Below are 249,230 nucleotides of genomic sequence, written 5' to 3'. Positions count from 1 at the left end.
GCAGACACTCGGCGCGGTCCGTCTGTGTCCGAGTCTACATCCCCTGGAAACACCGCAGAAGAGCGGCCTTCTACCGCTGCATATCAGCGCCCGAGGCCCACCGACACTCCGCTGGCTCGTCCGGGCTCCAGGCACTTCCTCGCAGGTAGGCTAGCTGCAGACAGAGGAGGAAAGAGGCTGAGGGAGAGAGGGGGCTGGCCAGGAAGATGCGTCGCTGGCGGACGGCTGTGCGCAGCGCATCTCAAACCTCCCACCAGGAAGGATGGAGGGATGTGCCCGCTCCCCGCTCACACAGGCGCCTTTGTCCGTCTACACAGCTTATTATTCAAGTCACCAGAAAACACTTAAGCACAGAGCTGCTGATGTGCAGCACAGATTTACTGCACTAAGAGTCAAACCGGTGTCTATTCTGCCCATGCGCATTATACAATAATCATAGTCTCACACGTGCACTTTTATAACTTAAACTTCATGAAAAACAGGGGAATACACGAACATAATGTTTTATTTCAATATTTAACACATGCATGTCAATAACAGTGTAGTAAACAGTATCAAAGAGAGGCCTAGTAGAAGGACACAGGCCTGCTCCTGTACACTGAACAGACTGCGCCATCTGTTGGACTATTGAAATATTACAGCCTTCGTCATTCATTCATTTCCTGACCAGAGTGACTCACAGTTACTATTAGCAACAGTTGAGCACAAATGAGAACAGTTCATTCACAAGGAACATACAAGAGCCTCTGCACGTGGCACAGAGGGCTTTATAATCAGAGCATAATGACATTCAGACCAATCACCATTTTCTTTTTTTTAAATAAACTTTAAATCTTGTGTTTCTTACATCTTCATTGAAAAATAATATTATATTTTTTATCCATACACTAACAAAAACATCAATTAGACTTCTGTGCACAGCTTCTCACAGTACATAATACATAATAATACTTTTATTATGTCATCTACTCTTGGGTCAATATTTTGGTTACTCTTTGCACCTCTGTCTTTGATTTGACATTTTCTCACTGTATGGATGATATATAGAGATGTGATTGTTCTTGTATAGTTTGTATGTGTGTGCTATATATGTGTGTGTACAGTGCTGTCTTCATGGTATATACAGTCCTTTAATATAATTACAAACTCTTTTGGTTTTTGCCTTGTTCCTTGTTCATTCACTCATGGCCGCGCCCCTCTTTCAGAAACAAGGGGCTGTATCTGACACACTTTCCAGCAGCAGCAGCAGCCCGCCGCCCTGGTGACGCCCCTCCCCATTCTGCTGAGGAAGGGGATTTGATTTCATGATTACACCATGTACCATTCACACATGTCCTTTAGCTTTTTAGTGGCCCAGGTCCTTTGAAAATCCATTCAAACAGCAAAAAGCAAGAGTGGCTGTTTGCTTTTCCTTCCTATGACCATTCAGCTTCCTGACACGAGGACGATGCGCAGCGTTACTATGGCAACACAGGCTACAGCATCTATTTAAAGCCACACTGTGTAACCATTCACCTAATACATTTTTTGTATGTGTTTTTAAACAGAATGAAGCAACTCTGAGGCTCCAAATCTTTACCAGACTTTTTGCCAGGAAAGCCTTTAAGTGTTATAAGGCTTCACTCACCTATCACTGCTTTGTGTTTACGTGAAGTTTCATGTTTGATCGGTATCACTACAGAAATCAGAGAAATGCCTTTAGCTATCTGAGCGGGTTCTTGCATATGACGAGGTATGACATGTCCGTTTCATGGCATTCATATAATTCTGTGGTTTCTCTGTCATTAACATCTTACAAGATGATGTGTATCTGACCCCACCAAAAGCCACCAAAAACTTAACGCAATATGATTTATCATGTACATTTGTTAATGATTTCTTACAAGGCTTTTGATATCATGTGGTCAATGGATTGACAACAGCTGAAAACATCTCGACTGTTCATAATTTGCGATGATTGATGGCAAATTGTCAATGGCTACAGAAAAATACACTGAGAGGCTAACGTTGAAAAGATTCCCAGACAAGCCTGCTTGCTATCGCCAACTGTTTTATTCTTTTTATTCTTTTTACTTTTATGGGTATCACTGGAATTTCTTCATTAGAGTTTAACATAGCAAGTCCAGAATGTTCCACAGTGTAGCTTTACATTTTATTAAATGATGACAAATTAGGAGAAAAGCTCTGATAAAATGTGATAAATGATGCACACATGTGTATAGATGTGTTGCTTATAAGCTATAGGACCCACATACAGTCCAAGAACATAGATTTACAGAGCTCAATACTTGTCCTCCAAGCTTGTTACTAAGTGAGAGGAATACAAAAAAAATTACTAGTAGAGACAGAGACCTGTAAGGGCTAATTGTACGAATTGGAACTGGAATGTTATTGTATTTATGCAATAAAATCTCCATTAAAAATAATGCATATTGTCGTAGGCTATATGTTCCTTTTTTGGGCTGCCTTTTTACTTGTGGTAAAGGAACCACCAATAAGTGGCCTATTCAACCCATGGCACATTTACATATAGATTTGAGGTATATTCATGTGCACAACCCCTTTTTCAAATAAATAAACATAATAAACTGGCAATGAAAAGCGCTCCCATATTACCACCTGAATGCAAGTGAAACATGGGGGAATTATTCAGACATAGCAAATGCAACAGAAAATTGACCTCGCCTAAAAAACATAGGAGAGGAGTCTGATTTCAAAATCATGAAATATTCATCAGATTTCTGGGTGTGGTTTAGTTGCACGTGCAGGTTTTGTCCGCTAGATGTCAGGCGTTAGCAATTGGACGCCAAAATGTCGAACACGTGGGACACAAAACCAACCCGATGGTACTGTGTGCTTTTTAACTATTTAATTATGCTTTTTTTTTAAGCACGTAATGAATAGAAAACAATTTTAGTCCAATGACATCAGCAGATATAAAGGAAGAAAGTAAAACTAATGGAAGTTAAAAGGGTCTTAAAGTGCTCATGAGGTTTGTGTTTGTTTTTGTTTGGCAACATTCGAATTCTACTTTGTCCTATGTCACTTCCTGTGCCCAAGGATCGATCATAAAAATCACAAAACCAATGAAAATTCGTATCATTTTTAAACATAATCATGGACATTTTGAGGAGCGCAATCATGTTAGATTTTATACCAGTTCGTGAGGAAAAACATGCTATATAATTCTCCATTTGTGATACTCTGGACGAATATGTTGTGTTCATGCGGCGTCGAAATATTACAAATATCAAAGTACTATTTCTATCCACATGAAACAAAAAACGGTGTAAAGTTTAATCGGCTCCTCGCTCATGTCAAAACGATGTCATGAAACCCCGCTTTGCCGTTAATCTCAAAGAATCCAAATTTTGAGGCAGTATTTATTTATGTATAATTTTGTATTTAGCAAAAGTTTTCCCCCGAAATTGCACCAAGGTTGATTCCCGGCAAATGCTTTTCTGATTCAATAATGTTTTGCCTTTGCCGAGAGAGTGAGAAACAATGCGCCGAGAGAGATAAGATGGTTAACACAACACAAAGGCTTGCACGCTGCATGTTGGCGGTCGATGGGCATTTTTGGAATTCTGCAAGTGATCCTGGTGTGGAGCGCTTCCCCAACCCTGTAGATCTTATCCCCCTGAGCCGAAAAAAGAGGAATCAGCAGACTCTGGACTCTGGTGAGGTGTACAGTTCAATATATGTCATGCTACATCATTAGTCTTTAAGAGCTACTATCCTAAAAATAAGATTTTTTTTTTTCCTGCCATTTTCAGGTTTGGGGCCAATTGTTTTTTTTTTGTTTTTTGTTTTATAGTGGAACAAAATGAGTCTGTCCGTTCTTCACCTTTTTCTCCAGCTCTCCATCTCTCATTTGGAACATCACACACACAGTCACCAGCTAAATGTGCGCCTACACCCAGGGGCTTAATTCCATTATGTGCTCTTATACAGACGAGCATACAAAAAAAAAAAAGAAATAGCTGCAGCTGTTGGCACGCTCCAGTCCCCGATGGTGCTCGGGCTAACTGTGTTTGAACGGCTGGGTGAGGAGAGAGACTAAACTCATTACAGACATGGAGAAGACTTAGCATCTGTCAGCCCTCCTCCGGACTCAGAGCAAAGTGTTTGTGTACGACGCGGGGAAATACCACCAGCTGATATTTATAGTCCACTCTGGTCAGGCTTCACATGTGGATGTTAGAAATTGGGGATGGGATATGTTTGGAGAAACTAACTGTATATAGCGATGATGACCAGTGGAGGAAACAGGATGAACACTACAAAAAGTAAATATCAAGCATTGGCTTAAATGACTTGAACTGAGGAAATGTTTCTTGTTTTGAGCGGTTTTCACTCATTTAGACACTTTTCCTGATCGGACCGAGTTTACTTTGCTTCTTTGAGGACATTTCAGACCAGTTCTAGGGTAACTCTCGCTTGAAATAAGAAGGTAAAATTGCCAATGAGATAAGACCAATTTTCTTACCCCATTGGCAAAGAAAAATAACCTGAAATAAGGACGAAATGTGTCGAAACGAGTCAGAAACATCTCAGAACAAGTGAAATAATCTAGGACAAATGCCCAAGAACTTCTTAACTAGTCAAAACAACTAAAATTTGGATTATTATGCTCAAATTGAGATGTTTATACTGATCTAGTTAAATACTTTTTGCTGTGAAGAGGTGTTGCTAATGCTTGGGTAATGGATTGGGATCAACAATTGGACTTTAAGAATGAGTTGAATTAAGATTTTTATGCATTTATTGAAAATCTAGTCGCAAGAGTTGCAATTAGATTGGTTTCCAAAGTCCCAAGACTTCACAAATCATTTGATCAACCCAAGGAAATATTGTGTCTTGAAAATAAATACTGGGTCAAAATGTAAAATGGTTTTAGTAAAAGGTGAATATAACTTTTATATTGGGGCCACAACATGATTAGTTAAAAGCTCCAAATCGTCAGGTCCGAATTTTTAGAAGTTGATTAAAGCTGAAATGTCTTTGCTACATTAGGTTATATTAGCCAATATGTATCAAACCATGATCATTTTTGAACAAATGCATTTTTCTGCAACCACTATTTAATTTGAATAATGCCTGATCTTTGAAGTTTTTTTTTTTTTTTTAATCAATTAAGGGTGTTTTTATCTTGTTATATTTATATTGGGGGTATGAAACACTCGTGCACCTTTGAGTAATCTTTGGATCTTCACCGGTGGCTGTCTTTAGCAGTGTGGCAGCCCCAAAATAAAAACTCCTTTTGTTCCTAAACAGCTCCAGGAAATGCTTTTCTCACCTCTCGATCTCTTGCTCACCTTAATTATTTAATCATAAAGTAAAGACACTTGCCATAGCTTCACTACAGTCACATGACCGCACTGTCTATTTCTTTTTTTTATTGTTTTTAAACAGCTGCGCAGCAAAGGGGAGCAAGAGAAGGCGGTTGTGAGAGGCTAACGCGAGCTTCCTTGAAAATCAGGAAGTGAATCAATATGGTGTTTTCTAACCTGCAAAGTGTAAGATAGTGATAAAGATGTGTTTGACATTATCATTTAATAACACTACATAATACCCCCTGTTTAATGTTTAGAAAAGCTTCTGGGTGTGGACCCCCAAACCCCCATTGGATCACTATAAACATCACCAGTCAAACGTGCTGATCCCTGATTCACACTGTGCACATGGGGCAATTTGTAATGTGGAGCTAAGAACCAATTTGCAATACAATATTTGTATCCATAATTCAGGAGAACTTGTAATTTGTGCTTCCTCAATCCTGCACCTTACAAGGCCTAGCTTGCTCCGGCGCTGTCTGCTCTGACAAGTCAATAAAAGCCGCTGGTATGCCGCGCATTTGGGGGAAGAGAAGGAGGCTGGAGAGATATGAAGCGGCGCTGGAATTTGATCAGGCAGCGCGCCAGCCTTCTGTTCATCACCGTGCTCGCTCCGACACCTCCACCTGTGCGGAGAAAAGCATTATTATCGACTGGTCTTGGTTAAAGGGCCAAGCCCAGAGAAAGCCTTCACCTGCCCGACTCCATCGCTGTCACACATGCTCCGTAAACACCCCCATCGTGACCGGGACGCTTCTTCTTCCGACTGCAGCGGGACAGGCTGAGGAATGGTTTAAAAGTGGAAAATATTCAGAGCTTTGAGAATCCAGCGCAGATGTGAGCTGACAGGACGGAGAGGGACGTGCATTGTCGAGATTCAAAAACATGTTGTGTTACATAAGCTGCGAGAGTTGACGAGGTTAAAGAGGAGCTGAGGCCGCAGGCTGTTCGGGGTTTGTCAACTAGTGTGTTACTCTTTACTAACCCATCATCTGTTTTTTTAGACTAAGCCCATAATTTGATTATGCCGCCTGGAGTGAATTGGTGTGGCTAAATATGTAGCCACTGCCATAGAAATCACAGAAATGCCTTTAGCTGTTCCTTAATTCGTATGTCTGTTAGCCACATCTTCCCGGATCTGTTAAAATAGAGCTTTCTATCCCCATTCATTCAAACATTTACTCACTGAAATTAATGGTGAAGCCAGTCCTCATATTAAAGTATGGCGAGGTTTGACATGTCCGTTTCATGAGAGTTATATAATTTCTGTGGTTTCTCCATAACCACCGTATTAAAAGATGATGTTTAGAGGATGTTGGAGGTGTTTCCGACCCCACAAACACGTACCTGTGATTTAGAATTTAGCTCAGAGGCCACTTACGTAAGGCTAATTCTTATTACAGTAAAATCTCAAAAGATTTGTAAATGTAAAATAAAAAAAAAGGCTTTAACCTTGCCTAAATCAGCAACAGCAGCTGAAAACATCAGAAAAGTTTCCCGGAGTTGCTGATATTTAACATATTTTCAATGGTCCCTAAATGTTTTTTGTTTTTTTTTAAAGACTGATGACAGCTAATCAGCTCTGTAACTCAAACATTGAACTCACAGTTTTAAATAGAGAATACAGTGGTATGAAATTCTCCTGATTTTCCTTCATAAATCATTGGTTGTCTGGATAAGAAATGTCAGTTAAATCTATCATATAGGAGACAAACACAGTGACATTTGAGAAGTGAAATAAAGTTTATATGATTTATGGAAAGTGTGCAACAATTATTTAAACAAAATTAGGCATGTGCATAAATTTAGACACCCTTGTCATTGTATTGATTTCAATCATTTTTGCACTAATCAAAACTCAAAATTGGTTTGGGAACCTCAGTGACCCTTGACCTCCATACACAGGTGAAGGGTATTTAAGGAGGCCACTTGTAAGTGTTTATCCTCTTTGCATCTTCTATGAAGACTGGCAACATGGGAGCCTCAAAACAACTCTCAGATGAGCTGAAAACAATGATCGTTCAACATCATGGTATAGGGGAAGGATACAGAAAGCTGTCTCAGAGATTTAAGCTCTCAGTTTCAACTGTGAGGAACACTGTGAGGATGGTGTGTCACAGTCAACCCACAGACCAGCTCCAAAGACCATCATCATCCTGCTGCAGATGGTGCCCCTGTGCATCGTTCAACTATTCAGGGCACTTTACACAAACGGGGTGGCTTGAGGTTTGCTAAAGCACATTTGGACAAGCTAGCTTCATTTTTGAATAAGAAAAATAAGAAAATTTGGTGGTGGTTCCATCATGCTGTGGGGCTGTGTGGCCAGTGCAGGGGCTGGGAGTCTTGTTAAAGTTGAGGGTCGCATGGATTCCACTCTTTATCAGCAGATTCTGGAGAACAATCAGTGACAAAGTTGAAGTTGTGCCGGGACTGGATCTTTCAACAAGACAACGACCCTAAACACTGCTCAAAATCTACGAAGGCATTCATGCAGACAGTGGCGTAGCAGGGGTACCAAGGGGCCCCAAACAAGAATTTGGTAGGAGGCCCTCTGGTGGCCGCTCGGTGTACTGTGCACTGGGAGGGAGGATGTCATTTGGGCAGGAGCAGGTCACCTGACAAGTCCCATAATGCAGTTCTCTGCATACGTTTTCCTCAGAACAGAAGCTGTGGTTCTTTAGGTCATGAAGAGTGTTACAATAAACTGGTTTCACTGTTGAAATATAATCTGGTGGAGCCATGAGTAAACCATGACTCACTAAAGCAGCAACAGGATGAGGATCAACAGCGCCACGGAGCAGTGGTGGAGAGATGATGTAACTGCACCACTAAAACATTAGGAAGACTGCGTATATTATCTGCTTATTCCAGGCTTCTTAATAACGGGTTGGGTCATAGGGGCCCTTGACTGTTGAGGGCCCCAGGCAGCTGCCTGCCTCAGTTTTCACTCTTGACATATGAAATTTTGAATGTTTGGGGGTTTTTACTTCCTGAACCAGAGCAGGAACAGAGGTAGGCGGGATTGTACTCAACATGTGGAATATTAAATCCTCCCTCTGCAAACAAAGATCTGGACATGAGGGTGTACTTCCTTCATTGTTTCAGTTAGCATAATTTGCTCAAATTAAAATGAACATATATATATTATATAGCCAATAATTTAGTTTCATTATGCATCTAAATAATCATTAGATCATTAAATTAGTGCTACAGTGATATTTGGGTTCAGACTGTGAAGAAAACACATTGTTATTTATTTACTGTTATTTATTAGGCGCCGTTTCATTTAGCAGCATGTATGTCCATAGAAAGGGTCAAAGGGTAATAAAAGGCTGATTAATAAGCAACACATTTTTAGACCTGCAAAAACAAGCAGCCCTCCTACACAGGCAAGACAATAATCTCAACACATTTGACAAAGTCTGGGTGTGGCTAAATGCTACAAATGCTAATCTAGTGTAGTTGTAGTTTAGGGTGCAAATTCTGCACTTTGGCACTGGTAAACAATATGGCTGCACACGCTAAAAACGGTGGACCAAAATGTGCTGAGTCATGCTAGCGGCGCAGGCGAAGCCCAGCTGAACGTGTAGCGCTGCAATAAGTGGCGTTTATGGTTCAGCTCCTCAAACATAATCACGCGGCGTGTATATCATGTTTGCCTTTGTAATTATGTCACCATTCAAAGGCTGCGCGCCACGCTGAAGCGGTTAGCCGTGTCAGAGCCGAGCGAACTCCTCCGCGAGCGCGCCCTATTAATTGTGCAGATATAATTACGCTCGGAGCCCCGCGGGCCTGTCTCGCTCCGCGCTGTAATTAGGACTGGAATCACATAGGTATGGACCTCCAGGAGTCGTTTCTCACACTGACTGACAGCTTGTTCTAATGGCGGCTGCGGCGGGGGACTGTTTACTGCCTGGCACCCGCTCACAAGTCCAATTCAAGAGGCACCGAGAAAAAATACACCCGGGGTAAAGGCTAAGGCCGGTTCTGCTCATTTCTCTCACCAGTTTGCACTACCTTGAGAGCAATTACCGGCGGTGGATGCTTGATCTGTGTGTGTGTGTGTGTGTGTGTGTGTGTGTGTGTGTGTGTGTGTGTGTGTGTGTGTGTGTGTGTGTGTGTGTGTGTGTGTGTGTGTGTGTGTGTGTGTGTGTGTGTGTGTGTGTGTGTGTGTGTGTGTGTGTCACCCACAAAGCCCCCTGTGCGGTTTTGCCACCCTCGAGTGCCACTTACCTGCCAGCGCTAACAAGTGACTTCATCCCGTCTTTCCAATCGGCGATGCCAGTCCAGTAAAGCAGCGGTTGGTCACCTCTGTGTGCCCTCTGTGCCTGACACAAACACACACACACACACACAGCTCACCAGGGAGAGCTTATTCACTACTGCTGTGATGAGGCTGGAGCTTCAAAGAGAACTGGGCAGAGTTGTACATTTTAAGGGTCATGGTTTGGAACAGGTAGGCCCCTATATTGGATATGAGCTTACAATGCAGTATGCTGTGCTTCACGGTAACCGATTGCATTTTGAGCTGCTAAAAGGGTGTCATGCTTTCTGAAGGTTGTCACACACAGACACTCAAACTATAAAAATCTTTGTTGGTTGGAAAATGCTATATTGATCTAAAATTGAACATAGCCTTATGGTGTGTTCGAGGCAACTGTTAGCTCGGAGTTGTCCAGACTGCTCCGAGTTTGGATGTGAGATGAAGTCAGTAATGGCGGCCCCCAGTGGAGGAGCGCAGCTAATGATAAAACTAAACCGCTGCACCAGTGAAGTAAGATAAGATAACCTTTATTGATCTCACAATGGAGAAATTCACTTGTTCAGCTCTCAGAAACACTCAGTAGGATAGATAGGAAATGTGACAGTAAATAGAGGGAACTTATATACAGTGACTACCAAAGAACTTTAAGGGGGCCAAACGTATAAACAGTAAAAAGTAAAATAAACAGACTATAATTAAAAAAAATGTCAGTATTTAAGTGGTGACAGATAAAGTGACATAGATACAGAAATGATTGCACATAGTTTTGTATGGGGTTATTGCACATGTTACTTTACAGTTGTGTAGTACAGTCTGACAGCATTGAGGATGAAGGACCTTGCCTGGCTCTGCTATACTCTTCCCTGTCCATTCCACGCAGGGAATTAGTCTGGTCAGGGAGCAATTGGAGCAGTTTGAAGGGGCGGGCCTAACGCACACAGATTGTCAGTGAAATAAACCAATTAGCAATTAGCGGACGTGACGACACCTCTAGTCCAATTCACGAAATATGAAGTGAATATAAACTCACGCAGAGAACGCAAAGGCAAAATCCTCGACTATTTCATCCATGATTAGTTTTGGCTAATGTTAATGTTAATTGAACTACAAACATGGTGGTGCAGCGAGTGACGTAACTTTGACAGTTCTCTTTGACAGTCGTGATTGGTTTGGTTAGGCCTTCGCCACCAATCCGCAACTGGTTTACCGCATATGGCCAGACCCACCTTCTTTCGCGCAGAAAAGAAGTGGGTGTGGTTTATCAGGCTATGAAGGACCTGCTCCTTGCGCTGAGGGTGTCTCAGTCTGCCACTGAAAGAGCTGCTCAGCTGCTCTACAGTCCCGTGCAGTGGGTGGGCGGTGTTGTCCACAGAGTCCAGGGGGCAACCCAGGATGGAGCTGGCCCTCCTGACCAGCTTGTTCAGTCTTCTGTATTCAATATAATGTTATTTAGCAAGTTTTGAATTTTATTTTGTTGGAGAAACATTCATGTAACACTAGCATCTTATTAGCTAACTGTTGTAGCATTAGCGCTTTCGTTTACGAGTTTATTCAGCTGGGACGCTCAGAGGTTGTAAGTCGTCATTTTCAAATTGGAAAAATACCAGTTGCCATTAACGCACCATTTCTTCCTGGTAAAAAAGCACTCTGTCCCTAAGCTCCTCCTCCCTCCCTCACTCCTCTCAATGGCTGCGGGAAGCACTGTTTCGTGACCATCATGCTGCACTACTTCCAGGTAGTGGCGGCAGAAGAGCTAGTTTGGCGCTAAAAAAAAAAATATTTACACAGGTTTTAAACAGCTTTAAAGCCTGATTTTAAAAAATGTTGAAGTTTCTAAAGGTAGCTAGCTCTCACGTGACAATGCTTGTGAAGGTGGTTTATTGTAAACCTTTAGAACGTCCGCATGTTAGAGGCTGGCTGATTCATGCTAATGCAGCATAGCTGTTAGCATGCTCACTAGCATTGGCGTGACCGTAACACACTGCTTTTCCTCCTGAAATCTGTGATACTGTGCTTAATACTGATAGGTTAGGAAACAGACTATTATTAGGATACTTAGGAGGAGCTCAGCGTTGAGTGGCTGAGTCGCTCTCCTCATGAAGCCGTGTCATAACATCCACTGGAACCTGTGCCAGCTAAACAATTATGCAACACATTGTTAGTGTGCTCATGGTCCATTTCTGGTAAGTGTCCGTAATGTTCAACAAGCTGACTCAGTAGTGCAATTATAATTTAGCCAACAATGAAAAACAGATGTGTCATTCAAGCTTACACAACTTACTGTACTTCATTGATAACTCATGTAAGGTCTATGTGCAGTTTGATTTGTTTAATAATCTGAATTCAGTCTAAAGACACACTGGTTCTTTACAGGTTATACGCTGCACCAATAACATGCCGGCGATACTAACCATGCTCAGTGACCAGCTAAACCCCAGCACTTATTCTAGGCCTAGTATGCATCTATTTTTGCTGTGGATTATAGGAAGTGTAGGATACTTTACACATCTCTTCAGGTGTGTTGTTCAAGTGCAAACAATGTAAAAACACCCGCACACTGAGTGCACCTGTGATTTACTTGTAACATTTGTAACACTTCACGCTCGGCTCTTGCCTGAGGAAGGCTAGAGGCCAAAACATTGAAGCTTTACAAAGAAAAGCAAGCAAGAACGTGTGTGCATGTTCTTCCACTTCTTGTTTGCTCAGGATTATCAAAAATTTACAGGGGACCTAAATGGCTATTTGCACATTATGGCTAAACTACTTCCGCTAAACTGAAGTTGCGAGTGCCTGTGCTTCCTGTCCCATTCACCTCCAATGGGGATTTGATTTATTGATTTATTGAATTAAATGTATAATTTAGTTACTGCTAGCCTTTAACCTGAAAACATACTTGCCTATACAAGTGAGTTCAGTTTGAAGGTTGGTTGGAGTTTTTTTTAAATTATATATATATATATATATATATATATATATATAAAACATGAGATTTACAAGACAACAGACAACAGAGGACGGCAGGAAAGAGGAGTAAAATACGGTTATCCCGGCCACAACGTGAGACACAGCTATCCACAAAAGTGTCCTTCACCAGGAATTAGCTGCCCACCATGTAATCTTTTGAAAATGTGACAATTAGAATAAAGGTGCGTACACACCTACTACCTTGACACCTAACAAAGGGACAATGCTGGAGTACGGCCACAGGGCTAATTTACATCCATAGTCCCCAGGCAGATGACAGTAATACAGAAAAAAAAAAAAAAACAATGTAACAGATTGAAGCATATAATTCCACTGATCTGAATGCCTGCACTTGGAAAGGCATTTCAAACCACAGTCATAGGGCTTTTCCTCCTCTTTTTAGACGGTGTTTCATTTGTGTCTTTATGATGTAGTAGAGGTGAGGTTATTCTGCTTCAAATTCTCAGACAGATAATCTCCCATATGTGTGTGTTTGGACTCCGCCCGCTCTGAAGAGCTGACGACGGCAGTGCACTGTCCACATCGCTGAATGCACCTTTACACCAGGATTCCACATCTTCTGCCTGTTCGCTCAGCTCCACTCCGCTCCTCCCCGCCTCCGAATGGCAGCTCCTTGAGTTCGAAGTGAGCACGCGCAGAGCAACGAGTTTGAGAAATAAAACTCATAATAAGATAATAAACAACTATTTACGACCAGACGTGCTATGAACTCGGTTACAGATCACTATCACAAGTCACTATCACAAGTATTTTCCCCTCCTGCACTAAGGAGAGAGGAAGAAAAAAAGTTAATCAGGTCTTGTGATTGTTTTTACGATAACAAACTCCGCAGAGGAAAACATCAAGGTTATTTTGTGTGAAATAGTGACATTTCTGGTAAAGGGACTAGATGCAAGTTGGTAATGAGCTCATTCTACACATTAGGACGGATGGAACGGATCGAACACGGAAAATGTGGGATCTGGCAATAGTCTAAACCAGACTATTGTTTGACACCACTGAAAGTCTCTAGCCCATTCCTGTGCGGAGTTATGAACTTTTAAAGATGAGTTCCACACGTGTCCAGCAGAGGGCACTGACATAATAAGAGATCAGGATATGAACAACACATTATAGCCAAATGGACAGTCTGCCCAGGGCGGCTGTGGCTTCAATAACAGTTTACCACCACCACTGAGTGTGGAGTGAATGAATACTTACTATGTTGCACTTTAAAAAAAACTTGTGAGACTGGCTTGTAAAGTGCAATACAAGTGTAAGCCGTTGTTATTGATTAGGCTACACAGTCAAGTTGGAATGGAATCTTATTTGTGTAGCGTTTTTTTACATGAAGCTAGTCACGCAACGCGCCTCACACAGTTTTTTGGGTATTTGTACTTATTTCACTCCTCAAACAGGGTTGATAAGCTACATATAGCTACAGTTTCTCTGACTGACAGAAGCGCGACTGCCAACGTACCCTCTGACCACCACCATTTATTCACGCACACATAATTCCTCCTGACCTATTGGTTAGCAGTCAGCGGAAATAGCTAATAGCCAATTTACATCCATGGTCAAAGTTCTACTGCATTGCTCTTAAAGCAATGCAGTATTATCTCCACGAAGACAAAAAGGTGATGTCTCGTACTTTTTACCAATAAAAACACTCATACTAAGACATATACTTTTATTTTTTTCTATTACCAAAGTGGAATGTTACACAGTGTGGCTTTATTTTATTTTTCCTCATGTAAGATCTCTATCCCACAATTTGTGCTTGATCGGTTTCATAAACCTAATTCAGATTAATGGATGGAGATCAGTCCCATTGGAATATTAACCACAGCTCAGAGGGGACACAGTTGGGACATTGTGTGAGTAAGCAGCATTGGATCATGCATGGCCAGCAAAACACAAGAGTTCCACTGAGCCAAAATGGTGGGCTTAGGGGGAACAGTGACACACCATGGATCATCTTACCGCTCTCACTAAAGCTCCGGAGAAGACGGCGGAAGATTGAGTAACAATTTACCATAAAACCACCTCCGCCCCAATCTGCAGCTACACGCTTGGTCCCGGAGCACACATTGACTCCACTCCACTGTATAACTGCGTCCCCCATAGAGGCGTTAAATATGATAGATAGGGCCGGGGCATCATGTACACAGCATTTATCATTGTTATATTCAGATGGAGTCACTCAGTGCTGTCCCTGAAGTGCTGGTCAAAGCGGCGGAGCGTATCGCACAAGCAACCGCTGCATTTTCCAACTGAATGTCCAGTATGTAAATATGAAGACTCTTTCTCCCCACTAGGTTAGTCAGAAGCTTTATGCTGATGTTGGACAAAAATACTTTTATCTGTGTCACAACTTGGACTTGAGTGAAATAATTGCCTAGAATCTCTACTGAAGTAAATATTTTGGCTACTTAACCTGCCGCTGATGGCTTCTTCTTAAGGCATAAGTGTCATCCGGACTGGGTTAAAGACTGTGTTGGAGTTGGTGTTAACCATAATCATGGTGTTGTTAATGTGGTTTGGGTCTGACGAAGCCGTCAGCATCAAACCATAGCAACTACAACCACACCAAGAGCACGTTCATGGCATTGACAGTCTCTCCAGCACAAGACAAAAGGCAATTTATGTGCCCAAAGTCTGCAATAGCAGGGCATCTAAATTGGGTGTGAATATAACCAAACATTTATTGTCCTGGTCGTGGCACACTGGACCAGCTCTATACCCTTCATTGGGTGCTCGAGGGTTCGTGGGAGTTCGACAAACCAGTCCACATGTGTTTTGTGTCCCTCGTGGTGCCCTGTGTGGGGTGCTCCGGGAGTATGGGGTCCGTGGCCCTTTGCTAAGGGCTGTCCGTTCCCTGTATGACCGCAGCAGGAGCTTGTTTCGTATTGCCTGCAGTAAGTTAGACCTATTCCCGGTACGTGTTGGTCTCCGCCATAGCTTCCCTTTTGTCATCGGTTCTGTTCATTACCTTTATGGACAGAATTTCTAGGCGCAACCAGGGGCCGGAGGGTGTCCTGTTTGGGAACCTCAGGATCTCATCTCTGCTGTTTGCAGACGATGTTGTTCTGTTGGCTTCATCAAATCAGGACCTTCAGCTGCTCTGGGGCGGTTTGCAGCCGAGTGTGTAGCGGCCGGGATGAGGATCAGCACCTCCATATCCGAGGCCATGGTTCTCCACCGGAAAAAGGTGGTTTCCCCTCTTCGGGTCGGTGGGGAGTCCTTACCCCAAGTGGAGGAGTTCAAGTATCTCTGGGTCTTGTTCACGAGTGAGGGACGGATGGAGCGTGAGATCGATAGACGGATCGGTGCGGCGTCAGCAGTGATGCGGTCGCTGTATCGGTCTGTCGTGGTGAAGAGGGAGCTGAGTCGGGGCAAAGCTCTCGATTTACCGATCGATCTACGTTCCCACCCTCACCTATGGTCATGAGATTTGGGTAATGACCGAAAGGACAAGATCGCGAATACAAGCGGCCGAAATGAGTTTCCTTCGCAGGGTGGCTGGGCGCACCCTTCGAGATCGGGTGAGGAGCTTAGTTACCCGGGAGTCGCTGCTCCTCCACGTCGAAAGGAGCCAGCTGAGGTGGCTAGGGCATCTGTTTCGGATGCCTCCTGGTCGCCTCCCGCGGGAGGTGTTCCAGGCATGTCCTATTGGGACAAGGCCTCGTGGAAGACCCAGGACACGCTGGTGGGGCTATGTCTCTGAGCTGGCCTGGTGTCGCCTCGGGGTCCCCCCAGAACAGCTGGAGGAGGTGTGTGTGGATCGGGAAGTCTGGGCATCTCTGCTGAGACTGCTGCCCCCGCGACCCGGCCCCGGATAAAGCGGAAGAAAATGGATGGATTTATTGAGTATGACTAAATATTATTTCTTGATTGCGCTGGTGCACCTGCTGGATCCTCGTCATTATTTTTTGGGATGTGAAGTGCATGTTTTTTCGAAGATGAACAGCTACTTACTGTATTAACAGTATTGCAGCACTGAACCCTGATTTTCGGTTGTGGTGCACCTAAATCACAACACTTAGACGCACTGGTACAACATTTCTGGCGAGCACTTCTTGAGAATTGACAAGCTTCTTCAGAAAAAAGCCAAGTCCAGATGACCGCTATTTGAAAACATATCCATAGAATATGGATGAATAACTACAAGTTTAAAGAAACAACAAATGCACGGACCTGTATGTAAAGTAGTTTATTGAACGTTACCAGTTTTGGTCTTCAGCTTACAATCCTTAGCAGATACATGTAAAAATAGACACTGTTTCAATAGAAAAGGCATTTTTATTCAAAGAAGTACATGTAGTTTTAACAAAAGGTCTCAATTTATACAGCACTTTCCATCTAAATATGGTGCGTACCACTGAGTATTAGTGGATCCTGAACCTGTTCCCAGGCGTGTCAATAGCGAGTGCTCCCCATGTGAACTCATGTAAAGAATGATATTGTCTTATTGTAATACATTACACACAAGGCACTTTTCTTCAACTCGTCGCTGGAACAGGAGTTTATGGAGAGAGCTTACATTAGCATTAGAGGTTGTTCCAGTAAGAATCCAGGGCACAGTGTGAAGTAATGAAAGGCGAAGCAGGTAGTGAGAAGTTTCTCAGTTTGGCCCATCTGCGGTGTCACTGTGTTAACACTGAAACAATCCCTGTCGCACATGAGCCAGCCAAAGGCCACAGCTCTGTAAGCATCTCTATCACGCAAGCCCGCAAGAGCCAGGCACTTCTGAGGGAGCCACGGGGGCACCAGCCAGCGGTCAGCGGCCCTCTACCAGCCCAGACGAGGCTGTGCCAGGGCTGGGGAGCCGTCATCTCCCCCCGGTGTGTTGACTGTTATTGCTGCGCTGACCGCTGGTTGTTAGGCTGCATGGCACACTCACAAACAGACCACATCCACCAAAACTCAACACTCTCACTCTTTCCTTCTCACTGCACTCACACGGCGCACTCACACGCAGCATTACTCACACACACTCTCACACACACACATATATACTCTGTAGCAAACTATGTACATGAATACGCTCCTTTGTTTTTTTCACCAAATACACAGGCGAATACTCCTCCACTGCTTTGCACATGGAAAAAAAGACCAATACACCTATATACATTTGTTGTTTTCATGACAACGCTCATGAACTAACTCAATATAAACAGTGATATAAGATGTTGCAGCTCAAACGGAGATTGTTGTTGCTAAATTCTGGTTGGAATATGTCGTTGGAGATAATGTAGTCTGAGCTGCATTGTGTGTCCACAAGGCGGATTTTCCAAATGTTCAAATGTAACTTTCTCACAGAATGCATGTTTCTATTTTGGCAATGACAGTAAAGTGCTTCCTCCTGGCTCTTACCACTAGATTTGAGTTAAGCATCCATGGGACACATTAACCATGGCCTAAAACTGATAATGTGATAACGCCATCATTCATTTGGATTCGGGATACAGAAAGTGCATATTTGCTTATCGTTGTGTTCACTTTTGAAAATAATAATGTCCTATGATTGTCTGGAAAAGGCTCCTTATGGACACATCACAACAGGCTGTGATCACGCTGCCTCACGCTGTTGTAGTTTGCGTGACTCTGAGTTTCGCTGCGGGCCTTTGCGCTGCCACTCAGTCGCTGTCCGGCAGAAGCGCGCTCAGAAGGGGTAGGGTCCCACGATGATGGTGAGCCGTAGCAGTGAGCTGGTGCGGTAGTTCATGGTCAGATGGTGAGTGACCATCTCCAGGTCCACCACACACTCTCTGGGGCCGGTCAGGGGTTTGGTCATCACCAGCATGGCGCTCACGTTACTGGACCTCTGCAAACACATGTGTATGAGAGCAAGAACATTCATGGACCTCAGATTATTATCGTTCAGACTGGCACAGCAGTTGCCGTTTGTGCTTCACAACTAGAAGGCCCCTTTCTGTGTGGAGTTTGCATGTTCTCCCCATGTCTGCGTAGGTTTCCTCTACCATTAAAAACAAGTACAACAGGTCAATCCTCCAGCCAGGTGATTCTAACTATTAGCCTGGCTACACATCTGGAGATGGGTTCCCGAGCGCCGGCCTACTGCGACTGACCTCTGCTCCAACAAGTTGACTACAGGTCAAATGCAGTGAAAGAATTCCCCTACAGCGATTAATAAAGTATCATTTAAAGGTGTTTTTTTTTTTTTTTTTTTCAGGCACATAGTACTATTTTAAAGCATACTCAAATAACTATGCTGCCCAAAATGGTTTGGAAAATGAGGCAAGTATCAAAAACAACTTAAAAGAATTTTTCCTCATAACAACGCTGTGCCTTTACTTTCTGTCACAGTGGCCTCTACAACGTTCCAGGATCAATTGTTTTGTAGGTTTTCTGGTGAGAGGCTCCGTCAGCAGCGAAAACCTTCCAAACAACTAGTTTGCTACTCACCTTTCTGCTGTGAGATATTTACTTTGCAAAGTTTGTATATTGCTGTCACTGTTTCAGACTCATCCAAGTTTTTGCAGATTTACATTTTAGTGAGTAGTAGCGGTAAATCTAATAATAAACAGCCATTTGTCAGTGTTGGACAAGCGATGATGAAAACAGTATGTCTTCCAATGCGAGATATGAGAATAACTCCTTCAAAGTGGACAGGAGAGTTTGAGAGGTTAATGTGTCAAAGAAAGAAAGAAGTAATATCAAAGAACACAAAAGTCCGTGTCTCACCCTGAGGAAGAACTCTCCTTCTTCGTTGCCCGCTTTGATCCTGAAGGTATTGTGCGTGTTGGCGTAGATGTTCGTGGCCTGAATTTGAAAAATGTCAGCTGGCACCGTGCGATCGGCCTGGATGCTCATGTACTTGTAGACGATGGAGGGAGGGAGGTTCTGACATTCCATCTGAGAGCGGCAGACGCAGCGACTGCAAAAACAAACAAGGAAACAATCTAAACAGCTCAGAGATTAACACTGAGGTGGAAGACGGAGATCTGTGGTAGGATTCAGTTTACGATTTGCAATCCCTGGACCTGACCATATGAAACAAAAACTGCACTGTCAGCAAAAATGAACTCAGGACAAGTAATTTTCACAGTAGTGTCGACTTATTCAAATACTGGTAGATTTCTCTTGCAGCTCGTAACTTTTTCACCCTTCCGAGCCCCTTTAGCCAGTTGATATTGATAGTGTATTAACCTGCAAAAGACAGAATATCAATCCCGTGAAGGCTCGTCCCAGATGTGCTGCGACCCACCTCCACCCCTTCACCGCCTCTTCAATCAATGGCTTCACACTCCTACATCCTTAGCCGCTCTCCCTTATCATCAGCAGTGTCCAGGTTCTGGGGGAAGACATCCCTAACACTAACCTACCCATCCATACTAACTATAATCCATATCAATAAAACTTTCTAATCGCTTCTTGTCTCTGTTTGAGGCTGAGTTGGTGTGCTTGCTGTTGATTGGATGAAGCGCACCTTGTTTTAGCCAATCACAATCAAGCTTCAAAACACAGAGAAAAGCACTCAAACCATTGAATATTTAGTTCTTTAAAATACTGTATTATTTGTGTCTCTAAGTCAATAACAAACGCTTGGCGTGGCTAATGTACACCCCGCCCACTCACAGCAACAAAGCCACGTGATTGGTCCGAAACACCAGTGGATTTGAGGCCTAACTTATCAGCTCAAGCCTTTCAAGATGGATTTTGTGTGACTCTGAAAATCCAGATCTTGCAAAAATCCAGCTGGCTTAAAAGCTTAAAAGTGAATATTTTGCATAGAACACCAAACTACAACTACAAGAAAAAGAAGAAAACAAGAGGCAAGTTAAAAGTCTTGAAAGGCCCAGCACCTAACTTTTCTATTCTCATCCACTGAGTATTTGTTACAGAAATTACAGAAGAAAAAAAACCCTGGTAAAACAAAAGTGCGGTTGCTGTAATTATACATAAACAAAGGCTGGTGTTTACTGACTTCTCAGAGCTCTTGGTGTACGGTGGCTCGCAGGGATTTCTTGGATAGCAGCGAAAGCCTCCGTAATAGTTCCAGCACATTTCATCATCCTGGCAGTTGTGTGTCCCCATATCGCACTCGTTTATATCTGTGGGATTAGCACGGGCAAAGAGAGGAGTTGGTCGATATACAAAGCATCTGTAGGTGATTTGGCAAGTACAATGTTAATATCAAATGCAAAGGAATCTCACAAAAACACAATACCGGGTTGATTACAATAAGCAAGACAAGTGCCGCGTAAACACTTGGGAGAATGTTTGCGAAGTGAAGGGAAGCCCCCGGGGTCCGCAGCTTACTCATGTCCCGAAATCGCAGACCCCTCCCCCTGGGCTTCCCGCTTTCAAAATAGCCCCCATCAAACACGGCCCAAAAGCCACAGGGGCTATTTCGGGCACAACACTCTGGATTCATGACCGGCCCTTATAAAACCTGCACCTGACCGAGGAGAGGGGAGGGAGAAAAAAAAAAGACCCGGCAACAACTCAGTCTTTGAGCGCACGCCGACGCTTCAAATAAATCCTCCTGAAGAAAAACTGGCATCAGGCGTGTAAAATTCCCAGTGGTGGCAGAAAGAGGCAATAGGAGATTTCACTGTTATTATGTTGTTCATTATAACTTTGAGGAGGATGTATGATGGGAGTTCTCACAGTCTTCTTCAAAGCAGAGGAGGGGCAGTGGACTCGCACGTGAGAGGAAACAGAAACATGTCGTAACATTGTCTCCAAATCAAAAACATATCTGTAGGTTTTTTGTTTTAAAGGAAATGCGTGTATGATTTATAGGTAATATTTCATAAACGGTACTCATCTGTATTCAACGATCTAAAATAATTATGTTTAATGTCTAAATTGACCACAACAAATCGAAACCAGGAAGTGCGCCTGATTTCCCATACCAGCGGGTGTGTTGTGGGCCGCATACTAATGTACACATGACGTGGAGGTAAATGCAGTGAAACACTCAAGTGTGTGCATTTAGCAGATGTTTTAGCCATGCCACAGCATCTTTATTTTGGCTTGGAACATTAAAAGAGGAAGTAATATCGACTTATTAGAGCTGTTAAAAAATTGTTCTCTTATCGACCAATGGGCGAGGAAAGCGCTTCTCTTTAGTCCTCATGGTGGGGAGCTGACATTGCTACAATAACAGAGGCAACTCCAAAAGAAACTTTTTAAAACGGATTCCAATGGAGACTTTACACCTCCCTAGCACAGCTTAAAAGCCTGGCTCCAAAGAGTTTTGTTTTTTCTAAAGATTGCTGTAATCCATGGATTAACGCTGGGCAAGGTGTCATATTTTTAACCACGTTGGTTTTTGTTATGTGGAATTAAAAGGTTTAAGCTTGAGGCTTTGCTTGACAGGCTCTGGACCACTGTGGAGGAATTATGCTGCTCAGCCCACATTTTTTTGGGACATGTTATGTAGGAGATTGAGCAGCCATCATGGATTCTCTCTCGAATGGAGTAATTAATGTAAATGGAGAGAAGTGAACAATGGCAGTCTTCTAATGTAAGTCTATGGTTTTGACCCACTCGCGCACCTTTGAGTAATCTTTGAATCTTCCCCAGTGGCTATGCTTAACACCGCTGCGACAGCTCCCAAAAGCTCCTCCTGTTCCCAGAAAGCTGCCCCTGAGGTCCTACGTATCCAGGAAATGCTTTCCTCAACTCTCCATCGGTTGCTAAGTTTCATTGCGGGGTAAAAGCACTCGCCAACATCACTACAGTCACACGTGCACTACAGTCAATTTTCTTTATTTATTTTCCTCCCCTCTTTATTGAAACAGCTGTACAGCAAAGGGGAGCAAGATGAGGGATGGAGTGGGAGGGGCTTAATGTTAGTTTGCTTGAATAACCAGGAAGAGGGACTACTGGGTATTTTGTTTAAACTTTTTTAGGTGAATCGCACTGTTTTAAAGTATAATTTCCTACCTTGACATAGCCTGTTTCCCTGGAGCTGGTAGCCCTCTGGACACTCGCAGGAGTAGCTTCCCGGTGAGTTGATGCACTGGTACTGGCACATGTAGCTGGAGAAGCTGCACTCGTCAATATCTGCACTCGAATAATAAACATGTTATTTTAGAGATGTCTCCAGATGAATCTATAATGTCTATGTGGACAAAGACAAAGACATCCGTAAATGTCTTTAGAGTTCTGTGCACAGGTGCAGTGTGTGCACTCGCCTTGACATGAGACTGAATCGTGTGCGAGCTCAAAGCCCTGTTCGCACTGGCACAGGAAGGAGCCCATCAGGTTGTAGCAGTGATGCTGACAGGGGCTCTGCACATCGCACTCATTCACATCTGCAACAAACAAAAAGGAAGTTATTAGTAGTTTACTTAGTACAACAAGCAAACAACAGTGTGTCTTCACATATTAGGGCTTTCTTATCTCTTCTGATCATAGTATGTGCAAGGATAAGATTTTTTTTAAATCAATTTCTTAGTTATTGGACACCTATTCACAAATATATGCAGGAAAATTATATTGAAAACTGTTTATTTTCCGTTTATTTGATCTTGAAATCAACCAACTCTGGGCCTTGCGAACCCTCTGGTAGGTCCCGACACCCACTTTGGGAACCCCTGTGCTTGTAAATGTACATATTCTTTTTAAAAGATGTAACAATGCTTGGTCCGGAGGAAACATTCTCATTCATTTTCCCATAGATATTTGGACATTTTGAAACAAATAAACTTAAACCATGTGAAAACTGACCAAAGCAATAATATTTTAAATGAAAGAAAATACAAATTAATACTATTACTGCCAAGAAAATAGTTTTTGTAATTTTGTCTGTTTTATGAGCGACCATATTGCTGATTAGCTTGCATCACTATTTTAAACCCAAATAATAATCATTATCTATAACAATATATGGGAAGAAATCTACTTCCAGAAACAGGAAAAGGGTTTAAAGTGGACTGTTGAGCTCCAAAACGTTGCTAGTCTGATATGCCAACGAAAATGTCCAAACACTTGTTGCCAGGTAAAGTCCATGTAACCCGATCTCCCGTCATATGATTTACCAATGCAGCTGTGGTTGTTGCTGGCCAGCTTGTATCCCACGTTGCACTCGCAGCGGTATGAACCGGGCGCGTTGACACATCTGTGCATGCAGTAGTGCGTCTGAGAGCACTCGTCTTTATCTGCAGTTTCACACATGAGCAGCACGTCAGTCAAACAGACGGCAGGCCGTGGCAGACACATGCGCCGAGCCCGAGTGACTCACCCACACAGTGCTCCCCGCTCCTCTGATAGCCCTGAGGACACTGGCAGGTGAAGGAGCCTCTGGTGTTGATGCACGACTGCTCCGGACCACACGTGTGCCGCCCGCTCGCGCACTCGTCAATGTCTGCCGTCAAAAAGGACACGTACTATGTGAAGGGCCACGGGGCACTCAAACATGACATAAGTGCGGAGTGTGGGAAGAGCGGCACTAGCAGTAAACGCTAAAAAGGATTTTGGTAAGTGTCTAACGAAGAAAATATGCACCTAATTATTGTTTTTTTTAAAGTGTTTTTTCTTTGAGAGATTGCAAAGGAGATTAGGATTCATTATATTATGACTTTTATATGATTTATACCTTCTTTTATATTCATATTCATAATAAAGGGATGGCCTTGTGATGATGATGAAAGTAAAGAAGCTTCGACTCAAAGGAAACTGCATTTTTCAACAGTCAAGATAACACATGCTACACTAAATCACATGACTTCAATAAACATCTCAAGAGACTTTCTCAACTGTAGGAATATAAAGCCGTGAAAGCAGCTATTGCAGGGATAAGCGTCAGGCCAAAGCCGACTGTCCAACAAACATCTTAACACATGATGAAATACTCCAAAACTGATGAACAAAGTTCGAATGTTTGAGTTTGAGTAACCGAGATCCTCGACATAAACGACCAAGCAAACCTTCGATCCGAGCTACTGTGCCACCGCCTCAGGCGGTACATTAATCATCATGTACCCAGAAGTGCGTATGGAGCTCAACAGTCCTTGAAAGCTGCCGTGGTTCTGCAAGTAAAATCCAATTCATGTAATAGATTTTTGTATGTACCCATGTTCCCCAAGTACCGGTACATATTTCTTCCGATTTGCATGAATGGGAGAAACCTCCACATTCATACAACCAATGTGACGTACTCCAGTTCTTCACGTAGAGTGTATGTTTCTGCCCAAACCGTAACCACTCGCCTTCGCCTTGGGGGAACACCTCTGGCATATGGAGACACTTAAGCTCCTCCAGGATTCATAGGGCCATGAACTCTTAATGTTGGAACTTTTGAAGTGAATGGGGTTTTTGGATGAAGTATGGATGAAGAAAATGAATAGGTGATTGAAGCAGATTGAGAGCTACGTCTCTGTCAATCTCTTTCCTATCCTCATTATTATTAGTAACATTGAAACTATTACACCCATAGGCAAGTTACTAAACTGTACACACAGAGCATTATATCTATATCTTTGTAAATGAAGATCATAATTGTGATTTAACGTGTTATCGTGCACACAGATCTCAGCCTTTAAGCAGCTGCTCTAGCGTGGGAGGAACACACACATATCTCCCACCAAAGAGAGATCAAAATGACTTGCAGCTTCTAACAGATTCTCATCAAAGAAACATAAACAACTGTCCACTTTTCTAAACTGTGTTCTTACAGCCTTCTCGCGTCCGCAGGTGAAAAGTTGAGAGGCGGACTTGTGAGAATCGTGCAGAGGTTGTTTATAAGCATCGTCACCTCTGCGGCCTTCCCCTACCAACATTAAGAGCAGGAATCTCTTTGATAGAACTTAAAAGCTTTCATCTCTCACCGGGCGGAGAGGAATAAAAGACAGGTGTGCCCCCGTCATCGCGCTGAAACGTCTTTATGTGCCTTTCAAGTTCAAAAACACGCAAAATTACAAGACGACAAATCAAAGAGTCGTCAGAAAGTTTACATTAGGCAGACATTATAAAGCACCTGCCGTCTTCGCCAATATCTCTTTTTCACAGCAAAACAACAAACAGCAATGGCATTAAGTACTTTTTTACACATCGGTGTAGTTATAGATTGAAGCTTTTAACACATATTATATATCAGAATTTGTCTTATTATTAGTGTTTGTATAAGACAGTGCATGTTAATGAATTAATGTCCACTGTCGCCGAAAAACTATTCATTTTCACATATTCAAATGCCAATATAGGCCCTATGGGTAAAGTCATTACTGTCATATTGTCATATTTAACCAGAAAGTTAAAGATACTTTAGTACTTGCAACCTGAATTATGAAATGTAACATTTTCAAAAGCACAACAAACTTGCTGAGCTAGCAGTCCAGGATTAAATGTTCATAAGCGTCATGATCTCTAAATAATATGGCGGTAAAGTTCAGAATGCTTCGCTTGCATTTCTTTTAAAGGATCGGATATAATAACACAGGACCCCCAACACTTTCTGTTTATATTGGAGGCATGTCACAAATCAATTGAATGAACAAATATCAAGTCAAGAATGGAAAATAATGAGTTATCCGTGGAGAAAAATACTTCACGGCGCAGTGGAAACACATCATTTCACGTTAATCTCATAAACATTCTCTCAATTTTGGTTTGTTGGGAGCCACGGCGTCTTTTCTGTCAGTTCCACGTGATTAACTGTCCTCACTGGTGTTTCTCAGTGCCGTGTGCACGCATAACTAATATCCGCATATACACTGTCATCCCTATGGGCCCACCAGCGGGCCTCCTGGGTGGTCTGACACACGGCGTCGCGAGCAACACAGCCAGTGGGCATCACTGCAGTGCGACTGACAGGAGAAAGTGGCCTACATACGACGTGATTTGAAACAGGCGTGCTTTACGACGGCTCAGAGATGCAACGCAGGCACCGGGTTGTAAAATAAACAACAAATACCTCCAACTATGACTTCAAGAATTAGTTCAGATCTGGACAAATAAGACGATTGCAGGGTATGGCGATTTTGAAAAGACACGATACTATGTTGGCCTATGTGTCCTAACAAGTAGTTCATGAGCCAAACATTAAACAAAACAAGTCCCGTAATTCAGCAGCACATGACAGATTGGAAGTGCTCCAGTGGATTGCCAAATATTACCAGTAGTAAGTGATTCATCAGGGCTGAAAAGCCCTGCCCTCTGGCACAGACTTCAGACTGCGGAGGTGTGATCGTCCTGATAGTTAGCTGTATTACGGTAATACGGGGAGTGGGAACATCGCCTATGGCTATAATATTTTGTTTTGAATTCTCAATGGACAGGTCATGGCCCGCTTGTTTCATTATGAAATACAAGCAGATAATTTAGAGCTTTAGTATATGGTTTGCTAAACAGACAAAGTATATCAAAATATAGTAGAGGATCAAAATGACTACATCTGGTAGTAGTATTAGCATGAATAACATTATCAATAGACTGTGTTCATGCGACATCACAACATTCTGGAGAGTGTAGTTTAACATGGAGGTGGAGGTCAAATTAGCAACAAAATAATGTCTAAATGCAGATGAACTGGTTGTTATTACTGCGGCTCTATTAATGAAACAAAAAGCTTCAATCACAAAGGCGTCCATTCACAACAACGTCCATTCCCTCCATCAAAACGCTGTGAGCGAAACCTATTTGTTCTCATCAGGTGAAATACTTTGGAAGTGTACCAGGCATCATTCTGTGGCAAAGGTCCAGGCACATGTTGACTCCTACTGCGACAACTTTTTCTGGCCACATGAAAGACCCCCGAGATCACAGTGTAAGGTGTAACCCATGTTTTTGGAGCTGCGAATAGCTTCTGGGTACAGCGCCTGATGTGGTTTTGCTGGGAGTCCCGGTGGATGGATTGGGTTGCATAAAAGCTGAGAAACGAAAAAGCTTATATAAAGGGAAAGCTTAGCGCCGTCATCCAAGACTCCAACGATGCCGTGATGCTTCCTAAGAAGTTTGTGTACGGAAAGTCAAAGTCATCTTTACTCCCTTCTCGAAAAGCTTACACAGCTCTAAACAAAAGCACATGTGTTGTAAGGACGCCAGGAGTTCATTCACGGCAATATTGCGCGGTAACTGCTACTCTGTCACAAAAACCTTTAAACCGCTGCCAACTTAGGTTACCCGCAACTCGATGTTCGCGTGTGTATTCGAGTGTATTGGAAGGGCACTCAGCAGGGCACTCCCTTAGGCCCGATAAACTTCTCCGAATTGACCACATCTGGAGTAATCCATATAGTTTACACAGGAAAACTAATTTTTACAAGAACAAGCTATTGAAAGTGATGATGTGTTGCCTGATTTTTCAGAAGTCGAGCTGCACTCTCCGAGGTCAGATTCGCTTTAATCAGCTAGGCCGACCATTTTTTATTTGAACATCACACGGTGAGACAAGAGAGTGTTGAGTGGAAGATGTGAAAGGAAAGAATTAGCCAAAAGGGTGGAGGGTATTTTCTTAAAGGACCTTTTGGAGATTTGAAGTCAGATTTACAGCCGGGAGTGCGTATGTGATGTCAGGGTGAAAAAACTCCGCTTTTTAGGGAGATTAATACTAAGTGCCTGGTGGGAGTACAGGGGGGAGTTAAACGCGAATGTGAGTGGGGCCGAGGGTGGGTAACGTTTAGAGGATCTTTTGCTAAATGGGCTTTTTACAGAGCACAGAGTGTTTCACAGAATAAGGTGATGAAGTGTGAAAAGGGCTACGTAAATATACTCTATAACCTGCCACTTTATTAGATACACCTGCCCTATAGCGCAATGGATTTACAAACGATACTGTGTGACAACATGCTTTCAGTTTCAGGCTTCTAAATATTCTATAAATGTATGAATAGGCTCTGAGCATGGAATGTTTTTAGCTAACTTCCTGTTAGCCAGTGTAGGGTGACGACTACTTTCTGTCCACATTTTACGTCTTAAGATTAAAAAGAAACAAAAAAAAACTGTGGTATTTGAAGTATTTTTTTTCTTAGCATCAAATTAACGTTAGCCTTTAGCCTCAAAGCTAATGTTTAAAAACAGGAGACTTCTGTGTTTATACTGTAAATGTAGATGTTTTAGCCTTGAAGCTAAAGGCTAACCTTAATTTAACGCTCACAAATTGTAAAATGGCATCCCAATCTGACAAATTTTCATGAAACATGCTCAACTTGGTGTTCATTTAAATTTTCTTCTGTTTTTAAATGTATCATTGATTTGCATTAAAGCAGTACTAAATAACTCAAGCCCTTAGAGGCCATAAGCGCCACTGCAGGAATCGCAGCATGTTGTGTTTTTTACTCATTAATTGTCAGTTAGAGAAAAGACAAAGGGAGAGAGGGATATTGTACATCCAATTTCACAATGGCGATCATTTTTGTCACTCAAACTTGGCTGTAAATACTGTTTAAGTGGTGCTGGCCCACAGTTCGCTTTGCCGTTAGCCTATTAGCTTCTTCGTGATTCCATTAGTGTGTATTGCGCCTCCAACTCAGAGACAGGTGGCTTGATTCTATTACTGTGTATTGGTGACTCCGACCCGGTGCAGGGAAGTTGCAATTGTGGCTTTCTGGCCAGAGACACCAGGGGGAGATGAAAGACCCCCCAGTCATCCCATTAACTCTGGTATTACCCCCGGAGGGACTACAGAAAGGCTTTATTAAGGTAAACACGTTACTTAGTACTGCTCTAAAAATGTGAACATGAAGTAGTTATTACCCAACACTGGCTAACAAGAAATTAACCAAAAACATTCCCTGCACAGAGGCTATAGCTGTGGATTTAGAGTATTGTGATGCTGTTGCACATATCTTAGTTTAATAGAAGAAACCGAGAAGAACAGACAAATTCTACACAGAACACACGGCCCTGGGAATCAAACCTGAGACGTTCTTTGCGAACATTTCATCTTAATACTTTAAGTTGTTACTTTTTACTTAGGGGCATTTTTGCAAAATGTTGTGAAGATCAACAGTTTAATACAGCCACTTCTGGAATAATATTTTTATATTTTTTACAGGTCTCTCTCCAAAACCCACTTGAACGCCAAGTTGAAAATTTGCTTTCCCTGATGTGTTTTATTCTGACATGATAGAACTCGCCGTAATTATCACTTTAGAGCATTTAGCCTTGTTTTCACTGAACCGCGGCGATGGAAAGCATGAGCTTTTCCAGCAGTGAGTTGGATCTGTCCCACTGTTGGACAGAATCTCACTTTCCTTCTGATCATCGGATAATTCAAGATGTGTCATGTTAATAGTCCATAAAATTTCACAACGTCAAATTTATCAGCGTGTCATACAGCAGCCCCCGAGCGCTTTTGCTGAACCCCAAGCACCTCAGAAGCAGAGCGGCCGCAAATGGGGCATGTTGTTTCTTCGGGAAATGCAGTGTGTCAACCTCGGGTCAAATGGGAGATGTGTCCTGAAAAAAAATAATTATTGGAATCTTTGCTGTGGATGCAAATCTCTTCGGTAACATTTTATGTTACCACACAATTAAGCATTTTCAAGCATTAGGCAGCACGGTAAGGGAAAAAAAGCGGTCGCTCAGTCATGGGCCAAATGCAAGGCACACGTTTCTCGAAGATTTATAGCCACACTCCGTTGTGTTCTAGAATGCTAGGTTACTAGATTAACAAAACTGTCCACATCTAGTGATAAACCTGCTCCAAATGCTCAGCCATCCACAAAGAATGTACTATCAAGTAAAACCATTGGAAGCGAAACATATTCAAACCTAATGTCACATTTAAGACTGCATGGATTTAAAGTGGACATATCGTGCGTAATTGCATGGGGCTTAAAGGAACAGGCCACCGTTTTTACATACTGAGATATGTTCGTACCTGAGCTTAGACGAGTTGATACGTACCTGTCTGGTCTTTGTTTGTGCCTGTGGAAAAGCTTGGTCGCTTCTAACTTCACCCTGTTTGGAGCTATAGGAATATGCTGGGAGAGGCCAAATGCTAACTACAACTTTGGTCATTTTGCGTGATTGAGGGCACGCACAAAGACCAGACAGGTACGTATCAACTTGTCTAAGCTCAGGTAAGAACATATCTCAGTATGGAAAAACAGTGGCCTGTTCCTTTAAAAACATTCTTTTGAGTACAGCAGCGTTGACATTTTACATTATAAAATTTGAAATAATGTCTGTGTAAGGATAAGCTCCCACCAAAGGCAGCAGTTGGAATGACTGCAAAAACTTTCAGTTTTAGCTAACAGTGTGGTTATCAACTCCATGGCGTCGTGATGAACACACTTTGAGCGCAGAACTGCTCAGAACAGATCCAACATTGGATTACTATGGGCTTTAAAAATGTAGAGGACAGTTTCATATTTAATCTTTCACGCAATAAAAAACAGGAAGTATAGATTGTGGCGCTTCAGCAGCAGCAGAAGAAGAAACGACCAAAGTTAAAGGAATACTACGTAACTTGTCTGTCTTAATAATTCCTTTTCGTAGTCCCTCTGGGGGACAACAAGTGTTAATGGGATGATTGGAGTATCTTTAATCTCCCCGTGTGTCTCTGGCCAGAAAACCACAATTGTAACTTGACTGCCACCGGACCAGAGCAACCAATACACACTAATAGAATCACGAAGAAGCAGCTAACAGGCTAACGGGCAAAGCTAACTGCGGGGTTGTGCCAATTAAAACAGTATTTACAGCCAAGTTTGAGTGAAAAAAAATATTTCCATTGTGTAATTGGATGTACAATATGCCTCTCCTACCTTTGTTTTTATCTGTCAGCGTAGTATTTACTCTCACGGACTATTAATAAGATAAAAAAAATCGCAACATGCTACGACACCTGCAATTCCGCTTATGGCCTCTAGGGGCAAGAGTTACTTAGTAGTGTTTTATGAACTTTAAAACTTTGTGAATGAAGTGAAATACTTCATGTCTGTTTTTAAAGGAAGAACGTTATTACATGGTTTAAAGCTAAAAAATGTTGCTTTTGAATTACACTTGTCCTTTAATAAGCCATGCTTTTCATCCGCTATAGCCTTGTCATTTTGCACCTATAGGAAAGACTGTCCCTGTAGGTGCACACCTAAGTTTGTTATATCATGCTCATCACAAATATTCTGCTCATTCAGTTCATTAGGATTAGGCTAATATTGTCTGTAGTGATCACACTCTTTCTCGGTCATTGAACTGATAGAATGGAAGAAATGAACGCTCTAAACAAAACTCTTTCCCCAGATGATAAGAGTCAGCGCGAAAGAACAAAACAGTTTGGGGGAAACATTGAAATCACATGAGAGCGTCATCCAGCTGATTTATAACAAGCACCATGTCCCTGCGCGGCGCATCATGAGGTCAACGGAAAGATCAACTCAAGTCCACACATCAGCAGCTGGACACGCATCAACCTCAGGGAGCGTGAGGAAAGCAACACCAGCACCTTCACGCTTCTACCGGGAGACGCTTTACTACGACGTGAGGGACAGGTCACGAAGCCAAGGAAATCACTTCACTGTCCATTAGAGCTGCAGCACGTCATACAGTAAAGCACTGGGCCAAAGGGAGCTGTGGTCATGTTAATTAAAGGGCCAGTGTAGAGGAGTTTTCAGCAACATTCACAGTCTAAAAACATGTACAATAGGTTCCCCTCTGGGGCCAGGAATCCCCTGAAAAGGAGATTCTTAATCTCAGTGGGACTGTCCTGATTAAATAAAGGTCAATAAATAAATAATTCTTTTCATGGGTTTCCCTTTTTTCTCAGGGAGGGTTAAGGTCGCGATTTTCTGAAATCACAGAAACGGCGTTAGCTATTTGAGCCAAATGCGTACTTAAGTTAGCAAACAGATCCCCGGAGCTTATTTAATTTGTGTGGGTTCTCTTTCATTAACATATTTTAAGATGATGTTTAGTGGCCATTGAATTGAATGTCTATGAAACCCCAGAAAAAGCACAAACTTAAAGGAATTACAGTTTAAAAATGTTAAAATTATGTGTTTTCCTCCCCCTACATGTTCCAGCCATGTCCTAATGTGTAGAATGAGCCCAGACCTTTTCACCAGAACTGCCTCTAAAATCCTGCACTGTCGCTCAAAAAGGTGTTACTTCGGGTCTAAAGTGCCGTCATGCACAAGCTTCATATAGAAGGTGCTGTTACACGTAGTACCTGAGGTGGCAGTAGTGAGTATAAAATGGCTAACTTGCATCTAGCCCCTTGACGTGATTATGATTTAGCATTTAGCTCAGAGGGCACTTATGCTATATACACTAATTGTATTTAAAGTAAAATCTCAAAAGGTCCGTACATATACTAATGATTTCTAACCAAACTTTGACCCCACCACAATGTGGTTTTTGGCTTGACAAAACCTGAAAACATGTGAGTTGTTCACAATTTGCAATGTTGGACGGCTAAATGCTAACAGCTACAGGAAAACTAGCTGGCCGGCTAACTGTTCGCATACGTTAGGATTGGGACAGTGTCCATTCAATGGAGGACATAGCTTTAGCAGCCAAACATGGAAAACTAATAATAATCATGTTTTGGCGACCAACATTTGACCAGATGTGAAAAAGTATGACAGCCATGTAAAGTAAACAATACAAAAAACATTATACAGTGCAGCAAAGCTCTTTAGTTAGAAGTCTCAATTGCCACTTAAGATTTGCATACAAGGTAAAGGCTATGTTTATATTTTTTAAATTGGATGCTAAAAATATAAGTTTTGCCTCATTGCTATCACAATTCCTCCTTTAACAGTGAGGAATCTTTTAAACTTTTCTCTTCTAATTTGTGAAGGGTTGTTCCAAGATGTCACCCACAAAAGCGATGTCGTGAACAACTCTTCTTTAAATGGAAAATCAATAGAACCGAGAGCCAACGCAAACACGAAGCATACATTTGAAGACAATAAATACACAATCAGATCACTGGAAGGGTTTTTACGACTGCACCACACTGGACATGCAGGTTTGACAATTAGCTTGGTGCTAATTGCTGGTGCATTGCTTACATGTGCCCAGAAGGAGATTAACCACAGCTTTTGAAACACCAGTGCAAGCCCGAGCTGCAGTCGATCAGTTAAATACATGTGTCTGAGCGCAGGTGGAAGACAGGCTAATAGGGAGGTTAGGCAGACACAAAGGTGTGCCTTAGGTGGGTGCTGCTCTGAGCCCTAACCTCAACAAAGTGCTTCATAGATCATCAAACAACCTCTCCCCTCTTGATCCCACCTCCAAGCTGCAGCATGTTTTATGTTTTGTTCTTTTTGTGTCTGTGTGAGTCTCTTTCCGTCATAAATGTAAAATGTGAACAATATGCTAATCCTCTAATACAGTTTCCTGACCACGATGTAATATAAGGCAGTGGTTGTGAACTAAAAAGATTGTTGCGGTACCATTCTCAGTGGGACTTTGAGGAAGCTCTGAGGAAATAGTGTATTTTGCACAACTCACAGGTCAAGGCCATTGCTCCTGACAGGTCGCCCCAGAGAAGAATGGGTCAGATGCAAAACATTTCCAACTAAGTAAACCTTGACATTGATATTAATCTGCTGAGCCACGTTTTCACTCAACAACTCAAAGGTGTCCCTGTGTGTAAGTGAGTGTCCTCTGGGTGCCCCATCAGAAGAGTCGAGCTTAATATCCAGGGATAGGTCCTCAGGCGCTGCACTTCAGCTGCCCAACGCTCTTGCAGGTACAACCAGCAACATTGAACGGTGGGTTTGAGGACAAATTGCCCTATAGGGAAAATTAAGCATTTCCTTAACCATATGCTGACATCTGTCTACCTTATGAGTGGGGAATAAACAAATGATACAAAGAGTTTATAAAGACAATACTCAAACTATTAAAAAAAAAAACTAACAACAATCCTTTGATGTTCTTGCACACATTTTCCCATTTCTGTCAGCTGTAGCAACTTCTCCAGATTAAGATGTTTCCAAAGCATTATCTCCAAAGGTCATGAACATGCAGCCCCCTGGCAGCATCCCGCTCTGTGCATTCCTGCTCCTCATGGATCGATCCGATGCTTATCTGTCAAGGTGGTGAGTAATTCTTACCATCACAAAAGATGGGAGCAAACGGAAAAAAAAAAAAAAAAAAAGCGAGCAGCGCTGACATTCCTGAGATATTCCTCCCGAGTGCATTGCATCTTTGTGGAAAAATGTTATTGCATGCACACCGCCTTGTTCGGAAAAGTACACACGCTCCTATGTCACCCAGGGCTTAACGGCTCTTAATGGGACTATTAGGAAAGATTTAACAGCATCGAGACGCACTTGCAAAAAATTCAGGCATGTAGGTGGTAAAGTGGCCTGCATGACCTCGGCAAACCAGACAGGTAAACAGCAGTGGCATGTTCTTTCATGCCCCATACGGCAGACTTTCTAATTTGGATGAAATATAAACTATAGGCTGCAACGGGAGAGCATAAACTAAACAAGCGAAAAGCCTATAGCCTCATTTTCTTTAAGTCACTATCAACTCTACTTCCATCAGGAGGTACCTAGTTTGACTTTTTTTTAATTAATTTTTTTAGGTTTATTATTTCAGTTCCTTATTGGTTACTAGAATTAGCTTATCAACCGTGCTGTACCAAAGGGTCATGAGAGTCAGTTCAATAGTTGGAAAATGAAACTCTCTGTTCAGACAATCTTCAATATATATATATTAAAAAAAGTGAGGCACTTCATAGGTGTAAAGCTTAGATTACGACTAACCACAGGCATTACTCCACAAAAACGAATGAAGATAAAAACAAAACAAACAAAAAAACATGGAAACTCGTCATACGCATGTTAACTAATATAATGTCAATCAACAAGAAATAAAATTCCTGGAGCTTTGTGTTTCCTTGAAGCCTATATCTGTATATATGTGTATCCTCTGGCACTGTGCTACAGACCGAGATTAAAGACACACTGTGGAACATTCCAGGTGTCACAAGAGCATCTGTACTGTAAAAAACAAAATATAAACAAACATGGCCGATGAATATGCTCTGCTAGACACCGAGAATGCAACTTTTGATTAGTTTTTCTTTTGTTTAGCTAGTTTTATCCTACTATATTTAAATATCTTACTATATTTTATCTTGTTTTATTTCTTATTTAGGCCTACATGTAACCAAAACGTTTTATTATTAAAGCAGAACTAGGTAATTCATGCCCCTAGAGGCCATAAGCGCCACTGCAGGTGTCGTAGCATGTTGCGTTTATTTTACTCATTAATTGTCCCTGAGAGTAAATACTACGCTGACAGAAAAGACAAAGGGAGAGAGGGATATTGTACATCCAATTACACAATGGAGAGCTTTTTTTTCCACTTAAACTTGGCTGTAAATACTGTTTAAGTGGTGCTAGCCCACAGTTCGCTTTGCTGTTAGCCTGTTAGCTTCTTCTTCGTGATTCCATTAGCGTGTATTGCGCCTCCAACTCAGAGACGGGAAAGTTGCAATTGTGGTTTTCTGGCCAGAGACAGTTTACCACTTGTATTACCCCCAGAGAGACAAGGGAAAGGATGTATTAAGCTAAACAAGTTACTTAGTACTGCTTTAATGCTAGTGCAAGTTTCATGTTGCACCACCACATGTAAAAGCTAATGTAATAAAGCTAATGCTAATTTAGTGAATGTTAACTACTTGTAATCAACGTAAAAGCACATAACATAATTAATTGTTGTATGTTGTTCTCATTATAGGGTAAAAAACATAACATTGCCCAACAACAATGTTTTAATGCCAGATTTGATTGCTTTTGATGGACGACCCCAATTCCTACCTGAAAATGACCTCACCGTGGAATGAAAGAAGCCGTGCTATGCGTATATACACAGGACTACAACAAGCTGCTTGTCGCCGCGGCGGCAGTAAACACCTTCCTTAAGTGCGTGAGTATATTGGAAAGGTGGGGGGAGGTCATGGAAATGCGCCGCGTCATTAAACTGTCACAAATATACAAGTACAGTAAAGCTTCATAGTAGTTCTAGTTTCGCTCGAGCTGGACGCCAGCCCGATGTGTCACTAAAACAACACGCGCTTTTGCCTTCAAGTTCACGGAATAGTGCAAAAGGATTTACTGCCTGTTTGCAAATCTTAATGGGAACAAATCTTTACAGAGTCAGGCGGAGACTATTATATAATTTGTGGCTTTTTCTTTTTGCCGTTTTAACAGAACACAGAACAGTTTAGATTAGCTTATTTTTTATAGTTTTGGAAAATTGGCCTTGCGCAGGGCCAAACTTGTTCTACGTCTTTGCCAAAACAACTCCAAATGCCGTGACACTGTTACAACCTGGCCACGGCTTCCCTCCCCCCCCTCTTTTTTTTTTTTTTTACTTGAGCTTGTGCGGTTAGCTAGCCCATGTCAGCCTTTCAAGTCTGTCCTCTTGCCCTACCTGACGCTGCATTCGAGGTTTCCTGCGCAGAGTGGTGAGTTAGCACACAGGCAGCCTGATGCAAGCGCTATTTGATACGCTGAGGTTTCCCCTATTGACAGTTAATGGGAATTCCGTTAGCTAGCAAGATACTGTGCACACAAAAAAGAGAAGAGGACAATCGGCGTATTGTTACCATAAAAATAAATACGGCAGAGTATACGTGGGCAGTAGGAGATAGCAGATAAATGAAGACAGACTTTTATAATTTGGCCCAAGCTCTATGCTCCTTACATGGGTTTTTCAGGCTTCTGAAACTACTCCAGAAACACTAGCCATGTAGCTTCTTATAGTATAAAATTAGAATAATATATGCCAAGAAAATGCTAATAGGACTTAGTTATAACGAAATGTAGTAACACAAAATGCCAGCAGAGGGCCATAGTCTTTATCTGCAAAAGTAATAGAAAAGTAAAACTATTTTTAAGAGCTGGTCTTTACACTTTGTTGGTTAGAAAAAGGCTATACTGATCTAAATCAGCTGAAACTAAATATCCAGAAGTTTCACTTCCTGATTTTCACACAATAACCCTTTAAGCCCTTCCCACCCCACTGCTATTGCTCCCCTGTGCTGTGCAGCTGTTTCAATAAAGACAAAAAGCATTTCCTGGATACATAGGGCCTCAGGAGGAGCTTTTTGGGAGGAGCTATTGCAACGCTAAGAAAAGCCACTGGAGAAGTTTCAAGAAGATTACTCATAGTTGCGCTGCCCTTTACGCTAAGTAAAGCTAAAAAAATAAATAATACTAAAGCTGTTGATGTGGCCAAGAGGAAGCGCAGGTAATTTGAGCGAAACAATCAAATTCTTTACTAAAACTCCAGATTGGACGTGAGACTCATTGATGTGGCAAGCGCGGCGGCCATCTTGTGCCTGGCTAATCCCTACAGCAACCGATGCTAAACCAGGAGCAACATTTTCATTGATTCAACAGCAGAATGTGAGATACACTCATGGTTTGTGATTGGTTTATTACTTCTACATCGAGGAATCTCATTCAGTATCAGGTCATTTCTTTAAAACATCTTGTTTATTAGTCATGTTGTTTAGCCGTGATTGCATTGTTTTCTACATTCATTCCCAGGGTTCAGTGGTTAGCACTCACTGTATCATTATCACATGTTTAATAAATATTGGTCATGTAGTATTAGTACAGAACAGTACAGAAATACTGTTTTCAAGGAAAATTCATGAACAAATGTAGCCCTGAAATAACAAAAAAAAAAAAAAAGATAATAACAGTATCAAGGAAATAAGTGGTGTTTCCATTTGGTTACATTGCACTGGGTTAGAAGGACCAGGCACAAGACATATGACTATGGCCATGTCCTATCTAGAGTTTTATTAAATATCTTTGGCTCTAATGATCAGAACTGGTCTGGCTGAAGGGATGGAATACGCTGGAAGTATTTTTTTTAGCTGCGGATAAGAGAATTTCTCGCATGATTAAAAAGTCTAACAAGTCACTATATACACAAGCCCTTTCAATGAAATAGTGATTAATAAAGCTTTATCCCAATGCCAGTGTGCTTTTGGACTGCCAGGTTTGACACTCTAATAAAAGCTAATTGGGTTCCACTTCAGAGAAACTAATAAAGCCGTTCACACCAGCCCCTGCCCCAAGAGTGCATTCAGACTTGTTGCTTTGACTGAGGCTTCTCGACACAAGCGTGGATATTAGGCAAAAGCCATAGTGCAGAATCAGGAACAAACAAGCTTCCCAACAGTGCTGATGAAGAACACCTTACGCTATCTCCGCTCTAGATTAGCATGTGTGTGTCTGAAACGCTCCACCAATCTTCTGCACTCATCGCTCGCAAGATCAAAAAGCTCTCCAGCATCCAACATTTCTAAATCAAAGCGAGTGTCATCCAAAAGGGAGTATCTGCGCATCAACAAGCAGATAAGAGTATATCAGCGCACTTTGTTATAAAACTCTGTTTGCCCCGAAGCCCCGTTTTCATCACCCAAAAACATGAACTTTTTTAAAGAATTTTGAACCGTTTCCAAAAACATCACAGCGCGCACACGGAGAGTTTTTTTTTTTTTCAAGAACATGACATCACAGTGAGAGAGGAAAGGAGAAGCTTGCAACACATCTGGCTTTGAACGGCTGATCTGCGGCTGGCTGTCAGGCAGATGGGAGAATGCCTCAAACCTTTGCTGATAGTTTGGCAAGGTGGCACGGTATTTAGATCTCTCGGCGCGCAGCGGGAAGGAAGGTCCCAGGTAGAACAGTACGATTTTAGGAAAGTGTCTATTTAAGCTCTCACTGTCTTCACCGTGATCGCATACCAAACTGGCTGCTGTGTCTGGAAACCGGAATATTACTGCACGCATGCACACTCATCACAGGGACACACCGGGACATAGAGGATATTGTATAATGGTATTCCTGCGTTTGTGCTGCAGAACCCACACAGGGCGGTTGCAATTCCACTCCTGACACGGTTTGCTTTCTCTAATAAGGAGCTTGTCAACAGCACCTAAACTGATGAGGGCTGCTTTCCACACATGAGAGTGAACTGGAGCGTTTTCAATATTCTTATGCCTTGTTTCCATTTCAGAGGCACCGTGCTGGAGGGGTTATGTTGGCCAAAAGGGCCCTGAATGTCGCTCAAACTATGATGTACAACTCAATTTAAGCCTCTAGTTTCCTGAAAGGTAAAATTTAAATTACAGTCAGTTAATCCTATTTCACTGAAACAATATGATTGCCTGACTCCCAAGATGGATGGAACACAGAACAAACTTGTAGGGGCAGCTGCTACAGATTGTATTTTCAGTACTGGTAAAAAAAAGAAAAAAAGACAGAAAAAAAGTGTATCTGAACCTTGCTGATGTCAGGGTTTAGCCGCCTCCAAATGTAAAACAAGTAGAAAGTATTTTCCTTACCTCTGCATAGGTTCTGATCATCGACGATGAATCCTGGAGAGCATTGCATGGTGCGGGTGCTCTGAGACACACCCGTCCCTGCGGGGAACAACCTTGGGGGCTGAGGCTGCACTGGGGCCACAGGAGCCACCGGGGGCCCCACCTCTGACACCACATCTGTGGCCTCCTTACTGACGTAGATCACCGCATTCTTAGGCAGGCACAGATAGCCGCCAAAGTGGTTGATACACTGCATCCCACCTTTACAGGCATCATCCAACAGGGCACACTCATCTATGTCTGAAACAAAAGACCCGTGTGTTTATCCACTTCCTTTGATGGAGAGACAGGAGCTCAACATTCATATTTTCTCTCGGTAATTACTATTTAAATATTTCTTCAGACTATTGTTACAATGGATACATTCACAAGAGATTACAATGACTCAATATCCATGGTTGAGATTTGGATTTGGAAAATAAATAGTGATGTATATTTTTATATAGGTAGCCTAAAATAAATAAACTATTTTTCTTTTGCAACAGTAGTAAGGTCAAGAACAGAATTACAGGCTCTTTGGTTATCTTGCATGTTGTTAAAGTGTTTCAGAAACGCTTCTGTTTTACGATTATCAATTGCCAATTGTGTCCAAAATGTTAGCAAATAGTGATCCCTTACCCCTGCACTGCTCTCTGACACTGTCATATTCGTATCCTTCAGTGCACTGTGAAAGACATGTAAGATGTTGTAAATCTGATTTAAAAAAAACACGTCTGTAAAACGCAGAGGCACTTACTGTGTAGGAGATGGGCTCCTCAGCCTCCTGGGACAGGACGTGTGTGAAGAGCGCACAGAGGCACACGCAGATGCCAAGCATGTTGAACCAAGCTTCGATCACCCTGAAGACAAGAGGCACAAGAACTAAGAGGCTGGAGAGGAGCGCGAGATCATTTAGGGGTTGACAAGTCGACACGTTTTAATACCCGGTATTACATCACTGATGGCATTGCTTAACGAGTCCCAACATCTCCCGCTGCTGGCGTGATGTTTATGTTGGCGCAGCTCCAGCTAAATCTGCGACTTCAACTGTTCAACTGAGTGAAGTGTTTTTCAGCTGTTTTTCTCTAAAAGGATTAGTGCGTAAAAGTCGTGCGTAAACCTGCCCCCGTGTGCCAGTCAGCGTTGAGTCAAATTTGTTGCATGCCAGTTACATATCTTTAATACATATTTAATGCAGCATATATCTCCAAACAGTGCGTTTCTCATAACTATAACTGTCCACATTAAACAAAGCGACCCCCATGACGTACCTCGATACCTACGGATCCCCGTCTGTTCTGACCGCGGCGAGGTGAAACTTTTCTCCTGACTCTGATGGCTCGTTGGGCGCTGAGCTGTGGATGTTGATCAGATGGTTGCGGGAGCGCAGGCAGGCAGCACTTGGGATGAACATGCGGTGCGTAAAATATGACATGCTGGGGGCGGTGTACCGGAGCAGGTTCTCCTCTCATCGGCTCCGCAGCAGCATTCGGCTGCACGGGCTCCCTCTATAGACTGACAAAGAATACTAACTCAAAGATGCCATTTGTCTCAATTTGGACAATTATTATGATATACAGGCTAACGCTGGAAACAGATAACAACACTACAACCTAATAATCTGAAACCAGCAGGGGCGTGTCCAGCTGTTTTTCACTGGGGAGGGCCATTAAAGGGGGCACCTAGCGTTTTGAAATTGAACTGAACTTGTAATTGACCCACACTTTAATCCTTACATGCTTTAATCCCGAAATTTACTGGAACCATAAATACATTTACATATGAGTCTGGAATCACACTTATCTATTTATACACCAACTACTATTATATTCTTTGCCCCTTGAAAGTTTAATTTTACAAGTTGTTTCATAAGTGCATAGTTCTGGGCTTCCAATGGCATTTATTGGACACGTGGTCTTTGGTATTTTAAGTAGGTCCAGTAGTTGGGGTGGGTGAGCAGCAGGTGGCAAAATCCCGTCATGCCGCTGAAGACCTCTGTCAGCAAGTACTACATTAGCCTGTAATAAATTTCAGTGTGTTTACAAGATGCTTGCGATTTGGGAACATCTGCTAAAGTTGGCATGGCTTTCTGGATTTCCCCGGGGTGAAAGAAAAAACAAAGCAAAACGGCACGTGGTTAAAGCGCATGTGATAACGGTGTGCAGTTATGAGGGGACTTGGCCCATTATTTTCTGTCAAGGTTAACCTTCTGACCCTTCTGACATTACAAAGCTGAAAGTTCTCCTAAGGTTATAAGCTAATGGCTTTAGGCGACTTAAGTGCAACTAAAAGCCTCTGAGGTTGTATTGAGATTCAACGTTTAAGAGCGATCAAAGACGAGGTGCAGGACCTCTCAGTGCCAAATGAGACACAGAATGGCAGCCGAGTTAGATGTTCCCTTCTGAGAATAACAATTTTCAAAGCAACTTGGGTGCAGTAAAGTGTGGCTGAGAAGGAGACTCTGAGATACTAAGAAACAGACTTCCAAACGACAGATCAAGAAATAAAAAGAAAGTGCTTTGACTTATTTGATTTTAACTATTTGCTAAATGATTTCTTGCACTTTTATCCTCAGGGAAGTCCCACTGAGATTCAGAATTGATGTGATTTTAGTGGTGGGTAAACCACAGTACTAGGCAGAAACCTAAGCAGAACATGCCAACTACTGCGCCACATATCCGGCAGACCGCAGTAATGAATAACACACACAGAGACAGTGAGCTGGATACAAGGCATAGACGTTTATTGTCAAAGAGCAGTTACACAAAACAACATTCCTCTGTAGACTCGTAGCTGCTGTGATGCTTCTTTCGATGCTGAAGGCACTGCATCAGGTACTGTTGGCTCCTCAGCATCAGCCAATCAGTTCCTGATGCAGTATCATCCGCATCAGAAAGCTCCTGGTCGCCACAGCTCCACCTCCATGAACTCTTAATGGCGATAGGTGATAACCCGTGCCATAATAAAACAACTATTACCATTCTTTTCATCTGACAGGAGCACAATGGCCTCTACTGTACAGCGCGCTTCACTGTAAGTCAGGGTGGCAGCAGAAGCATCTGGAAAGTGAATTCATGCAAATTCGGAGTGGGCATGCATTATGAAGGAGCAGCCAGAGATGAGGCTGGACTTCAAAAGGCAGCGCAGCGCATGTGGAGGAGCTGCGGAAGGGAGCGAGCGAGCAGACACTGAAGCGCTGTGGCCTAATTGCACTGACATCTTCATTGAGGGCTCTCCATCTCTTTCCCGCCAGCTCCAAAGGGCGTCTCCGCTGCGGGTCCACGGTTCGAGCGGCCGCGGCGGTGTTTAGCATAATCCCAGAGGCCATTGTGAGAGCAGCTAGTGAACCACTCACAGTTGCCAGCTGAGATTTCACCAAAACACAGCAGAATATGAGCGGATGCGTCGGGGAGAGGGGGGGAGGAATGTGGAACGAACGAGAGAGTGGACAGCGAGGTGATAGTAATCGAGAGGGGGAGACTTGGGGATCATAAATGCTGTGCGGGACATTCGGCTTCTCTTGTTCGGTCACTCGGTCGTGCTGTATAGTCGTACAGCAGGGCAGTTATGGGCTTGCCCGCGGTGCTGTGTGCGGCCTGCGCAGTGGGAGAACATCAAAGAGCTACAGTCTCCAGCGTGAAGCGTGTTTTAACCAGGTGGGCTGCACCTGTTGGCTCTAACCTCTAATTTAATAACCTGCCTTCACTTTGGCTTCAGACACTCTGCACCAGCCCAGCTCTGCAAACGCAAGGCCCACAGATCCGCGCTGATATTCTATTGTGGGAAGATGGTTATTTAAAGTGTGAAATCCTTTTTCAGGGCTTCAGGAGCGGGGGAGCAGGTGGTTTCTAGGAGCACTTTTTTTCTTTCTTTTTTTAAGAAATGCACTACTTCAGTGCAAAACCTGTGAGCTGTGACGAAGGCCGCACGCAACAAAAGGAGGGTTTAGAATCTCGCCTGCACATTTTATTCTCTTTTATTTGAGCTAATCTAATTGTACAATCTCAAAGCCAAAGAGCAGGGTTGAGAAATAAGGCAGCCAACACTTTTCATACTTTCTACACACAGTTTACCAACAAGTAGCAACAGATGAGGAATGAGATTGGGAAATGATGGGCATCAGTAATGGGGAGACAAATGTTTTAGGGCTCAGTTTTCAGCTTCAGGGGGATGGATTAAAAAAAAATACAGCACTTATGATTACTCATGAATCAGACTTGAGAGCTTACTGATGAACGGTTAAAGACACACCGCGTAATTAGGATTATACTGTTAGACAACAGAAAATGCTACTTTTGCAGGGGATAATCAAAGAATGGATGTGGATGAGGACCTCTTAGCCCCCCGCCTTAACCCAGTGCATTTTCTCCTAAGACCTACACATCATGCCATCGTCACACATTTTGTCACTTGCTACTTTATTTTTTTGCATTTTCGCCGCTTTTTTGTCACTTTTTGTTGCGTTCGTCGTCACTTTTGTGTTGCTCTCATGTGGTATTTTTTGTTGCAATTTCACCACTTTTGTGTCACTTTCTCATTTATTTTTTCATCACGTTATCGTCGCTCTTTTGTGGCAATTTTGAGACTTTTTTCTTTAGAAATTTTCAGATTTGGGTGAAGGCAAAATGTGGTCGGTTCAGGTGGCGGTTAAGAGGTTAAATTTCAGACTCGGCTGACTTTAGTCAACATCTCCATGGAGACGAGCTGGAGACGTCCCTGCTCCCAAACTACAAAATAAAAGCGTGTATTTGATTCTGTTAATTGGGTGAAATGTTAGGCAGTGTGGCTTTAAACTAATGTTAGGGGGTTAGGAGGTGTCTTAAGTTGTGCCGACCTATATGATCTTTCAAATTGCAATTTTGAAACTAAACTACTCCTATTGTAGAAGATATCCTCAGTTCGACGTAACTGCTTTTCTGTACTCGCCTAAACACAGAACACATTCACGTAACATATCTGCGTCGAGCGTCCGTCTTCAGTGTGACGGCGTGCTGTGTGCGACGCCGCTCGCCGAATCTCTCCAGGTGAATGTGAGAAGGCAGCACATCACAGTTGCCTGCAGAGATTAGCCGGTCGGACTCGGGTCTGTGCGGTGGGTAAGAACGTGCTCTCGTTTAGGGGGGGAAAAGTCAATGGGGCGGCAGATGGTTAACACAGATCGGCCCCGTTGACCCCACCCCGCTTCCCCAAAACGAAAAAAAAGAAAAAAAAAAAAGGTCTCCGGTTACCATGGCGACTTGACCAGGGCACGTGCCTCCCCTTTGTCGATCCGTAGCCTACATCCTCCTGGGGGTCAGCCGCGCATCCACCGGCGGGTCAAATGTCAGCGCTGGCCTTTCGCCGGGAGGTCAGCGCTCGGCCGCCTTCGACCTCTGACCCCTGAAACAAATTGGGAAATGGGAAAAGTGAGGAGAGGGAGAAAACGTGGTGGTGGTGGGTGGGGGTGTGTGTGTGTGCGCACAGTCAAAACATTTGCATAACACTTGGACTTGTATGTCAAATGTTTTAAAGGAAGTGAATCATGTTCCAGGGTTTTCTATTTGAAAAAAATAACTGGGCCTCGGACTAGTGCAAAGAAGTAAGAGTACAGTAAAGCAATGAGATATTTCTCCAGCCGACACTGTGCCTCCCTCTGGTGGTGAAGATCATGCAATTTTAAACACAGCCGCCCCATTTATATCGTGTAATAATGCAAACAAACCCATGTACCACCTTTGGACCAGTGAAAAGAAACAGACTTCCAACCCTAAATGCCATCATGAATACTTAATGCTCAAGGTTTGCTGACCCAAAGGCGCCGGCCCTTTCTAAACAAAACAATCCGAGCTGCGGTTTGAACATTTGTGGGGTGTTGTTGGGGAGGGAGGGGGGTCCCCTTTTGCCAGAGGTGTAGTAGTTTCCCCATTGAGTCCCGGGCCGCTTGTTGGGGAAGATTCAGGTCACTGCACTGCAAAGTGTTGCTTGGGCGTTGACAAAGGGGTAAAATAGGAAAAGGAGAAAAAAAAAAAAGAAAGGAAAAAATCTAAGTTTATTAAACGGAACAGGCTGACAGTCCACACTTTGTTAGGCGCCGAATGAACAGAGTGGTTTTGACAGGCCTAACCTCTTAAGCTTTGGGTCCCACTGAGCTCGGCACAGCTAGAGCTAAATGCCATCTGTCCCAACATCATGAGGGCCCACCCCCCCCTCCCTTTACACCCCTCGAACCTGGCCCTTGATACTTGAGCAGGAGAACGGTGCCACACTGATATCAATGCTGAAAATGTGCTGGAAATGAAAGAACGCAAAGCTTTATATCATATGAACTCGCTTTTGGCTATCACGACGTTAAAAGTTGTTCATTTATCACATTTTTGTCCATGATACTAATTTATCTGCAAATTCCAAATACAAGATGGCAGCGTCTTTTTTGGGGTGGGGGGGTGGGGGGGGGGGGGTTAAAGTCACTATACCGGATTTTATTTCTAGAAATTGAACAAAATGTCCTCCTTTAGTGTATCCTAAACTCAAACATATGTGGGAAAAACACTATCTAATACTAAAAACCATGTGTATCAATTTGATGAACTTTCAAGCTATTTCTCGTAGCATTTTTGTGAACGTGACCCTGCAAGTTATGAAAAGTGCCAATAATTTGGATGCGACAAATAAGTTAGGAGAGTTAGGGATGAGTTTGGACCACAAGTAACATTTTAATATAGTGGCTTCCTCTTTCATTGTTTTCAGGTACAGGGCCTTTAAAATGCGATCATGATTTCACTCAGTTTGACATAAAATCGTACATTTTTATCTTTCAAATGAAGTGAGAGGCGCAGGTATCCGAGGATTTGCAAATAAGGATTGGTTCTCAAAGCGGGACGCATACCTCTGGGGGTACTTTGAGCCTCCTGCAGCTGCAATATCTTTCGTTTATATTATTTGTACATTTAGTCCTGCCTTATATAGTCCGGTTCACTTTTTGATTTTTTCAGAAAAACACTCTTTACATTTGCTCTGATATGTAAAAAATAAAAAGGGTGCGATAATAACATTTATACGGGGAGTAAAAAACGTAGCTTGGAGGAAATTTACAAAATGTGGAAAAAAATTATATTTGCCATTCCTATCAAAAAAGTCCATGGAAACTTGTCATATTTTTCATGGAGTTACGCCGTAGCGATGACCAGAACTCCTCATTCACCCTAATGGGAAAATTGTATAATTGCACAATTTTACCAAATGACAAGGGCAGATGGAAATATTGTTTTTCTCATTGCTTATACCATAAGGTTTCCAATATATAGTTTTCATACTCTCCACCAAAATCCCACAACAGTGGAAATCTAAACATAGTGAACTGGACTTATATAGACTAGACCTGGCCCACATACAGTTTCCTCATGACTTTTTGATGGATTTGATTGTCTGCAAAAAGAAACATTTTCTTCAAAATCAGAAAAGTGTAGCCCTGTTCTTGGACCTGGTGTCTTCTGGATGGTCTAGATCAAGCACTACTTTAACTTTTCACACCAAGTTCTGCCTCATATATTTTGAGAAAGCTGGTTTCTTACAACTAGATCATTTCAACGGAGAGAAAGATCAGGTCCAGGCACTCATATTTTGCAAAAGTATAAAAGGCTTTATTAATATTTATACTTTTGCAAAATATGAGTGCCTGGACCTGATCTTTCTCTCCACATCCCATGGCCTCCTTCCATGAGCACCATTTTTTGCTGGATACCAGAAGCTCCCTGTCCTAATTTCTGTTATAGATCATTTCAACATCGCATTATTGGAATAAAAAGTGAAAAAAAAATGGAAAAAGGCACCAATAAGGCCCACTTTCAGCTGTAAGACAGACTCCCACACTTCCACGAGGTCGTCCCTGTCACATACCGCTGCCCTTACAGTGACGCGGCCCATTCAAACCCACGGCTATTGTTCTCTTCCGTTGGTCTCTCACTGTGACTCATCAAAACCAATTTTACTTTCAGTTTTCGACAAGAGCCCCCCCGTTTTACGCTTTGCTGACTTGCGCGTACAATAACCCCCTCCCTCTACCCCCAAGACCCCGGCAATAATGATATCACCGTGCTTTTTCGTTAGCTGTCATCCGGCGTTAGGAGCGGAGAGGAAGAGGCTGACCCCGCGCCCTGTAGCCAACGTGGACGCCTTTGCGCTTCATTAGGGCTCCGGGGTCTGCAACTGTACAAGCGATTGTCTTCCCCTGGACAAAAAGACTGACGCACTGTAATCGGTCGGAGGTAAATTCATCAAAGGGTGGGGTGACAATGGGCAGAGCTGTTGGACCGACGGGGCAGGTCGGCAGCGGGGGCCTCCTGCCGGGGCCATATTGTAGAGTTTGTTGACGGTGCGGGGACGATGAGATAACCGCGCGGCGTGAGAATGCGAGGGGCCGGTTGCAGATGTGCACTGGGGTCATGTTTAAGGAGGATGGAGGGGGGGGGTTGGGTCTGCAGGGCGGCCAGGACGACCCTGAGAGCAGCGTGCGGACAGTGGCTAAAAACAATTGGCATCTAAGTGAGCTGAAGTGACAAGGGCATTTGGAGCAGTCTTTCCGTTGCATTCAGGGAGCCCTACTGTAGGAGAGGGGAGGAATGAGGCTCGATCTGGGGAGGGACTAGAGCAGCGGGTCTCAACTGGTGGGTCTCAGGCCTAAGTGCTGATACATTAGTTTGGCAGTTTTAGATCGTCAGCCTCATTATCAGTGTCTAAATTTAACAGGAGTCTGAGTTTTTAAATACAATATACAGCGAAAATAAAAATAGCTACTTAAATAATTTGATTCCGGTGGCGGTTTGTCATGACAGGGTTAAGGTGGGTCTGAAGCCACAGCACTGAGAACCACTGGACTGGAGAACAAGGCCAAGGCACAAAGGAATTTTAAAAAGCTCTGATAAAATGGCACTTGTCACTTGTGCTCCTTAGACTAAACGCGTGAATGCAGTTGGGCACCAAAACACATGCGAAACGGCCTCCATCGCTATTTAATTCATAGCACCACGTGGAGTGAAGTGCTGCCATTAGCTGCACTGCAGCCTCGCAGCCGACGCCTGACTGTCCGCACCATATTTACATCCCATCACAGATATAGGCCACGTAATTCCTCCAACTCGCACTGTAACAGACACTATTGACTAGCTACAATTTCATTGTATGAGCCTCAGAAGCAATATTCAGCCATCTAAATGTGAATTTATGTCTCATGCAAATGAGGGAGTGCATTTGGACGACTGCAGGAGAGGCCTTTTACCCCGAGCATCGTGTTATTGGCCTCTGACCGAGTCAACATCTCTGTTCCATCTCCTACATCTGACAGACTGAAGACTAGGTTATTGGGTAAATCTCTCAGTTTCATGAGTTTTCATTTTAAACCAGTTTTAGCATTATGGCGCAGTCCCATATGTAAAACATTACTGAACAACAATTACTAACAAACCACAGAATAGTGTCAAATATCTCTCAGTAAGAGGCAGAATGATGAAAGCCCATGCCTTTGGCCGCACATATTTCCTGATGACTGCAGTGATCCAGTCTGACCGTTTGATTACACGCTCCCGTCCCAGTGATAAACCCTGGACAATTACAGCGTATCTGACCAGGACAGTTATTGGTTGCTTTATTAGCCATATCGCAACATTGACTGGAGCAACGTATGACCTTTGCAAAGAGCATGTGTCGACGTGTGAACTGTGTATTATTCCAGCGCGGCCCTCACCACGGCTTTGACACCAGCTTTATTCTATCATTACTGTTTGCTGCTGTTCCAACTACGATACCCGAGATAATCCGGAGTGAAGCTGTCAGCTGATCAAACCCAGTCTGATGGAGACCTTGACCAAAAGCATTGATCTCCTGCTGTTATCGCTCCACCTGCGGCTGCTCACACGCCCTCCGCAGCACCTCTCCCACCGCCGCTGCCCCGCTACGTCTTATCCACAAGCCAAGGTCTGAACACTGCACAGAAGTGCACATCAGATCCTATTTGGTTACAAGTTACAAAGCAAACAACGGCTTATCAACATGAGGACTGAAGAGGTGTCTGGGTGCTCAGAGGAGGTGCAGAAAGCAGGTATAGGAAAGGTGAAGTTGATAAAAGCTGACGCTGTGATGGGGACCTCCATGCTGCACTTTAGAACTCTGTCGTTTACTTCACAAATTGAAGCTTTGTACGATCCTGAATATCTGGGGAGAGTGTTGATGTGGGGCCGAGTTACAAGTTACGCAGCGTGATTTAAGGCGCAGTCATAAACATGAGGCGGATGAATGGATTTCTGAACAAAGTGCAGAAAATGCAGTGTTGCAGGTAAAACGCTGTGTAACTCTGGCCCAGAGAAAAGGACAGGAGGGACCAGAGAAAGAGCAATGCGGCTCTGTGTGCATTTGTGATTGATAGTCTGTCTGTGCGAGAGCTGACTGAGCAACATGTACATCTCCCTTATTCAAACACTTAATGGCACGAACCAGTCTGGGCCATGGTGTATGTGCGGGTGGAGCCATACCATGTAACCAGCCGTCGGTATGGAAGCTCACAGCGTCTCCTCTGCCGCCGTGCAGCACTGTGGACTGGAAAACAGAAAAACAACATTAAATGTGTAATACTCCTGTCCATTACTGGATCACCAGTAGAGTGGAGCGCAACACACGCTCCTGTCACGTCTGAGAGTCTAGTGCCAGGACATGTGTGGCCTGGCGTCGGGCCAGGCTGCCCCACAGACAGGCTGCAGAGTGCTGACACATCGCGAACATCAGCCAGGGAGAGGAGACCTCAGGGAGAGGCTGGAGCATCGCCACAGCAGCATCACTGCACTCTTTCACTGAGACATGCACTTTAGATACAGGACAGAGCTACATGACCGGGCATTTCCACGCTGTTGTGTTCTTGGTTAAATAACTAGTAAGAACTAATGTCAGAATGTGGTTTCACTGTCCATCCAATAAAACTGCCTGTTTAAGACATTGTTACTACTTAAATGTTAAAATACCAAACGCACAGAGAAATCAAAGGTGTGCGGCGCCGCCGCCATTTTGGAGCAACAAAATCATTTTCAGGTAGGGAAAGATGTAGTCCCTCATGTTGTCCAAACACTAAACGCTGAAGGTTTAAACAGGAGCTCCAATTAAACACGAGTGCAATAGAGATTAAGAAAGCAACGACTCTATTGAGGCTGATTCTCATTACTTTGATTCACTCCATGTGATTGGAATGGCCGCCCTTTGTGCTTAGCATGGCATGCTAATGAGATTGGCAGAGCGAGCATGTCATCGATATGCACAGCTATAAGCAGCAGGGCACTGATTGATGATGCAAACCTTCTTCCTATAGCCTTGTGTGTGACCCCTGACTCCTGGGCCCTCCAGGGGTTAAACTTATTACCCTTTGACTCGTGTGACCTCCTTTATGAAAGGAAAGAGATTGAAGGATGACCACAGCTCAGGTCCGATTGGCCACTCTCTGACCACACTGTGGCCAAAGGGCTGACCATCAAACCCTAGAGGGAAGTGACCCCAGCCCTGCCACACGCTCTGTGGATAATACCATTAACAGGTCAATACAGGCCCAAACAGAAGGGACAGGGCCGTTTGAACACGAGGGGACCAGGACACGCGGCACACTTCACCTGCTTATCTGTGGGGCCTGTTTCAACAACTGCTCCTCAATATCATCTGTAAACTTGTGTTGGATAAACCAGATTGTCAAAAAATTTCACATACTACACATAATAAAAATCTAATTTAAGAATAAATGCTATCATTGTAGAATAGAGATATTAGTGAAAGCAGAAGGAGAAATACTGCGGCATATGCGCGTACACCTCTGAACACAGTATTGAATACAGCCAATCAGCGGAAGTGCTGCCACACAACATGGCCCTGGTGCTGAGGTGTGGGTGTTTGCCAGTACAGCATGTTACATGCAAGACATGTGCTCTTACACTCTCACACTTTACACGGCCCGGCCTGATGAGCCACAATCTCATCATCTCACCTTCATATACACTCGATGAAGATTACAATTAGGCTTTGTTTACGAAATAATACTTTCAGTATGATGCACTGCTCGATCCCGGATTGTACCAACTCAGGCCACCACTCCTGGCACATGACTAACAGGCTCACAGCACAGCGCCGTATCAGTTACAGGGATAAACATGAGATGTAGAATTGGAGCTAAACAGGATCACACATAGGGTCTACACACAGCGTGAAAAACATGCTTTGTCCATCCTCCCTGTAGATTTAAGCAACAAAATCATTCAATGTGTGTCTGAGTACAGCAACATGCACCTGACGCCTGGAACACGCACAATTAGTTAGACTCAAACACAGAACTACAAGCACATGTTCTTAGAGTTATCCAACACAAAGTGGTGAGGAGCTTGTAAACACTGAGGCGCGCACATGTCGTCCCACTAACACACATTAGCAGCACAGAGGCTACTGGGTTACTCAGGAGGAAGCCCCAGAGCAACAGTAGCAGCACTAAGACTAGTTCTGATAGAAGTAGAGTCAGAACACACAGCAGAGTACCTGGTGAAGATCCATGTGCGCTGCAGAAGGGTGGGACACCTGCACGCCCTGGCACGGTCTATCCAGCGCTCCTCAGCCTCAGACTGCTGCCTCAGAGCAGCGCGTGTACGAGCCACATCGGAGTGGGTGTGTGTCAGAGGGAGGGGATCCCACCCCTCCTCCGCGGGACTCTGCTCCTCCACGGGATGGAGGGGTAGGTGGGGCCACTGCAATAAAGCAAACACACACACACACACTTCAGTACGCTTGTTATGTCCTCGCCTCTGCCTCTTCCCGCCTCCACTCTAACATCCTCCTGCACTACACTCTGTCCCCTGTCCCACTGCTCTGTCCCACACTAGACTAACACGAGGCAGCAGCAACAGCAGTGGCACATATGCTGCTCGGGCTGGTGCTAAACTCCCATTGGGCTGCAGTGGGACAGTGCTCAGATGAGGCGGGACGGGAGTGAGAAGAGGAGCGTCACCAGGAAACACCAAACACGTAATGCACTCGCAGAGCTCTCACCGTGACCAGCCCATCAGCCACTTCACCATCCTGCCCTGGACGAGTCCCTGCTGATTTGGAAAAGCCCCCCTCCCTACATAAATCATCCTCCTATTCCATCGGCCGCACGTTACATTGAAAATATTGATTTTCTCCGTTCCTCGTCCCACCCCCATCACAGCGCTTTGATTGCGAGGAAACCCTTCACAACAGGCACAAACAGGAAGTGGGAAAACTAACCAAGGGTGTGTTTCGAGAATGGCGGATTCAGAAGGTCCACTCGACAAAAAAAATGGGACAATAAAGCACTTAGAAGTGCACCTATCGACCTATTAATTTAAACTCATCCCAATCAAATATTCATACAAACACCAGCTGTCAATTTACACCGAAAATACACTTTAAATGCTTTCTGTTAAATAAAAAAAAAAATGACCAAAACCAAGTAACAGATCAAATGAAAGGTGTGAAAGGTCTTGCATCCCGCCTGACCTTCGGGAAAGGCACTGCTGCCGTTTCCATGGTAGCAGCTGAGGACACTTTGAACTCTGGCCTTTGCTTTGGAGCGCTGACCAAAACCTCCGGGGTCAATCCAAAGGGAAGGTCACGGGGGGTCAAATGGTAATGACCTCTGCTCTGGTTATGCAACTGCGGCAGCATCGGGCCCCTGCGAGAGAACGCACACGTCATCCATCCTAATCAGGGAGGAGCACCTTTCCGTTAATGAGGCAGGTGGTTATTAAATTGACATTTCTGGGCCGTAGCTTTTTTGTGTATTGTTTTTCTTGTGATTTGAGTCCTTTTGGGATGTTTTTGCAGTGTGGTCTTAAGCTCAGTAACAATGATCAGGACGGGGCCCGTTCGACTGGCTTTCCTGCGGCAGAGCGGCCAGGGTTTTGATATTGCTCTGTACTTGTATCATCTTTTTGCACCAAGGGTTGAAAGCATCCGTGTCACATCACTGCATGTGCACATATGGTATAACTGCCAATCTGAAAATGCAAAAACACAATAAAATGATGCGTGTTCCTTCAAAGTGTTGCGATTGTGTAGTTTTAGGATTTATGTTTTTAAATAAAGATTTCAAGTTCCTGTTCACATTTTAAACAGGCATTCATATTTGAGACTGAAATATGAACAAAGACTGAAATATGAACAGAAAGGATTTCTAAACTAAAGCATTAGCGGGTTTTACATGATGCATCCTTACGGACACAGATGAAAATGTATTACCTAAGTTCCCAAAGTGGGTGTCAGGACTAGGGGTGGGTTATATGGCTAAAAATATCACAATTTTCTTTGGCATAGGTCACGATTTTGGTCACGATTCATGAGCTCTTCAGGAGAAGCGATCTTCTTCTCCTGAAAGTTCACACTTCACTGTAATAGCTTAAATCTAAGTCGCTCACTCAGAGCTCAATAGATTGCCAATTATCATTATCAAAACAACAACAACATCAATTTCACAAGAAATTACAAGTTATATCGCAATATCACTGAGGTCCTCCTTCCTCCTGCAGCTCCCTCCGCTCCACAACAGTCTTTCACCATCTTCTCGTTTGCCCCTTTTTTTGTTTCCTGGAACTCCTCTTGTGATGCCTCCACTGTGCTGCAGGTTTGGGGGACCTTGGTGCCTCTTCAGTGTCTCAGAAGAAGCAATTTGTAGGTCTCAAATGGGTTTAGCTGATAAGAACAGTTTGGAATTTCTTACTTTTCTGCCTAAATTGGTCATAAAATGTGGCCTGATCTTTATTAAAATCACAAAAATTAGTAAACAGTGCCTGCTTAAACTAATACCACCCAAACAATTACATTTTATCTTATTTCTATTCACAGGACAGGGAGGAAAAAGTGAGTGAACCCTTAGATTCAATAGCTGGCTGATGCTCCTTTGGCAGAAACGACTTCATCCAGACGTTTCCTGTAGTTACAGATTAGAAGTGCACAACGATCAGGATGAATCTTGGACCATTCCTCTTTATAAAACTGTTGCAGTTGAGTGAGATTCCTGGGATGTCTGGTGTAATCATTTTCTTGAGGTCATGCCACAGCATCTCAATGGGGTTTAGGTCAGGACTTTGACTGGGTCATTACAGAATGTGTATTTTATTCTTCTGAGACCATTCTGAAGTGGATTTGTTTCTGTGGTTTGGATCATTGTCTCAATGCAGCACCGTCCTCTGTTGAGCTTCAGCTGTTGGACAGATGGCCTTAAGGTTTTCTGCAAAATATCTTGAAAAATTTGTGAATTCATTTTTAAATTGATGAGGTTGTCCAGGCCCTGAGGCAATAAAGCACACACACAAAATGATGCTCCCTGACTATACTTCACAGTGGGGACAGGGTTTTGATGTTGGTGTGCTTTTCCATTTGTCCTCACTCCTGACGTTGTGTGTTCGTCCCAACAATTCAACGTTGTTTTCATCAGTCCACAGAATATTTTGCCAGTATTGCTGTGGAGCATCCAAGTGCTCTTTCGCAAACTTCAAAAGGGCAGCAATGTTTTTTTTTTAGACAGCAATGTCTTCCTCCGTGGCGATCTCCCATGAACCCCATTCTTGTTCAATGTTTTACGTATGGTAGTTGTGTCAACATAGATGTTGGCCTGTGCCAGTGATTTCTGCAAGTCTTTAAGTGACACTTTAGGGTTCTTTTCTTTGCAGGACAGCCACTCCTTGGAAGTGAAGCAACAGTGTTGAACTTTCTCCATTTATAGACAATTTGTCTAACTGTGGATTTATGACCATCAAGACTTTTAGAAATGGTTCTGTAACCTTATCCAGCTTTATACAAAAACATTTCTTGATCGTAGGTCTTCAGACAGCAAGGCATGGTGCACATCAGACAATGCTTCTAAACTAGAGTGTTTTTCAGTGCCCGGAGCAGCTTTAAGCCACACCTCCGTGACTGGACTTCAGGTTGGCTCACACTGGACATTAAATGTCTGCTTAAACTTGTCTAATTAGCTCTTGGAGGATCCTTAGCCAGGAGGTTCACTTACTTATTCCATGCTGTCCTGTGAATGTTGGTATTAGTTTATGCCGACACCGTTTACTCATTCTTGTTATTTTAATAAAGATCAGACCACATTTTATGATCAATTTAGGCAGAAATGTGAGAACTTCAAAACGGTTCATATACTTTTTCCTCCCACTGTACCGTTTTGCAAATTTAATTGAACACATGTTGACATAGTTAATTAACATTTCGCAATATGACATCTTCACATATTGTGCAGCACTGCAGCCGTTATTGCTTTGATGAAATGTTAAAACTCCCTCTCCATAAATTGCAAATGTGCGTAAATTTGGAGCCACTGATGACTCAGCACTATACGAGCCTAAGTCTCACACAAACTGGCCCAACACATTGGCTCGTGGTTGACCAACATTTATAGATGTTGCTGATAAGACTGGACATTAAGTGACAATTTTGCACAGCCCCTTTCTGGGTATCGTCCCTTCCAAACTTATGACAGAGTCAAGATGTGCAGATGATGTATAAGGCGAGAGGAAGAACGACAGGGAAACTGGGTTGGGAGTGGCACAGGGGGGTCCGGCAGATGAAGGGTGGACGGGTGATCAGAGGGGTGCCAGACACAAAGAGGCCAGGGCCATGGCCAGTGGCACGCGATGGGCAGATTAAGCAGCGTTTCCTCCCCTAACTGAAGCATTAGGACACCTGACTGAGTCCCGCCAATGGCAGCCGGCCAGGGATTTGTAGGAAGAGGGTGGAGGGGGGGGGGGGTGTTGAGGCTGGGGCTCTCCTTTCAACCCCCGCGAACACAAAGAGGGGTGGGGTTGGAGAGTTTGGGGCTGGTGGCGCGGAGTAGAGTGCAGGAGAGGAGTAAGAGGAGGAGGAGGAGGTGGGGCAACAGGAGCCTGCCTCTTACCCCTCACCATCTGCTGCCCGGGCTAAGTGAGGACAGGGCAGAGAACGGGGCGCATATACTACAGCCCCTACACACACACGTGCGCACCTGTTTGTGTGCTTGTGTGTGTGTGCGTGGAGCTGGCTGGTTGGTGGGTAGTGCTACAGCAGATGGATGGGGCATAGCCCTGGCACCGGAGCTTCCATGTTAGTCATCATCCATGGCGTAAGGCGCGCCCTTCCCCCACATTCCTAACCCCTGCTAACTAATCCTCAGTGCCAGCCAATTCTCTGTGTTTCTCCCGGTTCTGATTAAGACCTCTGTGATTAGGGCCCTACGAGTCGGACGGGGGGGTGTGGAGTATAGAGTTGTTTACAGTAAATTTATCTCTTTTCCCGCCCACACCGATTTGCTTTGACTCATTTAACACGCATAAGATAATGATCCCTTTTGCAAAATGAATAAATGATCAAATCTGCATCATTTCGCCTTGAGACACACAAACAAAAACAAATTAAGTTCACTATCTGTGGCAATATGATAGTAAACAAAATGTTACTTACACGTACTGTAGGTATAGGTTTAAGGGAAGACACTCAAGCAAATCTCTCTTTTTTTTTCTTAAAAATTTCCAGGCTTTAAAAAGTTTGCTCTCCTTAACCTTAATCTGCACAATAACACAGTTCCATTACTTCACTGACAACTTTCCTCTGAGCTTTTGAAGTTCTCATAGAAAACTGCAAATGGACAACACCTCCACGAAAAGTAACAGCTACAGACAGCGCACTTTTCCCGAACTGAACTTTTGATTTCATTGAACTCCAAGTCAGATTTATTAACATCACAAACAAGGTGAAATTTTTTTTTTTTTTTACTTATGTCCCCCGCCTGTGAAAACTATTTTATTTAAAAACAAGATATCCAAAATACCCTCCGGAAAAAACACATACAATTTGTATAATAATAAAACCTACGAATTATAAACCTGGCTCCTAATGCGCAGTTTGATTTTGATCCTTTTTAACACTCAAAAATCTTGCAAAACTTCATTATAATTGTTACTAATTCACAGACTAAGTTTTTAATTGTGGTTTCAAATGAGTCTTTCTATGCATCTGTCCCCAATTGTTGCACCAGCACTGTGCACACTACAGTAGCGGTATGACAGGCCGCATTCCCGCATAAAAAGGGGGTCAGAGCAACAGACAGTTGGGTCTTGCCGGGCACTAATCTGAAAACGCCTGTTAATCCCCGACACAGAGTGCCCTTCTGGAGCCCGCCGTGTGTAGACAGAAGCACCCGCATCTATACGAGTGTCCATAGGGGCCAGTCTGATCCCCCTACAGTACAGTACACGTAAGGCAGAAATATTTACAGTATATATATATTCTCAGTAAATATACTTCTAAAAAGGTCCAATATACATGTTTTTCTTTTTTCAGACATTGATACCAAAGTCATCCACACCGTCCCGTTCTATGATCTTTTATTTTTGTCTGTCATAGGAGTCCTGACACCAGAGGGGACCCTATTGAACATGTTTTTCGTGGTAGTTGTCATGTAAATTCATGCCCGTTCTGGAAATACGTCTACATTTACGGAGAAAAAAAAATACTCCTCTTACCGGTGCTTATGCAGAGACATTTACAGCAAGAAGAGCCAAGTGTCTGAGTAAAGCTGGACACGCAAACCAGAGGCGTCCAGCTGCCAGGACACACAGGGGAGCACCGTGAAGCTGCCCGGCCACTCTGGAATAATTATGCCATTTCTTCCCCCACACAATGCAGCATGAGTGCAGGTCACTGAGCATATTCAGGCCTGTGTTAGAACAGGGAAAGCGACGGATTTGGGCGCTCTGTAATGAATACACAAAGACAAAAATGAAGCACCTTTGAAAAGCTCATCAGTAATCCAAGTTTGACACAGTGACACAATAATGGCTGTTTACTCGGCAAGTACCCAGCAACAGTTTATTAGTCATGTTTTTGTGGCGCCTTAAACAAAACGTGTCGCGCAAGAATTTCGGTGAAGTCAGTGAAGCTCCTAAAACAAAATCCAAATGAGTGAGTCAAGTTGACAATGGATGTGCGCATGGAGAGCACGTGACGTGAGCGGTCCTGTGTAGGCTAGTTGCCTCCCTGCTAATTAGCCTTGCTCCACGTACATTAGGGTTGTATGTATATATTGGGTGCACTTTATCTTTAGCTGCACCTCAATGATGTACTTAATTCCTGCAACTGTCTGCAAAAAAACTTGGACACGCGATTAGACATTTGCATTGAGCTTTCACTGAGTAAACTTGCCTTGCCTGAGCTGAGTTGACCCAATATAAGTTTGCCCACTAATTACACTCAGTTTCAGCTGCACTGGATTTGTTCATGATGTTGTTGAAGGTCTCGTGCGTGATACCTTGGTTAAAGTCATTTACAGCAAACTGCGCCCTCCTTACCGTTTCTGACTGAGATCTCCCTGGGGTCAGTCACGACCTGAGGCCAGAGGACTGAGCAGCACAACACAGACCGACAAACATTCTACACTGAAGACCTTAAGTAACAGCTAACTGCACCGACTGCCGTTTGTTTTACTTTATCCCGTACCTGTAGAATGGAGGGTGTGGCACCTGATCCGCTCATTAAAATAGCGCGCGCAGTCCTGTTCTGTTCACAAGCCTCTTGTTGCACAGCAACGGCCTCTGCCGTATAATGACGACTACAGACGGAAAACGGACGAAATGACTCACCCAGGAAATGAGACTCTTTGTTTAGGGTTTATGCTTTTTGTTGTTGTTGAAAGGGCTGACAAAAATATTATGCAAGATAGAGAACAATAGCACATGACATAGGGCTAGGCTATATAAAAAAAAATCTGTTGACATTTTAGATCACATGGAATCAAACTCTCAGCCTACAACTTATGCAAATGTTATGTGGCGCTTTGAGAAACTTCTTAACACAGGTTTGTAAAGCACAATACATGTGGAAGTAATAATTACATTAAACGTTTCATCAAGAATTGTGGTGGTTAATGCATAAATGCAGTGTTTTCCCAGGTGTGCTCAATGTCTCTTTAAAGGCGCATTATGAAACGTTTTACACAACTCCCCTAAAACCTTGATGCATATTTGATCTTTTAGTGACCCAGTGGCCGTATGGGTGCCATGGGCCACTAAAAGGTCAAATACGCTGTAATATCAAATTATTTTTTGAGGCGGGGTTGTGAAAATATGTCCATAATGCACCTTTAATGTATTAAGTTTATTAAATCATGAATGCTTGATTTACATTCTGCTCTGTCCGTTTTTTCAGCCATTGCTAATCACATGTCTGCATAAGATCGACAAACTTGCATTTTTCCCCTTTTACAGCTACTTTTGGGAAAATGTGCAAAACACAACTACAAACACAGAAAGAACCTGAAACTAGCACCCCCTACTGGCTTGAGTCGCTTTGGTGTTAGAACAACCTTGTGTCGAAATAGAAATAAAACTGAAGAGTACCAAAAGTGAGATTCATGGATTACAATTATCAAAAGCTATGGTTTCCCAGTTGTTTTTCTTTTATATTTTCAGCGCAACAACTTTTTTGAATAAAGTGAGTCAAGTCTGAGAATTGGAAAAACAGATTTGATCCCATAAAATATATACACATATTTAAAAAAACTGAACACACAATACATTTTAAATGTTTATTTAAAAACGAAATATAAATTGTTTTACTCCCAAAATAAGCCACCCATTATCTGCATTTGTGTACACGTACATTTAGTGTTAAACAACCATCAAAACTAGTCACATAAGGTCAAATCTATCTCAACAATGATAGTGAGGTACTTGTCAGCTAAAAAAGAAGGTTCTGAATTTTTTTCCATCTCAGTGAAATTGGAAACGAAGTAAAGTGGTTTGCGCAAAAACAGCATTTGATTTGCAAACTCATCTGTATGCATGAAAGGCAAGGGCTTAACTATAACCGTAAATACATAACACTTATTTTGTGACTAGACTTGACACATCCACTCGACCAGCCTCGATGCTTCCGAAACTGTAAAAGATGTCCAAAAATATACAACCCAAGTGTAAAATGTATAACACCAGAATGTAGTGCTCGTACGAACAAATGACCGCAACTACTTTGTTTTTGAATTTTCCCTTTGCTGTTCCCATCTTTTGCAATTTGGCACAAAACCTAGCTGTGGTATTAGTATGAGGCGCAAAAATACTTGTTAAGCTTTCATAGCTTATGGCGCTATAAAGTACAACTGCAGTCTTGCAACAAAAACACACTCAACCATTTTCTTCAGACATACTTTTTTTTTTTACCTTCTTGGCCTCGCCACGTACCCATATTATACGTATCACGTTCATATATGGGAAACAAAAAACAAAAAATGTAAAAAGTTTAAAAGGTTGTGTCCTGCGTAAATGACTCCTTTTCCAGTAATTTTTTTTGGGTTTTTTTAAGTGAAACATCTTTTAGCTTTAACCATCAGCGCACTTATAATGGCAACAGGTTGTTTACAACTATAAACATCACTCAAACACATTTTAAATCCTTCGTCAAACGCAATTACATTCTTAAGATTGGAATGTACTGACTAGAAAAAAAACATGATCGCATACAGTGGGGGTCAGAAAGTTTTCAGAACACTTTTGCTCATCTCTATTTAGCTAAGGGAGTCTAATGCAAAAATGTTCAGAATTCTCTAAAATACAAAAAAATAGAAAGAAACTAAAAAGATTTCCAGGACATATGGAAAATAAAAAACTAAATGTAATTTCAGAGTGAGGTAAGTATTCCATTTCTCTCAATCGTGGTTGTGCCGTTTTTGAACCTTCATAAAAGTTTAGGTCTGTGGTAAATTCCAGTCATTGCCCTCGACACAAAGATACACATACACCCGAGTATAGACAGACTAAGAATAAATTAATTCTTTGAACATTTTCAGTTTTAGACTTCGTAACAGGAAGGAATTAAGCAGTATGAATACTTTCTGAGCCCACTGTAGTTCAGCGGGATAAAAGCCAGAGCGATGTTGACGCAAATGTTAGCATAATCCGACCTTGGTTTGAAAAAAAAAAAAAAGAAGGGGGGAAAAATAAATTCATTGCTCCATCATCAGTCTCTGATGTCCATTGCCGTCTTCCTACAGAGCCTCGGTGGTGGGTGCAAAAAGAGCAGCCAGCCCGAGCGTCTCGTTCATTATGTCCTTTTCCTCTTTCGGCCGTTTAAAAAGAGTTGGAAGATTCTTGATGTGGACTTCTTTCTTGAATTGCTCACACAGAGCTTTCTGTTGACGACAGACAAGAAGAAAACATATTTAAGACCAAGATTCACGCAAAAGATATGAACATGCCACGACCCAAAAGCAGTGGGGAACAGTTGTTGGTACAGTTACAAAGAGAAACACTGCCCTCTACAGGCTGGGTTTGTTATGTATAATTGGATGACGAAGGACAGGCGTAAATTGTTAGCACAATTACGCCTCAAACATTTTGGGAAAAAAGTATAACCAATCTGGCAAATGTGGTAAATGACTTTTTAGCCTATTTATCTGTTGAATTTGTATTTATTTTTTTGTGTCGTGTATGGCGTGTGAATTTAACTGGATGCACTGTATGCTACTGGACACCGGAATTTTCTCCTTTGGGGATCAATAAAGTATCCATTTATCCATCTTGTATCGTTATTGTGAATCCAACCTCGTCTCGGCTCACACCTAAAAATTATTTTTAGAACAATGCTCTACTTCCCTTAAGCAGTGTCAGAACTTTTAACAAACAGCGAAACACGCCCGGAGGCATCAGCCGTTTACCGACCATTCACCAAACACCCGGTGAAAATCAGTGGAAAAGCTCCTATTTATTGATTGAGGAGATAGCCAAACATAGCTATAGATACATCTGTGTTTAGAGAGTACAATTTGGCCAAACAAATAAATAAAAGACTTGAGAAATTTAGCAAGCAGGCTAATGAAACAGAATTCTAATGGAGTAGCAAAAAGCAAAAAGCAAAAAGATATTTCTCCTCAATATGATTAGGACTAAGAACCTACCATGTCAGTCCGAAGGCTTAAAGTCCTTTCGACTGGGTGTGCCTGTACTGTGCCTGTAACTGAGCCTGTATGATAAATATGCATAACATTACAACTTTTGCCAGATAATCTTTTCCACCTTAGTTCATTTGAACTGACAGAGAAGATGTCTAACTTTGGGGCAGTTTTCCCTTTCACGTGGATGAGCCTGTTTAATAAAAGGGGGAAACACGACAGGTTACATGCACATGCGACCATCCAATGTGTGCCGTTACCCCTATAGTTCCAGCCAAGAGCCTTTTGAACTGGTCTTTCCTCTTCTTCTCTCCGGCTTTCTGGGCTTTGGGGTCCAGGAGCTTGTGGTCGTACTGGTCTAGACCGTCCATGTTGATGCTGGGCACCTGCGTCATGACGGTTCTCAGCTCTGCGTAGCGAGGGCGCTGCAACGTCACAATAAAGCAAATACATAGCAGCAGCGAAAAGCAATGAGAGAATACGGAGATATCCCTTTCTGTGTAGGCTAACAGCAAACGTTTAGTATCAAATTGGACGTACCAGGGCCTCGTAGATGAGCATGGCGAGCTGGTTAAGGGTGTTGTTGCAGACTTCGTGCTGCCCGTGGACCTGGAGCGCTTTCAGGACGCTGGTGAAGAACCAAGTGACTGCTTCAGGTAGGAGGTTACCAGCAGTGGCCTGCAAACACCCAGCCACGTACAAAAAAAAAGATGATGATTACAATGAAATTAGACGAGCTACTTTCTAATAACGCAGTAGAAATACCGGGCGCAGGAGTGTCCAGCAGAGCAGAGAGGAGGATCGGTTACAGATGGTGGTGTCCTTCCATGATATCGCCGTAAAGGAGAGAGTCAGCAGGCTCATATATATGCCCTGGACAGAAAAGAAAGTTTACTTAGACGACAAAACAATGATTCACAAAAGCAGGAGCGCATGGAGCTCTTCTCAAAGCAAATTTGTTTTTTTCCTCAGTCAAGGTCTTAAAGATGATATAATAATGGCCTGGCATCCTCCTCTCTCCTAAAACAAAGTGACATCTGCAGACTTACACTTACATTTCCCAGAAAAGAGTCTGGAGGCAGTGGCACAAAAAATTGAGCATAAACAAATCAAGAAACTGACAGGTCTTGTGGATGGAAATGTACAGTAAACTCTGGACTATTGAGCGCACCTGAATATAAGAAGCATCGACAAAATGTATAAAAGTTGCCCACCACTAACTGCGTAAAACTTTCAGATATCTTCCAAAGTGAGCTCAAACCTGGCCTGGCAGAGTGAACAATAAGAGAATGTTGAATTGTTGATTAACAAACAACGTAATGAAACGACTATGTGTGCCAGACTGACCTCATGTTTGGCCAGGCACTTGCCCAGCTCCGTCAGCTCTGTGGCGTGGGCAGTGGCTACTGCCTGGACGGTGTCCGTGATCATTTCATCCTCTGAACAAAACATTTGAAAACAATATTACAATATGGTAATATTAACGGTGCTTTGTATCGTTGAGAATGTGAAAGATTTTTTATTTTTATTTTTAATCTACAAAGGAAACATTTTGTGAACCAGCAATCTCCTTGTAAACGATCTCATATTCGACTGTAGGAACTCAAGCAGTTCATGTACTAAACGTATACAGTGCTGAAAGGTTCTGTACCTATTGTTTTTATTCTCTTTTTACTCTAGTAATGAAATAAAATTAGTCTTGTCTGGACCATGACAGCATTGCGCTCTCAAAGTTGTAAAAGTTGCTAAAGAACTGGGATGCTCAACGTTTTTAAAAAGTGCAAAGCAAGATTGGGATGCCACTACTCGTACAACTATTCTGAACGGTAGTGCTGTATTTCAACCTACCGTCAACGTCTTCCTTAATGGTTTCCGTTTTGTTTTGTTCAGGCACTTTCTTTGAAACACAAGCCACCGCTAGAAGAAGACAGATAATAGTAGATCAGATTTCAGAAGACATACTATATTTTAGCAAGAGGTTTCAAAACCTCATACAACAATCCTACGACGAATAGAAAGAAAAACATAGAATTGTGAGTTTTGAAAGGTAATTAGGACAGGTTCGTCTATTAGAAATCGGGTGGTAAATCCTATAGAAGAAACAAAACGTAACCACTTACTGAGGAATTCCATGACTTCCCGTGTGAGGAGAATGACCAGATGCTCCTCCAGCATCTCCTGTGTCACCTGACTGTCGTGGGACAGCACCACCTCCTCCTCCTCCTCCCCACTAAACACACAAAGAATCTTTAGGGCAGAAAATGAGCAGAACTTTTGACTTAAAACAAAAAATGTGCAGGAGATTGTCGCCCTCTGGTGGCTACAGTGGAAGGTGAGACATTTACAATAAGCAAAGTGTCCATCGAGGGCCGCGCGTTACATTATGGGTAAGGAAACGACTAAACAACGCTATTCACAGATAGGGAAAGCAAAAAGGAGAGCTATGATTTGGACAATTTGAAATCGCTGGAAAGTTCATGATTTAGTTTCTAGTTGCTGAAGATTTCCTGTTACAACCAGGACTGCGTTATAACAAACAAACAAACAAAACAAAAAAAAGACAGAAACGGAAAGAATAAAGAGAGAGAAGCTGTCAAAAGTGACCAGGCTTTGTTCATAGTTGAAGACGAACATTTATGATTCACAAATATAAAATACGCTACAACTAAGTCCAGGGTCTAAAACTGTGGTCTCATGCCGCACTCCACCGGCTTCGTAATGAAACAAATCTAAACAGTGAGGGAGGAAATAGTTTTTCACATCAAAATGTCAAGATTTTAGTAAATAAAAAGTAAGACAATTTATAACTGAACTTTATAAAAAGTCCAGATGTAATCCTTTCTTTGGGAGGTGGAAACAACCGTTTCTTATTGTGGTCAGACCGACCCATATAGATTAGACTCTAAATTCATTTTATTTTTATATTTTCATGATTAACCTGAAGCCGTACGACACAGCAAATTGATCGATAATTTGACAGGCATTTATCCACTATTTTTAACATATTCACCGTTTGGAAACTTTTCTCTGTGATTCCTGGACGATTTTGAATGATTTAAAAAAGTGTCAGTGTGGGGCATCGGGCTGATCCCATGTCATCTCTACTCGTTCCCCCGTCCACAATGGTCCACTACTGCCCACAGAGCAGCCGCCCTGAGCCTCTGTCTCTTCCCTCGGTTATTTGTCCAAATACATTTGTGCAAGAAACGTCGCTTAAGTCTTAAAGTCTTTAAACCAAAGCCTGTGAGCCTTATTGAGCCACGCACGCAAAGCTGAAATGGGCACTTCACTAATTGACCGCATGACACGGCCAGAAAATGCACAAAGAAAGACTGAAGTGAACATTTTTACACTAGACTTATGTTCAGGATTTACACCGATGGATTACTTTTAACAACAACAAAAAAACATTCTTCAACAATGTTCTGTTTCTATGTGGTTTGGCAAAAACACTCACTTGATTGAGGTTTTCTGGTTGATGACCTGCCACTTCAGGTTAAGTCTCTGCAATAAGAAAGAAGATGATTGATCAGGCATTTATGCATAAAACCAGCAGACCTAATAATGTAGAGATGTCATGCATATGGGACTTAAAGGCAGACTTAGAAACATGACTTTGGGCGTTTCAGCACTAGTATTGTACATTTTATAATTTGAAAAGATGTCTCTGTAAGAATGAAATAGTAACAATGAAATACAAGCATTAGATCTGGTGAAGATTTTGACTGGGGCTCCTCCTGCTGGCAGCTGTGGGAATAACCTAATAAGAAAATCTTTGTTTCGATTTACAGCGGGATTTACAGCTTAAACTCAGCCCTTTGAGCGCAGAACGGCCCAGAACTGATGTGCTGGATTATGGGCTTTGATAATGTGGGAATAAGTTTAGGATTTTAACAATGATGTAAACCAGGAAGCACAGAACGAAGCGCTAATCCCGAAGAAGAAACAACGGATTTGCCCGAGGGGTACTCAAAATTGAGAGAATGCAGTGAAATACTCCTCCAGGTTTGTCTTTGACCAGGGAAAAATGTTCTAACATAGTTTAAAAACATTGATTTTGCATATGTCCACAATTCAACTTTAATGATGTTATTATTGTATTGCTTTCTGAATGTAGATGGAGATGTAGATTGATGGAGTCTTGTTCTGTAAAGCACTTCAAAATACTTTGTGTACAAACTCTACAATAAACTCATCTTAATTCTTCAGAGTTGAGTAGGCTATATTCTAGTATTTAAAGTGCTTTTAGCGCAATTGTTTATTTACTTTGAAATCATAATCACAATATTAATCCAAAAACATGCACGCACATCATTCTCAGCCCTGGTTAATCTCTGGATGATACCGACCTGCAGTATGTAGGCGAACAGAGGGCCCAGCAGAGGGCACAACAGGCTCTCGTGATACTCCGGAGGACAATACTGCACCAGCTTCGTCATAAAAACACGTGATGCGAGTTAAAGAAGCGACAAAAAGAAGAATCACTTGTGAGATATAAAAGGAGCAGCAGAACTGTAGATGAAAACACTGTATATTTATTCATTGTAATGTCTCACTGGCAATTTTCTTTTTTTTTTTAAATTGGAACCCCAGGAAGATTAGCAACCACCATGGTGGAAGCTAATGGGGATTCCAAAATAAATAAACAAATAAACAAAAGGATATGGATCATGGGCCTCAGTCTGTGGTCGGGCACGTGGTCCAAGGTGCCAAAGACGGAGGTGCTGATCTCCTGAGTCAGGCCTTCGATGGAGTAGAATTCCTGCAGGAGGGACTGGCACGCATTCCCCAACGCGTGGAAACTGCAGGGACAGCAGATTTAACGGATGAATAAAAGTGTCACAGACCAGTAGTGGTTCTTAAATAGTGGTGCTTATGATTGTTAAAATATCTTTGGGTATATTGACAATCTGATTTTATTTAAGTAAGATGCATATGTGATTTTGTTGGAATTTAATTGAAGCAGTTCATTGAGATTTTACACCGTCAAGCTAGACAGGCCCAATTACAAACACTGATTCACAACTGACAATTTTTTTTCTAATTCTCCCTTTGTTAGACAATCTGTTTTATCTTTTTTTATCCTTTAGCTTTACTGGACACAATACTTTAAGATGAAAGTGTGTAACAAAATCAAATCAAGACGAAAAAGAGTCTAAAATATACCAAAACTAAATTGGCCTTTATTATGTATAAACTGTATCTAAACCATGTCTAAAAAAAGAGAACCCCCAAACTTAAAAAATATGACTTAAAAAAGTGAAAACAGGTCCTCACCAGATGTCGTAAATGGTGGCGAAGAACCCCTGCATGCGCTCCAAGTTGCTTTTGTACACTGGCGAGTCATAGATGTCGAGCAGCGGCTGAGAGATGCCTGGGAAAGAGAAGACAGTCATCGTAAAATTGTGATCCGTCGAGAATACCAATAACGGAGAAGTTTTATTTAGTACCTAATACAACATTTTTCTCTTGATCCATAATCTCATGCGCAGCGGTGAAAGTCTCACTCAGGCGGGCCATGTTTTCAGGTAAGAACAGGGAGATTTGTGTCCTGTAACAGAAACCGCCGCATGAGAAAGTGCATATCCGAAAGGGGAATAGAAGTATGTGAGTGCAGGCTTACCGGATCAGCATAAACAGGTTGGGCAGCATGGTCAAAAATATGGATGTGCAGGGGTTTCTGTAGATTGGTTCACCGCCGGGGCTGCAGCCCACGATGAATCCGCCGGCTTTGGCTTCTTCCACGTCAGAGGGCCACTTCGCCCGTTTAATCACGCCAGACAGGACGAACAAGCAGAAACTGAGCTGGGGAATAATGAAAGATATCGGTGACAAAGAGAATTAGGGCTGTTAAAAAAAAACAAAAGCATCGCAAGCAGATACCAAAAAAAAAACACGTATATATTTAGATCCATGTCTTGATGCTGTTGGTCCAGGTACAGCATTAAAGGAAGTGTTTTCTAGTGATGTCCCAGTAATATTAAAGGATTTTTACTCAAGTCAGAGTGCCTGGGATTATTTTCTTCTCTAAACATTGAATCTGTGTACCTGGATCCTAGAAGAGCACCAGCGCAAAAGTGTATGTTCCAAAGACGCCGTCAGAGGACCATGACATATCATAGCCGCACACGTGGAGGAAAATTGGAAAGCTTACCTTTGAAGAGGAAAACTATCGCTGTATTTGGACCATGGACTATTTTTGAGGCTACAGCCGTGGATTAGCTGGACTTCCATCAGTGAATTGTAAGTTAGATCGTCTTTTATACAAATAAATGTGCAGTTTAAAAGTATTTCTTTATGTACATATGAAGTTGTTAGTGCTAAACTCGTGGCTTTGTGAGGTTCTGCATAAACACAAACCATGCGCTAAAATCTGCTTCTGACATCCTTCAAACACTCCACTTTGTTTTGTGAGCCTAGAATTGTGGAGTTTGTTTTGCTGCTGCCTGAATAAACTGAATTAGCCTCAGTTTTCAGTCGGGCCGCAGCATCTGTTTACTTGCTAGTCCAGGAAAGGCCACATTTATTGTTTTGATCATTGAAACTCAAAATATCGAATCGAAAATAGGGATCGATCAATATGGGGAAAATAATCGTGATTATTTTATTTCCAAAATCACCCAGCCCTAGATGAAAGCGTGTGAACTTAAGCTAAAGGTAAATCATGGTACTCACCCGTGCTCTGTTACAGATTATAGCCTCAGCCTCTCGAGTCTTGTCCGTGAGGACTTGATCCGCTCCGATAAAGGACAGGAACATCGCGGGAGTCGACAAAACACTGAAACCAACAACCAAAAAAGTAACATCACAGGGATGATTGAAACCGAAAACGTTTGTGCGGCAAAAGTTTATTTCAGCAATTTACAGTCGCAGGTCCTCGGACGTCCAGTCGGCCACCACGGGAGCCAGCAGCTCGTCCAGGAAGGCCTTCTGTTTGGCGAAGTCTTTGAACTGGTTACTGATCAGCACCAGAGCCTCCATGAGCGAGCACTTCTCCATGTAGGTGATGGTGGGGTCGGACGCCAGCAGCTTTTTCGTGTGGTCGTAAAAAATGTCGAAACACGGCTGCGATGACAGATGCGTTAAGGGACAGAATGGTGTTTCTCAGCACTTGATGGGAAATGTGTAGCTTCAAAAAAAACGTACCACGAGGAAGTCTGGGTAGTCTCGACATATTCTGATGATGGAGGAGCAGGCGTGTCTTCTGACGTTCTTCACAGCTCGGGTCCGGGGCACCTGAGGAGACGGGCGGAGAATGAGTAATTTTATGTTATCCAGTTTCTTAATTTTAAAACAAACAAGTAAATGGTCACTGTGATCCACACAAAAAGCTGCGTTTTTATTCCACTGAACTAACTTTCTTTTATTGATTTATATGGGGATGTGAAATTGCAAGTAGCACCTTCTGAACCAAATTTTGCAGTCTTGTACTTTACAAGATTTTCATCGATTTTTTTTTCAGACGGATTTGCTGGTCTCCAACCCCTACCCTGATTTAATGAGCTTTGGTGAAATGTTTTACATTTTTTTTTCTGTAATGACTAGTTTCCGGGCTGAAGCCAATAAGTTTAATGCTTTTTGATGCCATATTTAATGCCCAAATACTATATTTTAATGCCACAAACACAGAAAAAACATCTGCGCATATTTCATAAGCACACTAAGCAACTTGTGTCCCTAGAGGCCATGAGCTCCACTGCAGGTGTCATGTTATAGTTTTTTACTCATTAATTGTCCGTGAGAGTACATACTACGCTGACAGAAAAGACAAAGGGAGAGAGAGATATTGTACATCCAATTACACAATGAAGATCATTTTCTTCACTCAAACTTGGCTGTAAATACTACTAAAGTGGCGCTAGCCCGCAGTTAGCTTTTCCCGTTAGCCTGTTAGCTTCTTCATGATTCTATTAGTGTGTATTGGGGCCTTCACTTCGGTGGCAGAGAAAGTTGCAATTGTGGTTTTCTGGCCAGAGACACCAGGGGGAGATGAAAGACCCCCCAATCATCCCATTAACACTTGTATTACCCCCAGAGAGACTACGGAGAGGATTTATTAAGGTAAACAAGTTACTTAGTACTGCTTTAAGATGCACACAGAGGAAAGACACAAGATGGGAAACTTTTGAGCAAAGAAATTTTCTTAAATTTCAGCCAAAACTGCAACTGGACATTTTTTACACCATACCTTCGGTATTTTCAATGAACTTATAAAGCAAAAATAAAAATAAAAGAAATTTAGATTTAATGCTAGTTTGAATCTAATTTAAAGCTTTTAAATGACACCTACGGCCTTGGCATTGACCAAATTAATTGAATGACATTGAATGATCTTCAATGTTTTTTAATGAGTTTATTCAAAGGCAAAAATATCCCAAAAGTCCTTCAATAAATAAAAGTTGTAAAATCAGACAAGTCATAAGTTTAAACCTGTGCTCTATGTATCATTCAGATTTCGTCACCACATATATATATCACACATAAATGCATTGATCCCATATGAAAATACGAAATGAAGGAAAACGATCAACGCATTTTATAGAGGAAAAGTGACAAGGAGACTAAAAACTCACCATCTTGTTTTGGGACGACTCAAAGGTGACTGCCTTGAACAGCTGGAACAAAATAGAACAATATTTACTCTCATAAATACAAGCGCTAAAGGGGAAAAAAAAAAACGACTTTTTGAGACACAGAGCAGATTTTCAGACGTGAAAAAATATGGTTTCTGTTCGAGGTCGACCGATATATCAGGCCTATATTTGGGGATTTTACATTATTGGCTATGACTGATCTAGGTCACCTTAAAAAAAAACATACCGGTCGACCTCTAGTCCCAGTTGCCACCCACCTGTATAATATTCAAACAGTAAATGCCGACAACCAAAATGCAACATCCTGAAGAATGAAGCATGGTCTAACCTTATCGAGGACTAGTGACAGGAGATGAGGTCTGTGTATGACAAAGGGGAACAGGGCAGACGTGTTGGTCAGGACGCAGGAGAGGATGAGCGGGTCTTTGGTCTCATATTTGAGCAGAGCCTGGAGGAGCTCCGTGCTGGCGTCGATGGGCAACTTCTACAACAAAAAAAACAAAAGCACCTGTTGTTATACAAGTTAAATTCAAGCACCTTCTTCCTAACGTCAGACACATCAAGATCATCACCTTACACTTATGTAGGATAATGCTATGTTCTAGAGCTGGGAATCAATTAGATTTCCCAATTTCTCTTCACAAGGACCGGATTCGATTCATGATTCACAATTTAATTTGAATAATTTTCGATTCACTTAAGGATATTTCGCAGTACCAATTTTACTTGGATATGGACAGATTCTCAGAAGAACTACCGGTAATGCTGCAAATAATAGAAACGAACTCTATTTTAGTAAATTAGTAAAAATATGAATATTTACATTAGTAATAAAATGAATATTTATTTTAAAGCAGAACTAAGTAACTCATGCCCCTAGAGGCCATAAGCGCCACTGCAGGTGTCGTAGCACGTTAGGTTTTTACTCATTAATTGTCCGTGAGAGTAAAAACTACACTGACAGAAAAGACAGAGAGAGGGATATTGTACATCCAATTACACAATGGAAATAATTTTTTCACTCAAACTTGGCTATAAGTACTGCAGCTAGTTTTCCCCGTTAGCCTGTTAGCGTCATTGTGATTCCACTAGTGTGTATTGGTAACTCCTACCCGGTGGCAGGGAAGTTGCAATTGTGGTTATCTGGCCAGAAACACCAGGGGGGATTAGAGACACTCCAATCATCCCATTAACACTTGTATTACCCCCAGAGGGACTAGAGGGTTTTGAGAACTGTGTTCAAACAATGAACCATGAATCGAGTTCAAGTTTATAACAGCAAAGTTGTTTTTTAGAAATGTGTGCAGTTAATGGATTGAATGTGAATCAATTGAGAAAAACCTGAATTCAATTTGTTCCACTAAGGTCTCTGTAAGTTCACCTTCAAAATTGTGAATACAAATAATGTTTTTACAAAACATTACCTCGGTCTCCAGATGTTTAAAGATTTGTCCGACCATACACTCCATAAATATGGTCTCTGCGTCCCACTGGGTCACTGACGGGGACAGGATGGAGCACAGACCGCCAGAAGACGTCGCTATTGACAAAACCATTATTTATTAGTCAGTCTGACAGTACGTGGCAATGTGGCATGAAGTAGTCCTAACTTACTGCTGGAATCGCCGACATCAACAGGACTGGTGATTTGAAACTGCAACCATTCGGCCGCAATCTGGAAAGCCTCGAGCGGAGCCATCCGACACGCCAGCCTCAGCATGTCGCTCTGCTGGGCTCTGAACACTGAGAAGCACAAAAGTCCGTTAAAGCCACACGGCGGAACATTCCAGGCTTGATCTAACGTTTCTATAAAACTAAACACGTAAACAAGCGTGCTCACCAACACAAAAGGAGTGAAAGTCCTCGTCGCTGTCAAAGTCCACGCTGGAGTACATACAACTGGGGTGGTCATTTCTTGATGGATATCCGGTCTGACCGAAGAAAAGCAAGTGTACATTTCAGAAACATTTCAAAATCAGACATAGATTTTTGCTTAAGTTGCACAGAAGGAACTCTCTTGCCTTGATCAAGTTGGTCATGCACGTCTTCATGTACTTCTTAGCCATCTCCAAGATGACGGGATCTTTGGACAGGAGGTCGTGCCTGAACAGCGCTCCCCAAGTTTGCAGAGTGGACATTTTCAAAAACTGTAAGGAAACACCACAGGATCACTTTAATGTATTTATTTTGTCGCAGCTTCAAGAAGAAGACGACAACGCAGGCGACTCACGTGACTGGTGTGTGTAGTGAAGGCCATGAGCGCTTCTGTGTACTTGGAGAGATTTGGAGGAATCTCAATCTTCAAGTCGGACATCTGGAGGCAGATATAAGGATTAACCACACGCAGTAAAACATACTGGTGCCCGACCGATATGGGATATTGGAGAAAAACAGAAAAAAGTGAGTGCATCAGTAGGTCCAAAAATGGAGGCGCATGGGATATTGGAGATTAGTCCCATTAACGAAATTAAAGCGGTCGGAAATTTGGAGAAAACATCAGCTTGATCTATTACAATAGGCAATTTAAAGGTGCATTCTGCAACTTTTCATGTGAAAAAAAAAAGTAGATATTTGTGCTTATTTGTCCTTGTAGTGACCCAACGGCTGTATGAGTGGTCAGCGTGCCGGTTGTAATTTCCATTACGATGGCCTCAAGGACGCTCCAGGATCAATTGTTTGGAAGGTTTTCACTGCTGACGGAGCCGCTCAACAGAAAACCTACAAAACAATTGATACTGGAGCGTTGCAGAGTCCGCCGCGATGGAAATTAAAACCGCCATTCTAACCACTCATACAGCCGCTGGGTCACTACAAGGTCAAATTCACACAAATACCAACTTTTTTTGCCCTCCCATAAAAAGTTGCATAATTCACCTTTAACAGCTTAGCCTTTTCATTATATTGTTTTTTTTTTTTTTAAATCTTCAGTTCATGATTAGGAATCCCAGAAAAAAGTGTGTTTAATATGACCACCATAGCCAATGTGCCAAGGGGGTTCCTTACCGTATAGCAGCTATGGTATTAAATGATCATCAAAAAGTGTCCAATAGCGAATCAAACAAGGTATAAGAAACATCTATAACATCTTTACTTACAGCTAAAAAGCACAGCTGGCTTCCCATGGCACACAGCACCTGACACAGCCTCTTCAGGAAGATGTAACGTCGCTCCACCACTTCTACCGAACTGCAGAAGCAGACATGTTAGTGTCTCAATGAACTGGGACGCGGCAGGTCAAACAGGTTGGCTACTTACTTGCCATTGGGGGATTTTTGAACAGCCAGTCCATCTGCTGACCTGGAAGGATCAACAATACAATTACTGGTATTCTAACACTATAAAACATAAATGGTTAAAGATGATACTGACTGAGCTGCAGAAAGGATCACGTCAATCGCCACATCACCAAAAAGCAGCATGAATGGTTTTCTCTCATCGGGCCGGCCCTGTAACAGAAGACCAGCTTTATGTTAGCCACACATCAAGAGTTTAAAGCGTCTAAAAGGAAAATGCCTTGATACCCACAAAGTAGAATGAATCAAAATGAATCAAGAGACCTGGGCACTTTATTAAGAAGCTGGTTCAACTCACTTTAACCTTAAACTTATTGTTAGACATGTTTCACTAGTTAGAATGTAGTAGTCAAAACGTCATGTGATCAAGAAATACGGCCATTTTAGGTAATTATTCAGACATTGCACAAGCTACATTTGTAAAGAAGTTCTTCCTTCCAACAGCACTTCCTTCTCTTTCCCTCTCCGCCGCTACTTGTTCAACTCCACACACCAGCAGGGGCTTAAACCGTAAGTGAAGTGCCTATTTAGGGCCGCGCGGTGCATTATGGGTAAGGTAAATGTTTTGGCGACCAAACAACGCTATTCACAGATAGGGAAAGCAATAAGGAGAGCTATGATTTGGACAATTTCAAATCGCTGGAAAGTTTATGATTTAGTTTCTAGTCGCGGAGGATTTCCTGTTATGACCAGGACTTTGTCGTAACAAAGAAAAAAAAAAGGAACGAAGAGAGATGCTGTCAAAAGTGACCAGTCCTTGTTCATAGTTGGAGACGAACATTTCAGACCCTTGAAGGCGACTGACACATAAATATAACATATAAATGATGTAAAAAAGTCTGATCCCATGTCATCTCTACCCGTTCCCCTGTCCACAATGGTGGTTGAAATGGGCACTTCCCTTATAGGATTCTCTCCTCTGATTGGTCAAAGAGCTCTCTTCTTGTCTTATACAGGAACTTATCCTGCTTATACAGGGCATAGAAATCTCCCCTGATAGAAAGCAATGCAGCTTCGTAGTACCAGGATAGTGCTCATGCATCACAAAAAGAAGGTCTCGGGTTCGATTCCCAGGCCAGACCCTTCTGGTGTGGTATTTTCTCCACATGTCTGCGCAAGTTTCCTACGGATGCTCCGGTTTTCCCTGTTAAGGCGAACGGGGACCCCCTAGGTGTACATGCGGACAGTGTAGGGTATTTTTGATTGAAAAAATATTGTCCAGAATAGAGAATGCAGGACAATTTGACAAGACTAATTTCAAAACTTATCGGTTAGGAAGGGGCACTCTGTGTGAAATTAAAGCCCAAGGGGTGCATGAGCCAAAAAGGTCGGTACATATGGAAGGAAAGCAGACATTATTGTTCAGGTTGAAAATACAACCCAAACAGGAGGACGCACACATTAAACATCACCTGCATAGAAATTCATTTTACCAGTATCTTTCATTTGCCCTCATCACACCGAGACGTAATCCGAGCCATTGAGCACAAAGTGAAAACGATGTGTTCCTGCCGTGTTTTGCAGTAAACAGTACAGCGTGGCCTGACCTTGCGGCTGATGGCGATGAGCAGGCACTCGGCCGCCTCCAGCTGCAGCTCGGGCTCGTTCAGCAGCAGACACAGGATCTCCAGGAGCTGACAGTTGTTGTTGGTGATGTGAGCCAGGGACACCCAGTCTATGTATCCGGCCAGGGTGTTCAGGGTGGCCACGGACACGCGGCAGTAAGCTCGGGCCTGCGCCAACAAATACAAGCAGCACGAGAGTCAGGAGGGAAACATGTATGTGATCCAAGACGATACAGCAGAAAAGAAACAGTTAAGAGCGATATAGGTCGACTCACCTTCAGTTCCAATCCAGGCACTGCTTTCTGGTTTGGGGAAAAAAAACAAATACAAATTAAGTCTATGAAATATGGAAGCCACATGCTGCTAAATGCTGTCCATATCAAAACAAACATACACAAAAAAAGCTTTGAACGTAGTTAACTGGAGTTGAGTTATTCTAATAAAAGTGTCTACGCACCGCTTTCCGGAAGTCCTCCACGTTGATATGGAGAATGGCCATGAGGAAGCTGAAGATACTGTCCATGTTTTGCGTGAGCGTCTGCTGGATGTCTCTGCGGCGCTGGGTGGGGAGGGTCTGGAAGGTGATCACATCCTCAGCCAACCGGAGCAAGATCAGCATCACGAGCTCCGTCTGCGCTTCCTGTGGGAAAAATAAGTTGATAACGAGATTTTCAGAAAGTTTCATTTTATTATATTAATGTGTATGTATATTTCTTATTCTAAAAGTGACATTCAAGCATAATGTAAACTTAAAAATATTACTTAAAAATGCTTAAAGAAAGTATTTCCCTCTATAAAAATGTAAATGCAATTTCTCTGACCAGGAATCCATGAATAATCTATCATAAAACGGATTTGTCTCACAATTAAATGATATATTCTCACTCTGCCATGGCTACATGAGTTGTTGAGAAGATGAGTCATATGAAAACGACTTCCTCCACAAGAGCTTATATCTGAATGCAGGCCATTACATCATTGCGAACAATAGAAAATAAATAATATGTTGCGGTCTAGTTCCTGGATTGTTATTTAACAGCACTGACCCCTTGGCTGGTTAACGCCTCCATCTCTTTCAGCATGTCGGGCCAATTCTGCGGCCACTCCCTCTTGATCATCTCTACGGTGATTCGGGACAGGACATCTTTAATATGGCTCTCCTCCTGCAGCACTGAACTCGTGCCCTGTGGAGAACACACACATTACCACTTTGTTTAGAAGTCACAAAAGGGGAACCAGTTTTACTAACGGTAATAACATACATGACATGTTGATGAGGCTTTTATTTTTATTTTATGCTTATATTATGGATTGGTTTCAGTCATAAGATCTGGAAACCTAAAATGTGGGTTTCAGATACATATTTGATTTGTTTACTTCATAATATCTGGGAGCACAGTGAGGTAATTATCCTCCTACATATATTAAGAATATTTTCACAACACAGGTACAATTCTAGGCTAAATTACAAAATTAAGAAAATAATAATAAGGGGTTTTGGAGTAAATATTTTTTATTTCAAATCTATTCCCAAAAACAAATAGCTTTACTGTTAAAGGGTGTATTGAAATAGCAATATGGACATGGCTTTAGCAAATATTGTATTTAAAAAATACACTACTAAATATGACATAGGAATATTGTAAGTATTGTTAACTTACAGTAGACAGCAGCTGCATGGCACAATCCTTTAGTTGCACTTTCTCTTGCATTTGCATGTTATTCCATCTGTATCTGGTGCACAAATATGCAATATTGATGATCTCAAACAGGCATACGTTCAAAGCATAAATATAAAAACATTACCATGGACTTACTTGATAACATGTTCCAGAACTTGCAACCCGAAGTGTCTTATTACAGCTGGTTGGGTTTTGGCAGCTAGTTTCAGACCGCATGGGATGCAGAGGGAGCTGGTCTCTTTAAACTCTTCACAAAACTGTAGAAGGAGGTGAAACAATGATACAGCAGATGAAATACACACAGGAGTGGTGATAATAACATGCTAACTAAGCTACCTCTGGGTGGGAAACAGGAGGAGGGCGTGATTTTTGCTAAAATGTGACTGGTGTAAGCTTTTAGGTCATAGCGAGGGTAGCACTGAAGTAGATGTTTCAATGAATGGACAGCTATTCAGGTGAAATGATAGCCAACAGCATCTGATCAATAAACCCTCCAGAGCCACATCGCTGTCTGCCTGTGTTCTGCCTCCACATGTCTGCGTAAATACCTTCACTGTGAGCATATCAGTGAGCAAAGGAGCGATGAAGTTGTGATTAAATGCATGCCTGGAGCTAGCAGCAGCTAACTAGCAGCCCCTGTGATGGGTGTACCTTAAGGGCCTCCAGTCGCAGTGTTTGGTTGGTTTCTGGATCCATAATCACGTTGACAGCTTTGACCAGCCGCTCGCACATCTCGGCCACCGGTTCAGTCATGACTCCTGTGCAGTCGGCCCGCGGAGAAGAGGAGCACACGTATGCAAAGCACCTGCACACAACAGCGAGGCGAGCCGCAGCTACACAGCAGCTACACAGAGCAGCTACAGAGACCAGCGTGAGCACCAGCGTGAGCACCAGCGTGAGCGAGACAGGAGGCTACTGCGACGGCTGCACGCGGGGTTGGCCCACTCTCGCACGCCGTAGGAAGAGGATTCTGGGAGTTGGAGTTTAGGCGCTGGTCTCAAAGATCGTTGCGAGTGAGGTACCACTGTCACTGTTTTTGAAGTTTAAGTTTACTCTCTAATGTGTTCATGACAGAAATATATATATTTTTAAAACAGACAAAAAAACTACATCCCTGACCTACGTTTGTCTTGGCCAGTAGCCCAGAGACAGTTCTTTGTGCGTAATATTTATGCGGCGCTTCAAAAAGTCGAAGTGGGGCATCTCACTAAACTTTAAATTTGGTATCAATTGATTTTTTTTTTATTATTATTTGTTTTTACATTTTTGTATATTGTATTGTTTTCGAGGACCACATTGGAAATAAGTGTTTCATAACAATGGCCAAAAAAAAAAAAAAAAAAATCTATCATAGTTCAAGTTAGTCTTCTTATTTTCTTTATAGTTAATATTTATCTAAGTTATATGTTATATGTTTCATGTTGCACGTTTGAACCCCCCCAAAAATCCTTGTGGTCAACCTGTAACAATGGCCAATTAAAACGATTCTGATTCTGATAAATTAATATCATATCAAATCATATCTATGATTTGCAACCATTATTTTATCTAAAAAGAAAAAATACCAATAATTAATGATTGCATTATTATTATTATTATTATTATTATTATTATTATTAGTAGTAGTAGTAGTAGTAGTAGTAGTAGTAGTAGTAGTAGTAGTAGTAGTAGTAGTAGTAGTATTTTTATTATTTTTATTTTATTTATTATTTATTTATACATAGTATATTTTCTGATTGATTTTGAGTTAAAAATCTGTAAGCCCATGTGCAAAATTCACTAAATGCCATTCCATGTTTTTAATGCAACATGGAAACCCTGAAAGTAATGCCAATGATGAACATAAAGAAAACTGTGCCTTGCTCGCTGTGTGCTGGGTGCTCGCTGTGTGCTGCTGGGTGCTCGCTGTGCTGCTGGGTGCTCGCTGTGTGCTGCTGGGTGCTCGCTGTGTGCTGCTGGGTGCTCGCTGTGTGCTGCTGGGTGCTCGCTGTGTGCTCGTGCGGGCTTGTTGCGTTGTTGTTGGTTGTTTCTGTGGTGAAGGGGCGGGACTAGAATTCCAAAGTGTCCCGAAGCTCCTCCCTCTACGTCACTCTGGGATCGGCAGTGCACTGTCGAGCACCACAGTCAAGACAAGCGACGGGCTTTCTGCTTATAATCTGCTGGTCTGAGGCAAGTAAAACCTCGAAATAGGATCAACAATACGGACATCATTCAGTATGCTAATCATTGAAGTGGGATAATCGCCTTTGACAGTGTTTGATTCGCTCTGTGACGCCTCGGTAAAGTTCCCTGCGATGCTCTCCGAACTACGGCGGAAACTTTTGTCGTGAAGGCCTTGTTATTTGTAGCAACAGGTCAACGCTAGAGCATCCAGCCCGTAGATGTGATGATGATACGCGCTGTTATGGTCGATCTGAGGGGCTAAATGAAAGGTGCTTCTTCTTTGCAGGACGGGACCCGGTAGCGAGAGTTTTCTTCTCGCCTTCGCGGCTTTGGGATCTGGGATTATCGAGCTGCTCCAGAGCCCAGCCGCTTTCGTCGAAACTGCCCGTGGATTCATGCTGTGTGTGCGAGCTAAATGCGGTACGAAGCTAAAATGATGCCGGTGAGTACTATTTACCTGGACCTGATCACCTGTACGTGTCACAATGTCCCCAGGTCGTGCGATGATTTCTTTTGCCTGCTCTGAGCTCGCGTCTCTCCGGCTTTAATCGGGTGAATTACCTGGGCATTTAAAAGGACGTGGCGTGATGGTGCTGTGTGCCATTTCTATGGCAGCAGACGGGGCTTATGTGTGAAGTTTGGAGCTTCTGTCAGTGCCAGAGGGTGTTATTTTTACACACGCTTGGGTTGTTGTTTTTTTTGTACTCTTCTAGTTTTGCCAAGTGTAACTAACAACAGGGATTTGCATAGTTTGTTGTTACTGTGAGTAACCCTTGATGCTCCTTCAGTTTGCGCCTTTGCTGGTGTTATTTGTCGAAACAAAGTGCCTTGTTTTAGTGTAATTACTATTTGACTCCACATGTTGCCTTTGTGTTTGTGTCTTTGTGCTGTGTAAGTTATCTGCTATGACAACATTCTTACAATAATGTCTGTCTAACTCATCAAAATTTTAGTCGGTAAAATGAGTTTGGTCTCATATGATGCTTTTTGCTGCATCTCACACACTTTATGATATGTGCCAAGTAGATACACACTACACAGCCTTCTGTCAAATTTAAATTATACCCTATTCAAAGGTTGTAACTATATTGGAGACTCTTGTTAACCTATGGGGCATGCACTCTAATTACATTCATCAACCAGTGACCAGTAATTGCTTCCCCGATCTCTACCCTGTCGCTCCTCACATACTGGAACGGTCCATTACAAAAAGCGCTTGACTTCCACGATGAAGTTTTGGCTGGGACAGTGCAAGCATCAGCTCTGGCCATCTGCCATGTCATCACCAGAATCATCATCTTCATCACAAGTCCATTACTTTCTGAAACGCTGCGTAGCTTTGTGTCAATACTTATTTGATATCTTTGCCAAGGCTGTGGGTACAATGAAGTTAGCGAGTGTGTGTATAGTTGCAACATTTGAAGGTCACCGCACCATGCATAAGACATAAGACTCAGATTGTCATTTCAAATGCAAGCTATTAGGAGAAGATCGCAAGTAAACAAACTGCTTCTCCGCTGTTTTTGGTGAATTAAGAGCCATAAATTGTGTTGTCTAATTAGCTAATTATTCCGAGCCCCAAAACAAATGCTTTCTCTTTGGCTAACAACATCAACTTTCAACATCTGAATCTTGCCTTTTGGCTTTCTCCCAAATCCGTCCTCAATATGCCTTTTGCATAATTGCCTTCTTTGTATTTCAAATTAAAAGGTCAAATTTCCACTATAGTGCTTTGCTTGTGAACGTTCTCGTCTTGGTGTATTATGTCACGTGCTGGCGCCTATACAGCAACGCTTTTGTTGTATGTTTTCCTTTACGAATCGCAGACTTGCATTTCCTGAACAGCAGCTCTTCGTGAGCGAGCGCTTTATCGCCGGCGAGAAGGTGACGGCTCGACACCTGTCTTAACCCGTGACCTCTCTTTGCCACCTTGCTCCGTGTCATCTGTAACCATTCATTCTCAGTGCTATCAATATCTCTTGTGTCATCTCGACTTGGACAACCTTGCCCCGCTCCCCCACCCCCCCTCCCGTGTGTCACGTATGTTATGTTGACAGGTTGTTCTGGACTGGCCCTGATAAACAGAAAATGCCCCCCCCGTGCTGTCTGGCTTTTGACTTATAGTGCTCAATTGCGCCTGTAACTCGTGACCACCCCCTGTTTGGTGTACAATGTAATGGCGTAATTGCTGGCAGTCCGGGTGAATGAAGGGGGGGGGGGGGGTCAGTGTTCTCAGTGCACAATGCCCAGTGGAGAGACCCTTGTAAATAGCTGTTATGCACATTGTATGAGGCTCGTGCAGTGGCAGCGGGCTGATAAGGCGCTATGCTCACCCTTCATTGAACCATGGCTTTGTGTACAACTCGGTATCTCTACACTTAAGCCTCCACATGCCTATTCTGCTGATGCACAATGGCGCTAGTGTTTCGCCAAGATACAGTATTTATTACACCTGTCTGGCTGCCTTAATTAAAATACTCTGGCATTGGGCTGCGCAAAAGCCTAGGGTTTAGGCAGGAGCATATGAGCTTGGCACTGTGCTGTGGTCTCGGTGCCATGAGTTCGCCTCCGGGTTTTGAAAAGTGACGGTATGTCTCAATCATATTATTTTAGAGCATATAAGACGGTGGTTTTGATTTTGTCTTAATATTGCCTTTAAGATGCAGTGTAAGCCATCGGTTGCTTTTGAAGGTTCACACTTAACTCTGATTGGCCAAATCAGCGTGTCACTCATTCAAAGGCTGTCCAATGGGAGGAGAGGGTGTGGAAAAAGTGTTGCATTAAAAAGAGAAGCACGAAAGTCACCGTAACAATTCAAATTGATAGATCATCACAGGGATCAGATCTCCTCCCATTTTGGCTTTTCAAAAACTACATTTGGGTAACTTTGCGTTTGCCATTTTACATTTGCATACTGTATTCAGATGCATTTTCTTTCACTTTTTTTTCCACATTGATTAGATTTCTGTCACTGTCTGCTATCTTTGATGCATGTGAAAATTTAAAAATCAGTGGCGTGAAAAGAAAAAATAGAAGATGAGTGAGAAACAACATGAACTGAGGCATGGGAGATGTTACGGGGGAGCTATAGCAAAATTAACAACATGGTAATGCTAACGTCTCCTAGCTAACAGCATTACTTCTAGGTTTGTTTGTGATAAAATTGCGTGTGTAACGGGAACTTTAAAGTTGATTTAGCATCAGAGGCCTCCTCCTTTTAATTTCCCTGGTAGATCGGTCATTTCCTCATTCCTTCCCGATGACAGCCTCTGTTTGTTTTGTGGATCTTCCAGCTGATAAACTTTGGTTTGCCCTCGCCTCCCGCGCTTAGATTTGCATTCTTTGGCCGCACTGTATTTTCCCCCGGCGACACCACATCAGACGTCCATTATTGGCACTTGCAGGTTAACCACATGAAATTGAACTGTAGTGGCATTGTTGCTCGACTTGGCAGAGTTGCCATGTTAGTGGGAAAATGAGGTGGCGCATTGTCTTGCCTTATATTGCAGTGTATGTCAACAGAAACCTGAGCTAGCCCCGCGCCGTAGCCACCACAGTCCTTATTGTTTACACTGTGGGAGGGCAAGGAGTGCTTACGTAATGTATAGTCTATGGACCTTCAAACTGCAATAAATGAAATAATACGTGACTTGAAATGACTGCAATGTCCCTTTCAGTTTTGGACTTCATTTATGCTTTTGTAATGCATTTAAAGGTGCATTATGCAACTTTTTATGTGAAAATAAAGTTGATATTTATGCATATTTGACCTTGTAGTGACCTAACGGCTGTATGAGTGGTCAGCACGGCGCCTTTACTTTCAATCACAGTGGTCTCTACAATGCTCCAGGATCAATTGCTTTGTAGGTTTTCTGGGAGGGTCCGTCAGCCGTGAAAACTAGGGTTGGGCGATGTCCCCTTAATTGGCCGTTGACGATGTTTACAGTGAACCATCGTGATGGACGATGATATCGTCCATTTCTCATTATAAGCATTTTTTTTTAAAGACATTTGCATAGCCTATATATGCTACATATTACTATGTATGCTAGGAAAATGTGAGATTGCAGGATAAATGGATCTAAACTAAACATGATTTGAACAGAGTCACGGACACGACTTTTGCAAAAGAAATGTGTTAAAACTTGTGCGCAAAGTCTAAGAGGAGAACGACGTATTCAGAGCGTGAACTCCAAGGCTCTTATCACACTAATACAAATGTAAATGGGAGCTTATTATTTGCATTTGCTCAATTTTAACGTAATGTTTAAGAAACAGTGGGTGAACGGGACAATATTTTGAAGTTTGCGTCGTAGCTACATTTTTGAAGCCGCTCCACGCGCCGCCCGGTCCGTGTGCTCTAACCTCTTAACTCCTGCACCGCCTCTTTCTCTCTCCTCTCTCTTTCCTCTCTCGGTCCTTCGTGAGAATAGTCCACGCGCTCAGCTAGCTCCGATGTGAGAGCCATCTCATTTTAAAATGGTTTAAGTTTCAATACGCAGCAAAGCAAAACAAAACCACGCGCTGTTAAACTCTGAGCTGCAGAGAGAGAGAGAGAGCCCCGCGCGTCATAAACAGAGCAGCTGCGTCTTTACGTTAATAATTACGGCCAACACATCATGGCTTCTGACAGGCTACTGACGCTAGCGCGCATATTAGTTACATCAGTGATTTAATTTACAGTGCAATCCCTGCAAAGTTTGTAGGTTTGCAAGGCCTACAGAAGACCAGTGCGTGTTTTTGACAGGAGGGGGCTTGGCATCACGATGGTGGCTCTCCATCGTGATGTTGCTCATCCATCGCCGATGGACGATGACATCGTCCATCGGCACAACCCTAGTGAAAACCTCCCAAATAATTGATCCTGAAGCGTCCTACTAGACCACTGTGATGGAAGGTAAAGGCGCCATACTGACCACTCATACAACAGCTAGGTCACTACAAGGTCAAATATGCACAAATATCAACTTAAAAAGTTGCATAATGCAGCTTTAAGTTTAGTCCAATTTAGCTCCATTGGAAAAACAAATATTATATGAGGTGGTGCTTGGGAGGTCCAATATTTTATCTGGCGCTTGACGAACCACATGGAGAGATAATTTCCCTCAAAATACAAAAGAAATAAACAATCATTATCAAAATTCTATAGGTGAAGTATTAGCAGTGTCTAAAAATCACCATAATAATGCACCTAAAATATATAGATCATTAACACCTTATTTCCAAACAATTTTCTGTCGGATGTATAAATTAGTACCACATCTTCGTTTGTAAAAAGCAGTTTGTCCGGTGTCAGTGATGCTCGTGTCAAGCCTAGTCTTTTATTCTGACTGATGACTCACAGACTGTTCTCTCACCACGTAAGCAGCAGGGTGTTCTGGACACTATATGCAAATGGAATGTAAGCGCTACTTTCGACCTCTTTCAACAACAAAAAAACGCAATTTTGATAAATGTAACAGCTTTAATTGCTTATTAATAATGCATCATAAATGAAATACAGGGACATTTGATGAGAAAAGGCTGGATTTCTTCCCCCCCGGACAACATTAAAGCCCATTTGTCATTTTCCGTTGTCATTTGTAGATTCAAGCAACTAGATAAAAACAATCAAGTTTTGTTTTTTATCTAGTTGCCTGAAACATCCTGCTGCTCTCTATTTTGAAAACCAGGGAGGTGGGACTTGGCGCATTGACATAAGAAATGCTTCACATTCCACACCTGCACAGTTATCAACGCAATCCTCCGCTTCCTCTCTTCTAAAAAGTCATTTCTAGTCGGAACTTGACTCCCCCGGTTCAGTTAAGATTTTTGTTTATGCCATTTGCTTTTAAGTTTCCCCCGGAGTTGCGCTTAGAAAGTAAACATGTTTTTCACTTTTTGGTTTATCTGCTTCTGTATATTTTAATGCCTTTGAAAAGCTACTGTACATTCAGTCAATGAGCTAAATTTACTTAGAAGTGAGGTTTGAAGAATGAATGAGATTTGCAAATCTGAGCAGTTGAAACTAACCAGTTGCTGTCTAACTTTTATCTCCCTTAGTTGTTGTCTTTAACTTGTATCTCCCTTATCTTTCAGCCAAAAGCAGGATCCATCTCGACACGTTTTCCAGGGTCTCTTTTGTGATAATGCAGATGGAGCAGCGATAGGCCAAAGTGGTGCAGTGCAGACAGGCTGGGGGCTTGTCCCGATCCAATAGTCTCCCCTCACTGCGGCTCCAGCCAGTATAAAAGCCAGCGAATGTTCTCTCTTGCTCTTACGTGTTGCGGCTCAATCGGGCTACTATATTCCCCGGCCTTTCCCTGCCCTCGACCTTTTCCGCGTTCGCCCCCTCATCCCGTAATGCAGTGTAAGAGATGTACTAGAGACATAATGCATGAAAAGCCCAAGAGTTTCTGCTGCCTTGCTGTTTTGAAGGGCTGCTGGAACAGTGTCAAGTCTGGCAAACCAAGACATAGAAACCTCTGTATCACAGGGCTGTTTTTTAAAAGCCATAATATCCATAATTTTTCTTTTTACAAATGATTTTGAAAAGCACAAATATTCAGACACAGATGGCATTTCACAAAGTACTTAAAACAAATAGTTGGCAGACTTTTTAATGTGTAAAAGTTATTTCTCAGTCAACCATTCCTATTCCCTACTAATTCCTACTATATTATTGAAAAGATTTCGAGCTGCACAAGATATTGCCAAATTATCGCCATTGCAGTGTACATGATGCCATATCGCAAAATCATCTTCCAACTGACTGATATTATTTGTTAAAAACGAAAATCAATGTTGACTCAAAGCTGTACTAAGTAACTCATGCCCCTAGAGGCCATAAGCGTCACTGCAGGTGTTGTAGCATGTTGCGTTTTTTACCCATTAATTGTCTGTGAGAGTAAATACTACGCTGACCGAAAAGACAAAGGGAGAGAGGGATATTGTGCATCCAATTACACAATGGAGATTTTTTTTTTTCACTTGGCTGTAAATACTGTTTAAGTGGTGCTAGCCCACAGTTAGCTTTGCCCGTTAGCCTGTTAGCTTCTTCGGGATTCCATTAGTGTGTATTTAGTTCCATTTTACCCTTGTTTTTGCCCTGAATTCACACTGTTCTTCTGGCAGACATTCATGAATCAAACAAATGTCTTAGGATTTCAGTAGTTTTAAAATATCGTGATCGTTATAATATTCAAGACAGTTATCTATCATTGTCACATTGAGTTTCGCAGGCCAGCTCAAAATGACAATTGCGTCCTTTCACTTCTCATGTGTATCAAGTTTGTAATGGCATTCATTGGTCCAGAGGAGCCTGGGTAACTTTTGCTTACAGCAGCAGAATTGGAAATTGTCTGGACACAGAGTTTTATTTGGGCACTTTTTATATCGTCGCCGTGTCATCCATGCTTTCCCGCACCTCGCTTGCATCTGCCTGTAAGTTTACATGTGTATCTGTGGCAAGGAATTACAGTTAAGGACACTGGCAACATTTATAAAGAGTCGATTTGTTTTTCTTTCCTGTAAAGTCCTGTGGTGTTTCAACTAGAAGCTGTAACCATTCTCCATGAAAGTTGTTGATTACATGGAGCACACTACAGGATGTTATCTTTTAAACTGCGGGGTTTCATTTAGACTGACATAACTTGTTAATTATTCACTTTGGCTGTAAGTTGTTGCCGTGCCCTTACTGAACTCAGCGATGTTTGCCGCTTTGAAGTGGATAATTAACAGTTTGTATGTTTGTATAAAATCGGTGCCTTTGTATCTTGAAGAATTTGACTGTGTGAAAATGACTTAATCTTTACACAACCTCAAATTTAAAACCATGACGCACTATGGTTAACTTGTTACCCATCTCTACCCATCTTGAATTTCAGCATTGTCGGTCAAATTAAACCATGTGATTACTGATATTTAGCGCGAGTTCAAACTTGCTACTTTCACACTTGCAATGCTAATTAGCTTGCTATACCATATTCACAGAGATGCTAATGCTATGATACCTTATATGTTCAGTTAGTTACGGACCTGCACCTGTTCTTAAAGCTATTTTTCATTATTTGTATTTAAATCTAGCCTAAAGCTTTTTATATCACAGCGTTTTGTTTGTTTTTTAACCTTTTAGCATTCGCCCTTATCGTAGCATTTTTAGCAATAGCACAAAATCTTGCCACGTTGGACGCAAAACATTGTCGTAATCTTTTTTTGCGCTTGCGCTTAAAATCTAGTACATATATTACAAGTTGGTAACGTCAATGGTCTGAGGTCTTGAAATTTTCCAAAACGACATTTGAAAAGTGTCTCGTGCTAGCTAGCCTCTTTAGCCTTTAGAAAAGATCCATTGTGATTGATGATTTACTCCCAAGGCAAGATGCTGTTGTTAAAAGAAAGCATTTTAAATCACATTAGCCGCGTCAGCTAATTCCTAACAGGATTTATTAAGGGTTGAAAAATTGAATCTCGTGTTTCCTTGACTGTTAGCTTGTATTGACGTATGTAGCTGTCCTCTTCGTGATGGAACGTCCTTTATGCGCTAGTTATCTGTGTATTGCAGAGTAATTCCATTTGGGCCCTGTCCCATGTGATTTGTCTATTCTTAGAGATGGCCAAACTGCTGCGGAGGACAGTTCTGATCACTCTTAACTCAATATCCACGCAATTGCATTTAGACATAGGCATATGGGCCCTCACATGGAGGGGATTAAGAGTTTTTAGGCCACCACGCCTGCTAAGATCTCATCCTTAACAGCTTTCTTCCACTTTTTGTTTATGTACACTAATGATCAGTTGGAGTGTCGCGAGTGAGCATTCCTTCCGGTAATTGGCCGGGAGTAAAATGTTTATCTTTGAGCTTGAGCGCTTGCGTTGAGTAACTGACAGAGCAGGAAAAGCCAGTTCACTCTCGGCTGCGCGGTCCCTCCGGCGTTCCTAAGAGAAGTTTTAAAAGCAGCATCAGCATCTCAAGGCGATGTCTTTTTTTGTTTTTTTATCGCCGTCACTGTAAACTGCTCCTTTAATGGTCCCTGTTTTCCCTGATAATTAAGTGCAGTCTTGTACATCCGATGCTTGAGTGTCTCCGCGCCTTGTTCCTGTTTATAACTGCTTGACCTAACGTTTTAGCAGGTCGAGGGCGTCAGTCATGTGCTGTCATTGCTATGTGGGTTGAGGTTGTCTTTGGTGAAACGTGAAAGACGAAGGAAGGTGGTTCTAAAAACGAGAGCTATTTTTGTTTTACATTTTTCTATCATCATCTGATTTCAAGAGTGGAGACGCAGTCGGACAGTGGATCAGGTGTTCGTGAAACAACCAAAAGGTATCCAGTTCAGACCTTTCCCAAGCTCATACTGTGCCTGGGTTTATCCCTCAAAATGGGACATATCTTCTCCAAAGACGACAATGAATAGATTCTATGGGAACAAACTTTAGGAGTGAGGACCGTGTTGCTTTCATTATGCAGGCACCAGTGGGAATGACATATGATCAACAATTAAAAAATGCTTTCAATTTTTAGCGAACAGCATGCTAGCAAATCAACGGCTCCGTGATTTTACTTTTTCTTCTTTTTTGTACCATTTTTAAGTGCTGAACTGCTTCAGAACGAGTCTGGTGATGGATTATAGGCCTACACAGGGCAGTTCCAGCTTATATATTATGCCAGTGGTTCCCAAAGCGTGTCTACAAAACACGTACATTGTAAATATTTATTTGAGAAAATTACTACATTATTCAACTTTAAACCCCGGATTGATATGAGGGCCACGATGTCCCAGACTTTGGGAAAGGCTGTGTTACACAATGAAATGCAGGAAGACCAACACTGTGTAATTTCTGGTGCTGAAGAAGAGATGGCTTTAGATGGATTACTCAAACCTTAGTAAATGAAGTTAAATTCTACTCCAGGCATGTTTTTGACAGATGGAATGTTAAAACATGATCGAAGTACATTTTTGCCTGAATAAAAACACTCGGTCAAGAGCCCAAGACCAAACAAAATTCAGTGACAATCCAAAACAGAAGCCAGTGTTTTTGATTTAAATGAGATGGGGTTTGGATAAAGGTGTAGAATACTGAATAGTGAATAGTGAAATTGATGAGACTGGAGCACTGAGGAGAAAACGGAGGGAAAGCTGGAAGTAGCAGAGCTTAGTAGCAGTGACTGATGTTGAAAAGGATGGATTAGGTAGAAGAGGATCTGCTGTTTTGGAGATAAAGTAATTGTGACCGGAAAGACAGGATTTACTGTGGACTGCTGTTAGTGAAATTTAGAACTTATTTTACTCGTTGTAGAACTTGTTTTCAAACACATAAAGTATCTTTACAAAACTCCCAGAGCATCGAGTTTAAGATCACATTTCAACACTAAAATCCTAGTTAGGTCAAAAGCTACAGTTTGAACATAATCCCAGCGATAGATATCCTCTCCGCTGTTCTCTTCTACAGCTGCTGAGCTCTGACATTGTCTCGAGTGTGGGCACAGTAACGCCGTCTCCTATAATTGTACGCTTTCGGAGTTGTCACCCCAGTTCTAAAGCGCAGGGGGAGAGTGTGTCCAATTGGCTTTGACGTAGCAGACTGTGTGATGGCTTCAGAAATCTATTGCTCTAATGGTGAACCGGGACTTCTTTCCGTGTCCTTTTCCCCCGGGCAATCAACCTTGTCTCTTCCCAGGTAAGAAACGGAGGAGCTTGAGTCAGCAGTTCTCCCTGTCACTGCTTTGATAGACCCACAGAGACAGAAGCTGTTTTTTGTCAAATACCGTCATGTCAAGTCTAAATTGGTTCTCAGTTCTTTCCCAGAAACTACCACAGGCGAGTTTTTTTGCAGTTTTTTTTCACTTGACAGTTAAGTTTTTATATAGGTCACCCAACTTGTTTAATTACTCCTTTTCGGAATTAGGACATAATAGTGTCGGCTCGCAACACGTGAGGCTTGCGCACATTTTGGGTTGTAATTAAAGCAGCAGCTTGTGTTCACGGGTGAGAATGAAAGGCGTTTTTATGCTCAAGCCATTACCTTTTCAATTTCAATATACAACATAATTAATGGGTGGCGGAATTTGGAATATCAAGTTTACACAACTAATGTGATTACATTGTTTGTTCAGCGCACATTTCCCGGAGCGTTAAAGGACCAATGCCCGATTTACAAAAAAAAAAAAAGGAAGCACATACATTTTCAATTGTTAGTTGTTAGTCCAAACTAATTTCTAACTTCCCAATTCTTCACAGAGATGAGTTTATGAGCAGGCTTCACATCAGCATGCAAAATAGACTTTTTAGAACTTTTTACAACGTTACAGTGTTGGTCTCTCATCAAAAACATACCTGGAGTTGTGTTTTGAGCCGCGAGCACATCTTTGAGCAATCTTTGGATCTTCACGAGTGGCTATTCTCCGCACCACGGCAGCAGCTCCCAAAAAGCTCCTCCTGACGTCCTACGTTTCCAGGAAATGCTAAAAAACACTCGCCATTGCATTACTACTACAGCTGCACAGGCCTAGCGAACAGTTTTTTTTCCCCTCTTTATTGAAACCGCTTCACAGCAAAGGGGAGCAAGAAGAGGGGGGGTTGGGAGGGGGGAGATAGCTTGAATGTAGATGTAAAAGTACTTTTCGATCGAGTTGTTTGCTATCAATATAGCGTTTTCAAACCAAACAAAGTGAAAAGATAGTGAGAAAGATGTATTTAGATCACTACCAAATACCTGCAAAAATAATTCCCCCTCTAAAAATTTTAAACGGCACTCTTTCCAATTTGCTAATTTCCATTCAATTTCCATTTGAAGTGTGATTTACTCGCCGCCCTTACTATTACCGTTTAATGCTTCTGGAGAAAGCTGTCAGGTATAATGTATGACCCCAATCTACTTTCGAAAATATTTGGTTTTATGTGGACAGCGCCCTCTTCTGGAGAGGTTCGGCCTCCACCTTTCCCCAACTTTCAAAGTACCTCCGGGGGACAGCCATGTGACTAAAACAAGTACAGGATGGAATCACAAAGCGTCTATCTAAACACTTTAGAATCAGCTTTATGGAAACTCAGACCTTTAATCTATTACAGAAATGAAATATAACCTCAGCCTCTTGAGATTTGGTTATTGCTGTTGTTGTTCGACCCATTTCGTCTCCATCATCATGACATCTAACTTGCTAATTCAATACTGTCCCGTTTTTTGCATTCTGACGACTCCTCTTGTATGTGATCGAAACATGGCTGGATTGAATTGACTGTGCACACATCTGCGCGCCGTCCGATGCAGTAGGTGGTTGAAGGTCAGCCTCAAAGTGCGAACTCATCCACAATCCGGTGTCCAGGAGCCGCTGGCTGGTTGCATCATTAACTTTAGTGCCTAAAGAAAATTGGCTTTCAAACTGTAGTCGCGCCCTCCCGAGAAGACCCCAACGCGCCCCCCCATTCCTACGCCGTGTTTTTGTTGTCCCCTCTTCGTTCTCGCTCTCCAAAGCACTAACAGGGTCATTTGGACGTCCTACATTAGCGGCACGTTGAAGATGGCAGCTTGAAGTGCATGAGAAAATGAAGAGTTATTTTTACCAGGCTGGCCCCCCGTCTTTGTGAGCTCATGGGGTGGTCATGAGTTCGCAACTACAGACTAATTATAGCAGCTAGCCAGAGTAATTAGAGAGGAAATGGGTTAAAGGGATGGTTCCAGGTTTTGAGAAAAGAAGGGGGGGGGTTGTGATGGAGCGAATGATAATATTACAGCTTTGAAGTGGGTGACTGTGTAATGGAGGGAAGAGAAATAAAACTCAAGCGCACATGAGGAATCTGTGAAAACAACAACGCTGCATGGTGTAAGGCAATTATTACAGAACTGAATCTGAATCTGTTCTCCGCTTTCAGATTAGTTGAATCGCTTATTCAAATGCTCTTTCCCCAATGAATAGGATTGTTGATTAGGGCTGCAAAACAAATGGATCGCAAATGAAACAAAATCTCTGAATTCGTGCAGAGAATCTTTTGTAGTTGAATTCCAAATTGCAAACACAGCGATTCATCGCCACGTTATACTTTTGTTGTTGAATAACTCAATCTAATTTTATTGGGGGAAAAATCTATTAATCTTCTTCCACTTTATCAGCTGGGTTGGAAGCGGCAATCTGAGCAGAGATGCCTAGACTTTCCTGTCCAAAAAGAGTGAAATCCAATCCTTTAAATATCCTGTTAAGTGGTACTCCTTCTCATGTGTGGTCTCCTCTGAACATCTCATCTCTCCATTGATAAAAGACGGATCTGTGCTGTTTACTGTTGGTACCGGAGATTGCTAACAGGGCTGACTCACTGATGGCCGTCTTTAGTTTGCATCCCAAAGACACTACGGGGGGTTGACTCACACCCCTCTGACTCACTCGCGGCACATTTGCCTTCTCCGAGCACACTGCGCGCTCCACCTGCCCACTCTTTTCCGGAAGCTTTGAAACAAGAAAGGGGGGATCGAAAGAAGACTACACTTTTCCCCACGATCGCTTCAGTTGTAACCTAAAAGCCTTGCCTGTGCTCCATAGAGGCAGCTGCTCACCATGCAGCCCCCCCCCTTTACGGTCCTTTGTTTTGGTGACCCCGCTGACCCGATGATTCCCAGCATGGCCCCCCTTTTTCAGCCACAGACACTCGCAGCACCGAGCCGAGAACACAGGCTGACTGTCCAACCTGCAACTAAAGAGACCATTGGATTTTACAATGCGCTATTGTTAGCTTCCGGTTAGCATTATTGATGGTAGTTAATTATATGGTGACTAGAAGAAGTGGGGAACAAGTGTCAAAAACCCAATAAAATACCCATTGTTGGGTTTATTTATTGTAATTGAACATCTTAGTCATATCCTCTCACAGAAAGGTTTTAGAAAAAGAAAACTTTTTAAGGAACAAGCTGCGTAGAAGGGGTCTGAGGCGCCATAAGTTTTCATGCGAAAATGACTTGTTAAGTCAACTTGTCAAGCTATCCTGATTCCTCTGACTAATGAAATGTATATCATTTTGTATTTTCAAGCAGTAGCATAAACGTTTCTTAGTTTTTTTTTAGTAACCACTTCTACCTGTGCCTTTAACTAAACTAACTAAACTTAATGGAGCAAAAAATACGCCATATAAACCTAACTAAACGTAAATTAATGTTTAATATTTATTCCAAAGCTAGTAGTTTAGCTGGTAGTTTATTTCATAGAAATAAAAAGGAGAAGCAGCGTTTGACCCTAACGTATACGGGCGGTTAGCAAGCAGGCTAGCCCAGGAAACTTTAGTCTGTTCAATGTTTTTCTCCTAGCTGTTAGCATTTAGCTTTCATCGCAAATGATGAAAGATGTTTTCAGCTGTTGTCAATCCATCCACCATTTTGGTGAGGTCAAAGCTTTGTTAGAAATCACTAATAAATGTAAAGATCTATTGAGATTGTCTTTAGATAAGAATGCTAAATCATACTCCGTTGAGTTTCTGCTTTTTGCGGGTCAGATACATATTCAGTGCCCTCTGAACATCATCCTAAAATATGTTAATAATGTCACAGCAATTCTATAAATGCCATGAAATTAATATACGATATACTTTGCCATACTTTAATATAGGGACATACTTCTTGATGCAGTACAGTGGTGGAAGAAGTATGTACTCAAGTATAGATACAGGAGCAACAAATTGACAAAAGTAAAAGTATTACATTAAAAATATGCTTAAGTAAAAGTACAAAAGTATCGACAAAGACAATGTACTTCAGATAGATATTTTTAAACAATTGAAAGATTTAAATGTACGGCATTTTATGAACAATTGTGCTGTTGTATCAAACCAGACCTAAACAGGTCTGAAGGTATAAACCGGTCTAAACCAGCCCAAAGCCAGGTCAAACATAAGAAACTGAATGTGTTGCTGGTGGTTTTTAGACCGTTTCTGAATGACTTTACTTCTTTGTCATAAAAAAGTCAGTGTGATAATGCATCATTATTATTAAAAAATACTTTTATTTTTAATCCAATTAAAAATGTAGTGGAGGAGAAAGTACAGATACCTGCTCTAAAATATAGTGAAGCTGCAGCAAAAACTACTTTCCACCACTGACTACAGTGTGCCTTCCTCACTGTGAAGTAAATTGTGCCACTGGATGTCTGTACACCTTTTATCAAGAGAGTATATGAATTACTGTTGCATCCATCTTCAGTTTGTATCGTGTGGACTTTGTGTTGAATCTGTAATGGACAGTGACCTTCACTTTGAAGGAGCCAACAGCTAAATGTTTTGTCTTCTGGGAATAAAGTCAGCAGTTTGCAGGCCTTATACTCAGACTCTGTATCACTTTTGAAACAGTCAGACAAAAACGTAGCTTTCCACCATTGTATTTCAGCAGGCCTTCATTTGCATATCATCAATGCCATTAACGACAATGGCTCTCTAAAAGTGCTGTTTCTAATTTTAGCTGCCAAATGGTTCTGTGTAGTTTTATACTCGCAATGGAGCAAATCTCTCAAAACTTTTACTGCCAGTTTTCGCCTGTTCAGACCAGTTTGCGCCATCTGTCAGTCTTCCTCACTCTCCTCTGCGTGGCTGAGCTGTGTTGGGTGTCGGGGGGGGCTCTCAGCGGTGACAGCAGCAGTTAGCAGAGCGTCTGCACGAGCCCAGATTCTGATTACTGCGTTGACGGGGAGGAATGAGGGCGCAGACATGATCCTGTTAAAGCGCAAACACAAATACAGGGAGAGGCGCGGGGGAAACGAGAGGCTCATTACATACAATTATAGAGTCATGTTGCCTCCTTTGACCCGGCCCTTTCGATCTTTCCACAGATGTTCCTGACCGTGTACCTCAGCAACAATGACCAGCACTTCACGGAGGTCCCCGTCACACCGGACACGCTGTGCAGAGACGTGCTGGACCTCTGCAAGGAGCCGGGGGAGACTGACTGCCACTTGGCCGAAGTGTGGCGCGGGTCTGGTCAGTATCACTAGAGCTCAATGACATTTTATGCTTTACCATTACTTGTTTGCACAATTACTTTGTTCTTCTTTGATTGCACATTTACTAACTTTGTACCCCCTAAATATTCTTGAGAGCTGTTGCAACAAGTGAATTCCTCCACTGAGAGATAACTTAAGTCGTATCTTATCTCATACTGATATCCGGTATCACACCTTCACCTCTTATTGACATTTGTGAGTCTTCGCCGTACTCTAAAGATCAAAGCGCCGCTTGCTTGACACTTGGAGCGGAGATGTCGAGGCACAACAGTGGAGATACCAGCAAAACCGACACGATGCCTCACCTCTGAACCCAGCCTCATTATTTGTATCTGTCAACGTACACGACAGATACATGTGTGGACCCGCTCCTCGGGGCTAATCTGCATAAATGCAATGCAAATGAATCCGGCCCATAATCCCCGGCAGCTACCGGAGCATATTTCTCTGAGGGTCACAGGTGGGTTACGTCTTCTCATCTCCCCGGCGCTGAAGAGTGCAGGAATAATCACAATCTGACTCAAGTAGCGTGGTTTTGCGGCCGTTTCCATAACGACTGTGCCATAAGCCGGGGGAAAGTGCCAATTATTGTGCTGGAGCGCTTCCTCAAGTGTCCTAAAAGGAGCCTGCTACCTCCTGAAGAGATTGGCTCATGAGCTTTTACTGCCAACCGCCTGTGCCCAGCTGTCGTACCGCAGCACTCCCTGCATCAAACTGAATTTATGGCTGCAATCACGATGTTTGACAGGGCCACTGAAAGCTCAATTGGTTGTCTTGAGTCGTGTTTATTTAGGGCACGTTTTTTGTGTAGCAACGTCTTTCTTTTTATCGACAGGTTTTGCGATTACGATTAGAGAGAAGACTAGAATGTGAACTGCTTGACCACAGAAGTACAACAATTATTTCAGAATGTTTGTAGAGGGATAAACTCATTCTGCAAAATTTAATCTAAAAGATTCCTAAATGCAAACCCCAAGACTGCAGATTTCCAGGCATCCAGCCATCCTTTCCAAACCTAACATGATCCTGTCTCCACGTGGTCTTGCGTTTTTAAATTTGCAAACCCTGGAAATGAGGGCACTACAGTGTTAGAGTATACACAACATGTGATTGTATTATCAGAGCGTAAACATTTAGTTGTTAATTCATCATCAGCCAGAGGGTGAAAACAAAGAAGAGTAAACACTAAACTATCTCCTATTTCTCCACCATTACTTAAACAAATGCTGAATTGTGAATATATTCGTCTACTAAATAAATATACAGAGACACGGAGAGGAGCAAAGTAAAAGGTAAATGGTCAATTTATATAGCGCCTTTCTACCTGCTTTAGGCAGCGATTTACATCAAGGAACCAGTCACTCATTCACACACCAGTGTACGCAGACGCTGGAGGCAAGGTGGGTGAAGTGTCTTGCCCAAGGACACAACGACAGTGTGCGCTTGCGGCATTTGAACCGCTGATCCTCCGATCACAAGAGAACCCGCTCTACTATCTGTGCCACCGTCGCTCCTAAGTAGTTCAACAGCTCCTAAATACTTAAAAAAACGGACGATGCTAACGAGGACGCTTCGTTAGCTCCATGCTACATATGCTAACGTTAGCCAAGAGTGCTGTTTTTCCGCGTCTGCTGAACAATTTGCCGTGAAAAAACCTTTCGTATTGACCCGATTTTGGCTTGACTTTACTTGTGTGTGATAAAAATGTCTATAGACAGAAAATGGCTAAAAATAGTGAAAAGAGTGATTCCCATGAGAGGTTTTCTTCCGCCTTGTCTCCGTCACGTCCCCTTGTATGACGCATTGCCAAGTAGTGATGCTAAAATGTCATTACTGTAAATACAAATGGTACAATAGTTTACGTGGATTCTAAAGGAAAGTCGCAATAGCATGAATGTTTTAGCTGAATGAAAATATTTTTGTTATTACAGAGAAGAAAAAGCCTTGGTATCAATTGGAAAAGAATAGAAAGTGAAAAATACAAAGATTATCCATACCGTTTCACGAATTGACGAATCATTGTGATTGCACTGACGTCGTGACTCTGGACTGTGACCCGTCAGCCTGTTAACATAATGCAATGCCTCACAGCGCGGGGGAGAATTGTCTGATAAACAGACGACGAGCTCTTGGCGCAGAACCAGGTCGAGTAATTGACAGCCCAACACGGTAGCTTCAACCCCCAGTCATCCCGACTCCAGGTTATAAAAGCCGGTCTTCTCCCGCTGTGGTCAGGAAGGAAGTGTCATCTTTGGGTTTCATCCACAAAGCAAACATTTCCGCTGAGCCTTCCGAGTCAGGTGCTCGTGGTTTCGGATAACTGCAGTGTCGGATACGGAGAGTTTCCGAGATTAAACACGGTCAAATTTAAAATCACAAAGGCTGTAATTATTTAGGTAACATTTTCTGACAACCAGAAAATGAAAAATCTGACCAGACTTGTCCAGATCGTGTCTGCTATTAATGTATTAAGTGTGTCTGGTTAATAGCTGGAAGCATATTTACTTATTTTTTAGCTTTATTTAAACTGCTTTACTTTACTCATTTCCATGCTTAGAAAATAGAGCTGGGCTGGCTTTACTTAAAGGGATATTTCAGGATTTTTGACATAGGGGCTCATTTCCTAGCTACCTAGTTACAACACTCTGGATAACTAGGAAATGAGGCCCTATGTCAAAAAACCTGAAATATCCCTTTAACCTGTTTCATACACATTATGTATATTATCTTAAAGCCACACTTTGGAATATTCAATGGTAGGTGTTGCTTCAGTAGATCGGCCAAAATTCTCTTTCCTGTCAGCGGCAGGTTACAGCAGCACCGCACAAAACAGCAGGAGGAGACGCACCTCTAGACTCAGTGAAATACTATAATACTGTCAATATTCCACTATTGTATCCAAGAATTCATTAGTGTGATGTCAACAAATAGAAAAATTCTAAGAAGGACGTAGTAATATTATTTGTTTTTCTTTTTTTTTTTTTTTTTTCACCATTAAAAAGATTCTTAATGAAATAAAGGCTTGTATTGTAATGATTTGAAAGGTTTTGTGGCTTTAAGATATGAAACATGAATTGCTCTTGCAGGATTTGGCAACGTCAAGCTCAGGTGCAAAGTCCGGCCCTCTAGCAAAGATTCTCTGGCCCACAAGATAATTTTGATAAATATTATTACGCACATCAGAGATCAGATACTTAAAATGCTTAAAATACTGTTAATTCTAATAAAATGTTCTAGGGGACGCCCCCGAACCCCGTTAGGTCATACAGTATGATGTGGGATTTGGAGATTGTGGCGTTTTTTTGGGGGCCACGAAGCAAACTTGCCCGACCTCTATGCTTTGGGTACTTTAATTCTCCCTCTGGTTGTGTGCTGTTGCAGAGCGGGCGGTGGGCGATGGAGAGCGGATGATGGACGTGCTCCAGAGATGGGGGCAGCACCGCTCTGAAGTGCGCTTCTTCCTGCGACACCGAGCGCCCATCAGGGACTCAGGTGAGTGTGCCCGTGCACCCGCTGCCCGTGCCTTCACACCAGTGCCACACATGCAACACCCCATTACCACTGCACCTCTACGGCTGCTGTAGGGAGGCCCCGGACCGTCCTCTGAGAGAGACATTTGACACCGGAGCGGTAAACTCCAGAGATGCCTCGAGTCACTTAACGTACACGAGAGCTCATTTCAACAAAACTGTTTGTTCTTTTGTTCCCATGTGTTGGTTTTCTAGCTATTCCGCCAAGCTTAATTCATTTTTGTAGTTTTCCTGATAATAGTTGTAATAGTAGTGATAGATCATTGTAAGAATTTTATTATCTACAATATCAGGCGCAAATGTAGGGTATAATCCAACACAATAAATCTATGAAAATAAAATAACTGTTTAACTCAATCCAATGGCTGCTATTGTCACATCTCAAAAAATGAATACTGTAACATCCTGGGTATTGGCCAATAAATTATTACTAACAAGATGATAAAAACTTTGCACGGGATGTAAATACTTAACTGCAGGAAACGTCTGTTTTTCTAAATGTACATGTTTTAGCTTTGAAGCTAAAGGCTAACGCTAATTTCACGCTAACAATTTGGCGCTTAAAATTGTGCCACAATCTGAACTAGTTTCAGTGTAACACTTGACTCGTCGTTTATTTAAGTTTATAAATCACCCTGCCCTGGCCAACAGGAAGTTAGCCAAAAGCGCTAGCCTGTTATGAGAGTTTCACATGACGTAGCCCAGATCCCGTCCACTCGCAATGCGGTGTCTCCCAGAGCCTGTTTTAGTTTTAGAGAAAAGTGTAGTCTCCTGTCCGCCTGGAGTTACATAACTGAGCTGCGCTGCCCCTCACAGCACGAGTCTGGCTCAGGGATTACAAGTCTGTTTTCCCTTCCTGTTAGCCGCATCTTGCTTTCCCACACTGCTTAGCTTATTAAGCCATTTTTCTCTACACACTGTCTTATTCTTTGACATCTGCATATATCCTAGTAAAAGCACTGAAGTATATAATGTAATGTATGTTATTGTGTAACTGATGCTTTATATACTGTATAATGTAGAATATTATTGTCACATTTTCTAATTTCGCCAAATATTTTACCCAGTCACAACTTTAGAAGACAGTCTTAGGTGGTAAAAGGTTGTTAATACCTCTTTTTGTATTGTGAATGAGTGATAATTAAAAAATTATAGATACATACATTTTGAATATTATAGATACATACATTTACAAGTCTCTCTTAAATGTTACCCCCGGCTCAACTAAATTGAATATTGAGATTTTGCACATTTTAATATATTTTTTTAATATATTTTTTTATTTATAGATCTTTTTTTTTCTTTTTAGATGCAAGTTTGCCATTTTATACTTACTACTGCCACCTCAGCTCACACGTGTAACTGCTCCTTCTATATTAAGCTCATGCATGACGGCACTTCAGACAAACACCTTTTTGAGTGATAGTGCAGGATTTTAGAGGCAGTTGTGGTGAACAGGTCTGGGCTCATTCTACACATTAGTACATGGCTGGAACATGTAGGGAGAGGAAAATGCATCATTTTAACATTTTTAAACTCTGCATAGTCCCTTTAAGTTGTGCTAGTGATAAACAAATTGACATTTTTGTAGGTGTTTTTAGGCTCTGCATGTGGGCTGTGGCCTAACCCCTAGACCAGTGGGTCCCAACCTTTTTTCCTTGAAGCCCCCCCTGCACGTGCTGTAGTCGGGCTGCGCGCCCCCAGTCCAAAACTGTGGCCCCACAAATGTATCAAAACAGGAGAATAATTGCTAATGAATATTTATTTCAAACAAATGAAGTGAAATTGGAGAGTTTAATGCACCTGTAGTCCTTACTTCATATTTGATGATTTTAAACCATTTATTTTGTTCTAATAATATCATTTATGACCTGGCCCTCTGACCAGGCAAAGCTCTGGGCCCCCCTGCAATCCCTGCCCCCCAGGTTGGGAACCACTGCCCCAGACCACCAAGCAGTCGCGCTTTGTGACTTTGTGTCACTTTTTGACACCCAACTTTTCCGGGAGAATAGTAAATCATTAACTGTCTTGAATGTTGCAACAACCATGAGATCATTTAGGAAACCATGAGTTCAATTTAAACATAAAACGTCAGTGATTTTTCTAATATACTGCGGCTTCTTGCTGTACAGATATTGTTCACCTCATAGAGCGATATCAAAATCACATGGCGATGCATTGTGCAACCCAACACTTACAGTATTTTCTCACTTTTCCGACCGCCAGCTTCACAATACTTGCACTGTGTGTGTAAAACCATTACGGAAGCTTAACTGGCTTTACTTATGGTCCGGGGCTTTAAAGATGAGCGATGGTCTGGCCCCACCAGCCTCCAAGCGCCCGGCAGCGCGGTTTGTTTATGAACACAGATGCGTCACGTACATGCACTTTGCCGTGACCCGCCCCATTGTAAGTTATGTAGTGGGCTAAATCCCCCAGATTACCGCAAGTCACAAAGAACACTGATCCCTGTTGTTTCCCAGGAGCTTTAGATCATTCACCGGTGGGCTTTTTTTTCTTCCCTCAATGCTCCATAATCTGCCCGCGCGCCAGAGGCCAAGCAACTCGCCGTTACTAAAGCATGAAAACTGGAGGAAGTAGAGCTAGTCGAACGTTTGCTGGGAATTGGACGAGTGTTGAAAGAGTTTGCGTTGGTTCTTTTTGTTATTCAGGAGGTTCAAGAAGCTCCGAGCCCAAGAGGAATGGTGTGAAAGGCCCACCGGACAGAAGAATGGAGAACGGAGTGAGTCTGAAGTCAGGGGTATTGGGAAGTAATTGAAGGTTGTGGGGGGGGGGGAATTATAATGTATGGCTGCAAAAACCTCTTTTTAAAGAAATTGGTAATGTCAATTCTATATGATATGACATCGCCTAATATTGCGATGATGATTGCGATAATATATGTATTATATTATTTTGTATTTTTGCACTAAATCTTGTTCTCAATCGCATTATGTCTTAGTCTTAATTTGTCTTTAATGAGGAAGAAGTGGTGGTAAAGTGAGTTTAAATCTGAATCTTAGTCCATTTTGTGGTTTGTCTAAAGACTGTACAATATATTCCTATCTATTTCTTTATTCCTCCTTAGACAACCGCATCGTGTGCTTATACTGCTGCACATGTGGATCACCCATATTAAATGTCTAATGGGTGTGGTATCATTTAGAGCCGTGACCCTTTTTTGCAATGCTCTCTGGAGAAAGGGGAGTGTAATGATATATTATTACAGCGTACACTTGGCGTGTAATTTTAAAGTGCATATGACTGGTTTGCACTGTTTGTTTTTTTTAGTTTTGTTTTCTTTTTAAGTTCTGCTGAAGTTGCAATTTTAAGAAAAATAAAATACACGTTGAAACTTGACTTTCTAAAACTTAAAGGTGCATTATGGAACTTTTGATGCGAGAAACAAACTTGATATTTGTGCATATTTTACCTTTTTGTGACCGATTGGCTGTATGCGTGGTTACCATGGCGTCTTTACTTTCGATCGTGGTGGCCTCTACATCGCTCTAAGATCACTTGTTTTGTAGGTTTTCTGGTGAGAGGGTCAGAAACTCGAAAAGCAATTGACCCTGGCGCGTCATAGAGGCCACTGTGATGGAAAGTAAAGACGCCATACTGACCACTGGGTCACTAAAAGCTCAAATATTTATTAATAAAAGGTTGTTTTTTTCACACAATGCGCCTTTAAGTGACAGGAAGAGAAAGAATTCCATATTGCAAGGATGGGACTTGCTCTTGGCCCTTGTGTACAGTATGATAGTACGTTATGGTTGGGTTTACCTGTTTCTAATGAGGGAAAACAAATGAACATAAGAAACCACAAGCATCTTTTGGCAAAATCATGTCACGGCTTATTCTAGCATTGCACTTTACAAGCTTGACCAGCCTGTCAAGCCTTTGTTCTGTGTTGTACTAACCAATTACACCCCCCCAGGTCGGCACGCCTCGGATGGACATGACACTGGCTGAACTCCAGGAGATGGCGGCACGGCAGCAGCAGCAAATCGAAGCCCAACAGCAGCTCCTGGCTTCTAAGGTACAGCGCCAGATGAAAGGGCGCAGCAGGCTATTGCACACAAATGGAAGCCAATGAGCAGGCGACCGGGTAACAGCGATGCAGATGAAAGCCGAGAGAGCAGTGTCTAAATAATAGCACAAGATGAAAAGCCGCGGACATGGGAGTTTGTGTTAGCAAAGCGCGGGGATCTTCAGCTGTGGCAGGTGCGGCGTTATTACTTGAGACGCCTGGGATTGCTGTAGGCAGGAGGTTCTCATTGCCTTAGCCTCCTTTGGTGATTTACTAGTGACTGCGAGAATGACAGAACATAAGTCAGGCGTGATTGAGGAGGTAGTTGACACACTTACCCAAAAAACATACTTGGCATTTCAAACAGGTTTTTGAGTCAGTGACTATACTCTCGTGCACAGTCAGATAAATGATTATAGTGCAGAAGCCATGGTATGTGAAGACAAGCCAAGAAATGTCAAGGAGCACGTGTTTTACATCGACGTGAACAGGCCGAATCGTGAAGTGAGCAATAACAAACGGCTGTGATCAGTTGTTAGCTTTACTTATAGGATATTTCACATTTTCTGACCACAATAGCGAAGATGAAGCTTCTGTAGGAGGAGGAGGAGCGAAACATTCACAACTTAGACCAGCCGACGTTTTAAACTTCTCTATCATATTTATATTTACATTTCATTGTGCATTATTCCCTTCACAGATAAATCCCATCTTCCACAGATACAAGTAGATGCAAAGAAATAGTTTGAGACTTAGGGTTGTGGCCACATATCGATTTTGCGGTGTATTGCGATATTTTGTGGGACGAAACGATACTGCTTATTCCGATATTGATACTTTTGATGAAGTTGTGCAGATTAATGAGGTGGCAGTTCTCAACTGCTACAGCCAGATATACAGTATATTATAGCCAATAATGATCGAGAATTAAGTCAGACCAGTAGAGGGCAGCACTTTAATTTTAAACATTGGATCAAACACGGTCACACAAATACATAACTTTTGATGCTAGTTTTTATAATTCTAAATTTGATTTGTGGTAGATTTATTCATTCAGATAAAGGACTGTAGTTTCTTGTTCATTTGAATGTAAATGAAGTGATGCCACGGACGGATCAATAGACCCATTTTCAGTGTGTAATTCAGGGATCATTTATTCAGTTATATTTTTGAAGATAAAGGGGTGCAATACACATGAAAACAAATGTAAGTCATGAATAATCTAGTATGTAAATAAAAAGGTTGTAAACCGCATATGTTTCTTTACAGACTATTTTTGCGCAATATATATTATCGCCGTATCGGCAGGTTATCGTTATCATGAGCCATGTATCATTGTATCGTATCGTATAGAATCAAATCGTGAATCAAATCGTGAGGTACCCAACGAGTAGGCGACCGATCATGCAGTATCACCATTTTGTTGATATTGTTGCATTCTTTATTGACATTTTAGATCATCATAACATTTTCTAATCCACAAAGTGTAAGATAATGATTTAAATGTGTCTGATATTGTGACTCACATGTCGGCTGCGTGTTGCAGGAGCAGCGTCTGCGGTACCTGAAGCAGCAGGAGCAGAGGCAGCAGCAGCAGGCGTCCGAGCAGGAGAAACTCCAGCGGCTCCGCGAGAACATCGACAACCAGGAGATCCGGCTCAAGAAGGTCCGAGCACTGAAAGGGCAGGTGGAGCAGAAACGCCTCAGCAACGGCAAGCTAGGTAAGGCCTGCTGCAGCTGACATGGGGCAGAAACACAGGGGGAAAGATGAGAAACATAAGAAAAGTAAGGAAAGCACCGCAATCATTTATACTGCATTTTCACGGTAATTCGACCCTGGCTAACTGCCGGACTTACTCCATTTACTCACTGCAGGATTTGTGTGTCTTTTCCATGTTGAGCATCATTTAAGATCTTAATACTTACCATCCTCCAAACACAAAGCCAAAACAATTCTGTAAACCAAGAGGCCACACACTTGACAGAAGTGCCCCTCTCAAGTTTTCAGCCTCAGCCTTTGGTTTAGTTTTGAAATAATGTGTCTCTCGCTTGGAAAATTCAAATTTTTCAGAACTTTGCATTTCTAGTTTCTGTTACTGGTGAAACTTCCAAGCCCGCAGCTCTTCCTGACTGCTACAGTACAGGGATAACAGCCACGTATGATTTAACAAATTCAGTAGCTAGATTTGCTGCATCTTTACAGCAAACGTTTCACAATCCAAATATATAGTTTATACATAGTTTTGTCAAACATTAGAACAAAGTCCTTCCTGTCTGCGGACGCTGCTCATGCTGTCATTACTGTGTTGCAGTGGAGGAGATCGAGCAGATGAACAGTTTGTTCCAGCAGAAACAAAGGGAGCTTGTTCTGGCCGCTACAAAGGTGGAGGAGCTGAGCCGGCAGCTGGAGCTGCTCAAGAGCGGCAAGATGGAGGGCTTCCATGACAACCAGACCTCTGTGGCCGAGCTGGACCGCCTCTATAAGGAGCTTCAGGTGACCAGGAGGACTTTTTCTCAAAGCGGAGTAGAGTTGTCGGACCTTACATTTTTTAAAGAAATAAGATGTAGGGAGATGGGGATTATCATAGTTTCAGAAATAAAATGTCAAATTCCTAATGACTTTTTTAAAATCCTGTGTGAGGAAGGGGGGGTACTGTGTAAAATCTACTTTTTTCGGGCTTTTAACATGTAACAATGTTCTCTCATCGAAAACATAAAGGAGTTGTATTTTGAGGCTCTTGCGCACCTTTGAGACATTTTTATTCTACTCCACTGGCTGTTCTTATCGCCAAGCGGCTGCTCCCAAAAATCTCCTCCTGAGGTCCTACCTATCCATCTCTTGCTACGCTTAATTCTTTAATCGTGGAGTAAAACCACTTGCCATAGCTTCACTACAGCCGCACGAGCAGCATTGTCTTTTTTCCCCCCGTCTCTCTTTATTGAAACAGCTGCACAGCGATGGGGAGCAGGTGGGAGGGGCTTCGAGTTAGTTTGCTTGTAAATTAGGAAGTGAAACTACTGGATATTTTGTTTTAGCTGTTTTAGATAAATATAAAACCAACAAAGAGTAAGACAGTATTAAAGCGGTGGTGCCTGCTTGTGATCGATTTCCAGCTTGCATAACACTTCTTAAACTCTTCCACATTAGATACATGACATAAGAAAGAAAGCATTCGACAATTAAGACGACATCTAAAATAAACTTGAAATTGGTGTGAAACAGGTTTAAGTTGCACTGGTCAGTCTGCTTTGACCAGACACTCCAAAAGCCGAGATTGATCAGTGTCTTATGATTCCTCTCTTTTTGCCGGCAGCTGAGAAACAAGCTGAACCAGGAGCAGAACTCGAAGCTGCAGCATCAGAGAGACAGCCTGAACAAGCGCAACCTGGAGGTGGCCTCCATGGACAAGCGGATCACCGAGCTCCGGGAGCGGCTCTACAAGAAGAAGGCCGCGCTCCAGCAGAAGGAGAACCTTCCGGTAAGCGTCAACAACACCCCGCCACGTCCGCTCTTTAGATGTCCACAAAGTGAAGGTTCTGCTTTCGAAGACACTTTCAAGGTCACAAAACATTTAAAGTTATTTGCTCAAACTGAACGTATCATTGTCATTTTTGAATAACCCAGAAAACACTGGTGGGAAATAAGCAATCCTACTCTTTCCCTCCAGCAGCTCTGGTGCCGTTTAGTAGAAATGGCATAAAAGAGCTCCCTCTGGTGGCCATTGTGTAAACCCACTTTTATGTTTATCTGATTTCCCTAAGCCTCAGAAGCGCCTCAACTCAGACCACCCGCACATCAACGTAAGGCTTCACAACTTATTATCCTGTGGGGCCTTTGTATTTTGTGAAGGATACTCCACTTACTACCACTACTTTTTTTTCTCCATTCTAATTCACATATCTGATGGGGACTGACTCCATCTTGGCTTTCCCTCTTCACAAACTTGTCTTTTAGCTCCATTCCACAAAAAAGAGTTGAGAGAGGAGTGGGGACTTCAGGGGAGATTCTATCTATTCGGGGAAAGAGGAAAGATGGATAACCCACTTTCTTCAACAGGGCCGAGGCTGTAGCTAAAGCAGCCTTTTGTCTTAGTGGCAATAATTAATGAAGGCAATTCATCACGTGTGGATTTCACCCCGTTTTACCTCCCTCTCTTCTGTAAAGGTGTTGTTTGAGTGGGGCTAAAAGACTGAGAAGGAGGATTTTTCATGTCCGCTGCTGCTCAGATTTCAAAATGGTTTCATTATTTAGTGGAATTTAATTGGACTGAATGGACAGTGGATAAAAGCTAAGGCTAAATCAAGCAAGTCACACACTAAGGAAAATAATTTCAACGTTTTCATTGACTTCAGTATTAACATCTTTCTTTCTTTTGACTTCTGATAATCATCAAATAATTTGCATAAAAACCTCACAACAGCACAAATAATAGTTTTATCAAAGTATCCAGGTTTCAAGTATCAAGGGACTTGTCGACTTATGTACTGTTATTTGTTTCCTTTTTAAATGGAGCCTAACATGTTCTTGATAGAGTATTTTTTATGGTCCACAGTGATGAGTGTGACCACCTCTAAATCCAAACAATATTGTCAATGTAGATGAGTTTGCAACAAACCAACCAATCAATGCTAAAAAACAAATGCAGCTGACTGCAATTCACAATCTCATAACATTATGATTATTCTCTTTACTCCAAATGAAACACAACCTTTTATGTGGTGGGACTTTCTTTAAAAGTTGTGTAATTTGTTTATTTGGTCACGACAGTGCATGTTAATGATCACACATGAGCCTCATGCATGTAAGCACGCCACGCCGGATTGTAGCCATGGGCTAATTTCCACCATCGTCCTCCACTCGCACTCTCAAACACACTCACTCCACCTGGCCTATTGTACATTGTACTTTCTTTTTTTTTTTTTTTACACTTTTTGGGGGGCTTTTTTTTTTTTTTTTTCATATAACCAGTGTTGCCAATAGTGGATTATTCAGTTACATTTGAAGTAATGTAGCAGTGTTACATTTGCAAAACAAAGTGTCTGGAACTGTCTGGAAATACAGACATTATTTTGTCCAAAGCAAAGAATATTGTCTGTTCTGTGTGAAACAAGTTGTTCTCAATTGGGAAAAACTAAGTAGGTCTGACTTAATTTACCTGGCGTTAGTAATCAAATTACTTTTGAAATTAAGTAATCAAAGAAGTAACTAGATTACTTTTAGAAAAAGTAATCGGTAGTTAGATTACTTTGATGGAGTAATACCAACAATCCTGCAAATAACATAAAAACTTACCCCAGTGGTGGTTAAAGTACTTAGTTTTATGAATTACACTACTGGTCAAATATGATTCTGCTCAGTCAAATTTGAACTTTAAATTTGAAAATGGAAATATTTACCATTGTCTTCCACAAAAGTACAAATCAGTTTCAAGTAACATTACAAATACTTACTTTGTCACTTCAAAAATACAAAGATCGCAGCTGAATTCCCTGCCTGTACCGAAACACGACGGAAATCTTCTTCCTCGTATAGAGTCAGTTGCATTGACAATACACCTGCACAGCGCCCCCTACTTTACTGGAGTTGCATTGTAATGCTTTTAAATGTTTCAAAACACTACACTTTTCACTTGGGAGCCTTTACTAAAATATAGTGGAGTAGAAACTATTATATTTATCTTCAGCATGTCTTGATACTCTTAATAATCAATAATACTCAAGTACTCAAGTCAAACACTCTTATTTCAAATCCGGCCCAGATTGGTGACATACTTGTGAGGAGATTGTTGGCATTCTTTGCATTTTGCACAGCATTTCTCAGAGGTCGTCCCATCTCTCTCGCTTATCTTAAAAATAGCCCACAATAATAGCGCCCAACGTTCACCAACTAAACACCATCTGAAGCGCCCACTCAAGTTTGTGCACAAATAAAGTGGTGTTAGCATGTCGCACAAGCTGTTCCCTTACCCAGCGCTAAAGCCTCTCTCATGACAAATGCAGGAAGGTGCTTGCGATTGCACGCGTGCCGAAGAGTTCACATAAAGGAGGCGTTCTACCCGTAACCTGCTCTGAATACTAAAGAGCCCGGCCTTTTCACACCGGCACAAAGACACACGCCATTCAAGCCGTGTTCCCTCCGCTAACCACACGGCGGACACGTACTGAAGAGGAGAGGGCGCAGAACACACGAGGGAAAGTTCAGGGTAAACAAATCGCAAAGACACATGGGCGAGAAGGTGTTCAGATGGGGAAAGAAGAGAGAATATTTGGTGGTTTTTGAACTGCTTTTGCATACTGTGCTTCTTTTTCTTTAAGAATGGCTATCCTGGTAGAGAGAGGGCAGCAAAAGACACACATCCGCAGGTAACTAAGCCAGTACTGGACAGTTTCAGCTCTTCAGTACGGGCTCCTTTTCTCTCATTCTTTTCAACATTTCAACTGTGCAAAGTTTGGCTCATTGCTTGATTTATTCCATTGTTGACAGCACCATCTGTTTAGCTGGAGTGTGTTCGGCTGTGTCGGCGGAAAAAAGATTTGCATGAAAACTTTTACTTAGTTATTTATTTTTATACAAGTAAAACAACAAAATCTTACCCAAAGTATTGAGGCTTCAAATGGCTACATTGATCTTCTTTGGTTTTCAGTTTCAGTATATTGCTGTCCTTTTGGGTCACAATTGGTCACAAAGATCCATTATGAAATGTTCTTAGATTTTTGTGTGTAAAATTGACCACAACAATATGAAAAAGCTGTAAACAAACACGTTAAAGCCATGCTGAATTACATATTCACCCAATAAATAGAATTAATCCCATGCGTTCATTATAAGGGTGAAAAACCACTTTGGTGGGATCAGGACGTCACCAGTTCACCTACATAGAGATGTGTTGACTGCAGCATCAGCTTTAACACATGAGGTTCTCTTCCAAAAGGGTCCTTTGTAACGTTTTTAATATATTGTAAGATATTATTCAACTTCTTCCTACAACATATGAACAACTTTACACAGGATGTAGCTAAATATGTCACTGGAGGAGACTTCTGTTTATAAAAAAAGAAAGAAAACATGTTGCCATAGAGCGCAACAGTCCACCCCCTCCAGTCATGTCTGGACATTAAAAAAAAACATTAATTTTTAGCATTGATTTTTCTAAAAATATTCCAAAAAGTTTAAAAGCACGACACTAGCAAATCAGCTATGTGCCAAATCTGCTAAGTACCAACAATTGGGCAGATATTTTACAAGAAAGAAAATAATACGGCAAAATATTTTCATAACTTTTCAGTTTTTAACGTTTAAGACAAATCTTCAATTTTCTCTTGTGTGTTTTATGTCCAGTTAGCGCAATGCTAACTAGCCGGCATCGGGCATGTGACCGGAGGTTGGGACTGTTGAGCTCTATTGCAGAGGTCGCTGATATTAGCCTATCAAATACACGATTGATACCACACTATATCTTGAACCTAAAGCTGTTTTTGCATTGAAGCTAACATCAATTTGACACTAACAAATATTAAAATAGCACCACTAACTGAAATAATTTCTATGAAACTTGACGTTTATTAACCTTTTCTTAAAAAAAAAAAATCAGATTTCAATTTATGTTAAAATGTTGACAGGAAGTGGTCATTACCCTACACTGGCCAACAGGAAGTTAGCCAAAATCATTCAGTGCACGGAGCCTATTGTGCACATAAAGTCTATGTTACAGCTCATTCAATTGGCATTGTGAAAATAATAACAATGCCAATAACTAACTATGCCAATAATAATAACTCTTCTTTTAACTGGCAGCAGTCCTTCAGTCTTTTGTTCACTAAAACATGTACAACAGGTTCCTCTCTGGGGCCAGCACTCCCCTGAAAAAGAGAGTCTTAATCTCATTGGGACTTTCCTGGTTAAATAAAGGTCAAATAAATAAATAAAAAATCAGATTTTGACTAAATACTATTCTATTACTTAAAATACACACAAAACAGTGACCGCTCAAATTTGTTGGTCTTTTTTTTTCTTTCTCGATTCCCAAGTATCACCTGCTGTACCTGGGGATCCCCTGTTTTCTCATCATCCAATCAGCCTCCTTTTTAACCATGCCCCTAACCATCCTCCTCCCTCTCTCTCCTGTGCTCAGCTGCCTTCCGAAAGCCAAAGTGGGCAGCAGTCGGGCCCCTCTCGCGTGGCCGCGGTGGGTCCGTACATCCAGTCGTCCACCATGCCCCGGGGCCCAGTGAGGAACGAGCTGCTGGTCAAACCCGCCTACCCCGACGGCACAGCCACGCTGCCCACACACGACCACCAGGGCAAGGCTGGCACCGGTAAGACACTGCAGAGGGAAAAGAACACATGGTTATTAGTACAGTTTGACACTGTACTTAAGAGAATATTTGAGAATATTAGTGAAAAGGGCTTGAATTCCATTTTATTCATCTCTATATAACCTTTATGACTGATTTTTATTTTTTTCTTTCATATCATTTGGGAATATAAATAGACTGCCCGATGTTGGCACATTTCAGACAGTCAGTATCATCCTTAGAGTGCTGCCCACTCAGTTATATGAAAGAAGTAAAGGCCCTATACCTGATTTGTATGTTTACAAACAATGGGAGAAGGCGCTTCGAGCTAACCTTGCCTGCAAGATGAATTCTCGCAGCCCTTCGAACACAAGGTATGCGTATTTGTGACAAATCGCATAACATTTGTACAATGTAAATATGCTGCTCCATTGCTGAAGCAATCTCAGATTGATATCAGTTCTAATGTTATTAGTGCTGTAATATAATTCTAGCTCTTGCCATGTTAGCCTCAAGCGCTAAAATTATTAATTAACGCATTCCTTACTCTTTTCCAACATTCTTCACAGAGATGAGTTTATAATCACATTTTATCACGGTAATATAAACAACAACTATCTTCAAGTTCATGATCAATGAAAAGGCTTTATAATTATAAATCAAGGTATTTTTCCCATCTGGTTTTACAAGGATCTCAAGGACCAAGGACAAAACACATATTCTATTCCACTACTAGAAAAAAAAAAAACATTCGGTACCCATATCGGTCAATCTCTCGTTGGAAATATTTTCAAGCAAGTCATAAAACCCTGTAACCCCAACAGATAAGTTCTGGTTTAAACTACTCAAATTAACCAGTTTATATATATATATATATGTATCTTTTTACATTTTCCAAACTCGTATGTCTTGTGTCTTCATTTTGCTGCATCAGAGTGTGGGACTGCTGCTTGTGATGTGACCCTGAGCTCAGAAGGTAGCCGTGTGAAGCTCTTTTGCCGTGCTCTCTGGATCTAGCATTCCTTACTTAAAGAAACTTTTAGTAGAATAACATTTTTGTGTACTTTCCCCACCTTTTGCTGTAGAAAAAAAAAAGAAGAGAAGCTCATATTTAATTCACAAGTTTATGTACTCTTTTATGCGTTCTTATGGGCACAATTAGTCATTCCCTTTTGCACCGGGGGTAAGTGCGCAGGTTATTAAAAATGAATAAGCAAACACTAAAATTAGTTGTATCATTTGTCCATATATAATGTAAAAGAAGCACGTTTCCCTCTGTTTGCTGTGATGTTATGTAATTTCTGCATGCTGGGTAGTTTGCTGTATGGAAAAGAGAGGAGAGAGACACTCGGGACGTGCTTTTTTTCTTCATTGGCCATACTTGAAGCTAGTTACTTTGTTTCTGTGTGCGTCAGAAGCTTGGATTGAAAACTGTTGTGGTCTGTTTCTCTCAAACGCATCTCCATCAGAAGCCATGATTTTGCTAAAGCCTATCAAAGAACTGCGGGCCAAGCGGAAAGGTACAGTCTGGAGCGTTTGTGTGCGGTGCCTGTTATCTGCATCTGTCTGTAGTTTTGTGTGACTTCAGCTGAGAAAAATCAAAACAAGAAATCAAGCAAACTCTGTTGTTTGAGTCGTCTTAGTGATGAGGTCAGTGCCGAATGTGTAGATGTATCTCCTTTTGCACATTGTTGTTGAGAATAATGTGGAATTTTACTTTTGTACAAGCAACCACGCCGTTTCAGGTGCTTTAATATTTATTAAAAAGAAAAGCATTGGTACATCACAACTATGCTGTATAATTCATCAAAAACTAGCATTGAAGTCCTCACGATGTAACTTTGCCATGTTTACTTCCTTTCAACCAGTGCTGGACAAAGTACTCAATTTCTCTACTTAAAATGTGTGCGCTGGTATTTTCTGATTCTGTTATAGTGATGTTTCTGATCTTTACTGCTTTTACAGGCCTCAGTGCACAGAATGTTACATAGCAGCATGATGCTAACCATAGAAATAAATATGGAGAAGCGGCGTTCAGTCCTAACGTAGGCAGGTAGTTATCAAGTAAGCTAGTCCAGGAGTCCGCTAGCCTGCTCAATGTATTTTTCCTTTAGCCGTTCGCATTAGCCACCAAACATCGCAAATAATGAACAAACCAGATGTTTCCAGCTGTCAAACCATCGACTGGATTTAGGTCAAAGCCTTGTTAGAAATCAATAATGAATGAACAGACCTCCTGAGATTTTACTTGAGATACAAATTGGTGTCTAAAAGTGTCCTCTGAGCTAAATGCTAACTCAAATTCAGTTAAGTTTCTGCTTTTTGTGGGTCACTAAATATTATCTTATAATATGTTGATGATAAAAAGAAATTGTATAAATGCCATGAAACGGACAAAACATACCTCCCCATATGTTTGTATTGCTCCGTTGCCTCCGGGTCCGGGAGCCGGCGGCTAACAAATATGTGCATTTGTGGGAACAGGCTCAAATAGCTAAAGGCATATCTGTGATTTCTATGATGCGAACTTCCAAGTGTAACCACTGTTTCCTGTTTTCCTGTTTCCATATGCTTATGGAGAGATAGCCGCGTCTGTTTTAATTGATAAATATTCAAACGGTATAAGGCAAAAACGTGCAGCTCTTGGATAATTAGTTACAACATATTGAAAATGGAGGAGATGTCTGTGGTCTGTGTTAATAACTGTAGCAGTTTTAGCCTTGAAGCTAAAGGCTAGCATTAATTTGATGCTAACAAATGATAAAATACCAGCACCATCTGAAGTAAAATTTCCTTTAGTTTTTTTTAAAATCTTATTTTATTTTTTGATTGATGTTAAACTGTTGACAGGAAGTCGTCTTTGCCCTACACTTGTCAACAGGAAGTTAGCCAAAAACATCCCGTGCACAGAGCCTATTGTGAACATAAATGTGTTTTAAAACAAATACAATTGAGTAGAAAGTGCAGATACTTGCTCTAAAATTAAAAAGCCTTCATCGTGAAATTGTCCTACATTGTACTTTTACTTTTGTACTTTCCAATTCTGCCTTCAACTGTCCCTGAGAGCTTGTGTCCCGCAGTCCTAACAAATGTTTTTGGCCTCACAGGATCGTCAAAGATGGCCGACTGGAGCCCTTCTGGCCCCGATTCCAACGGCATCAACAGCCACGGCTCCTCCTCCACCCTGCCCCGGATGCCCTCCCACAGCAACTCCACAGAACAAGGTAACAGACAAAATGGATTTATGTTTAAGTTAATCCTGTGAAAGGAAACCGACTGACGCTTACACGCGCTTCTCGTTAGATGACGGAGAAATGAAGAGGGACAAGAAGGCGCGTCCCGCTTCTATGTTTGAGCCGACCGACTTCCAGGCCAACTCCCTGCGCAAAAACCAGAGCAGCGACGACCTGGTCAGGGACGCACAGGTGAGAGAAAATACGGAGTATGAATTGTTTTTAGCTTCATAATAAAGGATTTATTTTTTATTTCTCAGTGCACAAGAATGACCAAGTACAGTTCTAGTCTTGTGTCTCCTAATTTGAACAAGAGTTTACATGAGATACACCTTGCCACTAGCTAAGTTGCATTCTGCATTTGAACCCAGTGAATTAGACATAGACAGTGAGTGATCAACTAGAGAAAATATATAGCTTACCAAAATGACATACTTATAATAGACAAAAGGCAAAAAATATTTATAAATGAACATGAATTAAAGCAAGACAGGTATAAATGTATAGATTTTGTACACAAGATTTTGTACACACATGATTTCAGTCTCTGTACATGGTTTTAGGCTAACTTCCTGTCGGTCAGTGTAGGGTAAAGACTACTTCCTGTACACATTAATATACATATATACATCATATACATTAAAAGATTAAAAAAGAAGAAAACTTCAAGCGTCAAGCCGATTGTGCTTTATAAAAATGAGTTCAGATGTCAGAGGTACTATTGTAGAGTCAAATTAACGTTAGCCGTTCGCTTCAATGCTAAAACACTATAGTGAAAAACATAGAAGCGTCAGTCGTTACTGTAGGAACTCAGCATGACCCCCCCCTCAAAAACGCTCCACTGTTTCAGAGGGTTTTTTCCTTTTCCTTGAAACCTCAAAATAAGACAGCTAAAGCAGTGGTTCTCAACTGGTTTGACTTCAGGACCCACAATCTAGGATGACCAGGTGTGACCCAAATAAGAATTTAATTTGTAACATAAAATTTAAAACAGTGTAATTTGTCTTAGATGTTATTATTGAGGAAACAGTAGATAAGCTTGTAAAGATGGAAGTATGATCCAAATAACTCGATAACAGTAATTTCAACAGACTAAGGAGATTTTTCCATGCTTTTTCAGGAAATAAAATTGGTTCCGTAACCCAAATTTGGGTCCCGACCCACGAGTTAAGAACCACTGACATAAAGGAAGCTTTGCTAGGAAGCTTTTCGCGCTACAGTTAACTCCACAAATACAAAGACATGCTCCACAATCTGAGCAAAATAAAATGCTGTTTTTAACCTTTTATATCCTATTCATCACCAATCGACTTCACTTGGTTATTCCTGTGTTTCCCCCTCTCCCCAGTCTGCAGCCAAGCCTCCGGTCAAGGTGCCTCCTCCAGTCCCCACCAAACCTAAGGGCCCCGCTGTCATCCCGTATGGCAAAGCGGGTCTGCACACTGGCACCTTCCCCAAGGCCAAGCCCCACAGCCAGCAGCATCAGCAGCAGTCCGGCCCGCACTCTGGCCCGGGCCGCTCCCCTCTGCCCCCCTCCCAGAGCCAGACCCTACCCCTGCCCTCCAAACAGGACACCCCTCCGGCCGCCACTGTCCGGCCCTTCACCCCGGAGCTGCCCAAGGACAGCAGGCTGGGCAAACCGCAGACGCTAGACGCCAGCTCCATCTACTCCATGTACACGCAGCAGTTGGGGATCCAGGGGGCGCTGAGCCGGGCGCAGAACCGCAATGGGTTCGCCAGTGGTATGTGACGATGCCATGTGTTTGAAATGTATCAAACATGTCAGTGGTCGGGCTGTGAATTAAAGGCGTTTGTAAACCGATGATTAGAGCAGCAGATTGCCTTGAATTTGTAAGCCATCTGTTACCTCCACATCCTGATGGTGTGCGCCCATAAGAGTAAAGACATACATTTTGAACACAGTTTATATATCTGTCTGATATACATTTATTAGAGTGCAGGGGCCTTTTCTCTTTGTTACAGATGCACTACAAAAACTAAATACAAAGCATGGGTTTAAATGACATATATTTTAGACCTTTTTCCTGATCAGACCAAGAATACTTTGCTTGTTCGATGACATTTCATGACATATATCGGCCGGACAATATTTGGAGATTTTACAGTATTGGCCGATATCTCCAGAAGTGATAGACTTTATCGCACCGGAAAGAGCGAAGTCAGGGCTTTAAAACGAGTCCTCCCACAACTTCCCAGTTAGTTCGTTTCACTAAACTTCAGTGAATATGGACATGCTGCGTGTCATTCTGAAGAAGCACAGAACCTGGAGAATTCAGTCGCTGAGTTATTTTTAACCTCCGCAATTGTATTTTTAATTGGCTAGCAACAGCATGCTAATGCTAACGGCAACTATTCAAAGCTGGGACAGAAATTATAATTGACTCAGCTAAAGTAATAAAATAAAATTGGCCTCTGCTGAAGTGACTATTTATGTTTTTATAGGATTATAGACCAGACATTTGGAAAAATTGGCCAATAATATTGGTCAAAAATATCCGCATATCAGCATCAGCCAATGAAAATCCATCAAAATCGGCATCGGCCTCAGAAAAACCCATATCGGTCGACGTCTAATTTATATCTACTGTTTTTGTCTTCTCACTCTAGTCTACGGCAAACCAGTCCTCTCCGGCTTCCAGCAGCAGCTTGAGAACCCCTACCTGGACCGCCGCTCGCCCACGGAGAACGAAGTGGACCACAACGCCCCCAGTCAAGGCGCGCCGCAATCCGAGACCGAGCGCACCCCCCGCCCCCTCAGCCCCACCAAGCTCCTCCCCTTCATCACCAACCCCTACCGCCATCAGAGCGACGGCGACCTGGAAGCGCTGAGGAAAAAACTCTACAACGCGCCCAGACCGTTGAAGAAGCGCAGCTCCATTACCGAACCGGAGGGGCCCGCGGGACCCAACATCCAAAAACTCCTGTATCAGAAAACCACGCTGGCAGCTATGGAGACGACCGTTACTCCGGCCACGCCCGCTTTCGCGCTCGACCCGGAGAAAACACCGGAAAGCGCTCCCGTTCCCGTGAGTGGTGCAGACGTGGACCAATCGGAGCCTGAAGAGGTCCCGCCTCCCGAACCCACGCCACCTGAACAAACCAATCACACGCCTTCGATCATAGTCGGGAACGAGGAGATTATACCGCCGCCCCCGCCGAGCCACCCCGCGCCCCGGCCGGAGGACGTGGTGTTCCTGCCGCCTCCCTCCGCCGGCGGGGAGGAGATCTTGGTGCAGGTGCCCAATATGCCCCCGCCCCCGCCGCCTGAGGGCTTCCTGGAGGACTTCCCGCCCTACCCACCTCCCCCATACCCGAGTGGGGCGGAGCAGGACAGCCTGAGCGAGGAGAGCATGAAGGCGCCAGAGGTCACGGGACAAGTCACGCTGCCACCGGTAACATATGTCACTTTCTTTAGACCAAAGCTTAGTAACATAGTTACAGTTTGTAGTGATGGACAGAAAAACTTTACTTTTGTTTCGCCATGGACCAAATATAGAGAATAGCAAACAACAGCAAGAAAAAGGTTTTATTAGAAATGTTTATAATTGTGAAATGTATGTTTGTAGACAGTTCCTCCTTACAATCGCAGGGGGTCAAAAGAAGTTTAAGTATTTTACTGTGGAAAATATATTTGACCTTGCGTATTTGACCTTTCAGTGGCCCAAGTGGCTGCCTGGGTGATTAGCTTAGCGCCTTTACTTACCAGCCCGAGGGCTCCTAAGACGCTCCCTGATAAGTTGTTTTTAGGATGTGTCGTAGGTTTTCACTGCTGATTGAATCGTCTCCATGGTTGTGCATACATTTAATTTCGAAAATCTACCATAAATCCTAAAAAAATGAAATCAAATTGATCCTGAAGCATCATGGGAGCCACCGGAATGGAAAGTAAAAAAAGAAAAAGAAAGAAAAAGTAGTGTACCTTTAAGTCAGTGTTATTGATTGTACATCTGCATTGCGCCCCCTACTGTTCTGGAGTATGCATTAAAAGGCTTTTAAATGAGATCACGCTTTATACTTATACTTTATATTTATCTTTGTATGAGGAACATATAAGAAAAATGTATGTCCGGCTGTACCAAAGAAGAGGTATTTATTTATTTATTTGTATTAATAGTTAATTCTATTAAAACTCTCCCGTTGAAAATTTTAATTAGGGTCACCAAAAAAAGTGAGCGACCTTTTTGGCAACAAATAAAGTGCGTCGTATATATATGACCTGCCCTATTATTTAACACACTAATCTCGGGAGAAATAGTTCCATTTTCCCGCTAAGCCGATCACCTCTGCATTCTCACCTCTGTTTCAAAAGGCGTTTTGTTTTGCCAAATCCTTTCACAAGTAGATTTCTGAGTTGGTGTTAACCCAGTAAGACAGTTTGGTGCCGTGACCCATTTCGCCATCTCCCAAACTCCGTTTTGAAAAGCAAAGGGGTGACTTTTTAAAGCCTAATGAGGTTACATCATCTCGGTTCAAGTGAAAATATTAGTTTGGTACAACTTGATCCGTAAAGTAGCTTAGCGGTGGAAAGAAGTGCTGGAAAAATACGTCCCTCCCTCCTTCTGTGGTGGTGGCTCTGCAGGAGTTTGAGTTTGGGCAGGGCGGACGGGAGCCTTCGGTAGTTCTAATGCATGGTTATGGTCTTGTCTCCAGGGAAAGAGGACCAACCTGCGCAAACTGGGCTCCGAGCGCATCGACCACAGCATGAGAGTCAAGTTCAACCCCCTGGCTCTGCTGCTGGACTCCTCTCTGGAGGGAGAGTATGACCTGGTGCAGAGAATTATCTATGAGGTAAGAGCTCTGGGGTTTTGCAGACTATTGAGGAAATCCTATTTTTGATCTTTTTAATGCAAATGTTTTTGTTAAAATGTATCTTTTTCATTTTTTTCTATGTCCAATCTTGCTGAATTGTTGAAGTGTGTGCTTTGTTTAACATTGAGATTAGTCCATGGAATGCAGCGTGTTTTTCTTCAGGGAGATGCTAAGCTTCAATTACTACATTCTTGATGAAGATACTGCATGTTTATGATCATGTAAAGTTAGTGACATAGTACATTTCGTTTTTCACCATAGAATGTATTATAAATTCAGCAATTTGATCAAAATAATAGGGCTGGGATGATACGCTTTTGCCACAATGCAATATGTACGGATACAATTGCGATACAATATTTTGTAATGCAGTGGTTCTTATCTGATATACCGTCGGCACCCACCATCACGCAAAGATGACAAGCTGTGACCCAAATAAATACTGAATTTGTCTTATATAACGCAATGGTTTGTATTTTCCCCACAGATTACAGTTGAATAACCGTTAGATAAGCCTCAAAAGCCAAAGTTCTGATGAAAGCAGGCTGATAACAGTTATTTTAACAGACTCAGACTGTGTTAGTATACTTTTATCTGAAAATAAATAAGAAATATATCCAGGGAAAGGCTCACGACTCGATAAACGGTTCCATGACCCACTTTTGGTTCCCGACACACCAGATTTTTCATTATAACAAACTTCAATACTTTATTCTGAATGAATTTAATCAGGAAGCACATGTTGAGTTTCCAAAAGTTTCAAATCAAACAGAAATCGGTCAGACATGACATAAAAGTCTGGCTCTTTAGTTTAAACTAATCAAAGCAGCTCTAAACTCCCTTTTAAGTCAAAAAACATTTGTAATATTCTTTTTTTTTATTTAACCGAGTAGGATATCAACGTATTGCGATACATACTTTTCAATACTTTCCAAATGTACTAAATATACAATATTTTGTCAAGGTAATGTATTTCTATGGCGGTCCTTCAGCTTCACTAAGCTCTCTGATAAAGTGCATTCATTCATTTTACGTGAAGAACCTGATCAATTCTGGAACCCCAGTGTATGAAGTATAATTTGTGTCACCAATTTAGTCTGAATCTTATTTTTACATTGTAGTTATCTGGACTACCATATGACTACTTTTTGAAAACCTGAGAATATACCTTTACCGTTATAATTGAATCGTTTATTTATCTTGAGTAATGTGGTATTTTGATCTGGTTTTGCCGTCAGGTTGAAGATCCCAGTCTGCCAAACGACGAGGGCATCACGGCTCTGCACAATGCGGTCTGCGCCGGTCACACCGAGATCGTCAAGTTCCTGGTTCAGTTTGGAGTCAACGTCAACGCGGCCGACAGTGACGGCTGGTAGGCTGGACACACCTTGCTTTACAAGACTCTTTCTAAACAGTTTACGTGATATGAAATAATGGTTAAAAAGTCCAATGTTTCTCACGCTTATATCTACCGGTCTCTCTTTTCCAGGACGCCTCTCCACTGCGCCGCCTCCTGCAACAACGTGCAAGTCTGCAAGTTCCTGGTGGAGTCCGGAGCGGCCGTGTTCGCCATGACGTACAGCGACATGCAGACGGCGGCCGATAAGTGCGAAGAGATGGAGGAGGGATACACCCAGTGCTCCCAGTTCCTCTACGGTCAGCACGAGCACCATGTTTCTTTGATTTGTACAATATTAAAGGCGCTGGTGTCATGCGTTATTACAGTAACTTTTCCAACAGCATGTCATTCAACCAGCTTTAGAAAAATTCAGACTTGAAAAGAAAGGCGCATTAAATCATTCCTCTAGGGGTTTTGGCGAGACACAGCAGATTGATTTTTCTCACAGTGGTCGAAGTGGAGATTATTTGCCAGTTTTCTTTGTTTAAAAATGTTAAAATTATGTATTTTCCTGCCCCTACATTTTCCAACAATGTCCTAATGTGTAGAATGAGCTCAGACCTGTTCACCACAACTGCCTCTAAAATCCTGCACTGTCACTCAGAAATGTGTTAACGATATAAATGTCTTTGTCGATAGAATAATTTTTACCATTTTGCATTTAAAAGACCTTATATTTGAGCAACATCAGCTTCGTGGTTGCATAAGCTTGTGGCGGCGGAGTGATCTGCTAGAAAATAGTCCCTCAAAATGCGATCATTCATGTGATGCAAGGTCAGTTATATTCCAAAAATTATTCTATCGACACAAACATTTATATGGTTAGTCTGGTGTTATAAGTGATTTGCCTCAGGTGCACTGTGGAGCGGGCCAGACTGTTTTTAATGCAGGCTAGCTGATACCATAGAAATGCGCTAGCCTTGCACTAACCTAGCACCACGAAACTCTTCAAATATAAGAACTGCATACATTTAAAAAAAAAAATATCTCCAGAAATCAGCAACACTCTGGATAACTAGGAAATGAGGCCCTATGTCAAAAATCCTGAAACATCCCTTTAATATATAAGGTGCAGTTACCTGTATGACCTGAGGTGGCAGTAGTGAGTATAAAATGGCGAACTTGCATGTAGCCCCTTTCACATCATAGTTTTCATGTCAGAGTATAAAACGACTAAACTTATCCCGTACAATGCTTATTTTATGTTGTTTTGTTGCTAGTGATGCAGGGATATCCAGCAAAGCCACGTATTCATTCACAAATATTTCTATAATGGCAACAAGATGAAAGAATAAATAAATTAAGTACAGTACTTCCTGGTTGTGAGAGATCAAAACAGCGTATTTGATTTATCTCTTCATCCACAGGTGTGCAGGAGAAGATGGGCATCATGAACCGGGGCGTGGTGTACGGTCTGTGGGACTACGGCGGCGAGAATCCGGATGAGCTGGCCTTCAGGGAGGGCGACTGCATGACCATCCTGCGCAGAGAGGACGAGGAGGAGATCGAGTGGTGGTGGGCGCGCATGGGCGACCACGAGGGGTACATTCCGCGGAATCTGCTGGGGGTACGTCCAAGACCGCGGGGCAAACCATTTTTCATCAGAATGTTTGCTGCACATGAGACACCGCTGGCAGTTGTCTGGTGGAGCTTTAGGCAATACTTCAATAATTAAAACAGAACAACAAGGTGTGAAATAAGAATCTGAATTGAGCACTGCAAGGCTTAAAAAGGGACAAAATATGTGGCAGTAGAAAGGATTATTTTTATCTAAGTAAAAGTTGTAAGTCCTCAGCAAAATGTCTACTAAAGTATTGTGCTTTGCTAAAACATAGTTAACACAATTATATTTAAGATTTTGATAAAACAAAAAGTTTTCTTTAATTTGACCATTTTTGTGATGTTTATAGTTTCACTTCCTTATTGGACACTGGCAGGAAGTGAAGTGCTTTGGAACTTTACCTCTGTCTATGTCACTTCCTGTAGCTTAAAAATTCACAAAAAATTCAAAACAGAAATACAATTTCTGCCCAACATTTCTTCTTTCTTCTCCTCCTCCTTCTCTCCTTCTTCCTCTCCTTCCCTTTCTTTTTCTTCTCCCCCTTCTTCTTCTCCTCCTCCTTTACTTTCTTCTTCATCGACTTCTTCCTCTCCTTCCCTTTCTTCTTCTCCTCCTTCTTCTTCCCTCTCTTCCCCTTCTTCTTCTCCTTCTTCCCCTTCTTCCCTTTCTTCTTCTCCTTCTTCTTATCCTTGTGCTCCTTCTGCTCATCCTTCTTATTCTCCTTCTTCTCCTCTTTCTTCTTTCCTGGACTTCTCCTCCTTTTTCTTCTTTTTCCTCTTCCTCCTCCTCCTCCTCCTCCTCCTCCTCCTCCTCCTCCTCCTCCTCCTCCTCCTCCCTATTTCATTGCACAACTGAATTTAAGCAGCCAAAACATTACATTTGAAAGTTTTAGACCTTTTCACTGCTTTTCGTTGCTAGTTTTTGATGCCATGTTGCGCAGCCTGTGTTCTAGCGTTCGATGCACTGACTCTCCGTTTTGTCTTGCAGCTCTACCCCAGGATAAAGCCCAGACAGCGAAGCCTGGCCTGAATCACGAACACGCCTGGACGTCCCTACCTATAAGAGCTGTCCGAAATGTATCCACGTGCACCCAAACCTCCCGCCGAACACACTTTAACAGACTGCATATCGCAAATGAAGACAAAACGCGGTTTGAATGAAGGATCTACGGACTCGCGCCCAACTGGCACTTTTTTTTGGGAAACTTTTATTTTTCCAAAAAAAACACTGTGTACAAAACGGCATTCTTTCTTCTATTCCACTGTTTTTGTACTTGCAAGCTATTTCTGAAAGCAGAAGACGTTGGGGGTTGAAAAAGCAGTATTTCTAGCGTGTTTTTATACACATTTTAGTGCATGTGATGACGAGTGAGTGATGGGTGAAAATGAATTGAAAATAATCTTAAGACAATCCGAAGGGGCTTGTGTGTCTTTGTCGATTTTTATTTCGAGAAACTGTGCCTCCTTTAACTGCACTAGAGGTGTACAGTTTAAAGTCGCGACTGCCACTATTGTAGCCTAAAAATCTATTGAGAAATATTGTTCGAAAAATAGCTTTGAGTATGTTTAAAAAAGCGCTATGGTCCATGAAATCTAGAAAGCGAACGGAGTGACAAACCTCTAGCTTTGGATTGACTTGCCATAGACTCGTGTTGAAAAACAATACCAGGACATATCATGCAGTATCAATTAGATTATTTGGTCGCACTTTGATCACACACCGTTAGGCATTTGAAAAAGCATTGGTAAATACTTTAAGAAAGCATCACTTATTGTTCGTTTAGCATTTTTAGCACAAAATAATGTATATAATTATTGCTGCATACGAAAACTAGTTCAAACCCTTCTTATCTTAAAGTCGCACTGCGGAACATCACACTTTTTATGTTACGTAGACATCAGAGAAATGGCATTAGCTAACTGAGCCTGTTGCTACAAATGTGTACTCATGCCTGCTAGGCCTTGTACATTATTTACATGGCTACTGGAGGCGAATCCATAAACTTAACTAAGCATGAGTTAGCATTTAGCATTATGTTATCTGAATAAAATCTCAAAAGGTCTCTTTACATTCATCAATGATTTCTAACCAGGCTTTGACTTCGCGTAAATGTGGTGTTGACATCTTATTCGTTCAGAATTTACAGTATCTGATTGCTAAATGCTAACGGCTATAGGACAAATACAATAAACAGAGTTTTAAAATGTTTCCTGGAGTAGCTGGCTTGCTAACTGTGCGCGCATATGTGAGGATCAAATGCCATTTCTCCTTCTAAATCTGTGTTGCTACAAGAGCAGCTGTTGTGGAAAACGTAGACAAACATGCTAGCGATACCAAACGGGCTGCTAATGCTGAGCTAGACACACATTTAATGCTGCTGATGCTCTGGGTCATCAAAATAAAGCATATGGGGAGGATCAAATGTCTCTAAACCTCATGTTTGGCTAACTAGTCAAAACAAAGTGGCTTCATTATAGGAATAAAAAGGGGAAGCAGTGTTTAGCCGTTTGCATTTAGCCATCAACATCAAACATCCCAATTCATGAAAGATCCAGATGTTTTCAGCTGTTGCCATCTCAAAGCCTAGTTAGAAATCATTAATGAACGTACAGATCTTTTGATATCTTCCTTTAGATAAGAATCCACATGTTAAAGTGGCTTCTGAGCTACATGCTAAATCATATCAAGTTAAGATTCTGCTTTTTGTGAGGTCGGAAACGTATTCAATAGGCACTAAACGTGATCTTAGAATATTTTAACGGTAGAGAAACCATGAGAAGGACATGTCATATCTCGCCATACTTTAATATAGGGCCTGGCTTTACCATTCATTTGTAAAAAATATGTGAATTGAATCCTCTGTGTTGGATGAAATGTTCCACAGTGTGACTTTAACCATTCCATTCTTGTGCCTGACCTTAGCAGACACAGGGATGGTGCACATACAGCATTTTTTCAGGAAGTTATGCCTTTAACAAGTAATTAGGAGAGCTTTGTAAATATTTTTAAAACAAATAATTAAGTATTTACGGATGCTTTACAGATGTTTAATAGTGTGTAGTTATTACAAAGTGCTGCTAAATCATATTTTGCTATATCTGTTTCATGTGAATATACTTGTGTTATAAGGCTACTAGCCAGATATCAAAGCCTTTATTTTTTCTAGCTAAAGGTTTTCCAATAGGCCCAGGTCATATCTTCAAAGCAGCAAAAAAAAAAAAAGAAACAACCCAAAAACTCCAGACATATCTCCATTGACGCAAATGTATTTATTTTTGTTTTGTTTTCTTCAGCCTCTTTTTTTTTGTCAAGAAGACTATAACCACTCATGTAGTATTCGACACATTTACAATAAAATAATTTGTACTAAGCTTGCTGCCTGGTTGGTGGTTGTCTGGTTGGAGCATAAGGCCTTTAACGTGAATACATTCGTAGATTTAGGGCTCAACGGAAGAATATGTGAACTTCGATTTGGTTTTGTTTTGACCTATATAAATGCAGCCTTTGCGAGTATTCATCTTTCCCCAACCTGCATGAAGTTGAAAACAGCATATTTCGGAATCCACTTTAACGTTTACAAATAGTTTTCTATCGCAGACAAAGGCTGACAGATGGTAGACCCTTCCATGTTATAGACTCAGCATAAATTCAGCCTGTTGCTTAAAGACAGTTAGTTGCTGATGAAGCCATTTGAGCTGAGAGAGGAAACGTCAAGAACACTTAACAACCCAGGACTGATGACGACTCGAGAACCTTTGTTTACTTAATTTTTAGCTTTTGTCATTCTGATTTAAAGGGTCTATACGAAGTTTAAAATGTGAAAATGATGTGTTTTCCTCCCCCTACATGTTCCAGCCATGTCCTAATGTGTATGAGCCCAGACCTGTTCACCACAACTGCCTCTGCACTGTCACTCAAGGTGTCACTTCGGGTCCATGCATGAGCTTAATATAGAAGGTGCAGTTACACGTATGACCTGAGGTGGCAGTAGTGAGTTTAAAATGGCCAACTTGCAACCAAACCCCTTTAAACTAGCCTCTCAATAATGGGCATAAAAAGCAGTGCTAATGTGATTGCTAGTTTTTTTGGGTCCTGAGGTAATAGAAAATTACAATTTACAAAAAACGGTCAAAACATAGGAGCATAGGAAATGGATACACTTGCAAACTGAGCTTTTATTTCTTTTTTTTCTTTTTTTAAAGGAGCGAGTTCCGTGCATTTGCTCCTCTGTACAGAACAATTCTTTTCATGGAGTTGGTTTTGGGACAACCAAAGAACTGAAGAGCTCAAGTCACATAATTGTGACAAAACCCACTGAACAAGAGATTTTGAGGAAAACGAAAAACTGCTATCTATCACAACTTTGAACATCAGACTTGAACATCAGTTTCATGTGCATTTCACACACATTTGTTTAAAAAGGACAGTGGAGCAAAAACTCTCTGCTCTGAGCAATGTGAAGTTTCGACAGATGTTTTTGTGTTGCAGTAGTAATGTGTGAGACGATACAGTGCTTTCAGGATGACAGAAAGCAGAACATTTCTTTGCTTTAAGACTTTTTTTCTCACAAATCCTTTCGAAATTCCAAATAATTCCCATTTGTTTGTGTGTGGAGGGTTCAGGTCCCTTAAAAGCATCTTTAATTCTTTATATCCTTCAAAATAATTCTATCTGCATTGAGTTTTTGTAGCCTGTCAGTGATCATTTCCTTCCTCCACTGCCTTAACTGATTTGTGTTTTCAATTTCACTCTTAATCACCCCTTTGTCACACGAGAGGTCGGTCGGGGGAGGGATTGTAAAGTCCTTTATCTTTCCCCCATCTTTAATTTAACCAATCCTCTCGCTCACCTTAAAATGATTGACGAACAAAGTCATTAGTTTGATCAAGCATCCCCCGGCCCCGTCTCCCGCGGCTGTCGCATCCAATCCGGGCTGTTGCTATGGTAACCGGTGACATTGACGTGCTGGAGGTTGAACAAAAACTTTCAATAATATAACTCCACTGGACTCCGCCGCGGCCCGCTGCAGATGATCGGCTTCATGAATTATCGACGCGCGCATTCATAATTTAGCGGAATTGGAATTAGCGGGAATGTGAAGTTTTAGATGTCATTTTGTAAAGCCGGAAATCACAGCAGTGTAGGAGAAGACCTGCAGGCAGTCAAATCAATAAAACAACAGGAGGCTAATGATATTCAAACCTCATGGCACTTGTTGCAATACTGAGAGGCTAATAATATTGTATGTTATGAACCTGAACCGAGCACTTTTTCTCCAGTTTGGCTTTACCCAAATCTGAAAGATTCTTGGGAAAAAAAGGGTCAAAACAGCCATGAAAACGAGAACGAAAAACGCAACAAAGTAGTAACAAAAGAGCAACAACAATGTGCCGGAAAAGCAACAATAACACAACAAAAAAGCGACAAAAATGTGACTAAAAATTGGCGAAAACATGACAACAAAGAAGCAACAAAAGACAAACAACAAAAAAGCCGGAAAAGAGCGACAAAAAAGTGACAAAAATGCAACAAAGAACCAACATAAGGGCAACAAATATGTGCTGGAGAGGGAACAAAAACGTGACAAAAACACGAGTAATAAGTGGCGAAAACATGACGAAAACGAGGATGAAAATACAACAAAAAAGCCACAAAAAAGCCGCAAAAGAGCGACAAAGAAGTGACAAAAATGCAACAAAGAAGCAGCAAAAGAGGAACAAAAATGTGTGGAGAGGCAACAATGACACAATAAAAAAAAAGTGACAAAAACGCAATGAAGAAAACAACAACAAAAAAACACGAAAACCAGACAAAAATGTGACATGAAAGCATGTTTACATCAGTTTTGTAGGTCTTAGCTTTCAAATCAGGCATTGGGTAAAGCCAAACTGGAGAAAATGCACTCGGTTATGGCTGCGTTAAAGTGTTTTAGGTGGTCCAAAGGGGGTTGCCATGTTCTGTGAAAAGAGTTTTTGAAGTGAAAAATGAATGTAAATGTCTCTTTTGTGTGACAGGAGGCTGCCCCTGTATCCACTGCACAAGTTCAAAAATTAAAGTTTATTTGAGTAATAATACTGCAAATTGAAACATTGATACTCTTACTTGATTGAACGAATTGGTCACTTCCCACTGTGAGATGTCTTACAGGTGACAAAATCTTCATGTTGATGTGTGTGGAGAAAAGATTTAAGTTGTAATTCTTGCCTTAAAGGAACAGGCCACCATTTTTCCATATTGATATGTTCTTACCTGAGCTTAGACGAGTTGATGTGTACCTGTCTGGTCTTTGTGCCCGTTGAAGAGCGTGGTCGCTTCCAACTTCACCCCCGTTTGGAGCTATAGGAATATACTGGGAGAGGCCAAATGCTAACAACATCTTTGGTCGTTTTGCGTGACTGAGGACACACACAAAGACCAGACAGGTACGCATCAACTCGTCTAAGCTCAGGTAAGAACATATCTCTGTATGGAAAAATGGTGGCCTGTTCCTTTCACAATAAGTTGTTTTTTTTGTTTGTCTGTCTGCGCTCTATCTTCCAGGGTTTGCAAACATACAGCAAACAACAAGTGGCAGTAAAGGGAGGCTTTGTAATTTTGTACAAGTTAACCGCAGAATATTTGACCTCTAGGAGTTGCAGATCAACATGAGTGAACAATGAGTCAGAAGACAGTATGTCTGTGTGCCTAAATATGAGGAATTCCCTCCGTCAGCAGACACACTGTAAGGAGAACCTCACACTGACTGACATGTGACATTATGACAAGGCAGAGGAACTTCCCCCTGAATGGACGCCTTGTTGAAACTAAACTTGTATATAAAGGGACTTTCTTTTTGAACTATTATTCTATTTTTTTCCTAATCCATAAAATAGTATATAATAGAAAAAAAAGTGGGAGATTTTCTTCATAACAGTCTTGTGTTTGTGAAAATGCACTTACAAATTTACTGTCGGTCGGCTATTTAATCTCTTAACCCCCATCTGAACCTGAATGGATTTTGTCAGGTTTTGCACTACCCAAATCTAAAAGCTTCTTGGGAAAAAAAGCATAAAAATAGCGACGAAAACGAGAATGAAAACGCAACAAAAAAGTGACAAAAAATGTGCCGGAAAACCAACAATAACACAATAAAAAAGCACTGACGAAGCCTTTTGGATGAGAGATGAAACGATTGACACTTAAATTACAGAGTATAGATGATGACTCAAGAACCTTCATCGAAGATGGACAACACTTGTACGACTGAGAGCCTGCACTGACAATAAAAAAAGCGACAAAAACACGCAATAAAGTAACAAAAATGCAGCAAAAAAGTGACAAAAGCCTGACGAAAAAGTAAAAAATGCAATGGAACAAAGTGATGAAAAAGCAATAAAAAGCAATAAAAAAGCAATAAAAACGCAATAATCTTAAGATTATTTGACAGCCATACAAGTTTCATTATATTTGTGTATAATGACAAATAAAGCATTCTATTCTTATTATTTAGTTTCATAATAATTAACAGCAAAAAATATTCATATAACTTTTTTTAAAACTCTGAATCTGCTACTATAATGCAATACCAAACCCGTCCACGTGGTGGCACTGCGACACCACTCGCTCTTCTCCTTCGTGGAACAGGTGCTTACGTCCCCTTTACGTCCCGAGTGCACCTTCCCCCGTCAGCTCCGGGCTCCGCTCTCTCTGCGCAGGTTTAGGACACCGCATTCACACGAGGAAAGTGATCCACGAGCCCCACCGTACCTCACCAACTAAAGCCTGGCTGAAATAACACACCTCCTGACCCGAATCGCCGCTTTCCGAGCGCAAAGGAGAGGGGAAGAGGAGGCGGGCCGAGGAGGAGTTGTCTTCGGGGAGGAGGGCCACCTGTGACCGGGTGAGAGAGTGCGAGGGAAGCGGCGAGTCTGGAGCCAGTATCACCGAGTGTCAGTCTCTGTAAGAGCGCGTGTACGTGCCGTGTTTGTGTGTGTTTGACAAACGCGCAGACGTTTAAAGTCCACCTGGGATTACACTGAACCCAAGGGAAAGGATATTTTACAAGCTGCAGCTGTTTGGATTCAGGTAAGAAGCTTTTTTAATTTAGTAATTTATTTTTCTTTTATCTTTTTAACAAGTAGTTGGTTGTACAAGTAGTCCTACCTGCATGGTGCGATAGCAGCAAATAGATAACAAAGCTTTCAGACCGTAAAGAGGCTATTCTCGTCTGTTTATCGAAGCTAATTTACATTCACTGATTACATTTACTCCCTTCGTCATAATTATATTAAGTTTCAGGTTTTTAAAGTTTTTTTTTTCTTTTTTTAGCTATGTAGATGAATACAAATAAATATATAAAAAGTGAAAGTAAATGAAAAATGCAAAATTAAAAATACTGCACACAGCCATGGGCATTTATCCCCCTGTCCTGTGATTATGGCCCACATTTCAATGCTGCCAAGGAAATCGTATGAAAAAAATAAATTTAAATTTGAATATTTTTTTATTTACATAGACTGACATTTCTATACCCATGTTACAATGTAGCCTAATATTGGGTGTCCTGACTTTCTGGGTTTAAATATTTTGTGACTTACATGTGTCTGATGGGTTATACAAAAAAAAAAAACAACTCCCCACCACATCCCACTACTTGTCCTTCTAGTCCCACTCTTTGAGTTTGTCCCCATGATACCAACAGGTAAGACTTTCTTGCCAGTTTTATTTATTTTATCTTCCCCTCACAGTTTCTATTCTCTTGCAATCATTCACGTGTGTGCTATCAAATATTGGCTAGTAGAACAGTGTTATAAAGTAATAATGTTATCAGCTGGACCTGTTTAAAGAGCTTATAAAGGCTGTTTTCTTCCTATAAAAAAAATCTCATAATCCTAGTTTTATTCCATATTCTAACAATTAACACAATTTCATGCTGACAATTCAAAGTTTCTGATAATGCCATGTAAAGTTACCACAGTAATTGACTTATTTTAAGACATTTCTCCAGTTATTAGTTTCAAAATGTGAATGGTTTGTACGTGGACTCATCCTTGGCATTTTAATTAAATGTCTCACAGAATTCTCCAGTGCGTCGCTGTGTTTGGGACATAAGCCAGTACATGTGCTGGGGTGTTGCGTCAATATCGGTGCACCTGTCGCATATGGGTTCAGTTTGATTTCTTCTTCATTGCATTACTTTGAATTACTGTAAATAAAGATATATATACGCAATAGAAAACCCAAAGCACTGAAAGTTTGTTGAAATTGTGATATCACCTTTGATGTGTTTTTTTTTCCTTGTCTCAGTCACATGACTTCTGAATCACGTCTCAAAACAAGTCACCTTTGTTAGTACTTGATTAGTCACCAGGGATTTGCGATGGTGAAATGCAAAGGAACTTGGCTGAATGGACAATGCGCTGAGTATCTGTTGGCAGTTCATACATTTGAATATGAAGATAATCAAATCAAATTTACTATGATCGGCTTATTTTAAAAGGATTTTTTGTCATTACTTGGCAAAAGGAGAATTTTACTTCACAGAGATCGCACAGAACTTTTTACATAAGTCCCAAAAAAACGTCTGACTCTATAATAATGGAGGGATCAATAAATGATTTTCTCTGTAGTGCGCAGTCATTAGAGCAGAACAGGATTTATGGATTGTTGAAACTTTTCTCTTTTTCAGCATCAAAAGTTTTGAAATTCAGATGTCACGATTAAAAAGTGGGTGAGGTACCGTGTCGAGGAATAGAATCGGTTTTGGGTGACACTCAAGATCATGCGATTGTTTTGCGCTGTGGTGCAACCAGAGGCTATCAGGTTCAATTTTCCTCCAGTTTTAGTCATGGCATTTCCTGTTCAGCCCATGTTAAGTCCTAATCTCGATTTTTTTTTTTTTTTTTCTGTCTCGTTTTTACACACTTTGATAAAATGAAGAACTTACTTTTCTTTGAATTTAATTGAATGTACTGTAGTTGTGTTGTAAGACACTACAAGAAAATACGTTTTGTGAGGTGTCTGCATTTTTTAAACGTGATTTACAGCGTTTTACAACACAGAATCTGAAAATGTCATTCATTTTTGTGTATCAGGTGTTTGTGCTAAGTGGATTTCCCCATCTCTGTATTCCATGAGGCACATGATTTTGACTTTCTGTCATTCTGTGAAAACCAGCCCTGAGGATGTTTCACCTGTCACAGCTGAAAGGCCTGTTTCAACAAAACATTTCATACTTTTTGGCATTTCTAAGAAGTGAACTTACGCATCAAATAATAAAAGTGCCTGTAAATAAATTGTCTCCGAAACAGTTAGCTTGTAAGTACAGCTGCTCTCTACCAAAATATATGCACAAATGCAAATGGTGATACTGCCAACCCCAGTCTCCCCCTGATCGTGGACAGACAGGCACCAGGACGGAACACATTATAAAGAATATTACACCTGATTGAGCAAAACCAATGTCAAACCAACAAAATGGTCCTATATCTGCTCACAAACCTTAGACACCACATTTATTATAATCCAGTGCCATCCATTAGAATCATTACAGCTAGACATTTCTTGCCACAAAAATGTCTTATTATTGTCAACCTAACAAGTTTTAGCTCTTTTGTTTAACAGAATTTGCACAGTGTTAGTGTACATGCTTGGTGACTGGTGCCTGTGCACTGTTGAGTACCACCGGCCACATTTGTAACCTTGTGGGAATCCTGGCACAGACCTTGGCTCTGGAGAAGGGATAGGTACAGACGGGATTTCTCCATTATGACTTTAACAAATGTTGAATCATGGATTTATCTTGCAAATAAAGATGCAGAGACATGGAGAGGAGCAACGTGGTTCAACAGCAAATAAATACATAAAGGAAGCTAGCGTTAGCGTCATGCTACATATGCTAACCTTAGCAATGAGTGGCGTTTTTCGCTTCTACTGAACAATTTGCGTTAAAAAGACATCCACATGGACCTGATTTTGACTTAACTTTATTGGTGTGTGATAAATATGTTCATAGTCCGCCAGAAAACGGCAGAAAAGAGTGAAAAATTGTGATACCAAGAGTTTTTCTCACCACCACGCCCTCTTACACATTGCCGTCTGTCTACCGATGAATCTCGAAACGTCAACCATTTGTGTCAAGAAAATATTATTGATTATTGCCCGTCTATATGTTTTAGTTAATTCCTCAAATGTTTTTGTTGAATAAAATAATTCCTCAAAGGTCTGTTGACCAGACATTACTGTATCCATAGCTATATACATCCATGGGTGCGTGGACTCGCCGAGGGGGAAGTATGTTTTGGGAAACACCATTTTTCACTCTTTTTAGCTGTTTTCTGGCGGAATAAATAAATCTGATCACACACAAATCAAAGTCAATTTGGGTCCATATGGAGGTTTTTTCACACTGCAGTTCGTTCAGTCGAAGCGAAAAAACAGCAGTCATAGCTAGCGTTAGCATGTAGCGTGATGCTAAAATGAAGCCTCATGTTAGAATTCTCTACAATTTATGGACTGTTGAACCACTTTGCTCCTCTCCATGTCTTTGTATCTTTATTTAGAAGAAAAATATATATCAGCAGCTGCTAAAGTATTTTTTGAATAATTGGAGAATTTTTTTTCTCTTTGTTTTCCCCCGTCTGCTGCTTCAAACATGACCATATATGGCTGATTCCAGAGCTGCCGTCTGTACTGTATCCATCCCCTATCCACAGTTGCCTGACTCCAGCTTCCAGCAGCGGCCCATAATAGAGCAATCAGTTCCAGATGTATCGATTGTCCCAACTATACTACACAATGCTAATTCACTGTCACGGTTTTATTTACCGCAGAAGAATAGCCTCACCAAAAGACTTCTAAGTAACCACAATTAGTTACAATCAGCGTCTTGGCACCGGAGACAACACTCCCAACTTTTTCTCACACAAGGCTCGGCTCTGTTCCCTCGTGTTCCCTTTGTCAGAGCCCCTTGTCTGTGAAACTTTAGTATTTTAAAGCCGCCTTTCTTTTCGCTATCATCCTTCTCAATGGCTTTGGCTCTTAATAGCTGTCTCCTATTTGTTTCCCCCGCGTACACAGGAGACATTGGCGTCCTCTGGGAGAAGAGAGTTGTTGTCTTGTTGATAGGGCTGTCACTGCACTGCGCCAATCTCACCCATTCAGGCAGGTTCGCGGACACTTATCATAATAGACTGACAAGGAGCCGTTTTTGTCGAGCTAACGTCAAGGGATACAAAGTTGGCTGTCAGAAAGCGAATAAAGTGTATTAAGAATGGAGGAGCCGCCTTCGTGTCCTCGGGGCTCGTTTCTGCAAAGTTTTGACTGGAGAGCTCCGTAGCCAATTAACTATTAAAGACTACAGTGCAGTTTGAGGTCCAGGATAGTTAGAAGAAATCAAAAGTAATAGATTTAAGATGACAGTGAGAGGGAGTTATAATAAGCTCCTTCTAATGTGCTATCAACTATTTATAAAGCACTTTGGGAAGAGAGCGCAGAGAAGAAAAGAATCAAATTGGGTGTTTCTGTAGGCTACACACACATGGGACAAGTTAGGGTTCGTTTGAGCGATACGCAGAACTTGTTTGTCAATTTTTCAGCCACACAGAGAAACCGAGGTCTCACAGCGGCAATATGAGTCTGTAATGTGAAGAGCCTCTACAGACAGAGCCGTTTACTGAATGCAGGATATGCTCTGGCTAAAAGCTGAGCATTTAAACTAACCACTAAACTGATAAATGCAGCATGTTCAGAATAAGCACATTTAAACGATTATTTAAGTTGGTGAACCTCAACAAAATGCTGCAGTTGATGATGATGTACGTCGAGGGCTGGCAATGTCAGGCCCAAAATGTCTTGACAAAGAAAAGAAAAGAGTCATTCAGTTTGGACCACTGTCTTCAGAACCTCTATCTACAGATGTTTGTGAAGGTTTTCATTGGTCCAGGAAGTAGGACTGGGTTGGTCGATGATTTAGCTTCACTACGGCTCCATATACAGACTATAGGGGGGAAAGCAAACCCATACGTACCCCTGATGTTGGTGGTTGGTGGTATTTTACTACTTGCTTGACTTATCTGCTACCACTGTGTGATATAATGTTATTATAATTAAGTTGTCTAAATGTTAAGAGGTTGACATATTACCACAATCATTTGACATGGTATGGCTACATGTACACACTGCAAGGGAAAATAAGATGTTGTTAGAAATATTGTTGTTTTAATTTCAATGTTTATATTATATTGTATTATATTCAGGTTCAGTAACTGCAAAGCATTTTGCTGAAGGCAGAAATCAGGGACCGCATTTGTAAGAGGAATATTTGAGTTTCTCATGGATTAGCAGAATGGATTTGTTAAAGGCGCTTGTTTTATCCATCAGTGATTAGTGCTGCATAATAAAAGGCTGTAGTCCAAAGTAATGGCAGGGGAAACAGGGCGTTGTCAATTAAGATTGTAATGTAATTAGTGAAGTTGTGTTTACTTGAAAGAATGCGTTTTACAGCACAGATGGTCATCACAATAGATCGAGCTGTAGTTTTTACTTGTATTACTATTACTACAACTTCATAACACAAAAAAAGATGTTATGTCACGTACCCAAATACCAGTTGTTTGACACTTTAAAAGATAAAAAAAAAGGTTTTACATTGTTATTTTCCCCCTGCACTGTAGGGCAGGTATATTGGGGGGGGCGGGGGGAACAGCCACTGCACAAGAGAATGTACCAGCACAGCGGAGAAAGCAGCAGTTTCCACAATCAGTTAGTCATCTATATTTTGGACCGCATTTGTAGAGGAATATTTGAGTTTCTCATGGATTAGCAGAACGGATTTGTTAAAGGCGCTTGTTTTATCCATCAGTGATTAGTGCTGCATAATAAAAGGCTGTAGTAAATAATGGCAGGGGAAACAGGGCGTTGTCGATTGAGTAACGAACTGATTCACCCTTAAATAAATCGGCTGATATATAGGTTATCCCTCCTTTTTATCATCCGTCAGTAAGACACTTGACTTGACTTGCCTGTGGCTCGGTGAACACCTATACGATTGGTGGTGACCCGAATGGTGCTCACTGTTTTTCTATCACACATGAATGAGTGATAGAATAATGAAAAGAACTGTCACTCACTGTAAACCTGCCATAAAACCCTACTTTTATTGTTTGCTTTACTGATTTCAATTTAACCATCCATGTAGTCCAGGGGTAGGCAAGTTTACGTTGTGGAGGGCCGATTTTAACCATTGCCAAAGCACCGAGGGCCAAACCTCACCATTATAACTTTTTTTTCAGCCAATGCTTTTACATCAGTGGTTCTCAATCTCAAGTGGCACGGCTTCAGGACCCACCACTACCCTAAGGTGACAAGCAGCGAACCAAACTGTCAATTGTCATATATCATCTCAAATAAAAAAAAATAAAAAAACAGTCCAATAACTTTCATTTTGACTGTCTCCGGTAGTGTTTCCATGCAGTTTCAGATGGAAAATTTTTATTTGATTTTTTGATTTTGGTGCCGTAACCCACTTTCTGGTCCCGAACCACAAGTTGAGAATTCTTGCTTTTCATAAGCTATGACCAAGTGGGGTCCTCTGACAGGAAATTAAAAAAATTGACACAATTTATCTCTTATTCACACAATAATATGTCGCAAAATCATCTTGGGGGGCCAGAGGTTGTGTGCTGGCGGGCCGGATTTGGCCCCCGGGCCTGACGTTGCTTACCCTTGATGTAGACCAACAGCTTAGAATATAAAAACAGTACATTTTAGTCCAATTAAATGTTGTTCTCGCTTGATTTTTAGCAAAGCTTCAATCATTACGCTTGTCTTGAAATATTATATCAGTCCATATTTTTTCCCACTCATGGATACAACAATACTTAATACACAATACTTCTGCCTTATTTTCATTTCTATAATTGTACCCCCTTCCCAGCGTGGCTGTGTGACAGTAGTGTGATCCCTGTCATGCCTGTGAGTGATTTGCTGTCAAACATGTGCCTTATAAAGAAGTCACACTGAGGAGGGGGAGAGCCAAACGGAGCCCCTCAATACGGCATTGACGGCTCCAATCACGCGCCTTATCCTCGCATACACTCACATTATTAGTATTCTGGGATCAGTTCTGAGCCCGCCTGATCTGTGACTTTTGTATTCCACGTGTGTCTTTCCAGGAAGTGTTTTTACAGCGTGGCTTAAGTTCTTGCTGCGGATTTGGACAGGATTTAAGAAGACAAAAGCTCTCCTCCTCTCCTCTCGCCTGAAAAGTTAGCCGCAAGGACAGCACAGGTAGTTTTGCATTGCGGAGATGCCTATCATGGCTGACGACATGTGTAGGAGACATACCAACAGCGTGTTTGAGGTTTACTGCCTGCCCTCCGGACATCCACAGTGTCCGAGACATCCGAGAGTGCTTACATTCAGATTGTGATGCAATTAGATGAAGTTGTGTTAACTTGAAAGAATGCGTTTTACAGCACAGGTGGTCAATGGTCTGCATTGATGTCAGCCTTACGTCAACTTGTTTTTGGAAAGTGATTATTTTACAACAGATTCATTCTAATCGTCATCCTAAAGGTCTGCAGTTTTTGAATTCAAGATATCTTTTTATTTTCTGTGTTTTTTACGAGTTTTTGGCATAGATTTGCTGCCAAATGTCATGCGGCGCGACACATGAAAAGTGCTTTAATTAATTGGAAAAAAATAACTATCAATAGAAATATAATTGTTATCATGTCATTCAAGGAGACCTAAAACTATCTGCTATGGCTTTGCTGTTGATATTTTAACATCAGAAGTTGTTTGCACTACCTGTACCTTTTGACATACCTTGTAATTTTTGAATATTTTGGAAGAATCATCCAAAGTTATTCTAACAATTACATTTTGTAATCTTTTAACAAGACATAATTTCCCCTTGCTGACACATAGATAGATTTTTTCTTATTAAAAATACATTCTAGCGTGGGACTGTATAAGCTGTCACACCGCAGGACATTTCACATAATTACGACACAAGTTAATGTCCAAATAAAAAAGTATTTTAAAATGAAATTGATCAAAAACGTCATCAGTTACATAAAATAGGTAAGTCTCTTAAATTGTACTTTTTACTTGTATTACAATTACCAGACACAAAAAATGAACGTCATGTCAAGTACCCAAATACCAGTTGTTTGACGCTTTAAAAAATAAAAAGGTTTTATTATTATTATTTCCCCTCCTGCACTGTAGGGAAGGTATATCAGGGAAACATAACAGCCACTGCACAAGAGAATGTATCAGCGCAGTAGAGAAAGCAGCAGTCTCCATATTTTGAAGCCACTAACCACACTTTTGATGACACTGAGGCTGAAATCTTAGCTCGAGAGAGAAGATGGTTTGAGAGAGGAGTGAAGAATAAGCTATTTTTGTAAAGAACAACAGACCTAGCTTGAACCCAGATGTGTCTCCACTGATAATTTGATTGGTTTATAAAAAAAAAACAAGCTTATCCTGGAGAGAAGGACGAGATCAGGATCTACATGTTCCAGCTAAAGCATCTGCCGCTGTGTGACCAATGAGCAGTGAATGCAAACAACGACTCTGAAAGCTTAGCTAAACGACAAACATCAGCACAGGCGTTTTGTAGAACCTCATCAATTTCAACTTTACGATCAAGATGCTTTTGTTTGGAAACGAGCCAGCAGCTGCTTCTATGCATGTTTACTCTGTACATTCCTCATTAGTCGCGGCTGCAGTTATTGCCATTGCATAAGCGCGTAATCAACAGAGTTCAGTAAACAGACATCTTTGTGAGGAGCACAGGATGTCCGGACACACAGGGCGCTGACAGGACTGTACACAGGGCACATTGTGGAGTTGTGTGAGTCGTCCGAAGGTCCGGGCTCGGAGTGAGCCCTGTTTGTTCTAAAAATACTGAAGAGCGTGACACATTCATGTGCACATGGGCGGCTGGTCACTATATTGTTAGTTTCATAGTTTTTGTATACCTGGATGACAGCTGTGGGCTTTGGGCGTCGAGCTTAGTGTGAGATGGGCAGAGCAAGTGGCTTTCACTTTCATGGCACAGTTTGGAACATGATTTGCGTCTTAAAATTTCTTCAGCTTATGTGCAATGCAAATGTATAAACACTCAATGTTGAAACGCTATTCAGAGCAATTCAAGAGGAAAGAGAAGGGGCGGGCGTATACGCTGTGATCAAAAGGTGATGCAGAATTCTGTCCAAAACGAAGAAAAGTCCACGAAAAGCTTCTGACTGGGACATTTGTTATAATTTAGAAAATCCTCATGTATTTTGAGAACCTGGGCCGTTTTTCTGAGTGATTTTATTGGAAGCTAATATTGTACAGACATTGTGCTTCTGTACAGCTGAGAGGATTGACACTGGCAGACTGCTTGTAGTGAGCGGCGCTAATTGTACCTGCTTGAGGCGGCTGCACTTTCGCTGACCTGGATGAGCCTCCTTTGTTTTCTCACGACACTGTCAGGTTTTTGTTTTACATTCAGGGCAGGCCAGTTGGGTGAATTGGTGAATCGGGGAGACAGATTAACTATTTTGTACAAGTTTATTCGTTTGGTCCAATGTCTTCTTTAAATCATTAGTTTAATTAGGCAAGCAGGTCCATCAGAAGTGAATTTAAGTAAAGTTTAAATATGCAGGAGCTTGTAGATGATTTCCTTGATGATTTTTATTTCAGGGATTGAGTGGAAACAAAAGTGACAAGAGATACTAAGCAACACTTGAGGTTAAAGGTCATGATCTCAACCTTTGGTAACCTCCACTAAAGGGAAGTCTGAAAGCCTCTTGGGTTTGTTCTCAGAACAAGTACCTATTAATAGTCTCATTAACTAATTGCATATTTGCATGTTTTTGTTACAGAAATGCTTACAATGGAGAAAATATGGTGTTTTTTTAGATGATGTAATCATTTTAATTCGCAAGTGCTGCATTTGTTTGGGCCTTAGGTGGAGGCTGACTTCACACTTTAAAATGAAAAATAATCCAATAGTACTGACTGAATCCTAGAGAGGACTATTACTAGATACTTATAAGGCAGAGCCATTGTTTTGTTTGGCGTCACTCTGGTCTGTCAGCATGTTTGCCAACTAAATGTCTTCATGTGCCTCAGGTTCAGGGGGTTAATATAGCTTAGTGGTTAGGCTGCTGCACACGTGGCAGAACACATTTCCAGCCTCAGTGTTGAGGGTTCGAATCTCGACAATTTACTGAATGTCTCGCCTCTTTCACCCTTTGCTGTCCTGTCGAATAAAACCATCAGGCAAAAAAAAAAAAGATGATATTTACACGCCTCTCTGTCTAATGATAAGATTATAGTTAAAGGAATAGGCCACCGTTTTTACATACTGAGATATGCTCTTACCTCACTTTAGACGTGTTAATATATCCCCGTCTGGTATTTGTCCGTGCGCTCTGCCAGGCAAACGGAGCACATACGCAGCCTCTCCCACATGTCACATAGCTCCGAAAAAGCTCACGATAGAAGCTACCAAGCTCTTCCACGAGTTCCCTATTTAAATAAAGTTACGTGAAGTGTTTTCATGCGAAGTATATTTACACAGAAATGTAACATGTCGATTTTATAAGCAAATAAAAAGGGGGACTATATTGTGAGGCGTAATGATACGAGGAGAAAGACTTCCCCCGCTCACTTCCGTCAATAACCTTTAGGAGTTACTGCGCGGACGTTTTGCTCCTCGTATCATTACGCCTCACAATATAGTCCCCCTTTTTATTTGCTTATAAAATCGACATGTTACATTTCTGTGTAAATATACTTCGCATGAAAACACTTCACGTAACTTTATTTAAATAGGGAACACGTGCAAGAGCTTGGTAGCTTCTATCGTGAGCTTTTTCGGAGCTATGTGACATGTGGGAGAGGCTGCGTATGTGCTCCGTTTGCGTGACAGAGCGCGCGGACAAAGACCAGACGGGGATATATTAACTCGACTAAAGTGAGGTAAGAACATATTTTAGTATGTAAAAACGGTGGCCTATTCCTTTAAGGTTAAGCCTTTATAGGGCACTCATTGAAATGCTTTGAAATAAATCATTTAAACTTTAGAGTTTAGTTCTGTTATAACATTTTCAAAAAATACAAAGGTTTATATATAAACAATACAAAAAGTACTTGCAGGTCTCGGGGTGCTGGTGTGCTAGAGTTTTTGTCATGAATTGTGCTTTACGTGCAGTGGGCGGGGTCACTCACCTCTTGTCTTATTTGACTCAAAATTTGACTAAAAATAACCTGTGGCAACATGAAAGCATAGTCTGAGGGTTTATTGGTTCTTTTGTCAAGAAAATACTGTTCTTAGTTTTCAAGTTATGTAAAGAAATGTACCATGAATGTAGCCACTTTGGGTCTTTGTCAGACTTCAGAGAAAACAGGAAGTTGAGAGCGCGACCAGTCTCTGCTGATTGGTCAAATGCCACAGTAGTGGGATCTGTGATGTTGGGTGATCTCTTCTGATTGGCTGAGTGAGGACTACATGCTTCTTTACCTTTACTGATGTGCAGCAGGGAGGCCATGTGTAAAGTGTGTGGAAATTACCAAAAGTAGCCACTTGTCCTATAAAGGGTTATGGTGCTTTATTTGTCATTAAACAACAACTGTACCACCAAATTTGTCCTCTGCATTGACCCATTCTTTGACAACCCGTTTCTAGATGTGGAGTCAAACTGATGGACAGAATCACCTGGCTGGAGGATTCAGCTATTGTACATGTTTTTAGTAGTAGGGGAAACTGGAGTACACAGATACAGACGGCATCTCGTCATAGAAGGGGGCGTGGCTTCGCTGAGGTGGAAAATAGAATCTTTAGAGAAACACAATTTTGGTATATCAACTTATTTATCACATAAATAAAGTCAAGTGTAAATCGGGCCCATATGGATATTTTGTCGCAACACATTGTTAAGTTGAAGTGAAAAAACGGCAGTTGTAGCAAGCGCTAGCTAACCGTTAGCATTAGCCCGATGCTAACATGTAGCATCAAGATAGCATTCACAGTTATTCATGTATTTATGGGCTGTTGAAGCACTTTGCTCCTCCCCATGTCTTTGCATCATTATTTAGTAGAAAACGGTATTTTTTGAATAATTAGAGAAAATTTACATTTTTTCAAAATTGTTTTCCCCCTTAACTGTTTTCAAAAATGACCATATATGGGCGATTCCAGAGATGCCGTCTGTATCTATACAAACTCCACACAGAAAGACCCCGGTGGGAATCGAACCCAGGACCTAGCTGTGAAGCACAAGTGTTAACACAAATTAATCACAAATTTACAAAAACAGATAAACTATGACATGTCTGTATAGATATTGCAGTGGCTAATGAGCTTTTCCCTTTTTTGGATTTCTCACTCTAAAAGTCTCAGAAATAGTGCTCTCTGCTCCCGCGTTTCGCCCCTGCCTGAGCGATGGCCCAGTGTCAGTGTTTTGTCAGCGGGGAGGCAGTGCACGCATGCATTTGATAGGTGACTTGTGATCTCTCTGCGCAAAAAGCTGAAATAACATTGGGATTCACCGCAGAGCGCACACTTCTGCGAATTTTCATATTTCACAAGTGAAGCTCCCTGTCGGCCCCCCTCCTGTGGATCTGCGCGCTCTCAGGTAACAGCAATACACGCTAAGGCCGTCTGAGAACCCGGACTCATTCAGGACTTATATGTAAACTAGACGAAACTAAGATTACTAGGAATTCAAATTAAAGCAATGTGCTGTTGACAATGAACGGCCCAGTCAATGAGAAAGAAGAGATATAGAAATGTAGGCCAATGCGAACAATAATACTCGTGATGGAAGTCTTTGGGAGCCGTTCAGAAGACTTAAAAAGAGTTCTGGGTAAAATGGACTGAAAGAAAGAGCCGACTCTCCTCACAATTGAGATCCGGTTCGAGCCGTTCAATGAAGCCGCTCGGACATCAACGTCGCATCACTCGATGATACAGCACGAGAACTTCACGATGATTGTTCGTACAACAGACGAAGCGCAATGAATTTATCAGCAAACAGAGTTCAGATGCCCCGACAAAACTCTTGCGTCATGTGGTGTGTTCTTTGGTGCCGGGCCTCAAACATTTCCTGAGGGCAGTGCTCCACGGCTGCAGTACTTTAACAAATGCTGAAATATGGACGCATTTTCTACCAAATAAAGATATAGAGACACGGAAAGAAACAAAGAGGTTCAGCGGCCATAGGTGGAGCTTGTGGGAGATCGCTTGAATAACAAGGAAGTGAAACTACTAGATACTTTGTAGGGTTGGACTATAATTTACGTATCATAAGAATTTGTGTCATACCGTTATATAAATGATAGTTCACGGGAAGCGAGGGCAGGTGCTGGTCCAATCTACTTTGAAAGAGATTTTGTCACTTTTCAAACTCCTTGTGACTATTTTAAAACAGGGCAAGCAACACATGTCGTGCGACCCTCCAGTATTTTAATAAAGTCACCTTTGCGTCCTTGAAGTTTTCTCAAAGCACAGCTGCTCTCTTGTGCAGGTATTCGGTCCAAGCTTTAAAGGGACTATACAGAGTTTAAACATTAAGTATAAACTAAGTATTTTCATCCCCCTACATGTTCCAGCCATGTCCTGTGTGTAGAATGAGCTCAGACCTGTTTATTCGGGTTTGAAGTGCCGTCAAGCACGAGCTTAATATAGAAGCTGCAGTTACACGTAAGACCTGAGGTGGCAGTAGTGAGTACAAAATGACCAACTTTGCATCTAGTCTCTTTAAACAGGGAGAGCTTTTGTTGGGAAAGAGTCAGACTGAAGAATATCACTACAAGCGTCACAGCAATAAGCCTCATCTTTAACGCTTATATCATGCATGTAAGATTAGTGTTACATAAAAAGTTCTGTGTGATAGAACTATTTCAAGAACTGAGCTGAGTGTTATCCATCCCGTCCACGCCTTATCTCTCTTTAGATTCCGATTTGTCCATATCACTCCCATATCTCCCCCCAGTGTTTGCAAACGCCTCGTATCTCCACAGCCCTGTTTGGTCAATGATATATTCCCCGTCATGTGTTTCAGTCCTTGGTTACGTAGCCCCCCTTTTGAATCCGGGGCCAAAAGCCTCTCAGCGGTGCATTGATCTCCAGTACAAAGCCCTCCCATCTTTTATTGAGCAATGAGGCTGTTGCGCACGATTTCGTCACGTTCGCCGCTCATCACTTTTGCAGTTTGACGTTCTCGCGCTTTTGGTGTCTCTTGATTAAAGCGCCACCTGAGCTCGGAGATTCTGCACATGACAGTTTAAAAAAAAAAGCTGGAAAAGTAATGAGAATCCAATCAGAATCAGTGGGGAAGGTTTGGATAATACAGTACACAGGTTTTGGTCTTCAGGAAAATGAAGGCTAAAGGATTTCTTAACATGCGTATAAGTTTAAATGTTGGACATATGTTTATGGGCTTAACATAGACTTCGAAACATTATTCTGGTGCCTCAGCATTGATTTTTTTTTTACATTTTAGAATTTGAAATGAATATCGCCTCTGTAAGAATGAAATAGTAAAGTTATAAACAGGCTCTAGAGCTGGTGAAGACTTTGACTGGGGCTCCTCCTGCTGGCAGCTGTCGGAATAACTAACTTTCAGTTTCGATTTACAGTGTGGTTTACAGCTTCTTCAGCACAAACACACTCTGAACTCAGAATAGCTCAGAACTGATATAATGTTGGATTACGTGGAGGACAGTATGGGGTTTAACAATGACTCAGTTTTATCCAGGAAGTGCAGAACGCTCGGTTTTACATGATATGTCCACTAACAGATCTTTATCTCTACCTGAACACTCTCAGTATTTGTATTTTTTTTTTCTTTTTTTAATGTTTCACAAATGAACCGTTATACCTTTTTCGATCCCAACTGCTTTGAGTTTCTGCCCATACACAATACCAACCCATTTCAGAAGACCTTCCTTAATATTATATTTATGATGTTTGTTGTCCTTGTAAGGATTTTTTTTTGTCGTTTCTTCTCGACTTATGTGACAACAACTAGTAATGCAGATATTCAGCATAAAAGCATCAAAGTGAATATATCATCAAACCAGGATTTATCATTATATCAGGAACTCTGCAGCAGCAAAACAATGAAACCCTTTTAAAAAACATTATTTCTCACTCTCATAGCACATACCACTGTTTCTCAATGATGTGTTTTTTGTCTTCCAGGTTATTGTGTCCCAAGAACACCGGACCATTCCTGGGGACCTCTGATCATGTTTGAGTGACCGGTCGTTGGGTGCGGTCTAGTTAAGCAGTCTGCCCGATGAGATGTGCCCCCCTCTGCCTCCCTGTGTGCGGCTGCTGCTGCTGCTGAGCTGCTGGGCATGGACCGGCCTCTCATACCCCTTCAGGACACCTGTAGAGCTGGACGTCACACCACGCATCACTGTGCCCGTCCAAGGTGAGACTTTTATAGACAATTGTACCATTATGTAACAGAGAGCGTACGAGGCTGATGGTTCTGTGTCTGTGACTATTTCAATAATCGATTTGTTGTCGATTAATCGATTAGTTGTTTCAGCCCTACAGCTTATAGGACTTAAGGGAACATTTAGGCAATAGTTATCTAACAATGTGTACTTCATTGGCTCTTAAAAAAAGAAAGATGCCTTTCTGTAAAGTCTCTGCTGTTGGAAGCCGTGATTCGAGTCCAAGTGGAACTGTCTTCTATTTTGCAATTATACAAGCACATTCTACGCACTGAAGAAGCAGAACAACGTGCATGACACTCACCCGCGTGGACAGCGTGGGAAAGGCAGAACGTACAGCACAGAAAATGATCATGGGATAGTTACTGCGGCACATTTGAGGAAGAAAGAGGTCAATCTGCCGGTAATTAAAACTATCTGTTAGTGTTTCAGGGAACTACACCTGATATGTTTCTAGTGGGACTAAACATTTTTTGTCCTTTAGTATGTTGTTAGCATTAACCTTTTTGAGGACAAAAAAAATCTAATTAAAAAGCATTTGTATCAATTTCATAAACATGTAGTTAGAAAAGTTAGGAATGACTTTGGAAACAACAGGTACAGGGTCTTTAATGTTTAAAGCTCTCCTGTGCATCAGTGTCTGGCACAGACTGCTTGGCCACTAAGTTTAGATCTGTCTAAATCGAAGTCAAAGTGTCTCCTTCTCCTCCTGAAAAAACTTTCAAGCTTCAAATTCTGTAAAATATGCATGATTTTACCCATAATTCCCAGCCTTTTTAGTTTGTTCATTTTGTTAGAAACAACACAATACAATAGCTCCATACAGAGGAAACGTACAAACAAAATATGTTTTTTATTATTGCAAATTATGTCAAAGTCTCGTCTCGTCTCGTGGGGTTTGTACTTTGGCCCACCCTCTGACAGCCACTAAACTTTATCTGACTTTCGTGACTCACGACACATATCCAACATGTCAGAAAACCCTGCCACCGTGAAATCTTGTCTTCGGTTTAATGTGAGCAGCACAGGCTTTAGAGAGAATGGCGAAAATTGAAGACGGCTTTGGTAACTTTCACTCATCACGGACAAACATCAAGCATCTCTTTTCTTAACTGAGTTGTAAAGCTTTACGACTCAAGACTGGACACATTCACTTAAAGGGGCTAGATGCAAGTTAGCCATTTTATACTCACTACTGCCACCTCAGGTCATATGTGTAACTGCACCTTCTATATTAAGCTTGTGCATGACGGCAATTCGAACCCGAAGTGACACCTTTTTTGAGTGACAGTGCAGGATTTTAGAGGCAGGTCGGAGCTCATTCTACACTTTAGGACATTGTTGGAACATTTAGATAATTATACCATATTTAAACTCCGTATAGTCCCTTTAAGACATGAGTGTGAGGCTTTGCTTGGTAGGATGGATTATACTCTACATTTCTACACTTCATGTTGATATCTCTGTAGCGAGCTGCTCCTTTACTGTGAAGCCCAAGGTTCAACCGAATGAAGCGCATGATCATTTGTACAAATAAAAGCTTACATTGGGATCCCCACGGAGCACCTAGGGAGATTGTAGGCAGTGGAGGATCCTCGTAGCCATGACAACAGTTGTAGTACGGCACGAGGCGGTCATATAGTTTTCTCGTGCAGCTGAGCGCCTCTGTCAGACGACCCCAGAGCTTTACGTTTGTTGATACTGAAATGTTTATGGCTTCTATCCAGGAGTCAAACACTCTGGGGGTTCTCTATAAGACTGTCACTTGGAAAATGTATCACTCGCATCAAAGTCAATAAATATAATAATATAATCATGAAAAAAGACTGGCCATAGAAACTCAACGATCCACCATGAAGTGAGGACTCAGTGACTCACGTTTGGGTGTTTGCCTGTTCGATCTCAGTGCATATTACTGTTGTGTCCTTGGGCAAGACACATGAGCCACCTGTGTACGATTGGGTGTGAATTTCGTCAGGGTGAATGCAGGTCAGTGGATGGAAATGTGGACTAGGCGTGGGACGATGTACAGTAACATGCTAGTTGTGATTAGGGATGCAAGGTTTATCAATGTCGAATCGTAAATTGAGGTTTTGACGACTGCAATAACCTAAGAACGAGAGGCTGAGGTTTTTTTTTGCTTCCGTCTCTGGAATTTGAGCGATAGATGTTCACGGATCAGTGTTCTTGAGCCTTGTGTTCTCGGGTTCTGAGTCTGAGTTTCCATAAAGCAGATTCTAAAGTTTTAAGGTAGATACTATGTGATTCCTTTCAGTCATTTCGCTGTCCCCCAGGGGTACTCTGAATGTCGGGGAAACTCCTCCAGAAGAGGGCGCTGTTCAGATAGAACCAAATGCCTAATGTGGGGATATTTGAGCAAGAATATGACGTTTGACAGTCTAAAAGTAATTTCCTTCACTCATCATTTTAGCACGTTATGCATTTAAATGTAAAAATCGCAAATAGGTTGTGATATTATGAGGCATGATTACTCAATTGTAGTGTTTTCTTATATCGGGAAATCACTTATGAACATAATAACCAAAGAAGAACACAGCACCATTTGGCTCTGAGAGGGAATAACAACACAAAGGACTCTCTATTGTGTGAACTATCTGTTTTAGCTGGTAAGTAGCATCTCCACAAAGTGAACCGCTGGGAGAATATGGGGAAGTTGTGGCTTGGCTCTAAACCTCAGCATTTTGTCTTGAAACCTGTAGCTTTTCTCAGTAATACAACAGTAGCTGTATATCCATATATGTGTCTGTGTGCGTTTGGGAGTGTGAGTGGGGGACAATGGATGGAAATGAGCTCCAGCCAAATAAACATAGATAAATAAAAATGTATATTCTCGTTGTGCACCAAGTGAGTGAGGTATGAACACACTGAAGGCAAAGTTAGGAAAGAAGAAGAAGAAGAAGCAGCAGAAGATCTTTAAGAAAGTCAATTCACCCATAATAACCATAGTTCTTATTGTGATAATGTTGTGGATCGCTTAGAGGTGGGCAATATCTCATCTGTGAGAGAATATCAAAATTGCTGTTTGTAAGATATGTGTCAAGTATTTCTCCAATGTCAAGAAACCAAATGAAAAGTTCCAAAACCGCTGCTAAAATACAAATGGAATATACTTGTGTTTGTTCTTTATTGTGTTTCTGCACTTTTGTAGTTTCTCTCTCAAAAAGAGAATTGCCTTGAGCAAAGATGTTTGCCAGCACATTTTTTCGCATATTTCAGGTGGTTTGCAAAAACATCGCTTCACCATCGTTGTCGAGAAAGTCCCCAAAAATACTGAGAGAAGATATTCATTTTTCTCAATATCGCTCAGCCCCAGGGTCGCAAATATTTGAAGACAAAATTTCAATCCATGCCTAATCTGGACTGGTTTACTTTGACTTCCCTTTTTTCGTAATTTTTTTAATCTGATTGATCTTTTTTTCTGGATTTGGCTTTTTTTTTTATATCAGGCATTTTGATTTCTTTACATTTTGTATTTTTTCTCAGTTGATAGGACACTTTATGACTAGTTTTCCCGAGCTCAAGAGCAACCCTAACTCGCCTTCAGATCTTCGTGTTTTGTGTCGAAATCGTGTGAATGATGATGACGAGGGAGGCTTCGAAAGGGAAAGGGCTTGTGAAAGTTACAAGCTCCATCGGTACCACTTTGGAGAAAAATATCAAGTAGAACAAGCATGCTAGGAGTTGGTGGTTTTGTGCAATATGGCTCTAAAGTAACTTTTCAATGAACACCTCTGCAAGGTTTTCCCCCTATACTTCGTCCAACTCTTGTGCTAACTTTTCACTCTCGTCTCCCAGCCTTAATCCAGACCTTATCTCGGCTTGTCTAAATCTGCTGTCCGCGTCGATCCCCGCAGTCCTCCCTCCTACACTCCCCGAAATCTCCCTCATCTGTTTACCTCTGCACTTAACAGCCCGGCCTGAACATAAGTCTTTCCCTCCTCTTCCCTCATTATCCCGCCGTACCCCTTGCGCTCACCTCCGTCTCTCCCCCTGTCTCATCTTGTCGAGCAGACGTATACACAAACGCCGTCCCGAGCCTTTTAATCTCTTTGTTTCTTAGCAACCCGCAAAGCAAACGAAAAAAAAAAAAAACAGAGCCGCGCGGAGCTGTCGTAAATCACAGGTTCGTTGGGAAGTCTGAAAACATCCACCTGACTTTTTTTTTCTTTTTTTCGCTGTTTAGCGCTTTCGCATATGCCGCAGAAGGAGGAGCAGTATTTGTTAGAAGTAATGCAAGTGACGGATTTTGGGGAAGCTAAAAGTCGGAGTTAGCCGCTAAAATGAGTAAGCTGTACTTAAATATTATGGCTGCTTATTTTATCACCTTCCGAGCTAAATTGCCTTTTTAATGGTCGCAATTAGAAATTAAACGATGTCGGTCATATATTTTCTGCAGACAACAAATTAACCTCTCTTATTACGATATACTTATTATGTATTAAAAAGGGCAAACATCTAAAAGGATCCAGTCTGTCATATCACCTGGGCAGAACTGTTAGCTTTGATTTAGCGGTTTCTTCTTCTGCGGTGTCGGCGCTTCGTTCTGTACGTCCTGGATATAATTGTGTCATTGTTCAAAACCCGAAACTGTCCTCTACATTTTTAAAGCCCATAATCCAACATTATATCGGTTCTGAGACGTCAGACCGCGCTGAAGCTGTAAACCACGCCGCGAACCGAAACTGAAGGATAAGTTGTTCCTACAGCTACCAGCAGGAGGAGCCCCAGTCGAGGCCTGTTGCTTTTTGATTGTTACAGAGACATCATTTCAAATTATATAGCAGAAAATACCAATGCTGAGGCACCAAAATAATGTTAGCAAGTCTATTTTTAGGTAAAATACATCGCTTACATCTGTCCGCGGGTTAGGGCGTTTTTTCAGATACTTTTGCAAGAGTTTGGCCGGTAATACCTGCCTCACCCACGTACAGAACACCCTTCCGTCAGTGTCGAGTCTTCAGTCTTCTCTCGTGTTTAAAATCTGTCTGTATCTAAATCTAATCGTGATTTTCCAAAAACTGAGCAGCCTTTTTGTACATGTTGTCAGACAGCATTGCTCTTTGCTCTACTCAACACGTGACTGCATTGACGCCACCTACACAGATTAATCCAGTGTTTGCTTTTGGTTCTCTGTCCACGTCAATATAGCACAAAAGTCACAGTCACCAACACAGCTGGCTTTCCTGCTTTGTTTTGCCTCTATCGCCATTTGCTTCTTACTACGGATGTATCTAGTGGATGGTTATCTCACAGTGCGCTAATATTTCTTCTGCTAATTCAGTTCGGGATTTAATGCTGATTCTTTCCCACTGTGAAACCGAAATGTGTCGTGAAACGGTTCAGACTTTGCCCAACAAACAATAGTCTCCATTACAATCCGCAATCTTTCAAAGCTCGGTAAACATCAATTACACTTTCCAAGGCCCCACCGCCACTTCCACGGAAAATTTCACTTTGCGTTTTGACTCCTATGAACCACAACATTGCCCGATCGCCTCCTCATACATCACCATTCCACGCTGTCACACGGGCTTCCTCCCCCATTTGGAGATTTCACTGCACTTTGACATCAATTACCAGCGGCGCTTTGCACTCAGGTTGTTTGTCCAATGTTTGCCGTCGTTTTTTTTTTTCTTCTTCTTGGTTCGCCGGGATCTCTCCGAGCTGTAAACACACCTGACGCCGCTGTGCAAACGTCCTGTCGGGGGATTTGGATTCACGCGTCTGCACCAGGAGCTCGAAACTTCGGGATCGATTCACTTCAAAGCTGTCCAAAAAGACTGGATCATTTTTGCATTGATTTGTTTTCAGAAGCCAGTCCGATAACTCGTATTAGCAGAGATTTAATCCCTTTGACCCACACATTTAAATAATCATCCAAGTCCCAAAAGTTTGCAGCAGGAATATATTCACTTGGTTCTGGGCCTTTGTCAAAATGACTCTTGGTAAGTCATTTTGACAGTTCTTTGATTGTTTTTGATCTTTTTAACAAAGTTGGCAGCAGTTCTCATACTTTTTTGTTTGGTCGTTTACTATTGTAAGAAAAGTGATCTCGAAAAGGCAAAACGCAAACCAGAGAATGTTTCCGCACCTTGCATTTTGTGTCCCGTTTCAAAGGTCTGGACTCTGGTTTTAGCACTATAGGCCTGATGGAGACAGAATATTTTTTCATTGGAAAGTATATTGTTCTTCTGGAACCATATTACGTTATCGATTCAAATCAATCACAGAAGACTGTCCTCACCAACCTTGCCTAAAATATGGGAAGACTATAGTCACATCCGGCCAAAGAACCACTGAGAGACCTGATTGGGTCTTGAATGTCCCATCACTAGTCCGTAAATAATATGTGGAGGTGTTTGATGGCGTGAGTAAGCTTGTTCCAGTGTGCAAGTACCTTAGCCAGCAGGTGTTTGCTTAGTAAATAAACGCATCTGGACGCCTTTTGCCGCCTTTGTTCTCTCTCTTTGCCGAACAAATAAGTCGATGTGCTGGCGTGTTCTTGAAAACGTGACGGAGAAGGTGACGACTCGTGGATCCCCCCGGCTTTAGGAGCAGAGGGGGGAAGCAAGAAAGCAAGCTGTAAGAAAGCGCTGTTTTAGAAGTGAAATATTAAAATCCCATATCGCACACAAAGCTGCAAAACAGAGGAATCATGGAAACTTGCAAACGATATCTGTAAAATCCAAGTACACACCTTTCCAATACTGCTACACAAATGTATCTTACTGTGATCATAATTCAGTCTTGCTTCCAAAGCCTGCATCAAGTGACCAGTGAGCAGGATGCTGGTTTTTCCATGATGGTCCCCGACCCACATCAACCAAGAATTCTGCTGAGCTTAAACTTTTCACTCCTAAATGTTATGTATCGCTTCTACGGGAACAATAGACACTTGGCTCTTGGCAACAATTAACCAAACAATGACTTGCGGCCAAATGCAAGGCCTCATGTCTTATAGATGTATATATTTGGGTAACGTTTGAATAATACGCAGCACACTGAACATGGAAATATGTTTGTGTTGGCTCTCAATCGAATATGGTTTATTGTTTTCCAGGCAAAACTTTACCAAAATGAAAACTCGACCAACTTAAAGTGATAGTCTGTAAGTTTGCAAGGTGAGGAGTGATCGAGTGGAATTTGAAAGGAAATAATAAAATTCCTCTCCTCTTTAATAACCAAAAAAGCTTCATGGTTAAAACTCAAGGCATAGTTCATGTAGTTTACATTCCAAAGATGTCCAGAAGCACTGGCGTTTGAGAGAAGACTTCACTGTGGCAAAAAATCCCCAAATTAAGAAATGTCCCCATGGAGTCACTATGTTTTGTTCTTTCTTCTTTGCAACATATACAGTACTGCCTTAATCAGGGTTCCCAAAGTGAGGGTCAGGACCTCTTGGGGGTGATTGTGAGGCTTTGGGCAGGGCAACCAATATGATTTCAAATTGAAAATAAAGATTGCTGTACATTCTGTACATTTTAGTGTGAATCAGTGTATAATTTGCTAAAGTCATCATCAGCATCAAAATCAAGTGTTAAATGTTTTCACTGCCCTTAAGTATATGAGGCAATAACTTTTTACAGTGGGGAGCATTTTCAGGGTTGTGTCTAAGTAAGTTTGTGAGCCCCTGGCCTAAATAACTGGAGTTTTTGCGATTTGCGTTTTTTTTTTTAACCATGGACGTATGAACACCGCACAGAAGGCCACAGATCCGTGGTCAGTGCATTCAAACATTCAACTGTGTGTATGCAAGAGAGGTTAAACCATAACTAAACCTTTATTTAGGCTTTGAACCATAACGCTAGCTCTGTCTACCAATAAATGTTACTTTTTGTGGTTTGATTGTGTGGAATGATTAAGATTGTAGTAAAAAGTATAATCTCTGGTGATGTGTGCCAATAAAGTAATAAAAGAACCATCCAAAATTGGTCTGAGGGCTGCATTTGGCCCGCACTGAACACATGCATTCAAATAGCGACTTAAATCAATTTAGATTGATTTTACAGTCCTACTCACAACTTTCTAAATCAAAAATGTCCTGAAGCTTTAAAACACACATAAAGCTGTGTAAGGGGGGGGAAAAAAGCCTTAGCTGATATTATGATCCCAATATTTTGCTGAACACGTCCTCAGGCCTTGACACATGTAACTGCCATACTGTTACTTATCATGCTGGCTTTGTTTACTGATGTCCTGTTCCTCTTCCCCGTGGGACATTTGCATTGTTTGTGCTCAGACTGGAGATATTGTTGTGAGAATCCCATACAATAATAACATAATAGGCTTCTTCCTCCTCGGAGAGCTGCGGTATAGATACACAGACACCTGATGACCCAAGAGGAACACGAGCGCTGGATATAGTTCGACTGAGGCTGATAGGAATCTCAATTGCAGCTTGCCACACGCCAGGAAGTGGTTTGTGCTCATTTGATCTGCTGTCACACCACGAGCAGCGCATGACTTAATGTTGGGATAACATGCGTATACATTTTAAAGATGTTTGGACGCCATGGCTTTGGTGTCACACGGTTTGTCTGCAATTTCTCTCTCTTTAGACTTGTAAGCGAACTTGCAATTCCGATAGTCACAGTTCGCTGCTATTCTTTTGGTTCGTACGTCCTTGGCTAACAGCGAAATATTCTTTCTCCATTCATGTTTCAGCCTCCTCTCAAATTCCTGCTCCTGGACATGTTAAAAATGTGCACTATGTGAGAATTGATTCTTATTTTTTATATATAAGCTGCCTTTTGATTTACTATTATAAAAAGTGTCAGGAAAATGTTTAAAAATCACACACAAAATAATCTGTTAAACTTTCTGTTGGATTAGGTGTGGCTGATCCCTCTGCTGTCCACAGTTTGAAGTGGCATATTTTCACAGAAAATATTTTTTAATTTTAATTCATGCAGTCCTTATATTTGAAGGTTTTATTGGTGCTAGTGCTAGGCTAGTGCATGTCTATGGTAACTAGTAGCCTGCATTAAAAACAGTCTGACTCAAGCACAGTGCACCTGAGGCGAATCACTTATAACACCAGACTACCCATATACATGCCTGTGTTGACTGAATAATTTTTGAAATATAACCATTTTGCATTTAAAAGAACTTGTATTTGAGCAGCATCAGCTTCCTGGTTGTAAACTACGCAGAAGCGGAGTGATCTGCTAGCTTACCAGTAGTTTAACAGTAGTTTGTTTCACTGCGGCCGGCATTACTACACGTGGAATTCACAAAGGAGCTTTCTACAAATAAGATATAGCAACGTTTGGAGGACGACCTGATGATTTTGAAGAGGTTTTTAATGCAGTCTACGAGTTACATAGACATGCACTAGCCTAGCACCCCTTAACTCTTCAAATATAAGAACTGCATGAATTAAAAAATATATCAACAACACTCTGGATAACTAGGAAATGAGGCCCTATGTCAAAAAATCCTGAAATATCCCATAACAAAGCTGAATTATGGATGGATTTTCTACCAAATAAAGATGCAGAGACATGGAGAGGAACAAATAGGTTCAACAGCCCAAAAATACATAAATAACGGAGAATGCTAACCATGCTAACGGCTAGTTTCAAATGCCATATTTAAAAAAAATTCTACTAAGCTATCTGCTTGATTTTCCCATGCAAAGAGTGAGACAAAATATTCACAGGCACCAGAATTTTAATCATCTTCATTTGTGTGAGCTAAATATGCTTACAGTACGCCAGAACATTTCTAAAATGAGTGGAAAATATGTGATTCCCACTGCTAGCTTCCTTCCCCTTTGGCTAGTCCCCAACTATGACTCGTTGCTGTCTGTAACTTTGTAATAATCCAAGTTGCAATTTGACGAAGAAAACTTGAACGTGAAAGAAAACACAACAAAGAAACAAACAATTATGATTTGATGTGTGTCAAATATTATGAAAAGAAATCTCAAAAATAGTTAGCATATCTTCTGTTCAACACCATTTGCATGTTGGCGTATAAGGGCTTTGTTTTCCAAGTCTGTGTTCTGATTTCGACTTTGCCTGGAGCTGGTATGTCTCCTCTCTGTTGACATTGGAGCCGTGTTTACCCCCAGCCAAGTTGTGCGTGGTGTATTGTGTATTGTGTTCCTTACATAACTGAGACATCCCATGACTGCAACAGGGCAGCTTCTTATGACATGTTTTGCCACAAAGTTTTTTTTTCCCTCCCTCTGTGTGCACGTGGGGCTGTGGGCTGGCCTCTCCACACTGTTTGTATAGGGAAGCTCATTAGTATCTCCTCTGTCAAACGGTTAAGTCCCAATATAGCCTGGAAAACTGCACTAGGGAGGGAGAGGCTGTATATCTTTCACATTATAGGCATAGTTAGACAGTCAATGCATGCAAAGTGAAGTATAGAGGTTTTCAGGAGCTTAGCATTCTGTGCGTATGCTCCTGTATTGTATACTGTTCTAGTAGTGGCTGTAAAGTTTTAAAATCGAACTGATCCAGTTTTGCAAGAGTTAGGTTTCTGCCAAAGTCGGTGTAATGTCTTATGTCTATGAAGACTTTTGTATTCTTTCTTTAAAAAAAGGAACAAAATGGAAAAAAACATGATGCTGACTGCCTAGGACTGTTTCCTGTCTGGGTTTTGGAAGAAGAAAAAAGTTAAGGAGAGCTTTATTATATAGCTCCTTTCACAGACATGGTCACAAAGCGCTTTACCTGAGACAATTTTGCATTCGCTCCACACTCGGTGGTGGTAAACGACCTTTGTAGCTTCAGTTTCCCCTGGGGGAGGCTGACAGAAGCGCTGTCGCGACTGCACACATCTGCACACATATGCACACATCTGCACACATCTGCACACATACACCAACGGTCCCTCTGACCACCATCATTCATTGACACACGCACATCATTCCTCCTGGCCTATTGTACCTGTTTTTAGTGGTAGGGGGAACTGGAGTACCCAGAGGAAACCTACGCAGACACAGGGAGAACATGCAAACTCCACACAGAAAGACCCCGTCCTGGTGGGACTCGAACCCGGACCTTCTAGCGCACTTACTGCGCCACCCAGTCCTATAGAGACTTGCCTCGTCTCCCAGCAATATATATATAAACAGCACTCGACAGGAAACAAGCAGCCGTTGGATATTTACTTACAGCATGCTAAAATCTTTATTCAGAATGTAAATAATTCACCAGAAGAGACTTCTGGGCTTATAACTCCACATTTTTAGCCCTGAAGCTAAAGGCTAATGTTAATTTGGCGCTAAGAAAAGGGTAAAAGCAGCACCACAGTCAAACTTATTTTTTTTTAAACACACTCAACTTGGCGTTTATTTCAGATTTCTTCTGTTTTTGAAATCTTACTTTATTTTTTATCTATGTTAGAATGTGGACAGGAAGTAGTCGCTACCCTACACTGGCCAAAGGAAGTTAGCCAAAAACTGTCCATGCACAGAGCGCTTTAAGCAGCTGTAACCGGGGCTGTTGTTCATTGCAGTTGAGACACAAGGGTTTTTGTCATGAAAATCTATCAAATAATGAATATTGAAATCAGGAAGAACATTTGTTCTTCCTGACATTGAACACCTGTTGGAGTTAGTTCAAGTTATTTGTGCGGCTTTATGGAGCAGTGTTTTTTGCCATGTGAGTTAAGAAATGGACAGCAAAAAGCACATGGGCTGAAAGAGAAAGGCAATAATAACGCTTGTGTTAAAAAGTGGAGAAATATGACTTATTTCATTTGTTTAACACAGATTGTCCTCAAGCAGAGGCCATCCCACATTGTAAAATCCGAGGGCAGCGGCTTTAGGGCTGAGCTAACCCTCCAACTGTCTGCATATTCAGTTTCTTATATGCAGAGTTTAACATTGAGCACTGTAAATAAGGATGAAAGATAACGTAAATGAAATAGACTTGAAAAGCAGGTTAAGATCAGCCTCCTCTTCTAAGGATCTTGATATTCTGTTCGTGTAATCCTTAAGTTTACAACCGCCCTCAGTGCCTTGAAAGTTAAGAGAAGAGAATGTTTAAAACATAGCCTTGAGGAACGTATATTTCAATATTCAACTGCAGAGATGTTACCATTCTTTTTATGCGCAAGCGTGTGTCTCATGACCCAGCACAAAGCCATCTAACACCTATTCTCAGCATGAATAGAATGAGATTATTTCAAGGATTTTTCGGCTTTCAGCGCTCGCTCATTGCGCGAAAATGGCACTTTTCAATGGGGCTCGAGAAATCCATCACAGTAGAGACAGAGAATCCCACTGCCGGCCCTTAAACGCCGCTCCTGTCAGCTCTGATAGAAAACGGCTTCATTCTCTCACTGTTAATACACCACAGCCCGGACACAGCAGTAACCTCCTACAGATCTGGGGAGATTGGGACGATTTTCAAAAGAGGGATCAAGACATAGACGTAGACATTACAATGGTGCCATATATATAAAGTGTTTTAATAATCTTTCATCTTTAGGTAAAAATGGAGTATGATTTGGTTTAAATGATATTGCTGAAGACCTCCTGATCTCACAAAATATGTATTTGCCATTCATTCATATATGGCTCTGTCATTTTTACAACTCTTAACTATGTCCCAACAGTACGATTTGTGATGGTGTGCGGCGTTGAAAGCAGCTGTCCCTACGTTATAAACATTCATCAGGCCGGCACTCTTATTGCTCCTGTCAAGCACAACTTCTCTTCCTCCCGCTCAAGTGCTAATGACGATGGATTGCATATTTCTGATTCAGTGCTCTATCAGAGTTGTAGCAGCTCAGTATAGTTATCCAAACAATGGCTTTTGTCCATAGTATTTTGACATGTGAGGTCTGATGCTTTACTACTGAATTGAAATCATACGTCATAAAACTAGTGGTAAAACTGCAATTCATTTGAAAAGTTACTCAATGCAACTAAATTTAGCTCATGACTACTACACACCTGGTTAGGAGGACTGAAGCTTCATAACACGGCCTTCTTTGTTGTTCCGATATTGATACCATAGATTTCTCAAGTATCAGCGATTACAGGAACCAAAAAATGATACCATATTGTGTTTTTTTGCCTTTTTGATTTAATCTTTAGAGTGGAAGCAGAACATTGGCAAAATTGCGCAGTGGAACTAACAGCATACGGATTTGGTTTATCATGCATAATGCGCCTTGTGCTCTGGGGCTTAGCATTTAATCAGAGGGTTCACTACTGTTTTTATGCACTCGGCGTGGGATCAGACTGGTACACTGTATCGGCGAGTACAATGTGCACAAGTATCGGTGTTGGATCGGATTATAAGAAAAGGTATTGGAACACTTTTTTTTGCGATTTGCCATACAAAAGGTATTGAGATTCGATATTGCAATAATGTATCCTAAATTAAAGCAGTACTAAGTAACGTGTTTACCTTAATAAATCCTCTTCGTAGTCCCTGTGGGGGTAATACAAGTGTTTATGGGATGATTGGAGGGTCTTTCATTTCCCCCTGGTGTCTCTGGCCAGGAAACCATGTTTGCAACTTGACTGCCACCAGACCGGAGCAATCAATACACACAAATGGAATCACGAAAAAGAAGCTAGCATGCTAACGGGCAAAGCTAACTGCGGGCTAACGTCACTTTAAACAATATTTACAGCTAAGTTTGAGTGAATTTTTTTTTTTCCGTTGTATAATTGGATGTACAATATCCCTCTCTCCCTTCGACTTTCCTGTCAGCGTAGTATTTACTCTCCAAGACTATTAATAAGTAAAAAAATCGTAACTTGCTCCGACACCTGCAGTTGCGCTCATGGCCTCTAGGGGCAACAGTTACTTAGTACTGCTTTAAGTTAAAAAGAAAGTGCAAAGATGAGTTTCCAAACATTCTAAACCAAATCTTAATCATTTGGTTAAATATTTTCGAAAAGCTCTCCTGTCCTCACAGATACAACTATACGACAATCAAATAATGACAAAAACGTCTCACGATGCGTCACAAATTGTTACATTCCCCGCAGCTCAACTTTTTTTTTTTTTTTTGCATTGGATTTCATCACAATCAGATGAGCGCAGGTTATCCAAAGCACCTCCGCCTCTCACCTCCGCCCCTCTCCTCTCCCTCCTTCCCCCAGGTCTCCAGGGCTGCCGGCGTTTCGTCTCCCCCACAGTCAACCACAGCGCCTTGTTGTTGGAGCCTGACAGCCAGCGCCTGTACGTGGGGGCTCGCGGGGCCGCGCTGGCTCTCGACGCCTCTGACATCTCCTCCGGCGCAGCTCTGAAGGTTTGTGGATGTGGCAGGCAGCAAGAGCCTGATTTGCATGTACACCCAGGACCCTTTTCCAAACCGTAATATTCCTCTTGTCACCACCTCGTGTGTGGAAAGTGTGAGGAAATTGTATTATTATTTTTTTGAACAAGTGCTACCGGGGTTTATAAACAGAGCCGATTTGCATAATAGTGGAAAGAAGAGAAATGCCTTGTAACTACTGTAAGTGTGATTTATGCATTAGGTGTAACACACAAATGCTAATTAGAGTGATTCATCTTGGGGATTTTTGTTTGTTTCGCAGTGAGATTTTAACATGCTTTTTTTGTATGTTAATATCCAGAAATGCTAAAAGGATGTGTTTGAGCGAAACAAAACTTTTGCCTCTTGAAAGCAACAAGAACCGTAGCAATAAAGCACTGTTTTAGAATGGCTAAATCCACAAGTTTAAATGGTAAGTTATTCGCAAACCGTGGCACGAGAAGAATTAGATTAGAACTATTTAATGAGCAAGATGTTAAAGGTGCATTTTGCAACTTTTTATGTGGACAAAACGTTTATATTTGTGCGTATTTGACCTTGTAGTGACCCAGCGGCTGCACGAGTGGTCAGCATGGCGCCTTTACTTTCCATCACAGTGGTCTGTAGGACGCCCCAGGATCAATAGTTTGAAAGGTTTTCTCTGCTCACGGACCCTCTCACCACAAAACCTACAACACAATTGATCCTGGAGCGTTGTAGAGGCCACTGTGATGGAAAGTAAAGGCGCCTTGCTGACCACTCATACAGCCGCTGGGGTCACTACAAGGTCAAACGCACAAATATCTACTCTTTATATTTCCGCGTAAAAGTTGCATAATGGACCTTTTAAAGATAATGATGCAGGATACAGGTCGTCTCCGCTAAGTGCTGTGGTTGGGGGAATGGAAAGTTATTTGTATAGTCATCCAAACGGGTGCACGAGGGACAACTCTGCATTCATTCCACACACACAAGGTAAGCTACTGCAGCTACATCTTCGCCAACAAACCCTCGGAGCGGGGTTGCCTGGTCTGCAATAATCCTTGCGGGTTTGCAGGTGTATGTTTTGGCCGTGCTGTTTTCCGTGTAAAATATGCTATAATTGGGTGTTGGTAAAATCACACTCTCGAAGAACAAAACTTTAAATCTAAATCGCCCCATTGGATATTGCAGCGATTTGGCCAGTTTTTCAGGTACTTTTCGGGGTGTTTGGGGGTTGGCAGCCCTTCCTAGGACCACCATCAGCCCAACTATGGACAGCAGTTTAAAATCATCACTAGCAACACACTCTTTATGCATTGCATGAGCTGCTAACTATACCATCTTTAAGCATTTTAGAAAACGGCACAGTTGGCCAAAGTGCCACAAACCTGATGCAAACGCAAACCTGTGTTGTAATTATCCGGATTACAACTTCCCTGAAAATAAATAAACTAACACATCACCCGCCGCCGCCCTCTCCACGCTTCACTTCCGAGGTCTTATGTGATCAGGCATTCACAAGCTGTTTCTGTAAGCAATGTGCAAAACACTTATGTAGTGTATTTTATTTTGCACAAGCTCTTTGTATTCGGTTCTACTTGCTACGAGGGCTGTGATGAGTTCAGGGCTGCAGGAGGTAAGGCATTTATGCTCCAGACACGAGGCAATTGTTGGTTAATAAAGAAGCTATTTCAATTTGGCTAATGGTCAGAAAATGAGTATCTTTACAAAACTTAGTAACTAGAACTGAAACGGCCTCATACTGTACAGCAATCAGGAACTCACTTTATTTATTATTCTACAGTCCAAACAATTCCCATAATTTGTGAAATCATTTGCTCACAGAAAGACCCCACACTGTCCTGCCACATCAGAATTTCACACATATAGAATTTCCCAGCGATTTATCCTGCCAGGATGCGATATATTCCTGGTAAGCTCTCGTCGTGGCATCTATACCGGCTGGTGATGAATGTGTGCAGAACAGATAATGTCGTTAGAATGAGCCTGTAGCCTTAAGTCACACAAACAGCTGGAGCGCCGCTGTCGTTCGCGTCGCACCTAATGACAGTCAGACACTAAGCCTGTGTGGCATTTGTATTACTGCTGCTCCAGTCTCCGCGGCTTGTTGTGTGTACGTGAAGGAGCACTCAACACTCCCTTCAACCACTCCTCGGGCTTATGCTGTCAATACTCTGTCAGCTGTTTGGGTTATGTGAGGATTCCAAAAGTTTCTGTGGTTCTGGAGTGCGGGCATGAAAGTTTAAAGCCGGGATTCCGTTTTCGTTTTTTTGATGTAGAGTTAACATGGAAGTCAGGGTCTGAACCGATCATTCATTCGTGCGCCTAAAACTTGCTATAGAGTTCGGAAAATTCCACAGTTACCATGGAGATCTGCCATCTTTGCAGCTGTTTGCATCCATTTCCATTGACTAACATTAGATAAAAACAGTATAAAAAGTGGAGAAAATAGCCTTGGAACAACACCGTTAGCTGCTGAGTTACTGCTGGTAAATACATCTAACACACTGTGGTGTCCAAGTGTTTTAATGTAAACAATAACTCCAGTATTTTAACTTTTAAAATCTCCATTAGTTTGCAATTGCTGCTACTCCCATAATGCTTAGCGATATACGTTTGTTAAGTGTGACGTCACCACTTCCGCTTCCGGGTACTAGCAAACTGGCAAATATGCGAGAAAAAACATAAACTCTTAAAAACAACCATCAATATTTCTGAAACTCAACGGAGAGTTACTGAACCTACTTATTTCTCAGACTCATTAGCCAAAAATTCCTACCACTAAAAAAGTAATATTTACTAAAGTCACTACTTCCGGGGTTAGCGTAGCTGCTGCGGTGTTAGCATTTATCTCCGCTAACCTGGATTTAGCGATTTTGGTAAATATTACTTTTATAGCAGTAGGTATAGCATTTTTGGCTAATGGGCCTGATAAATAAGTATGTTCAGTAACTCTCTGTTGAGTTTCAGAAGAATTGATTGTGGTATTAAAGAGTTTGTTGCAGTTTCTCACACATCTGCGAACCCGGAAGTAGAGCTATAACGTCACCACTCAAAATGTTTTTGGCTAATTTACTGTCGGCCATTATAGGGTAGGGCTTTAATAACAGACTAGTCGACTAGTCTGTTGATCGAACCTGTGACCTTCTAGCTGTGAAGCACATGCGCTAACTGCTGCTCTAATGTGCCACCCCCTGGGTTAGCTTCAAGTTATAAACACAGACGTTTTTACATGTTATAAGCATCCAACAGCTGTATGTTTTCTGAATGTTTATGTATTTCAACAAGACGTAGCTATAGCTCTCCATAGGAATAAAAGTGTTATAACATGAGTGTTAGCGTCATGGAATAGCAGCTAACAACAGTTAATGCTAAACTACACTCAACAAAAGTTAAAACGCAGCAGTTTTATTTTGGCTCTCATTTTTCATGGGGTGAACTAGGACATAAAACTTATAAACACCGTAGACCCATGTCTCCCAAATATTGTTCACAAATCTGTCTAAATCTGTGTTCGTGAGCACTTCATCCCCCTCACAGGTGTGGCATATCAAGATGCTGATTAGAGCGCATGAATATTGCACAAGTGCCTTAGGGGGGGTCAGAAAACCAGTCAGTATCTGGTTTGACCACCGTTCGTCCACACCCGACACTGACTGGTTTCCTTAGATTATTAATTGTAGCAAAATGTTATGTCTGTGGTCAGTGCATTTTCTGTTACATTTTAAAGCCGCAGTAGACTTAAGAATCCTCTTGTGTGCCAGCCTTACTTATGCAAGTTGGCACCAGGGTCGTTCTAGGACTTGGCAGTACATCTGTCAGGTGTGAAATGTTTTTGTATTCAGTAACAACACACAGCATTGTTGAAACTCCCAGCCATGTGTCTGCAGAAAAACATAATCGTCAACAGATTTCAACCGGCCTGTGTTGAAATCTGCGTTGTTTCCAATCACAAAAGAATGTTTTTCCTAAAAAGTAGTTTGGTCATTCCATCAAACTTGGTTGTTGACTTCCTTCCTAACTTCCTGTCAGCTGTTTCCTGTCTGTGTTTTAGTCCAATGGAGAGATAGCTGTGTCTGGTTGAAATAAATTAATATTTAAATAGTGTGTAGCAGAAAACACAGTAGTTGTTGGATAATTACTTACAATATGTTAAAAACTTTTCTCAGAATGTAAATACTTCACTGGAGGAGACTTCTGTTTATGACTGTAGAGTTTTAGCCTTGAAGCTAAAGGCTAATGTCAATATTATGCTAACAAATGTTAAAATAGCACCACTAACCAAAATGAATGAAATTTTCCAGGCTTTATTGTTTACTTTGTGGAATACTGCAGGCATAAAGCAGAGGATTTAATGCAGTGTAAATTTAGAAAACGTTGTGGCCGGCCGAATATTGGAAATATGTCATTTATGTCATAATTCAAACCTAACTTTACCATTATTATTTCTTTCTTTCTTTATTTGAGCAGTTAGTCTGCTGTTTAATTACTGACTGGGCCTTACATTACAAAAATATCTATATTTTTCTATATACTAAGCAGTATACCTTGAAAATGTGATCTAGTCAACTTAAATTGCCAAGGGATGACCCCACAAAAACAACATAACCACCGGAAAGAGCTCAAGTTCTTCAGTAAATTTAGAAAAGCTCATGTTTATGCCTCAAGGCTTAATTATATCTTATTTATCTGGTAAAGATGGGGCTCCTGAACATGAATCATGATTTCCAATCTGAGTGCAAACCCAAAGAACACGCTGATTTAACATGGAATGACCCTGTCTCTACATATAGTCCCTTTCACCAGCCAGAAATACCACAGAATTAAAGTTTGGAGCTCAGAGAAAACTCAGTAATCAGGTATTAGCTTAGCCGACCATGTTTAAAATATAGCAGCCTCATTACACCCAGTGAGAATGCAGTGCCAATATTAATTTGTCTTTTCACTTTCCATTTTTCCTGTGGGCTGTATTTGTGTAATTAGACGTAGCAAGCTTCCACATCACTGCAGCCAGACAAGTTGTGTATACCAGCTAGTCGCTTGATGAAAGGACTCACAGTTCAGATGATCTGCTCGCGGTACAAAAATGATTATGGGCATACATTTTGTGGGGTAGCCCAGAAATGCCAATGCAAATGATGATGCTATGCTTACTATTATCGTTAGCTGCCAGCTCAAAACAATGAATTTTAGCCCTATTTACATAACAATTCACCAAATGCAAAGAGTTTTTAAGTTCTTTATCATCCAAAAAAGTAGTTATCTAGACAACAACGATCCAGTGTTTTTGTTTGTTAGAGGCAATACATTTTAAACCTTTTGCTACCGTCAACGCACAGTCTTCCGTAAAACTATGTGCCGTTTGGTAATAAATAATAAATACCAAAGTGAAAAGGACAGAATGAATTGCATACTTGCTTATGTGTTGCAGATTGAGTGGGAAGCTTCCCCAGAGCAGAAGCAGCAGTGTCTGACCAAGGGGAAGGATAACAAGGTGGGCACGTTGTTTTCTCTATCGCGGTAGCTCGCAAATTGTTCTCTCCGGTGCATCCCAGGAGTATTTTTCTCACCGGAGCGTATTTAATGCCGACCGTTTCTTATTTTGTTTTGTTTTTTTGCAGACGGAGTGTTTTAATCACATTCGCCTGCTGCAGAGGTTCAACTCCACCCATCTGTACATGTGCGGCACTCACGCCTTCAGGCCTCTCTGTGCTTTCATCGTAAGTCCAACAGCAGCAGCGGGTGTGACCGGGCTGATCTGTGACTGGTCATCTGTTCTGCTCTAATAGAATGAAAAAAAAAAAGTTATACCACGTTTGATGTATAATTTGCTTCCTTAAAGTGCATATGAATGGTTTGTCAATTTTTTCACGAGACCATAGTTGCATTGCACACTGACCAAAAAAATTCCAGTGTTGCGTTCATTTTCCACGAGATCTGGACTCCAGCTCATGCTCCCTGATTTACTCTGTCATAGTGTGAGGCCAATGAATCCTGGTATTTTCATCTTGGTATATACCCGTACTATCAGGGAAGAAGAAAACCTTTGATGGAATAACCAGGTCATACAGGATATTCAGGTCCTCGGCTGATCTCATTCTTTTGGCACATAGTGTTGCCGAACCTAGTGAAATGTAGGTAGTAACTTTTTTTGTTTACAAGCATACAAGCAGTGTATGTCATTTTATCTTTTTTATTAATGATTTTACTTGATGTGACAACAGACTGGTATAACTTTCACAGTGCAACAACTAGCATCGTTCCGATACCATTCTTCCTATACAGAGCACCAGTCTCATGGTAGATGGTAAAGGGACTCAACTTGTACAGCGCTTTTCTACCTTTATCAGGCCCAAAGCGCTTTACAGAAAGGAACCCATTCAGACTCTCATTCATACACCAATGTACACAGACACTGGAGGCAAGGTGGGTGAAGTGTCCTGCTCAAGGGCATTTGCGGGAGCTTGGATACGAACCCTTGACCTTCCGATTACGAGACGACGCGCTCTTCCAAGTGCGCCACCGTCGCCCTGATGATGCGTGTGAATAAAAACAATAGAGAAGCCAGTGAAAAGAGTCAAAGCACTGTGAGTTGCGCTGCTCGATTCTGCTTCCACTCTAAAGACTGAATGAAGGCACCAAAAATACAAATATACAGTGTATGGCTGTGATTATTGGCGGTTCTAATATCTGCCCAGCCCTCACAGCCAGTATTTAAGCTGCTGTGAGCATTAGCAATAGCATTAGCCACGGAACAGTTCACAATACTGTAAACAATACTGGGTAACACTTTATTTTACACTACCCTAGATACATTGTACCCCACTACATTTAGTACAATGTAATGTGCTATGTAACTATGTAGTACATACACAATGGAATAATGTGTATTAGTACTTTGGAGGTACATAATATAATAAGACTTAGGACCCTTATCTTATTACATTATGTACCACCAAAATACTAATACACATTATTCCATTATGTATGTAGCCTGTACAAGTTATTACATATTGTTACATAGCACATCATTGTACTTAATGTGGCAGGTACAATGTATCAAGGGTGGTGTAAAGTAAAGTGTTGCCCAATACTGGACCGATGGATCATGAGCGAGTTCCTCCTTAATCCTTGAAATATGGAAGTCTCCCTCTTACTATTTATAAATAGTAGCCATGATTAATAAATAGCACAGACATTATCCCATCAAACTGATCATAATTGGGGGGGAATAATTTAAAGTACGTCATATGCACTTTAAATGGATGTTTTACTGTGTGAATTTCTCGCGCTTGAGATCAACAGGCTCCTTTGTTTTCTTCCCTTAACAATGCCATGAGTCATGAATTTGTTCATCTCGTGTGTAGGATGAACAGACATTTGAGATGTCCTCTCCCCCTGAAGACGGCAGAGACAAGTGTCCGTACGGCCCAAGCACAGGATACACCGGCCTCATTATCGGTAAGACCGGCAGCAACCTCCCAAATGTCAGTCGAATTAGTGGAATAAAATGGAGATCAAGTATGTGCGTAGACTTTGTGACCTTTTGCTGTTGCCTCGTAGCATTTGTTGCCTTTTGCATTCTCGCTGCCGCCGGGGCCAAATGGTTGAGCATAGTGTTTCCGTATGAGTCAATGAGTGGTGCTGATATTTCTAGTATCTGTATGATGCACGACTAATGGACTGAAAACTCAAGGCATTTGGCACATGTGCAACTATGTGTTAGTCATAAATATCTTGCATAACCTGCAACTTCTGATTAGGTCATGACCTCACCGCCACTCTAAGATAGATATGCGCAATCTGACTCGAAAAAACTAAATTTAATTCATTTGATTTTACCACCAGCTGCTTTTGTGGCTATTTTGATGGTGGCTTGGAACAGGCGCCATAACTTAAATTAAATTAAATTAAATTAAATTAAACTTAAATTTGACTTGCAAAAGCTTACTGTTGCCAGGAGTGACTCATCAATATGATTAACCATATTTTGATACAGTAATGGTATTATGCAGGTATCTGACACTTTGTTGGTTAGAACAGGGGTTCCCAAAGTTTTTAGGCCATGACCCCCAAACAAAATCTAACTAGCATTTATAATAAATTATGGTTCAAAACATTTAAAATCTGGTTTAAAGGCTTAATATCACTAAAATGTGCTATTTTCAATCAACAATACATCAAATTCAATGTCAAAAAGGTAAGAAATATTGTCTTAAAATCATATTGTGACCCTACTTCAGTGTCCTGAGACTGCCCAGAGGGTCCGGACCCAAATATCCAGTAGTTTCACTTCCTGAATTTGACGCAATGTCACCGTAAGCACCTCCCACGCTTCACTGTGCAGCTGTTTCCATGAAGACAAGCTATGGCGAGGGTTTTCACTCCGTGATGAAAGGATTAAGCTTTGCAAGAGATGGAGAGGTGAGAAAAGCATTTCCTGGATACGTAGGACCTCAGGAGGAGCTTTATATCCGCCGCAGAGCTTAAAGTAGCCAGTGGGGAAGATTGAAAGATGACTCCAAGATGCGTGAGTGGGTCAAAGCACAACTCCAGGAATGCTTTTGATGAGAGAAACACATTGTAACATGGTAAAAGTCTTTTTTTTTAACTTTTTAATAGCCTCACTCCTGGCCACAGTAGGCTCTTGCCAAACCTGTTAAGTTCAATTAAATTCCTCACTCAGTTTCATTATAATCATCATTATAATCTCTGGTTTATTCTGCTGTTTGGTGGAATATCAAAGGACAGCCCGTGCAGTTCTCATTTTGCGCCGAAATTTGCTTCACTTCAGTTATTAGCTTAGCAACTAAATGAGTCTTTCCAGGACTAAGGCTTTTTTTTCCCGTGGTTTTGTTTGCTCTGATGTACTCTGTGGACCCAGGATGTGGCAGACCCCTGAGCTGGGACATACAGTAACTTCAGGATGTCTGTCAACTGATGTGCGTCACTTGCCTTGTTTGAGCTAATGAAGTTTTTCCTCCCCAGACCAACAGATCTACACAGCCACGCAGTACGAGTTCAGAAGTTTCCCTGATATTCGCCGCAACTCTCCGTCTCCTACACTGAAGACCGAGGACGCCCCCACACGCTGGCTCAGTGGTCAGTTTGTCTAAGGAACTCTCAATAGCTTGGACCCAGAAGTAGCTTATTATTTTTTGTGTGGGATGTCACACTTAACAAACATATAGTAGTGTTTTTTTTTTGCAATATTACCCTGCCTCAATATATTGGACTTCAGGTTGTTGTGACAGGCCTATAGTTCCGTAGCAGATTATCCAATCAGAAGTCGTATATATATGAGGTGCATAAGATTTTTTGGTTGCCTAATGCTGATCCACCTGTAAAGAGATTCACCTGAATATCTCTGACTAAGCGAGATGAACAGTGCTGAATGTGCTCCCTTCACAGAGGCCGACTTTGTGGGCTCGGCGCTGGTGAGAGAAAGCACAAACAGCCTGATGGGAGACGATGATAAAATCTACTTTTTCTTCACGGAGCGGACAGAGGAGCAGACGGCGGCCTACAGCAGCAGCCGAGTGGCGCGGGTGGCGCGGGTCTGCAAGGTGAGAGAGGCTTCAGTGGAGATGTTAGAGATCTACGGGGCCTTGAGCGGAGGAGGGGGTGCAGTAACAGATGATAGGCTGTGCAGAGAGAAGCGCTGGTAACAAGGCCCAGAGGTGATTATAGGAACAAGCCGGAGCTGATGAATGGACTGTAGGTCTGAGCGCGTCATGGGGAGAGAGGAGAGATTGCTCAGTTCTTTGCCAGGAATATATTTTAAAGGGAAAGTATTATACAAAATCAACTTTTTACAGCTTCTAAGCATGCGACAATGTAGTTTTCTCATCAAAAACAAAGCTGGAGTTGTGTCTTGAACCACTCACTTATCTTTGAGGTATCTTAGCAATGCAGCAGTGGCTCATACGATGCTCCCCCAGTTTCCCCTGTACTTCTCCTGAGGCCCTTTCCTCACCTGTGGATCTGTGGCAAAGCTTTATCCATCTATCACAGAGCACTGGCTTCACTACAGCACCGGGGCAGCCCACTATCATTTTTTCTCTCGCTCTAAAAGGCTAAAGAGGGGTAGGGGGTGGGAGGAGCTTAAGGTGAGTTCACCTGGTGAACCAGGAAGTGCAGCTACAGCAGATTTTGTTTTAATTCAATATTTTTATCACAAAGAACATACACCACTGGGGTCACTTAAAATGTCCTTATTTTTTTTTAAATAAAAGCACTTTTTTTCAAGGACAATAACATTAAATTAATCAGAAATACAGTCTAGACGTTGTGAAAGTTGTGAATGCCTATTCTAGCTGGACTCGTGTGATTTTGAATGGAATACCTACATACAGTATGTGTGCAGAGGGCATCGCTCCAGGGTTCTAATGGTACATTGTGTTAGTTAATGGTGTTAAAGGGTAATTGATTATTAGAAAACCCTCTTGCAATTATGCTAGCACTGCTGAGAACTGTTGTGCTGATTAGAGAAGCTTTAGAACTGGCCTGGGTGACCCCAAACCTTTGAGCGGTAGTTTACATTTAACTGTTTACTTACATGTTAGAGTTCAAAGTGATCGTAAGTCAGTCACAGAGAGATTATGCCGCTAATTAGCTTAAAACAGTAAAGCAGGCCTTTTTCCACTATTTTTTTTAAATTATATTCATTGTCAGATTATGTATTATCATCAGAGCTGTCAAGGTTAACACATTAATTCACGGTAAATGGAAAGATAATTAACAAATTAATCATGGATTAGTCACAAATTAACGGCCTCATATGTTATAAACAGCATCACCTGTTACAACTGTCAGCAGATCGACATTTCACATGGATTTATGGAGGACTTATTGGTTTGAAATGTGAGCAACGGCTTCAAACCAGCTGTGATTAATCAAATTGCAGAAGTGTGATTAATCTGATTATAAAAAATTGATTAACTGCATCAAATTACAGTATTTCGTAAAATGTATGGTTGTCCAATAGAATCTATTTATATAGTACATTTAAACAACAGAACTCTTCCCAAAGTGCTGCAATAGACAAAACAATGTATTTTTTAAATATATTTCTGAAGTTTTGAACCTAAATTATGGCAGTAACACAGAAATGTAAAAGCCTTTGAGCAGATACACACATTTACATTGTCGCAGAACTGTTCAAAAAGTAATCCAGATGACACCCAAACATCGTGTTCCACAATAATAAGAAGCCTCTCGTAGGTAGCTAGTCAGATTTTGACACCTATGTCATAGAAATATAGAAAGTCAGTTTTCTATTCACTATACTACTTCATCATTTCTTTTTTACTTATGGTTTCTAAGGTTATAAAATATTTTTTCTATGGCATTTCTTTTGTAAAGCATTTTGCTGAATGATTGACTGGGCTATTTATGTTCTTCTGTAATTAACTGAAAAAAGATGCCACTTATTGCCGGGGAGAAAAAAAAGCATGGCCTTGCCGCTTCGAGCTTCTCCTTTGTGCTGTTCACGGAAAGTCTCAATAGGACATGTATTCGTGCGTCACGGTTCAAAAAGTCCCCACGGCGAGCGATTGCCGGCCTGACTCTTTCGGAAGGACGTTCTTTCAAGCGCAAACCTGTAGATTTCAGTAGGATCTGGCCTATGGGAAGCCCTGAGCTCATTCACAGTCTGATTACAGCCTCCCCCTGCCATCTGTTGCACTCCGTGGGCAGCGCGCTCCCTCACATGTCTAACCTTGAGCCGCCTGGATCGCTCCCTGCCTTGTCCTTATTTCAACCATGAGCGACACAGGCTATATTGCCAAAATGGCCCGTTATACTACTTCCACTAACCTAAAGTTGTGAGCGCCAGTACTTCCTGCTCGTTTCCTTTTAAGATGAGCTTAGAGCTGTTTGAATAATTATATTTTCTAAAGATTACATTGTGGACCGTGAGTTTCTGGTAGATGATTATTGCGTGTGAAGAACCTGATGTAGGATGTAAATACTTTAACTTCTGTTTAAAAAGTCAGAGAGTTTGTCTTGAAGCTAAAGGCTCATGTTAATTTAATGAATCATGAAATTAAAGATCGATTTAAAAACAGAAATGGTCAGAGGGGCCGATGGCACAGACTGGTTTGCCTCGCTTCCGTCAGTCTACCCCAAGGCGCTGTGGCTACAATAGTAGCTTATGGAGTGAATGAATAGTGCAATGTAAAGCGTCTTTGAGTGTCCAGAAAAGCGCTATATGAAACTAATGCATTATTATTATTATTATTGTTATTATTAATATAAAAAATTACAACAAATCACAATTAACGATATGGCCCCAATTTTTTATTTTTTTTATTTTTAGGTATTTAGGTATCGCAATAGTAACATTATCACTGTATTCAAAACACCAGTTTTTCCCATCCGATCCGATACTGATACTTCAGAGTCATCACTGATACCGAGTACCAGTCCAATACCACATCAAGTGAATAAGCCTGTAAAAATATCCATAAATATATATACAAATATATAAACCTATGGCACAAGGCTCATTATGCAGATTAAACAAAGCCTGTGACACTGTGACTTACGCGGCTTGATTCTATGTTTCTATGTAGGCAAAGAAAGGTAAAACAAATGTGATTATGAGGGCTTTTATTGTCACCATAGCCCAAAACAACATTTAGTGTTGGGTAATCGGTATAGACGAGTACCTAAATGAATTTACCACGCCAATAACATCCTGTTTCAAATGAAGTACCCACAGATCACTGCTGTTTACTCCTGCGCTCAAAGGTGTTCATCACGGCGCCATAGCTTTACTAACATTTGCTTTCTAGCCATTAGCTGAAAGTCAAAGTTTGTTTTCTCTGGTTCAATATTTATTTATTTGTATTTGCATTGTTATTGAGGTTTTTATGGTGTTTTACTTCTTGTAGACTCCATTTGTGGCTTACCCGGCTGCATTTGTCTCCCACAGGGCGACCGGGGCGGACACCTGACCCTGCAGAAGCGCTGGACGTCCTTCCTCAAAGCGCGACTCGTCTGCGCCCTGCCCGAGTTCGACTTCCACTTCAACATACTGCGCAGCGTGTTCGTCCTGCCCGCCGCGACGCCAGACCGCACGCTCTTCTTTGGCATTTTCGGCCTGGAGTGGTGAGTCTGAAGCTTTTTGGCCGAGGCTCCGCAGAGAGAAGGGAGAGCAGATGTAAATGAGGCCGAAGGAGATAAAACGGCACCGATCAATAAAGTTGGACAAGCGAGGAGAGAGGGGCCGGATGAACGGCAAATGGAAGACGGCTCTTTTTGTGAACAGACAGAAATCTATTACGGGGTTTAAACTAATGCTGGTTGGAGGCAGGTCAGAGCAAACGTGGAACGCTTTATAATTTTGTTAGTTGTGACATTTTTTTCCCGCACATTTACAAAAGACAAAAAAATGGATTTGGTCACACGTCTTGTTTAGCATAGACCCTCTCATGGGAGTCTCAACTTTTCCACTGTTTTGCCGTTTTCTGGCGGACGATAAACATATTCATCACAAACCAATACAGTCGAGCCAAAATCGTGTACAAATCGGGTCCATATGTATGTTTTTTCACAGCAAATTGTTCAGTTGAAACGAAAACAGCACTTGTTGCTAACGCTAGCATATGTAGCATGAAGCTAGCGTTAGATTCCTGATTAGCATTGTCCGTTTTTTATGCATTTAAGGGCTGTTGAACCACTTTGCTCCTTTCCATATCTTTATATAGTAGAAAAAATATACCTTTTATTAATTCAGCATTTGTTAGCCACTTAAACCTAGCACATTTTCTCCAGTTTGGCTTTACCCAGATCTAAAATGTTCTTGGAAAAAAAGTGTCAAAATAGCGACAAAAGAGACAAAAATCGATGCAAAGGTGACGAAAATGTGTGACGAAAACACAACAAAAAAAGCCACAAGAGCAACAGGAAAGTGACAAAAACGCAAGGAAAAAGATCAGTTTAGATGAGTTTTGTAGGTCTTAGCTTTCAAATGAGGTGTTTCAAATGCGCTGGAAAAGCAACAATAACACAACAAAAAGAGCGACAAAAACACGGCTAAAGAGTGATGACAAAACAACAACAAAAAGCAACAAGAAACCCACGATAGAGCAACAAAAAGGCGATGTAAAAGTGACCAAAACACGCTGGAAAAACTACGAAAACACGTCAAAAGTGCAAGGCAAAAGCGGCGACAACGCAACAAAAAAGGCACGACTAGTTTGTAGGTCTTAGCTTTCAAATGAGGCGTCACACTGGCCCAGAGGCTGTAAGTTCCAATTGAGAAGCTTTTTTTCTGGAGAAAATGCACTCGCTTAAGGCAGGGGTAAGAGGTTAAAGTAATGGAGAAATAGGAGAAAGTTTAGTTTTTTCCTCTGGTTGCTTCGAACATTCTCAAATTTCATTATTATTATTTTATTATTATTCATGAACATAGACAAGATTGCCAGCTCAAAACTAAAACGAATGCTTTCCACTGCAGTATCATGTCTCATCAAAAATCTTCCATTGTCTCCTTCAAAACTCCAAAACCAGGATGTGTTACAGCCGCAGAATTGTCTGTAAACCTGACCATTATTGTGATTGACCAACGTTAAAGTAAAGCCACTACTGTCCACTACTAGAGTTTCCATTTACTTCAGTCATTTCTTGAACTCTTGCAGTCGCTCACTTCACTTGCGTTTTTCTTTCCTTCCAGCTTACCCCATTTATCTGATTGTGCACTTGCCCTAACCCTCCCCCTTTCCTTTGCTTTCATCTTGTTCCTATCCCTCTATCTTACTTAGCCGTCTTTCTGTACTTGCGTCGCAGTTACTATGACAACACACAGGTTTTTTTTTTTTGTATTATTGTTTCCCGCCGCCTGCTCTTTCTCACTGTTGTTCCGCTCCTTGCGTACGCTGTGTCTTTGTAGGAAGAACGTCAAAGCGTCTGCAGTGTGTCGCTTCTCCCTGTCAGAAGTGCAGGAGGCTTTCCAAGGGCCGTATATGGAGACCCAGGACTCGGGCTCCAAGTGGAAGGAGTACAGCGGGAGGATTCCTGACCCCCGGCCCGGAACGGTAAACACTGCCGTCAGACACACGGATAGAGAGATGGAGGGTCGGGCGGCAGATGCTATCGAGGCTGATGATATCGACAAACACTGCCACAAAGGAGAATCTACCAGAGTGAAAATGACTTTGAGTTAAAGAATATCCATTTTATAGTCCGAATAATAACTTTTATACAGATCCGATCAAGAACTCATATTATCCATTAGTCATTCCGCACACATTACTCACGCACCATGTGCTTTTATATACAGTATATATGGGAAGGTGGCTGGGTTATAGCACTAGCTAAAAGCTCTTCATGCATCACATCAGCTGCAAACACTAATTGTGCCTTGGTTGATTGTATCGTCCCTGATACATACAAAAATAAATAAAACAGAAAGATAGAATAACAGAACATTTTCGAGCTGGTATCACCTTGAAGTGATTGAAGTGTTATAAATGAATGAAATAAAACGTCTGCACAGACTATTGCTTGATTGCTTGACCTTGCTGTGGAGATCAAGTTATCTCAGGTTCACATTGGGACACGGCACTCTCCTTTAGAAACAAATGAAACTTAGTCACTCAGTGGTGAGACCAATAGCCTTTCAGTACAGCTTCTTTTTTTTTTTAATCCATAAAAATCTGGATTAAAGGGCTTTATATGCCCCGCCCCCACTCTCTAAATTCATCAAACCTAAACCGGGAAGGGGTTTCTGCAGCAGAGACTCCTCCAGAGGAGATGTTGAGATCCCACAGAAGAACAACATTTGGACCAGCTTTACTGTCCATGAGAGGATGTCCGTTTCAAACAGTGCCAAGAGAAAGCCCATGTTACTTCTCTTCCAAAAACACAGGAGCAGTTATGCTATAATCTGGTCCATTTACAATGTGTTTACTATCTGTGTATGATTATTCATTCATGAGCGCAGTCTCTATCAATATCCATGAATTATCATTATGGCAATATAAGGACATGCACAATGGCCAAGGATGGCACGGTTTCATCATGGCGGGGCTGACATTGCTGCAATACCACCAACCTGCGAATTCAGAAAACCCAGTGCAATTTGAAAACCACTGGGGAGTTGACCCACGTCAAAAAACAACTTTAACGCCTGGTTTCAAAGAACGTTACAGTTTCCAAAGCTCAATATTCCCCTGTGATAAGTCTGGGGTGGGCACAGTTTATGAAAGCATGCAGGTTTTTGATGTATATATTTCAAACGTTTTAGCTTTGGGCTTTGAGTGACAGGAGAACTGAGGAGTCTCGTTGTAAGCTTTCCACCTTCTTATCCTCGAATGGAGTGTTATGTAAATGTGAGGGATCTATGGTCACGCAATATCCATGTTATCCATTGTCACAATATACTGTACAGTGTTACACAATCACTGAAGTTTTAGATTTGCATATTTTTTGATCAAACCAAAAAGCATTATGACTTTAAAATGTGCAAAAGTTTCCTTTTAGCCATGATTTTAATAATAAATGTTGCTGTCTGACAAGTCATTTGTTCATTCCAAGTCTAATCAGTGCATGTTCATACAGTATATATGCTAATTAGATTCCCAAACAAAGATTCATATTCTTTAGTCATTTTCAACACCCTTAGATGTTCTTTATTGCAGTATACACACGCATGCTTTACGGAGATAAGATTATAATGATATTGGATACACCATATTCCCAGGGAATGTAAACACAACCAAACCCATTTATTTCCACATTAGGCCCCGGAGATATCTCACAGAGGCTTACAGCAGCAGCAGTCCATTGCAGTGAAATGACTATAGTGTCGCCTCAATGCCAACATCATGAGGCTTAATTTCAACTCTCCATAATAGGAGTGATGATGTGGTCAGGGCCGTGAAAGCCTGCGGAGTTGGCTGGTTTCATCTGAAAGGGACAAAGAAAGATGAGATGTTGTTAGTCAGGTGTGGAGAGTGCTGAGGCCAGAGCATGTCAGCACAAGTGGACTACTTATATCCTCCTACGCCAGTGTGTTTGAGTACAAGATGTATACTGAATTTAAATAGGAAAAGTCTGACATTTATGCTGGGGTTTTCATTGGACTGCTCTAGGGCAGGGCTGCACATGTAAGGAAATAGATTTTAGATAGCGGTTTTGAACTGTCATGGTTATTGCAATATTATCGCGATACTTACCTAAACCATTTCAACACAGTACATTTCATTAATGTAAATAAAATTTTAAGCAATTACTTCATCAAATTATGTCAAAACAAGAAACAATGCTAATACAGGGACAAAAGTGTGATTTTGCAGTTTAATGTGGCCTGATGCTAACCTTCCTTTATTCCTATGGAGGGTTAGCCGTGTCCTGCGGAAATAAATAAATCTATAAACAGTACATGGAAGAAAACAAGCAGCCGTTGGAAAATCACTGACATGTTAAAAACGTTACACAGGATGTAAATACTTCACAGGAGGAGACTTCTGTGTTTACAAATGCAAATGTTTTAGCTTTGAAGCTAAAGGCTAACGCTAATTTGATGCTAACAAATTTTAAGATTCACCACAATCTGAACAAATTTTTTTTGGAAAACTCGTTTCCTTAGATTTTCTTTGTTTTTTAATCTTATTTTATTTTTAATTTGCATAACAAGTGTGGACAGGAAATAGTCACTACACCACATTAGCCAACAGGAAGTTAGCCGCAACACTCACACAGAGCCCAATTTGTCGATGTATTGTGCAGTCCTAGTATATGTTTTACTTTAATAATCAGTCTCCATTAACCAATATAAACAGCAGTGACTTAAGAAAAAGCTGGGAGGGTTGAGAAGACCGCGACAGATGAGCGATTTAAAGGGAAGAAGAAATGTTGTCTTTTTTTTCTCCAACAATGCCTTTTCTTCTCTCTTTGCAGTGTATAACAGACTCTTTGAGGGCCAAAGGCATCAACGTGTCGACCTCTCTGCCCGATGACGTGTTGGACTTTGTCAGGAGGCACCCACTGATGTCCCAGCAGGTCCAGCCCACAGACCGGCGCCCCCTGTTGTTCAGGAGGACCACCGACTACACACAGCTGGCTGTACATGTGGCAGAGGCTGTGGATGGACAGGCCTATCATGTCTTGTACTTGGGCACAGGTGTGTATTGGGTAAAATTATTTTATATGCAGCACAAGTGACAAGGGGAGGTTTGATTCCCAAGCCAGATTGGAGTTTGCATTTTCTCCCTGTGTGAGTGTTGCTCCGGTTTCCCCTACCACTGTAAATATGTACAAACGCATCTCTTCTGGAGCCAGGACTCCCCCGGAAAAGAGATCTTTCCTGGTTAAATATAGATCAGATCAAATAAATTAAAATACACAGAGGGGTTTGTCAGTTTAAACAGCAAAGTTTCTAAGCTCATGGATTTAGACTTTTTGTTCATCCAACACTGACAACAGAATTTGTTTACACATCTGTGAAAATAAAATAAGTGCTGATTCACAAGCAAACAAATACAATTTCATAAATGGAGTTCTCTTCTCATGTATGGCTACATATTAATGAGGAGAAGGTCAAGGTTTATGTATAGTATGTAGTCAACACAGCCAAAGTGCTACACAGGTTTGAGAATAAACTATAACAGTTATAATAACAATGACCAAATAACAATGACCATGTCCAATGTCCATTTGGAAGTTTCCGTCCATATGGTTATTGAGATCCATAATAACCACTGTAGAATTTAAAGTCCAGAGTTTGATAATGAATTTTTTTGTGTCAAGGTCTGACGCTGGATATTATTAACTAATAAGGCAGTAAAACGATCAAATCTAATAACCTTCTAATTACAAGAGCATTTGACTTATTTTGTTTAAGGGACTATCAATCACTAACCTTAGTTAAGCTTAGTTGTGTGAAAATGTTGTTCACAAAAACATAGCCAAGTCTCTCAAGTTACCAGTTTTAGGTTTTTCCAATGGTTTTACTTTGCACTACCCTTTCAGGTTGAAACTTGTACCCTCTGCTGACGTCATTCATACGTTCATGTTGTAAAAAGGGAAGTAGTTTGAATTGCTCTCAATAAATCTATGTGCTGTACCAAAGTGAAGGAGTCCGGAAATAGTTTCAAAAAGCTACTGAATAGAAAACAAAACGGCCCTCGATGGCCCGACAGTCGTGTTATTGTGATGAACGAGGAACTTCCTGAAAGTCGTCCGTGATTAACTTGTGATTTGTCCCGTTCATGTCCTCACACAGATGACGGCTGGTTGCACAAGGCAGTGCACGTTGAAGGTCAGCTGCACATCATTGAGGAGCAGCAGCTGTTCGAGGAGCCGCAGCCAGTTAGCGCCGTGCTCCTCTCCACTCAGCAGGTCAGTGCACTGTCACAACAGAACTGCACACAAGGGCCAAAAGACTCTTATAAATCTGCAGCAGGGGTTTATTTTCAGCCCATATTTCAATGCTTGTCACCTCTTCATACGCAGTTTTGCTAATAAGTTAACATACATTGAAGGGTTGCACGATATACCGTCAAATTATGGTTTCCGTTATATGAGGTGTTGCAATATCCGCATCACAAGAAGCCACGAAGTCTCTCAAAATCCCCAAGGTCCATCTGACTGAGACTTGGACATTTTTTGCAAACATAGTCTTATACTTTTTGTCATAGTTTTCTTGTTTTGGCAGGCGTTTTTTTTATTTTGATCAAATGTAATGTGTTGCAACAGTTTTGTAGAATATTGAAAATATGCTGTGCCGCCCTAATATATTGGCATCATTTTGAACAGTGTGCTCATGTTTTTTTTTCTTCTTCACTGGTCAGAGAAAGACATTCAGCAGAAAAGCTTAAATTGATTTGTTTTACTGTTTCATGCTCTTTTTAAATCTCAAAAGGTGTCAAAATATGCCAAAGTGTAGATGGTTGTTTAAGGAAGCAGATACACTACTGCACACTCTGAAGTGGATAGTATTAGGTTGTGTTGGTGCCAAGACACAATTAGGCAGAATACAAGCACAACTGTATACAAACGCCTTGAGTAGATACGGCGCTGCTGCTGATAAGAGGTGTTATGTGTTATGGGTCAGAAACAGTCTGTTACACCCACAGTTTGAACCACACTCGGCTTAACATGAAAACAAACTCCGCAGCGCTTACTAGACAGATGGGCGTGTGCCTTACTTTACTGTTTTTACTGTGCTATTGAAATGGGACCTTGTGTTAATGTTGTCTATGAACAAAAAAATCAATCATTATCCCATTGATGCAGACCACATGATCACGTTTAAAGCCACCTGAGGGAAAACAAAGGGGGAATAAAAAAACTGTTTCACCTACTGCTGCTCCGCCAATACTTTGAAAAAAAAATGCTGAATAGAGCTCAATAATCCCACCCACTTACAAAAAAAAAAATCATAATTTATTTTTAGCATAAATTTAAGTTTAAAAGCAAGACACTGGGAAATTGGAGATTTGTCTAAAACCTTATAAACCGAAAAGTTGTACAATAATTTTGCCGTATTTTCAAGTATTGTTTGTTTTCTTTCTGGTTAAATATCCACACAATAGCCAGTAGTTAGCACATAGCTGGTTTGCTAGCATTGTGCTTTTAAACTCTTAAATTTAATACTCTTTATATTTATACTGTATATTCTAATATTTGAATTTTGGAAAAAAAAATGTATGAATGTATTTTCTACAGTTACAGAGACATGGAGAGCAGCAAAGTGGTCCAAGAACCCATAAGAACATAAACCGGAGAATGCTAACCATGATGCTAATGTGATTAATTAATTGGATTAAATTGGTTAATTTCAATGCTGTTTTTTCAACTTCTACTGGACAATGTACTTAATTTTCAGATGTAAGAATGAGACGAAACATTCATATAGACCCGATTTTGACTTGAAAATGTATGTGAACATCCTCAAGCATGGCGGATATCCATGGTAACAGTGAATTTTTTCCAAGTCTATTGTCCACAGAATATTGCTGCATAATCTAGCAGAAATAGATAGAGATAAAAAAAAAGAATACTGTTTCAATACACCAAAAAGGTCAGGAACCACTGTTTTCGAATGTAATTGGTGTGTTTTTGACTGTCCTCCTCCCTCACAGATGAGCATCTACATCAGCTCCCCTTCAGGCGTGCTCCAGCTGCCTCTGTCCTATTGCCAGAGATACTTGTCCTGCTATGACTGTGTCTTCTCCCGGGACCCCCACTGCGCCTGGGACGGGGACAACTGTGTGGACATATGGGCTCTGACAAACAGGTGGGTACAGTAGGACACACAGCAGCCGCCGAATACATCAGAACATTCTCGAAAGCCTATGCATGTGATTTGAAGAATGTGGATTTCTTTTAGAGTTTCGAATTTCACATGAATAGAGTAGAAGAAGAATACATTTCATTACGAGAGTTTGTATTCATACAAAAAGAAAACTTTACTGTGACCAGGCTCGTCTTTCCTCAGACCTGACTTGTAACCTGACATCACCAGCTGGTTTCCATGGCAGGGTTTCTGTGAATCCATTTAATAGGATTCACACTGGCATTAAATAATATATTCAACAATGTTTACTGTTCATCAGGTTTGGCTGAAATTGTACACAATGTTTTGTTCCAAAGTTTTCCGTTGCATCCAATTTGCTTTGGAATATCAGGATTTACCCTCTTTCTTCTGTTTGAAGGAATTTTGGAAATTTTCAGAAATAAAATATGCAGTTATGCACAGATTTTCATTTGTGGCATTAAAAAATATCGTATTTGGACATAAATATGGCATTAAAAATTAAGTTAAGTTCCCCGTAGGGAAATTTGTTTTCTGCATTGACTCATCCTCAATGCCGCTCAAAAGTTTGGGGTCACTTAAAATGTCTTTCTTGAAAGAAAAGCACTGCCTTTTTCATGAGGATAACTTTAAATTAATCAAAGTTCAAAGATTTTATTTGTCAATTCATTTGACAATTAATCTAAATAGTTAGCTTCCTGCCTGGTGGATGAAACTGTTCTTTAGTCAACTGGACCTGGCTCGTGGATTCCGCAGTCTAATTCTCTAAAGGGAATCAGCCATCACACATTCTCTGCGATGGGCACGTAGGGTCTTTGGTGATGTGGGCACATCACGTGACAGTCACTGTAGACTCCTGGAGATCAGTGATGAACATATCCCAATCCGTTGTGTGGAAGCAGTCCTTGAGCTTTTCTAAGGAGTCTTTACCCCTTTGAATCTTTTTTTTCGAACTGGTTTAGTGACTCTAACCAGTGGCCTGTGTGCTGGCAGTAACAGAACAGCTATGTGGCCCTAGGCACCGAGATGGGGGAGAGGGAGCGCCTTGTATGCTCCTTTTTTAGAGGTGTAAACCAGATCCAGGATGTTGTTTCCCCTTATTGGAAAGTCAATGTGTTGATTTGGGGAAAACGCTCATTGGGTCTGCGTGGTTGAAATCCCCAGCTAAGATGAGAAAGGCATCTGGGTGGGCTGTCTGCTGGTCACTGACGCTCTGGAACAGTTCATTCAGAGCCTCTTTCCTGTTTTTGATGTTGGAGGTGGCAGGTAGAAAGGCCTTCATGATCATAAACTCCACGAGGGGTGAACAGTGTTTGCAGACCACAGCGACGTCACGGCACCAGGCGTCATTGGTGTAGACACAGAGTCCACCGCCGCGCCTCTTACCTCCCTCGGAGATCACTCTGTCCGATCAGAAATACAGTCCAGACATCATTAATGTTGTGAATGCCCATGGATAAATTTTAATGGAATACCTACAGAGGTGTGCAGAGGCGCATCTTTCCAGTGTTCTAATGGTACATTGTGTTAGTTAATCGTGTTAAAGGGTAATCGATGATTAGAAAACCCTCATGCAATTATGCTAGCACTGCTGAGAACTGTTGTGCTGATTAGAGAAGCTAAAGAACTGGCCTGGGTGACCCCTTTGGAACGGTAGTCAACAACACAGGTTCCAATGCATCATTGTCGATACAAATGTGTGTGTTGTTCGTTGAGCAACATATAACCAGCAATATTCCAAAGTGTGGCTTTAAATTGTGTTTCTTTTTATTATTATTTTGTATCTTTTATGATTAACGTCTTCTTTTACCGCTTTCTCCATCAACATTTTTTTTCTCACACTAGTATCAAAAAATAGAAACGTTATTCAGTTCATGGATCCAGTTTCAAACAATAATAATAAGAAAACACTTTTATGGTTTAAAATTCTTTCTAAAACTCCCCCACTCCCATTATGTCCTTATTGGCCTTCCATCTGAAAATTCAATATCATCTAACTCTATATCATGAACCTGTGCACCCTGTTTGTGCCTCTTTTAGTGTATCACCATGACTTGTCACAGTATCTTCTTATTGTGAAATCCAAGCTCCTGCTCAAACCTGATGATGCTGTGATAGTAAACATGGCGTGAGGCGGCGTGTGTTCTGATAAACGTGATCGACCGCTTTCTCTGTATTTTGCGCTCGTGTGGGTCATAAAAGCGTAAACGTGACCGTAAAGCACACGCTGCGGGTCACCCCTCCCTCTCCTGACCGTGCATTGCCTAATCAAAGCAAATGGGGTGATGCATCTAGGTCAAGCCTGACAAGGGTTGCATTTTAACAGATATGAATGTGAGCGTCTGTTGAAAGACTCCAAAGAGAAAGTATGAGTGGTATGATCTGATCTGCCTTGAACCGTGGCGAGGTTGTGCAGCAAAACAATGTTTTAGCCATAGTTTCAGTCGTCAACATCAATAATATGTCATTTTAAAGGTACAAAAAGTTGACTAATATGAACAACAATAAGCATTTATTCGAAGAACATTAACAGTATGTTACTTTCTACCCACTCCTTTTCAAAACATGTTTTCATTTGGTTTGCGTCATTGTCAAAGATCAAAGTTAGCTTTGTTCCAGCACATTGTGTACATGCAGAGTTTTGAAAGAGTACTCTCAAATATGTGGTGAGTAAACAGTAAATAGAGCATGAATGCAGGAGGAAGCGGAGCACTACAAAGTCATCTTGAAATAAGTCATATGTACCTGATTGGTTGCACTAATTCCAAGAAGTCTGACCGTGAGGCAAATATTTCTTTACACCCGAATAAAGAAAATACAAGTCAATTCCGACACATTTTTGTGTGCAGTGAGATCTTTTGTCTTGATTTAAGTGAGGGAGGGAGAGCAGGGTAGAGAGAGCGCTCAGCTTCCTGTCTTTCAGTCAGCTGGACCTGGCCCAGAGACTCCGCCGTCTCTGAAGGCAGCACACTGAAAAGACTGTTGTAATGTCTTTTTCACCACCCATTAATAATATAGACAATATCAACAATATCGACTCAAATAATATTATTTGTTTAGGAAACAGAAAAGTGTATTGATGGTTATATTTCCCAAACATTACCCTTCTGTGGATGATGAATGTATGTAATTCAGATCTTGGTTTTACTGATAAATATTATAATGTTTATCAGGGCTGGGACAAAATATTGGATCACGATACCAAATATCAATACCGTACTTCCAATTCTTCTGTTTTTGGAGGCATTTTTATCCTGCACTCCTTTTCCAGTAACAGTTACGCAGCACTTACATTGTCATGTGATAGGGCACTTCTCAATCGTAACACTTCAATAAACGTCTATGGCCTTTGCTTTATAAACTTTGGACACATGATTGTTTTGTTTTTTACACATTTTATTTTTTACAGCACTGTCTCCTTAACTGTCACATTTTCACTCTGTTCCTTTACGTTCGCAGATCGTCTTTAATCCAGGACATCCAACACGGCAGCCGAGGATGTGAAAACTTCCATCCAGGTTCGTAACAAACAAAACTCGAGCTTCCAAGGAGAGAAAAAAAAAACTCTCTCTCTCCTCCATAAACAGTCATTAAAAATACGGAGTGGTAAGCAAAGAAAAAAAAAGTTGTCATGAGATCTGACGTCCTCTGCTGGCCAAAAACCCTCTGCCTTCTTCTTTAATCACATTTTGTTATCACGTTGGAAGAATCCGCTTGATATTCAGGGCAGGCAAATGTCTCCTCTCACTTCTGCTCTCTCAATCTGTCGAAACGTAGCCGCCGCTGCCCCCTCATTGTTCTTTCATGACACCAAAGTTCGCAGTCCACATTTTAAAGCCGTCCTCGGATTTGCCCGAGACACACAATTAAGAAATAACGCAAGTCAAGCCGATTATAAAAGCTTGTAAATAGATGTGTTTGTATCGGGGAGAGAGAATCAAGCGTTTGGTTAATCACGCATTCCCGCCTCCGCACGTGTAACTTGTCAGTGCCGCGCCAATTAGTGCGCCCGATGTTCATTAGTGCGGGTGAAATCGCCACTTCAGACGCGGCGCTTCCATCTTTTAATTGTTAAATATCCCCCTTCCTCCTCGCCAGATCCATTAGCTAATTTTGCTGCATGTTTTCTGAACAGTTTGAATGAGTCGACTAATGAGGAAAACACGTGGCAAATAAAGAAGCAAATGTTTTCATATTCCCTCGAAATCATTTATACTTATTCTAGTGGAGCAGGAATCTGATTAAGTTTACTTTTATTTCTAAAATATGACACCGATTACTTCGAAGGCAACATTTTAAATAGTGTTTTAGAAGCAATTTAGATAATATACACCCAGCTCCTAACATTGATCGCTCCTCAGGACACCCACTCTTCGCTTGAAACATTTACCAGGACTTTTGAAAGTGCAAAAATACATAATCACACTGTCTGTATACTCCAGCCCCCATCTCCCCTGGCCCACACCCACTCTTCAGTGCTTTGTCACCGGGTAATGCTATGTTATCTAACAATGTAGTTCAGGGGTGTTGAAGTGTACACTGTGTGGAGGGCCACGGATTGCTGGTCTCTGCAGTCAAATATTTAACCAGGTGCATTTTAGAGAGGTTTAATTTAGGAACCTTAATGCAGCTCTGTCTCGCAATTAAATGTTAGTTATTGATGCTTTAATGGAGTGGATTCAATAAACTTGTGTAAACACATCCAAAATTGGTCTGAGGGCCACATTTGGCCCCAGAGTCACACTTTGGGCGCACCTGATGTCGTGTATCGATAAATCTTAAGTAATTTGTGTCAGTGGCGATTCTGGCTTAAACATGTGTATGAACATATGTCTTTAAGGAAACATGATGAAGCAGGAGGTGTGGGGGTCTTCCCCCTGGAAAATGTTGAAATAACAAATCATTTTTCCTATGCTCTGGAGCAGTCCAGAACAGCTTTCATTTGAATCATGTGAATTTGCTGGTTTGATGAATGCCACAAATGGTCCTGTATGTTTTTTATTTATTTATTTCATTGGGACAGTGCATGTTAATTAACAAACATGAAATACATGAAACACGCCGGATTGTAGTGGCTAATATCCACTCGTAGTCCCACGGGCTAGGGTCACACAAGACATATTTGATCTATACATAAAGAGCACCTGGGGAGAGGCTAAAAGTTGTGCTCTTTACCGAAAGGCCTAAGTATAACCGACATAATCACTGTAAAGCAATGAAGCAAACAAGCACATAAAACTAAAAGAGTGATTAGGACTGTGTGTGTGCAGCACATTTATTACTATGTTTTGTTTCATTTCGTTGTTTTTTTTTACAATAAAGCTCAAATATAGAGGCTTTTATTTTGTAAGAGCTGCAAGAACATTAACGACCTTAGTATTTTTAGTTCAACAATGGACTTGGATTGAAAGACTTCCTTTGATGCCGCATTTGCACGTGTAGTCTGTAATATAACAGGGCCAGAGAAAGTCAGCAGCTCACACATAATAAATATCTGTTGGTTACTGTTTAGCGGAAACTCCATCATATTGTACAACCGCAGCATATTAGAATGTTGCCATTTTTACTTGATATTTAGACTTAAAACTGGAGCTGATAATAAGAATAAGTAATTCCCATGGTTTCTGTATAGTGTGCGAACCCTGCTCCTATTTTTGTCAATAATGGTTATGATGGTCCTGCATCTTCATGAGGGCAGAGTTGTGGTAAATTACTCTGATTGGACCTGATGTGGGAGTATAGTCCGTCTGAGAGTTTTTCTCCATTGCAATTAACCTAAAACAACCAAGAGCATATTACACGCCCAACATAGGGCGAGTCAATACGATCACATGTTAAATCTGACTTTCAATGCCTACTAAATTATACATTTGATCTTGATCCAGCAAAGTTAGGGAAACTCGAGCAGCATAAATAATGCAAACCTCCCCAAGAGCCAAGATTCAGGTGGTGCCAGGGGAGAGCGAGCCTGTCTTTGGGAGATATGAGCTGCAGTGCTGAGAAGGATAAGTCTCAACATAGAAATACTGAGATAATTAGCCAAACTGACATCCAGCCTAAACAACAGATTGTGTGTCGGGCGGTGAGAAAAAATGGAGCAAAGTAATTTACTATGCGTGACCAGAATGAGTGGAAGACAGAGTTTTTTTCAATGGCTTTCTCATTTATATTTACTCGGCTGATTTCTTCCTCAAAATCTGCTTTCCTGAGTATTTAACCATGTTATAATGTTGTTCTCTTGCCATAAACGTACCTGGAGTAGTAGTTTGCGTCTAGTGTACTTTTAAGCAATCCTTTTCACTTTTGGTTTCTTTTTCTCCTGCTGAAGCTGTATTTCGTAGATGTAGTTGCATCATAAAGGGGAGACGTAACTGTCCTTCACATTCTTAAAGCCTGATAGTCCATCACCAGACCCTTCTGAGCCGTTATGCACTCAAAGTGTGTTCCTCATGGTGTTAGCATGCCATTAGCTAAAAGTAAAAAGGGTGTTTTCACAGTTTTATAACATGACAATCAAATCCTGACGGGATTACTATCGCTGCTTACTGTCTTTTCTTTACCTAGACACTATTTCAATTTAAAACATGAATAAAATATTGATATACCCTTTAAACTCATGGTACATAATTATTTTTCAATGTGAAATATTGCATATATGTTTTATAATTAGAATCACAGTATTTTTTTCCAGTAAATTTCCGAGGTTGCTATATAATGGTGAAACAAATCTTGCTTCACAAATATAAAAAAACAGGTGTAGTGCCTTTAAAGGAGGAGAGCCATGTTATATTACAATATCACAATGCGGTTACGGCTGTTAGCTAGTATCATTATTAAATAGGCCAATTTTGGTGAAAAAGGCTAATTCATTTCAATATAAACTTCATTTCCTTTTTTTGTTTGAGATATTAGTAGATTTTTCTTTTGACGCCTTAATAAATGACCCATATTCCTTTGTCTTCCAGACGTAGCGGAGAGAAGCCGCTCGGTGCGCGTGGGCGACGATGTGCTGCTCCAGTGCGAGCTCGCCTCCAACCTGGCCTCCTCCGTGTGGACCCAGGACGGGCGCGACCTCCAGGGCTATGGCCTCAGCTCGGGCTTCAGGACGGGCACAGACGGACTGCTCATCATCGACGCCAAACCCGACCAAACGGGACTGTACGCCTGCTACGCGCAAGAGAACGACATCCGGGTGCCGATCGTAACCTACAACATCACCGTTCAAGCGGATGTGCCTTCCCCGCGTATTCTTGAACCTATCGAGGACGTAAACACCGTCACTTTACCGCCACTGGGGGAGGAGGCGACTTCCACTGGGCGCCCGCTAGCTCCGCCTCCTGCACCGCTGCTCCCCACCTCCAACTTCCTGAACTCGCAAAACATGGAGGCTTTGTATCTCACGCTAATCACCATCCTCGGAGGCGTGTGCATCGTGCTAACCGTGGTGCTACTTTACGTCGGATTCTGCCTACGCACCGGCAACAGGGGGAAGTACTCGCTGCGTGACGCCGCCGCGGCTTACCCCAGCCACAAAAGAGTGAACAAAAACAGGAAGCACCGAAACTCCGCCCACATGGAGCTGAAGACCATCTCGTCGCACTGCAACGGCTACGCTAACGGCGGCGCGAAGCATCACAACGGCGACGTCCAAAACGGCGGGTTTCTCCAGATCGTGCCGGGAGAGGGGAACACGACGTCTAATAGGGAATCGCCCCCGCCGGCCCCGCCCCTCCCGCCCACGCCGAATCACCCGTCCCCCGATGAGTGCGACTTCCCCAACGGGCTAGCGGCGACTTTGCCGAGCATGCTACGGAGGATAAACGGCAACAGCTACGTCCTCCTGAGACAGAGCGACTCGGCAAACACGTCGCCCAACGGATATTCCTTCACGGATGAGCTGAATAAGATTTTAGAAAAGCGGAAACACACGCAGATACTCCCCAGGCCGGATGAGAGTTCTGTGTAGCGCCCCCTTGCGGCGGGAGGACTACATCGTTTTTCACAATCTGGTGCTTAAGTGCCTGTTATTTTTTTTCTATCGTTGCAATGGACTCGCGCGATGATTTTTGAACTCCACTTTTAGACATTCCTGCTTCCAATTTCACTAAAACGAAACAAACAAAAAAAAATCTCGGATAATTTCTACCTCATCACAAAAGAGCCCAGAGGAACACACAGCAAAGTCATTATGCAGTTTCAAAATCTCAAAAGCACAAATCGGACCAAACGGACGGACTACGCTGACCGCATAGGAGCGCGGCGATTGGCTCCTGCTCTCGGACTGCGTTGGAAAAAAGCGAGAGAGCAGCTCGCCAAAGTTTGTTTGCACTGACAACTGCACAGATGGCCTATGCATTTTTAAAGAGTGTCATTCAGGCTTTATAAATATTGAGCGAGCAGGAAAAGGTCTTTGGTTTGGGGACGTTTTTTAATTGAATCAACGGACCAGCCGCAGCTACTTGGAAAAATGGTGAACTAATCTTTATTTGTCTTATTCAAGTATATCAACAAGTTCTCTTTAACTTTTGTGAATAGGAACGGAGCATTTAAAGCCACAGTGCGCAACATTTTACGAAATAAGAAGGATGCAATATTTTCATTGGCATCAGCATAGCACAACATATACTGGAACGTTCCGCACTGTGGCTTTAACTGCAGTCCTTTCCTAGTTTTGCTGATACAGATCATACCCTGGCATCAAAACGAATACTACAATTGTTACTAATTTGTTGTGTAAAATAGTGATTATTTCACCATTTCTAACGACTCAAACGGACAGCTCATCCGATTACACGCCAGTATTACAAGATGCACTTTAACGGTATTGATGAAGGACTTTTCAGAATAAAAGGGAATCATTACTCTTGGACCTTTCAAATTGAGAGACAAAGCGAAGAGGCCCAGCTGGATGGATCGCAGACGAAAGCGCGGATCCGCCGCCGCCGCATGAGGGAGAGCGCGGAGTGCAGCGGCGCAATAAAAACGGCCCGAGGTAAATAGTTTTTATAGCCTCCTCCTAACACATCCCCGCGCCGGCACTTTGCCAAACAAGCACTTAACTACACGCATTAGCAGAGGTAATTTGGCGGGGGAAATATCTCACAGATGAAGATGAAGCGTGCGCGGGTACGTAAGGCGTAATAAATTGGGCAAAACCAGCAGTTGCCGAATTGTGGGAAGGAAGCCAATGTTACAGATCATTAAAAATAGCTGGTGGGATTTTGCTTTACAGCGCAATAAGGGCACGGTGTGAGGATGGAAAGGGCATAGCATAAATAGTGTCCAGGGATAATGAGGGATAATGCCTTTTGCAGAGAATACTAGCCATGGCATTTACAGTCAGTAATATTGGGTTAAAGTTAGGGGGAAAAGTTTATATTATCATTTTAAAGAAAGTTGAATGTCAGGTGTGTGTCCTGCTTCCATCCTATTACTGTGCTATTACAGGATCGTCCCAAAGTTGAGGGTGGGTGGATTAAAAAGCAGGAAATTGGATTCACACTGGCATTAAAGTGATAGTCGGCAAGTTTGCAAAGTGAGAGATGGAGTGAAATCTGCCTTTTACACGTCCCGTAATACAATCGATCTGAATGTCCTTTAGGAGCAAATAGAGATGAAACTATAACATCTACTGCTTTTCTGTTGTTTTGTGACGGTGTTTTACCCTTTAGCCCTTACTGAGCACATTTTCTCCAGTTTTACCCAAATCTAAAAGCTTCTCTACTGGAGCTCACAGCCAGTAGGCCAGAGTAGCGCCTCATTTGAAAGCTAAGACCTGCAAAATTCATCTGAGCTTCATCCTTGTTTTTGTTGTCACATTTTGTTCGTTTTTGTTGCGTTTTGTTTTAATCAAGTTCTCCGTCACATTTTTATCACGTTTTCATTGCTTTTTTGTAGCTTTTTCTTCCGTTTTGTTTGCGTGTATTATACCTGTGATCAAGGCACATAAATGTGACCAAAACACAACCAAAAAGGACCAAAACATTACAGTCCAAAGAAGCTTGGATCAGTTTTCTAGGTCTTCGCTTTTTAATGAGGCGTTACACTGGCCCATAGACTGTAACCTTTTAGATTTGGGTAATACGGCCTGCATATTTATATAAAGACTTGTAATACTACTACATATAATATAATGTGATACTATTATATCAAAATTCAATCATGCAAAAAGACTGTATAGGATCTGTATCGGCCAGCATGATGTGTCTAAATATCGGATTGGATCGGGAGCTTTTACAACAGGACATCCCTACTGTAAAAGACTTCAAAACAGGTGCTCTTCACTTTCGAGACATAGTGAAAGCTTGTTAGTGAAGCAGTTATGAAGTTAAAAAGTCCACGGTGCTCATCCTTCACTCCTGGCTACACGACCTTTCACTCTGCTCGATGTCATCTCACTACAAATCAAGGTTCCAACGTTTATATTTGATAATTCGCCGGAATCGCTTGACTGCAGCATTATGCTACACTAACCGTGTTCACTCGAGGCTAAGCTCTATTGTGCTCATAACCTTGAACATAATTCCTGTCTGCATGTGAACAACACACTGTTGTTCACACTGTGATTCATCGCCTTCCTTATTATTTTTCCCAAACATAATTAGAGTCCTGGCCTTATTTGTGACAGCAGAAAGTGAACGCTGCATATTGAGAAGCTTCCGTTTTATGGAAGAATACGAGCAAGGACGAGCCCGCTGTTATTAAAGATTCGCCAACATCAATCCTCCTTCAGATCCTACTCTTGCTCCTCCCGACGCACAGGCAGTCCTCCTCGTAAAGTCATTATGTCCAAGTGGGAGAAAGAGTGGGGGAAAGTAGGTTCAGAGGAGTGATTTTCAGTCAGTAAAAAAGGGCATGCTTCTGGCCTTTGAGATTGTCGCGTTGTACGTTAAATTCAACCGTATAAGCCTCTGCTCGCTGGCTCTGTGTTCTGAGCCGACTTTGAAGCACGTATGGTGGTCGTCTTGTGACTTTAGAGGCGCACAAATCAATTTCAGATGGAGTTTTGTTACACTAAGTTGGCAGAGAAGATTTTTCACACGCCGCTCTGTACTAACTATGGTCCTGTAAAGAGTGTAAAGTTTCATCCATGTAGTGAATTCGCAGTTTCAAAATGATCCCATTTATTTAAGGGAAAGAAAAATCCAAACCTCTCTGGCCCTGTGTGAAAAGTAAATGCTCCCTCTGTCATTAGCTGTGAATAAAGCTGAGTTCAGTTTCATTGGCCACTCCCACTGGCCTGATTTCCACCATGTTTGCTGAATCAAGAAAATATCACATTTATACCTGTCGGACAAATAAAGTAGGCTACAAAATCTCATATGTGAACCTATAACGCCACGAAAAGATTCCAAGAGTGCAAAGACGACTCATCCAGGAGGTCATCAAAGAACCCAGATCGACATGTGAAGATCTGCAGCAGTCAGTGTTTATGACTCAACGAGAAGATAAACACTGAGCAAGAATGGCGAAAACCACTGCTGACTAATAAGAATGCAACAGCTCGTCTCTCATTTGCGAAAAAAAACATCTGGAATGACCTGTTTACTGACTGTGACTCGTTACATGCCGTAAAAACAACGCAGCATTTGATGAAAGGAACGCCAAGTCAAAAGTTAAACATGCGACGGTCTGGGGCTTCGCTGCTTCAGGACCTGGACAACCTGCTGTCATTGATGGCCAGGTCGAAGTCCAGACTTAAATCCAATTGAGATGCTGTGGTGTGACTTTAAAGGAACAGGCCACCGTTTCTACATACTGAGATGTGTTCTTACCTGAGCTTGGACGAGTTGATGCGTAACTGTCTGGCGTGCGCTCAGTCACGCAAATATTGTTGGCATTTAGCCTCTCCCAGCAAAGGTATAGCTCCAAACTGGGGTGAAGTTAGAAGCTACCAAGCACGTTTTCCTTATTTAAACATAGTTACGTGAAAAGTTACACAAAATTGAACATGTCGATTTTCTAAACTGATAAAAGGGGGACTATATTACAAGGCGTAATAATACCTTAGGAGCAGGTACCTGACTGTGCAGACGTCGAAGTGCTTGAAAGGTATTATTACGCCTTACAATATAGTTCCCCTTTTTATCTGTTTAGAAAATCGACATGTTTCATTTTGTTTGACTAGACTTGGATCATGTAACTTTTCACGTAACTGTGTTTTAATAAGGTAAACGTGGAACAGCTTGGTAGCTTCTAACTTCACCCCAGTTTGGAGCTATACCTATGCTGGGAGAGGCTAAATGCTAACAACATTTGTGTGACTGAACACGTGCACAAAGACCAGACAGCAACTCGTCTAAGCTCAGGTAAGAACATATCTCAGTATGGAAAAAGGGTGGCCTGTTCCTGGGCAGTTCATGCACAAAAACCCTCCAAAATGGCTGAGTTAAACTAATTCTGCAAAGAAGAGTGGGATAAAATCCCTCCTCAGCGATGTGACAAACTCTTCACCAGTTGTCGCAAACGCTTCACTTCAGTTATTGATACAAAGGTCGACATCACCAGTTATTAAGTTCAGGGGCACTTACTTTTTCAGACAGGGCTAGAGAGGGATGGATTTTTCTCTCCCTTAATAAATGTGATAATCATTTGCAAAGTGCTTTTTGTATTCAATAGGGAAAGTCCTTGTGCGATATGAAAGTGGTCTTGATGATCCGAAAGTGTTAAGTGCGGTAAATCCAAATAAATATGAGAAATCACGGCACTGAATGGGCATGTGTGACCCCTGCCCCAGTTTGGAGAAGTGGACCGGAGCAATGACACGAGACGTGTTCTAGTCCATGTCGTCTGTCACGCAGGAGAGCATGGTTTGGTTTAGCAATGGGGAAACTCCACTCGTAAGAAACCGGGCCCTTTGTTTTCGGATTTTGGATAGAAATAGTTGTACGCCCACTGCCCTGTTTTATTATTTTGTTGTGCAGCAGCGCCACAAAGCCTGCTCGGTCTCTTTGTTCTAGTCTGGATTATTATGCAGAAAGAGTTTTTCTTTGGAGCTTTGATTTTTGAATTGTTTTTTGTTTGTTTGTTTGGTGCAAAGCAGAGCTGCATGATGAAAAAAAAAAAAAAAAATCAATTTTGGTGATTACATTTGGAATTTCTACTTAAAAATCAAGATTCACTTCAGGAGGATATAAATGCCAAATCGACTTTTTAGACTTTTACCTGTGTTACAATGTTCATGTTCTCTCATCGTGTTTCAATCCACTCGCGCTTTTTTGAGGTATCTTTGATGTATCTTTGACCCTTTTCCAGTGGCTATTGTTAGCATTCTTAGCAGCTCCCAAAGATCTCCTCCTCAGGTCTTACGTATCCGGGAAATGCTTTCCTCGCCTGCCCATCTCTCGCTAAGCTTAATCCTTTCATAGCGAAGTAAAAACTCTTGCCACAGCTTCACTACAGCCACATGAACTGAGCGGTGTATTTGCATTTTTTATTGAAACAGCTGCGCAGCAACAGGGAGGGGTTGGGAGGGGCTTATGACAGCTCACTCGGAGGATCAGGAAGTGAAACTACTGGTATTTATCCCCCCAGATCTTTTTTTGTTTTGCATTTTCGATCCAACAACGTGTAAGATGGTGATAAAGAAGTGTTTGATGTTATTACCAAATACCAAAGATCCGGGATTTAGATATACAATAACAATAACACCCTTTAAAGATGATTTTTGAATATATTTCTTTTCTATTCCTGCCTTTCTCCAAACCAGTGCCCCAGAGTCCACGCTCTCAAACTGCAATCCCCCTTTACTTCACGGTCCGCAGAAGGTCTGGCCCTGGACTCCAGCTCTAATGCCACTGTGTTTTTGTCCGGCAGGCCTGATGTCCACTCCGCAGAGGGACGGAGCGTTGTCTAATGAGCGACACACCACAAAGCTACAGACGGATCCAAAAGCCCTGGCAGCGCTGCGCCTGTTCTCCTCTCAGCTGGCTCCGGCCTTGTCGCTCTTTGAAGCGAGAGCCTCTTCCACCGAATTCTACTCAAACGACTTATTTTTTTCGCTGCATGAATTGTGCTTTTTCAAGGAAACGCCGCGGATTATTTTGTAACTGAAAAGTGCCAAGGTGTGTGCTGTGGATGCTTCGTGAGCCGTTTTTTATCAAAGCGGAACTTCTGAGGTGTATTTATTTTGGACTTTTGTATAATGTGTCAGAGGTTTTTGTCGGTGTTGCTGTGAAAAGTGCCACTTGTGAGAGTTTGACCCCCCCCCCTTCAGACCTCGCATTATCGGCAGCTTTGGTGGTTGTTTGAATAGGTACATTTAAGGCCGGTTTTACTGGGTAAGGAGATGTGAATGTACAAAGTGAAACAGGATTTAAAGTTGGCAAATCTGAACTAACACTCGGTCCTTCGCCTGCTTCTTATTTTCGTGAACAAATGTTACAAAATGTGCACTCTGGAGTCTGGAGTTTTAGGTGTTAAAAAAATCTAGTGATTTTCCCGAAGTGAAGGAAAATGTCCTCAGTGCCAATTAACTAAAAATATGCAACTACTAGTTACTCGAAGAAAAAAAAAAGAAAACTTTGTCTCATTTACAGTGATGTTACCGTGTCATGAGTCTTAGCAAAGTATTATTAATCTGAGCTAGTCCAGATGACTACTTTCTAAAACTTTTGCTATGAGGGAACACATTACATTACACAAACTCGTAAAACATGCTCTAAGTTTGTGTCACATCAAATAAATGATTTGCTCAGTTTCATTTCACTGGAGCGGTTGCTGCAGTGGGCGACAGGTCGACCAGACCGAGTTGCTCTGAAAGAGCATGTTTTCTTAAGACTGTTTCTAGCAGCACGATTGTCGGCACGTCCACATGAATGTACTTATTGGAAAAATATGATCTTACTCACAACTAGCCTCTGAGGCTGTTTAAAGAGGCACAATGTTTTTAAAGCAAACTAAGTAACTTGTTTACCTTAATAAATCCTTTCCGTAGTCCCTCTGGGGGTAATACAAATGTTAATGGGATGATTGGGGGGTCTTTCATCTCCCCTGGTGTCTCTGGCCAGAAAACCACAACTGCAACTTTCCTGCCTCCGTGTCGGAGCCGCCAATACACACTAATCTAGCCTAGCTAGATGCTGTAGCTCCGCCTCTCGCTGGGGCCACTAATTCTAAAAACATTTCTACTGGAGAAACTCTGCTGTATTCCATACCCATCCGCATTCAAGTGAGGTAAGACTAATTTTCGATTTGTTACATAATTTGTATGAGAAACCGTGTGAAGTATTAGCACCGTGCAGGCGCTGTAGTGGTTTTGCCAACGATTGTGCAGCTTCCCATAGAAATAAAGTAGGCCAGGAAACGGTTGTCACCCTAGGAAGTTAGCATTGCCTCCTCATCAATTTAGAAATTCCACACCTCCAATTAAACATGTTGAAAATAGTCTGAATTGCTGTTTAAACAAATCCATACAACACAATACAATTAAAATGGGTTTATTATGCTACAAAGCCTTAAAAAAAAAGCTATTTCAGGAGCTCTGCTATTGTACGCCAGGATGCCCACCTGCTCACTCCTCCACATATCCAAATCCATGAACGCCAAAGCCTTCACCAAATGTGTCCAATCTGAATAAGACATAATACATTCAGTCACACACTGCTGCTTCTAATGCCGGGTTTGGAAGGGGTCTCTCAACTTTGCACATGCTGTGATGAAGTGTAGTCGCATGGTAGCCAAATGCATGCAAGGGCTGCACCAGCACAACTTAATAACCTTACAATAATCGCTTCCTTTTTGGTACCCTTCAGCTTTTTGCATGTAACACCTGGCTTGTATACATCTTTTGTAAACTAACTCGATGGGAACAGGGCATTGTCTCCTCCACATTTCAGATTGAAATAAACATTTGTACTGCCGAGTCTCCAGCGTGTTGTGTTTGCTTCCAGGCGAGATGATGAAACAAGCGCGCTCTTTGTCACAGACTGGAACAGAGCCGCGGTATGTGGTGTCTAAGAAGCGGCCAGTGTCCGCGGAGTGAGGGAACAAACTGTATAAAAGGAGCCAATGTACTGTAACTGCGAGGCTTCTGCAATACTGCCGCAGGGCCAAGTAAACATTGCGTTGAGAGAGATGAGATCCACCGCCTGCCCACTCGCTCCTTCACGCAAAATATCAAGTTTGTTTTTGAAAAGGCAAGGATTCCTACACAAGAGTGGACAGGGTTAAAACATTATTCTGGAAACCTCAGCATCGATATTTTATCATTTTAAATAATATATATGTAGAGAAAAAACTTCAGCAGTAGAAGAAGTAACGACCAAAGGAAAACTGGGAATAAAGCCAACAGGGAACAATATTATATCATGGTGAAGAGCTCAAAAGTTTATTTTGTCTCTAACTTAAAGTGATAGTCTATAAGATTGCAAAGTGAGGAGAGAGTGAAATTTGAAGGTAAACCGTGAACTCTCACGCCCATCCCCTCCTGAATGGACCAGAAAGCCGCTCCTTGTTTGCAAAATATGAGGAGAGCGGGAACAAACTTTCAAAAGTAAATAATCAAGCTCCCGCCCCCTCCTCTCCTGATTGGACCAGGATTCTGATTAGTTGCTGAAATTGGCAATTAAAGGACTTCTTTTACTTATAAACATTATTGTTATTTAATATTAATTACATTACATAAAATGTCAGACCCAAGCTGTAAATTATATGCAATGTGTAAAATTATGTAAAATATTTAAACTTACAGACTGTCACTTTAATTAAAAGGATATAATGTGGGACTAACTATATCTGGGTTCTGCAACCTTCAACTTCAAAACAAACGTTTTTATCTGCAAAGCATACACATTTTTATTGATCAAGTTATGATAAATCAATAATCTAAGTAATATAAAAAAAAAAACTTTTTTTATTGAAGTTGTTGTTTTAGAAGAAATATATAAACACATCAAATACAGAGGCATTACACAACCAACTAGTTTGACCTATTTGCACATTGTTTTCCAGAAGTCACGGCGCTCCGCTCAGGTGGGCGGAGTCTCGGGGCCGCATTAAGTCTGTGTGAGTCACGGCCATTGTCGCGCATAATGTTACAACTTCCTCATTACCACAGTGACTTTAAAGTTTAAAGGGAAGGCAGGACGGCCAACTGCCAATTCACTAAAAATACCAGGGCATTTAATAACCGCGTGGACACGGCTGCACCTGCATGACCTACATGACAACTCATTACAAACTCAGGTCAAAGTCACTGCAGTGTCACACTTTTCCATTATCCTCGCCAGCTTCTCCAGGACCAGACGGATTGAGCGCAGCTCCAGTTCACAGTAATATTATATACGACTGAAGAAGAGATCTCTACTACTACTACTACTACTACTACTACTACTACTACTACTACTACTACTACTACTACTACTACTACTACTACATTGCAAAAATTGAGTCCATTACTTTTACACTTAAAATGCTTATTTTAAAATGCTGCTACTGTAACTGGTACTGTTTTATCACAGTGTGCAGCTATTGATCCTTCGATTCCGAGTCACGTTTGTGAGTCATGTGACAAAGAAATCCACCTATCGTCATGTTCAAAAAAAAAAATTCTAATGCAAATAATGGCAAACTGAACTTGAATTGAAATCACAAAACTCTGACTGCTCATCCATTCTGCCTTTCTCACTGTTTTACTATCACAGAGAGCAGGAATTACAACCACGAGGTGGCCGACAGCACAGAATACAAGCAGCATTTTAAAGCATAAAAATGGCAATATTACAGAGTATTTTGTCTAAAATGCTCATGGAAATCACAGAAATGCCTTTAGCTATCTGAGCCCGTTCCTACAAATGCGCACATTTTGTGAGCGGTTGAATCATGGACCCGATTCAAACCGAACGTTCCATCCTTATAGAAATGAATAGGGAAGCCAGGCGCAATACTAACGTATGGCAAGGTATCTTTTGTCCTGTTGATGGCATTTATATAATTTATGTGGTTTCTATTTCATAAACATGTTATATTTGTTTCTAAAGCTCCTGAATGATTTCTATCTTGGCTCTGACCTCACCTAAATGTGGTCGATGGATTGACAACAGCTGAAAACATCTGGATTGTTCATAAATTACGGCGATTGATGGCTAATGCTAACGGCTAAAGGTAAAATACACTGAGCAGGCTAACGAACGCTGAAAAGTCTCCCGGACTAGCCTACTTGCTAACTGTCTGCATACCTTTGGATCGAATGCCACTTCTCCTTTTTATTTCTATGATGAATGATTAGCAACTTAGCTTCCGGCCAAAATGTTTACTTATGTAATTTTAAACTTTAAGACATAGATATTGATCTGTTTAGGCATATTTTCAGTCCATGCGACGTATAAACTTGGACTACAAGGCCTGCTCCTGCATCATCATGACACCGCTGCCCTAAATGGGCCATTGTTGTGCGAGTGCCAAAAGCCCTGCCAGATTGGTTCACCAGATTCCCGCAGTGCGTAAAGCTTGACGTGTGACTAACAAAACGTACCTGGATTAAGGCGAGGTCAGGAGCAGAGTGCCGTGGTTTAGGGTTACAGAGAACATTAGTCACAGGAGAGGAGGAAGTCACGGATAAATAATGGATGTGGACTTATGTAAAAGGTCTATTATTTATTACATAGCTGGCATTAATGAGCAATCATACTTACGCCAGTTACAGTTTAAAGGAATAGACTGAATACAGGTAAAAGAAATTCAACCTTCCATTTCTTTACACAAAACACAATTTTCTGCCAGTACAGGTCCATGGACAGGAGTGACAACAAGATATCTGATTTGTTACAAAAATCAATTGGAAAACTTGGCTAAAGAATTTGAACATCTCTATCATTTCCGCCGTACAATATTCTTTCTCCTAATGTCTGTAAATTATCGAACAAAACCGCAAGTCTATTCATATCCCGCGTTTACATCTGAGGACAGGTGAAAATCACTCCTTCCATTGTTTGATGAGAGACGACTGCTGGCAGGAGAGTCACATTAGAGGCAGCAGGTGACAGGCGTGTTGAAGAATAGATTCCCCCGAAGACACATATGAAACAAAGACGCCAGATCAAGAGTTTTATGGGTACTGCCTATTCCTGTCGGGCCTTCTATTCTCGTCATTTAAAAGCGTGCCGTGTAAGTATTTGGGTTGTAAAGGCTTTTGTTAGCAACAACAGGCTATAATTACCCGCTTAGCAGCCAATGCCTTAAGTGTTTTTCGTTAAACTGTGTCTGCAAATAGTTCTTCTTTTGTCGATGGTGGACACTCCTCCCGCGTCAACATGTTAGGTTTGATGTCATATGACTCAGCACACAGGCCACATTCAAGCCTATTAGAAATTGCCATTTACCATTTTACTTGGCTAATGACCACAGGAGACTCATGCATGCAAACACGCCACTCCAGATTTCTGTGTCATAAAAGTTTTTAAAAAAAAGGGTTTTCAATGAAACTCATGGATGGTTTTGTGTCTCAGGGCTCTTTGAATCACTGACTTTAACCTCAGAGACCTGGGATGATTAGTTGTCAGGTTAAGCCCAGTGAAGGAAAAAACTACTGAAAAAGGATGTTCACCATTATGAAGCAGACCACCATTTTCAAGCAATATGGGAAAGAAAAAGGATCTCTCTGCTGATGAAAAGCGTGAAATAGTTGAATGCCTTGGTCTAGGTATGAAAACCTTTGATATTTCATGAAAGATTAAGCGTAATCATCATACTGATAAGAGATTTGTGGCTGATTCAGAGCACACTCGGGTTTGTGCAGATAAAGGCACAATGAGTGTAGGACTTTATATTTTATTTTGGAAATGCCTGCCAAATTGATTGCGTCATTTCCCTTTCTTCTTACCGGAAATGCTTAAATCTGTCATGGCGGGTGTTTGTTAAACACAAGCGCCTGGTTGGAATGGGGAAAAGAGGTAAACTGATTTATTGTACGTTTTGTATTTCATTGTAAGACATGGTATTCATTTATTACGGTATGTGCTTTTAGTTCTTACGGTGGAAACACCGATTACGGAAATAAAACGGAAAAAGGCCACTTGTACGCTCCATCATTCATTCCACTGGACGCTATAATGAGGATGGTTTCAGCCAGACAAATACATCAGATTAAGAGAACAGCTGCTACAAAGCAGCAGACAGGTATTTGAAGCTGCTGGCGCCTCTGGAGTCTCCCGAACATCAAGGTGTAGGACCCTCCAGAGGCTGTAGTTGTGCATAAACCTTCTATCCGGCCTCCCCTACACTGTTAATTGAAGCTGATGAACAGAAACGGCTGCAGTGGCTCAGAAATACCTCCCCTACACTGTTAATTGAAGCTGATGAACAGAAACGGCTGCAGTGGCTCAGAAATACATGAGGACTCATTTTCAAACAGTCTTGTTCACTGATGAGGCCGTGTAACCCTGGATGGTCAGATGGATGGAGTAGTGGATGTGTGGAGTTTCTGACTGACCACTGTCTTCTATGCTACAAAAAGAAGAGCCGTGCTTTCCCTAACAAGATCATTTTCATGCATGACAACGCACCACGTCATCCTGTAAAGAATACCTCTGCATCACTGGCTGCTATGGGCATAAAAGGAGAGAAACTCATGATGTGGACCCCATCCCGCCCTGACCTCAACCCTATTGAGAACCTTTGGAGCATCAACAAGCAAAACTTCTATGAGGGTGGAGTTGTTTATTTTATTCATGTTCGAATAAAATACTGTCATCACTGGGAGATTTATTTCAATCACATTCATATGATCCTCTAACAGTTAAAGACTTGAAAATTATGCTGACTCTCATTTGAGTTGACAATTTAGAAAATCTTAGAAAAATATAATTTGCATTATAGTTTGGAACGCAGTGTACAACGCTACCCCTCACTCACACTTTCACTCTCATTCATTCGGGACCCTAATGCTTAAAATATCCCACAATAAACATGAAATACAATAAAACAGAACTGGGGAGGGGAAAATGCCAATAAATGATCGAACATTCATTATTGAGCACAAAAATGTATTGTTTATCCGTCATTCATAGAACGATAAGTCAGTGTAGTAATTATCGTGACGGCCCTAACTTTGACATAAACACCTGGCAAAATAGTCAAAAAATTGATCTCCTTTTTTTAGATATAGGGGGAAAAAATCCTACTTTCTGTACGCAGAAAGTACACGGTCTATATATAGTTAATATTCGAAGGGGGTTTGCTTCTCTGACAGTTTTTTAAGTAAAAGACGGGAGATTTACGTTCGAATACTCAAAACTATCTCAAGTTGTGTATTTTTCCCAAATTCCCATCCTCTTTGAAGTTCTCTGGGCAGCTCCCCGCGCCGTCTTTGATGCGTAAACCCTCAGTTCCACACTTCAAACTTACTTTCTTTTTTTTATATAGATATATTTGAGCGCCGTAGACTAAGCTTGCGAGACGGTTAGTAAACGACTTTCCTCACTACCTCCCACAACAATGACCCTCACAAACTCTCCAGTGTCCGCACAGTATAAAAGCCAGAGTAGCCTCATACAATCGGCCTTTTCTTCTTCTTCATTCTTCATAAACGGCCTCCTCCCGGACTGCTGGTCGGCCGCTCCCTGAAAGCCACGCGACTGTCTCTCCGTCAATCAGCCCCTTTATCTGCTTCCTCCGCCGGCCGCTGCTGCTGCTGCCTGTCTGTCAAACTCACACACATTACCTTTAAACACACCAGGATCGCTTTTCAGGCTTTGCGGGAGGCTGGGTAGTTTGGGGTATTAGTGTCGGAGCGGTTGAGTGATAGCATGTCAAAAGCAATTAAAAGTGAAATGCTAATTTGCCCCAATAAAATTAACATATTGTTTTGTTGGTTATGTGTCCACAAATTAGGGAGTAAAATAGCAAATAATCCAGTTCAGGTGAGTAGTGTAGCCAAAATATTTACTCAAGTAAGAGCAACATTACTTCAAAATAATTGTACCCAAGTAGAAGAATAAAGTAGTGGCCCAAATAAGATACTTGGGTTATGAGAAACAAAACATTAACTAATGTGAAAAGTAAAAAGAAATGACCATAAAAACATAGGAAAACTAATTATTATGAAGAATGAAATCAATAAAATAATAAAAATATATACATTTCTGCATCAAAATTTGAAGATTTTCTCACTGTTATTTTATACTCAGGAAGACTCCAGATACTTGATTTCCATATTACTCCAGTAGCAGTAAAAAGAACATACTTGAGCAAATGTAGCTGAGTGCTACCCACCTCTGGTCGTGGCTAAATACTAGCACTGCTGTGTTATTGTAAATGATAGGACAACTAAGATGAATCTGTGTTTGAAAATGCCACTTAAAACATAAAGGGACGATGGTTTCTGCCTGGACAGTTGGCAGTGGGAAGGCTTTTAGAAACACATAAACAACCGAAACATCACTTAAAGCACCAAACATGACAGATTCACAGAAAATGATTAAAGTAACAAGGTTACTAATGATTTAATCTCTCCCATCCATCCATTTCCTCCACCTTATCCAGGGCGGAGATTGTTTATTGTTTATTGTTTATTAATGGATCCCCATTAGTCTTTACCATATAATAGTAAAGACTACTCTTCCTGGGGTCCATGAAAATGCTACATTTAAAATTTACAAAACATCATTACATGTACAAATACATCGTTAAAAATCGTTAAAAATCCCATTCCTGAACACCACCAGAACATGCTAATACCATATTACAGTATACCTAATCTGGGATATTGTTGTTCACTACATTATGTCCCATAATTTAGGATGTGTTTTTTTTACCATTCTTTTAAAACAGCTTTTGAACAGTAAGACTGTTAAAGAATAAGGGAGCTTGTTCCACAGAACCATCGCTCTGTACAGAACTGTTCTCTTCAGAGCATTTGTCCTTGGCTGTGGAGGTGTAAAATGGCACCGTGAAGCCTGACGAGTATTTAAACTGTGCCTTTCACTGGTCAGCCGTAGTTGGGAGAACAGACCTAAGGGTTTTTGAAGAGTGTAAACATTTTTGCAGAACACTATAAGACTGCAGGCCACTCTTTCCTCTACTTTAAACCAGGATAGCCTCTCGTGCATGGCACTGACACTGGTCCTGAATGGGCATCGCAGTGCGAGACGAGCTGCTCTGTTCTGTATTAATTGTAATTTTACAAGGTCCTTTTTAGAAGCACTTGACCAGATAATGGAGCAGTAGTCAAGATGTGAGAGTGCAAGTAACTGAAGAACCAACTTGGTAACTGGAATAGTTAAAAAATACGCACATCTTCTTATATTAGAGATGGCTCTACTCATTTTTACAACAGTGTTTTTAATTTGTGGTGACCAAGATAAGGTTGAGTCAATAGTGACTCCCAATAATTTGGCTTCAGTGACCTGCTGAATATCAGTGCCATGCATGGACAGACTTAAGTTGTGCACTTGTTTGATCGATCTCATTGAGCCTATCACCATACATTTAGTTTTTAAAGCATTGATTTTTAGCCTATTTTCAGTAGCCCAGTTTGAAATTAAATTCATTTCTTGTTGAAGAAGACAATTTAACTGACTACTTGTATTAGCAGATACATAAAGAGTTACGTCATCAGCATAGGAAATCAACTGTGCTTCTTTTAGCGCTTAAGAAATTTCATTTACAAATATACTATAAATGAGGGGCCCAAGGCAACTTCCTTGAGGAATGCCACATGACAGAAGTTTCACATCCGAGAGAGAGCCATCAAAGTGCACACATTGTTGCCTACCGGTTAGATAACTCTTCATTAAAGTTACTGCTGAGTTTCCAAAGCCATAAGCACTCAATTTACTGAGCAATAGCTTGTGGTCAATCACATCAAAAGCAGCACTGAAATCAATAAATACGACACCAACTAGACTTTTTCGATCCATCTGTTTGAGCCACTCATCAGAGAGAGATGTTAGTGCCATGGCAGTGGAATACCCAGGCTTATAAGCATGTTGGAGATCTGAGTTAAGGCCGTTGCTGGCGAAATAGTCCCGTATTTGCTTGAACATAATCTTCTCTAATAATTTGCTTAAAATAGGCAGGATGCTGATAGGCCTACAGTTCAGGCCACTAAGCGGTTCCTTGGAGTTTTTTACCAGTGGCACTACTTTAGCAATTTTCCACATATTTGGAAAAGTCTGATTTACCAGACACAGATTGAATATGTGACATAAAGGCCTTGCAATACACTTCGCTGAAAGTAGGAGAAGCCTTGAGTCCAAACCATCTAATCCAACAGAGGCATCAGATTTAACAGACAGGAGGAGCTCCTCCATTTCCTTCACAGTAATGGGCTTAAACTCAAAGCAGCAGTTCTTATTAGACATTATGTTGTCTGTGATGATGGAGATAGATAGATCATTCTTAGTTAAAGGCATTTGTTTTCTTATATTCTCTATTTTTTTAATATAAAAATTGTTAAAATAATTAGCAATGATCTGGGGCTTAGTCAAGAATTTTCCATCTACTTCGATGAATGCAGGAGCTGAAACTGTCCTTTTCTTACCCAGAACATCATTAATAATTCTCCACAATCTTTTGCTGTCATATTGGTACTCTTCAAATTTATTTTGATAATGCCGCCTTTTCTTTTGTCTGTTAGATTTAGTCACTGTATTTCTTAATGACTTGTAGGCTTGCCAATCTCTTGGGTTCCCTGAAACAATGGCTCAGACTTCCCTGTCCACGCACACCTCCTCCAGCTGTTCTGGGGGCGTTCCAAAACCAGCTCGGAGACACAGTCCCTCCAGGGTCCTAGGGCTTCCCGGGGGCCTCCTCCCAATAGGACAAGCCTGGAACACCTCCCTAAGGAGGCGACCAGGAGTCATCTGAAACAGATGCCTGAGCCACCTCAGCTGGCTCCTTTCAACCTGAAGGAACAGTTACTCTACTCCAAGCTCCTCCCAGGTGACTCAGCTTTTCACCCTATTTCTGAGAGTACATCCAACCACCCTGCCGCCTATATCCACGACCTCGTCCTTTCAGTCAGATCTCATGACCATAGGTGAGTTTAGAAACATAGATTGATCGGTAAATCAATACTAGTCCACTACAGCAACCGCATCACTGATGACACCATGTCTGTCCATGAACTCTCACTCACTTCAGGCAAGAACTCTCCACCGACCTGGAGAGGGCAAGCCACCTTTTTCCCACAGGGAGCTAGGGCCTCTGATTTAACTTAATCTTAAATACTTAGAATTGTTGAGGGAAAGAGCTGTACACATATATTCATTATCATGTATTTAAATGAACATGACATCACATTGATTAGGAAGAGGTGGAAAATCGATAGTTCTTGGTGTTTTGTGTACTGCAAGGTTTCCCCAGACGTTCACACCGGTGGTAAATCAACATATCTGATTGGAACATGTTGAAGTGGTTAGAGTTGACGTTATACAATCCTACATACAGTAGTCAAAGGAACCCGTGGTGGCTTTGTAGACTGGCAAGATGCATTGAACAAGAACACATCCACTACAGTCTGTCTGTTACATCATCTCAAAGCTTTGCTAAAATAGTTTCAGCCAGATCCTTTCATACCCGAAAAACGGGGGGAAATATCTCATTGCCATTTACCTGTATTAGATCAAGTTGATCAGATGCACCTGCCTGTATCAAACCTGCTATCGCTTTGAATCGACTACTATGAATCACATCATCTCCCACAATCCACTCACGCTCTGGTAAGGTCTGTGTTTTGTCTTCAGCAAGTCCTTTTAACGCTCCTGTCAGCAGCGGAGGAGTCCAGACGCACCTGAGTCATGGTTTCTGCTGCAGACGTCACCACGGCGACCCGCCCACGACCATCACGTCACAGGTCTCAGGTTTCCTCTGGGCTGACACTGTGGGTTCAAGTCCTAATTGTCCAAGAGAATCAGAAGTCGTCCAATGTCTGTAAAGAGAAGAGAAATGTGTTTTGTCTGTAAAATATAAAGTAAAAGCAGACATTTGACCTTAGTAAACAAAGCTGTGGATCTCTTGTTGTTGTTGTTGTTTACAATACCATGACAGTATCATTGCTCCCTGAGCTCATAAACTCTGTCAGAAAGAAAGTTAGTTTTGGACCACAGCCAACACGCTCCCTCTTACATTGTTTGTGAACTCCCTGAAAAATCCAGTATATGACCTTTAAATATTGCTTTATATGTTAGGCTATAGGTTTGTTTTCTACAGGCTGTTCCCAAGGCCATTTAGTGTGTGCTATTCCTTTCCTGTTGCTCGTCTGTTGCTCCTCGCTCTTTGAACCTGCGTAAACACCCTGAGGCGAGTGCACTGTCCTCTGAATCTAATCCCACAGCTGTCCAATCACAGGGGCCCGGCCCCCACACGCGCGCCTAGTGGGTCAGCGGTGTCTGCTCACCCGACATGTCCGCCTCAGCTGCACGTTTTGCCCGGAGCGGTTCACCGGTGGACTTGGATGCTTTACGGGAGTTTTATTTATAACGCTCTACCGCCATCTGGTGTTGGAAAAGGGTAGTGTCGGTGTTTTGAAGCTGAAAGATGTAGTTCTGTCGTCGGCCGCGAGGGGGTAGAATCCGTCTACGTGTGAGAGACGTGAGATCAGCGAAAGAGTGTAAATGCTTTTGTATTGACCTGTAGAGATTGCTGCTAAAGTGTGAATACACGGCACATCATTTTTTGGGACTATTTTGTGAGTGCTCAGTTATGCATGACTTATGCATGAATTGTGACACTACAACAAAAGTTGGCAGTGATCCCTGATTTTCCATAATGTTTGTTTGTTTGTTTATTAGTTTATTTGAGCAGCACGGTAAAGACAACAGATGTTTTCACAATGTTAAATACATCCATCCATTTTCTTCCGCTTTATCTGGGGCCGGGTCGCGGGGGCAGCAGTCTCAGCAGAGATGCCCAGACTTCCCGATCCACGCACACCTCCTCCAGCTGTTCTGAGGGGACCCCGAGGCGACACCAGGCCAGCTCAGAGACATAGTCCCACCACCGTGTCCTGGGTCTTCCACGAGGTCTTGTCCCACTAGGACATGCCTGGAACACCTCCCGCGGGAGGCGACCAGGAGGCCTCCGAAACAGATGCCCTAGCCACCTCAGCTGGCTCCTTTCGACGTGAAGGAGCAGCAACTCTACTCCAAGCTCCTCCCGGGTAACTGAGCTCCTCACCCAATCTCGAAGGGTGCGCCCAGCCACCCTGCGAAGGAAACTCATTTCGGCCGCTTGTATTCGCGATCTTGTCCTTTGGGTCATTACCTCACTGTCCATAGGGCTTTTATGAACTACACTTAGGCCTTCACAGAGTGGCTGGGCGCACCTTTAGAGATAAGGTGAGGAGCTCTGTCACCCGGGAGGAGCTCGGAGTAGAGCCGCTGCTCCTTCACGTCCAGGGGATCCAGCCGAGGTGGCTCGGGCATCTGTTTTGGATGCCTCTAGATCGCCTCCCTGGGGAGGTTTTCCAGACGCGTCCCACTGGGAGGAGGCCCGGGTATGACCTATCAGTGAAATGCAGAAGACACATTTCGGGATCCCTCCAGAAGAACTGGAGGAAGTGTGCGTGAACAGGTACGTGTCAGACTGCTGCCTCCGTGATCTAACCCTGGATAAAGAAGTTATAATTTTACCAATTTAGTTCAGTTTTAGTCTTGTTTTTGTGCAGATTTTGTGTTTTTTATTTGTTTAAAGTCTTGTTTTAAGACTATTTCATAAAAACACATGCTTGATTTTAGTTTAAATCCGATGGACCAGACTGTGTTGAAATTGCTTCATTTCTTGAGTCATAAAAAACCGGCACAATTTAATGCTATATTTTCCATCAGCCAGTCCCTTGTATATCAAACCAGAGGAGTAACAGTTTGTTCTGGAGTAAACACGGTGTGCCCTTGACCATTTCACCTGACATCAATCCCTTGTCCGCCTCTGCCACAGCTCTTGACAAACATGGCCTCTGCACAGACTGACCACAGAGCCTCACCCTCGCCCCCAAAGCATATATAATACAGAAGACAGACACAAACTGAATGTAGTGACTTGTGGATTAAATTGCAGATGACAGATGAGCTAGACTAGTCATTTCACCATAAAATAGTCAACACAATTATATCTAATGGCCTTGTTTTGTTTTTCTAGTAGTGGAATGAAATTACTGCAAAGAATTGGGATGTTGGAAATGCGTGGAAATGTCCTGCTTCACAGGTGTAAAATTACAATTAACCCTCACGCCAATCTACTTCAACACCAGACGCGGAGAGAAGAAATGACTGAAAATGCTGCTTGTGGAAAGGTGAAAGGTATTGGAAGATTACTTCAAGGGTCTTTACTTTCTGCTCTATAGTGGAGTAGTGTAGTGTAATGTAGTGTAGTATAGTGGAGACATATTTCGCCCTTTTGCTGTGTATTGTGTTCAAAGACATTTTTGGTGAAGAAAAGAAACCAGAAACCCAGAAACAGCACCGACACGAAAAACAATTAACCTGGTGGAAGCTAAGTAGCCTAGTGGAAGCTAGTTAGCCTGGGGAAAGCTTGTTAGCCTGGTGGAAGCTAATTATCCTGGTGGAAGCTAGTTAGCCGGGTGGAAGCTAATTAGCCTGGTGGAAGCTAATTAGCCTGGTGGAAGGTAGCCTGGTGGAAGCTAGCCTGGTGGAAGCTAGTTAGCCTGGTAGAAGCTAATTAGCCTGGTGGAAGCTAATTAGCCTGGTGGAAGCTAATTAGCCCGGTGGAAGCTAGTTAGCCTGGCGGAAGCCTATTAGCCTGGTGGAAGCTAATTAGCCTGGTGGAAGCTAGTTAGCCTGGTGGAAGCTAATATCGTGTCCTCATAATGTTAGGAGTGTGTTCGGACAAAAAGCTTGGACAGCAGCTAACATTGGGCCTCATTCACGACACATTCAGGAAGGTTTTTGGCATTCACAAAATCCTAAGAACAGTCAGGAGGACTCTTACGGACAAAAAAAATCCAGTTCTGTTCACGATAATGCTCCTGATGGAACGCGAAATTCAGAGTAATATATATTTGTACATATTAAAACGACTAATAAAGACGAGTGTCAGCCTCAATCTTGCTACCTTGTGTTTACAAGTTGGGTGCTCTTCACATTGAGCTAGGCTGAGTCATAGAGGTCGGAACAGGGGGGGCGGGGGGCCCTGCTCAGGGGAAGTGACCAGCCTCTGTCCAAGCTCCATCAAGCTGGCTGAACTCAGACGTGAAGTGAACGAGAAAGAGGCAATCCGGTACTGTCTGAAGTGGTTAACTCTGTGACGGTGCTCCGTATGTGCAAAACAGATTTAACTGATCAGAAAGTCAATCAGGAGACATTCATTCATTAGAAATTACACATTCAGCGAGACTGTGAAAGGTGAGCCCAACCCCTTCTCAAGAATCCCACCTCTCACAATATAGTTCCCACATGGGCTGAGTGTCACATCACTGCCGCCGACTGACCCGCGGTAAGAAAAGGAAAACGCTTTCGTGATGTACAGGTTATATCAATTTAATCATTTTGTAATAAGGCTGTGTTTTTTTTTCTTTGAGGTTTTCTTGGTTATTAGTTTTGGATTTGTGTTTTGCCGTTCGCACTGCACTTTTTGTCCTTATATGGTGAAAGAGGCGGAGACATGTGCTAATTAGTCCTCACATGCGCGCACTTCAAAATCGGCATTCACCAAACTCAGAACACAGGGGGAAGGATTAAGAACGTGTCGTGAATCTGGCACAGTTTCCCCACAGTGCCTTCGTAAGCACAGAATGTTTTTTAAGATGCTCATGAAAGAGGCTCATTCTTTTGAGAACAGATTTTTTTCTTTTTTACACACTGCAAAAAGTAAATATCAAGCATTGGCTTAAATGTCTTGAATTGAGAAAATGTTACTTGTTTTGAGCAGTTTTCACTCCTTTAGACTTTTTTCCTGATCTGACCAAGTTTACTTTGCTCTTTTGAGGACGTTTACGACTAGTTCTCACTTGAAATAAGAAAGTAAAACTGCCAATGAGATAAGTCCCATGTTCTTACCCCATTGGCAAAGAAAATTGCTTGAAACAAGGACAAAATGTGTTGAAACGAGTCAGAAACATCTCAAAGCAACATAATCTGGATCAAAAGCCCAACTATATCTTTCCTTGTCAAAACATCTCAAATTCGGATTATTATGCTAAAATTGAGACTTTTACACTAATCTAGTTCATTAGTTTTTGCAGTGCAGAACCTTTACTAAAAATGAAATGGTGCTGTTTTGCCATTTCCAAAAAGCATTTTATGAAAATTTGATACAAAGATTTATCCTAAGAATATCTATGTTACCTTTAACCTTTATGCCATGTTGACCTGGCATGTGCGAAACTGATCAGAACTCACGACACCATGTCGCTCTCAGCATAAATTCGATGTCAGTAACTGCACATCAGTTCTCTCAGAGTTAAGAGCGGCCCGTGCAAATGAATGAGACGGCTCTGGAACGGTAAACGCGCCGCTCACACTCATCAGCAGCAGGAGAAGGAAAGGCAATTTACACTTGGGCACGAGACGGTATTTCAGTGTGTGTGTATAAGCGCTGACTGGACCCTCCTCTCTCTCTCCATCACTCTGTTATTGGATACACATGTTGGTAGCTCCTCTCTTCTGCTGACTTTTTCTCAGGAATGTTCTCTCCAGATGACACTTATGGCTGCGATTGCATAACCCTGAGTAACAGCGCGGTGGACGCTCATTCATCCTTTACTTTATTATAGGATAGAACGGTACAGGGCAATACTTCATAGAGACAACGGCAAGTTTGAGAGATGAATAGGTATGAAAAGTCCAGAAATACAAGTGGTTTAAATAAAAACACAGCCTGCAGTGATTATGTTTTGGGGGCATTACTCGCCAATAAAAACATCAACATGAAATAAACGCTTGTGTTTAATCTATTTATTTAGTAAGTCTACACACGGTTTGGCTTTAAAGCTTCATTCATTCTTCTATTTTTGCAAGAGTGTTTTTCTCATGATCCACTGCATGCATGTGTGCAGACAGTGATGTTTAATTGAGTTAGAGAATCCTGTTCCAATCCTGGATTAGAGAGTGTTTATCCCCCAGCGGACCGACTGACTGAGCAGCAGCAGCAGCACAGGCAGTGACCCACTTCCATACAATACCCACAGTATCAGCCCCACTGCAGCGCGGCACAACCATCCAGCAAGACCCCCATCTCCCTCTGCTAACAGAGCAGACGCATCGGAACTGTGGCTTATTCATATACCTTTGAGCAACTCAGAGTTGATATTTTACCTTTTATAACTTCAAATGATGTTTATGTTTAGAGTTGGCAGCAGTGGGAATAACCTTGGTAAAAGATTTCCACCATGCTATAATGTTCCCTTGTCAAAACTCACCCACAGGAGTATTTAGCTTCCTCCAGGTTTGAACAATCCAGTTTACTGTTAGCATGTCTTCTATTGCTGGAGCACTTTCATTTGGATTTCTTTGGATTTTGTTGTGTAATATATAGAACACAGGACTCGTTTTGAGCTGTTCCATGTTGAGACCGTGTTCATTACCCTGGTTTAGATTTGTTTGCATGCAGTTAGCAAAAAATGAAAGCTTGTCGTTTCAGTTTAATACAGTCAATTGAAACGGCTGCCTGCAGAGGGTGCTAAAACCAAACAAGATTATGACTATAGTAGTCTTTTGTGATTAAAGCTGGGGTACATGATTTTTCCTGTTCAAAAAATGGAATGTTTTGTTTTGGCCCAAACTCATTCCTAGCTGTCACAATCCTTCCTGCGCTCCCGATTTGTTCAAGCAAATGAATTATATGCACATTCACGCTCGTGTACAGCTAAAACATAAAAAAGTTTGCTAAACCCATACCATGACTGTGGACGGTAGGAAAGCAAAAGATCCGAGGCAACACTATGTGCAAAAAAGTAATAAAAGTTCTTTTTTTTTATTACCAACGTGTTTCGAGTATAGCGTCTTTATCAGGGCAGTTCTCTGGCTTTCCTACCGTCCACAGCCATGGTATATGGGTTTAGCAAACTTTATGTTTTAGCCTACATTTCAGCCTAGATTCCTTGAGAGCCCCTGTGTTTGTCCTACAAAGCACTCACCTTTCAGTATCCATAAATTAGTGTGAGTGAACAGAAAATATCAATGCGGAGTGATCCATAGGTAGGTATATAATATCCTCTTTAAATGTAAGGAAGACAGGAAAGGAAAAACATGAATAAAAAAATCTAGCCTGGATCAATCTACAGGGGCCCAAGAGGTGCACTGCAATCTAATACTCAATTGTTTTCCCCTTCAGTGTTCATCACAATTAACTTTCATTAGTTAGTTCATCAATTTCTAATAGTAGAAAAGACTGATTACTTAAGAAGTTATCCAACATGAGACTTTTTGAAGAACATAATAAAGTCTCCAAGCCCCGAGCTGCGCCATCTTTCTACAGCCCTCCATGATTGATTCACCTTTAGAGCGCTAGCAGGTGTGCAGTCAGCGGGAGAGCGCTAATGACTTTGTTGGGAGTCACTTTTTTTTTTTCGGTACCTGTTTGTCCCTCTGCATTGCACCAGGCACGTCCTTCCCCCCCCTCCTCCTCCTCCTTGATCAGTGATACCTGCTCCAAAATCGCTTCCCTGCAGGCAGTTAGCGAACACTTATAGGCTAATGGTAGCATGGCTCATACTTCACCAGAGGTCCATTCGTTTCCTTTGGGGTGAAGGCAGGAGTCGTTTAGCTGAGTCGTTAAGACGTCGGGAGGGAGGGCATTACAGATGCAAATGAACAGAGAAGTTGCTTAGTCATTTTCGCTAATCTCTCGTCTTGCAGTTCACCGCGTCGTTCATAATTAACACTTGACATGTTTAAAGTTTACGTCAAAATCTTGATTTGAAAACACTAAATACAAATTGACCCGCAATCGTAGATCGTATTTGTCAGAACGATCACAAAGGTGCTTCCCTTGTCACCTCACGATTCTCGGCAGCTGCACAAGTGCTAATACACAGTGCTAACTCTTTGCACTTTAATACGCTAAAGCAGTAATAAGTAACGTGTTTACCTTAATAAATCCTTTCCGTAGTCCCTGTGGGGGTAATACAAGTGTTTATGGGATGATTGGAGGGTCTTTCATCTCCCCCTGGTGTCTCTGGCCAGAAAACCATGTTTGCAACTTGACTGCCACCGGTGCGGAGAAAGCAATACACACTAATGTAATCACGAAGAAGAAGCTAACATGCTAACGGGCAAAGCTAACAGTACTTACAGCCAAGTTTGAGTGAAAAAAAATATTTCCATTGTATAATTGGATGCACAGTAACCCTCTCTCCCTTCGCCTTTCCTGTCAGCGTAGTATTTACTCTCCAAGACAATTAATAAGTTAAAAAATCGTAACTTGCTACTACACCTGCAGTTGCGCTTATGGCCTCTAGGAGGAAGAGTTACTTAGTACTGCTTTAAATGTTTGCCATAACAATTAAATAACTATCAAAAATGGAAAAATGGATATTGAATACAGTTGTGTTTGTCCGGTAGAAATGTTTTCATCATTTGTGGTCCAAGTGAGAGTTTGAACCAAAAGCATCTAGCTAGGCTAACCGTTAGCATGTTTGAAGCTTTTAAGATGATACTTTATTGATCTCAAAAAAGGGGGATCTCTAAAGGGGGGGTATTATGCAAAATCGACTTTTTCAAGCTTTACATCATGTTATTATGTCACTCCCTCATTAAAAACATGCCTGAAGTGTTGCCTTGGCACATTCACGTATTTTTGAGTAATCTGTAAAAACTCTGATGGCAGCCATTTTAGGGATAGGTTTGCCTGAGTCCTCCTAGGAACGCCCCCACCTCCTGGAGACGCCTCCGAGCTTTCGTCACCAGCCGAGTAACCAACCACTGCTCCTCAGCAGAACCCCCTCCCCACTGATGCCACAGACAGCGTGTGGAGGGGGCCTGTCTGAAAGGGTCAGAGGTTCTTAAAGAGACAGAGGCCTATTTCAAGACATTCGCTACAGCCATTTTGAGAGAGCAATTTTATACAAGGCAGTTATTTTAATTTAGTGCATTTACAGAAGGTTTCGTCATCATTGTAGTGTGCTATAGACTGGTGCTATTTGATTGAAAAAAGGCTTAATACCCCCTCATAATTACGTTAAACCAATGAGTCTGCCTGTGATAATGGACTCAGAAGCTACTTGTGAATAAGAGATAATTATTTCAAATGAGTGCATTGATAAGTAGTTGAAGTATAAGTGCTGGCGGTCAGTGCTGCTGCCGGGAATCGCGCTGCCACAACTCTAAAATAGTCATCTACCATCAATCTGAGGTTTTGACAGAATTTCTTTTTTTGCGTCAATAGGAAATGCTACCAAACAACTTTTCTTACGAACATACAGACCTTCCATAAGAAGAACAGATGAAAGCACTGGCAGCCATTGCATCGGGGTCCGCTGAGGTTGTGCTGCGCGGATCACAGAGGGGGTTGTTTAGTTTAAGGGAGGACTTGGCACATTTGTCAGCCATCTTTTTGTTGTGAACAGCACAGTTAATTAGATGTCATGGTTCCCCGCCGTTCACCCCCTGCTGCTCAGGAAACCTTCAGTCTCCTCACTTGAACTCACCACTTTTTATTCAAGGAAGTAAAGGAAGGACTCCTCCCTACATCCTCCATGGGTTAACTGTTAAAAAGGAAGGAGAAACATACCTGGAGGAGTTGTGTTATTATATATTCAGGCTGTCTCCCACTCCAGGAACTACTTGAGACACTTGTAATGTTTTCCAGTATAAGTTAACTTGGCCTAATTAATATGTCTAGAAAATGCCCTAGGTTTTCATTACATTGAATTCAGATATTGTCCGTTTTAAATGTCATCCTACATCCTACTTCTAAAATGTTTATGGAAGCAACATTACTGTGAAATGGAAGGTCACCGGTTTGATCCCAACTTTAGCACATAAGGCCACTGTGCCCTTGGATATTACACTTCACACCCCATACTCACTCATGTCACAGAAACGTGGTCAACACACTTTTGAGGTTTTTTGCTAAGTTGTGTAGTCTGGCATTACCCCATGAGTTCTTATGGGTGTGATTTACCAATTAGAGAAATGGATGATCTGTCCAACATGGCCGCTTATCATTGGCAAAAACTTAGATTTAAGAAGAAATATCGCACTGAAGGTTGCCATCTTGTGCCAAATCAACGGTTTTGGGGATTAACTGCGGGCAAAATATACTAGACTCTCCTGCTTTTGAAAAGAAAGCAGGAGAGTGTCGCTGGCCGTGCTAGTGGTTTACTATGAGAGCTATAAAGGACTTAAATAATCAAAAAAATCCCCTTGCAACAGGTGGAGGCATCCCCTTATGAAACAGGAAGGAGCTACCCCATTGAAAATAACTTCCACATTCTTTCTACAAATAACGCTACCATCAAATGATGCGATAGCCACATAACTGCTAGCACACATTCTAAGACCCTTGACAACTCCAGACAAGAATATACAATATAGAATAAAGTACACATTTTGAGAGTACTTGAATGAACCACGCTTCAGACAGTACAGAAACCTTAACCTTAAAGTGCTTTGACCCCCAAGAATGTCACGTAAAAACTAAAATCTATTTCAAACCATCTATTTTACTCACAAAAAGTATCTCCTGTCCTCCGGCTGTTACAGCAAAGGCCAGTTCCTCCCTGGAGCTCCCATTAGCATTACTGTTAGCTACTTTATCCTTCCTTACCAACTTTTCTCTCCCCCTCCTCCTCTCCGCTTATGCAATTTTCCAGCGCCGTTGCCGACTTGCCGCTCTGAACCCAAGGCATTTCTTTTTTAAACAAATTCTCTGTGAAGCTGGAAAATGCCACAGTTGTCGAAGTTGTCGGCCCTGAAAAGAAAAGGGGGGGGGACATAGTAAGTTCAAATGAGGACGTGCTTGTAGTAAGCAGCCCTCCGGAGTTGACCGATCGTAACATAGAGGTTCAAAAACTTCAATCGCCGGGCTCCCAATGCTAGCAATTTCAAGTCGAGTGCAAAGGATATGGATTGGTGCATAACTGAATAGCAAAACCTCTGTGAATGCTGATCTCTTATGCAATAATGACCGTGAAAGAACATTATGAATAATTTGTGAGTTGCTGGAGTAGTCGAGTGGCATTGCAAATGGAAGCCTTAAATGACCCGGGCTCAGATCAGAAAGTTTGCAGCATTATTTTCTTGTGTGGGACAGTGTGATGCTCAAATTCAAAATTATCATGGTAACACTAGAAAAGTAAAATAAAAAAATCTTAATCTTAATCCACTTAATTGACAGAATTAGGTCTGTTATTACACATCTAAGTCGTTCAAACTTACTCTATGTCCCAATGTGCAGCTGATCACGGCCGAAAGGGCATCTGGTATACTTAAAATCAAACTGATGTCAAGCATGTTTTTATAAGTAAAATGATAACTGAAATAATATCTATAATAATAATAATAATATCTATCTAATATCTCAAATCCATGGCGCCATGAAGAATACACTTTAAGTGCGAGCCAGTGCTGGATTATGGCCTTTAAAAATGTGGAGAGTTCACATTCTTTTGTGTACTATGCCGACTTCTGTGCCGACTGGTGGCTGTATTGGTGGTTAGCTTGGCGCCTTTGCTTTCCATTTATTTCAGTTTTTTAGGTTTGTGGAAGGTTTTCTGGATGGAATGTATGCACAACCATGGACACAGATCTATCAGCAGTGAAAACCTCCCATAAACCTTTAAAAATATGGTCCAGGGGCATCCGAGATGTCACCGGAATGGAAAGTAAAGGCGCCGTGCTAACCATCCTTACAGCCATTGGGTAAAGTGACGAATACCAAATTAAAAATGTTACAGGTTATCTTACAGCTTTAGGTCTAGTGAAGCCTAGGCGTCAACCTGGGAGACTAATTTCAGCATCACCTAATTACAACCAATGATCGCTTCCGAGAGGCCACACCTCTACCTCAGCCATCAGTGCAAAGAGCCGCACCTCCGTAGCAGCCAATCATCGCCCTCAGTCCCGCTTTAAGCCTACAGCAATAATGGATCCTTCGCTTCCCAGCTGTGCTGTGACCCACCTCCGCCCCGTCTCCACCTCTTCTGCCCACGGCTTCTCCCTGCTGCATCCTTCATGGGTCTCCTATACCACCACCAGTGTCCAGGCGCTGGAAAGACGTCCCTAACTCCAAGCTGTTCATCCATACTGACTTTCATACATACATCGATGTCTACCACCGGGGTCTGATCGCCAAAACTAATATACATGTCAATAAATCTTCCTAATCGCTGCTGTTGTCTGAGTCTATCCAGGTTGAAATGAATAAAAACATAAAACAACAAACAGGCAAAAGCAATACAACAAAGTTTGGAACAAAGGCCATTTAATAATACTGAGGTAAAATCTCCTTGATGGACAAAGCAACCAAAATTTGTGCCGCCACTAACTAACGCTAACACCACAACAAAATGGTACGGATTCTGCTGTTTACTAAGTGCCAGTCAGCATTAGTAATAGTAATGTCCATTGTGCCAACTTGCACTATGCATTAATATTCATTTTATTTTGTATTCTATACATTTTGCAGGTGGAGGGGTGTGTTAATGAGGAAACACTGCCACATATATTCTTCCTCATGCTTCCTCAGCCCGGGTGGCACCTGGGGTGGCCCAGCAGAAATCGACGTGCCACTGTAAGTCCCGTGGTGCGACATCCACAAATCCAGAAATTCAACTGTGAATAACTTCTTTAAGCATCGCACAGATCGCAGTGCTTGATCAGAGGAAGACGTGAACATACAGTACACTACAGGTAATAGTTTGTCAACCACTGGAGAAGAGCGCCTGAGGAAGTGGAGGAAGACGAGTGACGAAGGCAATAGTGAAAGAGCTAAAAGTAGCCGGTCCCCAGACTTAACCTGTCCATCCACATCAGTGACATGAGTGCAGTGTCCTGACCTCAGCAGCCGAAGTGTGTGCGCTGCTCCTACTGCTCCCTCCTGGGGTTGATGATGTTCATCCTGTGGTTCCACTCTGAACTGAGGAACAGTGTAAGGACATGCAGGTTAGAAACTCTACTTTACATTTCTTAAAAGACCCATACCACATTTCTCACTTCCCAATGAATCACTCGGATGACGTTAATAAGGACATTTCACAACTTTCAGGAAACAAGTATAGCTTTTACTTTTAGGATAATGATCTCACTTATGCATTCTACTCATCCTTCAATGCTGCTCTTAAAATCTGTCCTTAGCCATGGCCGACCACAATGCAGTGCCCGAGGACCCATATCCAGAAATATTGTTGCTGGACCCTATTTTTAGTCTTTTGTGTATGTTTCCGATTGATGGAGGAACCAGAAGGACCTGGAGTAAACCCACCCGGACACAAGGAGAGTTAGTGCAAGAGTCGGTCCAAACCGTACAAAGTACCCAGGTACGAGTCATGTGACGGACAACAATCCAATTAAAACTACACATTATTATATGTAAAATGTCTCTAAAGAAACCAAGTCCATGCCATTGGTCCGACAACCCATTAGGCCTATATCTCATTATTCCAAAAATGTCCCATTACTCCGACATCTCTTTAGTCAGAAAATAACGGGTTAGGGCCTGTTTTTTTTTCTGACAAAAGACACGTCGGCCTAATGGGGTGTCGGACCAATGGCATGGCACCGCAGCAACAACAGGACTTGGTTTCTTTGATTGCGCACTATAAATCACTTAGACAAACCCATAAGCTAATCCTTAATGCTTTCCCAAGCCGATTCTAACTCCCATATCTTTAACCCAGCACTGTATAGATCCAAGAGGTCAGGGACAAGTGCATATATGACTTTTGACCCGACGCATAGGTCACAGTCTGGTGCAGAATACTAATGAGGACTTTTATGGAGTAGGTGGCAATAAGTGCACCGCACATGCCTGCCATGAGGTCGTAATGTGTCGGCTGCACCGTACAACGATGAGGTCAAGGACAAACCTGGGGGAAATAGCACAGTTTTAAAATTTATTGTTAAGACCCAAGTGCTGCATTGACAATGTTGTAATGTTGTGGCATGAAAAACGGACCTGGAGTTGCACCGCACTCGCTAAAGCTATCGCGGCTAGTGCTAACATCCACAGCAGCTTGGATACACTCACTGAGGAGGCTCTGCTGCTCTGCTAAAAACATGATTACTGCAAGAAAATAATGACCTTCGCTGTGCTTCCATGTTGCCTTTGGAGCAGGGGTAGGCAAGTTTGCTTGGTGGACGACAGGTTTTCTTCATTGTCAGAAGACCAAGGGCCGGACCCCCCATATACCAGTGCTGTTGTACATATGGTTGTACATCATGACCTAAATGGGTGAGGAATTGACAGTATTTTTCACATTTATAGAGTACTTGAACAGGCATTTGATCTCTGATTTGTGTAATAATATTCCCCAAATCATCTTGAGGGCTAGAGGTTCTATGATGGACGGCCGGTTTTGGCCCCAGGCTTGACCCTGCCCAACCCTACTTTTTAGAGCATAGCCAGAACTTTGGTAGAATGGAGCAAAAACTAAAGCACGCCCTTTTGTTGAAGAATATTAAGTAGACATGTGCTCCGGGTGAGACTCAGGTCTTCAAAGTCATGAAGTACGACTGGGATCGTCTTTGGACGCCAATAGGACTAAAATAGCACGTCTCTGTCTTTGTGAGGGTTGTAACACTACACCTGCTGTGGTGTTTAAAGGGGCATAAAATGCTAGGAAATACTTCATGTTTTTGTCCCAACTTGTGGTTGTTGTTATGTGTTTGTGCATGTACAGCTCGGCTCAGCTTCGACCTCGCACATATTTCAGAGGTGAGGAATTGGGCTGCTATCTCAATAAATAGATCCAAAAATGAGTTAAAAGTCCATTGTTCCCCTCTTCATTCAGGCATAAAAGTCTGTGTAACATTTCACCTATGCCCATAAGCCATCCCCTCAGCTATGAACTACAGTCACATGACCCTCCTCTGACCTTCTTCAGAGACAGCGTAGGCGGGGCTATTGTTGTGCAGTTCAGCTAACTTTTTAGTCAATTTGTCTACCACTTGTAAAACGTACAGACTTTGCGTTTCTCCCAAACCATCGCTTGTATTTGTCATGTCTTCACTCTTTTTCAGCTGCACGTTGGGAAAGAGAAAGCAACTAAAGCTGTTATTTTGAAGCTGCCCCATATTGCCTTGCTGACTGTTGAGAAATATGATGCTCCCTGGTCCAATCAAATTAAGTTAATTTATTATCATCGTCATTCCAGAAATGTAATTCATTTCCCTAGTGGCACTACCACAGTGAACACTCAAGCAAGACGACAGTGAGACGCCTGCGGCTTTTCACACTCAGATGAGCTGACACAGTCCTCTGGGACATGTGCTGAAAAAACTGCTACTACTACTACTACTACTACTACTACTACTACTACTACTACTACTTCTCAAGATTTCTTTCTTTTTTTTGCTGCTTCACACTACACAACACAATCTGGGTCAGTCTAAGAAGAAAAGGGAGTATCTTGTAGAGACTAGGGCTGGGTACCGTTAAACGATTCCAGTATGGTATGGGGGAAAAAAGTTTAGTACTACTGGTATTGAAAAATTCTGTTGGTCCAGGGACAGCATTAAAGGAAGTGACTTGGGTTTTTCAGCCCAAATAAATGATATAATTGCAAAAGAACTACTTTTTATGGAAAATTATTGTTCTGTTTAAAGGGACGTATACGCAGTTAAAAAATGTTTTCAAAATGAAGTGTTTTCCTCCCCCTACATGTTCCAGCAATGTCCTAATGTGTAGAGTGAGTTCAGACCTTTTCACCACAACTGCCTCTAAAACCCTGCACTGTCACTCAAAAAGGTGTTACTTCGGGTCCGAAGTGCCGTCATGCACGAGCTTAAAGGTCCTATATCATGCAAAATCGACTTTTTGGAGCTTTTAGCCATGTTGTTATGCTATTTCCTTATCAAAAACACCCCCAGAGTGGTTTGTGGCTTCATTCACGCAGCTCTCCACAATCCTCCTGAATCCTGCTCTCTGAGCAGCTGCTCCTCCCTCTCCTGGTGAACGGCTGCGTGTTCAGTTGTGTCGTAACAACGGAACGGAAGTGCTCAACGTTTGTAATGTAATGTCTTAATTCTTTGCTTACGGCCTGATTTTAATTTGTAAAACAGCGTTTTCATTTTCATTTCAAAGAGTAAAAAATGAAAAAAAATAAAAAAAAAAATAAAAAAAGGATGTGCCCGAAGTGCTTCCAGGTCAGCTGTGGCCAAAACAAACACATCGCGTCTGAACAGATCAGTCATGTTTGCGCTGCAGCTGTGAAGATGGAGCTCGTTACCTACTCTGGACACCTGTTCTTCATTCTTAAGTAACGATAATGTCACGGACGGAGAAAAAGAAGCGCGTTTGGCTACGAGGACGAGGAGTTTATATTCAACCTTTTTCAAGAAGAGGCCACTCAGCTGTTTTTTTCTCCGGTATTCAGCGACTAGCAGCCAAAATATTGTTTTTCTGTGACTGTCACTGATGGAGGTTTGGGGAACCTTCGCCAGAATCAAAGTGGATTAACTTTTATAACCAACGCGAGTCCCATAATGTAAACAGCGATGGACCAGAGCGGTGAGTCAATCCAAACGCGGGTTAGCATGTGTGTTAGCATATTAGCATGTGTTGTAAAGACCGAGAAAGTACTTTTACATTATTTTGACTACAGCTATAGTATCGAGGTTTTATTTTGGTAACTATAGAAACCGGAAGCGTAATAACGGAAGTTAGATTGCACGGAGAAAAAGACGACAGAAAAAGTCGGAAAAAGGTTCACGGTTAAAAACAGAAAAACTACGGAAAAAAGGCGATTCAAATTAAAGGTTTAGCTTCAGTCATTTGGGAACAAGGTTTGTACATTTATAGAAATATTTTCTGAGCATCTTGAAATGTTAATGGTTATTTTGCAAATGCTAATGGAAAAGAAGCTAATGTAACGAGCTGTAACGGTAACGCATGGTATTGATTTGTCTTATTCAGCTCTTACGTTGGTTGATGACGACAAGGATGGAAAATAAAAGTCATTTCACCACCAGTTCTGGCCTTCGTAAATTGACTGGATGCTACAGTAAGAGCTTGACCATCGCCGCATGCTGCACAACGTGGTTCCAACGCTCAACGGCAATACCCGCGACGTCCAGCAGATGGCAGAAGTTGGTCAGCAAATAAAACAGTTCAACGAAAGGTGCTCAAAATGGAGGCTGCTCCAGTAAGTCAAATGGAAATAAATGAGCAAATTACAAGTTTACAACAAGAAATTCAAGATTTAAAGGACTCACTTCGCGATGAAAGTGAGGATAGACAAGACATTAAAGACTCAATCACATGCAAAGAAAAAATCCTAACTGAGCTTCAAGACAAAGCCTTAAGCATGTCAGAATTGCCAAGACGTTCTGAAAGAGTTAAAGTACAAACGGAAAAGATGATAACATTCCAAAGAGAAGAAATGAGTAAAAAAGAAAAAAGACTAATAACTCTTTATGACCAATGGAAAACACAGGTACGCGAAACAAGACAAAGGTTAAAGTTTGATATCACAGAAAGAGAGATGTCAGAACTTGCAGACATAATAGAGCAAAAGAGAGATGATGTACGAAAGTCATATTCAGAAATAAGAAACCAAATGGCACCATCATCTGACATAAGGAGAAAGATAGATGCGTGTGATGCAGTATCACATGACATCGTAAAGATACTTCTGGAAAGAATAAGTGGTGTTGAAGATTTTGATGCGGATCGCGAAAGAATTTATTTACGTGGACTTCTAGAGCATGACTACGCCCAGTCCATATATGGCTCAACCGCAGCATCGAATCGGTCCTCAGCTTCACAGCTCACAGCAAAACGAGCCGACGCAGCGGCAGAACTAGCTGCAAAAGAGGTTGAATATGAGATCACACTAGAGGAACAAAGACAACAGGAAAAGATAAAGGCTCTAGAGGAGGAGCACCAGAAACAAATAGCAGCTCAAACATCAGAGTTGGAACGCTTGAGAGCACAGAAGGACGTGAAAGCAGCTCGAGCCAGGTTTGAAGCATATGACAGAGAGTTATTACATGTGGAGGATATACAGTCAATAAAAGGTGAACAGGTGAGCCCATACTTTACACCCAAGCCCACACCAGCACTCTCTTTCATTCCTGCGCAAACAGCTCCCCCTAGTGTCACTCAATTAGCACAAGCAGTGCAAGACAGCATAAAAATGAACAGACTTCCCACACCAGAACCAACAGTGTTTAGTGGCGAACCAATAAGCTTTATTGAATGGAAATCTACATTCATATCACTGATCGAACAAAGGGGCATCTCAGCAGCAGACAAGTTGTACTATTTGAAAAGATATGTAACAGGCCCAGCTCGCAAATGCCTAGAAGGGACTTTCTTTAGAAACGATGAAGAGGCATACAAAGATGCTTGGGACAAACTAAACCAAAGGTACGGCCAGCCATTCGTGATACAGAAGGCATTTAGAGAAAAACTATCAAACTGGCCAAAGGTACAGTCTAGAGACGCTGATGGACTAAGGGCATTTGCAGATTTTGTAAATGCATGCATGCTTGCAATGCCTCATATAAAGGGACTACAAATACTCAACGACAGCGAAGAAAACCAAAAACTGTTGCACAAACTACCGGACTGGATAAACGCAAGATGGAACAGGCAGGTAACAAGGACTTTAATGGACGGCGGTGAGTTTCCAAGTTTTAGTGCTTTCGCCTCCTTCCTCGCATTAGAAGCCAAAGTCGCCTGCAACCCAGTCACCTCCATTCATGCGCTTCACTGCACTGAAACAAACAGCGACAAAAGGAACATAAAGGAAATCAAAAGGAACAAGGCAAGTGTATTTAACACAAACACAACGGAACAAAGTGATAAACGAACAATAACAACAACACCTAACGGCTCTCAATGCACGATGTGCAAAGGTACACATCAGCTGAACAAGTGCCCAGACCTCCTCAAAATGTCTCTAGAAAACAGAAAGAAACATGTGAAAGACAATAGACTTTGTTACGGTTGTCTAAAACAAGGACACAGTGCTAAGGACTGCAAACGCCGCCTCACTTGTGAAACGTGCACAAAGCGACACCCAACATGTCTTCATGATGAAAACTACAGCAGCAGTCTGCAAAGAGAAACACGCGTGAGTACAAACAATGCAACTCAAGGTAACTCACCTGAAACAGCAACAGCCATATCACTTAATGTTGCCAGATCTGAACAGTCAGCCAGCACCTCAATGATAGTTCCAGTGTGGCTGTCAACCAGGCCCGCCTTATCCAACGGGCTAGCAGGGGCTGGAGCCCAGGGGCCTACTATTGTCAAGGGCCTATCAGAATTAAAGAAAAAAGGAAAAAGAAAAGATGATTCGTCGATTTCCATGTCAATCACTTCACTTCACGCTGTGTACCTGGAGTAGGCCCGCCCTTCTTGGCCCAGAGGGCCTATCAGATATAATCGAATTCCATAATATTGTAATTTGTTTGTTTTACCTGTCAATCACATACTGCAGCGTCAACTGACCAATTGGCTAGAATTTGTCATCGCATCGCATTGATACTATGACAAATTCTAACCAATCCAAGCGCATAGAAAGACGTAACTTATGTACGTAACGCATCTATTCACTTTCACACTTCTTGATGGCGACTCGTAGCGAGGGACTGTGGCAGGCATATCGGGGAAGGAAAAGTTTGAGAGCGGTGCACAGAAAAGAAAGACGCAAAAGGAGAAGGAGCGTCGTGATAAAGAGCTGATGAGCCATATGCCGAAGCTAACGGGCTTTTTAAAATCAACACCCAGAGGTGGAACCAGCGCCGCGGACGCAGGCACGTCCACAAGCCTCGGCGAACTGGCACCGGCAGCCGCTGCAGCCAGCGCCCCTTACACGGGAGGCGCAGGCCGCGCAGCTGACAGCGAGAGCGAAGAGGAGATTGTTGGCTCTCAATCCGGTGAGGAGGAGCTGCTAGAGGAGGTTCCACTGCCTTCCCCGTATAGCCAACCCAGCCTTCAACCAGTAGCTATGCAGCTGCCATTTCACCGCTACGCCCAGACGAGTCGGGGGGGGAGAGCGCGGACCAGTTAGGAGCAGAGAAGGAAAAAGGCGCCGCTGAAGCAGACCTCCTCCCGCAGCAGGAGGAGGAGTGGAAGAGGACTCGAACATTGTGGACCCTTTTAACTCAGACCCTGTTCGATGGCTGGGGAGCGGTCCTTTACCAAGCTTTCATTGGTAAAATCTCGCCTGAGGTCAGGGATGCACCAAGAGAGACTTAACCATCTTTCACTGATGTCACTTGAAAATGACATCGTTCGTGACTTGGACTTTACGGACATAATTAAAGACTTCTCAGCCAGAAAGTCAAGAAAAATACCTAAGATGTATAGCTATGCTCATTTTTATTATTTCTGCCATATTTTTGAAGCATGTTTTCTGTTTGCAAGAGACAGTCTGTTTTAGTTGAGTTGTAGTTTTTTTTTTAAATTTGCATTAAAGATAGAGATTTTGATACACATTGCAAGATGTCATTTAACATTTATTTTTGACACATGTAGGAGTTGCAGGTTGGGTTTTTAATGGGATTTAGGGTTAGGGTTTGCGCTGAGGGGGGGCCTACAATTCTGTTCAAGCCCCGGGGCCTATGGGTAGGTTAAGGCGGGCCTGCTGTCAACTACTACCAACCCACTCAAAGAAAAGCTGGTCTATGCGTTGTTAGACACACAGAGCGACACTGTCTTCATTGATCAGGATGTCACACATGAGCTGCAAGCAGATGTTTGTCCAGTAAAGCTGAAACTGACTACTATGATGGGAAGAAATGCAGTCGTAAGCAGTGGAAAGGTGTCTGATCTCTTAGTGAGAGGGTATAACTCAGCCACAGTCATAAAGCTCCCCACTGCATACACAAAGGACTACATACCTGCTAACAGAGAACACATACCTACATGTGAAACAGCCAAACAGTGGAGCCACTTGCTGCCGATTGCAGATGAGGTCCCTCCACTCCTCAGTTGTGAAGTAAGTCTCCTAATAGGTTATACTTGTCCTAGAGCTCTCGCACCCAAACAAGTAATCTTAGGCAACGAAAATGAGCCCAATGCCATTCACACTGATTTGGGATGGAGCATAGTTGGCAACTCGACCCCATGCAACGAATCAGATATGGCGAGCAGTCTCTGTCACAGAGTCACCGTTAAAGAAATCCCTCCCTCCACTCCAGCAGATGCAATACGTGCTTTGGAAAGAGATTTCAGAGAGACTGATGGGAATGAAAAGACTGTATCGCAAGAAGATTTAGTATTCCTTCAGAAACTCAAGCATGGCATAACACAAACTGAAAATGGACATCTAGAAATGCCATTGCCGTTTAAAGAAAGGCCACAAATGCCAGATAACAGACAACTCGCTGAAATCAGACTAAATCAGCTCAAACGAAAATTCATGAAAGATGAAAAATACAAAGAGGATTACATGAAATACATGAGCGACATCATAAAAAGAGGTGACGCCGAAGAGACTGACGATAATGGACCGCCCGGAGAGACATGGTACATACCGCACCACGGCATCTATCATCCAAAGAAACCTGAGCGATTGCGCGTGGTCTTCGACTGCTCTGCAAAGCACAAAGGTACCTGTCTTAACGAACATTTACTGAACGGCCCCGACATGATCAACAACCTAACTGGTGTGCTTGTGCGCTTCAGACAGCACCAAGTAGCTCTGATGTGCGACATAGAAAAAATGTTTCACCAGTTCCAAGTCAAAGAAAGTGATCGCAACTACTTGCGCTTCGTATGGTGGAAAGATGGAGACATGAACAGCCAACCGCGAGCATACAGGATGACAGTACACCTCTTTGGCGCCGTTTCATCACCCGGTTGTGCGAACTATGGACTCAAACATCTAGCCAAAGAAAACAGCTCTGCATATCCAGGTGGCTCACAGTTCATAGCAAGAGACTTCTATGTGGACGACGGAGTCACAAGCGCAGACACAGTAAAGGACGCTATACAACTGGCAAAGGAAGCACGTGAACTATGTGCAAAAGGTGGACTAAGGTTACACAAGTTCGTGTCCAACAATGCTGAAGTTCTGAAAAGTATTCCAGCCTCAGAGCATGCAACAGATACAAAAACAAAGGACTTGACGTTTAATGAAACACAGACGGAAAGAGCACTTGGCATTTATTGGAACGTGGAGAAAGATTGCTTTACATTCAACATTACACTAAAGGACCAACCACCAACCAGGCGTGGCATCTTGTCCACAGTCGCAGCAATATACGACCCTCTCGGCTTCATTGCTCCCTACGTGCTCATGGGCAAGGGAATTCTCCAAGAAATGTGTCGTCAAGGAACAGACTGGGACGACCCGCTACCTGAACATCTCAAGCCACGGTGGGAGTGCTGGAAAGGAGATCTACACAATCTAAAAACTGTGCAAATCAGCAGATGCTATGTTCCTGCAGATTTTGGAGAAGTGGTAAAAAGAGAAATACACCACTTTTCTGATGCAAGCACCACAGGATATGGACAGTGTTCTTATCTCAGACTCATAAACAAAAGGGAAGGCGTTCACTGTACCTTCATCATGGGCAAATCGCGCGTCTCTCCAACAAAGATCACCACAATCCCAAGGTTAGAACTCACCGCAGCCACAGTGTCAGTCGCTGTAAGTAACATGCTAAGAGAGGAACTACTCTATGATAATGTCGAGGAGTTCTTTTGGACAGACTCAAAGGTCACTCTAGGTTACATAAACAACGATGCGAGACGGTTTCACACGTTTGTTGCTAATAGAGTGCAGAAAATCCGCAACAGTACTTCACCGCAACAATGGTTTTACGTGCCTACCAGCGAAAACCCAGCAGATATGGCATCCAGGGGCACATCTGTAAATGAACTGCTTTCATCTATTTGGCTCACAGGCCCTCACTTCCTGTGGAAAAAGAAAATACAGCTTCCAACCAAAGAAACAGTCGAACTTCCAGTAGGAGACCCAGAGGTGAGAAAAGTACAGACACTAAGCACACAAACTGTTGAACATAAAAGTCTTAGTGACAGGCTCACAAAGTTCTCATCCTGGTCCCATGCAGTCAGCGCAGTTGCACGTCTCAGACGATACCTGCTCAAAGACAAATCAAAGACACTCACTACTGTAACTGAAAGACAAAACGCAGAAACTGTGATTATCAAAGACTTACAAAGACAAGTATATCAAAATGAAATAGAAGCTTTAAACAAAGGCAAACAACTTCCAAAGAACAACAAAATGTACAACTTGGATGTTTTCTTGGACAAGGACAATGTGCTCCAGGTGGGAGGAAGGCTCCATCACTCATCTCTTCCCAGCTCATTGAAACATCCAACAATCATTCCCAGAGAACATCACATCGCAAAACTGATAATTGCCCACTGTCACGAAAGGGTCAATCATCAGGGAAAGGGCTTCACAATGAACGAGATACGATCCAATGGCTATTGGATTCCAAAATTAAGTCAAATGGTTACAACCTACATTCGCCAGTGTGTGTTTTGTCGGAAACAAAGGAGACCTGTGGAAGGACAAAAAATGAGAGACTTACCCACAGAAAGAATTGAACATTCTCCGCCTTTCACATACTGTGGTATGGACGTTTTTGGACCGTTCCTGACCAAACAAGCAAGGAAAGAATATAAAAGGTACGGTCTTCTTTTCACATGCTTCTACTCACGTGCAATTCATGTCGAAATGTTAGAGGACCTATCAACGGACACTTTTATAAATGGACTCAGATGCTTTATCGCTTTAAGAGGCTCTGTCAGACAAATAAAATGCGATCAGGGTACTAACTTTGTAGGTGCCAAAAATGAACTGAATGCAGCACAAGATGAAATTGACACTGATAAACTGACAACCTTCCTTGCAGAAAAACAATGTGATTTTGTCCTAAACACACCTCATGCTAGTCACGCAGGTGGGGTATGGGAACGACAGATACGGACTGTGAGAAACGTTCTTATTGCAACATTGGCTCTCACACCAGGTCGACTCACCAACTCGTCACTCAGAACCTTCTTGTATGAAGCAGCTGCTATAGTAAATAGCCGCCCCCTAACAACGGACAGTCTCAACGATCCAAACAGTTTGGAGCCGCTAACTCCAAATCATCTTGTTACAATGAAGACCTCAACTCCTCTGCCTCCCCCAGGACAGTTCGTTAAGGAGGACTTGTATGCACGAAAACGATGGCGTCAAGTACAGTACTTGCTTGAACAGTTTTGGAGCAGATGGAAAAGGGAGTACCTTCAGAACATTATGGCCAGACAGAAATGGCACAAGCCTAAAAGAAACATGCAAATAGGTGACATAGTAATGGACAAAGATGAAATGCAACCACGATCCCAGTGGAAACTTGGAAGAATTTTGGACACTGTAAAGGATACAGATGGACTTGTCAGAAAGGTCAAAATAGGTTTTGCAGACAGAAATCTTACCAAAAAGGGTCAACGTGTGAACAAAACGTCTGTAGTGGAACGCCCAGTTCATAAGTTAGTTCTGCTACTAGAAGACTGAAAAGTAAATTTGCAATGCTTAAAGTGTATTGAAATGTTGAAGTTACAGTTGTAACATGTTTACAAGGTTATAACTATTTTTGGTTAAGTAACAGGAAGAAATTATTTGTGTTTTATGTGTGTAACAGAAAATAATTTGGTGGGAGTGTAAAGACCGAGAAAGTACTTTTACATTATTTTGACTACAGCTATAGTATCGAGGTTTTATTTTGGTAACTATAGAAACCGGAAGCGTAATAACGGAAGTTAGATTGCACGGAGAAAAAGACGGAAAAAGGTTCACGGTTAAAAACAGAAAAACTACGGAAAAAAGGCGATTCAAATTAAAGGTTTAGCTTCAGTCATTTGGGAACAAGGTTTGTACATTTATAGAAATATTTTCTGAGCATCTTGAAATGTTAATGGTTATTTTGCAAATGCTAATGGAAAAGAAGCTAATGTAACGAGCTGTAACGGTAACGCATGGTATTGATTTGTCTTATTCAGCTCTTACGTTGGTTGATGACGACAAGGATGGAAAATAAAAGTCATTTCACCACCAGTTCTGGCCTTCGTAAATTGACTGGATGCTACATGTGTGTTAGCCATTTATGAAGCTGTGTTGCAGATGTCAACTCCGTATAACTGCATCGTGAAGTAACTTCACTTATTGTTGTTTATTTATATTACGGGAAAGTTGTATGTGCGGAGAGAGGGGGCGGAGTTAACTGGATCGAAGCGTTGTGTCTTCCGGGTTCGAAAAATACCTCCAGAAAACACTTATATTTATCACAAAAATGAGTGCTCCATAATGGTAGAGGTATAATATATCATATAAATGCCTATACTTAACTTTGGAATGGCTAAAATAGCATGATATAGCCCCTTTAATATAGAAGGTGCCATTACACATACGACCTGAGGTGGCAGTAGTGAGCATAAAAATGACCAACTTGCATCTAGTCCCTTTAATGGTTCTAGATGACAGCATTTTTAGTATCGGTATCGTAAACAAAGTATCGTTAAAAGTACCGGTATCGGGACAAAATGTACGGTATATCCCTTGTAGGAACATTATTAGGTAACAGTCTGCGTGTGAAGCTGTATGTGAGCGAGTGTGACATCGGTGACATTTAGGAAATCTTCATAAGCAAAGGTCAAGGCATTTATAATGGGTTTGTCAGACAGAGACGTTATGTATGTGGACAAACACCTACAGGTCTACACGCTGGAGTTATGTGGAGGGCTAAGCTAATACATGCACACAGCAGCTGGAAGCACACGTCATATTGATAACAGGAGACAAAGCACTTCATCACTTGATCAGTTCTGGAAATAAAGTGACCCTAAACCTTGAACCATTGGTTACAGAGACATTTCTGTTGTCATAGACATTGATAAAGGCTTTTGTTGTAGAGATTTACCTATTGTCAACTGGACTAGGTCGACTGAGTTGAGGACGTTTTGCTTCTATTCTCCCAGCTCTGATAATTTGCTGTATATCCCTCCCCCCTCTTCCCCCCTCTCACCCTAAACTGTCCTGCAAATTAAAAATGACACGAGCTAGAGGCCTATATAACCAGTCTTACATTTTGGCCACAAGAGTGAGCAGAAGAAGCTTCTGAAGTCCTCGACCCAATCAAGTCCATGTGATGATATTTGAATCTCTGCTATGAAAGCAAATTTCTGGACGACTGAGAACCTACACATAATGAGAAAACTTAGAAGATCTTGAAGTTAGCAATTTTGCACACTTTCCTCTTTTCATGACCCAACCCACCTTTTAGAAAAGCCTTATATACCAGGAAATCTTATTGAAATCTGACAGAAAAATGCAATTGCTAACTCTACTCAGACAGAAACAAAAAAAATCGATAAAACTCAAACTCTTAACTCTGCGTTTGGCATATTCTCAGAGGAGCTGGGCACACATGAAACAGTCAGCTTCTATGCAGTCAGTGGCCTCGCTTTGATCTCCATAAGTCCCCATATACTGCCGCCGTTTCATACATTTTAATTATGCCCCATATGTTCATAGGCGCTCTCCGCAGTGCACTCTGCCTGAACTCTGCGCAGAATAAACCCGTAAATGGCTCAAAATCGGATTAATTTCACAGAAGCTGACGAGCTCTGATGCTGTAACTTTGAGTTAAATGCATCCAGGGCTGGTTCTATGAGAATGTACAGGGCCCCCACATCCACCAGGGGGAAGTGCAGGGGTGTATTTCATATTAGTCATGCATACTGGAGTCATGTAGTTAAGCCAGGCTGCTTTTTTGGTGCAGGGCTTTAAAAACAAGGCACTTCCTGGTGTGGTCTACTCAGAAAGACACAACATCGCCATATGATCACGTACACATGTGTAAAACATGTTTTTGAGGAGCAAATAATGGTAAACAGAATGATGAAAAACAATGATAGGCTACTCACTACACCCAAAGTTACAATAGACTGTAGAAAAGCGGTAGACTAAGAGAGTGTGACTTGGCTGTTCTGACGAGCTTTTCGTTGACAAGGCTGTAAACTGTTTATCTGTAAAGCTTTCTGTAACCTGTTGTCTCTGTGAAGCGCTTTGTGATTTTATCCGTGAAAGGTGCTATATAAATAAAGATAAATGTAGTTGTTTGTTCTTACGCCATAGTGTTCAGGGCTAACTGAAGTTTGTTCATGCTAGCAATTTGCCTAGGCTTTTGGAGCCAGCTTCTATATCTAGAAAAGTACGATTAAAATTAAAATAACAAAAAGAAAAAAAAACAGGACGATGTTGCGTAGAGCCTAGAATGACACGCTTCTATTCAATAATGACTTAACCAGGCAAAAAATATTTAATGGAAAGTTCATTACAGCAAGGAGTTTCTGGAGCCTGCCCGCACTTCCCATTAGACTATTAGGATGTTAGCGGTGCTACGCCCATGTTTCTCATAGTCAATGATTACAACTAACATTATATCTGTCGTAGCCTGGTTTTACCATTCCCTCGTACTCATCGCGTTTCGTACAAGGGTCTGGATCTTCACAATTGATTGGATCTGATTTTTGCTAGTGTTTGGTCGTGGCGTATGTAATGCGCCCGAGTGAGTGAAGCAGCTATGATAACTCTTGGGAGCATTCCTTGCGCATTCCAAGGCTTGAATTTTAATTTCTGGATATTTGGGAGCCGAGCCAGAACGGACTGAAGAGCTTCCTTTACTTTCGTACCCGCCGCCATTGCCAAACTACAACCAGCAAATGCGGCGTAAATGCTTGACGTCACCTACAACACCCACCTCCCCCACTCGCTGAATGGTAGGTAGAAATTCAACCGGTGTAAGCGGACACTGAGATCAGACCCAGACGTAGCATGCTGGGAAATGATAATTGACCGGAGTTTATGGATGGCTAAGGCCAGGCTATATCTGTTGCGGCAAAGAGGAAAAACAAACATCTCTCATATCTACAGTATGTCCTTGCACAAGTAATGTAAATAGATAATACTGTTGGTTGAGCTCTGAGTCGAGTTTTTCATTGAAGCAAAGCTTTTTCCCCACAAAAATGTTGTCATCTGGATTTGGTTGTTTGAGATTGATACTCGATGCTGGTAATTACAGTGCTACTTTATAGACAGCTGCCCAGGGGTTGCTAATCCGGGCCATCTCTGACCACCACCAACCGATCACTCACACAAGATAACAGTCAGAGCCAGCCAAAGACTTTCTTTTGGATCGATGGGTGAATGCTGTTTTACCAACATATATTGTATAGTATTTTGCTCCCAAAATACTATACAAATCTTGAAGAAATACCTTCAGTGAAAGTTTGCCTACGTTTCCCTGCCTGCATTTTGCACTGAACCAAACACCTCAATCCTCTCCTCTTTGGTCGACAGAGATGATACGGTTCCCCCTCAGGTTTGTTTACACTGAGCCCTGATCCTGACAGTGCACCTCAGTGATCTGGGCCTCACAAAACCGGGATTAGAGCTCACTCACTGTACCTCCACATTCTACCCCACACTCTCCCCCGTCTCCTGTCTGTATACCGCCGGGAACAGAGAATGAGATGCCAGCCACAGAAATCCTTTAAACAGCCACTTCAAAGCGGACAAATGATAAGCCTACATTAGCGGCATGGTAGAATGAACGTATACATATCAGTAATTCAACCTGGAGAGACTGGAGAAACAAATGCAACAATTAGAAAGCTTCATTGGCATGAATAAGTTTTGGCGTAGAAGACATAGGGGTTTTGACAGGTTGGAGAGGGATGAGCAATGGGAGAGTCCAAGATGGGTGGAGGCGGTGAAGGGGCGGAGGTGGGTTGCACTTCACTGAACTAGGTGTTTGGTTCTGTGAGGTTTCCTCCAGGTACTCTGGTATCGATATCGACGAAAAAGGCATTTTGATAAAATAGCTTATGACAGAATATAGTTTTACCGTCAAAAACTGACAAAAAGTATTGAGCCATTTCGTCACATTTTGACTATTTGGGTTGACCATACACAACATCAACAAATCATAATACAAACTAAACTTCATGTATCAGGCTACTTTTGCAATATCCTTTTACGGGCCAAAAAGAATGTTACCCTACAAAAAGACACACAAAAAAGGGAGGTTTAGAGCCTTTAAGTCTGTTGTGGCAAGAAACCAGGAAGTTGTACTCGAATAGTGCTTTGTAATTAAAATCAGAGAAGCTTTTTCATTTTTTGTATGGACTTAATCGTATGAGTAAAAATACTCAGTTGTCATAGATTTGGCTCAAATATAATTGTTCATATTTGTTAGAACCAGTTTAGAGGCCTTTTATGTATGTGGGCCTTTCCGAAACCGCTCCCTCCTCCCTCACCCTACCCCCTAACACTCAATTTGCGCGTGCCCGCGGAGTGGAGTTCTGTCCGAAATGGACCCCTCAGTGAGGGGGAGTGGGAGAAAAGCTCCTTCTCAGCGAGTCTGCATCGACACCACACTTTACAGGTGTGTGTTACACCGGAGAGCAGTCCCACAAGCAACACACCAAACAACTTCAGTTCCGCGTTTACTTAGGAGCACCTAAGTGTTCATTTGAACAACTTTATCGTCATATAGATGTTTATTAATGAAAAAGAAAGTGACAGTGAGACTTAATATGATTTTATTGGGAGAGGAAAAGTTCTCACTTGTGAGTTTGAATAAGCTAAATTATATCATGTAAATGTGATATATTTGAATCTGAATTACTTTGTTAACTCATAAGAGAACCTTTTATTTATTTAAAAGTATGATCAGTCAAATTTGTGATTTCTTTTCTTTCGGCCTCTAAAATGGCTCTTACAACATCATTAGTTTGAGGGGCACGGTGGCTCCGTGGAGAGCGCTTTTGTCTTACAGCTAGACGGTCAGGTTGGATCCCCGGCCAGGGCCTTTCCATGTGGAGTGTGCATGTTCTCCCCGTTTTCTCCGATTTCCCCTTCCTCCAAAAACATGCTGGTCAGGTTGGCCCACAGAGTCGCAGCGGCTCAGGACTAACCATCTGATCCACGCAATTTCGTTGTACAATTGTATAATGACCATAAAGTTCTTCAATCCCTAGTTATGCCTCTTATTTCTACCCTGAATATGACAGACTTTTAGATGAATTCAATGATTATTCTGATTTTGATTATATTTGTGGTTTCATGTAATCTGCAATCTACACATTTGTAAGTGTGTTTTTAGCTTGATGTTAGGCTTCTTGGATGCATAACATTTATAAAAGAGGATTATGACAGGAGTAGTTTTCTAGATCTTTAAGCTTCTTATCTTCAGGAATAAGTAGGAATCGGGTTAGTGTCCTTATAATGCCACCGTATACATTTTTGCAAGTCGATATAATAGTAATAATGGTGCATGATGTTCTGGCTACAGCCTTGTTCATAACAAAGCAGTTTTGTCACTGTACTGAACAACAGACCACAGAAACATGGCTGTCACCTTGGCGTACACAAACAGTTTTGACAAGTTCACGTTATAAGACTGCAGGATCAGAACACACATCTATTGCACACATTTTCTGCCCCACTTCTTAACCAACGCCGTCCACAGAAGCCGGGAAATCTGGGAAAATGAGCCCGCTCCACTGCGCCGCTGCTGACCTGGCACGTATGGAAGCATGTAAATAAGGGGATGTCCGTGGTCAGCTTTAATTAGTTGAGTGTAAGTGGGAACAGAGCAATTGTGTCAAAAACAATCGTGAGTTCAGTGGCGTGATTTTCAAAGAGTATTGTTTTGTGTTTGGCAGATCTGTCCCGGTGCATTCCAGCCTTCATTGTTTGCTGAATGAAGAGAATGTTTCGAATAAAGCGGAGTTGGTGCAGTTTTAGAGGTTATGTGAGGAGAGAAGGTCACAGTAACAACAGATGAAAAGGAACTCAGGTTTACCTCCTTTTTTCTGTCCTTGCTTTAGGCTAACTCTATCTATGTGGAGTTAGCCGTGGCTCGGTGAAATAAATCCATGTTTGAACTGCACGTGGCAGAAAACACGAGGCTGTTGGATAATCACTTACAATGTCACTCAGCATGTTAAAAACTTAACATATGACTTTTGTGTTTATGTAGATGTTGAAGCCCTGAAGCTAAAGGCTAACGCTAATTTAACACAAACAAATAGCTCTGCAATCTGAACTAGTTTGACGTTTATTTCGATTTTCTTTTCTTTTAATATATATTGTTTTAAATTTACATTAAAATAAATGTGGACAGGAAGTAACCAACAGGAAGCGACAGGTGAACTAAACACAACATGAATGACGGTGAAAAGTTGCTAACGTTAGCTGCTTACCTGTAGCTTGAGCTGCAATAATAAGTGTTTTCTTCATTCAAATAAAACCATGTGAAATAAAACATTTCTTACTGAGGAGTTAGGGAGTAAGGTGGACATTCGGACACAGTCTATCAGTTAGTTAGCAGGTTTGCCGGGTCTCAACTGCCAACCCGCCCAAATATACAAATATATCTGAAAAACCAGCGGATGTACGGTGTGGCTGGAATTTCCTAAATGTACTTTACTTGTTTCCTTTAGACCAGGGGTCACCAACGTGGTGCCCGGGGGCACCCAGGGGCCCTTTGGGGCATGTCCAGTAGCCCTTGGGACTTTTTCTAAAGTGTAAAACACTTCTTTTTCTTGAATCTAATTCTTAAAATTACAGTTATTTCGGTTCTTGTGACTCAGTACGAGTTTAAAATAAAGCTATTTTCATATAATATGGGGTCAATATCCTATAAGTGAACAGTGTACGTTTAAGTCTTTAGGATTTGTTTTTAACTGGTAGCCCTCGAACAACTTAATGCTCTTAAAGTAGCCCTCAGCTGAAATAAGGTTGGTGACCCCTGCTTTAGACCATGTGCTCTTCAAATGATTTGGGACCGCCCCCTTCTCGCTCTCTCGTGGAAAAAGACTCGTTGGATTTGAGATTTATTTTGTCATTCAAACTCGAAGTGGCAAAGCATAAAAAGCCGACAAACTCTGCATGTCAAGATATGGAATCTGTAACCAGCAGAGATACAGACGGCATCTCGCCCACATATGGTCATGTTTGGAAAACAATTTGGAGAAAAATCTAAACCTCCTCTAATTATTCAAAAAATACTTTTACAAATGCTGAATTATGAATATAGTTTTCTACTAAATAAAGATACCAAAGACATGGAGAGGAGCAGAGTGGTGCAAAAGCCCAAAAATACAAAAATAACGGAGAATGCTAACATGATGCTTCAAGTTAGCACCATGCTAATGCTAATGCTAGCTAGCACCGTTTTTTCACTTCTACTGAACAATGGGCTATATGCACAGTGACCCCATGTGATTTCCGCCTGGACAGTCAGCCAGACGCTGTCCTTCCTGTCCGTTATCTCTTCCCGTTAAAAATTAGCAGGTCCCACAGAAATGAAGCAATAGCTTAAGATTTCGTAAAGGACAGCGAGTAAAAGTTTGTATGTGACTGGAGAAGGTTAGAAAATATGCATACTGGAAACTGTGCATATATATATATTTTAAAGATTCAAAAAGATTCTGTTTCCCCCCGCGGCGAGGCCACGCCCCCTTCTATGACGCGATGCCATCTGTATCTATTCACCTTATTCCGGAGGCTCGCGTGGGCGCCGCCATGAATTGTGCCCGCCCCTTTTCTCTTATCTGTTAACATGGGACTGGAGAAGTCCTCATAAAATCAGTTACTACACGAAAACAAAGCCAATTTTCGGCCGCGCTGAGAAACGCTGCAGTGTTGACATGTTGGTGCAAATGAACATTGGCCATTTTACACAAATCAATCGACTAAACATCAGATTTAAGCGGAGAATATTTTCCCTCGTTCTCCGTTTAAATGAAGGTGAATAGTGTATGTTAGTGATCCACTTGCTAACGTACAAATGCTTCTATGCCAACAATGACTCCAGTATTTCAGATAAAATCTTCATCTGTTTGTAATATGAAATTCTTGTATAAATCTTTGTGGTTTTGATAACACAATCTCAAGCTCCCAGTATTTGCATTTTTATTCATATATGTAGCTTTTTTCAGGGGAGTCCTAGCTTCAAATGGGGTTCTATTTGACATGTGTTGTAACTCAGTCCAGGAATCAAACCCATTGTTGCAGTGAGGTCAGAGCTTAAAATGTGCAGGCAGATTGGAAATGACTATTGATAATTTTAACAATATTTTATAGAAAACCTGGACATAGATGTAAAGACAACATTCCACTGCACAAGATGCTGACTCATGGTTTTCCCCCTTAACACACATTATGTAACTCTCCTGGACATGCTCCATACGGGCTGCTGCAGTGTGTGTGTCTCCAACGCAAACAGCAATACTGCACAAGAAACTACAGAAGACTGACATAAAACATAACGCTGGATAACAACGCCGTTATGTCTCATGTCTCCAGTTCAGTAATTGCATCAGTTGCAGTTTGTAGGAGTACTGTACAGAGATTTTCTGAATAAAGTAAACATTTTCCTACATGTACTCTGAGGTTTAGTTCTCAATTGATGGGCACCCAACAACGAAATCAAGCAACATGTATTAGAAAAAAAAAACTATATTTAATTTGAACCTGTTCACCGCATATTTAGGGATGTTTCGGTAATGTTTATGAAATATTTACTAAAGAATCGAGCAAACAATACCTTTCATTAACAAAAGCCGCTGTCAGTGCTGGAGTAAATACTTAGAAATTGTATTTAGCTACTTGCCTTAAAATCAATTTCGTAAGATGTTCCTTACTTTGTCCTATCAAAGTGTTGTATTCTCAAAAGTTTATTGTATTTGCATCACATTCATTTGCAGATGCACCGAGCACAGCAGACATGATGGTGCACATGTGCAATGCTGGATGAAGCTGGAGTTTAATGATTGAGTACTTTTATTCATTTATTTGATGGGGACAGTGCAGATTATTGCACAGATTCTAGTTTCCATCTGCAGTCCCGAGGCACAACAATGCCACAAATACAACAACTGGCAACAGGTCAGCGGTGAAAGTGTTCACAGGCCTGGTTTTAGCCACTGTTTGGTCTAAATGTGGTTTTCCTGTGTGTCGCCCCAAGCTGTGGCCCTGGAGCCCATCCCACTACTTAGATGAATTTGTTTGATTTTAGGAAAGTAACTATACTTGTACTTACACTACGTGACTGCAGAGGAATACAGTTACTCAAAATGAGCATTCCAAAAATATATTGTACATCTATTCCATTTCTCCCCAACCCGAAAACAATTGACAAATCCTAAAAAAATAACACCCTGTAAGGTCGACTCTTGCCTACCTTTACTCCTTTTATCAATTTTTATATTGCTTTAATAGTTTCATGTTTTAGTGATTCCGATATATACACTCTATTCAAAATGGCAAACTCATGAACACAAGTGCTATACTATTAAAAAAAGAGCCATAACACAAAATGTCTGAGTATTGCCAGCCTGGTCAGGTGTTTTGGGGGGTGGGGTGCTGCCCATGCGGGAGTCACATGATCCTCAGACAGACCAAAGCCGATTGGGGACAAAGAGCAGCTCTGTATTACTCCCATCGTGTCGTGAGGCGTGAGGAATGCTCCATTAATCTGTTTGATCGCTGTCAGGAGTCGTGTCTCGGAGCCCCCCCTCTGGGAGCCCTGCGTCCATAACTGCCTCTTTTACATATGTCTGACGGGGCAACGACTTTGGGAAAGTATCATATTGTTCATAAGGTGCTCATTCAGGAGCTCACATTTAAGAGAGCACGCTGAAGTATGCAAAAAATATATGAAAATGACATGCATTTCTGAACATTTGTGTAATTTGCATACTTCAAAAACTCCATTTCTGCAATTAAGTATTCATTATGCAGTTTGTGTGAATGCTTTCTGTAAAAATAAAAAATAACTTTTTCCCTGACTGTATTGCCTTGTAAAGCACCTGTGTCGTCACTGTAAATGAGAATTATTTCACATTTGACTAACCTGGTAAAGTAAAGAATAATAAAATTGATACTTACTTCCAACTCCACTGCATTTCTATAAAGGCTCCAAAGTAAAGAGTGTAAAGTTGACTTTGTTCTGTTCCATCTAAAAAGAACACTCCAGAACAGTAGGTGGCAGTGTGTGGATAGTGTAAGTGCCACTGATTAACAACAAGGAAGAAAGTGTGGTCTTTCTTTCTTTCTTTCTTTCTTTGTGCCATGATCCTGCCCTTACATTGTTCGAACCTTAACCAAAACCCCTTTTCCAAACCATAACCCTGAGCTTAGTCTTAACCCCTGACCCTAACCATTGGTCACTCATTTGTTGCATTTCCATCCTTGTTTTTGTCTCATTTTTGTTGCTATTTTGACACTTTTTTTCCAAAAAGCTTTTTGATTTGGGCAACCAAGCTCTTCTGCATTTTCCCTATTTAAATACGGTTACATGAGCCTTTACACGATCCAAGTATAGCTACTCTAAATTAAAACATGTAGATTTTCTAAGTGGATAAAAAGAGGTACTATATTACAAGGCGTAGTAACATCTTAGGAACATTTCGACTTTACTGCGTTGACGTCTAAGGGCTCCTGGTGTTACAGACACATGCTATTTTAGTCCTACAGGCGTCTAAAGACTTTCCCAGTTCTACATTATTATTTTGAAAGTCTGAGTTGCACCCTAAGCACATGGCTACTTAATATGCATCAACAAAAGAACATACTTTAGCTTCTGATTACAGCTGTTGGACCGATTCTACCTGATAATTTCTTCATTATGTGTGTTTATCATAGATTTTGTACATTTTCATTTACAATTTTACCAGAGTTCTGACTATGCTCTAAAGCCTTGCATGAGCAAAGCAAAGATCATTCTTTTCTTGGCATAATTGTGTTTTTAGCAGGTGCAGAGCAGAGTATTTAAAGCAGTACTAAGTAACGTGTTTACCTTAATAAATCCTTTCTATAGTCCCTGTGGGGGTAATACAAGTGTCTATGGGATGATTGGAGGGTCTTTAATCTCCCCCTGGTGTCTCTGGCCAGAAAACCATGTTTGCAACTTGACTGCCTCCGGACCGGAGCCACCAATACACACTAATGGAATCACAAAGAAGAAGCTAACATGCTAACGGGCAAAGCTTACTGCGCGCTAACGTCACTTTAAACAGTATTTACAGCCAAGTTTGAGTGAAAAAAAATATTTCCCTTGTATAATTGGATGCACAGTAACCTTCTCTCCCTTCGCCTTTCCTGTCAGCGTAGTATTTACTCTCCAAAACAATTAATAAGTTAAAAAAATCGTAACTTGCTATGACACCTGCAGTTGCGCTTATGGCCTCTAGGGGCAAGAGTTACTTAGTACTACTTTAAAAGCTGCTATGCGGACGTTAGCACTAGCTGCATTAGCATTAGCGAGTGTGTTGCAAGTTCTGGCATATTTACACTGAAGTTTTTGTCCCAATTTCCGGTTTCTGTCTCGTGTTTGTCGTGCAGCCACTTGTAACGATGATCAGGCAATTACAAACAAAAGTATAACTTGCTCTCATTGCAATCCATCCAACGATTTGCTACGGGGTCACACAGCTTAATTTTTGAACCTCTCCACACACCAACACCCACACACATTCTCACATATTCTCACATACCCTCCACGGTGCACCCTTAATAATGAAATAAGTTGCATTTTCTCCTCTTTTTTTTTTTTGGCAGCGTCATCATCTCACCGCTGCCAGCCGTCGTGAACGCGCGAGTCTCCAAAGTGCCGACCGCCAAAAGCAAGGACTTTTTATAGAACACACAACGCAAGGCCACGCGCCGCAACTCTTTTCTCCTGCTTTGCATATTGTGTGCGTAACAACAGCAGCGAGCGCTTTGGAGATTACAGGGAACCGAGGGGCTGCTCTATCCGCACGGGTGAAGCCTTGAGAAGTTTCCGCTTTAATCTTTTCCGCAGCTCCGAAATAAATAAATAATTGTGTAAAAATGGCGGTCTCCAATGACTCCGATGGAGAAGCCACCGGGGATAAGGAGGAGGTTCAAAATCACATTAGCATAGCAGCGAGCTGTGGCAGCGTGGAGATGACTTAAAGGAGGAACGACCGGGAAAAAACTACAGGGAGGGGAGAGGGTACGTGGCTTCGAGAATGAGGTCCCTCCTTCAGCCGATAAACGTGTCCGCGATAGTAATAGGTTTGCGGTAGTCATGAACAATGTTTTGCCCGTCTGTCCCATGGATCAATATGGGCGTAAGTCTTTTCTCTGGTCTGGTGATTTTGCACAGCGGATCGAATGCTAACTTTAGCTACACTGCTGTCTGTATTTATTTATTTTTGTGCTCTCTTTAAAGCAGTACTAAGTCACTTGTTTACCTGGGGGTAATACAAGTGTTAATGGGAAGTTTGGGGGGTCTTTCATCGCCCCCTGGTGTCTCTGGCCAGAAAACCACCATTGCAATTTTGCTGCCTACGGGTCGGAGGCCCCAAAACACACAAATGGAATCACGAAGAAGAAGCAAACAGGCTAACGGGCAAAGCTAACAGCCACTTAAACAGTATTTACAGCCATTGTGTAATTGGATGGCCGTTACCCCCCCCTTCCTTTGTCTTTTCTGTCTGTCTGTGATTGTATGAACTTACAGGTGAGGGAAATGGAGTGAGAGACAGTAGCATGGAGCCTGGAATGTTCCGCAGAGTGGCTTTACAAAAGCTAATGCAACCTGGGTTAAAATCTCCAAATTTGTCTCAGTATTGGTTTTTCCCACACTCTCTCCACCATGTCATATTATACTAACATGCTAATGCAACGCTAACAGCCAAATTACTGGAAATTCATTGTAGTGATATTTTGTGACCATTTTGATATTTGTGATATGGTTATGTTTTCTGAATGAGTTTTCTGAATTCCTTGTTTGATCCACGCAGGCTCGGTGCCCTGTCTTGGGTTCCGATTCTTTGTGGATGACGAACTACGAATCGAGGCCAGGAGCCTAAGGACGTCTCCTGTCACAACGTCCATGTCAGGGTCCGGCAGAGGCTTCGCAGTCGGTCCCTTTTTCTTCCAAACTTCTCAAACTGAGCAATGCAATAACTCGAAACAATATGCACAATTTACGCGTTCGGACATTTCCTCCTGCCTCCATAAACAACAAGGACAATTTGGTTGGGACAGACTATTGGCCTTTTGTTTTATGGTTTATGCTTTTTGATTTACACTGACTTGTGGAGCTGAACCATATGTGAATCTTGTCTGACTTGATTGAATTGTGTACTTTGTTGAATACTGGTACTTTAAATCTGCAGTGTTGTAAATATTTTAGTTTGTTTTCCTTTCCACTTTAAACCTTATATTACAGTTTCATTGTCTTTCTTTACTGCCCTGCCCTCCAGTAGCTGTTCCTACTTCTTTGATATTTGCCCACTAGTCTTTATAATCCCCCTTTGTACGAGCAACTTTATAAACTTGTATTAACTACAGTCTGGAAAACAAATAAAGAAATGTGACTATGTTTTGTACGTTTTGAGTCTTTCTTTGTGCTATTGCAGTTCTCATTGCACAAGACTAGTGTTTTTAGGGAGCAGTGAAATACAAGAATCACATGCGTTTCCAAACTTGTCATGTCTACAACGTTTATTAGACCTCATCGAGACGGGAGGCGACCTTGAGTGTCTAGAAAGGCGCCTAAGAAATAAAATTCATTATTATTATTATTATTATTATATAAAGAAGCTTTTGTATGAACATCATTAGACTGACCCTCCTCAAATTGAAATTTATTCTGCTACAAGAATATGAACAGTTCGCCCCGGCCAACATTCAAAGGTGAAATATAAGCGGACTTAGAGGTGGGGTTAGCATCTGTCAGGATAGATAAAACAATTGCCTCTCTCTGCAGTGAAGGTGTAGGGCTGAATCGCAATAACGCATAAGGCAGAGGTGCTGGATGCGGCGCTTGGCATCGGTGCAACAAATAAATTGGTATGTCGCTCGGAGAGAACGAGAGGCCAGACAGAGTTCACCCGGGATGGGCGCAGTGTGGCTCTCTCTTCAAACACAGAGTTTAAACACACCTGTGCACTTCTGCGTCGGAAATCTCTGTGTATGCGCTGCGACGAAACAAAGAAGCTAATGAGAAGGGGGTATGAGAAGATGAAAGGTTAATGAGATTCCTTCCATTCCATTATTTTGATGGTCACAATTAGTAAATAGAGACTGCCATTATTGTTATACAGTATCCAAAGGTCAGAGGTTTCCTTCCAGCCCCGGCCAGTGTATGCAGTGGTTGTGTTCTTGGGTAAGACTCTTCGCCCAAGAGGGTAATGCTTTGGAAATGCTTTAGACCAGTGTTTCCCAACCAGGGGTACGGGGACTAGCAGGGGGTACTTGAAACTATTTCAGATTGAGAAAAGGGGGAAATTGAACATAATTATTATAGGAAAAGCAATGTTTTTCAGTAAAATGTGTAAAATTTTAGGTTTATTTTGACCGCGACATTGTCCTTTTTCTTACAAATACCATTTTTAAGTAATTACTTTCTAAATAAACTGCAGCACCCCAGAGGTCGGGGGCACACGGATGACCACTGAAAGGCCCAAGGGGTACACAAGACAATAAAGGTTGGGAACCACTGCTTTAGACCACACCTGTTCTGCTGAAATACATGTGATTCTTTCCTATAGTAGATTCCCATTCCATATAGATCCCCATTGGGTTTAAAAGGTCTGCACCTACACTTCCTACTCCTCTTGCAGTATATTGTGTTCAGAGACATTTGTGGCAAGAAAAGAGACTGCTGCGTGGTGTCTGCGGCGTTTTATGAGCGAGCGTGAACCCAGAAGTTGACCCAACGCCAACATTATACACAGTGACGGGTAACTCTGCTCTCTGAAAGCGGTCAAATGTGTGTAAACTCATCCCCGTGAGGAATCGGGATGCTAGGAATGTGTTGGCAGAGGAATACGTTTGGACCACAACTAACAATTAAAAAATAACTTCCTCCGTTTTTGGTGGGTTTAAAAATGGGAAACAGTTGCTACAAGACCTCTAAAATGTGAAGTGAGCGATTGCGAATCTAAATGCATGTCTAATGTTTTGTTATTAAAAAAAAAAGTCTATTGTATCGATTGTGTTGTATGACTGCACACAGAGACCGTAATCCAAATGTCCGGACAGTTCCGCACTGCATTATGAGCAGAGCAACAACTCCCCTGAAGACGTTTGTGCCATATTGCGATTTTTCTCCTGGGATTAACTTTATACGGTGGCAGCTGTTCATTTCGACTGGCTGCTGGGATTGGGCGCTTAAGAACTTGGCGGTAATCAATCCATACTTCGCTCCTTCCAACAAATGAGGTCATCGGAGCGTAGTGTGGGGGCTCCTCTTTCACGGATGAATCAGACAGGTGGCACTTCTTTGTGTCAGAGGGGAAGACCCCAGATTGTGTTTCCAGGGCGGGACGCGAGCCCGGACGGGAGGCGGACGGCGGGAGACGCACCTCAGCGCAGTTCAAAGTGGGGCAGTGGGCAGGACGCATCCAGTCCAAAAAATCTATGAGCTAAACAGACCTAATGTTCATTATCACGCCGCCATGTCAAGTGTTCAACCATTTACAGGATCAAGATGGCCTGGCTCGCGGTCTGTTAAACTTTATTGCATGCATTATTGCAAATTCTCCTTTTCAAGGTTCAGTTAGTGAGAACGTGTGGTCTGAGAAGGGTTTACAATCATAAAGGAAAGTTTAAGGCTTTGCTGTAAGTGGAAATATTATTTTGAGAGGTCGGTAGTCAGGCTTTAGTGTAGATACAGGGGTGCCCAAACTGTACGGTGACCACATTTTAGGACACAATGTGGGAATTTGTCACAAGGAGCCAAATCTCCACTCTTTTCACCGCACTGTATGGTAAAACTGTCAACATCTTATGGTAAAGACATATACCAGGCAAAATGAAGATGATAGACTTGAGATTTTTAATAGGTTAAATGTTTATAATTGTTATCATTCGCACGGCTAAAAGACAGATTTTCAAGCAAAATGTTGCTTTGGGATCTTATTGACCCAAACCAGGACCCGACAGAGCCTGTGTACAACTGGGACAAATGAATGATTCTGGAGAAATCCATGGAGACACAGGACAAACCGACATCTCAAAACTAGGACTGAGGTGCCTGGTCACCCTAACCAAAGTGGGGCCCGGGGTCCGGGGCCTATGACCAATTTTTGGTGGCCCACAGGCACATTGACACAATTAAAACCTCAAAAAATACAATGGTGGTATAAGACAGAACAGCATTATTGTTCCAAGCCTCGATAACGCTGGGGAACCGTGCAGCCAGTTGAATGTTTGACTGCATTGACCTGGGCCACTGATCTGTGGCCCTCAATGAAAAAGAGTTTGGACGCCCCTGCTGTAGAATAACTCACTGATGTCTGAGTTTTTTTCTTTTTTTGTTGGTTTGAAGGTTTTTCCCATGTAGCCTCTACCAGAGGCGGGTAGTACTCAGCTACATTTACTCAAGTACACGTACTTAAAGGGACTATAAGGAGTTTAAAAATGTTAAAATTAAGTATTTTCCTCCCCCTACATGTTCCAGCCATGTCCTAATGTGTAGAATGAGCTCAGACCTGTTCACCACAACTGCCTCTAAAATCCTGTACAGTCACTCAAAAATGTCTCACTTCGGCCCCAATTGCCGTCATGCACGAGCTTAATATAGAAGGTGCAGTGACACATTTGGCCTGAGGTGGCAGTAGTGAGTATAAAATGGCGAACTTGCTTCCAGCCCCTTTAAGTAACTTTTTGAAGTAATTGTACTTTTGCAAGTACTTTTTGTTTCTACTGGCCGACAGTGGTGCAGATGGTAGGGAAGGGAAGGGAATCTTATTTGTATAGCACTTTTCAGACACAAGTTATACCCAAAGCGCTTCACACATGAAAGGGGGGGGGGGGGGGGGGGGGGGGTCATTCACTCCATGCTGATGGTGGTAAGCTACATTTGTAGCCACAGTTTCTCCTGGGGCAGACTGACAGAAGCAAGGCTGCTCACATCTGCGCCACTGGCGCCCCTTAAAGAGCGGGTCGTAGAGCGGGTCGTCTCATGATTGGAAGGTCGGGGGTTTGAATCCCGGCTCCTGCAGGTGCAGACTGTCGTTGTGTCCTTGGGCAATTTCACCCAATGCCTATGTGTGAGTGGTTGGTGGTGGTAAGAGGGACCGTTGGCGCAGATGTGAGCAGCCTTGCATCTGTCAGTCTGCCCCAGGGGAAACTGTGGCTACAAATGTATCTTACCACCTCCCTTTCATGTGTAGAATAACTCACTGTTTGTGTGTGTGTGTGTTTTTAGTACTTTGTGATACCTTTCGGTATGAAAAGTGCTTTATAAATAAAGTTTGATTTGATTTGATGTGTGAAGCACTTTGGGTG

At 41.8% G+C, this 249,230-nt stretch overlaps 5 protein-coding genes across 9 annotated transcripts in view; 2 read left to right on the top strand and 3 right to left on the bottom strand.

Moving 5' to 3' along the window:
* Positions 1–324, bottom strand: part of mark1 (MAP/microtubule affinity-regulating kinase 1) — a 69,542-nt gene extending 69,218 nt beyond the window's left edge. Inside the window, exon 1 of one of the 3 annotated variants that reach the window (XM_079559905.1) lies at positions 1–324. This exon is cut by the window's left edge and continues 102 nt beyond it. The gene's annotated coding sequence lies outside the window, so the exon portion shown is untranslated. The other 2 variants (XM_079559904.1, XM_079559906.1) reach the window with 2 other exon arrangements.
* Positions 325–16,795: 16,471 nt separating this feature from the next.
* Positions 16,796–52,697, bottom strand: efemp1 (EGF containing fibulin extracellular matrix protein 1). Its single transcript, XM_079559997.1, has 14 exons — positions 52,367–52,697; positions 50,338–50,401; positions 45,064–45,214; positions 41,107–41,350; positions 40,593–40,695; positions 40,475–40,520; positions 39,818–40,096; positions 23,786–23,908; positions 23,583–23,702; positions 22,737–22,856; positions 22,486–22,605; positions 20,516–20,642; positions 19,273–19,465; positions 16,796–18,391 (listed from the first exon to the last, which is right to left on the bottom strand). Exons 5-14 carry the CDS (start codon positions 40,671–40,673, stop codon positions 18,230–18,232), a joined length of 1,371 nt encoding a protein of 456 aa, XP_079416123.1. The 5' UTR covers positions 40,674–40,695; positions 41,107–41,350; positions 45,064–45,214; positions 50,338–50,401; positions 52,367–52,697; the 3' UTR covers positions 16,796–18,229.
* Positions 52,698–60,445: 7,748 nt separating this feature from the next.
* Positions 60,446–78,871, bottom strand: xpo5 (exportin 5). Its single transcript, XM_079559995.1, has 33 exons — positions 78,551–78,871; positions 78,035–78,156; positions 77,879–77,951; positions 77,264–77,401; positions 76,675–76,857; positions 76,493–76,519; positions 76,200–76,385; positions 74,729–74,805; positions 74,615–74,656; positions 74,455–74,545; positions 73,590–73,673; positions 73,381–73,506; positions 73,200–73,290; positions 72,974–73,102; positions 72,784–72,899; positions 71,688–71,843; positions 71,339–71,380; positions 69,912–70,001; positions 69,631–69,830; positions 69,441–69,543; positions 68,389–68,570; positions 68,216–68,316; positions 68,043–68,139; positions 67,431–67,567; positions 67,115–67,212; positions 66,223–66,269; positions 64,886–64,995; positions 64,614–64,682; positions 64,113–64,204; positions 63,531–63,638; positions 63,306–63,443; positions 63,026–63,190; positions 60,446–62,006 (listed from the first exon to the last, which is right to left on the bottom strand). Exons 1-33 carry the CDS (start codon positions 78,650–78,652, stop codon positions 61,863–61,865), a joined length of 3,666 nt encoding a protein of 1,221 aa, XP_079416121.1. The 5' UTR covers positions 78,653–78,871; the 3' UTR covers positions 60,446–61,862.
* Positions 78,872–80,293: 1,422 nt separating this feature from the next.
* On the top strand, positions 80,294–124,687 carry tp53bp2a (tumor protein p53 binding protein, 2a). 3 transcript variants are annotated; one of them, XM_079559883.1, is made up of 20 exons: positions 80,294–80,504; positions 95,841–95,988; positions 99,393–99,503; positions 102,214–102,284; positions 103,479–103,580; positions 105,118–105,292; positions 105,884–106,065; positions 106,886–107,050; positions 107,334–107,372; positions 109,887–109,934; positions 111,704–111,887; positions 114,974–115,090; positions 115,170–115,291; positions 116,448–116,841; positions 117,728–118,512; positions 119,771–119,908; positions 121,168–121,301; positions 121,419–121,585; positions 122,696–122,895; positions 123,877–124,687. In XM_079559883.1, the coding sequence occupies exons 1-20, from the start codon at positions 80,478–80,480 to the stop codon at positions 123,916–123,918; spliced, it is 3,351 nt and encodes a 1,116-aa protein (XP_079416009.1). In that variant the 5' UTR covers positions 80,294–80,477; the 3' UTR covers positions 123,919–124,687. The 3 variants fall into 3 exon arrangements, with proteins under 3 accessions (XP_079416009.1, XP_079416010.1, XP_079416011.1); XM_079559884.1 differs by lacking the exon at positions 107,334–107,372 and having other exon boundaries at positions 80,297–80,504; XM_079559885.1 differs by lacking the exons at positions 107,334–107,372; positions 109,887–109,934 and having other exon boundaries at positions 80,297–80,504.
* Positions 124,688–146,093: 21,406 nt separating this feature from the next.
* On the top strand, positions 146,094–189,912 carry LOC306965454 (semaphorin-4G-like). Its single transcript, XM_079559898.1, has 14 exons — positions 146,094–146,312; positions 160,442–160,590; positions 166,031–166,093; positions 166,221–166,319; positions 167,967–168,060; positions 169,588–169,701; positions 170,011–170,165; positions 173,537–173,712; positions 175,496–175,640; positions 178,507–178,729; positions 179,831–179,946; positions 181,692–181,846; positions 185,324–185,382; positions 188,830–189,912. Exons 1-14 carry the CDS (start codon positions 146,180–146,182, stop codon positions 189,828–189,830), a joined length of 2,682 nt encoding a protein of 893 aa, XP_079416024.1. The 5' UTR covers positions 146,094–146,179; the 3' UTR covers positions 189,831–189,912.
* Positions 189,913–249,230: the final 59,318 nt, after the last annotated feature.

This window comes from Gobius niger (genome assembly GCF_951799975.1).
Source record: "Gobius niger genome assembly, chromosome: 7".
NCBI classification, from domain to species: domain Eukaryota; kingdom Metazoa; phylum Chordata; class Actinopteri; order Gobiiformes; family Gobiidae; genus Gobius; species Gobius niger.
The sequence above is the reverse complement of the archived record's forward strand: the minus strand, read 5'-3'. Positions and strand labels throughout refer to the sequence as shown.

Bases quoted from the DNA above. Each gene is read 5' to 3' on its own strand.
- efemp1 (XM_079559997.1), bottom strand. From the start codon at position 40,673: ATGCTTGGCATCTGCGTGTGCCTCTGTGCGCTCTTCACACACGTCCTG. The intron at 22,606-22,736 runs GCGAGTGCACAC...ATTCGAGTGCAG, and splicing joins CGATTCAGTCTCATGTCAAG to ATATTGACGAGTGCAGCTTC. The intron at 18,392-19,272 runs GTGAGACACGGA...ATGTGTTTGCAG, and splicing joins AAGGAGAGTTCTTCCTCAGG to AGGTCCAGTAACGTGAGCGC.
- xpo5 (XM_079559995.1), bottom strand. From the start codon at position 78,652: ATGACTGAACCGGTGGCCGAGATGTGCGAGCGGCTGGTCAAAGCTGTC. The intron at 76,858-77,263 runs GTCAGTGCTGTT...TTTTTCCCACAG, and splicing joins AGGCGTTAACCAGCCAAGGG to GAAGCGCAGACGGAGCTCGT. The intron at 76,386-76,492 runs GTGAGTCGACCT...TTGTTGGCGCAG, and splicing joins TGCCTGGATTGGAACTGAAG to GCCCGAGCTTACTGCCGCGT.
- tp53bp2a (XM_079559883.1), top strand. From the start codon at position 80,478: ATGCGGTACGAAGCTAAAATGATGCCG. The intron at 121,586-122,695 runs GTCAGCACGAGC...CTTCATCCACAG, and splicing joins GTGCTCCCAGTTCCTCTACG to GTGTGCAGGAGAAGATGGGC. The intron at 122,896-123,876 runs GTACGTCCAAGA...TTTGTCTTGCAG, and splicing joins TTCCGCGGAATCTGCTGGGG to CTCTACCCCAGGATAAAGCC.
- LOC306965454 (XM_079559898.1), top strand. From the start codon at position 146,180: ATGTGCCCCCCTCTGCCTCCCTGTGTGCGGCTGCTGCTGCTGCTGAGC. The intron at 166,094-166,220 runs GTGGGCACGTTG...GTTTTTTTGCAG, and splicing joins CCAAGGGGAAGGATAACAAG to ACGGAGTGTTTTAATCACAT. The intron at 166,320-167,966 runs GTAAGTCCAACA...TCTCGTGTGTAG, and splicing joins GGCCTCTCTGTGCTTTCATC to GATGAACAGACATTTGAGAT.